This window comes from Anastrepha obliqua, chromosome 2, assembly GCF_027943255.1.
Source record: "Anastrepha obliqua isolate idAnaObli1 chromosome 2, idAnaObli1_1.0, whole genome shotgun sequence".
NCBI classification, from domain to species: Eukaryota; Metazoa; Arthropoda; class Insecta; order Diptera; family Tephritidae; genus Anastrepha; species Anastrepha obliqua.
Window position 1 is genome coordinate 123663798 of NC_072893.1, and position 272185 is coordinate 123935982.

General features: G+C 34.5%; 2 protein-coding genes across 2 annotated transcripts; one reads left to right on the plus strand and one right to left on the minus strand.

Moving 5' to 3' along the window:
• The first annotated feature begins 31545 nt into the window (after positions 1-31545).
• On the plus strand, positions 31546-236517 carry LOC129239016 (high affinity cGMP-specific 3',5'-cyclic phosphodiesterase 9A). The gene is made up of 11 exons (XM_054874280.1): positions 31546-31649; positions 31723-32299; positions 32370-32535; positions 61327-64740; positions 147269-147594; positions 184625-184776; positions 185406-185513; positions 226232-226358; positions 226583-226878; positions 227000-227438; positions 234426-236517. The coding sequence occupies exons 4-11, from the start codon at positions 62454-62456 to the stop codon at positions 235890-235892; spliced, it is 5202 nt and encodes a 1733-aa protein (XP_054730255.1). The 5' UTR covers positions 31546-31649; positions 31723-32299; positions 32370-32535; positions 61327-62453; the 3' UTR covers positions 235893-236517.
• Positions 196120-198593, minus strand: LOC129239017 (neprilysin-11). The gene has a single exon (XM_054874281.1). It carries the CDS (start codon positions 198486-198488, stop codon positions 196275-196277), a length of 2214 nt encoding a protein of 737 aa, XP_054730256.1. The 5' UTR covers positions 198489-198593; the 3' UTR covers positions 196120-196274.
• Positions 236518-272185: the final 35668 nt, after the last annotated feature.

A 272185-nucleotide genomic window follows, 5' to 3' on the forward strand; every position in this document is an offset into this window, starting at 1 on the left:
TATTGATAGATGTCTTCATTTTATTTTCAAAGTTTAGTTTTGATTTTGATTTCATTTAAATTTTTAAATAGTTTTTTGTTTGTGTAATTTTCCAATTTACTTTTTTTATTTCTCAACAAATTTTTGAACAATTTGTTGTGTTTGTAATTTCGCAAAATAAATTTTTTTCAATTCTAGGTACATTTTTGTAGTTTTAAAATAAATAATGTTTTGAATTTTGGAAGTGAAAGTTTTTTTTTTTGATTTTTCAAATATAATTTTTTATTTAATTTTGAAACTTTATTTTTTCATTTCTATATTTTTAAATATTTTAAATATATTTTGAAATAATTTTTGTATTGAATTTTTGAGATATAAATATTTTTATTTCTTGCTAAATTTGTTTAGTTGTAATAACATATTTTTTTGTTGTAATTTTGAAAGTTTAAATGTTTTTAAATATATTGTTTTTATTTTTCATTTCTCGTTAAATTTTTAAGTAGTTTTTTGTTTGTGTAATTTTCCAAGTTACTTTTTTTTATTTCTTGCTATATTTTTTTTAGTTTTGAAATAAATAATATTTTTGGTTTTGGAAGTGTAAAATCTTATATTTTTAGTTTTTATATAATTTTGTAGCTGTAATTTTTATTTCTAATTCCTCGTTAAATTTTAAAAAAATTTTTGTAATTTTGCTAATTTAGTTTTTTAATTTGTTGCAAATTTTCAAACAGTTCTTTTGTTGTTATTTTACAACTTTTATTTCCTATATATACGTTTTTAATTTCGAAAGTCTAACATTTTAAAATTTTTTTCATGTAATTTTTTTCTTTGATTTTGAACGTTTAATTTTTATCTTTATTTTTTCGTAAAATTTGAATTCTTTTTAAATAACTTTTTTTTTAATTTTACAAATTTACCTTTTTTATTTCTAATAAAATTTTTAAATAATTTTTGTTTTGTAAATGTGTTGCTTTTTATTTCTTATTAAATTTTTAATAATTTTTTTATTTTGTGATTTTGGAAATTTTACTTTTTTATTTCTAATTAAATTTTTACATAAATTTTTAATGTTGTAATTTTGCAAATTTGATTTTTTTATTTCTTATTATATTAAAATTTTTTTTATTTTTTATTGAATTTTTACATAATTGTTTCATTTTGTAAATAAACTTTTTTATTTCTTATTCATTTTTTTAATAATGTTTAATTTTTGGAATTTTGTAAATTTGATTTTTTACTTCGTATTAAATTTTTTATTTTTGTAATTTTGCAAATTTGATTTATTGCGCTCTTCACTTGTCTACAACACAATTCCGTTGAATTGTCTGCGCTTTTCAGTAGCGGAAAACTTTTGCAGGCAAATATGATTTGACATTGTTTTTGTTGGTTTTCTATCAGCTCAGTTGATTATATTATAAGCAACCACTGCTGCTGTTGCCACAATTGATTTGATTAGTGACATGAACGCTTTGTTCGATAATTACAGGCAATTACATTTGCATAGCTTTTATATTTATAGAAAAATTGCATTATCTCATTTGCTTTTACTGGGCAAATTTCATAACACAGATTGTAAAATTATTGCTGCTACCAAACAATTTTATCGCATGCTACAAAAAGTAATTAAAAAAAAAATAAATAAATAAATACAGAAATAACTCATTCAATTTAAATAGAGAATTTAAGTAGGGCAAGTCCTCGCCTCCAATGGCACATCAAATCACACCATTTTGGTTGATGATATTCAAAAGCAAATAAATATTCAATAAACACAAGCTCGTGCTTGCTTTTGCTGCGCCTGCACAGCTGCAAGCAACCTCGCCACCACTAGCAAATCTCTGTTTATGTTCCGTTATTTGAGCATCAGAAAGTTTCATTTCAATAAATTAAATGATACGTAAAATCGTAAACAATTGGCTTTTGCTAAATAATTGAAATATATTTATTCGCCTGTTTATTTGTATAAACAGTTATCATGGAAATTCACTTCTGTTTATTTTAACGGCCGCATGGCGTAGATGCACTTTCGTTTGAATATTAATAATTAGCTATGAATGAATATTGAAATGATATAAGGAGAGAATATACAGGGCTGGAGAAATTAATTGCGTTGCGTGTTTTTTTTTTTAAAGAAAGAAAAAATCAAATTCTCAGAATTTTGAACACGTAGGAAAGCGGATGCCGTTAAACAGCTTTTCCCCCTTTCTTCTTCCTAGCATTCCAGCGTACACTGCAGCGATTATGTTAAAGGCTGAAACATTGGAGATTGAACAGATCCTGATGCCTACGTCCAACAGCTAACATTCAGCTCTACATTCTTCCTTTTTGCTAAAACGCCAGTTTCCATAAATGTGCCACAGAATCTATAGCTGGAACACTCGAAGAACATCTCTCACTTACTATAAACATCAGACATGATGATGATCATATTATGGAAATTTTGCTTTCCTCAAGTGTTGGATTTACTTTTTAATTGCCTACTCAGTCTTAAGTAGCACTTGTTCATGAGAGTGAGTCTGCGTTGGATCTCAAGAATGCCATTCTATCTATCTACATTGTTAGTGCTAGTTTAGAAGTAAACAAAGTTCTCCACTACTTTGTAGTTGTAACTGTTACTACTGATGTGAGTGCTAAGACGGCAAATTGCTGATTGTTTACCCAGTGACTGGTACTAGCCCCACTCACAGTCACACATATTCGCTCACTTTTTCTTAATAAGCTGTGATAGCAATTCACTGATAGCTGTTAGGAAACTTCGACAATTTGTGCTATCATCTTTTCTCAAAAAATCGCGCTTTAAATGAAACGCGGACAGCTAATTTCAACAGGGAGTAGTAGTAGTATTAGAAAAGTATGGATGGCGGAAGGGACAACTTTCAACGTGTCCACCTTTAACATATATACAGACGGCTCGAAGAGGTGAGAAGAAGGTTGAAAGAGGGTGTTGTAACCGCAGTATTCGGATTTTGGAATTAGCTTATGAACAATCATACAAATTACTGGACTACTGCAGTGCTTTAGTTCCAAGCTGAGATTTCAAGTTTCAAGCAACGAAAGCAGCAGACATAGCCATAGAGAGCGCTCCTCCAAACACTCCTCCGAAGTCTCAAATAAACTTTTACAGTGACAGACAAGCAGCCATCAAAGCAGTAGCTTCTGAAATGACAAACTCAGACTGCTTACGACAACACCAGGAAAGGATGGATTCGCTCGGAACTGAGAAACAAGCCACCATCTACTGGGTTCTAGGACACAAGGGAATTACAGGAAATGAGAAAGTGTATATGCTAGCCAAAGCAGGCGCAAATCTTGCTGTAGATAGCACGGCCGATACGCAAGCACCCCTCTGCAAACAACGACTAAATGCATAGAGTATTGACGCAGGAAGTGAATTCAGGATGGGGAAGAAGCAGCTCATGCAGGATCGCAAAAACCACGCTACGCAGGCACAATGCCACTCAGCGCACGTCGAAGGGTGAATGAATCTTCTGGACGTTTAATTTCATGATAGATTTTCAGTTCATCCGAGTATACAGGAAATTACACTTGGGAAAACAGGAGAAAAGGAGAAGAAGAGGACAAATAGTAACGGTCTTAGGACACTCCCTTTGTGGGATACCAGAGGAGGCTACAAAAGATTAAGACGATATATTGTTAGGTGAACAAAGTGTCTGTTATCGGGATAGTAAGTTAGTCTCTTAAGAAATTGCGAGTGAAAGCCGAGACCCTCAATTATCTTCCATATGCCAGTATCACCCATAGCCTCGTTGTGCTGATTCCAACATGAGTTTATTTTACATATGAAATCTGTTAGGGACCGTTAAACTTTCGGGTAGATTCTATAAAAAGCTGTGATCTACATAAATAAATGATACTTTGGATGACTTTCCTTGCCCTGATCATAATAATTCTAACATAAATTTGTATTGATATGAATCTTATTAGTGGTTATAGATGGGATATGGTATAGATGGGAAAATTCTACAAAAAAGTAGATTTCATAAATCAAGTAATACTTTTTCCAACATAGATTTGTTCTAGATCACCATGGAGATCACTATTTTGTTAACTTTTTAATTGGCGCGTACACTTCTGTTAGGTGTTTGGGCGAGCTCATACTCATATTTGTGGTGCGCTCCTTGATGTTGCTCCACTAATGGAGGGATCTACAGTTTTAAGCCGACTCCGAACAGAAAATGGTTTCTTTATGAGAAGCTGCTTCATGGCAGAATACTCTTGGAGGTTTGCTATTGACTGCCGAGGGGCGACTGCTTTTAGAAAAATTTTAAATTAATTTTGCTTTGCACGGAGACTCGAACCTTTGTCTCCCGAATTATATTCACGCGCCAGTCACTCAACTACGGCGCCAATTTTTCGCCCAACCATAATTTGGCTTCTCTCATCTGCCTACCTTTCCACGAAAGTCACTCTCTGTTCCTTCTGCTGCCATGCTCCATAATACCAATTGCGTTTCTATTTTTCCAATGACATCCTTTGCTGCATTCAGTAGACGTGATTTATTGCTTCACTCAGAGAGAAGGTCTTGTTCAAACCTCTACCGATTCAATCGATTAATTTTCATGTTTTTGATGCTATGATTATTGCAACTAAGGGATAAAACGAGGTGAATCAACCTCTATGAATGGGATCAGCGATTATGTGTGCAATTTACATAAAGAGCGATGATCCAGTCTGGAGAGCTGCAGAACTGCAAATTGTTTTGCGACAAGCCTGAACAGAAAACTGTTGAGCTTTCTTCTAAAACTTGGAAGAAAAGACGTTCAGTTGAAGGTCGGTAGTATTACAGGACATTTTCCATGGGGTCAGCATATGACTTCCATTGGAGGAGCCGATTTGCTTTTCTTGCTTGGAAGAGGCGAATAGCACTGAGCATTTTCTCTGTGAGTGTTCTGCCTTTGCTAGAGCAAGGCTACGAATGTTAGGTGAGTAAAATTCGTTCTCTGAAATTGGAGGATATATATTCAGGTTTACCAAAGAATCTGGAACCATTCAAGGTCCAAGTATATTCATAACAACCAATTTTTTATTAATAATACTCAATTTGTTTCCAGTCATTGTCGTGAAAAGGCTGTGAATTCCGTCCGAGGCTTAACAAATTTCTACTATGGGCTCTTACGTAGCGGCTCCAAAACTCAGTGCATGGCGCCGCACTACGCGCAGATGTTAGTTTTGCAGTCGTTCGGCTGCTTCTTATACCAGATTTGTCGGATGATTCACATTTGCACTAGCAATTCGCTGCTAAAAAAATACTTAAAACCTCTTCAATGGACTTTTATTCAACAAACCTTAAGCTTTGTTTTTCAAAATTAAATTCGCTAATTTGAGTGACTAAAAGAAGCAGCTTGATTTCGTCACTCGCAAAAAAGGTGAAAGCATGCCGGTAATTTGACAAAACAAAATTTACCCAGATAAAAATTAAGAAAACAATGAAGCGCACACAAATACACTAACACAATGCGCTAGGCAAACCAGACGTTTGCCAACAAAGAAAAGCGAATTTGGGTGCTATCAAAATGACAAAGGCAAACAGGTAAAAAGTTTTTTTTATTATGTTTCCACCCGCAAAGTAGAGTTCAACGCACGGATTGTCTGATTGGCTGTTTGGGCTGTCTGAACTTTATGTACGTGTGTGATCACCTTTGACTACGTAAATTCACACAATTTTGTCAAATGTGACAAGGAGTTTAGGTGGTGCTGCAATGTAGAGGATGTGAAGAGAAGATGTGTGTTTTTTTTGTTTTTGGCTCTATGTAAGGCTTGCAATATTTTCGGTAATTGCCTAAAATGCTTTGTGTTGGTGGTGTTTAGATTGATATTGATGAGGGAAAGGGGGGGGGGGGGGGGGGGGGGGGGGGGGAAGCGTGGCGTAGAGGGAAAGGGAGTGGGGAGAAAGTAAGGGAAAGAGATATTTTTTTACTTAATGATGCAAGGTCAGAAGGTCGAGTAGACAAATGTTGCTCCCTGGTGGCGTATTGATGTGGTGCCACGAATGCAGGAATCTACAACTGTAGACCCTCCCCGAAGAGTAGATGGATTTTATATGGCAGCGTTGGGCTCAGAGATCGTCTATTGCTTATCGACTACTATAAGAAAAATATTTTCTTCTTGAATTTCACGTTTCATGCACGAAATGAACCCATCGCATAATAATCGCTCACAAATCCACTCGAATATGGCGAGAATGTTTTTTTGAGACAGAGAAAAATCAATAAAAGAAGTGGTAAATTCGCATAACATCTATCCAATTTGTGGCGTGTGTCTTGATGTTGATCCACAAAATGGAGGGACCTACAGCTTTAAGCCAACTCCGAATGGTAAACGGGTTTTTAAGAGGAGCTTTTTCATGGCAGAAATATACTCGGAGGTTTGCCGTGGGGCGATCGCTATTACAAAACATTTTTTCATTTTTTTATACGCACTCTCGAATGGTAGTCACGCAGCTTTCCATTCAGCCACGGAATTCTTTTTCGATCTATAAACTATTTTTGGTTACCAGAAACACCCAGGTTTTCATTCCATCTGAAAATAATTCATCAGCAGTTGATAGAAGGAGTTGCTCTTCTATTCTAGTTTAAATCAATATAATTTCTCCAGTTAACTTACACTGCACCTTTTCCTACTCGTAGTTTCCGAAATACCTCAATGCACTTGCCTTATTCAAATTATTGCCACATAAATATTAAAAAAAAACATTTAGGTATTAGGGCAGATGCTGCCTCCATCGCTTGCCCCTTCCTCCAGATTCCAGATTGGACGTAACCATTTGTTATGGTTATAAAATTTAATTGCCAACAAATTCGCGTAAATCGCATAAAATAACGGCCTGGTGCTGCTGGTGAAGAGGAGGCAGTCGAGTGCTCAGTTGTACGCTAGCTAACTGTCACAATGACGGTAGTAAAATGTTGAAAAGCAATAGTTAGGAGGGGGTGTGTGAGTGGCTATTTATTGACATCTATGCTTTTTGTGCTTTTCAGAATATGTAACTAACTGAAATAGCGGACAAAGAGAAAGCCACACACATACATGCATATTCACTTACAATAAACTGTGCGAGAGTAATAATAATACAGTTTTTTGATTTGTGGTTGTGTAGTTGCTATCGCTGTGCATCATTGGAATTTTTTTTAAGCTGTGATTTTGTATTGTAATTGAATTTTACACATCACCAAATTGCAATAAAAATAAACAATGAAAGCACGAAAAGCAATAGCAGTTGTAGTTAGGTGGGTTTTGCTGCGCTGATTTTTGTCGACGCGAGTTTTGCAACTATTTTAATTTTACAGTTATAGAAACGGCACTTTGAAGAGGTTTGAATTTTGCTCTGGAGGAATATTGTATTTTTTATTGTTTTTTAACTTATTTGATGCTGAGTAATGTTATTTTATGTTGTGTTATTGTATGTTAAGTTTTATTATGCAATGAATGTTTAGCTGCGTGGAATGTTATGTTATGTTTTTTATACTAAAATGTGGAATGTTATGCTATGTTTGTTTTGCCAAAGTGTACTATGTTATGCTATGCTTGTTACGTTAACTTTTGGTATGCCTTGGAATAGTATGCTAAAGTGTGGTATCCTATACTATGTTTGTTATCTTAATTTATGCTGTCTTATGTTAAGTTGTGTTATGTTTGCTATTTTATATTATGTTATGTTAATATATGTTATCTTATGAAAACTTATGTTATATTGTATTTATTATGTTATGTTGATTTATGTAATGATTGTTTGTTATGTTAACTTATGTTATATTATGCTATGTTCTGCTATGCTATTTTGTGTAATGTGATGATTGTTATGCTTCTTATGTTATCTTTTGTTGGGCTATGTTTAGGTTATGCTCACTTATATCATATTAACTTATGTTATGTTATGTTCACTTATGTTCCCTTATGTTATGTTATATTGTGTTATGTTCAACTTGTTATGTTATGTTTGTTGTGCTAACTAGTATTATCTTACGTTATGTTATGTTCTGTTATGCTATGTTTTATTATGTTATGCTATGTTATGTTATGTTAGGCATGTTATGGTATTCTACGTTATATTATGTCATTATTATTTTATTCTATTATGTAGTGAATTTTTTGTTACGTTCTGTTATGTTATGTCAAGTTAAGTTATTAAAGTTTATTTTATTTTATTATTTTATATTATGTTTTTCTATTTATTTGATTTAACGCATGGCATTTTATTTTATTTCAATTGATTTAATTTAATTTAGTTTAATTTTTCTAAAATTTTGTTATATAGTTACATATATTTTATTTTATATTTATTAAAGACTTTTTCATTTCCCGTAAATTTTTTATTTAGCCATGAACAAGTGCATTTTGACTACTCTAAAACTCGTTTATGACGCAGCGTGCGTATCCGCCGCTTTCATATCTTTCTACCTGCTCCAACTTGTCTCAAACATTTTCTACTTTCCCCTGCATTATTGTGCAGAAGAAATTCAATTTTTCGCACAGCAGGATTTGAGCACTCTGGATTTTATAATTTGTCTTGAGCGTGTTTCGAGATGCTTCCAACGAAAAAACGCCAAGAAAGCGTTTAGTGGGAGAAATGGTGAATAAGTTAATAAAATTCTTTGCGAAAAAAATTCTAATAAATTTTCAAACCCAGGTTCATTAAAAATAAATTTATTTTGAGGTGCGCATAAGTATGTATGTCTGTGTGTACCTGCATACTTGCACATGTGCACATGGAATATCAAGTACATGCATAAAATTGCTGAATATACAATTTTTGTTAAATTTATATTGAAAGTTCTTCACGCACGGATTATGTATCATAAGTAAATTAATAATGAACATGTTTTTCTTTTCAGACATTTTCTAAGCTGTCATATTAATTTCAAGAGCATGTAAGTAGTGTAAAAAATTATTTATATTAATAAAATAGATAAATTTAATTTTTATATGTAGACTAGATGAATCCATCATAGTCGGAAATCCATAGAAAATGTTATGCTTCTCAAATTCAATTAGATTGAATATTATTTTCGAAAGCGCACGAGAGGCGTTTGTTTTACTGCAAACCCGTTCTTTACTACGCTAATTTTAACGGACTTATCTTGTGCGTTTTCGCGAAAATGCAGGATAGATTAAAATACAACAATATTTTCGTTCAACAGATATCAATTGATTAAATGTTTAAATGTTTAGTTAGTCATAACGAATGAGATTCTCAACTTTAGATTTCTGCTATTGAAGTGATTCTGTCTTTAGAAAAAGGGCACTTCACAAATCGAGCCTCAATGCTTGCCTCACATTGTCTCCCTAGTGGAGCTAGTGGGTAAGTGTAACATAATCTAACATTCTCTGTTATAAACAGCCTGTTAGAGCGCTCTTAGCAGCAATGTATTTTTGATATAGGTATATCAAAAATGCATCATCAGTACGATGATTTCAAGAAGCATCTGAAGCATCAAATATAGTGCGCTCAGCTGTAAAATAAATCTAAAAGATATATAAATATTTTAATTTATAAATATATTAAGCGAGGCACAAGCAAGCCAAACACTATTTTAAGGGCTGCTATATTTTGAATCACTTTTTTATATTTTTGTCTGCGGCGCAACACGTATACGCACCGTGGTACCCACCTATTCGTACAAGCAACTTGTTGTGTATTGCTTATTTCCCCCTTTTTTTGTTATTTATTTTGGTTAATGACCGCAGCAGAACAAACGAACAAAAAAAAAACGTGAAGTCTGTGGTATTATAGGTTAGCGTGAATCGATAATTTGCAACCGCAACAGCGTTGGGTAGAAAACAGGTAAGGCGGCGATACGTCTTTAAGCCACAGCACGCACAATCACTTCGCTTGGTGTTTTCATATGCACATTAGGGTGGTAATCGAAAAAAAAAGATAAATCTTTTCACTCAGTGATGTGCTTTTTTATATGAAAAATATTATCTCCTATTTTTTTAGATGTTTTAAAAATGATTTTGAGGGCGCGATGGATCATTTCTTAGGTTATGGCAACAGTCTAACGAAACTTGCCTCATATCTGAAAAGAAACTTTTGGCAGCAATGAAAATAGTGAGTTATACCAGTTTGCTAGTGGCAAGTTCTGTTCGATAACTTTGTTGTTGTTTTTAACTATGTTGTTGTTGTGAAAGCTCGCATGCAAACATTTTTCATCAAGATAGATTTTCGTGAGTGATAGCGAGTAGAGAAGTGGCGAATCGAAGGCGGTTTATAGGTGTTCTAAGAAATTAATTGTAATTTATAAAATATAGTGAGTGATATATTTTAGTTGCCTCAGATAAAATAATGTGTTTTTCTTATTTTTAATTCATCATTTAAAAAAATATATACCTGCAAATTCATCACTTTTGAACTAAAATCTTCGAAAATAGTAAACTTTAACTTACATAAACAAAAAATCAAGTTATGGGGCATAATTTTAATATTCCAAATTTTTGCTTTCGTTGGCCACCCTAACGCACATTCATATATACCTACACCTGTGCATACATATGTACATTTATACCTACCAATATAATGCCCGACTGGCTGCCTGCTTTAACTGAAGCACTATGAAGTATGTTTGCATTTTGTTATCATCAAATTTATTTAATAAAAATATGAGTTGCTAAACGAATTTCTAGAAAATTTGTGAAACAATGATTGCATTTGATGAACACTTGTATTCCTATTTACACTCATTAAATCATTCAAGTGCCGTACAAGTGTCATTTGACTCACTTTGTTACATGCTGCATTATTTTTATTACAGTTTAAATGCTCATATGGGTATTAACAAAATATAATAAAAATAATACATTTTTTTGAAGAGCTGCAAACAATCTGAAATCAGTACTTTGTTTAATAAAGTTCTTGATCATATTTTTCATATTATTATTTATTTGTGCTTGCACTCCATTGAATATTCATTTGTTAAATTGACTTTGTGAAGTGTTTGTAAGTTTTACTTAAATAAAGGGTGCGCCTTTGAAAGCTTTCTTCTTTCAAAAAACTGTTAAACAAACACCATTGCATAAGTTTTTAATTAGTCTTGCTGCAAAAAATAGTTTAATAAATCATACAACTCTTGCTGGAATTACAGGTTCATTAAAACCATACCTCAGTAGACCCGGCGGTGGACCATTCTTTCAACTAAATTTTTAAGTACATTGCTGCAGTTGCCAGTATGCACAATATTGTGTTTAAGCAACTGACATGTGAATACCATAGATTATAGTGAGGCCTGAATGGTGCTTTACTAACTTCCAATGGCGGCCACATGTGTAGAGGGAAAGAACACTTTAAAACTATTAGCAACATTGCTCTTAGCAGTGAATCGAGTTTTGTAGTGCAGCACAGCAAGCAGCAACAAAAAAGAAAGAAACATTCTGCCCCGGACTAGCGGAGATCAAGGATGAAATTAAGGAGCTGAAGCTCAACAAAGCCGCGGCGGAAGATGGAAATTCTTCGTCCCAACATCATTGTTGCCTGAGACAATAAAAATCTGCCTCCGTCCTGGGCAAATGGTGTCAATCGTGAAACGGTACAAGAAAAGCGATTTGCGTGACTGCGGCAATGGGCGAGGAATAACACTGCTCAGCGCCCTCTACACAATTGTAGCCACGGTCGAAAAAACCAGACTCTAATGTATCGGACGCTCTTGAAGAGATGAGTAAGCTGAATTACGCTCACCGAAGCTGTGTTGACAAAGCCAAGACACTTTGCATAATAGTAAAGCAATCAGTTAAGTGGAGCTCCCTGCTCTATATGCTACGTTGAGTTGGAAGGGAGCTCTCGCTAAGATAATCCACCTCATCAGAGGCCTTTATGAGCACTCCAAACAGGCATTGACCCATAATGGCAATATCAGCGATCCACTAATCACCAACGGACAAGGTTGGGTCCTGTCGCTCTTTCTCTTCGCCATTGTCTTACATTACGTCATGAGCCAATTGACCCTGCATAAAAGCGGCATCATATGGAGTTTCACCAGAAATCATGAGGACCTGGACTTCGCCGATGACATCTACCTCCTCTCTCACAAATTCACTGACATGCAAGCGAAGGTAGGCAGACTAGTCACACTGGCGCACACTGACGGACTGGATGCCAACATTGCTAAGACCAAGGGTGCGAGAGTCAACCACAATAAAGTAAAACGTATAATGGTTGACGGGTGTCCTATCGGACTGACGGTGGTACAGAGGCAGATATCAACTGTAGACTAAACAGAGCAAGGGTGGCCTTCGAGCGGATGTTTTCAATTTGGGCGGGTTCGCAAATCTGCATGTGCTCTAAACTGCGAATATTCAGTTCATGTCTGAAATCAATAATGTTGTACAGAAGTGAAAAAAGGCTGGTCTGTAATACCATCACACAGAGGTTACAATCTTCCGTCAACAAATGAAGAACCCATATTATGCCACAGAACCCATATTATGCCAAATCAAACGCAGTAAATGGCGATCAATAGGTCACAGGCTTAGAAAACCACCAGAATGGTGCGAGACTGAAACCCGGAAGAGAATAGAATTCGCGGTGGGCCGAAGAATACTTGGAGAAGCTCAATGTTTTGCAAGCTAGCAGATAGCGCCTTCACATAGAATGGAAAGAAAAAGATACAAGGCAGATACTCAGCTGTTCACGGAATTAAGGATAGAAAAATGCTGCATGCTTCTTAGAAGATTCAGGTGGCTAGCATTCAAATATTATCACTCCAAAATAGCTGAATCTTTGCAGCATCAAAGAAGGGTAGGTAAGAAGTAGATGCTGAAAAGATTCTACATCAATATTCTTTAAACAACTCAAAGCACTCAAAGTTATGTGGAATCTCATAGAATGGATGCCCATTGAAAAAAAGTGCACTTAAGACCGTCGCCACTAAACAGAGTTGCGTTCACGCCAGCTTAAGAGGCTCCCTCGAACGATTTCAATGCTTTGCTGTTTTGTAAGCTAGTGTTCTTGTCAGGTGGTAGCTTAGGTGATTTAAAGCCCATCTCATCGAGAGCAGAACACAGGAAGAGGGTCACTAAGAATTCGCTCACTCTCTTTTAGCATGGATAAATCAACTCAAGTGTGTCTTGCCTAGGTAGCTTATCCGTCATAAAGTTTACTGTAAACTCCCTGTGGCCTGATATAATATAAATTTGAGTATAGACATGCAAGCGAAAGGAAATTTAGGTATTCCTCGACTAATTTCAAAGGCAGCAGTAATAAGTTTAGTGCCATTACTATTTGGCTATTAAATAAATGTTTATATCGTAAAGAGTTACGGAATGGTAAGGTAGTTGGGTAGTCGACTGCTTCCTTGGTAGTCGCCATCTTTGCTTGGAAGAAATAATATGAAAACTTGAAGGAGAGCTCTTCATAGAAGGTCCAACAAGCATCAGATATCAAACTGCTCGGGTTCAGTGTAGGTGCACACTGACCACAATCGGGTTGAATTCGAAGTATCAGACCTATAGCTCGTAGCTTATCACCTATTCATGGCATGGGCAACGACTGCTTCGTACATTTGCTGAGTCTAATTTGAACAGGAGGTCGCCGTAGCCGAATGGGTTGACGCACTAACATTCGGAAGTGCATAAATTCGAATGCCCAAGCATGAAACACTAAAATGATAGAAAAAGTTTTCTCTAATAGCGGCAGGAAATGAAAACCTCCGAGCCATGAAAAAGCTCCTCATAAAAAATATCTGCTCTTCGGAGTCGGCTTGAAACTGAAGGTTCCTGCATTTATGGAGCAAAGTCAAGACGCATGCCACAAATAGAAGGAAGAGCTCGGCCAACCAGCCAAAAAGGGTGTACGCGCCAATTATAAATAAATAAAAAAATATTTGAAAAGTCTAGTGGGGACTGCTACAATTACTAACGATTTATTCAAGGCACCTTTCTTGTCCGTTTGTGACAAGATTTTTCACGCCCTTCCATTGCTCAACCACCTTTATGCACCTCCAAGTAATCTTATTTTCACTCACATGCGGTCTTGTTTTCTTTTAATTTCTCTTCACTCTCTATGAATACATGAATTCGTGAAGTGATCCTTATTTATGTATTCTCTATCCAAGAGGTGTCCTTTCACATTCTCATTTACATTTATTACCATTTTCATTCATTTGCTGCGCGCCCTTCCACTGTGAATTCTCGTAAATATTTGTTAAGACTGTATAGATAAAGGGATTTTCATCACATACTCGAAATGTAATCAACACACTTTTGGCCAAATTCAAAGTTACACACACACGAAGCCAAACGCACACACATCACACGAATCCCCAACAAACATTCAATTTTGGTCGTTTACGCACGTGGGCTTCAATATCTCTGATGTGTTGATTTCTTGTAGACAATTTGCCAATTACACAACTTCACGCCTTGTTACGGAGCATGCAAAGCTTGAGCGGCGTTGGAAATTCCCTATGCTATGCACGCGTGCATAGTGAAAGTATATATTTTTGCATGTCAATGTTGCAAATTGTATATGCGATTAATTGAATGAACTAGAAATAAAATTCGTATGCAAATTAGTGGATATATCTAGAGATGTGGGTGTTTAAAATGAGAATAAACAACGCGAAATTTTATGAATTGAAAGGGAAAGTAATTGTTGGAGATGGTTCCGTGATGATTCTGCTTTTCCCTGCTCTGTTCATCCGAGATACTTGAGGTCTTAAGATGAATGAAAAATAATCGGTTATTTTCTTTCTTTTGGAGTTTTCCATTTCCCATTTGAAAAATTCAACTATTGTTTCTAATCAACTTCACTAGCCCTCGACTACAGTATGAATTGCCAAGTTTTTCCGTAGTACGTCCCAAAAACTTCATTCGGCTTTGAGTACTGACATGGAGGTGTTTCGAGAAATGAAAAAGCAGGCAAGTATTAGATTAAAATGGCTTGCGGAATTTAGTGCGGTCAGTTTCTCTAGTAAACTAAAAAACTGTATGAGTTATCATGCAAACCGTGCCGGAAAAAGTAGTTTCGAAAGGAACGAGTTTAAACTTCGCTCGAGGCTGGTGCTTCAAACGAAGGACAGCTACCTGTGCGCATCCAACTCTCGTCGGGCAGTTACATTTTCCAACATAACTTTGGCTCTATGGGGAATTTTAAAATCGACTGCCACAGAACTACGCCTAAAACTATAAAAAATAATAATCTGCAAAAAAAAATCGACTTTTTTTTATTCTGGGCGTATTTTCTCACGTTGTCTTGTGGATGCCAAACCTCCACGAGAACGTGGTCAAAGACGTATAACCTTAGAAGCAAGCAAATGATTTTTGCAAAGTCTGTATACAGTCTGTGTCAGAAATAATGAACCGCGATTATTCATGAAGTATAAAAGATATACATTTAAAAAAAAAATTTACATAAAAGTATGTAAAGGGTGTTTTTTTTAGAGGTTAGGTTTTCAAGATGAAATAAAACGTATATAATTTAATGTTATGGCCAAGAATTTAGCTTTATTATAAAGATAAGGGTTTGCCATTATGTTTTAAAAATGATTTCGGGCAAGTGGCCGCCGCGGCTGGCTTGAATAAATTCCAGCCGAGAGGCCCAATTTTCGACCACTTTTTGCAGCAATTGGGGCCGTATGTCAGCAATAACGCGCCGAATATTCTCTTCCAAGACGTCAATCGTCTCGGGCTTATCTGCGTAGACAAGCGACTTCACATAGCCCCACAAGAAATAGTCCAGCGGTGTTATATCGCACGATCTTGGAGACCACGCCACAGGTCCACGGCGCGAGATAATGCGCTCACCAAAAGTTTCCTTCAATAAATCGATTGTTGCGTTGGCTGTGTGGCATGTAGCGCCGTCTTGTTGGAACCAAAGGTCGTCCCCATCAACATCGTCCAATTCAGGCACGAAAAAGTCATTAACCATGGCTCTATAGCGCTTTCCATTGACTGTAACATTATGGCCGGCTTCATTTTTAAAGAAATATGGACCAATGATTCCCTCTGCCCATAGAGCACACCAAACAGTGACTTTTTGAGGATGTAACGGCGTCTCAGCAATGGCTTGTGGATTATGTTCACTCCAAATGCGACAATTTTGCTTATTGACATACCCATTCAACCAAAAGTGAGCTTCATCGCTGAACAAAATTTTCTTCGATGCGTCGCGCGAACCGAACCATTATTTTCGTAATAAATTTGCACGATTTGCAAACGTTGTTCAGGTGTAAGTCTATTCATTATGAAGTGGCAACCAAACTGAGCATAAATCAAGTGACAGCTGTCAAAAAGACCATCTACGAAAAAAGTAGTGCCAACTTGAAAACCTAACCTCTAAAAAAAACACCCTTTACAAAACTACGAGTCGCAATTACTCAATGTAGTGTAGTCTTCATCGTTGTCGAGTATAGCCTGGCATCTTCTCGGCATGCTTTGAACCAGATTTCTGCGTAGCTCGTCGACAAAGAGGACTAGATTTTGCGAACTTGATGCACGAGTTGCTTTAAATTGTGGACTGGCCTTCCGGCAAGATGCGTTTTCATAGTTCCCCTCACATTCTCAATGGGTTTGGTGTCTGGGGGCTGGGAAGACCAGTCCAATACTGTGACGCCAATTTCTTGTTTTGTTGTTTCTCAATGTGTTTTTCTGAGAGCAGTGGTTTTGATGATATGGCACAGTAGGATATATTTGCCTCCTTCAGTCGACGTTCGATGGTGTTGATACTCACATCTATTGCCTTTTTAGCAAGAACTGATCGCGCTTGGCGTAGTCACGAAGAAGGGTTCCGCTTAAAAAGTTGGACGATCACTTCATCCTGCTTTTTTGTCGGCAATCCTTGAAGCCGCGCTCGGAAAAATCATCAACATTTTGTACACCTTATACCGCTGATTCCACATCATAACAAACTTCTTTGGATTTTTTATTATTTTTGCAGCCACGGCGTAAGATAATTTGGGCTCTTTTGAATGTGTGCATAAAAATACCGCATCGAATTGCTTCGCGTACTTCTCACTCATTTTTGTTAGGTTGCGTTTACCCGAAAGTTTCGGACGGCATTATCCTGGTTGTTTTCTTCTGACACAGACGCACTTTAATCTGCGTTCCAGGACATCGGAACATTGAAGGAACGGAAAAGGCAGATAAACGATCAGGAGGGGAATCTGCTATGAGTAACATTCTTGCAGAATCAGTAATCACACCACTGGGAGTAATCGAGAATGCAATCTCCTCAACATACCTACGAATCGTGGATTGTAGATGGAGGTTTCAGAGGGGTATGCCAGTCAGCAGAACGCTATGACCCACCTAAAACCGCAAATAAACGTCAACGTAGATAAATAGGGACTATTTCGTTCTTTTCAGTGCTCTATGGATTAACTAGAACTTAAAAATTTGCGTTAGAGTTCTTGATTATATTCTACATTCAATTCTCAGATGTTTCAACTGCAATGGGACAATTTCGTTTCTAACTAGAATTTACCCGCCACTTTAAGATTATTGCTATTAGTTTTGCCATCGATATATACTATATTTTTTTTGTAAATGTAAATAATTTGCAGAAAGTACGGAAAAAGGTACTCATTGCAAGAAAGTAATGAAATTTACGTAAGTGTGTGCCTTTATAAAAGCAAAAGAAGGCCACAAGAAGTAATCATGCCGCGTGCGAGTGTTATTGAGGTTGCAAAAATATGCCTGTGTGGCTCACTCCGTGTGCTCGTCTTCTAAAAATTTTTATTCATTTCTTGAAAGCATGAAAGGTACTCGTATGTGGGTGAAAAAAAAGCAAACAGCAAACAGTAAAGAACAATGAGTGCCACTCACTTTGGCAACCTTTGCGCTACCAGCTTTTTCTTTGCACCCGTACATTTATGTAGCCACACACACACACACACATACATATTCACTTCACTTTGTGAAATTTCAAAAAGCAATTTCCTTCAAACCCGCAGCGGAAACGTCGTATTGCTATGGCAATCTTGCGGCTATTTCTTCCGAGTTACTCCTTGCGGCTACGAGCGACACAAGCTACAATAACAACAACAACAACAATTGGCTGCAATGCAAGCGCACGCAGCGCAGTAAGGGTGGAGTAGTGCAGTGGGTGTGTGTGTGTGTGCGTGCTCGTGGTTTAACAATTTTTCGTAGCTTCTATTCTTGAGGTTGGAAAAGTAGGTAAGCATTTGTTGCATTTTTGTTGCGCCTGCATGTATGTGTATGTGTGTGTGACTCTATTATCCTGGTAACGCACGCGAAATATATGAAATTACTTGCAATGATCGAATGCAATTGCTTTTCAGTTGGTAATGTTAGCGAGTGCCTCAATCTCAATCAGGGAGATTTTTTGAGGGGCGTACGAGCGCAAGCACGAGCACAATGGAATTAACTTGAGCACAATGGAGTAGTAGTGGGGAAGTATGCTGAGGTCAACAAAATTATTTTCTAATAATATGGCAAATACCGCAAATAATTTTCTGCAGCTCATAAAGAAACGAATAAGTAGGTGCACGGTTTGGTTAAATTCTTAAACTCTCATAAAAAAGTTGCTTAAACCACCAGAATGGCTGTGCGGCAATGTTTTTATGACGAAACATATAATATGGCTTAAGTCTAAAATATTTAATTTTGAATTCAAAGGAGCGAAATGTTAAGCTATATTATTAGGCATTGGGTAGTAGTAGTGTAATTTTAGATTTAATTTTCATTTAATATATAAAAATAAAAAAGAATGCCTGTGGCAATGCCGATGTTGTCTGCCACAGCTTTTGAATAAAATGATAATTGAACTCTGCTATTAAGAATTCTACAAAATTACATAAATTCTATAAAACCAGCTAGCGTTGTCCAATTTGGCCATTTAATGCATTAGGTTCAAGATCATGCAGGTTCTGCTGTGATGAAGAGGAGTATATGGAACACTTAATCACCAACTGTGAGGCATTAGGCCACAGGAGACAGAGAATCCTGGGCTCGTACCCACTGGAGGAGGAAGACTTACAATTGCTCCCTCCTAAGGAGCTGGTTCGATTCCTCGGTATAGTAAATAATTATAATTAAGTAATTAGGGGCGCACAATAGATCAATTTGGTCGCAGTGCATAAAGGCCTTAGCCTAACCCGTACAACCATTATCATTACCATTACCATTTCGAGCGTTTTTACCAAAGACTTTTATTTAAACAAAAAACAATAATTATATCAATAAGTTAATCAATTATATATTCCCCTTGCTGTTTTCAACCACTTCCCTCCTCTCGACCAATTTATTGATGTCGCTCCGCCAAAAATCGCCTGGTCTGATACCAAAGAAGTTGTTGAGGCATTTTTTAAGGACCTCTTTGTTATCGGTTTGACAGGCAGCAGAAAAGCTGGTAATAGGTCGGTGCAAGGTCCACGAAATACGGCGAATGCTGAAGAACCTCCCATTCGAGCTCTTGGAGTGCGGCAAGATGGAGCCTGGCGTTGTCTTGAAGGAGTATAGAATGATCATGTCGATCAGGTAGGCTGGGCAATGTAGAGCTCCTTGTTGGCCGCGCAATTCTTTTTGATCATTTCCCAGTGCACCAAGCTCTCTCAGTCCCACCAAACACGTAGTATGATCTCTTTTGGATGGAGATCCGGCTTGGCTCTCGGCTTTGCCACCCACTACTTTCTTTGTTTCATATTCTGATGTAAAGGCATCACTTCTCATCTCTCGTGATGATTTGATACAAAAACCGCTGTTTATGACCGCGTGTTGCTCGATGGCGGGCGAGAAGCTGAGAAACAATTTGAAGGCGATTTTCTTTGTTTTTTTCATTGAGCTCGTAGGGCACGCAGGTTTCCAAGTTTTCGGTAAATCCCATTGAATGAAGGTTATTGAGAATCATTTTATGATCGGAGTTCATTTTTTCCGCTAGTTCAGGACTGGTTTAGCGTCCGTTCTCCTTCAAAAGAGATTTGAAACGTGCTTCATCGAATTCAGATGGCCTTCCGCTGCTGGACGGGTCATCGACGTCAAAGTTGCCATTTTTAAGCTTTGCAAACCCTTTCCGTGTTGTACACTCGTCCATGACAGCTTCTCCATACACGTTGCAAATGTTCCGGTCTGCTTCGGGAGCTTTGAAAGCTTTTTGACCTCGATGAAGAGCAAAGAAGAGCGTCCTTTTTGCCTCCTGTGTATCCCATTTCTAAGCCTCAAAAGTAATAGAAAATTAAATAACTCAAAAGTACAATTAACATGGGTTTGTAGAGCAGAAAGAGTTTTATCGAATGAATACTTATTTTTTGAAAAAAAGCAAACAAATCGTTGTAAAATAACATAAAATATAAAAGCGGTTCGAATGTATTCCCTAACCCAATAGTTTCCCACCTGTGCAGGCTTCAAAGTAATCTGATACTTCCCTTCCTGCGCAAACTCTTCTTCCCGATTTACCAGCTTATTTAAATTTTTATTTAAGCTTAATTGATATTTTGATAAATCTTTTCCTTTGCTAAATTTTCTTTCAGTTTTTTTGCAGTTGTCTTCCGGACAGACATTTTTATTACACTGATGAGTTTTTGAAGAATTATCACTTCTCCTCTAATTACCAGCTTATTCAAATTTTTGTTTAGGTTTAATTGATATTTTGACACATCTTTTTCTTTAAGCGTTACTTTTGGTGGCAGATTTATATTTTTCATTTCATTCAGTGCCATTTTCTTCTTTTTTTATTAGGAAGTTTTTCCTTCATTATTTAGTACGTCATCTCTAGGGGTCCATTTGCCGATATCTGCTTTGAAAGTGGTTGTGTGCATGTCTTCGATCTCTAGTTATGTACTTCAAATTCTAACATTTAAGTTGCCCATAACAACTGCAATTTCCTATAGATTTTCCTTGAACAATGTCTTCATTATCTATGCTTCTTCATGCCAAGCCAATATACAAGGGTATACAAGCAATTTCGAGGAATCTTATCACATCTATGCCGTTTTCAGTTTTAAAACTACAGCTAGGCACTATAAAAGCTTAATCATCGTACACTTACACATTTAATTCGATACTAAAAGTATTTGGGTTTTAATCAACTCAAAATATTAAAATAATTTTTAAAAATTCATAGATATTAATCTGATAATATAGCTGTGAAAATTCATATGAATCCATATTGGCCGTGAAATACGCATGCAATTTCACAGCTCAAGAGGTGGAAAGGCTCCCAACATTTTTTCAACGTTGTTTAAATTGCATTTGCTATTTAAAATTTCGTGACAAGTGGTAGTTCGGCGAATTTAAAATTGTGTACAAATCAAAATTCAGCAAAAATCTGAAAAATCTGTCTAAAAAGTAAAATTGCTTATTACTTATTTATTTATTTATTAAATTTCTTTGCTTTAATGAACGATGAATGCGTATACATACTAGGAGCGGGATTATTTTCGAATAATATTCGAATAAACATTATTCGAATAAAACGAATAATACTATTCGTTTCAAATAATTCGAATAGTTCATTATTCGAATACCTTACTATTCGAATACCTTACTATTCGAATACCTCACTATTCGAATACCTTACAATAAAAAGTAGGTAATATTTTCATTTAATATAAGCCTTTGCGTGGTTTTTGAATTTGCATACATAGGTACATGCACTTGTACAGAAACCGATTAGTAGTCCGCTAGTCTACCAAAAATAGTAAGGTATTCGAATAGTAAGGCATTCGAATAGTGAGGTATTCGAATAGTGAGGTATTCGAATAGCATTATTCGAATAAACGAATAAAAAATTCGAATAAATATTATTCGAATTACGAATACCTCTCGAATAAAAGATTTTATTATTCGAATAATTTTTATTCGAATAGTCCCACCACTAATACATACAAAGCAAATACCCGCAATTCTAATAAGAGTAAGAGGGTGAATGGGAGGAAGCCTAAATCAACAATGCTCTCATTTCGGCAGCTTCTTCTAATAATGAAATTTGTTTTTGATGTGAAACTTCTTTACGCGCGTCAGAGTATAATTTCAAAGCCGCGACACATGAGCTAGCGTTACGAAAAACCGTCACGAAATGTATAAGCCTAAGCATTCAACCTATTCTATTTCTCCGCTTTGTGCGGTGCTTCATAGTCTCCCCACTCTGTTGTCGAACAATTGCCACTCGGCGGTGCTTCGTAGTCTTCCCACTCTGTAGATACGTATTAGAGAGTATATGACTATGTCATATGGTGACATCCGTATACACGCGCATGCGCGTGGTATTACAGGGGCGAGGAGACGCAGACGCCTAGACACGTAGAAAACGACGCGGATTTGTGTAGTGTTCATTAAAATTATTATTAAATAATATTCAATATTTAAATATATATTTAGTGAAAGTTAATTTAAAATTTGCAAATTAATTTCCAGTTAGAACAGGTATGTATTGATAAATTTTTATAAATATAAAGGGTGATGTTTTAGCTATTATCTTTTTAAACAGTTGGTTTAAACAACTGACGCACGTTTCGAGTTTTGTTTCACTGTCAAACATTTTCAGTTTGGTCTATAATTTAACCATATATCGTCTTACAAACGAACAACGCTTGCAAATCATTGAATTTTATTAAAAAAATGCGTGATCTGTTAAGAAAATTTATCGCGCGCTTCTTCCATTTTATGGTCAGTTTAATCGACCCACTGAAGCGGCTATTCGAGCTATTGTGACTAAATTTAGAACCAAATTTACATTATTGGACATCAAACCACCAACACGCTTACGTAGAGTGCGAACTGAAGAAAATATCGCAGCTGTATCGGCGAGTGTTAATGAGGACCATCAATTATCGATTCGTCGCCGTTCGCAGCAATTGGGCCTCTGTTACTCAACAACGTGGATTGTGTGAGAGAAGTCTTTCAAAATACAGCTGGTGCAAGAATTGAAGCCGAACGACCTACCGCAACGCAGAATTTTTGGTGAATGGGCTCATGGAAAGTTGGCCGAAGATCCACTTTTTTATCGAAAAATTGTGTTCAGCGACGAAGCTCATTTTTGGATCTATGGGTACGTAAATAAGCAGAATTGTCGATTTTGGAGTGAAGATCAGCCAGAAGAATTGCAAGAGCTACCAATGTATCCAGAAAAGGTCATAGTTTGGTGCGGTTTATGGGCTGGAGGTATCATTGGACCGTATTTCTTCAAAGATCCTGCGAATCGTAACGTAACTGTGAATGGTGAGCGCTACTGTGAAATGATATCCAACTTTTTGTTGCCCAAAATGCAAGAGCTTGACTTGCATGACATTTGGTTTCAGCTAGACGGTGCCACATGCCACAGAGCATGCGTTGCAATGGACTTGTTGAGAGGCGAGTTCGGTGAACATTTTATTTCACGTTCGGGACCTGTGAATTGGCCACCCAGATCATGCGATATAACGCCTTTAGATTATTTTTTGTGGGACTATGTTAAAGCTCATGTCTATTCAGACAATCCTGCTTCAGTTAACGCATTGGAAGCCAACATTAAAACATTTATATGTGGGATACTGGCCGAAACATGGGAAAGAGTATGCCAAAATTGGACTAAGCGGATGGACCATTTGAAGCGCAGTCGCGCTCAACATTTGCATGAAATAATATTCAAACATTAAATTATATGGAATGTACTATCGATTTAAATAAAAATTTAATGCATTTTTCTTAATTTTACGTGTGTTTTTGTGAAAAACTTCCTTATAGATCTTAGAAAATCACCCTTTACTATGTCAAATTTAGTATTTATACGAAGAAATTAAATATCAGTATATTGTGATTATGAAAGATCTACCTTACACAGTTCACAGGTACTGTTGAGGAAAAACTGCTGTGCTTTACTTAACCCGATTTGACATCACTAATTTGAGTTTTTTCTAGTAACGGTCGCCCCTCGGCAGGTAAAGGCAAACCTCCGAGTGTATTTCTGCCATGAAAAAGCTCCTCATAAAAATATCTGCCGTTCGGTCGGCTTGAAACTGTAGGTCCCTCTATTTGTGGAAAAACATCAAGACGCACGCCACAAATAGGAGGAGGAGCTCGGCCAAACATCCAAAAAGGGTGTACGCGCCAATTATAAAGGGTGGTTAAATTTCAAAGGCCGATGTTGAATGTGAACCACAACTAAAGGTCAACGACACCGTGGCCGTCGATAAGCCAGCAACAATTCAAGAGCTGAAGGATGAGATAATTCGGCACATTAACGGCATAGAACCTCTATTATGCCTCTGCGCCATCGAAAATTTGGACCATCGGATGGAGGTATGGCGCCGAGGACGCGGCGGCCATTTGACCGATATTTTGTTCCATACGTAATTGAGCCATACCAATATTATCATAATAAGGAGAAATGACAATAATTTCCTAAAAAAAATGTATATTATTTAAAATCAACACCGGCCCTTGAAACTTAACCACCCTTTATATATATTTATATATATTGTATATATAGGGTGGGCCATGTAAAATTTGCTGTTTGAATCGGCTATAAAAAAAAAATTAATCAATATTTTTTCTAATTTTTTTTTTTTGAAGATTGAACATTGTCATTTATGAATGGAAAATAATATCGTTCAAATGACTGCCACGACTGGCTTTATAGTAGGCCATTCGATCAACCCAATTTTTAAGCACATTTTCGATTGTTTGGGCTCCAATTTCATGAATGGCAACTTTGATTTCGTGTTTTAAAGCATCAATCGTCTCTGGATGGTTCGCATAGCATTTGTCCTTAACGGCTCCCCACAAAAAATAGTCCAACGGGCTTAAATCACAGCTCCGAAGTGGCCAATTGATATCGAAACTGCGATAGATGTCGTATTTTCTCGCTATATCGACACAATCGAGTCAAGAACAAACCGATTGTATCCGCTGCTGCTATTGCACCATCAATACAAATGTACAGGCTATTGAAGCACCGACTAATGTACAAATTTCAGAAATAAATTAATAATAATATTATCCAATATTATTGTATGTAGTTTTATAAAAAATCATTTCAATCCTCATTAAAATGTTTAAATTCAATCCAGAAGTTAAGAAGTTTCACTTCAAATATGCGCACATAGTGCGGTTGGCCTTTTTAATTTAAAATTTTGCTGTTTTAATTCTTTTCATTTTGATTTGTTTACTTTTGACAATTGCTGTTTCATGCATAATTTCACGGCTGTGGGCAGCGCACTTTTGCTAGTAAAAAATATGAAGCTGTTGCTGAAAAAAAATAAAATAAATAAAATGGGAGTGCGTGAATTGTAAAAGTTGAAACAATGTTGGCAAAATTTATGAGTGCAAACCTTATCCCATATTTTTCGCTGGTTCAATCAATTGAATTGTGCTAAAATTAAGATGTTGAGTTTTCAAATTTGTTTATAATTTTAGTCCGCCACATTTTTGCAATGATTTCACAAAACGATTTCTGTTGAAAAACTCTTTAATCATTTCAATACTTTACAACTTTCCCGAATGACTTTCACAGCACATTAATGACGCCACATTGCAAATAATTGTAAACTTTTCGTTGCCAAAATAATAGCACAACTAAGCAAATGAAATTGGCGTATGAGCACATATACATACACTTGCACCTTAAAAGCTATTAAACATTCTGCATAAAAGCGAATGACGTCAGTCCGTGATGCACTTTTGTGCGCAAAGCAGTTTTGTGTATTCCATTTGGTGTGCCTGTGTGTGTGCGTGTTTGAACGCGAAAGCATTGTTGTATATACATACATATGCATGTGAGTGTGTGCACGTGTGGGTGCGAATGAAGAATTATGTTTGCTATATAACACAACCCCAAAGTCATAAATAAATTCACTTATGTGGATAATAAATAATGCAATTTATCTTTAGTTTACGGAGATAAAGAATAATTAAAATTTATGTAAGATTATGAAATTGTAATTGTGCAATTTTTACCGTTTATGCAGTAAGCGTAATTACCAGAGATTTATGAAAGTATATCTCTTTCGCCATGTGAACGGAAATCAATTTTAGTGAATATTTTTTGCAATAAAAAGTAAAGCATACACAAAAGCGATATTCGAATGCATTCAATTTTATAATTAGAAAGAAAAAAAACTACCAAGCTTCTTGGCTTTCCAGCTTTCTTTGAGTTTCGACTACCGCCTCCGAATTTTAGTAGTTTAGTTTTTATTCATTTATTTCCCATTGCAAGAGCTGACTGATATTAAGCGAAAATAAAAGTTCATGCAAACACGAAAAAACACAACTTGAGAAATTTTTAAAAAATACCATGCTTAAATATTTTTATTTCAAATAGCAAAATATTTGTTTTCGGCCCATTTATTTTTGTATGTATGCCTGTTTATTTCGGAATATATTTATTTTGTACTAAATTAACTATTTCTTCAAAATATATAGATGTGCACTACACTATTTTCCTTTTTATGCATTTCAAAGTTTGAAGCTTTGACAGCCTTAAAACATTGGACGAAAATTTAAAATTGAAGGAAATATAAATATTTATGAATCTGACTTTTCTTTGGCGTCAATGTATGACTCAAAAAATAGAAATTTGCCACAATGCCCTTGATGGAAATTTTAATGCTTCGATTACCAGTATTTCTTCATTAAGAAGTTTCTATTTTTCTAGAAAAAAAAATGTTCCCACAAAATTTCCCTTAAGGGAAATTTTTTTTTCAGCAAAAGTAGATACTGACACATTTTATTTAAAGGTAAAAATGAAATTCAATTAAGTTTATTTAAAAAATAACGCATTTTTTCCTGCAAAAGTATACAACTACATAGTATATTATACATATTTGTAGTAGAAAAGAGAATGTTTTCTTTAATAAATATGCAAAATGTCCTGCGATGATTAGCTTGTGTATGGATTAACATCACATCCTAATTTTGTGTTGCTAATTGTCATTTTGAATACATTTGTTTTTAAATAAATAGCAATAATTTGTATGTATTAAAAAACGTAAAATAAGCACGGATGGGGTACAATTTAAGTGTAACTTTTATATTTGCTATTTTCTATACTTCTTGTTGTTAGGCGGGTTGGGCATAATTGCGTTAAATAATTAATGAAATAAGCGTGAATGAAAACACTGAAAAATCATGGTAATGAAAGCCTAAAAAATTAGTGATGGTGGAATTTAGTGGTAGTGCAAAATGCCCCATCCCGGTTTTGTAAATATTAGTTGTATTATTATTATTCAAACGTTTAAAAAACATCAAATATTTACAATTAATTGCTCTCCCATATAAATAAACTTCTATTCTTTATTGACACAAATATTCGCCTTAATATGATCAGTTACTTATTTGTTGGACTTATTTAATGTAGACGCATACAACCCAACGCAATATAAAATACATATTGACAAATTAATATTTACTTGTATTTTTCCATAGTTTCTCTTTGCTTAGCAGCTTTGACCCGAATTTCAATTTTTCAACTTGAATCTCCAACGCAATTTTGGTAACAAATTTTGTTTTTTTGATTAGTTGCTATCTTTTTGCAAGTGCATTTGTATGCCTGTATGCATGCTAATGTAGGCGTTTTTATTTGACAAACCCTAATTTAGAATTTTTCTACAGTTATGTAAATAAAACAAAATTACTTTTAAATTCATTCAGCCACTGAGCAATTCACGTGGAAAAGTTTCCCCATAGCTATATGGCAATTTTATTTGCATACTCTTGTGAAATTATCCCTTTCGCACGTTCCTATGACCTTTTGTTACTTTGCTACTCCTATGATGCTATAAAAAGTAGCTAAGTGGTAGTTAGGCTGGCTAAGCATTTGGTCCTTTTCACAGTTTATTTTTATATTTTCTTCAATGATTATTTTCTTTGCAATACTTTTTATACCTTCAAACTACAGTCTAATTTTAGTCAAATGAAAACTTATTCCAATTATCCTTCATATTTACATTTATTTGCAACTTCGTTCTTTCAGAACTCGAAATGGAAAGTAAAGGGAAAAAGTACTTAATTGGGGAGCCAGATAATTTATGATGTAAGAGTTGGTCTGATGACGCAAATTACTTATTAACTTCCCCACCTGGCACACAGAAAAGTAGTAACTCTGCGTACAGCCTAGGTTATATACTGTGGGCAAAAAGTAAGGTGAATTTATTTGTCAAACTTCGCGGGATTAAAATTTCGCTCTAGTTATTTTTTCATGAGTTGGCAGCACTGTTAATAACATCTGGACTAACTTTCATGTGAATCTCATTATCAGTAATATATTTACGTTTGTGTTTACCAAACGACCAAGAGTGAATTTTTCGATTTTTACAATGCCTGATTTGATTGAGCAGAGAAGTGCCATCAAATTTTGTTTGCGGAATGAAATTTCGGCTGCGGAAACGTTTAGCATGTTGTAGAAGGCATTTGGTGATTCGACCATTTCGCAGAAAAATGTTTATAAGTGGTACAAAGACTTCAAAGAGGGTCGAGAACGTGTTGATGACTTGGAGCGCTCCGGCCGATCATCGATGTCAACAGATGACAAACACGTCAATAAAGTGAAGGAGTTAGTGCTCCAAAATCATCGGTTGACTGTTAAAGACCTTACTGATATGATCGGAATATCAGAAGGATCTGTGAAAACCATTTTGAAAGACCATTTGGGCCTACGAAAAGTCAAATCTCGTTTGGTACCGAAAACCCTCAATTTCTTGGAAAAAAGTCGTCGCGTTGATGTGTGTGAAACAATGCTTTCAGACTATCAGGACAAGCTCAAATGCATCATTACGTGAGACGAGACTTGGATTTATGCTTACCACCCTGAAAAAACCGACCAGTCAAGCGAATATCGTGCTAAAGGCGAGGCCAGACCGAAAAGAGCACGTCAAAGTCGTTCAAAAATAAAGGACATGATGACAGTTTTTTTCGATTTTCGTGGTGTGGTGCACTATGAATTCCTTCCATCTGGCCAAACTGTTAATAAGGAATATTATTTGAGCGTTATGCGTCGTTTACGTGAAGCAATTCGTCTAAAAAGACCAGAATTATGGGCCAACAACTCTTGGTTTTTGCATCACAATAATGCACCGTCTCACACTGCACTCGTTCTTCGTGACCATTTCGTCAAAAGTTCCACGCATATCGTTCCGCAACCACCGTATTCGCCTGATTTGGCTCCGTGTGACTTCTGGCTATTCCCAAAACTCAAGAGACCACTCCGGGGAACGCGTTTCGAGTCGATTGAGCAGATAAAAGCTGAATCGAAGAAGGTGCTGATGGCTATACCGGAAATGGACTATTTGGCATGTTTCGGGGATTGGAAAAATAGTTGGCATAAGTGTATTTCATAGAGAGGGGATTATTTTGAAGGGGATGAAATTGATTTACAAGAATAAATAAAGATTTTTCATTTTACAACCAAATTCATCTTACCTTTTGCCCACAGTATAAATGAGGAATTATACGCCTTATATACAGTAAGCGTCGATATAAAGTATACACCACATATTGACAAGTTTTTACTATATACTATATTTATTTACTTTGCGATTTCAATTATTTTTGTTTTATAAAAAATTAGTTGATAGTACAACAAGAACCATATAGAGCAAAGTTTGGAACTTAGTGTAAAAACTAATATACAATAGGTGCAAGCCTTGCACAAAGAACCAGTTTCGAAAGCATGAAAATAAAGTTCATTTTTTATGTTTTAATTTTTTTATATATGTACATCTTATATATAAAATAAAGTCAACTTTTTGTGTGTGTTCGCTAACCGGCCGTGTCTTTGCACCGAATTAAACCAAACTTACACACATTGTTAAGAAGGTATTGAAGATGGTTTCCGTATAGTTTGGATACCTATTGGTGGATAGGGTTCGAGATATTGGTCAAAACGTGGACCCGGGTAACCTTTGGATGTGTATGTACAATATGGGTATCAAGTGGAATGTTGATGAATGCTTTAGTTCAGAGTATTTTTCATGCCGCTCCGTGACTAGGGTCTCGAGATAGAGACCAAAACGTGGACCCGGGTAACCCTAGAATGTGTTTGTACAATATGGATATCAAATTGAAGCTGTTGGTGAATGCTTTAGTACAGAGTATTTTTCATGCCACTCCGTGACTGGGGTCTCGAAATATTTGCCAAAACGTGGACCCGCCGTGTCTTTGCCCAGCGAAGCGGCGGGGTTTGCTAGTAAATGAATAAATTGTTTCAAGACAACAGAAATGGCGTCTTTATCTTGGGCTTTACGCCACAATCATTTCTTCATCCTAAGAGAAATTTTCTTCTTTCTTCATATTTCCACGAGCGTGGTTATACAATACATCAGTATTTCTTCATCTTTCAGTCCTTGGCGGCAAATTCTATTTTTTTAATATTTCATAAACTAGAATTCCAAAATGAGTTATTTGTATTTAAACGTATGTAGTTGATAGTGAATTTAGATATTCCGCTTAAAGTAAAAATTTCCCATAAAATTACCCTGATGGGTAATTTACTTTTTTTTCGTAAAAATTATAACCACAATAGTCTTGCTTATTTGTGGGCTTAAAAATCGAACAAAATGTTGAAAGTGACAAACATTTTTTCTAAATATTTTTTTTTCAGGAAAAGTTGAAATGGGGAAAATCGTGTATTTTTTTTAGCAGTAAAATGAAATTTTTCAGGGAAATGCAAGATATGTTTATAATACATATAAAGGGTATATTTTAAGAGCTTGAGGAAATTGAAATGATAATAGAAAGCAAAAATATTACATGACTGCATTTTTTTCTTGTAATCTGGCATTTATTTTTTGAATCTGACATCCGGCATTTGTTCTCGGCGGTTACGAGTTCCATGGGCCATTCGATCAGTCCAATTTTTTACTACTTTTTTCAATAAATCTGAATAATAAATCTAACTGAGTCCATTCAGCAAAAATGCTACGCAAACGATGACTATTTGGCTTCAATTCTTGCAGGAGCTGTTTTTTATAGGTACGTAAACCAAGAGCCTTACGTATAATTTTCCATGTAGGCGAAGGACAAAGGTCAGCCAGTGGAGAACGTCGACGAATCAACAGTTCGGCATCCCCTTCAACACTTCGCTCTATGAACTTCACAAACCGATATATTAATGGTTTTTTTTTTCTCAAAGTCAATTTACACAATTTGAAAGCGTTGATCTGGCGTTAAACGATTCATGATGACTTGCCAAACTTAAACGCACAGAATTCTCAACACAGTTTGCCATTCTCAGCTGTCAAATCATAGTTATAGCTATCGAGAGTTCTCATGCAGCTAAAACAACCCCCGATATATACATATGTTTAAATAAACATTTTTTTGTTTGTTGATTGGCCGAGCTCCTCATTCGATTGCAAATGCAGGGACTTAAAATTTTATGCTGCCTCCAAATAGCAGATGGTTTTTCAAGAGGAGATTTTTCATGGCAAAAATACAATAGAAGGTTTACCATTGCCCGCTGAGTAGCGACAGCTCTTAGAAAAAAATGTTCTATCATTTGGTGTTTCATGCACGGAGATTCGAACCTACGCACTCCCGAATGATAGACACGCATAAACCCATTCGGTGACGGCGGTCCCCGCATGTTTTGCCTATGAAATTTTTTTCCGAATTATTCTATATTGGAAATTTAAAATTTTCCTTTGACATAAAACTGAAACTTTGCTTATTTTCTAAATTTTACCTTGAGGAAGAAACTTTTTCTTTAAAATTCATTTTAAGAATACAATTTTTGCGCAGAGCTTTAAAGATCTGCCTTAGACAGGCCGTAAAATGTAATAGTATGTACACTTAAGGTAACTTCTATTTTATGGCAACTAATAAACTGCATTTCTAATTTTACCAAATATATATTTAACTGCGGAATAGGAAAACTTGTTGTACGTTAGTGTAAAGTCAAGTGCAGAGCAATCGCAAGCAATGGCGTTTGAATTCATTTTTCATGCACTCAAAATTTTCCATATACCCAACTATTACCTCGCAAATTGAAAAATTTTAAAATCTAATCTCAAAAATATCCTGACAACGTTATTTAGCCGACACGAGGGTGAAAGGAAGGGGAGAGCATGAAAATGAAAATAAAAGATTCCGAGCAAATATTTGCGATGTGGTCTCAAGAGCAGCGAAAGGATTAAAGATGCCAAAGGAGAGGAATATAGCGAGCAGAATAAATAAAGAAACAGCAATAAAAATATATAGAACAAACCAGAAAGTAAAAAGAGGACCGCAGCATACAAGCAAGATGGGAAGGAAGCATGTCGAAGGTTGGGTGGAAGGTAAGCACTACATAAGGCAGACGGTAAGGCAGTCAGGAGGGCAGCCAACTAGTCAGGCATTTTGGTATGCAATTTGCATAAGGAAAGCTATGCGAGATGGCTTATGCAGCAGTAAGACAGACATGCTTGGTACAAAATAACAAAGAAGCTAAACCAAACAATGATGCCCGGTAAGTTGCAAGGACGTAAATACCAAAATGAAATAGAAAATGGCAGATTAAGGTTGGTAACATTTTTAAGTTTAGTGATTTAGAATGCAGCGCAAGCAAGATGAAAGTATGTAAAAACAATAGGAAAAGAACGTGAAGGGAAAAAGGATGGTGTAAGAGGGATATGAGAAAGCTCTTTCCACATACCCTTCAACCAGAGACCAGTGACTGTAATTTGGAAATTATAAAAAAATATGGTATTTATTTATTTATAATTTATGTATATAACAAAAAAAAAATTATTGTATAAATACATAAACGCAGCACTCGTTCCGCTTCTGGTTTTCAGTAAAATCGGTAGCTGCATGACAATTAGTTAGTAGCCACTAACTACCGGCCACTGCTGTTTTTTTCTGCATGAAAAGGAATGGCTTTATTTTTATAAATGTTGGCAAGAACTACCATATTGAAGCATCTGCACCGATTTCCTGTAAGTTTTTTTTCATATTTTTTAATAGAGTCGATAGCTGGGGGCTGAGAAACCAGTGTCGTGACTTAACTCACCCTCATAGCAGAGATGATTGGCATGCTTTGCTAGCACCAAAAAATGCATTCATCAGTAAACGCAACAACGCTTAATAGCAGGCGTTCCGTTGGTGATCTCTGCCAGAGTAAAGTATCTGGGACTTATCTTTGACATAGGCCAGACTTAAGCTACTTATATTCTAGTGTTCTTAAAAACTTTGAGTTCATCACCATGATGCTGAACCAGCCCATTCGGCTACGGCGACCGCCATTAGATTAGGATGTTTTTTATTTGGATACCTTGTATAAAACGTGTGGAGTATGTTTAAAAAAATTGTATACACTTTGCATTCAATTTATTCAGTTTCTCAAACTCAAATCTATCATACGAATCCACATTACGATTCAATTGATTGATTCGTTTGTTTCCATTAAGTAAGAGAGGCACTCTTCACGCAATTGCTTTAGCTTGGATCTCGTTGATGGCAAGATTGAGTATCCAGGTGTTCTAGAAAGAAGACAATTTAATGGTCCTTGCAGGAATTTTCGTCGTTTTAAGATGTCTCGCATTGGTCATTATATCAATGGTTTTCCAATAATAGGTGTTATTTAAATATATAAAAGGCTATCGAGAAATGATTAACAATTTTTTTGTGGCCGGAATTGGATGGTATTGATGTCGACAACGTTCATTTTAAACAAGACGGCACTACGTGCCACAAAAGTAACGAAACCATTGATCTTTTACAGGAAAAGTTTCCGGACCGTGTTATCTCTCGAAGGGGTAATCACAATTGGCCACCGAGATCTTCTGATTGAGCACCTTGTTACTTTTTTCTTTGGGGCCACGTGAAGGAGAAGGTCTATGCCAACAATCCAGGGTCGATTCAAAACCTCAAGGATGGAATTCGTGAGGCTATCGAGGACATAGAGCAGCCACTTTGCAATTCGGTTATGGAAAATTTCATGAAAAGGATATTGTCCTGTAAGCTTGGTCGTGGTGGTCATTTGCCTGATGTTATTTTCCATAATTAACGGCTTACCTTCCTCTTTATGATGAAATAAACATCCGAAAAATAACATTTTCCTTTGAATATCAAAATAACACCTATTATTGGCAAAACCTTCAGTACCAATAAGTCACTCGTTAGAACGTTTTCTTAATTTAGTTATCTCTCAAATGTTTTTTAGTTTTGCATATTTAATTCGTTAAAATTCAATTTCAACTTGCACATATTTTTAGCAATTCAATCGTTTCTTTTGTTGACAATCTAATGGTGCTACATTTTTAAGATTAAAAAATAAGATTAAAATATTGTAAAATATTTGTATGAAAGTTATGAATTAATCTCTTAAATGCCTGTTATGAATTTTTGATAGACATTACTAAATAAGTAAATAATTAAATAAAAAATTGAAGTAAATAAAATAAATAAACAAATAAATTCAGTGTACGGAACTTCATTCTATCTGTGTGCAGCTGTGTACATCAAAACCAGACCACAAGCTTAGTGCTTCCTCCTTTTTCACTTTCCACCTAAGAACTTTTTTACGTAAAAATTGTAAAACTTAATGAAATTCTATTCAAGCTTTCGTAAAATATTAACATTTCTCCAAACAAAAAATTCCCATAAAAATTCCCTTATGAGAAATTTAGATTGTATGGTGAAATCGCAGAAAAAATTCGTTAATCCGTAAAAATAAATGACTTTTTCAAGGTAGAAACTTTCTTGTGAAATTTCCCTTTTGGGAAATTTTTATAAAGTATGGTATTTTTAACCGCCCGCATAAAGTGAGACACTTTGCATTTGTTCTTAAATTTTTTTCGCACTGGAAACATGCAGTAACACTTGCAATCAGGAAGTTTAATAAGCAAATCTTCAATTTTTGAATTCATATACATACATATGATATATACCTACACCTTTTAAGCACGCGCCTATCATATATTTTCAAACGATACTCATTTTTATCTCCTCAAATGTAATGCCGTTTTACATTATTTTCACACAAGAAGCATACCAAACAAATCCCAATAATTCACTGTAAATAATCGTTCTCGTTTTTCCAATGCACTGTTTTTTATTTTTTTTTTGTTTTCTGAACCAGGACGCTATTTTTTTGGCTTTACACATATCCCTCTAGTTTCACACATGACAGCCGCTCGTATGCTTTCCAAACACCTACTCTTTATCATCAACTCAAACCATTGCGCAGCTAAATGTATGCTCAGCGCACATAATAAATTAACTGGCTTATATACGAGATCCTTGGCATGTACCTTCAAAGTGTACGCTTATGTGCGTGGATGACGCTTACTGTTCCTTATGGAGTGCGTGTATGTGTTTTCTGTTCCTTATGGCGTGTGCTTGTGTGTTGTTTCTTATAACATACTTCGTACACACTTTTGGCCTCAACCGCTGTAATCCTTCTTCAAACATTGTCGTCCAGCTGGTCAGCTCGTCTACGTTGATGGTCACGTACAACACATACAACCATTGTCCTGCTTATCCATACATATTCGTACACGTACATGCACATACAGATGTAGTCATGTGACATAGCTGCCTACTGCCTCGGTTACTATTTATCTCTGGTGTTATACGTATATTTGTTGTTGTACACGCTACTGTTTCTAGGCTTTGTTATTGGTACTGTCTGGCTGTTGGGTAGCTGTATTAGTACAAGCACAATGATGCCAACTCTCGAATGACATGTCACTGAAGTGTCATTACAACATTACGCTAATTTATTTCGTTAAGCAGCCGGAGGATATGTAATTGGGTGAGCATAGATATGTATGTATGTGTGCGTGAAGAACGTACTCAGTTTGGAGTTGTGTGTTGTATGTGTTTCTTTCATGGGCGACGTAGGCAACTACGTCGAGGCTCTGGTTTTTATTGTCCACGCAACAAGTTTCCCTAGGCCTACACAAAAATATTGGTTTTAGTTTTCCATAATCAGAGCAAATTGCTAACAAAATTTTAGTTAATTGAAAATTATTGTGCTCATGACAGCGGAGTGGTTTCCACTTCTCGGCATACTTGTTTGACATTTCATACGATTGATGGCCATTGAATCACAACGCCCGTTTGTTCTTGCTTTAAAATACTCCTGAAAAGGGTAAAACATAGTTTACTTTGTAAGTTAAGGTTTTGAAAATTTTCCAATTAAAAAAAGTAAACATTTGGTTCATTTCAATAAGATAACATTGCAGTACGCTTTATGCATGTGCAGATATACTCGTACAAGTAGATCATTCATATGGAACCTTGTGCCTGCGTATATGAAAACTCTTCTCCTCCATTGGATTAAGTAGCACTTATTTGGAAACTAGGTAATTTTCTTAGCTAAATTTTAGATTCTTTTGCAATCATAAGCTGTTTTTGCTACTCTACGGCAACGGAGCTTTTTCCATCGTCCAACGTTTGAATTGCCTCAAAAAATTAACTTTTTCTCATGAAAGCCGAAAGTCATCAAAAAATTCAATTAAGATAAGCATTAAAAGGAAAAAACACAGCAGAAAAATATATCTACAACAATGATGTACATTTGTGTATGTGTGCGAGTGTAGTAAACTCAATTAAGCTGGCAATGTTGTCAGTCATTTACTAAATTATTACAAAATAAAATTTCCTTTTTGCTGCATGATTAAATTGTAAAATAGTTGATTGTATGTAAGTTTATATACATTAGGGTGCGTGGTGAGTGATTAAAAATCATGTGCGATACCATTCGGAATTCACAGAGAGAACGTTGGTTCGAATCTCGGTGAAACACCAAAATGAAGAAAAAACATTTTTCTAAAAGCGGTCGCCCCTCGGCAGTCAATGGCAAACCTCCGAGGGTATTTCTGCCATGAAAATGCTCCTCATAAAAAAATACTGCCGTTCGGAGTCGACTTGAAACTGTGACAGACAGCAAATTGAAGCCAATGTCATAACAAAGTCCATAGTTTGGAGATGTAGGCCGATATATGTGTAGCTATAGAAGAAATACATGAAATGGCTTACATATATTTACAATAGGAAAATATAAATTTCATTTACTTTGAATTAAAAACATTTATTATTTTTAAGTTAAAAGTATTCCCTGACCTCACTTTACTTCAAAATGAAGTTTTATGTGTTAAATTACAGAAGTAAAAAAATTCCCCAAAAATTTCCCTTTTGGGAAAATTATTTTTTTATTTATTCATTTTATTGATTCAAAGGAGACCAGAATATCTCCTCTTCTCTTCTTAATTGGCGCTATAACCGCTTACGCGATTTTGGCCGAGTTTAACAAAGCGCGCCAGTCGTTTCTTTCTCGTGCTAACCGGCGCCAGTTGGACACACCAAGTGAAGCCAAGTCCTTCTCCACCTGATCTTTCCAACGCAGAGGAGGCCGCCCTCTTCCTCTGTTACCACCAGCTGGTACCGCATCGAATACTTTCAAAACCGGAGCGTTTGTATCCATTCGGACGACATGACCCAGCCAACGTAGCCGCTGGATCTTTATTCGCTGCGCTATGTCGATGTCGTCGTAAAGCTTATACAGCTCATCGTTCCATCGTCTGCGATATTCGCCGTTGCCAACGTGCAAAGGTCCAAAAATCTTACGCAGAATCTTTCTCTCGAACACTCCAAGCGTCGCTTCATCGGATGTTGTTATCGTCCAAGCTTCTGCGCCATACGTTAGGACGGGCATGATGAGAGTCTTGTAGAGTGTTAGTTTTGTTCGTCGAGAGAGGAGTTTACTACTCAATTGCCTACTTAGTCCAAAGTAACACTTGTTGGCAAGAGAGATTCTACGTTGGATTTCAAGGCTGACATTGTTATCGGTGTTAATGCTGGTTCCTAAATAGACGAAGTCTTTTACAACCTCGAAATTATAACTGTCTACAGTGACGTGGGTGCCGATACGCGAGTGCGCCGACTGTTTGTTTGAAGACAGGAGGTACTTCGTTTTGTCCTCGTTCACCACCAGACCCATTCGCTTTGCCTCTTTATCCAGTTTGGAGAAGGCAGCACTAACAGCGCGGTTGTTAAGGCCTATGATGTCAATATCATCGGCATACGCCAGAAATTGTACGCTCTTATAAAAAATTGTGCCTGAGCGATTAAGTTCTGCGGCTCGTACGATGCTCTCCAACATCAGGTTAAAGAAGTCACGCGACAGCGAGTCACCCTGTCTGAAACCTCGTTTGGTATCAAACGGCTCGGAGAGGTCCTTCCCAATTCTGACGGCGCTGCTGGTGTTGAGCAACGTCATCTTACATAGCCGTATTAGTTTTGCGGGGATACCAAATTCAGACATCGCGGCATACAGGTAACTCCTTTCCGTACTGTCGAATGCAGCTTTGAAGTCGACGAAAAGATGGTGTGTGTCGATTCTCCTTTCATGGGTCTTTTCCAAGATTTGGCGTATTGAGAATATTTGGTCGATGGTAGACTTTCCAGGTCTGAAGCCACACTGATAAGGTCCAATCAGTTGGGTGACGGTGGGCTTCAGCCTTTCACACAATACGCTCGCTAGAACCTTATAGGCGATATTTAGAAAACTAATCCCGCGGTAATTGGCACAAATTGCAGGATCGCCCTTCTTATGGATTGGGCAGAGCACACTTAAATTCCAATCGGCAGGCATGCTTTCATCCGACCATTTGTAATTTAGAAAACAATTTTTTAGAGCTTAGAGCCATCATATGTTTTTGCAAGTTCCAGCTAGTCTATAGAAAGCTTTCTTGAATCACACTACTTCAACATGAAATTTCATGTGCAAAGTTACAAATGTAAAAGATTTCCCAAAAAATATCCCGTTTGGGAGTTTTCGTTTCAATTAAAAGTATACTACTCTGTTAAAAGTATAGAGTATATAGTATCATGTGTGAAATAACAAAAGTAAAAAATTTCCCAAAAAATTTCCCTATTGCGACATTTCGTTTTAATAGAAAGTACACAAAAATATACAGATTTTTGTGTCTTTGAACATAGTTGTATTTGCCTATTGCATAAAATTAGTATATTTCATTACTACTTACGAGAACATTGTTTATATGGTCACTACGTTCTAAGCATCAATAAGTCAAGTGTGGAAATTTCGGTTATTGGTATTCTCTTCATTGCAAAATGAAAGAGCAGAATTGTGCCAAAATAATAAAACTACGCCCGTAGAATTTTTGATAAAAATAAATTTAAATTTGAAGTCCTTCAAGCAACTTTAAGATTTCATTTAAAATTGCGCAGGCATAGCGCTTTCACAATAGAATTATTATTTAGCGAGATGTATCAATATTTTTTGAATGTTTATTGTTTATCTAATATGGACATAAAGTCCAAGAACACGAGAATTCTGGCACACTACCGCTTGTCGCTCTGTTAAGTTAATGCAGGCTACAAAGTTCTTCTCCATGCTTTTCGCATCATCATATTTTGCTATTTGCACATATTAAGAACACTTAAAAGATAAGCAGGGATAAGGGGATAAGGGCGGGATCTGAGCCCTCTCTATCGCGAGCACAATATGACAAATGAATTGTGAGCAAAGCAAAACAAATGAAAATACAATTCGAAAATGGTAAGAATATTTTTGTGTAGTAGATGGAACAGCAAATTAGGGGTAGAATAGCAAAATCAAAAATCTTTTCGATGCAAAGCCCAAAGGTCGTTATTACAAAAACAAAACAAATTTAGATACAAAATTTCCTTTTTGGGAAATTTTTTTTTTCCTTGTTTTGTAAAAGAATGTTATGAAAAGTATAAGAAAGATGTAAGAATTAACTAAATCTACCGCTTAAAAAAATTTCCTAACATTGGTTTTTCTCGGTGCAAAGGCCACAGCAGAAGTTCGTTCTGAACAGAATATCAATTTTTAAATCACGTTATTACCAAAAATATTGTAATTAAAAAAAATTTCCCTTTTGGGAAATTTTTATTTTTTCTTGTATTGGAAGATAATGTTATGAAAATTGTAAGAAATTTGTAAAAAGTAATTAAATTTGCGGCTTAAGAAAATTTCCCTCCATTGCATTTTTTTAATGAAAAAAAGTTTTGATATAAAAAGAGAGATTAGTAAGAAATTCCCGAAATACAATGTTCTTTAGATATAAAACCACGCAAAACAAAGCGGATTTTTTTTAACTAGCTGCACATAGCTTTCCAACCAATTATACTCGCATTTTTCTACGTTGCTGTCCATCCGTTCGCAATTGTTTGACGTGCATCGCTGGGCGCAGAACTGATTTTCGAATACTAATCATCATTAAATTGCAGTTTATTACTAGTCGGAAGCAGTGTTTTATTGCTTTCACACATTGTTCGCTTTGTCATTGTTGCACTTCAATTTTGAAAAGACACCAGCCCTTTGGTATTAGGCAGATTTGTTAAGACGAACATACCGCCAAAAGCACTATGGAAAGTAAAGCAATTTATGAATGTTAGCTTGTCTGCAAGGGACACACATGTAAATATGTAAATCGATGTGTACATACCTATGTATTTTTCCTCGCTGCGCCAGGAACTCGAAATTCAAAGCCAATTAACCTTGAATATTCTTACAAAACTTAAACTTTGCTACACTCAAATATTATAAAACACGATAGTTCGTTTAAGTTAAGTAGGTGAATGGGATTATATGTGTATTTAATATCAGCTTTGGCAATGACTTTGTTTTTATCTGTTTAGGCTCAAGCGAGACACAAAATACGAAAAGTTGAAGAGGAAAATTAAATATTTATAGTTACTCAGCGCTTATGTTTTTCGCATAATACCAAATCAAAAATAAATTTTTCCCAAAAAAAAATTACCCTCTTTGGGAAATTTTATTTGCATTTTAACTAATGCTTAGTTTGCTATGTTTGTAAATATTTTGCATTTTACTGAGTCGACCACAAGAAAAAAAACAGTCATGCCTCGATAAATCAAAATTTCTCTTTCTGAAAAATAAAAACTTAATTATTTGCTACAAATCTGCCACTAATTAACAAAAATATATGCAGAACAAGTTTTTATAGCAATATAAATATTCTTCTCCTGTATTTTGGAAACAAATTAAATTTATTCGTAAAGAAACATTTCTTATAATTTATTGAAATATTTTACTATATGCTGAAATAAACAAATTTGCCACAAGGGAATTTTTCACTTCTCTTACACAAAACCCTAATAAAATGGAGATCCCTTTTATATGTATACAAAAATGAAAAATGTCCCACTAGGGATATTTTTTTTCTTTAAGAAATACTCAACAACGTAGAAATGCTATTTACACTAGCAATATAGTCTTTCAGTTAAATAGAAAAAAATTTTCCTTGTGGGAAATTTTATTTACTTTAAAGAAATATTACCGAATACATAAAGTTCGAATATTAATTCCGTGAGAAAACTTCCCTCCAACGAAATTCCTTCCCTGCCCATATAATCATCGTATACGACACGATAACGCACAACTTTGCGCGGTTGGTTATTTCTTCTCTGCCTATGTTCTCTAATTTATTATTTAATTTTGATTGGTTTCAACTTTGAACCAGCTAAGAAACCCCACTGACTACAAAAAGGAAAGGGAAAAAATTAATTTGAAAGGGAATAAGAAGAAAAGTTAATGCTGAACAAACTTTGCAAACTCGGCGTCAAGTGGCTTCTGGCTTTTTCCATAGCGGCCAGTGTAAGTGTAAATGAAAATGAAGTTTTCAAGGCAAGTGAGTGCCAAATTATGCTAATTTTAAGTAGCGCGCAGGTTATGTTTCTCTTCTTCTTAAGTTCATCACCGCTGCTTTGTCTCGGCAACGGTGTTGGCAGTTTGTTGTTTTTGGCACAAAAGTCAGTTGAAAGTATCTTTTATGCTTTGATGTTAGCTGTTTGTTTGAAAATTTATAATTATGTTCGCATTCGTAATTAATTTAAGTATTTATGCTTACTTTGCACGTAACTGGAATTTTGGACGAGTAGATGAAAGTTCGTTGTAAATAGAGAGGGCGAGCCAATAGCAAATGGGTATGTAGATCAAAAATCTTACTTTAATGATAATTAGTAGCACACAAAAGAAATCTGAATGAATAACAGCCATCACCGAGCAGGTAAACTTGCGTAAAATTTGCTTAACATATTTTGGGAACGAGAATAAGTAAGTTTTTAGAAAATTTCTTATTGAGTGCAGATGAAATCGCAAATCTATTGATCAAAAACAGAAAGCTAGCTTCATTAACAAACAAGCACAAAACTGGCAATTAAATTATACCTTGCGGTATACTAAATACTTTTTTGACAACTTAGTGCTGGGAAATATGAGCCGCTGGTCCAGTTTCTGATCAAACAAAGTAAAAGCACTAGGCTGAGTTGAGTGATAATACTCAATATCTAGTATTCAGGTTGAATGTCCTTATATTATGAACCCGAAAGCTAAATAAACAACAAATGAAAGTCTTATAATTAAAGCAATACAAATATTCAAGGCTGTGCTGCTATGAAATTTGAGCTTTAAAATAAAAACAATAATCCCAATAGGGAAATTGCATAACGTAAAGTTGTCAGAAGTTCCTTTGCAGATAAGAAGTTTTTCATGGATTTATATAATTAATGTTTTGCAAAAATAAAATATTCCCATAAAGTGAATTTTTCTTTAGTGGAGAAATTTCGTGTTCTATGTATTTGTAATTCTAAAAAGGGTGCTTTGATTAAATAAAAAGAAAATTTCCCAAGCGGGAAATTTTAGTATAAGAAAGAAAATTTATTTTTCTCTAAAAAAAAGTGTTATCATAAAGCATAGTGTTCATATAAGTCCTTGTTTAAGAATTTCACTAAGGGGAAATATTTGTTTTTATAAATTCACCCATTTGTATACATCTATAGAAGATTGCCAACCTCATTCTAAAGTATGATATTATATTCACGAACAAAAAACTAAAATTTCCCTAAGTCAATTTGCTTTAAAAGGTCCTCAATATATAAGACAGTTTTCGCATAAATGATTTTTAATTTATGTTATTTAATATTTTAAGGGAAAGCCGTTCAAACTTTAGCGTTTCATAAAAACTGTTCAGACTTTAGCAATTTAGTATTTCTATTTCTATGTACTTGTAATTTCAAAAAAGTGTTGGGATTTAATAAAAAGAAAATTTCCCAAATGGAAAATTTTAGTATAAGACAGAAAACTTATTTTTGTCTTAAAAAAAGTATTATCATAAAGCATAGCACACATCTAAGTCGTTGTATAGGAATTTCCCTAAAGGAAAATTTTTGTTTTTAGCTATTTATAAAGTAAGGCAGTATATCCACAAAGAAAAAATTAAATTTCCCAAAGTTAATCTTTTTCCTCATATTGGAAAAAAAATCGCAGAATGCCTTCAATTTATGTTGTTTGATTATTTAAGCTAAAACCGTTAAAACTTAAGGGGTTAGGGGTAGTCAGAGGCCCGAAAAAATGATGATTTTCACGAATTTTTTTTTGCTACTTAATTAATTTATTTAACAAAAGTAAAAACATAGCATAAAAACATCATGTTTTAACTTGACTTCACCAAAATTTCAAAAAAAAAAAAATTAATAATTGCAAAAGTTATCGCGGTTTGTGTGAAGCCCGTTTCTCCAGAAGTCCCTTGCGGTGAACATCACAAGTCCTTGCAGATTCATCTAAAACCAATCGGACAAGAAAAATTAGTTTTATTAATAGATAATCTTGTGCCTGATCGAAGCTTTTTTTTTGTTTCAAAATGAACAAAATGGCGGCCTCAGAAAATTTTTTCCAGATTTTAGAAAAAAAAAACCAACAGTTAATTGTTAAAAAAAAATCGAAATTTTTGAAAAAAAAAATCCTTCGATCAGGCACAAGTTTTTTATGTTTTTCAAAAGCTGTATAAATTTTATTGAAATCTACGTAGCGGTTTTTAAGTTACAGTGTTCACCAGTTTGAAAAACATAGTTTTGAGAAAAACGCATTTAAAGTTTTGCTATCGGCTCCGGAGCGGCCGAGCGCCCTTTGTTAATTGTTGAATAACTTGAAAAGTGTTTGTCGGATTCACTTCAAATTTTTACACAATATTTTTAAAACATTATACTTTAAGAAAATGCAAAAAAAAAATCGATTTTTTGAAAATTCTGACTACCCCTAACCCCTTAAGCGTTTAAAAACTTAATTTATTTAGTGGTATTCTATTTAACAATTTTTTCAAAGAATAAACAAAATTTTTGTTTACAAATAAATAAAAAAAACTTCTGTGGTGTGCGTCTTGATGTTGATGTTCACAAATGGAGGGTTGTTACAGTTTTAAGCCAACTCCAAACGGGAAATATTTTTCATAAGGATCTTTGTCAAGGCAGAAATACACTCGAATTGCCTGCCGAGGAGCAACCGCTTTTAGAAAAAACTTTTTCAATTATTTGATGTTCATGCATGGATGTTCGAACCTACGCAATCCCGAAAAGTAATCAACTAGTAGTAATCAGCTAGTAGTAGTAAGTAATTATAAATTTAATAAATTTTTACTTACATTTAAGAAAATTTAAATTCTAAAACGGGATATCTGACGACTTGACAATTTGCATACGAACCTTCCTGAAACACAAATTTATTATGCCTTTAACAACTTACAGTTTCATGACACGAAAGTTTTACATTTACACAAATTCTTTTAAGAATCAGTAAAATTAAATTTGATGTTTTCTTACAACATTTCTTACAAAATCGTCTACTTGAATTTTGGTGTTCAGTAAGCAAATCCTGCCTTCTCACTCTTATGGCTCAGTCTTTCACAAACATTTCAATGTCATTACTCAGTTAACATCTATGCGCTAACTCTTCCTATAGTGATTGATTCTTCATTTTTTGCTTGCAGCCTCAAGCCATAACCATCGCCAGTAATATCTAATAACTGTGATTCCTCATAGCCGCGCTGAAAAATATGCAGAGTGAAGAAAAGTGTTTGTGCGAATGGAATCGTGCAGAGGATTAGTTATAAGTCTAGCGCTTGATGTGCTGCTATGCCATTTATGTGGGGTATACATGGCCACTAGCGAGTTAGATAGGCAGATAAATGGATAGGCACGGTCGGGGCGACGCAATATGCGGCTAAAAGTGTATGTGGGTGCATATTTGAGCTTGTGAAGCCTGTAAGGAAAATGAAAGGCACTTAATTAGATTGCGAAGCCATGGTGATGAGTTGTTGTGTTGGTTGTTAAACGAGTGGTGATGAGATATGAACAAACAAGCACAAGGCAGAAAGCCAGTCGGTGCTAAGAGGGGGTAGGGAGATATAGGAAGAGTGTAGGAGGGGACTAGAAAAGCAGTACGCTTACAGAGGGTGAATGCCAGAGAGGGTAGTGAAGAGCAACAACGCAGTGTTGCGGTACCTAAGGGCTTCGTGGAGCGACTTTGTGCTCGGTGTGTTCGATAAGCGGTTTGTCACGTCACAATACTACAATATATCATATGCATGCGTGAATAACAAAAACAGCAACAACTACAATAATAACGGCGAGAGAAACATGACAGCAGCACGACAGCATCAACAAAGCTACATGACACCGACGCGAAGCTACACATAAACCTATTGCAGCTAGTGAAGAGTAGGTTGGTATGTGTGTAGAAACGCTGAATACGTTGACGAGTTTGCATATACAAATGCCACATATGCATGGACTCGAATTTGCGTGTATGGCTATGCTTGTTTCAAGCATCAAAATTCAATTGCGTTTATTAATTGTGAATTGAGTAGCGTTTGCATGCAGTTGACGGCAAGGACTTACGAAGGCTAAACGTGATTCATAGGTTATGGTGGATTGATGGTAAAATTCATGGCTTACAGTGGAAATGATGTGTATGTGTGTGTCTGTGTGTGACACTGAGGGTGTGTCGTTAATACTGCAAGGTGTGCTAGTGACGCTGATGTTAAGACGAGAGTGTGGCATAAGAGGGAATCAAGGAAGCCGCCAATTGCGTGTGTGTGTGTGTGTGGAACTATTTAAGTGTCGGCGACACATGAAGGCACCGTAATGACAGCGGCGCTGTAGACAATAGGCGGCGTAAGCTAAAAAGCACAAAGCTTCAAACCAATTTTGTCAAGTCGATGAGAGATAGAGGATACACTAAGTTGTGAGTGCAGCTACGAGTGAGCTGTTATCAGTCATTTATTGATTATAAGCATGCTCAGGCTTACTGAAAATGATTATGTAATAGTTAATTAGACTGGTGTCGCAGGAACTTTATCAGTTTCAGAAAATTATTATTAATCTTCAGAAATTTGGTGCAGTATTTTCTTACTACTCCAACTATAAAATTCAATTCCACTTTAGCTTCTAGCTCTTCATTTTGTAATTTAAAAAATTTTATATACTCCGATGCGCTTTGCAAAAAATTGCACAACAAAAAAATTTTATATTTATATTTCATTGAAAATTGGTGTTCTCGTAGGCCGCATAATATATTCCTTTGCAAAATATTTAAAGCGCTATGATTTGAAAATTTTGTTTTACGCCTGCGCGTACACTTCTGTTCGGTGTTTGGGCGAGCTCTTCTGTTATTCCACAAATAGAGGGCCTACAGTTTTAAACCGACTCCAAAGAGTAAAATAGTTTTTTTGTGAGTTTCATGGGATGGAATGGTTTTCATGGCAGAAATACAATCGGAGGCTTACCATTGCCTGCCAAGAAGTGACCGCAATTAGAAAAAACCTTTTCTAGCATTTTGCTCTTTCATGCATGGAGATTCAACCCTACGCACTCACGCACCAATCCATTCGGCGATGGCAAAAACTTTAAAAGTTTTTTTAATTTAAATTAATTTTTTTATTACTTTTTTTAAACATAATTTTTTTTAGATTTTTCTGGCCGATAGCACCAGCTGCCTTACTGCTATAATGCAATTATTTATAATTATATTTCTTACAAATAAATAAATAAAATTTTCCATAATACGCTTTTTTTCAATTCTAAATGCCTCTATTTGCCACATTTTTTAACACCTTCGGTTGGGCACCCGGGTCTGGTCCTTTTTTCGTTCTGTTCGAGGATCCCTTCCCAAAAGCCAAATCGATAGAAAATTTAATTTTCAGAAGCTACCTGGAAGCTAAAGTCGTTAGCTATAAAAAAAAAGTGTTGAATTCACTTCCAAAGTCGAAAAAGACAGTTTGGCCAAGCCCGGGTGCCCAACGGAGGGTTAACCCTAATCGCGAAATCTCCAGTTTCGTTTTGTAGTATCAAAAATTGAAAGAGCCTTAAACACCTCAATGTAGCTAACGCCGGCGGATAGAATATAATTTTTCGCGCTTCTCTTCTTTTTTTACTTTTATTTTTTAGATTTCTTTTGTACTTTTACAAAGACTATCAACTATATTCCGTTTAAAAACTGAGGCTATGCATTTTCATTTGGTAATTGTTGAAGTGAAAGCGATTTTAACGATAGTTACACCTGAGTCTCGCTTACTTTCAAAACAAATTGTGTTATAAGACGTGTTGATACTATGAATATTGGATTTGGGTTGTTGATTGTGTTGAAAAGTAGTTCTTTGTTAGTTAAATGGTAAATTTCTAAGGCTAGATTTCATACAAAGTTTTAAATTATTTTACCTCTTCAGATAAAGCTCAACCTGTGTAGCTCAATACAAAATTATTATTAGCTGGCTTTTGTACATAGGGAAAATCCCATGCCTGAAATATAGAATTTTTTTTTATTTTTCTTAAGGATTTTTATAAATTTTTCTAATTTTTTCGTGTTTTCAAATTTTTTTTAAATTTTCTACATTTTCTAAATTAACGCAGAAATGGATTCTTTTAATTTTCCAAATATTTTTATACATTTTTCTAAAATTTTTGCAGTTTTCAAGATTTTAAAAATTTCAAAATTTTTTTAAGTTTTGTCATGTGTTAAAATTCTTTAATTTTCCAAAGGGCTTCATAAATTTTTCTAACATTTCTTTCTGTTTTCTTAAATTTTTTTAAATACACTGAAATTTTTGAAATTAACGCAAACAAACATTTTTTTTTTTGATTTTGCAAAAGTTTTTAGAAATTTTTCATGCAGAAATGTATTTTTTTAATTCCAAAATGTTTTTCTAAATTCTTCTAATTTTTTTTCTGTTTTATAAAAATGACAAAAACTTTCATTTTTTTTAAATTTTGTAATACATTAAGATTTTGTAAGTTAACGCAAACAAACTTTGTTTTTTTTTTTTTATTTTGTTAAGGTGTTTATAAATTTCTTTCCTTTTTCCGAATTTTTAAGAAACTACTAATTGTTTTGTTAATTTTGTAATATATATTAAAAGTTTTGAAGTTAACGCAAAAACCCATTTTTTATTTTCGAAAGATTTTTAAAATTCTTTTTTTGGTTTTTTTTCTGTTAAGGCTTTTCTAAATTTTTTTTCCAAGTTTTTAGAATTTGTAAAATTTTCTACATATATTTTTAAGTTTTGTTATATATTAAAATTTTTGAAATTAACACAAAAAACTGTTTTTTTTTTAATTTTCCAAAAGTTTTTATATATTTTTCTAAGTTTTTTTCCCGTTTTGTAGAATTTCTTAAAATTTTCTAAATTGTTTGGAAAATTTGTTATATATTAAAATTTTGAAATTAACGCAAAAACATTTTTTTTAGATCTGTAGAATTTCTTAAATTTTTTTAAATTGTTTGGAAATTTTGTTATGTATTAAAATTTAGAAACTTTTTTGTTTAATTTTCCAAAGGATTTTATAAATTTTTCTAAATTTTTTTTGCTGTTTTGTAGTATTTTTAAAATTCTGTAAATTATTTGGAAATTTAGTTAGATATTAAAATTTTGAAATCAACGCAAAAAACATTTTTTTTAGTTTTCCTAAAGTTTTTATATATTTTTCTAAATTTTTTTCCTATTTTGTAGAATTTCTTAAAATTTTCTAAATTGTTTGGAAATTTTGTTATGTCATTAAAATTTTGAAACATTTTTTTTAGTTTTCCAAAGGTTTTTAAATATTTTTCTAAATTTTTGTCCTGTTTTGTAGAATTTCTTAAAATTTTCTAAATTGTTTGGAATTTTTTTTATAGAGTAAAATTTTGAAATTAACGCAAAAAACATTTGTTTAGTTTTCTAAAAGTTTTTATATATTTTTCTAAGTTTTTTTCCTACTTTGTAGAATTTCTTAAAATTTTCTAAATTGTTTGGAAATTTTGTTATAGAGTAAAATTTTGAAATTAACGCAAAAAACATTTTTTTAGTTTTCCAAAGGTTTTTATATATTTTTCTAAATTTTTGTCCTGTTTTGTAGAATTTCTTAAAATTTTCTTAATTGTTTAGTAAGTTTTGTATGTATTAAAATTTTGAAATTAACGTTTTTTTAATTTTGCAAACGTTTTTATAAATTTTTTCCTGTTATTCTAAAGTTTTTAAAAACTTCTAAATTTTTTGGAAATTTTGTTTTGAAATTAGTGCAAAAATAACTTTTTTTCAAAAGGTTTTTCTACATTTGTTTAATTTTGTTTTCTTTTTTCTAGAGCATTTTTAAATTTTCTAAATTTTTTGAAATCTTATATATTATTACAATTTTTGAAATTAGCGCAAAATAACATTTAATTTTAGTTTTGCGAAGATTTTTATAAACTTTTTCATGTTTTCTAAATTTCTTAAACATTTCTTTGAAATTTTTATTACAGTAATATTTTTAAAATTAACGCAAAACTCCATTTTTTTCTTCAATTCTTTAAAGGTTCTTCTAACTTTTTGCTTGTTTTCTAGAATTTTTAAAAATTTGTTTAAAGCTCTGTAATATATCAAAATTTTTGAAAGCAACACAAAGTTATATTTTTTTAATGTTTCTAAGGTGTTTATAAATTTTTTCTAACATTTTTATCAGTTTTTAAAAACTTTTAAAATTTTTGGAATTTTGTAAAATATTCAAATTTTTAAAACCATTGCAATCTGATCAATCCACAAGCAGTTTAACAGTTAAGCTGGAAATTTCATTTGCATTCGCTCAGCTGGGCTGATTACATATAGGAAGGCAACGCCTGCAGATAAGCTACATTACATTGACTTGCAAAGCAGGCGTAACCTTATGTTATGCACATGAAACATTTTTCATTAAAAATATAAAATTACGCATTTGGTTAATAGCGAATGGAGCAAAAAATCAGCAACCAGTTGCCCATACATGCACACATTTTTGCACACCAATCCACATAGTTAATTGTATTATGGTTGATAGTACTTTGTAGGAATTTATTCGAGTTATTTATAGCATTTACCAATGCATGCATTGATACGTAAGTAGCTGTGAAGCAATTTGTGTGCATATTTGCAAATGCATGTGTGTTCCACCCACACCACAACGCCATGTTGTTGACAACAATTGAAGTGATTTGTGGCAACCAGATTTTTGAAAAGTGGAAGAACAACAGAAAAGTATTGATAACAACAACACAACCAAACATAATGCGTCAACGCTGCTGCGCGTCGTTTTAATCGAATTTCCCGTTAATTAATTAAGCTCTTAGCACACTTGCACCCACACAAGCACACATATTGTGCATGTGTATGTATGTATGTATGTGAGCGGGGGCGTGGAAGTGTTGGGTTGATATTATAAATATACTTCGTACCACTGTGCGCATCTTGTGTGTGTGCATGTATGCAGGCGCATGTGTGTTGACGTTCCTTATATCCTTTTGTCTGCCTTAGTTGTTGTGTACGAGTATTTTCCGAAAATAGGTAAACAAGCATTTAATTACTTAAAACAGCTTAAAATAGGGTACCCGATTTTCCCATTTAATCTGATTAATAAATTAATTAGATTTCTAGGTAAGCGATTAAAACAAAAAGTTGATAATATTAACGAAAATACGTACGCGAAGGGAAAAGCAAATGGTACAGGTATAATAAAATAATAACCAAGTTTATCTATTTTGAATTTGTTCATTTGAAATTCCCAAAATAATTTACAGATTCGCATTTCGCTGCTGATTACTGAACCTGCCTCTAACACTATTTTGGGTATTTGAGTCAAGAGGTAACCTGTGAGTAAACTTTGGTCGGCCATACTCGACTGCTGTACCTCATCGCTACTGAAAGAGCATTGAGAAAGCTTTGATTGCCCATACTTCCCAATGCGCTCTAGTGCTAACTCCACTCTGAGTGCGCTCATGCGTTGCTTAGCCGCTTAAATTTAGATCAACTAAGCTCACCAAAAACTCTGACTCGAGGAAAATAGCGAATGGATCTTCACTCGCCAGCTCATTGATGACCGCCAGCAGTGGCCAGGTACCCACAACACAGCATTAATACGCTTTTCTAGTCTGGTATTGAAAGGGTATCACGACATACCTCGACTGGCTGGCATGTGAAAATCCACTTGACTAATTGAAAAATTGGCATAAATGCGCCTTTTCAATCAAGGCTTATGTTGACGTAGGTCATAAGTCGTACTTACCCACATTCATTCATTCATTTCAACGGTACGCAGTTCGCTTTGCTGGTATAAACATATTAATGTGCATACGGCGGCTCCAATGTTAATCATAGCTTAAAAGCCTATCCTCTTAGTTGACCTTGTGCAGCAGCTGTTGCAGACGCATGGCCAGCTTCGTCAAGTGATTTGCATAATCGCACGTCACTAGCCTACGTGAACTTCCAGGAATTTTCGCAATCAAAATATGGGCGAGTGTTCGAGTAGTACGAGTGATGAGTGAAAAGTTATTTGAGTGAAATACACAGCTGGTCGAATCGTTAATAGATTTATTTACCAGCAACCGATGCCAATGCAAAACCAACATTATCGCATTGCCATACAAATAAGAGTGCCCACTAACACACACACACATACATTTACGAGTACGGAAAATTATTTGCAAAGGCATATTTATTTCTGAAGCACATGAGCGTTGAGCAATAAAAATGCTTGCGCTGGCGGAAATTGAGAGGCGCCAAAAATAAATAAATGCGATCGAATTTTCGCATAAATATTTTTCTTGGCCACGCTGGTAGTGGGGAAATATTCAAGTCTTAATTGATTTGATTGAATGCAAATGGATGAAATTCTTGGACTTTTTCGTATTTGCATAATTTTTAATTACACTTCAATAAGAATGAATTTTTGGCATTAAGATCTCAGGAAGCTGCGAAAAATGTAAGTTAAAATGCAAATTTTTAAATTAAAAAGAAAAAAATGGAGATGAATTTGCAGAAGCTTATTTAATAAATAATGTAATGAAAAAATCTTATTTTTTTCGTAAAACGCCTTAAAGTATATCGAATATTTTTTTAGTAAGACATGGACATTCTTTTTAATTATAGAGGCATTTTAGAGATTTTTTTAATGCAAGGAAATAGTTTTAGTTTTTTCGCAAAAACCCTTACAATTTTTGGAATATTTTTTAAAAAAAACATGGACATTTTTTGTTTATATTGTATTATAAATTTTTAGAAACATTTTAAAGATTTTTTTAATGAAAGGAAATAACTTTTTCGAAAAAAGCTTTAAAATTTTCGAATATTTTCGAAATTAAAAAAAAAATTTTAGAGATTTTTTATAAATGCTTTTAAGTGTAATTTTAGTGCTTTAGCCTTACAATTTTTGGAACTGTTTTTAGAGCAAGTTGGATTTCTTTTTTAATTTTATAGAATTTTTTTAAACACATTTTAGTGAATTTTTTGTATAATTTTAGTTTTTTCGCAAAAAGACTTAAACCTTTTGGAATATTGGAATATTTTTTTTGAAGCACTTAGTATTTTTTTAATTTAAAGATTTTGGTTAGAAACAGTATAGAGATTTTTTTTGGTGTAAGGAAATAGTTTTATTTTTCAAAAAAAAAATTAAAATTTTTAGAATAAGTTTTTAGAAATATTTGTAGATTTTGTTTTTGAATTTTAGAAACATTTTAGATATTTTTTTAATGTAAGGAAATAATTTTAGTTTTTGAGAAAAGCCTTACAATTTTGGAATGTTTAGTAACACGTGCAGCTTTTTTTCTTTTAGAGATTTTTTTAGAAACGTTTTAAAGTCCTTTTTAGTGTAATCTTAGTTTATGAGCCTTAAAATTTTTGGAATTTATTTTAGAAATAGGTGGGATTTTTTTAATTTTATAGACCTTTTTTAAACACATTTTAGTGAATTTTTCGTATAAGGAAATAATCTTAGTTTTTTCGCAAAAAGCCTTAAAATTTTTGGAATATATGTATGTTTTAGAAACAAAAAACCAAAATATTTATATTTCCTTACATTCAGAAATATTTTACGAAATTTTGCTTAGGAAAAGTTGGAGAAAAAATTAGAAAAATGCTGGAGTAGTAATCGGTATTTAAATTTCTTCCAAAGATAAAAAAACATATCAAATAAGATGAAAAAACAGAAAAAAAAATTCAAACAAGGACTTAGGCGAAATTATTCCAATGGGATTTTACGCAAAAATCTTTCAGGCAGAAATACACGCCATCGAGGTAAGTGTGAGGGAATGACTTCGCCGAAAAAAAGAGAGGAACTCACTTTTGCATGCTCTCAGATAGTCAGGCGGCTTTGAAAGCGCTGCTATCAAATGTAATCACCCCAAAAATGGTAAATGAATGCCTTAGGCTCCTGGACATAAGGGGTATGAGGGAAGTAAAATGGGGAAAAGGCGGCAAACATGCCTTTAATTGGTTTGTAGCCTTTCTGTGAACTTACAAAAGGGCATATTAGGGAATTTCCTAGCAAGTGGGTTGAGAGTAATTTCGTTGGACACTGGCGAAATTATATCGGTCAGCGACAAGCGAAACCATTCCTAACGCCGGGCAGAGGAATTTCTGATAAGCTACTTGCGCTCAGCAGAGTAGATTCAGGATTTTTAACTGGTTGCCCTACAAGCCACTGTAGTCTGAGATATCATTTGAACAAAATTTGTCGCTCTGGTCTCATCCTCTGTCATGATTCTATAAAGTGATTATTGAAAATTCAATTTTCTGCACTAGACAGGAAAAGGCTACAGTTCCTTTAAACAGATTACGCTTACTTCTGAACGTACGAAAAAAATTCTATTTACCTTGCATAAATTCTTTAGACACAGGGTTGTTCTTTGTTGGTTGGTTAAAGTGCTTCGGCCAGAATGCAACTAGCACTTCTGCATTATTTTGCTGCCACATCCTCGCTACCAACTTGTTTAACCCTAGAACACACACCCGGGTACAAATGTATCCTTTTCAACTTTGAAGTGTTTTAACTTTTGAACCGCTATACCTCTATACCGCTAACTTCGGATCTAGGAAGATTATTAAGTTTTGAGTTCAAATTCAAAATTTGAACCAGATCGGACCATTGGTTCAGGAGCTACAGCCTTCCAAACACATTATATACGTAAACACACACCCGGGATACGTTTGTACCCCAATAGTAAAAATCCTCATAATAATAAAAAAAAAACATTTTTTATATTATGTTTTTATTTGAAAAATTAAAAATATTCATTTCACACATTATATTATTGACTTTTATTATAAAAATTATAAAAATGCATCTTATATCTAAGGAAAATCATGGCAAATAGAGCAATTTGTTGATGTGACCGAATGTTCAAGACACATTGGCTTACATTTGGCGCACAGCTTTCTGGTTTTTCTACGGCGTTTTTCCTCTTGTGCGTAACATAAATAGCAAGATCCGGACACAGGTTTTGGCGTGCGCGCTGCGGCAGATGTTGATGCTGCTGTTGACACCATTGATTCCAGCGGTCGGTTGAAATATGCTTCAATAGCAATTTTAGGCGAAAAATTTCGCGTCACTTGACGATTTATGGCTCTGGCTTCAATAATGGGCATACACAATGCTTCAGCCAAGCTGCGCAGGATCTGCTTACGCTTGTTGTTTGTTCTCCAAGGCAACATAGGGTTATTCAAATCGTAGACAATGTAGGCTGCAAGAGCTGCAATGTCCAACATGTTGAAGAACATCGCTAGTGGCCATCGTTTTGTTTGTCTTTGTGTTGGATATTCCGCAAACATTTGGTCCATTCGATCAACACCACCTTTGGTACGATTATAATATTCAATTATTTCAGGTTTCCCACTGTCAGCTATTTCAGCATCATTATGCATGGTCGAAAGCAAAATTAAAAATAAATAAATAATTGGCGCGTAAACTTCTGTTAGGTGTTTGGCCGAGCTCCTCCTCCTATTTGTGGTGTGCGTCTTGATGTTGTTCCACAAATGGAGGGACCTACAGTTTTAAGCCGACTCCGAACGGCAGATATTTTTATGAGGAGCTTTTTCATGGCAGAAATACACTCGGAGGTTTGCCATTGCCTGCCGAGGGGCGACCGCTATTAGAAAAATGTTTTTATTAATTTTGCTTTCACCGAGATTCGAACCAACGACCTCTCTGTGAACTCCGAATGGTAATCACGCACCAACCCATTCGGCTACGGCGGCCAAAAGCAAAATTACTGCTTTATTTTTTTTGGGAACATAAGAGCACATTGTCACATTATTTTTGAAGCCAAATGTCGTTGAACCAATTGTCTTGTTTTTGTTCTGCTTCATTTCTTGAGGAATATATAATTTGTTTTTGCGCAAAGTTCCAACGTTCGTGAGTTTCCAGGTGAGAAGCAGTTCTGCAACTGGCAAGGTCGTAAAAAAATTGTCCATTGTAATGTTTCGGCCACTTGGTATTTGGCAGATAAATCTTTCACCACTCGTTCGCCTTGATTCGTTTCCCTACCAGTTTCTGCTTGGCCAGTATATATTTGTCCATGCAGTGGATATGCATTTGTGGCATCGCAAATCCACCAAACCTTGATACCATATTTAGCAGATTTTGACGGTATGTACTGCGTAAACCGTGTGCGTCCACGGTAAGGAAATAATTGTTCATCAATCGTCAAGCATGAGCTGGGCTTGTAATGTGCAGCAAGATTATTGTTCATCATCGTCGTGTTGCACGAGTGTTTTTATCGTCAAATCTTAGGAACCGCAATATCGAACAGAAACGGTTGACTCCCATTGTGGCGCGATATAAAGGATAGTTTTTGACGCTCCATAAATCTCGAACATGTTCTCCATTGCTATGGTTCGCACCAGTCATAATAAGTATGCCAAATGCATACAGCTCTGTTATTGACACAGGCGTCCATGACTTAGGAGTTGTGTTTAAATGCGCATTGTTGTAAGCATTATAAGTTTCTTTTGCTAACTTATTTGTGTGGCGCATAATTATATCAGCCATTTCAACGTTCATGAAACATTTGAATGTTTGCTTTATTGACAACATTTCAGTGCATCTAGCTGGTCCAGAACGTTCTCTTATAATATTTTGTCTGAGTACCTGACGACTTACATTTGGTTCTTTCATCCACTCAGTACCATCACGTGCAACAAATTTTTCGCCACTAGCAGGTAATTCATTATATTCTTCTACTTCTTCTTCTTCATCGTCTTCTTCATCATCCTCATAGTCCGCATAATCAGGTAATACTTCTGCGGCACTTTGCGAAACTTCAGCATCGTCATCAGCAATTTCAGTGTCATTGAATTGAATTTCTTCTTCATCTTCTGAGTCAAAGTCATAGGGAGCGTCATCGTCACAAATTTCATCAAATAAAGATTGTATATATGATTCTCGCTGTTCCTCAGTTAGCCTGCATAATAAAAAAAATTAGTATATGTTTACATTGTTGCTTATTTTAAATTTTTTACCTTCTATATGCTGCACTTGATAAATATTCGTTTCTTCTTGAAGTCATTTCGTATCCAGTTATTTATAGTTTCAGTTATATTTATTTTCACTTCTTACACTGTTGAGCACCAAAACAATAATGAAAATATCAACAGGCAGCATTTATAACAACACCTCGTGTGAAAACAACCCTTGCAGCTGCATATAAAATACAAAAACCAGTTATACCAGTGTATTTGCTACCTACGTACCCATACCTTGCGCGACCTTTTTGCACATATCTTTTGAACCAGGTAGAATATTTCAATGAAATAAAAACCAAAATGTGTATTCGTTGTTACTCTACAAGTATATTATTATAAATTATATTATTTTGTTTTGCATTTATCAGAACAACAACAAAAACAAAAATCCACTGTTGCATGTCCTGACTTTATTTGCCCATATCGCTGGAACCAGTAGGAATATTCGAATGAAACAAAAGAAAAAATACTTGTTATATATTAAAATATACATTTCAAAAAAAAAAAATCATAGAAATCGGTTGAATAAGCATTAAAAAAACCGCAAAATAAGGTCCCGGGTACAAACGTATCCCGGGTGTGTGTTTACGTGGTATTTTCTGGGTGTGTGTTCTAGGGTTAACGATTCTTTACGGCATGAGTATATTCAGTATGTGCAGTTTAAGAAGCTTATTAGGTCGTTGACGCCAAAGTCAGACAGTTGTTCCAGACAATCGAACAGCGCTATGCCCAGAGTTAACATTCTCTCCTTCCACAAGGCAGGGAATTGATAGAGGAAATGGAAAACCGATTCCTACTTTGTTTAGAGGTTGTTGTAGCTGAATCCAGTGCCTAGATTACAGTTTGGCTGTCCGAATGAATATTGCCCTTAAAAGAGAAATCTGTGATTATTAACTTAAAAGCATCCCGAATGGCCAGTACATTCTAAGTCTATGAGAATATATACCTGCTCCAACCCCGCAATCCATTTTAGAGCCATCTATACAGACTGTAGTGTCGAAGTAGTTGAGTGAGAATCTCTAAGATTGAAGCATCTGGACTCTCACTTTTTCGCTGCATCGGCGGATTTTGCTGGTTCGTTTTTCATCAGTAGCTTGAAGTGGTTAATACAAACGTAATCGCTGGTCGACATCCTCTAATCTAAGCCCCTTTTCCCGTTTTTCAACCTCTCTGGTTCCTTCCCCTCTCTTTTTACCCCTCACCACCACCTGTATGGTATCACAATGGACAAATTTTAAATTTTTGTCCAAGTGACCCCTCGCAAGGGCAACCATTTAACCTAACCGAATCTTATGGGAATCCGTGCATTCCCCCTGAGATGGGAAGAGAGTGACAAAACTTCTATTGAATGTTACCGTCGGGACGATGTGATCAGTCCTCTCCGAGGTGAACTGAGCTTGTAGTAATGACAGACTGGCATGCCCATACGAGTAAATTTTTGAATTTTTTTTCGGTGCTGTCTAATGTACATACATACATGAAAAACCTTCTAATTTCTTTGCATTAAAATCAAGTTTAACATTAATTATGGAAAACCAACCTCCTTAGCTGTTGGCGTAGCTAAAATTGAAATTAAAAATTATCCCACCACCCTTAATCACACATTGATGGCTTACATTATCTACTCTACCACAGCCAATACATCAATTAACTCATCCTTGCTCATACCTAACTAAAGCATAGTCATACAAGAGTTGTGCAATCAACATCCATCAACACAATTTCTGTTACTTTCGTTCGGTAGACAAAATCTCTATATTTCTATGTCCTTTGAATTCTTGCTGCAGCAAGGATACTGGAATTTGCTGTCATTGTCATCTCTTATCTACACAATCCATTACGATCTTCATTGCTGCTTAGTTCGACCACATGCGAGTGGGTGGTTTGTATCTCGAGTGTGTGCATGTATGTTTGTAGCACACACTAGCGCATATACATGTAAGTGTGTGAGTAAAATTTTCTATACTCTTGCACATTTTGCTGTTCTTAGTTTGCTTGTTGAATTTGGCAATTGTTGTTTTGATTTTCCTTGCGCTCACTCTTCGCTCACTGCTGCCACACTATTGTATATATTTGTTGTTACGTCTACATATGTTTCTCTTGTTCTTGTAAAAATTGCTGCCTGACCATCATTCAAGACCAACATTCATGTATGTATATATATGTGTATGTAGGTATTTATGCATATGTATGAGTACTGTAGGCGCCCTTTCAATCTCTATGGAAGGTTCTATGCTACTGACGTTCCCATGTTTTGTGGTTATTTCTATTTCTGCTGTTGCCAGGACCTCCTGCTGTTGCGATTTTATGAAAACATTCTGTGTTCTCTCACTCTTATCACCTTCTATCAGTTACTATTTTGTTGTTGACGTTTGTTGGTTGTTGCTTTGTTGTTAAACTACTTATTGTTGTTCTTGTTCGCCATTGTTTCTATAGTCATTTTGTTTGTTGTTGTTCGTTTGGTTGAATGGTTTGCAGTTGTGGTTTTCCGCATGCAACCATACAAAATTTCTAGTGGGGGTCAGCCATGGCAAGCAACCGCACGCAACAATAACAAGCACAGTTTTAGAACGATTGAGATATCACAACGTTGTCGGATGGGTTTGTATGTGTGTGTGTGTATTTGTCTGTACAACATTTTTACAAACTTACATTGGTGCATATGACAATCTTCGAATTTCCGAGCGTCTTGTAGTGCTTTTGAGTTTGTTGCAATTCTTTGTATTTATGGGATTTACCTATGTGGATAAAAAGGATGTTTGAGTATTCAAGAATTTTGTTTGAAGTCATGCTAATCTGTTTTTCATGCTCTTTTATTTGCTCCCCAGTAACTCTTACAACTTTATCCTATGATTGCAGGAACAAAGGGTCACATTTCAGCAACTCTTAATGCTCAATATTTTTTCAGTATCTCTGATTTTCAATTTTGCTTATCCAAAGCCGAATATTCCAACAAAATGCATTCATAGTATGCAAGAAATCGCATTCCATTTCAGCAGATGCCGCTATTTGCTGCAAGCGAAAACCTAGTCGATTGTGACTAGTTGAGTAAGTACTAAGCACCTTGGACCAGTCAGCAATTTAGCTACCATTTTTTATAAATATTTTCAAAGAGTTAACTAAAATAGCCTCGCCTGTCTTTCCTGAAACCCAGTACTTATTTGCTCTGGGTTCACTCATTCATTTACTGGATCCATTTGGACAACCTACTAAAGTTGCATGTGCAGGACCGAGTCTCATTGAAATATCTCCCTCCTGCTCTCTATATCTCTTTCTCAATCCCTTTTTCTCCTTCTCCTCTACCCATGCTCTCTCTTTCTCTACTGTTATTTTAGTAACAGCTTACTGAACCCTATTTAGAGCCTTTAGATAATCAGACGCCGTCGATATGATTTAACGATAGGCCAAGGAAGCTGGGATGAGCTGGGACCACAGTGAAGTGAGTGAGGAGCCTTAGATAATTGGGCATACGTGGGCATATGAGAGATGGTTAGTGGCATCCGAATTTCTTTACATACTGGACATTCTCACGTGAGAGATTGTTAGTGGCATCCGAATTCCTTTATATACTGCACATTCTCACGATGGACCGTTCTACGCATTGAAATGATTCGGATTTTCCAGACTAAGAACCTTTTTACATAGGTGAATACCATAACCCTCTCTCCATAGTTGTTGCTGTAGCAGTATAACTGTTCCACATGGATGTACGGGAAATGCTGCTGAAGTGACAGACCTTGGCCGGATTAAAATCCGGGTCGTTCCGGTTACATAGAAGTAAGTGTAGCAGGAATGAGCTTAATCTCTCTCCAACACTTCGGCTTCTAAGCTACAAGATTTGTGAGATCTAACTATTGTCTCATTATATTAACTTCTTTGTTCTAAAAGATATCTCTTCAATGATTTTACACTTCTCAAATCTATGAAGATCATCTCATTATGTCAGCTACACTCCGGGTTTCATTAACCAGCTCTATGAGACCTTAGCCGCTCACATTGCACAGATGAGTACTGTCCCTTCGTGTTCACTAATGCTTCCTGCTCCATAGTAGGATAAGGAATGTCTTCTCTATATACTTCTTAAATAGGTGATCCCCATCTCTTTCTCTGTCTCTCTCTCTAGCTCTCTTTCGCTTATGCTCTGGCCATCTAACCGGCAAAATTTGCCAGGCCTTAGCCTACACTGACCATTCGACACTACTCATTTTCGTTCCTCCTAGTTCACTAAAGCCTCGTCCTTCATAGTTTGCTAAGGAATATCTCCTTAATGATTTTATACTTCTTAAATCGGTGACCTGCCTTTTACTATCTCTGTCATACCCCAAATTTTAACCTATAAGATTTATGTGCTCTTAACCAACACTGCTCACTACTCATCTCCGTCTCTCCTTGCTTCCTATTCCACGGTGAACCCCACGCCCCTCTCTTTCTCTTCTTGTCTCTCTCTGCCTCTTTCTCTCTCTCTCTCTCTCTTACCTGTAGGACTCTAACCAACAAAATTTGATTGCCCATACTGACCATTAGACACTACTCATTTTCATGCCTCATTGTTCACTAATATCTCGTCTTTTAACCTACCAGCTTTATGAGATCATAGATCCCTACTCATCTGAGTCCCTCATTGTTCGCTACTGTCTCGCCCTTCAAAGTTGATTATGCAATTGACGACTTTATTATCCATAAGAACTGTAAAGGGATTTCATACTTACTACATTATTCCAAACTTATGCAAATATATGCACAGAAGTAAGGATATAAAAATCTGCATAATTTTATACTTATTTTTGCCAGCTTTTACAACAAGAAAGTTTACAAAAACGAACAACATGAATTTGACTATAATAGCTACGAATAGAATAGAATGTAGTAAGCGCGCAATGAATTTGAAAATTATTATTTATGTACCACATTTTTTTACTTATAGATTTCTTGCTGCTGTACCAGCATAATGCGAAGGACATAGACCCTACTGCTGAAGTGTTTGAATTTAAATTGTGAGCTGCTGCCGCTGTCGTTGCACACTGACCTCTGCGGTAGCGAGTAGAATGGCGTGGACGGGGCTTGTATTAACATAATCAACACGGCGAAAACGGAAGTCGAGCGCATAATCGAAATTGCCAACGGTCAGGATATGACATGAAAACGTTGATGTGTATGTGAAAGTGTAGCAATAGTTGGCAGCATGTAAAGGAAAGCGAAGAAAGCGCGGAACAGTTCCAATGCATTGTGTTCAAGGGAAAATTATGTGAAGAGCAAGAAATTGTCAAATTGAAGCGCAAGCAAATCACGGAAGTGAGTTTATGAATTTTTGAAATTTAAATGGATATATTCCACGATATTTGCATATACTGCATGCCATACATAGAACGTTGTGGAAAAGTACTACCAATGGCACAACTGTGAGGGTATGTTGGCGTTGGTATTTAAGCGCAAAATTACAAAGCTAGCGCGCACAGGCAACGGAAGGATAGTTGCACAAATGCGCGGCTAAGTCGAGCACCGGCATCTCAAGGGAATATGTGAGCAAGCGTGTGGATGTGCAAAAAACGAAATACACAAAGGTGCAGAACAGAAGCAAAAGAAAATATGCATAGTGAGAAGAAAAGTGCAAGGGTTTGAAATTAACGCAGCAGGAAGAGAGTAAGCAGCGAAAAGGTGCAGAATTATAAATTTGAGAAAGTAAAACTAATAATAAAGTCTACTCGCCATGCTATGAAATAACGAGGAAAGTGCAGTAACAAACAACCGACGAAAGTATTTAGGATTTTTCACTAATCTTCGGGTGAAATAATCAAGTGATACGCTGCTGTTGGGCGACATTCAATCAACTGGACCAGTACGCCTGCGCGCGCGCTCTATCTTTTATCGAAATACGCACGTGATACCCTTTCCCCATCAGTAGCGCGCTGTCATTCTCTCCTCGCCCCACTTTCTCTGCATCTATCTCCTTCTCTCTATCTCGTTCACTCTCTCTCTTTCTCAACTGGTCGAGCTGCTTACTCGCACACTCACTTGATTGCGCAATTGATCTTGTGGCTCTTTGGCTTATAAATGTACAAGGACAGCAGCTACCGCAGCAGTCCGCAGCCAACACCGCCCAAAGCAACGCCAGTAACAACAACAGCAGCAGCAGATAATATAACAGTCGTAACAACAACGGCAACAGCAACAATCACAGCAGCCGAGCTTACGGCGAGCACACAACCAAGTGAGACTGAGAGTGCATCCGGAGTAGTTGTCGCAACATCGCACACGACAAATGAGCCTGCCGCCACTGGAGCGACAGTGAGTAGCATAGCAGAAGCTGCTAGCGCAGCACACGTTAGCATCAGCACCAGCAGCAACACGCCCATCACACTCAGCCTCGCAGCCGAACACTTGGAGGCGGAGTATTACCAACTCAGCTGCGCCTCAGATTGTTCGGTGTCGTCAACATCCTCATCATCCCACACCTCGTGCAGCGGCAGCGACGACAGCGAGAATAGTGAAGTATACACATTTCGTGCGCGTCCCGCTTTCCCCGCACACACCTTACGCGGTAGACCCAAGCGGCGCGCTACTCTACGCCGCGAACACGCACACAGCGATAGTCAGCAAGCGACGCCACTAGACGTCCCGAGTCGCCGTGGTAGCGCTGTAAGTGGCCTCAGCGGCGGTAGTGGCATCAGCGGCGGCAGCAGCAGCTGTCGGCATCATAAACATCATAAGCGTGCCAGTATCAGCGCTGATGTGCGCGTTTTGCGCAAAATCGGTTATATTGCGTCACGCGTACGCTTTTTAGCAAAAATCTATGGTGATTTCAAGTTGGTGAATCCTTATAGTCCAGCCAAACAGCGCAAGCAATTACAGGATATACTACTGCGCCATTCGATACCCGATACAGAACGTAGAAGTGCGGCAGCTGCGTCGGGTTATCGAACGAAGCGTATAACGACGGCGGTTGACGCCTCGGTGGCGGTAGCGGTATCGGCAGACGTAACGACCACAACGTCGGCTACACCGCTAGCCCACCAACGCAGTGTAACGCCCGATAGTTCGTTGGCAAGCAGCAGTTACGGCATAACAAAAACGAGCGACGACACTAAAACGGCGTACGAGGACGAACAGGCAGCGCAAGCGCCTAGGGCTGAAGAAGAGCCGACGCTGAGCTCCTTAGAGGACGACGAGGAAGAGACTTCTGCGACATACACAGGGGGCACGGTGCGCCGCAAGTCGTCCGTAGTTGTAACGGGCGTGGAGGAGACCGCCACATCGAAACATTCACTTGCTGTACTTGAGGAGCTGCTGGTACAGTTCTATGAGCAGCGACAGCATCGCATCACCGTAATACGGCGCCGACAGCACAGTCGTCGCGGCAGTCAGCGTGGTAACGGTAAAATCACAACAAGCAACAAACAGCTGCCAACGCAGCAGCCACAAAAGCTAATCATTATGAGCGGTGGCAGCGCTGTTGCGATGGACAGTAACGTCGGGCAACAGCTACTGCATACAACCACCGATATAGAACAGCAAACGAATTTACGTAATGCCAATAATCTGTGTAACAGCAGTAATACAGCTGATAGCAGTAGCCAAGTAACAGCCACAACGCAACAAAGCAGCACAACAGCTGCGGCAGCCATAAATACACCCGCAACTGCATCTAGTCAAACACAAAAGCCACCGCAGCAGCAACGCAGCTACAGCAATGCCTTCCTGCAGCCGTTTAGCATTAGTGGCTGTATGGATCGTCGGCGGCGCGCCAGCGATTGCTCAACGCATCCTAGTAGCCAGCAATTGTTGCAGCAGCAGCTGTTGAGCAATCAATTGCAAGTAACGCTAAAAAACAACAACTACAACGCATTTACTGCGGGTGTTGGTGGCAAATTTCCTTATCATCGCGGCAGCTGTGGGGGCGCAGGCGAACATTTGCTGGCTGCCAATTCCATTGCCAATCGTTCGACGATCATACTGAGCAAATCTTGTAGCAATGTGGAAGGTGGACCGGCGGCGCTTCATGGCGGTGTTGGTAGCGGTAATGGTGATGTGATACGCAAATTTAGCTTGGGCGGTCACGTAGACGCATCGAGTAATGGCAATATGGCGTCGCCAGCGTTGACACCCTCACCAACACAGCAGCCGCAGTTAGCGGCCACACATGCGGCATCACCACAAGCACAACAACAGCAGCAACAACAACCCACCGCTGGCGTTCCGGGCAGCAATGGCAACAACGAGTACAACATTGTGCAGTTGAATAACACGATAATACAGTGTCACTTCAACGATGAGGATTTTCGTGCGCTCATCAAAGACCTGAAGCGCAAAGTGGAGTACACCGAGCGCATGAATTGGCTATGTGAGTATCGAAGCAAATATTTTATACTTACTTTTCAAGCAAATTTAAAACAAATTCAATTTAAAAATGTAAAGCCATATTCGTTTTTAATCAACTCATGGCACGAACAAATATTACACAAAAAAAAAAAAACAGAGTTATAAGTCACGCCCAAGAGAAAGGTTATTAAAATAATTAATATTTTCATTTAAATGAATGCTTAATCCATTTTTATTTTACACGTATTTAATTGTTCTGAATCAGCGGTTATTTTTCTGACATTTTTCGCTTCACTTAATAAAGGGATATAGACAAGCATTTCGTTATGAGCGCGCAATTTAACTGAAACTCGCTTGCAGGCCAGCTATAGGCGGCGCACGTTCGCATAACAAGTTTGAGCGAAATATAACGCAGTATAGAGAAACCATCATAACTTGCATGAAATCTACTTGCCACAAAAAATGCCTTTGGCTCAATATTTACCACATAACTACAAGTTAATATGCATATGAAATACTTGTGAAGCTTAATAGCTTCCTACTTACCTGCCTGCAGCGCGTTTTCATCATATTACAAATTATGTTGCATTTTACGTGCTCAGAATTGGTGTGCGAACGGCACCTATGCTATGGCAAAGTTTGGTGCGAATTTCCACTGCAACACATATGTGGTAGAGCAGGCGCGCTAGTATCCTTTTTTCAGATGTATTTTAATTTTTTCGTTTTTATCGTTAAACGACGATAATTATATGGTGTAATGTAATTGTAGAGCAATGAAGCGTAATTTTGTGCCAGGATCATTAATGGTGCTTACATTGGAAAAATTTTGCTGCAATTGTATGCATCGTAATATTTAGTAAGAATTTCGGTGATTTTAATACACAACGGCTTTAAGCGCCCAACTTCTTGTTGATTTACTTCTACTTAAATTTATTTTCACTCTCCTTTAAGCGTTTCGCTCGCAAAATAGGTCAAGCGTGGCCTCATTGTTTGTTCAAGTGGTAGCATAAAATTTTCTTGCATCGTAAATTACAGCAATTGGAAACATTATTCCATGCCGCTAGAGTTTTGCACACTGTCCACTAAAGTATAATATTTGTAATTTCCCGCGCAGCTGTTCTCAGCTTCTATTAGCTGCTTTCCTTCCATATTAATGACTTTAAATTTTTTTATAGCTGCAACGCATTCACCACTTCCTCTTTCTATGCATACAAGATTTATATATAAACTTAATGGCAACTGATTTCATCCACTTAAGCTTGATTCGCTAATTCGTCTTGCGCATTTTTCTTTCATTATTTTTCCTCTACTTAATTTCGTTACATTTCATCATTTCACGCCCACTTCCTTCCCACGAGTGCAGTCGCTGCAATTTATAAAAAAAACAGAAAAACTTCTTGTCGCAACAATTTTCAGCATCGTCAGCCACACCGTACCACTACTACCAGTGACCATTAGCTTTGTCTCCAATCCTTTTGTCCTTTGTTGTAACAAAGTTGAAATATTCACACCATCCGTTGTACGTCAGAAACTGTTTCTTCCTTCTGTTTTTCCGTTGCGTTTAACTGCTGATATTTAATTCGAGAAGTATAGCCATGCTTTATCTCTATACGTAGATTTATGTATGTGTAGACACATATGTATGTATATGTATGTGTGCGTGTGTGCAGGCGGATGGGTTGATATTTAGCGTGCTGTAAAGTTAAGCTGTAAAATACATTGTAGACATTTCAATTAAATTGCGATAGTCAAGCGTAAGCACAGTGGACAGTTGATAGTTGAAAGGAATTTCAAATTAACCAAGAAGTGCTGAATGGCTGTAGCTTTCGAAATCTACTTTTGTAAATGAACGTTGCTTTTAAGGCACTAAACTCTTATTAAATTTGAAGAAAAACTTTCGCCTTTTAAGGGTAGCACGTGAATGCCCTTTTTTTATTGCACAAATAGTTTTAAGAATTTAACGTGTTAATTCAACTTGCGCGTCTGCGATGTGTATCATACTTCTCACTTTTGTATATGTATGTTATAAATGCCTGCTATGCTGTTATAAATGGGCGTAGTTATATATTAAACAAAAATTTAACACTACTTACATGCGAATATCAAGGTAACGTAATTTTTTAATGTCAGCCTCTTATAATTTCTGTAAAATAAATCACATTTTGTGTGAAATATTGTCTCATAAGAATTTGCCGTATCTTTTAAAAAGTACAAGCTATTGAACTCTACTCTGAAAAAGGAACTTAGTTATTAAAGTAGTGCCATCGCAGTAAATCCCAAACAAATAACTTGCTTTAAAACCTTTCCGCACATATATCCTTTGTTTTGGCTATTTATAAATTACCACGCAACTTGAATAAATAATTTAGAAAACGAATAGAATACATCTTCATTTAATAAATATTATAAATTTTTAGCGGACATTGCCTTTGAACTCTATTTTGGCAAATGAACGTAGTTAATCCACTTCTACAAATAACTTAGGAAATATATATATTACATCTTCCTTTAATAAATATCATAAATCTTTAACAGTTATGAAAAATGAGCGTAGTTGTTATAGTACAAGGCTCAGAATGAATTTCGAACTAATCAGTTGCTTCAAAACCACTCCCCTCATATATCCTTTCTTTTTGCTACTTACAAACTGTTACTCAACTTCAACAAATAACTTAAGAAATGCAAATATTACATCTTCCTTTAATAAATATCATAAATAGTTAACAGTTATCGAGTTTGAACTCTACTTCGAAAAATGAATGTAGTTGTTATAGCACTAGCCTCAGAACGAATTTCGAACTAGTCACTCGCTTCAAAACTACTCCACACATATCTCCTTTTTTTTGCTATTTATAAAGTACCACGCAACGCCAATAAATAACTTAAAGAATATAAAGACAGCACCTTCATTTCATAAACATTATAAATCATTAGCCGTTTTCGCTTTTGAACTCTACTTTGGAAAATGAACGTAGTTGTTATAGTAGTAGCTACACAATGAATTTCAAACTAATCAGTTGCTTCAAAGCTGCTCCCCTCATAGATCCTGTTTTTGCTATTTATAAATTACCACGCAAATTCAAAAAATAACTCAAAAAATGTTTAGAATACGTTTTCATATTATAAATATTATACATTTTTAACGGGTACTGCTTTTGATCTCTATTTTGGCAAATGAACGTAGTTGTTAAAGCACTAGCCTTAGAATGAATTTCAAACTAATCACATGCTTCAAAGCCACTCCGCACATATATCCTTTTTTTTTTGCTATTTATAAAGTACTACGAAACTTCCATAAATAAGTTAAAAATTGTGTAGAATACGTTTTCTTATAATAAATATCACAAATCTTTAACAGTTAATGCTTTCAAGCTTGACTTCAGTTAATGAACCCAGCTAGTGCATTAGTAACTACGTATTAATTTTCAAAAAAAATCACTTATAATCAAACAAATCGAAACGTATATCCTTTTTTCATTATGACAAAAAATGTATATCTAAAATAACATTGCGTACACAGAATTCTCCCATTATTGCCTTAAGTTGCCGATATTTGCTTTCTTCTGTCCTTCCACACAAGTAATATTAATGAATATTCCCAGTCAAATACATATAAGTATGTTTACTTACATACAGTCATACATTTTCATATACATATTTGTCTCTTCAATTGTGTGCGCCTGGGTAGCTGCCAACTCGTAAAAGCAAAAAATCTCTTTGTAATATAATAATAAAGTTATGCGCATATCCTTGTTGCCAGCTTACTGTTGATTCCTCGTTTGTTTGCTGCTTCTGAGTTGTGCTTTCGAATGCTTTGTTTCATTCCATTCCATACAACGCATACTTTCAATGGAACAGGGTGAATCACAGCATGGCCGATTGTTATAGGTCGTAGAACAGCGAAAACAACAACAAGAACAAATCTTTTAAGCAAAACTCGTTGCCGAATGAAGCCGTTGTAGTTCAATTGAGTGTTAGCAGTAAATGAATTTTAGCCAGAATATATACAAACATACAAAGCTATACAGGATATATGTATTAGAACACTATACGACCGTGTGGATGAGAACACGCTTGCGTAGGTAAGTGAATAAAAAAAATTATGAAGACAGCTGTAGTTTCAATTGAATATCAGCGGACGCCTTCCGCTTAGACCAAACTTCATTAATATGACAAATGATGTTGATTGAAATAGAATGTTTTACCAATTTTGCAATTTATCGGTAACTGTATTGTGTAAGTAAGGTTTATATTACCCAATCATTGTATGGGAAGGAGTTGTTAATTTAAAACTAATTCGCTGAAATATAAACATGGAAAAACTTATTTTCATGAATTTTAAGAGCTGATATCGAACAGTGAGAAAAGGACATTCATGCGGCTACAGAAAACAAATTAGGATTTGTGCCAAATTTTACAGGCATGCAGCGTAAGAACTTTAGCAATTATATAATATACAACAATTCAGCATGCAATTTATAGACTTAAAGCAGTTAATACAGTAACATTGTTCCTAATGTGAAATTAATTAATTTTTATAGACAATTTTTTTGCATTTTTCTCTCGCGTAAAAAGGGACATTAAGGAATCAACATTAAAAATTAGTCCAATCATAAAAAATTGGTTGTGAGTTAATTATGAGTAATTTGAAGCTAAGCAACAACGAGCTACATCTCAACGTCCGTGCGTAATACTGGACAGTAAATTACTGTGGAAGCGCAATGTTGATGAAAGGGTGAAAAAGGTTAATAATGATATGCACGCATGTAAAAGAACGCTGGACGTCACTTCGGGTCTATATCCCTCAATGATGCGTTGGCGCTACACGGCAAAAGTTAGACCGATATTGCTGTATAGGGCCTTGGTATGGTGGTTTGTAATAAGCCACTTGAAATATTTGATGCCATTGAAAAGGATTCAGCGGTTCGCTGCTCTGTGCATAATAGGAGAGATGAAAACCACTCCTACGGCGGCGCTAAAAATACTAATTAGCACACCACCTATTTACCCTAAGATTAGTGGCTGCGCAAAGATTAGTGGCTGCTGGAATATTTATTTACGGAATCTTCGGAAATAGTTCAGAGGAGTACAGGTTGCCCAGACTATATGACTCTACGCTTTAATAGGGCAAGAAGGTTTCACACTACAATTGAAGAACATCCCATCCCACGTTGGATTTTTCAATTTACACAGATGGCTCTAAAATTTTGGGCGAAGTGGGAGCGGGTATTCGCTGCTTAAAACTAAGGATAAGGCAGCTAATTAAGTTGCCGGACTAAAACAGCATTTTCCAAGCGCAAGTCTTTGCTGTTGGGCGAGCCACGGTGCTGGCCTACACAAAAACTGAAAATAACTCATTAATTAATATATATGTGCACAGTCAAGTAGCAATTAAAGCAATCACCTCATAGGCTATCGCTTCAATAAGCGATGAACTTTGTTGTGGAAAACATATGAAGAGGCGGATTTGTATGTGTGTGCAGCGACAGCAAAGCTGCGCTTATGGCATTTGACAGCCTTCCAACCACTTCAAAGGTAGTTGATTTCTGTAAATACAAGATTAACTATGTTGGTAAACATAATATCCTGATGCTAACGTGGCTCCCGAGCCACGTGGGTATCTCGGTTAACGAGATCTCTGACTCAACTTAGCTAGAATATGCTCTGAGACCAACTTCTTTGGCTCGGAGCCCGTTCTGCCACTCCCATCTGTAGCCATCAAAGCCACGGCTTAGCAAATGGGTTACTTTAACCCACAAGCGAGCCTGGTAGGCTGAGAGAGGTTGCGGATGGACAAAACTGATGTTACCTGTCATGTCCGAGTGACTATCACAGATCCTCCTGTCATTAAGCAGAAGCGACTGGTTGGTCTGATGATGGGCCACTTTCTAGAGGCGAAGCATATGCAAAAGGTAGGCATCTCAGGCAATGCACTCTGGGCAGCATGTGGAAAGGAGGATGAGACGGCGGACCACTTCCTGTGGGTCCGCCCGGTCTTCGCTCGAATCATGTTTGAGGTCTTTGGCACTGTTGTGTTTAGAAGCGACCATCTTGGCTCCTTGGCGCCACAAGATATACTCAGATTTCTTCGGAGGTTGGGTAGATTTAAAGAAAATTAAAAGGGGAACCCGAGGGCAGTACAATGGACTTAATGTTGTCTGAATGCTGTGCTTGCCAGTCTGTCTCGACACAAAAAACAAAAAAAAACCTCATATTGTATTAAGTCCAAAAATGGCCAACCTGGCAGGGAAGCAACAAAAAGGCTAACCGCAAACAGAAGGTTGGAAACGAAAATTAGATGAGAAAGCTAAAAGTGATGTTAACCTCCCGTTTGAATAAGAGAACGACACACAAAAATCGCTAAATATATAGACAATGAAATGGTCGACTACATGAAAAAGCAAGCGGAAGCTAGGTGGACTAATCTGACCACATGCGAAACTGCAAAAGTGATGTATAGAACTAATGACAAAAAACTGATTCAATTCGTATTTACGCTCTCACGAAAATAACGGCACACGCTTACAAGATAGAGATTGCTAGAAATGGCAAAAGCAGGCAGTGCAGAGAGGATATAGGGAAAACTTTAGAGCACCGTTTTTGTCTTAGATTTCATAAGAGGTTTGCACTTCGACCTCATAGTCTTCTGGGCCCAGCTTATGTATCTTTGTCCGGCAATATCAAAAACGCACTCGAAATGCCTGGGAGCCGCACAGTATGAGGGTCTGGTGGATAACTCAAAAATGGATCTTCCAGCGCTGCTTAGATATGCTAAAAACGTTAACATCCTACATGACGTTTATTTTAAATCTTAAAAGCGGTCCGACTTCATCTGGTATCGCGAGGGACCAAAGCTGCAGAAAGCGGCAGTTAAAATAAACGAAGTTTCGTTTACGCAAAGCGGAGCGCCTTCGTTGACCATATACTCTTAGTGAGTTACGGCAAGAAAGCAATTCGTTTGCGTTAATTTTGCAATCCCTTATTGTAAGACATCCGATAACGAAAATCGGAAATATAATTGATTCTGTGTAACTTTGATAAATTAATCTAGCTTTAATAAACAAAATAAATAGGTCACTCGAATTGTTTACACTGCATCTCGGTTTGTTCTAAAAACTCCTATCAGTTGCCTGCAGCGTTTGAAATATGTCGAGTATTCATTTACTTGGTTACCTCGCTATTCCAGTATTTATGTGCATACACTTATACCTAGACATATACGCATATGATGCATGTGCGTGTGTGCAGACAGTTTCAATTAAATGCTGGAATTGCCTTGCCTTTCGCATATGTGCAGCTATCACATCCTTGCTTTTGCCTATTATTCAATTTCCCTGAAAACACATCCCACCATTCCTACCTCCATTATTGACCTCCAGCTTTTGATCAATTTTTGACAGCCCAGGTTTATTTTGTGTTCATATCCAGGCGTAGCAGCCTAAGCCATGGCCACAAATACACTTGCTTATATCTACACGTGTGTGTGTGTGTGTGTACCTGTACCTGGACACACACGTCACTTGTCTTTAAATGAATTGGTTTCGTGTGCAGACATTTCAAAGATATTTGCGGCACACACAATCCACAGAGATACATTCCTCCTTTAGTCCATATGCATACATACATACATGCGCACGTATGTAAAAGGATATGCAAATTTATTCATGCATACTTATCTATTCTGGTCTCTTATGTGTATTAATGTATATATTATAGGTATTTCTAAGCTCATATAACGAAGCTAATTCCGAATCTATGTAGCCAGCAAGCGCATATCCTCACTAGTTCCTCTTTATCCTCACCTGTCCAACTATTCCTTACTTGGGTGTGCAATTTTTATTTAGTTTTTATCATTTTTCGTTGTATTTATTTTTTTCTTATTATTAACATTTTATTTTATTTCCACATTCCTGTCCTTGCTGCCAGCTTTTGTTTGCCATACAAGCAAATATTTTTTTGTTGTGCTCCAGCTAAACTGACATTCTGACTTTATCCTTTCCCCGGTGCTCAATTGTATCGTTGTAATATGATTTTTTACTTCTACTCTTTGCAATTTTATTTCATACCATTATAATCTACTTTTATTTAACGCTCTGACAGAAGCAGGTCAAACCACATGGTTGTCTATTTACGAGTATCCTGAATTTTTGTTGCACGAGTATTGTGCTTTTTCTTGTTCGCATTTTTTCATTCTCGTGTATTTATGTTTTTTTGCGATTTGTCTTCTCAGTTCATTTTATATTGCCTTGCTGCACGTTGAATTATCACTTTCGTGTAACGCGCTCGTTCCATGAATCCTTTTTAATATTGCTGCATATTAAATATTTTCATTTTCTCTTTGTATGCATATTTATTTATTTTTTATTATCGCCTGTGGCTGCATGTCTTACTCACTTAGTTGGCTCCCTTATCCATCTGACTGCTGTCGCATTGTGTTATTCACAATATCTGCTCACTTAATCCTTTCCTGTCTGCACACCCTTGCATAGCTGCAAACGATTATACCCAGGCAAAGAAATTGAACTCAGAACAGTGGTGTAAAAATCAGAGTCTTGTGGCAGTTAGAGAAAATGCTTACTACTAAAATGTAAGGAGCCTATTAAAAATTAATTCTTGTCTTGTAAAATTACTGGCCTAAATTCATCGCTTTCCACTTGTTGTTTGGCTAATTCACTGATATGGCGAGTAATTACAATTGCAATTAGGGAATTGGACAGAAGAGGCGCGAGTGGAATCTTCGATTTCCCTTTAGGTGGGGTCAGGTGTAAGCGGTTGTTGGGTGGGGCACACTCAGGCTCAAAACCCATTGTGATGCCGCGTGCGGAACTAGTCCTTATCTGTCCCCTGATTTCTGCAGAACTGAGATCTTCTAGAGCAGAAGTGACTGAGATCTTTTAGATAAGATCCTGGAAAGAGCAGAACAATGGCACAGAAGTGCGAGGTCGTATCTTTCTCTTCCTCATCGAGACAGCTTGTGTTTGCGCACCCTTCCTCTGGGAGTGCCCCGTTATAACTGAGATCAGTGTGCTAAAACTGGGCTTATTTTAGGCCAGTGCATTTAGCACTGAGAGTCGGCTGCAATTGTCGGGCGATTCTGCAGGTGATTACATCACGCCATCATTCATTCGCTGCTCTTATGCTCTTAAGATTTCTTTAAAGATAAGTAGCTTACATGTTTGTAACGGTATGCCTAAGTCATTGTCTGTGCACTCATTGGTCCAGTTGGTGCCGAGTCTCGCTAGTTCAACGACTCTGCATTTACCCTGAAAGCAGCAACGGCCAGGAACCAACGTTATCTTTAGGTGAAATGGCTCAGCCATCTCGTTAAGAGATTAATTTAATTCCACCCAATTGGAGCAAAGGAAAGAACATAACCTCTGGCAGATGATGCAAGATTCTAAATCCTTCCATCAACAATTAGTCAGCTTCAACGCGTCTCGAAAGATTTGTTTAGTGATGAAACTCGAATGCACATGAAACTCTGCTTATTCTGAGATCTTGTAGATAGAGCCGTTTTGTTCAGTTCGTTAGCCATTGTTAGGGTACGCTAGCGCCAAAATCAATTTATCGCTGTGCTGATGAGTTAAGGCTAATTTTCAAGGCAGCAACCACTATTACGGCGCCAAGAGCCCTTATTGCCCTTGGTTGGTTCTTAGGCAGAGGTCCCTTTCCTATTTCTGGTTGTGCGACAAAGTTAGCATTTCTAGTCCCGGGTCTTTGTATTGCCTAGTTTTTTGAGGCATCTGGCTTCTCTCGTAAGGAGACATATTGCGTCCGAATCGCCAAAGTATTCTAGTTTCTTGAACGTTTGTGAGGGACATGGAAGCTAGGGTACCCTGAGTCTTAAGCGAGATATAACCTTGCACTTCTAAAATTATATACCATATTCACGTTTGATTGAAATCTTTAGAGAACTGTATTTTTCTAGAAGCTTAGTTTTCCTATACAAACAAACACTTTGTGGACCATATACATATATCAAATTTAAAGACGCCTGCGTCACCTAGCTGCTCCATTTGTTGCAAAACTGTTTCTGCTCTACGCGTTTTTATATATTCTGCCAATGAACCTTTCATAACAGCTGACCACAGTTCAATACACCTAAACTCCAGTTGAAAGACAATACGTTCGGCTACTTCTTTTGAATATCGTGCTTCCTTCCCACTAGTTTTCTCCACCCAATGCCGTATGTTGTGCACAAAAACTCATAACAGCTGATCCAAGTTCAACTCATCTAAACTCCAGTTTAAAGTCCAAACGTTCGGCTACTTTTTTAATTAAGTGTAAGATAAGAGTTTATTAAGTAGAAAACGTTACAAAATTTATGTTATCGCACAATTTACAGAATATGATATAAATCTTAATTCTACATCATTATATTTGTATATTTATCACAGGTTTGGTTTTTTAACCGATTTTTTCTTTTTTTTTTTCGAAGGAAAAAACTACTATGTGTACTTCCTTCTCTCTATACAATAATATAGGGATCCTGAGAAATAGCTCTTTTAGCTGCCGCGAGCAAAATGTCTTGGAATGCAAATAGTTGTCTGATCGTAAATGGTTAAGTAGAGCCAAAGAAGTCAGTTGCTCGATTTATATATGCGGCGTGATTTTTTCAGCACGATCAAATGACAAGTGGAATGACGGACCTTGGTGTGGCTAAATAAAATTTATTCGATCAAAAGCTATTTGAGCTCAGTATCGCGGGCGCTCTAAGCTAGTAATGGCCAGAGTATTAGTTTAAATAAAAATTCGGCCTGCTAACGGTAAGAGCCTGATTATAATATGTAAGCAGTGTGCGTATGGGAGTAAATAATTCCATAAATCGGTTGAGTATTGCTAGGTGAATGAAATGATAAGAAAATGCCTCGACGCGCATTTACACAACTGGCGAAAGGTGTTCACGAGCTCCTTCCCATTCGAACTTCATGACCTTTACGTAAATTGGGTCAAATTTCAATTTCAGATAACTCTGATGGTGACTGTGTCAATCTGAAGTAGTTTCAGAGCCTCAATAGTCTTGTATTCATACGTCGGTCGGATGCAGTTCCTCGTGAATTCATATATCGCAGGCCTATTAGAATTACCCTTTTGAAAATTGCTCTACTTCACTCCAATAGCTGAACTTCACTTAGAGCACATTGGCATTTTATTAAAATTTTGTTTTACTTCCGGCTCAACACACCAGTTGGAGCTGTATCCAAATTTACTTTCTTCTGTTCTGATTTTGTTTCGCATTCTGTTTTTTTAGAACTTCCTTTATTTTTTAATATTTTTGGGCATAAATAATTTCAAAATTCTGTGCAAACTCCAAGGTGAGTGTGGTACACATCTTAGTTTTCCACTAGTGAAATTTTCTGCTGGGAATCTGGGTATGTTTGTATTTACGGCAATCAATGTTCCCTTGTAAGGAAGTTTGGACTTAAATTCATTTGGATGATTTGTTATTGCATACCGTATACATACTTTTATTGTTATGCGAGTACCTATGTGGGTATTAGGCAATTTTCTAGAATTTATACATAAAATTGTTGTTAATTTGCCGAAATCGCTTGCGCAAGAGTCGTAATAGGATTACATTATATACTTTTGAAGCTAATGACCGGCTTAACAAGTAATTTAGCGTTAAATGGCATTAACTCTTAGATTATGCGTGGAATTGAAAATGATTATTGTGGGCGGTCGTATTGGAAAGTGAGCCGAAATTGCAAGCTCCTGGCAAATGAATTAATTATGAAAATTTGTTTATCTGCGAATTAAGTTGAAGTTTAGCGATTTCGCGCGAATTTTAAGGATATCGTTATTAATGTAAAAACACGGTAGCCAACTAGTACAGGATTTGCTACAATAAAACTTCAAATTGAAAAGTGGCCATATCATCCGATCCTACAATTAACTTGGAGTAAGCTATTACTTTGTTAATTTTTAACAACTAAAAGTTTATCTACCAAAAAAAAACAAAAAAGGGATCTGCGTAGTTAAACTGTAATATTGCCTCGAGCGCACTGAAAGTTCGTGTTTACTTAGCAACAATGATTCTAAGTCCATTCCCCGCATTTGAATTTTTAAGCCTCGTCTAAGTGAAGTCGAAAAAACGGTGTTAAATTAACAAAAACGCTAAGTTTTTGCAATATGAGGAAAGCTGTGCAATAGCAGGCGAAACACTATTTATATGCAGCAAGAGAAAACTCGTATTCACGCTAAAAACGAGGCATCATAAAAAAGGATATTCGCGCAAAACCCACAATAATGTTGCGTATACACTATAAATTTACGTATGCGCAGTTACGGTCTTGCCATGTTCATTAAGCCAATGCGAGAGTGAAATTAGCTTTTTTTCGGAAACTGCAGCGAATTAAACTTTCTACAATGTTGAAAACGGAAAAGTTGTGTTTCCAAAGTAAACAGCAACATTTTATGTTGATTTTAGTTGAGTTTAGTGTGCATATGAAAAAAGGATATTTCCACGTCAAGCTTGGAACGGTAACGAATGCTTTGAAAGTTTGCATAACTTTAGCGGCAACTGAGTTGCGTTCATAGGCTGAATTTTAGTAACTTAGAATGATGATATATTGAATATTTTATGAGTTTCCGTTAGTATTTTACAACTAGAATTTATTAGAGATTTGCTGAGTTGTGGGTTATAGTGTGCGGTGGCAGAAAATTGTTTAAGCGAACTGAAAACTATTTGCTATAAAAAAGGATATGCGCAAACAAACCAAAATTTCATGAGAAATAAAGTGAAATTCATTAATCGCGTTTGTACAAGCTTGACACATTCGGTCTGTGAGTTTCAGCAAAAATGTTGTTGAATATTGCAAATTAAAGTCATTACTCGTTGAGTGTCCCTAAGAAAATACGCACGGAAACATATATTTTTGCTCTAGCAATGTAGTTTCCACATGCTGACTAAGATTTTAAGTGCCTGCTTAATTTTTTAAAGTACGCACTGAAAGTTGAAATATACATAGCCATAAGTTAATCGAGTTCGCATAGCGTGATTGAAATAATTATACAAAAAGTGTAGTAGAGAAAATAAGAGATAAATCGAAATGAATCTGCAAAGGAATGTGCCAATCTAATCTAAACGTAAAAAAAGGACATTCCTGAGTAAGCTGTAATATCATTACGAATTTGCTGAAATTCGGCATGCGCTTAGTAAAAATCAAGCTACGTTCGCATACCAAGTTTGAAAGATTTACAAATAAGTTCGCCTGCAAAAAACACAAAATGAGTTGACTATTGCGCAAACAATAGTTTGCAAGAAATACCTTCTACTCGTGTGGCAGTATATAAAAATTCAGTAGCTTGCAAGAAATGCACATTCCCGCAACAATCCTCAATTTCGTTCTAAGTTGGTACTTTTCTGCATAACAACATTAAATTGAAATAACCTGAATGAAAATTTCATAAAAAATATTCATATTCAGTAATATGCTGTTTATAAACCATCTTTTTAGCTTAAGATTCTGTTCCAAGAAATTTTGTGCATATTTCAGTCAAGGACATTGGTGCAAAATTTGAAATATTTTTGTAATTTTGCTAGAAAAGGACATGCACTAAGCTTAAAACTAACTGCGTTCGCATGCCTTGTAAGAAGTAACTGTAAGACGATTTCTCAAGAGATTTTTTTATATATATTAATGTTAATATATTTATAAATAATATTTTCATCAGATATTGTAATTTCGGATTTTATTTCAAGATTGTTTTATATATACATATATATACATATATTTATATATATAAAGGACATTCGTGCATGAGTTGTAGTATTGTCGGGAATTCGATGAAAATTGGCATGAGGTTAGATGTCAATATACTGCGTTCGCATGCCTTGTATGAAGTTTTTATTAAAAGTTTTTATTATTTATAAATTTACAAATATGTATATTGTCGAAAAGGGAAAAAATTCCATATCATGTATATATATAAGTAAGATTTTAATCGTAAGACTATTTTTCAACTTTTTTTTTATAAATTTAAAAAGAGGACATTAATGCAAAAAGTTAAATATTGTCACAATTTCGCTGGAATTTAAATGCGTTTAGCTTAAAACTGATTGCGTTCGCATGCCAGGTATGAATCATTTATGAAAAGTTCTTATTTCTAATTCACAAATAGGGGTTAAAAATTTCAAAATAAAAAAAAATTATGAAAAAAGATCGCGAATAATATTTATAAATCATAATTTAATCAGACATTAAGATTTCGGATTTTATTTAAAGAAGTATTGACCATATATAAAAAAGGACATTCAAGCATGAGCTGGAGTATTATCGCAAATTCGCTAAAAATTGGCATGAGCTTAGCTTACAACTAACTGCGTTCGCATGCCTAGTACGGATAGTTTACAAAATAGTTTTTACTAAGAATTCACAATCATTTTTATAATTCACTTTTTTTATAATTGTAAAGTATCTGCGAGTTTTGTTCTGCCATCAAAGCCTCAAACATAAAATATTTTTCATGTATCCTTTGCGTTTATACATAAATCCAAGTCATAAATCACGAACATAGTAAATGAGATTTAACTTACATATTTTTGCATACATAAAACATATGCCGCCCGTATGGTATTTGCAATATTTAGTTAGCCACGCTCTCATGTCGTAAATTTCCATTAAGGATTTGCATTCGCGAACCCTCGTTTACGAGAGCATAGGCGAATGCAAAAATAGATACGTATATATCTGTCTATAGCGCATAGATACTTATTTCTCGACAGCACAAGGTCTCACTGATACTGATAAGAGCTGCAGTCAAGTAAGTGTTAAGTATACGAGCACATACACTCATAGGCACATGCACACAAGGATATACCAGCATGGCGTTGTATCATAACTACATATACACGTGTAAAAAAATTTATATTCTTTGTAAACGCCGATGTATGCACAATAGTTTCATTGTTATGGCGAGTAGGATTTTTTTCACTTTTTACTCACCCACTTCAGCGATTTATCCTAAGAGGCACATAAATTATTTAATGTGTAGTTGAAAAAGGAAAAGTAAAGTCTTACAAAGCGACAAATAAATATATGTCTTATATTTCTGCTCGTACATGCATGCGTTATGTATATGTGTAACAAGAAAATGATGGCAAGAATTTCATAGTAAAATTACACCACAACATGCCACAGCCATAAATAAAAAAAAGCAAAAAGAAATCATGATTTTATGCTTGAGAGTACTTACATACTTTGAGTGCAATCTCATAAAAAGAAGCAAGTTCGCCTGTCGCTGTTGCCTCGGTATTTATGATTTGATGAGCTTTAAAACCCCTGTATAGTTTAACGCGCCACACTAGAATGCAGCTGTGTAGGTACGTGCGTGTGTGTGGCTGCGTGCTTGAGCCGTCGGCTGTGCGTGGTGACCTTGTGACATTGTCTGTTGGTTGCAACATTGCAAATTGTTGATAAGGCGGCGTTTAGTTACTCGCTAACCTGCTGGAAATGCCAACGCATATGCCTACATTAATAGTTATTTATGGCTCGGCATATCCAATTTCTAGCAAAACAAATACCTTTCGCCGTGGCGGTGCCTCTAATCCCTGACACGTTTTGATGAGATTTGTTTCTTTTTTTTGCAGCAGCAGCAGCAGCACTTTGCTTCTACTTTCAGTTGATTCTTTGTAGAATTTTCCATTTAGCTGCCAGGCAACTTAGTTAGTAATACTTTTCACCGCTTTTGAAACGGTGTACTAATTTGATATCCTGCAGCAACCTGCTGGTAGTCGGTAGGTAAAGGGGATGATAAAAAGTAGACTGATTGGAATTGCGCATTTATGAATGCTGTTACAAATAAATGTGCGTTCTACAGAAATCCAACAAACTTTTAAAGCGAATTTGCAAAAATAAAAAAAGAAAAAGTCTGACTTTGCAGGGCATTGCTAGATTCCATTTACAATACAACTATGCGGCAGATCAGTAAAAATCTAAGTATTCAGCATGTAGAAGGTGAGCTGGTAGGAAGTGAGCCTGGTTAGCAAGCCACTAGACAATCCACGTTCGTTTGAAAGACTTCTATTGAATCCAGCGCAAGTGAAGAAACTGAAGAAGCTTGAGGCTAGACTGCCAGTGCTCCGGCTCACTGTGATTCGACCGCGCCCGTTTTCGCTTGAAGCTGCCGTAAGTCACCCACTTCTCACCATTACTCTTTATACGCTGCGGAAATGAATCTCAATTAGATAACAAACTTTTCTTTCTTCGCGTGAACTCATGCGACACCGGCACATCTCGTTTTTTCTTGTAGGTAGGTTCCAATCGGTTTGCTGCGCAATGCTGAGCTGCTGAGAAATCGAAAATGTGCCTAGTTGAGCTTCGTACTCGAGAATTTCAATTATTTTATCGACTTTTTCGGCAATTGGACACCTTTCACATTAAAATCGATGCAACTTATATTGCGCATTGTTCGCTATTAAAATATGATTGACGATTCACATTCCCACCACCTGCTTTGCGTGGTAGCGGACACCTTTCAAGCTGTTCTTGAAACACCTCGAACTTCTTAGGCATTTTGGCAGATTTTATTACGCTGTATTAGCGCTTGGTTCGACTCAGTGGCATAAAGCCTTATGGTATTTTCATTCGTTTGCAAATAAAACTTCAAAGTTCTGAATTCAAGTTCTGGCATCGTCATTGGAAGGCTGATGAATAATTTCATAACTAAACTCTGGTCATAATTTTCCATTCCGCTCGAATTCGAATACATTGATTTAATGCTGTAGTGCTCAATACTCCACATTATCTGTGGAAAAGCCTGATACACAAACTTTATTATTCACCTCAAAGTAGTCCTAAAGAATAGCAAGGGAAGTTATTTTATTAACCCTTAGACATGCCTCGTAATAAGCATTTATCATTTCCTTTTCTTCATCAAACCCATTAAAGAAATTTAAATGTATGTGGTGGCAGAACCAGCTTTTTCTGCAGCATTCGACGATTGCTTGTCTACCATCGTCAATATTCCAAGTTTTTGCTATAACATCCGGTCTTTTGGGGTCTTTTCAACGATTCTACGACTCTACGATAGTGGCACTTCTCATTTGGAATGGTACATTGGCCAAGTGGTGGTCATCTTCGGTGGCAGCAACACAAATTCAAGGGATTTCAGTGTATTTTCTGCTGCTTTTGTGTGTACCGACGAACATTAACACCTTTCACTGTTCATGTTGAAAGTGGTTACCCTGTTTGAAAATCCAGTTTTCAAAACCGGCCGGGCACAACCATGCGTGGGAATTTGCCTTATAATCAACCGCGAAAGTATTGAGGTTTGTTACTTCTTTCCGTGAGAAGAATTTTACGATTTTCTTAACCATTAACATTTGTTGCCACCGTGAAATTTTTTGTTCTTCAAAGCTAATGTCTGGTAAATATTTAAAAAACAAAGCTGTTTTATCTGCTGCTGTATTGTACTTTCCTAGTATTATAAATTCGGCAAAATTGTAGTTTTCTATTTTTTGCAGTCCTCGACAGGAAGATCATTACTCACACCACACACATTTTTATTGGTCAAGCAATGCTTAAAATAAAGCAAGGTATCCACTTTAAGTAAATAATTCATCAGTTACATCTCTTACTTAGTGGATCTCTTTGGTAACAGGCCCTGGAACGTCTGTAGAAAAGTCCAGAAAACTCAGGATATGATAGACACTTGGTGCTCTGAGAATGGGCTAGCGGCAAACCCTACCAAGACTGGTATTTTCCACTTTGCCAGAAGGAGGAAGCTTGATGGACTCCTTCTGCCTAAGCTAAAAGGAGTCAGCTATCGAGAGAAATCAAATATCTTGGAGTAATCCTCGATAGTAACTCCTTAGAAGGTCACACGTTGAAACAAAGGCATCGAAAACACTGACAGCCTTCTGGCAGTGCAAAAGTGTCTTTGGGAAAACGTGGGTAGGTCCTATGGATCTACACGACTATGATAAGACCTATTGTCACCTATGCATCAGTGGTCTCTCTCGTGGGAGTTAGGTGGACCGGAGCTTTTCCCACTACTTCAGGCCCGGCATTAAATGCTGCGGTTACTCTACCACAACTTGTTGATTTTATCTAAGGAGGAGCCGTGAAGGCCATCAGCAGTCTGAAACACAATGGTAATTGGTACGGCCTCTTTCCAGTATTGTACAATAGAGAAGACATGGACTTTGATCCAATGATCCTCGCAATGTCCCTTGACTCCGTGCCGTTAAGAGTCGTAGTTGAAAAGAGATACAGTGTGGTGCTGCCAGACGCTCAAATGTGTTTAAACGCTGAAAATGAGCCCGGCAAACACGGATGGGCTCTCTTTAACCCACACTTTCCACTTCCAATTTCGCTTTCTTTTATTAGCTTAAAGCTTTCTTCTGTAGACCACCCCCTTTAAAAACGGTTTGAAGCCGTGATAACTAGACTTTAGTCTACGAAGATGCTATTCAAAGTAATTCACAAACATTACATAATGAAGAAACGTCTAAAAGAAAAAGGGATGTGCTTTGCAAATACATATATTCTGCCACAAACAAGAGTTTTTCGAAAAAAGCATACAATAATTACAAATTTGGATTTTTTCTAAGTAGTTCAACTTAGAGAGGTAAGTGACAAAATTCCTATTCGAGTTATGGAGAATTTCTAGTTAGAGAAGTTCGAGTTACGGAACTAGAATTAAGTCAACATTGCTTTCGAAACGCTATTGCCACTCGATTTAGTTCGAGCTATGGAAGCTCGACAGTAGTGACATTGTGTCGCCGAGCAAAAAAAAAACTCTTCCTACTCCTCGCAAACCTCTTTGTGCCGCTAACTTCTTGACTTCCCCTCATATACGACGGCACGTAAGAAAATTGTTACTTTTCACTATTTATCGTCTGACAAATGTAAAGTGCTCGCACACCAGCAACTGCACACACACGCATACACATACACTTACATATACATTAAAATATATTGCATTCGAATGTGCCATACATTGGTGCACCTGACAGCGACACCCGCTCACAATTTCGCTCCCCCTTCGCCCGCTGCGCTCCTCTTCCGCACGCACGTAACCCATTTTGGCCCATTTCGTGTGCATGCAAGCAATACAATTTCAATATGCTTACATCATTTTTCAGTTCATTGCCTGCAATTGTGCCATTAAGCTGTTGCAGCGTGCTGTCGTTTCAAATAATCGATATTTAAAATTATATACCTGTACATATGTATGTATGTGTGTGGCGTGTGGGCAACTGCATGGTTTCGAATGACCACTTTTTCGTTGACTTTTATTCGCTATGGAAATGGTGAAAATGATAGTGACTTGGAAGTTTTCTTAATGATTACTTTATATCTTAGCGCATATAATGTTGCCATGGCGCTTTGATTATATAATATCTTTGAGAGAGAAAGCTGATGCGTAATTTATATTTTATGTTTATCCAGTTTTAGTTGCATCACCCAGTAGTTAGAGGGGACCAAGAAAATGTTTTAACGAGAAAAAAATGGCATTCACTTATTATGTCATATTTCATGTTCTTAAGATTTTACTCGTAGATACAAGAAGTGTATAAGATTTTGAAGTTTGCGCCTGACTGAATGGATCTTAGGTGAAGCTATTAAACTGGATACCCGCAACTGAAGCATCAGAAATGTTAAGGAAAAGTATGTTATTTTGTTGTAACAATTAATGCTTCGTCCAGCCCTTTCTGTATACTTTTGTCGTTAAAAAGTTTCTCATAATAACTAGCTAAACTTTCAATGCATACTTAGGGGCAGAGAAAGACGCACGCAATAAAGCAGAGGAACAGCTACGCCTCGGCAACTCTATGCAGGACGCGCTCGAAAACTTCTATAAAGAGGAAAATTTGAAATTGTGGTGAATTGTGACAAATTGGCAAAGTTTTGGCGAATATTATGATCTGTGACACAATGCAAGACATGTCCGCAATATGTCATGCATCTAAAATATTGATGTTATGTATATTAGTGTAAAATAAAAAGCAATTCCGAAGTTTTTCCATAATATTTTGATCGGACACATTATGCAAGACATGTCACTAATACGTCAACCAAAATTTTACAGTACGCGCTCGCAAAAATCTTAAAAGTGGAATATTTGAAGTGGTTGTAAATAGTTATAAAATGGCTAAGTTTTGACTAATAGTTTGATCGGTGACACCAATGCAAGATATGTCCGCAATATGTCATGCATCTAAAATTTTGATGTTTTGCATCTTGTTGTAAAAAAATCCGAAAAAATTTAAGTTTTTATGTAGTATCTTGATTGGTGACACTATGCAAGACATGTCCCCAAAATCTCATGCAACCAAAATTTTACAGTTTTTGTGTGTCTACCTTCAAATAACTTAAAACTTATTAATTTTTACATCACTGAAACCTTGCAAAGCTTGTCCACAAAGTGTCATGCATAACAAAAGTGGGAAATTTTCGCAAATATGAAACCTTAGCATTTGGAAATGTTTTTCGATTCCTCAGCGGCAGCGCGGTTATTAACAAGTTTGAAGTTTTTTCATATTTTTATAAAATTGGAAAATATTGACGAATATACTTTCAATGTTGGTGCACTTATATCCATCCATTCATATGACAATACTGAACAAACGGAGGCGCCAAACTTTTATTCACAGCACCCTCTTGATGTCACTGTAGAGCTCATACCCCTCTATCGTTACAAGTCTAATCCTATCTTAGTATATCTTAATGCGTTATACACCACAAAATGCTAAGTAACATGTTGCACATACTTAAGTATTTCGCCCGCGCAAAAAAGAAAAACAAAAATAAATGCCTGACTATGCAACAATCGAACAGCCAAAGTAAACGAAAATACATTTTAAAAGTCATTACACAAACTTTTTGATACCTTGACACCTTTTCTCAACAATGAGCTCATAAATGTTTACATACATCAAAATATCTGCTTGCTCGACAGAAAACTCTAGTCTACAGTGAGTGAGACTGAAAATCGTACAGCTGTTCACTTGCAATATTTTACATTTTTTTGTTTTTAAAGTTTTCTAATATGAGATACTTTATGTGCTAAGAACAAATAGCAAAAATATAAAAATCCGAGTCTCAAACTTTTAAAAAACTTAGCGTAAAGAAAATTTATAGCACTTGAAATATTTTAATCAGATTTCGTAGAGGTTTCAAACTTTAGAACTATGCAGTTTTCTGTTAGCTAAATTTTTGTGTCATACTTCGCAAGTTTAAAATGTCTACCACTATTTACTGCCGATGGTCTTGCATATTTCTGACCCAGAAACAAAAATTACATTAGAAGAGTTAGCATGACTCTCAGCGAAAAACCTAATAAATTCCAAATGTTTAATAGTAGATAGCCCAAGCGTGCATTAAGTCATAGAAAAATAAAATAAGCAACAAAGCTGCATACCAGAAAAAATTCTAAAAAATCGGACCACTTTTTTTTTAATTATATCAAATTTGATCGATATTTTAATCTATTTTTTTTTAGTACTCACACTCTTTTCGTGCAGTATACCTTAAACTTTTATGATAATTTAACAAAAAAATAAATATTGAAAAAAAAAATGCAAGAAAAATATAGCTGTAAGCTTCCTAGTGGTGTCACTGTATATAAACAATGTGTGTGTGCGTAAAAGAGAGCTTTCGTAATTTTTGAAAGCAATTTCGTACGGTTTATAACTTTGGCAGTGAAGAAGATAAAAAAAGTCATAAAACAAGAATATTAAGAAGAATTGAATAAAATGTAAGACAAGCTCAGCAAGTCAAGGTGCATATCAAACAAAAAGTAAAAAAAAAAAAATTGTGCAAAAAATGAAATAAGAAAATTGCAGATTTGAGGCAAAAGTTAAAAATACATACATACATACGAAATATCGTCAGCAATGAGAGTAGAGCGTAAAAGTTGCAGCAACAGAGTGAATGTCAACAGAAAAGTTTATTGCTTACTGTAGTAGTTAGTACTTTCACGCTATGCTAGTTTGTTTATTTTTTGTTGACTGCCTCCCTTAACAAAAAGCATTGACTGACTGCCTGGCTGATGCCTGAAAAAGTATGTAAATGCAAAAACTTTTCAACAGCCTTCAGCTACGCACTGCTGCTGCAAAGACAAAACATTTTAAGTCTGCAATAACAAGCCACAACTTTGTCGCTCCGACGGCATAAAAGTAATAACAAAAACAACTACAATAATAGTAGGAATAACAATAGCACACTTAAGGCAACAAATTTGCTGCAATGGTTGCTGTCTGTCTGTCGAAGGCGGTCGACAAAGTTAAAGCGGATATTGTACTTTTCGCAACACACCGTTTGTTTCGGTTACGTATACGCTCCGTCGTCTTGCCTTTGGCAATCATTAAGTGACGCTAGGCTATCAATCGGTATACGCTACCTGTGGGTTTGTCTAGTAGATGAAGTTTGATGGCATTATCTGGCAAGAGCTTGGTCATCAATCAAATGCAACATTTCCAGAAAATTGTAGTTTTTTTCAGCATATATGTACATACGTACAAAACGTATGTTATTTGTTATTTTAGTTGTTATTGAAAACTAGTTTTATGAGGGAAACCGTCCAGTGAGACATTTCAGCAAACAGTCTTGCATGCAAAAAATGTAGACATGTCAGCGAACGGTCTTGCATGCTAAAAATATTTTATTTCGTACTTTATCAATTAGGCTATGTGAATATTTCCGCAAATTAGCTTATATCCTTAAATACTTTAGTACCAAATTATTATTTTTATTTTTTAGCAGGGCGTTTGCCATGAGCCTTGAAATTAGTCGTATGCTAGGTAAAATGCCAACGTGTACCAGCTAATAGCTTGTAAGTTTATATATAGCAATTCAACTTTTTCGCATTTGACAATTTCAATTGATGTTCTTTCTTCTTGAGTTAGGTGGTGTTTGTCGCTAAGAAACCGCATAGGAATACTGCAAACGAAATAATTGCAACCAAGTAAATGCAAAATCAAAAAAACACAGATAACTTTCCAATTAAACTTGAACGAACAAATGTATGTCATAAAAAGCTACAAATTGGGTACAACTTTTAACCTTAGCAAACGAATGTTACTGCCACCAATGCACTTGAATGGAGGAAAAGTGTACACGCAATTTGCTGTAGTTTGGAGTTATGCTTATACTCCCCCGCTCAAAAAATGTAAAAGACTTTCGAAGTAAAGAATAAGAAAATTTTGCAATGATAAAATGCTTAGCTATTACAAATTTATAGCTGTTTACAAAAATACATGTGTCTGTGAATTTTTATGAATTTTTAGATCGGCGACACCTTGTAAGACATGTCCAATGTATGTCATGCAGCACACTGTTTTCCCCAATTTTATAAAATAAGAGAATCCGAAAATTATTTAGATTAGTGACACCATGCAAGACATGTCCGCGAAATGTCATACATTATGAATTTTGAATTTTTTGTACCTAGGTCTAAAAGTTCAGAAATTTTTCAAATATTTTTATTGGTGACTTTATGCGAGACGTGTCCGCAGAACGTCATGCATGACGATTTTTGAACTTTGTGTACATTGTTCTGAAATTTCAGAATTTTGGAAAATATTTTTACTGGTGACACTATGTAAGACATATCCCCAAAATATCATGCATGACGAATTTTGAATTTTTTGTACATTGTTCTAAAATTTGAGAATTGTGGCAAATATTTTTATTGGTGACACTATGCAAGACGTGTCCGTAGAACGTCTTGCATGAAGAATTTTGAATGTTTTGTACATTATTCTAAAATTTGAGAACTTTGGCAATTTTTTTATTGGTGATACTATGCAAGACGTGTCCGCAAAATGTAATGCATTCAAACATTTATTTAGGTAGGTAGGTGAAATGGCTTAAGTACCACTCTGGCACTCCCCAAGTAGCACTAAAGCGCCGTTTTGATACCATTATGAGATCTCTAACTGGCAGGTATCAACGGCCAACCAGAGCTGTTTATCCAATGTAGAAAATTGATGGAACTTAGACTTGCGAGCTGTTTCGTACCACATTTTTGTGGATAATTATGGGAATGTCACAGTTATCCACCAAATGCCATACATGACGAAAGTTAAAGTTTATGAACTATTTTTGCTTTTGGGTACTTCTAGTGTTGGCAGGCGCCTTCTAATGTTTCCATTGAAAAGTTTTACATCTTTCCATAAACGTAATCTGAAGGTTTGAATGTGCGAGCCATATTAGAGTAAAACCAAGAATTATTTCGTTCGTTTTTCACAATTTCCGTTGTTGATTCATAAGTCAAGGTTGCACCGCTGAAGTAAAATCATTAAGCGGTGAGTAAGCAGCATCCATTAGCACCGTGCAAAATAGGTCGCTTTTCACACGCCTATGAATTTCGGAAATCCCAATTTAGTCATCCAAAATCAGTTGTTGGCCAGCAAAAATCGACGCTGTGTGCGAAATAATTCAGGAAGATCGTCTAGTCATAAATCGTGAGATTAAGACATCGTTCGGCTTTAGAATAATGAATATGAGTAAGAGTCTATATGACCAACTTGGGGTACAAATAGAGTGTTCATGTTGGATTTCACACAATAAAAAACCACCCAGGAAACGCGACAAATGAATTCGTTCAAATGAATGCAAAATCGACTTTCCATCATGGGGAATATTTTAAAAAACAATAAAACCTCTTCAGCCACCAATGTGCATGTTTCCACTGTTAAGCCAGTTTTTTATTGCATCCAATTTAGGCGGAAGAAGTTTTTGAAATTTAAAGCCTTTTATTAATGTTTAGTGCTTGTTTTTTAATTGAGGTCGCTAGCTGTTTAACAGGGCATCCAACTCTTACATAGTTGGAGGATTTATCAACTTATCTTAAATTCCTTTTTTATTTCTGTTCAGCAGTAATTTATCTTTTATAGGAAACTTTTCTAATTCACACAGCATGCAATGCGGATCTTTTTCCATGGAATAGTGCCTGTATTAGCTTTTGGCACAGCTTTACCTTTCGAGCTTGCATCAACGTTGGCGTTACTGATACTAACAACATTTTCCTTCCGCACTATTATAGATGCATAAAAACACATGCTTATCGCTTTATTTGCAAATGTGTGTGTGTGCATTTAGTTGTAGTCTTTATTTCTAATTATTTAGAGTGCACAACTTGATGCTGCTGTTGGCAATGCTGCCATCGAGGGAGTGACTTTTACGCAATAACGCCAACTATGGTGTCGACTATGGTGCAAGTTAAGCGGCGCCAGCAACACTGTGCTGAAATAATACCTCCATGCACCAACAATATTATTTATATATATATATGCACATTTTTCCTCTTTCCTCAGTTTGCCCTCAACAGTATGCAATACGCATTAAAATGTAGGCAGTTGTCCGTGTATGTATGTGAGATTGTGTGAAACCTCTCCTACGTGTTGCTATGGCTACTCGGTGTTAGCTGTACGATTGAATGTTGCAATTGATACGAGTATTAGCATAGTTTATAAAAATAATAATTTGCGTAATATGCGCTTGGTGTAGAATTTCATTGAAAGAGCTCGGGTGGAGATTTCCATATACTGGCCCTTTATCAATCGATATGCAATTTAGCTTTTCTACCACTGTTCTTCCATTGTGTCTGCTATAGAATGTTGAACTAATTACAATACCTTTTGAGCATTCATTTTTTAGACATCATGCGCGTTTTGTAAATTTCATTTCATTATTTACTCTCAATTTAATTTTCCACTTTTTCATATCTTTTTCTTTTAGAAAACCACATATTTGTGTACACAGAGCAACTCACTTCCTTACACTCACTCTTCCCAGTCTCTCATTTTTTTCTATATATTTGGTATTTTTTTCATGCAAATCATTATGTAAATAAGCGGAAATCATTTATCATTAGCGATTTTTAAATTATTATGCAATTTTTTCTTCCCACAAAGCAGTATAAAAAACCAATTTAAAAGAATCTTCACGCCAAGAAGTGGGCAGCAACATTTTTAAGCTACCGCAATGGCGTTAATTTACCCATGGCGCATCTTATCAATAGTGATAAAATTAAAAAAGTTTTCTTTTTTTTCGAACTCGAAGTTGTTGGGTAAACAAATAATTAAAATGAAAAATTCATTTGCAAGTTGTAGGCAAAAAGGCTGAGTTTGTTTTTCGCTACTGACATTCCAGGAATTATAAACGAAATGCGCCTCATTGCTTTTAACAAATAAATAAATAAATATGATTTTTGTGTGTTGAATTTATGGGCAGGCAATTCCAAAAAATACAATGAAAGTAAAAAACACAAGTGTCCTAATGTAATAAAGCATAATTAACTGACACCAATAAAGAATTCCTTTTTGTGTAGCTTTTGGTATATTGCCCCAAAACGTGCATATTTTCGGGCAGCCGGATTTCATTTCATGCAGGACTGTCATTTAAGTTAAAGCAATCGATTTTCGATGTCTCAAGCACATTGAGCAGTTTCGTATGCTGAAAAGATAATTTATTGCATGTCTCATCTGATTTAATTAATTTTCGTGTGAGCAGACACCTTGCAAGACATGTCCTCAAACTGTCTTGCATGCTTAAAAGATATATTCTTGCATATTTCACCCAAATATAGAAATTATCGAGTGAGTGGACATTTTACAAGACATGTCCTCAAACGGTCTCGCATGCCAAAAATATGTATTATGGCATATATCACCCAAATATAGCAATTTTCGAGTGAGTCGACATCTCGCAAGACATGCCCTCAAACGGTCTTGTATGCTAAAAAGATGTATTGTTGCATATTTGACCTAAATATAGAAACTTTCGGGTGAGTGGACATCTTACAGGAAATGTCTTAAAATATATATTATTGCATATCTTACTCAAATATAGGAATTTTCGTATGAGCGGACAAATTGTAAGACATGCCCTTATTTTCGCAAAATAAGTACCACTATGCGTATCTACCTGAAATATTTAATTTACTGAGGAGCAAAGGGAGATACTCGTGCTAGCAGCTGTGCTTCATTTAGTACTCATTGAGAGTACAGCTTCAGCTCGTATATATTCTTTGGCGGAGTAGTAATTGTTTTACTAAAGCAACGCATTTTCAGTGCAGAAATTTCTTAATTTATTCTGCTTATCCTCTGAAATAGTTCTTTACTTTTTCTAAGCATTTTTTTTATTATAATGCATAAACCATGTTTCTGGTTTGTGAAAGTCCTTAGATATTTCACATGAGTCCCTGCGCATTAATTCTGAGATAAAGTTTGCAACACGCCTTGTAACTCTAGAAAAATGATTGTAATATAGAGGACCCATCAAATTCCGTACCATGAGAGCTTAAATCCTGATCGAAATTATTTCTACAGTGTTCATTGCAGCTCGCCAATATCCAACCTTAATAAAGCGTGGCTGGATTTTCATAGACATTCTTGTGGGTAAGTTTGATGAAAAGGAAGTAAGTAAAACGGTGCATTTATTTTGCCAAGATGGAAGGACTGGTACTAAGCTTACTACGGTTTTTTTTTATTACCAAGTTAGCACTTCTTAACTATGCACTTCCAACTCTTTCGATATTTCTCAATTGGCAAATCAGAGCAAATGCCCATTTTCTTCTTTTGCATACTTTAATTTAACTACATTTCTCTACTTTCTTTTTTGATGCTTTCAAAAGCTCAATGGCTGAAGGAGGAAAAGGGAAGGTGAAAATTGCTGAAGAATGTTGGCTTATGCCCTAAATGCAAATCTCGAAAGAAGTCTATCTTAAGCGCACACATTTGGGCACAGGAAAAAACGAATTTGAACGAATTTCTTTTTTTTTTGTTCAGCTCACACTTTATATTTTTGAGCTTTTCATAGACATTCAAGGAATTGAAAAAATGTATGCTGCCAACGTAGGACAAATGTAACAACTTAACAATTGCCACATACACGCCTACAAACATTACAGCCTACGCACTCGCACACATACAACGCTTAAGCACTTTTGCATGTGAGATCATAAGCATCTTGCTTGCTAAAGGGTAAAGCATTCAATATAAAATGTTTGTTTGTGAGTTGACAGGAAGCTGTTAAATGCCAGTTGAGAAAGGCAAACGTTACACACGCAGATACCAATCAAATGAATGACAAAGCGAAAGTGAAAAAGGGGGAAAAATAAATGGAAAATGGGCACCGAAAAAAATGTTTCCAGTGCCAGGTGCACAGCTGGGGGTTCGTAGTCAACAAACGGCACTTCAAAATGTTGCGAATATCATAGAAATCGCAGGATTTACTTGCCGACGCCTTGGCATTCGCCTTCGGAAGTTGGCATTTTAGTAATTCGATAGCAATTTTTGTTATTGTTTGGCGTAATTGCCACAAAGCCGCAACAAAAAATGGCTCTTTACAAATACAATGGCACATTAGATGCCTTGGAATTTTGAATGTGCGTGCTTTAGGGTGGTTTGGTGGGTCGATAAATATGTGGTATATTTTAAGGCGTAAAACGGTTAAAGGGCTGATAACGGGGAATTCGGAGGAGCGGGCATGCATGAGTGTGTGAATTAGAAAAAATGTGCTTATAAAAGTGATTGCGTGAAGGAAGTTAGGTGAGAAGAACGATTTGATGAGAATGTGAACGAGATGAATTAGGTACAAATTGTGGGAAGAAAAAAGGTATGGATTTTAAATTTGTATTATATAAGTAAATACCAGAATGGAATAGAATAAAAGGGAACAAACACATAAGACAGGTCGGGATAGTAAGGAAAACATTTGTATAAGATAAAAGGTATATAAGAAATAGGAAAACGTAGAATAAATTTAATAATTAAAAAAAATAAAGAAATAAAAACAAAAAAATATACAATAATACAAAAAAAATTTGAATAAAGTTATTGAATAAATTTTTTTTCTAAATAATTAAATATATATAAAAAATAAATAGAATTAAAAAATACTAAATAATAAGAAAAACTAAATCAAAACTAAATGAAGTACAATCAAATAATGTATAGAAGTACAAAAAAAAATTAAATATTGGGAGGTTGAATTAGTTTTAAAGGTGACACACAGATGGCGCTATTTATCACTTTATCGCGTTGGCAATACTGAATATATATTCATGACAAAGCCTCATCCCTAGGCTTTGTTTATCAGTATCTGTCATTTCGCTGAAGTATAAACAACGCAGTGTTTTCGTGCTCCGAGTATGTCAACTTTCGTGCCGTCGAAACGCAATTTGCGGGAAGCTTTGATTTTCTGCTTCAATTTGAAAAAAAATACAGCCCAAGCCCGTGAATTGCTGCAGGAGGCCTACCCAGACCATACTCTGTCGATTTCAACATGTGAGTACTGGTTTCGACGATTCAAAAGTGGTGATTTTCACACCGAAGACAAGGAGCGTCTTGGCCAGCCCAAAAAGTTCGAGGACGCGGAATTGGGGGAATTGGTAAACGAGGACTCGTGCCAAACCCAAGAAGAGCTTGCTGAATCATTGGGCGTTGATAAATCAACCGTTTGCAAGCGTCTAAAAGCGATGGGAATGATCCAAAAGCAAGGACATTGGGTCCCGTACGAGTTGAAGCTGCGCGACGTCGAACGGCGATTTTTTACGTGCGAATTGCTGATCGAGCGACAAAATCGGAAGGGTTTTTTGCATCGGGTGGTGACTGGCGACGAAAAATGGATCCACTACGATAACCCAAAACGCAAAAAATCATGGGGTTTGCCCGGCCACGCATCAACGTCGACGGCCAAGCAGAATATTCACGGCAAGAAAATCATGCTCTGCATTTGGTGGGATCAGGTCGGCGTCGTATATTTTGAGCTGCTCCAACCAGGCGAAACAATCACGGGGGATCGTTACCGATTGCAATTGATGCGTTTAAGCCGGGCATTGAAAGAAAAATGGCCGGAAACGGTAAAAAGGCACGACAAGGTTATTTTGCAACATGACAACGATCGGCCGCATGTTGCTCAACCTGTCAAAAAATACCCTGGAACGCTTGGCTGGGAAGTGTTACCCCACCCGCCGTATAGTCCAGACATAGCTCCCTCCGATTATCATTTGTTCCGGCATATGAGTCTCGATTTGGCGGACCAGCGGTTCTCCTCGTACGAGGCTACCAAAATATGGGTTGAGTCATGGATAGCCAAGCAGCGGCCAGAATTTTGGAGAAACGGCATCCGGAAATTGCCCGAAAGATGGGCGAAAGTTGTAGCTAGCGATGGCCAATACTTCGAATAAAATATTTTGTACCGTTTTTTCACAATAAAGCCCCAAATCTTCGAAAAAAACCTTTAAAACTAATTCAACCTCCCAATAAAATAAAAAAATAAAATAAAATAAAATAAAATAAAATAACAGCGAAGAAGAAAACAGACCGCTAAAATGCCTAACATGCCGGATGTGTGAATGTATGTCTGAACGACGTAGCTAACCCAGAAGGAAATCTGTAAATCACCTGGCAGAAGGTTTAAAAGGTTTAAAACGATTGCAGCCGAGCGAGGATATTCGCTCAAGTGTCGGCAGAAGCCAACATCAGATAGCGGAGTCGCCAGTGGTACAACAACAACAACACGAAAAACCCAACACTGCGACAAGTGTTTCTCAAGTTAGTCTTGGGACCACAAGAGCAGGCCGTGTTAGACAGCGTATTCAATGGACAACGGAAATGAATGAATATGTCCTGCGCTGCTACTACATTTCCACAAATTGTGAAGAACCGGAGCACATGACGACCTGTCGTGAGAGAATGTTAGATCTGTTTCTAAGAAGATACAGACATCTGAATGGGAAGCCTTTCGAAAATAGCCTTGCTACAAGAAAAAAAGCAATCTTTCAACACGAATATGTAAGAAAAGAAAAGCAAGAGGAAATTAAAAGAGCAATACGCAACGAGCTACGAGGAGTGGAAAGAAGCGAAGAAGAAATAACACCAGATATAACCGAGGCACGCAACCCATAGCCTGAAAATTTATCGGAATTTACCAACGTACGACCTGAAATTAACTTGATTTATGAAAGTTCTGAAAGCGATAGTCCAGAAACTAATGAAAAACGGGAGGTAAAAGACACTTTCAATAATTATCTGGCGAATTATGAAGGTATGGATCCTTTACAAAGCCCAAGGATACCCCGATTAGGCGAATCGGAAAAGTTAAACGAAGTGGTAAAAATCCTTAACTAGAAAATTCTGTCAGCATATGTCGCCAATAGCACCAACTTGGAATATTTTAACATTCTTATTTATGTTTCCGCCGTCACTACCGTAAGAATACTGGGAAAGCACCCAAAGGTACAAACATTTAAAAATACAACAACGCAAAAAATTCCAGTAATCCCCAAGAGGCAAAGAAGACACGAAACACGAATTGCCGGTCTAAGAGAATTTTTAGGGAGGCTTACTTCATTTAAAAATGGTGCTAGATTTAAAAGGTTGTGTATGCATATATCTAAAATCATCACGCCGCTTAAACGTCAAACTGTAGAAATTGACCAATTGTCGGAGATAATTGATAGGAAAGAGCAGCAACTCGCCGCTTACTCAAAACGATTAATAAGATACCTCAGAAGTAATCAGAGACGGAGGCAAAACCAGCTGTTTCACAAAAATCAAAAGAGTTTTTATAGAAATCTGGAACAAAACAGCAATGCGGAATCTCAGACATCGTATCACCAACAACAAGATATAGAGCAGTTTTGGGAGAAAATATGGGCACAAGCAGAACACTTCAATGCTGATGCGAATTGGTTAGCCAAAGAAAAAGAAAAAGCGGACAACGTAGCACCAATGCACTTCTGCGACATAACAGCAGAGGAAATAAAGATTAGTATATGTACTTCAGCTAACTGGAAATCCCCTGGCCTAGATCAGCTACACAACATCTGGCTTAAAAAACTCTCAGTAATGCACAAAGCACTCGCAAGATGCTACACCGAGCTGCTGCAAAATACAGCTGTTATCCCAGAATTTCTTACAGCCGGAGTAACTTAACTTATCTTCTTCCAAAGGACGCACCATCTGCTGATCCAGCAAGATACCGCCCAATTACTTGCTTGAGCACGACATACAAACTCTTGACGAAAATAATCGCTAACCGAATATATGAACACTGTGAAAGTAACAGCATTTTATGTGAAGAACAGAAAGGTTGCAGGAAGCGCACAATGGGCTGTAAAGATCAGCTTATTATAGACACTGTTATCACAGGAGTAGCTCTGAGAAGAAGGCGGAATTTAAGCGTCGCATTTATTGACTACAAAAAAGCTTCTGACTCAATGCCGCATGATTACCTATTAGTAATATTAAGAATATACAAAATCAATGCTGCCACTGTTGCACTCTTGGGCCGCATAGTGAGCAAGTGGAATACACAACTGGTTCTAAATGGAACTGTTTCAAAACAGATTTCAATCAAACGTGGTATGTTCCAAGGGGATGCCTTAAGCCCCCTATGGTTCTGCATTGGTCTCAATCCACTTAGCAGGCTTCTCACACTTAAACAAAATGGCTTTATACTCAAAACGGAAGTAAGAGAGCACACGTTCAACCATCTTCCGTTTGTTGACGACTTGAAACTGTACGCAAACCAAAAGCATGAACCTTATGAGCTGATAGATGCCACTAAAGCCTTTAGCAATGACGTAGGAATGGAATTTGGAACAGATAAGTGCAAAATAATACACTTGATTAGAGGTCAGCTTGAAGAATCCGAAGAAAACTACGCAGTAGATCAAAATATTATTATAGACAACTTGCATAACAGTGAATCTTATAAATATTTAGGATTTCTGCAACTTAAAGGAATCAACCACACGCTAGTAAAGCAAAGCCTCATTAACAAATTTAAGGCACGTTTGAAAGCTGTATTAAAAACTAGTCTGAACAGTGGAAATAAATGCAAAGCAATTAATACCTGGGCCATACTTCTTTTGACATACTCGTTTGGAGTAATAAAATGGTCTCAAACAGATATCCTTAGGATTGAAACGCTGATACGCACCACTTTTACAAAGTTCCAAAGCCATTATCCTCAAAGCGCTGTGGAGAGAATATCGCTTCCTCGAAACGTTGGTGGGAGAGGAATCATCAATATAGCCCGTCTACACTTCTCGGAAACTTAAAGCTACGTACATATTTTCTAAGCAGCGAGTCTCATCTATTTAAAGCTATCGCTATGGCAGATAATGGCTTTGCCCGCTTAGTCTGATGATTTCACAGTACCTGAGGGGGTTAAATCCCCAGCAGAAATGATCGCAGCATGGAAGGCAAAAACAATACACGGTGCCCATCCCCATGATCTCGAAATGGAATGGATAGACGCACAATCATCCAATTTATGGTTGAAAACAGGAAAGCTATTTTCTGAAACAGAAGGTTTCGTAATCGCTATCCAAGACCGAGTTATTCCAACAAGGAATTTCCGAAGGTCGATGCATGGCGAGGCAATAGAAGATAGATGCCGAAGCTGCGGCATTTACGGTGAAACAATCGACCATATAATTGATGGATGTAGCGTACTTGCCCCCCGTGAATATGTCATGAGACATAACAATATAGCAAAGATCCTCCACCAACAACTTGCGATAAAACACGGTCTCTTACAAGCAGAAGACTTGTATTTTAAATATGAACCCAAGGCAATATTGGAAAATGCAAATTTTGAACTGTACTGGGACAGATTTATTTCCACAGATCAAACCGCAGCTGCCAACAAACCTGACATCATCTTGTTCGACAAGATAAATAAAACAATCGAAGTAATCGATATAGCGGTGTCCCTTAATCGCAACATCCAAAGCACATACTCCACCAAAATATCGAAGTATGCAGCTTTGGTCATAGAACTGAAACGTATGTACAAAGCGAGCGAAGTGAATATAATTCCAATAATTATATCGTCCACTGGATTAGTGCCTAAGCATTTAATAAAAAATTTGAAGAAGTATGACTGCGTATTCCAAGCGGAAGTATGCGCTATCTGGTATGCTGCGAAAACTCTCTTGGAAAATAGAATATCACTAGAGGATATCCGCTTTTTCACCGACAGTCAAGCGGCCGTTCGAGCACTCAGCTCCTCTTATACCCACTCAGATGTGGTTCGATCCTGTCTCTTAACGAGATAAGTGTTCAGAATTCTGTCCAAGTTATCTGGATACCGGGTCACAGTGGATTCGAAGGTAACTGCAAAGCTGATGAGCTCGCAAGAGCTGGAGCTGCGCAATCATATGTTAGTAACTTACCCACAATCCACATTCCGCTCTCAACATGTAAAATGCTCATCGATCGAGAATTTCACAGCATTGCTGATCGGAGGTGGCGAGTGGAAACTACTTGCGTTACGACCAGACAAATCTGGCCATCCTACAATCTGAAACAGACAAAAACCCTTATAAGTCTTTCGAAACACGAACTAAGGCATATAACATCTCTTATCACCGGCCACTGCCTTTTGGGCACTCACGCACGTCGGCTCGGGGTTCCTCAACACGACCTGTGCAGATACTGCGAGGACGAAGATGAGAAAGTATCGAGCAGACATTTGCTGCGCAGTTGTCCGGGTCTAGCCAGAAGTCGACTCGCTCTTCTAGGCTCTCCAACAATTGACAATCTTTCAGTACTCTCGGACCTGAAAATCGAATCTCTCATCAAATTTTCGAAACGAATTAATATCTTTGACCAAAATCCACAATAAAAATCTCGGTTAGGTGGGGAAATCATGTAACATAATGAGCTCCAGGGCAACACAACGGACCCAACTTGCGGTCTATGTGGCACTCCGATGCGGGGTCACCCTTAAACCAACCAACCAACCAAAATAAAATAAAATAAAATAAAATAAAATAAAATAAAATAAAATAAAATAAAATAAAATAAAATAAAATAAAATAAAATAAAATAAAATAAAATAAAATAAAATAAAATAAAATAAAATAAAATAAAATAAAATAAAATAAAATAAAATAAAATAAAATAAAATAAAATAAAATAAAATAAAATAAAATAAAATAAAATAAAATAAAATAAAATAAAATAAAATAAAATAAAATAAAATAAAATAAGATCAAGTTGTCCTTGGGCAATCTAAACAGAAGAACAGAAACCTCTATGCAGCTTATATTGACTGGATGAAAGCATTCGATTCGGTTCCACACTCCTGGCTTATTGAAGTACTTCGTATTTACAACTTCAATTCCAATATCATACTCTTTCTAGAAAAAGTTATGCAACGCTGGAGGACAAGAATAAAAATACCTGGCCCGGAAAGCTCTCAATACACAACCGAAATAAACATTCGAAATGGTATCTTTCAAGGTGACTCGTTGAGTCCGCTCTGGTTTGTTCTCAGCATGAACCCCTTAAGTCACATCCTGAATGAGACGGGACATGGGTTTGTATTAAAACACGGACAGTCTGAAAGATTCCGACTGAGCCATCTTTTTTACGTAGATGATTTGAAACTCTACGCCAGCAATTCCAAACATCTAGATAAGCTTTTGAGATGTGTCGAAACCTTCTCCAATGACATTAAAATGCCTATTGGACTTGATAAATGCCGAAAGATCACAATAGTTAAAGGTAAAGTGGTTTCTCGACATGTAACCGCGGAAAGTAGCGGACTCGACATAGCAGAAATGGAGGCAGGAGAGGTATACAAGTACCTTGGAGTTATGCAAAGCAGCAGTATAAATACGATGCAAATGAGGAAAAAACTGATAGCAGAATTTAAAAGGCGCCTTCACGCTATCTGTAAAACCCAACTTAATGGGAAAAACCAAATCCACGCCATTAATTCATTTGTCGTCCCGGTGGTATCGTATAGCTTCGGAATTGTAAAATGGTCATCTACTGAAATAGAAAATCTACAACGAATAATACGCACAATTATGACTAAATATAAGTCACGTCACCCAAAAAGCTCTGTCGTTCGAATGATGCTACCTAGAAAAGCGGGAGGCAGAGGACAGATTGATGTTGGAGCACTGCATGACAAACTTATCTTGAACATAAGAGCATATTTCCAACATAAGTGTTCCCAATCCGAGCTCCACAAGGCTGCAAGTGCTGCGGATGATAATTATACCCCACTTCGGATGAATCAACCCTACGAAATCAAGAACACAACCACAATAGATGAAAAAATCCAAAGATGGTCTGAAATGGCTATCCACGGCGTATATCGAAAAGACTTGCTGAGCCCACATGTCGACCAAAAATTGTCGCACTTATGGCTTACCAACAGGTCGATATTTGCCGAAACGGAGGGTACCATTTTCGCCATACAAGATGGTGTGATTCCAACGAGAAATTACATTAAATACGTAATGCGAGATCCAAATGCCGCTGCAGACAGATGCCGAAGATGCAATAGTCGAAGTGAGACATTAGACCACGTGCTAGCGGGATGCACCACACTGGCAAACTCTATGTACCTGAAGCGACATAATGACATCGCGAAAATAATCCATCTAAAACTGACACAGATGTACAACTTCAATCCAAGCAAAATACCGTACTTCAGATACACCCCAGAACCTGTTCAAGAAGACTCCAACTACCTTCTATATTACGACCGAACAATTTTAACAAATGCCACAAGAGACCACAATAGACCAGATATTTTCCTTATTGATAAATCTCAAGCGACTGGTTATATAGTTGATATTGCTGTTCCTCTAAACAGAAACATGCAAAAAACATATGCAGAAAAAATATCCAAATATTCTGACTTAGGCATTGATGTCAAACGCCAGTGGAAGCTAAGGAAGGTGCACATACTACCAATTATCATCTCAGCCTACGGACTAGTGCATAAAAACTTAGCAGACAACATGAAAACTCTTCAACTCCCAGAATATTTAATTTTCGACATGCAGAAAGCAGCTTTACTCAATTCTTGCCATATAGTCCGAAACTTTTTACAGTAAACGTTTTTCTTGTTAGTAAAGTTGTTAACTAATAGGTATATGAATAAGTTCGTGCGGTTTTTTTTCGAAATTTGAATTTCGGATCATTCCCATGGCTTTTAAACGTTTGGAAATGGTTGATTGATCAACTCCCAAAGTTTTTGCAACCTCTTCTTGCGTTTGAGCCGGATCTTGATCGAGCAATTCCTCCAATTCGGTATCCATGAACTTTGGCGGCGCGGCCAAAATCACCACTTTTAAAGCGTGCAAACCACTTCTGGCACGTTCGCTCAGCTAGAGCATGCTCACCATAAACTTCCACCAAGATACGATGACTTTCGGCTGCTTTTTTCTTCATATTAAAGAATTCCCCGCAAAAACACATTATTTGGCACGAAATTCGACATTTTTAAGTGTGGTAAAAATATTGTTGTTTACGCTTCAAATAAAAAACTTATACTGACGTTTGTGCCTTACGACAGTAGCTCTCCAATGAATGTTTGGAAATGTGGATCGATGGAATAATAATCAAGTTACGCCATCTGTTGTAAAACCGCACGAACTTATCCATAGACCTATTATTTTGTATAATATTTACATATATATTTAATTGTAATCTTTGTACCTGTTATAAATTATTGGCTTGCAGCAAAGCTGTCGCCAATTAATGTAAATCACTCCTTTATTGGGATGCAATAAAAAAATAAAAATAAAAAAAAATAAAATAAAATAAAATAAAATAAAATAAAATAAAATAAAATAAAATAAAATAAAATAAAATAAAATAAAATAAAATAAAATAAAATAAAATAAAATAAAATAATATAAAATAAAATAAAATAAAATGAAACAGAATAAAATAAAATTAAATTAAATTAAATAAAAGAACACTAAAATGATATGCCTTAAATTGAAAAAAAATACTAAAAACGGAAAATGTAAGAAAGAACGGAAAAAGTAAGGAAAATGAACTTAAATTAATCAAAACTAAGTGGGGGAAAAGAAAAAACTCTAAAGTAAATTAAAGTAAATATAATATTATTATGCATCTCAGACAATGCACTCTGCTCAGCTTGTGAAGGGGGGAATGAGACGGCGGACCACTTTCTATGCGTCTATCCGGCTTTTGCTCAAATCAAGCTTGAGGTCTGTGGCACAGTTGTGTTAAGAAACTACCATTTTCGCTTGTTGGCACCACAACAACTACTCAGATTTCCTCAGAGGTTGGGTAGATTTCAAGAAAATGTTTAAGGGAAACCGAGTGTAGTACAATGGATTTAATTGTGTCTGAGTGCTGCACTTGCTAGCTGTCAAAAAAAAAATATATATGTAAAAAAGTGTTTCTCTCTTTTTGCAAAATACGTTTATACATTCCAAAAAAATTCGTGTAATAAGAGAATCAGGTGAAATAATATAAAAAATAGAGTTCACTTAAGAATTTGTTTTGTGCCCACACATTTTAATTCATTAAATATATTATAAGAAATAAATTATTAAACGGCGAGGAAAAATACACCAAGTCTTAGAGACTTTTCCTGAGACTAATTTAAACGTACATGCCCCGAAAAATCTCACTCTATTTGCTCGATTAGATTAAAAAAAAATTCATAAAATATTGGAAATCATGTAAAAATCAAATACATAGTTCGTGTTCAAAAAAATGTTTTTTTTAACTCGTGTGAAATCAACTTCGTGTAAAAAAAAAATCGTGTAATCAAATAAGATCAATAGGAACCACAGGAACGAAATGGGGTCCAACAGAATTCAGTGAAATAAATGGGAATAAAAGTAAATAAGAATGGAAGCTCCTAAAAACAAGCAAGTACTGAAATAAAAAACTTGATTTAGCTTGGGTCAGCTTAAAAAGGCTACCGAAAGATTTTACTCACACACCAAGGACCACGACTGGGGCACATTATAATATCACACAGATAAACTGGTGAGCTGAGTCGAATACATAACTTGTGGTAGCCAGGCTATACTTTTGTAGCAATAAGAAATGCAAGAACGACAAGAGCTCAATTCAATTATATTTAATGGAAAATAAAAATAAATTATCACATGCCACATCCTTAAAAGGTGCTTACAGCAATCTGCTACTGTAATTTGTGGCATTAGTGTGAACGTTAAACTACAAATCGAATAGTCTTCTAGTTTCTTGATACCCCTGAAGCAGAGCCGGCATATGAAGAATACTTGTTTCTGGGAAAGATATACGCTGAGACATTTGCCATTACCAGTTGAGGGGCAAGCGTTGCTAATGAAAACTTATTTGTTATCCTCACGTGCAGCTGGCATTGAAGGAGGAATTACTACCACCCTCTCATATACAAATACATCAAGTCAAGGTAGCTGCGGGTTTATATAGAGTACTCATTAAACAGAGTATCCCATTTGCCTCGAAACTTCATTTTTTTTTTTCAAAACAATTACCTGCAATTAAACGTCCAACCTACTTAAGTACAACTTTGCTACTCCACACAAGTGTCGCTTGCTTAACAGCGATGGATGTATGGATACTTCACTGCTGACACTCATCTCCAAGTTGCCAAAAAAAAAAAAAACTTAAGTGTCGATAACTTCGCATGTTGCTATAAATGTGCCTGGCCCGTGTCGTATATGAATACCCTATGACCCCTCCAATACACCCACATATTTGTGTGGACGATACATGTCTGCTGACAGCTGACAGTTGGCGGCTGCTCTATGGCTTTTGCTGCTGCACGCGCATTCGCTTTTGTTAATTAAAATGTTAAATAAACACACTTTTGGCTGTGACAGACACAAAGCAACGAAGTATCAACCGATGGCAAGCAACAATTCAGCCGCTAGGCTGCCCAAGTTGGCAGGCAACTGGCAGGTGTTGAAAATTACAACCGCCATTGTTGCTTCTGATGTCAGCGTTTGGCGCAGCATATTAAGGTGGCGCGCTGCGTATACGTAATCTGATCGCCTACCTTGCTTTGAGCGTTCGTTCTTGGTAGTTGTTGTTGCCATTGTTATGACGTTCGACTACCTGTGACGCTCGCGCTGGCAGCCGCTCTGGGCAATTGTCAGCTTACCTGTGTATAGGTATGTACCTGCGTACCGAGTGCTTGCCCATCTTAGGGTTGTGCTTGCTATCCTTCATAGATCAGGTTTGGGCGAGTAGGTATGTCGTCGTTTAACTCAGGTGGGTTCCTCGTTTATTTATATGCCATCTTACGTTCATATTTCAAATTCTTGTGACTTTGCAACTCAGCTAGTTTATTATTTATTTTTATATTCTCTTTCTTATTGTATTTTGAGAGAAATATTACGAAGATTCTGTTGTTCGCATTGTTCTTGCCGTTTTTTAATTAAAATATCTCAGCTTGATGAGTGTACAACATTTGACAGTTTGACGTTTGCCAACTTTTCATAGGCCTCAAGAAAAAAAAACTGTTTTTCCACAACATTTCAAAAAGCATATTAAATTTCAGCATATCTGGTTCTGCTAACAGCTGTTTCGATCACATATTGTGGGAGCAGTTGACCTCAAATGATGCTTAAATTGGTAGTGGGAAAGAGAGAAAACTTATAATTCCTATTTTGGTAAAGTGTCTGCCTTGTATGGCATTGAATTTTTAGCATCGAACCACTCGTGAGCTGATCTATTCAGCCCCATAATTATTAACATCAGTCCACTCATAAACTGATCCGTTCAGCCCTGCTGCATGCCGTCCACTACTTCCATTAATGAATATGTGGAGAAAAGAATCTTATCTAAGTTAACATCAAATAGTCCCATTGTAACTAAGCGCAGTTTCTCAAACTCTATCAAGCCGAGCTTCACTACCAATATTAGCCAAGTAAAAGGGATTCAAAAACTGGTTCAATAAATTCGCTATTTCCTTGCTGCTCTTTAGAGAGTCAAAGCTTTCGTATTAATCGCATTACCAGCTTATGAATAGGAAATCTCGGCATACTACATATAATTACTTTTCTTGCTTGCGTTTTCGTAGTTAATCTTACAGAGGGGTTAGCGGAGTTTCTTAACCTCCTCCAAAGATTGGGCTTCGACGTGGATTGGCCTCTATGTATTTTTGACGCGTTTCACTTTTTTTGTTACATTTTCGAAATCTACTTAAAATTTTCTGCGGGTACTATAACACAATTCATCAATATGCTTAAGTTGCCTAGACCTGCCTATTATACAATAATATAAAACTACTCTTTTCTTCTACTTTTCCAGCTCTTAAGTATTTTTTTTCTTCACACTAAAAAATTTTGCGCATTTGCTTGATTTGAATACAAAAAACAAAAATATGTATATATATGTGTGTAACGCTGATACCTGTCAATTTTTCAATTACTCGGACTTTCGTAGAGGTCATGTTTCGTTTTCATATTGTAATACTACGACCTTTTCCACTTAACTTGTGTTTTTGGTTGACACTTTTTGGTCTGCTAGATTTCCTTTATTATACTCGTGTCGTATTATATAATGTTTATTTATGTATTTATTTGCTACAGTGTTCATTTGGTCGCTTGGTATAGTACTTATGTATATCTACATAAATATGTATAGTAAATCCATCCGGTGCGTATACGTAACTACATCTACAAGTACCTATATATATCAATATTTTATTTAAGTTGTACTGTGGGAGCTCCGCTGCTACTTACTTAATGTGTATATGTGTACTTAATATTTCCGTTTTTCCTCTTGTTATTTTTTTATTATTACTTCGTTTTTTTTTTGTTTTTTTTTTTTTTTTCTTTGGGAATATAAAGCGATTTTGTCACACGTATCGTTTCACAATAACAATGAAAATAAAAATGAATATAGAAATGAAATGAATTGTAGGTAGGTATGTGTAGTTAATGCTTTAGAAACCTTCCGTAGAGCTGAAATACTGTAGGAAATTGGTGAAATGCATACGTTGATGAAATGTTACTCATGCCCTCATTGACCAGCCTCGATGAGAGTTGGTGTTGTTGGCACTTGCAGACCTTCAGACTCTTAAAAATATCATTTCAAGGGCTAATCGAAGATATAGATTAGGATGGGGATAGCGACAGAGATAGAGATAGAGATAGGGGTGGGAATGTGGATGAGGATAGAGATGGAGATGGAGATAGTGATAGAGAGAGAGATAGAGATAAAGATAAAGATAAAGATAAAGATAAAGATAAAGATAAAGATAAAGATAAAGATAAAGATAAAGATAAAGATAAAGATAAAGATAAAGATAAAGATAAAGATAAAGATAAAGATAAAGATAAAGATAAAGATAAAGATAAAGATAAAGATAAAGATAAAGATAAAGATAAAGATAAAGATAAAGATAAAGATAAAGATAAAGATAAAGATAAAGATAAAGATAAAGATAAAGATAAAGATAAAGATAAAGATAAAGATAAAGGTAAAGATCAAGATAAAGATAAAGATAAAGATAAAGATAAAGATAAAGATAAAGATAAAGATAAAGATAAAGATAAAGATAAAGATAAAGATAAAGATAAAGATAAAGATAAAGATAAAGATAAAGATAAAGATAAAGATAAAGATAAAGATAAAGATAAAGATAAAGATAAAGATAAAGATAAAGATAAAGATAAAGATAAAGATAAAGATAAAGATAAAGATAAAGATAAAGATAAAGATAAAGATAAAGATAAAGATAAAGATAAAGATAAAGATAAAGATAAAGATAAAGATAAAGATAAAGATAAAGATAAAGATAAAGATAAAGATAAAGATAAAGATAAAGATAAAGATAAAGATAAAGATAAAGATAAAGATAAAGATAAAGATAAAGATAAAGATAAAGATAAAGATAAAGATAAAGATAAAGATAAAGATAAAGATAAAGATAAAGATAAAGATAAAGATAAAGATAAAGATAAAGATAAAGATAAAGATAAAGATAAAGATAAAGATAAAGATAAAGATAAAGATAAAGATAAAGATAAAGATAAAGATAGAGAGGGGGATGGAAAAGAGGATAGAGATAGGGATAGAGATATAGATATAGATATAGATATAGATATAGATATAGATGTAGATATAGATATAGATATAGATATAGATATAGATATAGATATAGATATAGATATAGATATAGATATAGATATAGATATAGATATAGATATAGATATAGATATAGATATAGATATAGATATAGATATAGATATAGATATAGATATAGATATAGATATAGATATAGATATAGATATAGATATAGATATAGATATAGATATAGATATAGATATAGATATAGATATAGATATAGATATAGATATAGATATAGATATAGATATAGATATAGATATAGATATAGATATAGATATAGATATAGATATAGATATAGATATAGATATAGATATAGATATAGATATAGATATAGATATAGATATAGATATAGATATAGATATAGATATAGATATAGATATAGATATAGATATAGATATAGATATAGATATAGATATAGATATAGATATAGATATAGATATAGATATAGATATAGATATAGATATAGATATAGATATAGATATAGATATAGATATAGATATAGATATAGATATAGATATAGATATAGATATAGATATAGATATAGATATAGATATAGATATAGATATAGATATAGATATAGATATAGATATAGATATAGATATAGATATAGATATAGATATAGATATAGATATAGATATAGATATAGATATAGATATAGATATAGATATAGATATAGATATAGATATAGATATAGATATAGATATAGATATAGATATAGATATAGATATAGATATAGATATAGATATAGATATAGATATAGATATAGATATAGATATAGATATAGATATAGATATAGATATAGATATAGATATAGATATAGATATAGATATAGATATAGATATAGATATAGATATAGATATAGATATAGATATAGATATAGATATAGATATAGATATAGATATAGATATAGATATAGATATAGATATAGATATAGATATAGATATAGATATAGATATAGATATAGATATAGATATAGATATAGATATAGATATAGATATAGATATAGATATAGATATAGATATAGATATAGATATAGATATAGATATAGATATAGATATAGATATAGATATAGATATAGATATAGATATAGATATAGATATAGATATAGATATAGATATAGATATAGATATAGATATAGATATAGATATAGATATAGATATAGATATAGATATAGATATAGATATAGATATAGATATAGATATAGATATAGATATAGATATAGATATAGATATAGATATAGATATAGATATAGATATAGATATAGATATAGATATAGATATAGATATAGATATAGATATAGATATAGATATAGATATAGATATAGATATAGATATAGATATAGATATAGATATAGATATAGATATAGATATAGATATAGATATAGATATAGATATAGATATAGATATAGATATAGATATAGATATAGATATAGATATAGATATAGATATAGATATAGATATAGATATAGATATAGATATAGATATAGATATAGATATAGATATAGATATAGATATAGATATAGATATAGATATAGATATAGATATAGATATAGATATAGATATAGATATAGATATAGATATAGATATAGATATAGATATAGATATAGATATAGATATAGATATAGATATAGATATAGATATAGATATAGATATAGATATAGAGTTGATAAAGGAGATTTTTGTTTTGGAAGGAAGTTGAAATCAAAATGTCAGAAACATCGCAGAGGTGCCGTCACACCAATGGTATATGGGGCACGCTCCCACTTATACTATAGCAATCGTCCACCTCAGCTAATTCTACCCTGGGACCACAAAAGTATAACTTTTGGGTAGAGCCGCGTTTATGTCCGAAGACACAACAGGGTTCCTCTCATGCTGGCATATGAAGGCTATACACCGTTGATAGTCCATTGTGTTTACAGGAAGTTTCAAAATAAAGGAGACATCGGACAAATTGCAGTATATTAACTCACTACCGTTCTGTCTTCTGTACGGTAGCGTATTGTGTGTTTCACTCAAACGTCTGTGCTTGTTGTCGGTTCGTCAGAAACTGTCCGCCTTCTCTGTTGCTACATCGCTTTGCATTCCCTATCAATGTAGCGAAGTCGCGTCGTGATCTCACCTGCGAACGTTTGCGCTACCTCCCACTTACCGCTGGCAGCGCACTTATCCTGTAAGAGGGTGCGGGTTAGTTTCGAATAAGTTTTACCAAATATGCAACCTTCAACAAGGAGTGGCAGGAACCAGGGCCTTGAAGTAAAAGCTAGCATGTCCTATGAGGTTTCTGTGCTATGTACGTGCATGAGGGTGGAAAACCAGGAGCGGCTGACTCATAGTGAGCGGCTGCCTGGTCAGCATCTGTTCTCCATGTTAGGAGCGGCTGAAAATGAAAATACGGCGTGACCTTTGGATTATTAGGATTGATTCCAGCAAGATCTTGATTACGGTATATTGCTTTGGAAGCATATTGTAATTGAGCCGGAACAGTGAATCTCTGGAGCCTTGGTAAACGGAGTGAAATCTATCCGAAACAATTTACAGAAGGGTTCACTTCTTCTTCGTCCTAGTAAAACTTAACAAGTCTCACGATACGTTTAATGCTTGGTGCCATTTTAATGACAGCGTAGGTCGTCCCAGGTTGAAGTCTGGCTCTGAGCCCGGTAGCTTAAAGAGAGCAACCCTTGTATAGCCTTCCTGAACTCATAGATAACCCTGGAACCTACGAAGCCTACGAACACTAGCCGAGCTAGCAGTCGTGAGTTAATTGTCATACCATTTCCTGGTATGCAATTTTATAGCCGATTGGATTTTAGTGCAATAAAGTGTAAGCTTCAATTCACTACAATTTACTGATGTTTAAAAATTTTTCTCACTAAGGTGTCACGCCATTTTTTCCATTCAAAGTTTTTCATAAGGGTAAAAAAGCCAGCGCAGTAATAAATAACTCCCAAAATTCATCTGAAATTTGTAGCCAACTGAAAAGTTATTAAAACACAAAGCGCCGAAAAAAAATTGGTAGATTGAAAAAATCTGAAAAATTCTAAAAATCCTCGTTAAAGAGTTGAAAGTTTTTATAAAATTTTGTAGTGTTTTCAAAAGTTCTGCCTCAAGTTTCCTATGTTGCATTAAAGTATGCCGTTTCGTTGTTTTATGTCAAGTCAAGTCAACTATTTTTAAGCTTACGCATTCCTATAGGGAACAGCATCTAATGAAAGTATACCCATTTCAGAAGCCTCCTGCACAGCTAGCAGCGTGCCGTTCGACATGTGCGCACGTAAAACGTTTATCATGTTTCTTATTTATTTATTTGTTGCTGCTTTGCACATTTCGCATATCCATTTGCAGCGGCACCCTAACCAGCGTTCTCCTGCCGCAACGGCCACCTGCCTGTCAAGGCTGTCGATGTTTGGCAATATATTTTTGCACACACACCTGCACATGCATTTGCTAAAGCTTTTCGACAATGAGCCGAAAATTCACATAGTGGATTATATTTATATGTTGTAGATTTTCTATAAACTATACACGACTGCATACATATAAAGCATACATACACATAGCTACTCTCGCATTCTGCATTTATGTGATTGTCATAGTTTGTGTGAAATGGATTTTGTGTGGCATTCTTCGTTTGCTATGTGAAAAAAGGAGAAAAAAGCTAAAACGAAAAATTTGCAAAAATGTTTAGCATATTTTCGAGCGCGCGCACATAAAAAATGTATAGCGAAGGCCCACAATTCGGCTTTTGAATTCAATTTATTCACATTATTGCCCAGACGTGCATGCTATGTGATGCTGGCATAGGTATGTTGGTGCGAAATTTAGTCAGCAACAACAAATAAACTTGCAAATTTGACTATTTTAATTAACTCGCGGTGATGAATTTTCCATCGGAAAATGGATTATGAAAAATGTGACACGTAAAAAAGCTTTGTCGGCAGCAAAAATCACTGGCTAATTGCTTTTCAAAATATTTGTTGGCTTTTCCGCCTTAGGAACTGTGGCTGATAACTGAAAAAAGATGTACTACAGTGAGTGGGGCTTAAAATCATACCGTAGTTTTTTGTTTTGCAATGATTGCAACACTTTCGAGATGCTTTTTTTTCTAATAGTTTTCTAATATTTATAACAAATTGGATTAAAGTTTAAAAAACCAACAAATAATTTCTTGAAACAATTTTTAAAAATAAAGACCGTCAAATCTAAAACATAAGTTAAGAAACACGAATTTAAAAAGAACGAAGTAAAAAGGGAATAAAAAAGCGGAAAAATTTTATAAGCAACTAGAAAGCAAATTTAAAAAATTAGGAAAGGAAAATAATAAACAGCGACAAAATTTCATGAACAAACTTAGGAAAAGATAAAAATAAGCACCCAAATTTCATTAACAAAATTAAAAAAAAATCGAAATAAAAATGTTAGTAAGAATTTGATTTAAAACCCGGAAAATATAAAAAAAATATGATGAAATGTTATGGGAAACTTTTTAAAAATAAAAGCCGAAAATCTGCAATCCAAGCTAATAAAAACGATATTAAAACAAAAACAAAAAAATAAAATAGCGACAAAATTTCATAAACAGAAAAAACCAAAAACTGGGAAAAGAAAGTAATAAAAAAGTGACCAAATTTAATGAACAAAATTAAAAAAAGTTGAAAAGAAAAAAAATAAAAATTCGAATTTTTTATTTTAAAAAATAAATCTGAATCAGCAAAGTTTCATGAAAGAGAAAAGTTCAAAAGAAAATAAAAATAAAATAAAAATTCGATTTTAAAATGAAAAACAAAAATCAAAATAAATCTCAAAATCAGCAAAGTTTCATGAATAAAATTAAAATACAAGTTTAAAAGAAAATAATTAAAATAATAATGTGCTATTAAAAACTGGAAAATAAAAGAAACTATTAAGAAAAAAATTAAAAAAACTCAAAATTGGAAAAGTTTCATGAACAAAATTAAAAAAAAGTTCGAAAGAAAATAACGAAAGAAGAAAATTTGGAAACTGGAAAATAGAAGAAAAGATTTAACCAAATTAAAAAAAATCTAAAACTGGGCAAAGTTTTTTAAACAAAATTAAAAAAGTTCGAAAGAAAAAATAAAAGTAAAACTCTTGTTTTGAACACTGGAAAATAAAACTATTAAAAAGCATTAAACAAAGAACTGAGAATGGTCAAAGAGTATTATAAAAAACAAAATTTTTAAATAAAACTAAAAATCTGCAAAGTTTCATGAATGAAATTTAAATAAAGTTCGAAAGAAAAAAATTGAAGTAAAACTGTGATTTTAAAAACTGGAAAATAATATACAAAAAGCTATTAAAAAGGAAATTAAAAAAAACAATGAAAAATCAAATTAAAAAATTTGATTTGATTGTAAAAATTAAAATAACAAAACTGAAAAATTAAAAACGGAAAAACATACTGATCAACGAGAGAATAAAAATGCGACTAGATTTCATAAGCAACAAAAAGAAAAATAAATAACAAATAAACAACAACAAACAAACAAATAAATAGAAGGTTTTCATTATTTTTTATGTATGCTTGCTAATATTTGGTTATAATTCGAGATTGCGAAATTTGCAAAAAATTTTAAATATTTGTTTTTACTTTTTTTAAGTATAAGCGGGTTTCTTGAATTCGAATTTGCATTTGTTTTAGTGATCCGAAAAGTATGCAAAGGTTTTTTTAACTCAAAATCGTGCTTTTTCAATGCTCAGAAAATTATACTGAAATTTTTGTTACTCGATACTGAAAAGAATTATATATATAATATATATATATATTATATATAATAGGCGCGTACACCCTTTTTGTGTGTTTGGCCGAAGTTCGTCCTCCTATTTGTGGTGTGCGTCTTGATGTTATTCCTTAAATGGAGGGACCTACAGTTTCAAGCCGATTCCAAAGGATTTATGAGGAGCTTTTTCATGGCAAAAATACACTCGGAGGTTTGCCATTGCCTGCCGAGGGGCGATCGCTATTAGAAAAAACTTTTCCTGCATTTTGGTCTTTCCCCGAGATTCGAACCAACGGAATTATTTGGTGTTATTTAAGCATTCTAAGTTGTAGGGCAAACGAAAAAAAGGTATTGGCTCTTGCAGCTGCCCTAGCGCTGCTAATTTTAAAAATGTCGAGGCTTTTTTTAATTTTAAACTATTTTATTTATTTATTTATATTATTAAACTATTTGAAGCGTACAAAATGCTTTCTGTGAGTAAATGTGAAGGGCTGTGCCTTGTTGGCATATTTTCTGCTACTTATTTTAATGAATTTTTAGCGCATAAGTGAGTCGCGGTGTCTGACAGCGTGGACTCTTCTTAACACGTGGCCGAGCCAGCCGCATTTCTTTTTCAGGTTTTCCAGGCTCATTGGTTACAACGATTCCTAAGGTTAGTGTTTGAGTTCGTGTTGGGGCAGAAAATTCTCAATATTTTGCGTAGACAACGATTGGTGAAAGCCTGCGGCGTTTAGTGGTCAAAGACTTCAAGCTTTTGCAGGTTTCGCAGCCATACATAAGAGCGGACTTCACATTGGAGATAAATATTTTTGTATCGTGTGATAATCGTAGAGTTCCACACAGCATTTAGAGTACAGAAAGATTGATTCGCTTTTTTATATGGTTTTCGATGTCTTCTCTTGAGCCACTAGTAGCAGCTATAATAATCCTCGAATAGCAAAACGAGCCCGCATCTTCGACAAAATTGGGAACTAGCTGTATTTATGAACTATTCGAAAGCGTCTTAACATTTTTTCCCATAGGAGTAAGCAATCGAATCGACCTCAAGCAAATGAAGCGACTCCCTTCTCACAAAAAATTTGCTGACGTTTGCCCAACACCCAGTTTGTCTATTAATCTCAAATCGAAAAATCAACCAGCGCCCTGCAGTATCTGAATCTATAAACTTGTGCCTTCAAATAGCATCAGAATTAAGTTAAAGCATTTGATATTTTATTGCTGGCGAACTCTGCGAATTAAACTTGTTTTTTTTTAATATTTTGCACACTTAACAAAGTTAATTGCATACTTTTAAGAGTGCTATAGTATAGGGTGGGCCAAGTAAAATTTGCTTTTTGAATCGGCTATAAAAAAAAAATAAACAATATTTTTTCAAACTTTTTTTTTATTTTGAAGATTGAACATTTTCATTTATGAATGGAAAATAATATCGTTCAAATGACTGCCATGACAGGCTTTACAGTACGCCATTCGATCAACCCAATTTATAAGCACATTTTCGATTGTTTGGGCTCCAATTTCATGAATGGCAACTTCGATTTCGTGTTTTAAAGCATCAATCGTCTCTTGATGGTTCGCATAGCATTTGTCCTTAACGGCTCCCCTTGAAAAATACTCCAACGGGCTTAAATCACAGCTCCGATGCAGCCAATTGATATCGGAATTTCGGCTGATTATTCGGTTGTCAAAAACGTTAGCCAAAAGTTCGAGTGTAACTTTGGCAGTGTGACAAGTTGCATCATCCTGTTGAAACCAAATGTCGTCTACGTCATCCTCTTCAATTTTTGGAAACAAAAACTCGTTGAGCATGTCACGGTAACGCTCGCCATTTACTGTAACCGCGGAAGAAGACTCACCAGTTTGGAAATAGGTTCTCAATATTTCCCAATTTTGTTCAAGCGTAAAGCGTCCCATTTCGTAAATGTCAAACCTTTAAGTAAATTATGGACACATTTGACATGTCATTTGTGTTTCCATTCTCAAAAAAATAGGTGGTTCAAAAAGCAAACGCTATATGGCCCACCCTGTAGGACGAAAAATTTGATTTGCCTCAAAAATGTTTAAGCTAACAGTAAACATAGCCTAATTTACGGCGTTATTCCCAATTATCATAAATAATATAAGATACATTTTCTTAAACACCCAGCAGTTCGCCGTGGCGTATGATTAACAATTCTTGTGCAATTAATTTGAAAAATGAAATAAGATTCTTAATTAATATAGATATGCAATTTGTTGGACTAGAATTTCTTCCATAGAAAATTTGTGATTTCCTATGAAGTAAAATACAATTTAATGTACTTACTTTGATGTAGGTATACTTACGAATGCTGACAGCCCCAAAGCTAAGCAATGCACTGCCAAATTTCGGTTTGAGTCTGCTATTTGATGCGTTCTTACGCTAGCAATTATTTGGCTTTGGCTGTTTTTGTTGTTTCTGTTATTATTAACGTTTATTGTATTTCCAATTGTTTTGGTTTCATTCTTGTGAATTTCGCTCTTCTCAACGGCAAGCAGCTTACCTATGGGGATATCACTGAATACCTCACTATGTCCGTCCGAGTATATCTGCTATCTCTTCCTCTTATTCCCTAATTAATTTGCTGTTCCTTTAAAATATTGAATTACACAAATTACAATGTTGAGATATTCAATGTGATTTGGTTATGCAATACGTATCGGATAGCTCGTGTTGCTGAGGGTTGTGGCAGGTTACTATAGAGAGATCTGAAATTATGAGTAAAAATTTTGTAGGCGGTATTTGCGTACGATTGCATTGTACAGTAAAAGTATGTGGAACAAGAGGCGTTGTAATCATTTGCAGCAGGAAGAAAAATGAAAGCATAATTTTAGGTCGTAAAGCGAAAGAAACATGTCATAAAAGCCTGCCGTGTATTTGTGAGGCAAAGTAAATGTAGCAAAAATTTGAATGAATATTTGATGCATAAAATTTAAAAATGAGAAAAAGAAGAAATATTTACTTGCTCTAAATAAATTTCGGATAGTGCAGATGTGTGTGCATGAAGCAGTGGGAGTGAAGTTTGTATGCTTAATTTTAGAAATAAACGCAGTAAATCAAATTTTCTTATGATAATGGGGACTGTAAACTTGGTGCAGAACATATTCATGTGACAAATAAAAAAAAATTTTGTTTTGATTTTATTTGTATGTTATTTTATGTGTTTTTTTAATTCTTATAATATTTTTATTTGAAGTTTTTTTTTCTTATCAAGGGTACCCCTAACTTATGAGAGGCCTAAAAAAATGATTTTAAATTAGTTTTTTTTATATATTGTAGTAAGCTGCTTTATTTTACAAAAATAGAAACATAGCATTAATACATCATGTTCCGACTTCTCTTTAGCAAAATTAAAAAAAAAAATTAATACTTGTAAAAGTTATCGCTGTTTGTGTAGAGCCCGTTTCTCCAGAAGTCCCTTGCGGTTATCATCACAAGTCTTTCGTCTAAAACCAATAGGAAAAGAGAAATAAGTTATATTAGTAGATAATCTTGTGCTTGATCGAAGCTTTTTTTCCAAAGTTAACAATATGGCGGCTTCAGGAAATATTTTCAGAAAATAAACACCGAAATTAAAAAAAATCCTTCGATCAGGCACGAGGTTTCTATGTTTTTCAAAAGCAGTATAAATTTTATTGATATCTACCAAGCGGTTTTTAAGTTACAGTGATCACCAGTTCAAAAAACCTTGTTTTGAGAAAAACGCATTTAAAGTTTTGCCCGGGCTCGGGCACGATTATTGAATATTCGAAAAGTATTTGTCGGATTCACTTTTAATTTTCACACAATATTATACTTTAAGAAAATGTAAAAACAAAAATCCAATGTTTTGAAAATTCTGACTACACCTAATCCCTTTAATTTTTTACTTTTTTTATTGTTTTTTATTTTTATTTTATTAATTTTTTAATTTTATTTTTAAATTGTGAGCAGTTATTGAGTTTACTTTACATATATTTTTATGCAACTTATATCCCAAAGCTTGAAAAATTAAAACCCTTTAGTTGAGCGTTCATAAAATCTTACCCCAACACTCTCATCTGCCTGAAACACTACACTCCTTCAAAATTTCTTTCGCGCTTCGTAGCATATTTTCTGGCTGCATCTGCGTAATACCAACGTTGAGCAGCATACCTTGTCAAAGCGTTCGATAGCATTGCCCGTATTTCTCGCCCGTTCTTCACCCATCCGTAAATCGCAGCTCAATTCGAATGCTAAAAAATATTTTTCTGCTATGTGAAATATTTTGCATGAAGATACTAATGGCTAAGTATGTAAGTGTGTAACGCAATCCGCGCACATCTTAATGCATATGACGCTAACAGAAAACCAAAGAAAAGTGAAAAGTATGCAAACACTATTTACGTAAATATCCAGCAATCTCATTGCTTGTTCAGCAGCGTCTTATGTTAATATTATCCTTAAAGTGCGAGTACTTCAGCGAGTGTCGGCTTGAGCAGCCAGCGACAAAAGCACTTGAGCGCTTTATTACTAAGTTGGGTAATAAATATAGGAATTGGAGATGTAGCAAAAGCTTGAGGTGGGTGATGATTTTATGTTAAACAAAAAAGGGAGAAAAACTCTTCACGGGAGTGTGGGGGTGTGGAATATGCAAACTTTGTATTTGTATGACTTAGGAAGACTTGTAAGCCGGTTGAAGAGAGTTTTTTTATCAAAATGCAACGCTGTGAAATGTACTTTTATGGGACTGCTTGTCGGCCAGCAGCTGATCTGCGAAAAGTGGTAAATAAACTTTGTCAAGATGGTATTTAGTCATCCACATCCTTCACATTATTACCTTCTCACCCTAATTATCACTCAGATTACTGCCATCGCTTCATTGTATGACACGAGATCTACCAAACTGAGCTTAGAGATGAGTAAATATGGCTCTTAAAAGGATGAGAATTGTTCGCTAATGAAAAATTGTGTTTGATATGCTGAAGTGCTAATTATTAAAAACATGCCATGTGCTACTGTGTGAAAACTTATCAATACATGAAAGAAAAATTATGACAAAATTTTTGCACCATAGAAATGTGCACTGTTCTCCCCCCGTAAATTTCCAGTCACACTTCTAATACAAATGTGGCGGTAAGAGTCGAAACTAGAGTCAGTGATAGAGTGCCCGAAAAATTATGTTAATTCAAAAGAAGTTATTGGAGAAATGTAACCTTCATTTTAAATTGAAATTCATAAGAATTTCCTTATCTCAATGCTTATCCCAAAGCAATGGTGGCCATATCGGCGTTTTAAATAATTTTTCATTGAGCATGATGTGATTTATTTTTAAGTAATGCTTATAGTTTCGAAATCGTTGAAATTTATAATCAAAATAATGGCTCGCTTGAAAAACACAGCGTTAAAAAGATTGAATCTGATCCAACATTCATCAAGACATGATTTCCAAGACTGAATCTGATCCAACATTTATCAAACGTTGCTAGAGGCGAGGCGTGGGTTTATGAGCACGACACCCAATCGAGACACGAGGCGAGTGAGTGGAAAGCTCCGAATGAACCAATACCAAAATATCCACCTCGTTGTCAGTTAAAAACGCAAGCGAAGCTCACGGCTTTTATTGATTGCAGCTTTATTTTACACCACGATTTTTTGCCAGAAGGTCAGACAGTTAATAAAGACTATTGTTTTTGGCAAAGCATGTAACACTTTTGCTTCCCTAAAAAAAATTTCTGCTACGCTAAGCATATTTCGATACAGACCAAATTGGGTTCAATGTAAAATCGCTTTTTCTTTACGGGAACGAAACGTGGCACACGTCAGCGGGAAGCAGCAGAAAACTTCAAACATTCGTCAACAAATGTCTTGGAATCATTCCTCGTATATGGGAGCCAGATACTTGAGTGTTAAGCCAAGAATTGCTCAGGCACAGTAAATCACAACCGATTCATTTGGAAATCCGAGAGCGCAAATGGCGATGGATAGGCCATACACTACGGAAAACCAAACCGATTGGAAGCCAAGCGGATCGCGCAGTGAGCGGACGATCTCGAGGTTCAAGCAGACATCGTCTTAAAGATGAAATCAATGCCACTGTACTTAATGCGGCGTGGTCTCAAGTCAAGGTAAAGGCTGAAAACCGAAGTAATTCACCAAAAAACGATAGAATTTGTAGGAAAATAACTCGTGGATTTTGCACCATGATAGCGCACAGTCGCACAGTGCCATCATGAATCCTGAAATTTTTACCAAGAAGGACACTAAAGCCATCCAACAGCCATCGAATGCACCTGATATGGTTTCCAGCGTGTTTTTTTTCTATTTTATCGAGTCCTAAAACCACTGCGCGCAACCACTTCAGCGTTTTATAGGCCGAAAGGAAAAATCGAAGACGGCTCTGATGGCTATACCGCAAATAGAGTTCCAGAAATGCTTCGAGAGTTGAATGAAATTCTGGTATAAATTCATATTTTATAAAAGAGTTTTAAAAATTAAAAATACTTTAGATGGTTGTCACCAAGAGCAAGAGCGCGCACTTGGGCTAAACAATAGAGGGAAAAGAAAATAGAGTTGGAGCGGAATTACCAAACTATGGCCAGTAACGGCTATGTTAATGGTTTGGTGCTGCTTATAAAATTCAGCAATCAGCTGCTATACGGGCCTGCTTTTTCCGTTACTGGAGCTAAACAGAGAGAGCAAAGATGTTTGGGACCGCTGAAGGCTTGGTTCCGATACTCCATTCAGTAGCTCCAAACAGCTGCTGCAAAAGGGAGGCGAAGTAAAGTCGCAAGTATGCCTGGTGGCCAACATCCGGTTAGGAAAACCACCGCAATCGAGAGCTTAGGGCTTATTAGCCTTACGATTGGTCAATAACATCTGCGATCCACGTGTAACCACAAAGAACTCGAAATCTTACATACTTTAGTCTAAATTGTCGATAGCCCTAAATTTTTTATTCAAGTAACTAAAATAAACAATAAAAATTAATTATAATAAATATCTAAAAAATAGTTTAAAACTAAACAATTTTTATAAAGTTTGCAAAATGTGTTGCAAAAATCAAAACAACCATTCAAAGTACATAGTAAAAAAAACATTCGCTGCCTTCATCAACGTTCAATTATTTATGCTTGCCACCATATGTCGCACTTGCTTTACCATATTTGAATAGAATTTACTTTAAGTTTGCTTCACACAACGAACACATATGCGCAGCCATATTACGCCCCTGAAAGCAGGCAATAAAATATTGTATATTCATTTCGAGCTGTTGAACTGTAGGCGTAAATGCATTAATGCACGCAAACAAGCTAAAAAAAAAACAACAACACACACAAATACAAATACAAGCACACTTACATATGCATGCATGGAAATATTCAAAAACACGAATGTGCCTTTACATATACTAATACAGGGGAGGCCAACTTGCATTATTTGTGGCGCTTGATAAATGTACCGGAGTTCACTTTTCCTGTTTGGGCTGCCGGTTTGTTACGAATTTGCGTTACGTTTTTCTCCAAATAAAATGTCTCACAATTATTCCCCTGTGTTCGATCACTAGATTGCTAAATTAAAATCACAAATTACTGGCAACATAACTCGTTTGCAGAGGCAAGATAAAGTTGTATCTTAGTTTTCAAACTAAACTACAACTTTCTCAAAACGACATCAAAAATAAAAGAGTTTGCCATTTTGCTCGAAATAAACGAATTTATTCCAATACTAGAAAACTAGAAAATCTCAATTAGTACTGTAGAAGAATAGAAAGAATACAGGAAATCGTATTGAAACATCGTCAAGTGACTTAAAGAGATTTAGCAGAAGCCCTAGGCATCCCATTGGGCAGCATAAGCAACTGATAGTTGGCTGAAGTATTGGGTTTCAGAAAGCTGTGTGCACAATGGGTGCCATGTTCGCTAACATGGAAACAAAAGCGCATTCGATTCCGACTTTCTTAGTAACATTTGGAGCATTTTCGAAAGAATAAATTGGACTTTGTGCATGGATTCATTACTATGGAAGAGGCTTGGGTTTACTGTGATCCTAAATCAAAACAAGAGGCTAAATAGGGCTGTGAACCTGGTCCTTCGGCTCCGAGACGAGATCGTGTCTCAAAATTAGCGAAGAAGGTGTTAGCATCAGTTTTTCTGGGATGCTAAAAGAATTTCGTTTGTGAATTATTTACAAACAGGTAAAACAATAAATTCTGAAGATTTTTGGGACCTTTTATAGACCAACTGAAGGAAAAAGTTGTGAAAAAATAGCCAGTTTGCAAAGGAAAAAAATGATTTATCATTAGGGCAATGCGCCATGTCACAAAAGCATTTTTACAATGACTAAAATGCATGAATTAAAATTTTAATTATCTGAGCATCCCCAGCATTCACCAGATTTGTTCCCAAGCGACTTCCATCCGTTTTCAGACATACAAAAATTCATGTGCGGAAAGAGATTTTCAGCAAATAATGAGGTCATAACAGCTGTGAAAACTTATTTTGCAGCCCTTCTAGATTCTCACTTCAGTTATGGAATTCATAAATTGGAATTTCGTGGGCATAAGTGTATTGATGCTCAAAGAGACTATAATGAATATAAAGTGCATTTCAAATCAAAAAAATATGTTTTTCTTATGGATGCACAAAACTTATTAAACAACCTAGTACGCAGGAAAGCTAGAAGGAATATTGACGGAGTTCCAAAGTCATCTGGAGAATTAGAATTAATAGAGAATTAATGCAGAATGAGAATTAATAGAGAAATGCATGAAGATCAAAAGGCATCTGAGGAATTAGAATTAATAGAGAAATGCACGAAGATCAGAAGGCATTGGCAGAATTGCAGTTAATATAGATGCAAGAAGATGAATTTCCACTATTAAAACAGAAGTCGACGTGTATTACTGGATTTTGGACATTTGTAGTAAAAATGAAACATTCTGAATTAAAAAATGCTGCTTGTTGCATTATTTCAATATTCGGAATCATTTTATCCCCCTTTAGACCTAAAAATTCTGCCATGAAAAAGCTCCTCATAAAAAGATCTGCCGTTCGGAGTTGGCTTGAAACTGTAGGTCCCTTCATTTGTGGAACAACATCAAGACGCACACCACATATAGGAGGAGGAGCTCGGCCAAACACCCAAAAAGGGTGTACGCGCCAATTAAATATATATATATAACACTATGAATTAAAAAAAATCCCAGCAACGATCAGTATTAACTGACGAGCATCTCAAAGAATTACTGAGAAGTGTTGTCATTTAAAGAATTACGAAGAGAAGCAAAATAAATTAGTTTAGTTTTTAATATTTAAATTATTTATATATTATATTTATATAATATATTTATTTATATATTTTCACTAATTATAATTTCTGTTAAACAATTTTTTTTAATACCCATTTTGCATACCTTTTAAATTCGTGTTTAATTGTGGTTCGCGAAAAATTTAAAATTTTGCAAAATAGCTCGGACGATCAAGCAGCTTGGCCACCCCTGTACTAATACATACATTTAACTGAGTGTGCATGTATATAAAGCAGGCCGTCTATAGCTGTGCATATAAAGGGAGTGCTGGTGTATAAAATAGCAGCAGCTCTTCAAGGGAGCGGTAGCCAGGATAATGTTTTAACGGTTACTTTGCACTTTTACATGCCGACCCACAAGTCATTTGGCATTAAAATGTGTGCTAAATATATGAGTGAGCCTTTGTGCGTGTGCGTGTGTGTGTGTGTGTGCATAGCTATTATGGATTTGCATAAAAGTTTATAGGCTCGTGTGTGTGTGTGCAAGTCGGTTGGAATAGCAATATGTAATCAAGCCAGGCTGACGCGCAGCGGTGGTAAAATCAATGTGCATTAATGTGCCTTAAATGTGTGTACACAAGGAAGTATTCACAAATACACATAAATGCACAAAAATTACAATGATTCCAGCGTTAGATATTTTAAATGTGGGTTTATATGGTTTTAAATATAAGAAACACATATCTACCTACCATTTATGTGCACAAATAGGTATATCTTCATTTATTATCTATTCACTAAAATAATGCAAATCACGACAATTATGCGAAATGTGGCAACAGTGTAAAATTATAAAGTGGGAAAGATCATAAACAAAGGAGTTAAAGTCGCGAACTGTGTTCAGAATAGTAAATATTTTTGCATGCAGATAAATAACAGCTGCCACATTCAATGCACTATTAGATCCCGAAGTTTTCAAAGTCACAGTGAAAGTGATAAGAAAAACAAATCAGCTTAAGCTCTTTTTCACAATTCCGAGACTAAGCTCGTTTTAAATATGTAAAGGGGTTTTTAATAAGAGGTGTTATTTTGATATTCAAAGTAAAATGCTATTTTTTAATATAAATCATCGGATATTTATTTCATTATAAAGAGGAATATATTATAGGGCCCGCCATATAACTTTACGGAATTAAAAATGCTATAAAAAAGAAATTACTCAATATTTTTCTGTTTTTTTTTTATTTTGAAGTACAATCCTTCCGGTTAATAATGGAACACAACTTCATTCATATGGCTGCCTCGGCTACAACACCAAGGTCTTTACACAAAATTCGTCTCAATGATGTCTCCGAAATGTCCAATTGTTGAGAACGACGGTGAACTGATGTTCCTGGTGATTCACGAACACTCTCGGCCACAGCAGCAATATTTTCGGGTGTACGCACGGTTTTTGGTCGGTCACGTGTTGGTTTGTCAATAAGCAACCCAGTTTCCCTTACTTTTTTCGCAAAGTAACGCACATACGCTTCATTCGGTGCTTTTCTTCTTCCCATTGCCGTACGTAATTTTCGTACACATTCTGCAACATTACCATGATTTTCAAAGTAATGTCGCAATATTTCCCAGCGTTCTTTGAGCGTATACACATCCATTTTCGTTCAGCGGAAGAATAAAACTAATTCTCTATGAAACCAGATGACATCTAAGTGTTACCATTCTTCAAATAATACCTAATTCAAATCCGTAACGATAGATGGCGGGCCCTATATATGCCGTTAATAGTGGAAAATAACATCAGGCAAATGACCACCCCGACCACGCTTACAGGACAATATACTTTTCATGAAATTTTCTAATTGCAAAGTGGCTGCCCTATGCCCTCGATAGCCTCTATTTTATCTTTGGTCTTGATTCGACCCTGGGCTATTAGCGTACACCTTCTCTTTCACGTGGCTCCAAAGAAAAATGTCACATGGTGTTAAATCACAAGATCTCGGTGGCCAATCGTGATCACCTCTTCGAGAGATAACACGGTCCGGAAACTTTTCCGGTAAAAGATCAATGGTTTCGTTGCTTGTGTGGCACGTAACGCCGTCTTGTTGAAACTAAACGTTGTCCAGCTCAATACCATCCAATTCCGGCCACAATAAATCGTTAATCATCTCTAGATAGCGAAATCCATTCAACTGTAACACCTGTTATTGGAAAACCCTTTATTATCAGCAAAACCATCATTCAACTTCACTTCAGCCTTCCTTTCTGGGCTCATTTACTGCATTGCTTATTTCTGCTTCAAATTAATAATTTTCTTACACCTCCCAGAATACTTCGTAATGCTCTTCTTACTACTTAAATAAGTTAAATACAAATTCTGCTGGGAATGCGCCTTTGAACGAACACTTCGTGATTTTAATGAGATCTACAATTTTAGCCACCTGGGTTCCTCAGTTTCCATGAATGAATTTTCTGTTCTATTGAACTCTGTATTTTAGTTAGTTAGAGGCAAGCTTGTATATTTTAGTAAGATGTAAGTTTGTAATTGAATTTTTGTCTATATTTGTAGTATTCTTTAGTTTTAGTAGTCGGTATGAAATTATATTCTCTTGATTTCTTAAAATAAATAAATAAATAAGTAAATAAAAAATTATATAAGAAAAAGAATCTATAATTTCCTATTATATAATTTCACACCTCTTCCCCTTTGCAGCATTTACTTTTGAACCACCTGCTAAAGTTGAATTTTTCTGTAAATTTTTTACATACATTTTTCGTGAAGCGGCCCACAATTCTTCGATTTCACCATTTCCAGCATTCAATGCCTATCAATTACTTTGCACACACCCACACATGTACATATACGTGTGTAAACACCTGGATGTGCTTGCGTATAGAGCCGTATAAACATGTCAATATTCTTCATGCCAAATGGAGTGATTAGTTATTTAGCAGTTAAATCATTAATTACAATAACAGCGCATAAATAGCAATTAACCCCTAACCACTTAATAAATTTGTAGTGACAGCTGTAACAACAACAATTAAGCCAAAATAAGAATAAAAAACTAAATTTAATCTTATCACTTCAACGTACTTGCATATAAACGTACGTGGTACAGCAAATACTTCACATTAGTAACAGCTAACAACAACAACAACCACTAGCCGTCAAGTGGGCAGTAAATTTCCTACAATTTTCAACGAAATACGCACCACAGATGTTATGTAATATTTATTTACATCGCATATGCGACAAGAAGCATGAAGTGGGGCCAAAGGTGTTTAGGGCAGCTGAAGCGCCACTAAGGATGTTTTTGCATAGCGGCTTAAATGCTAGTGCGCTGATACTGCAGTGACGTTTGTAACGCTGAGATGCCAATCAACGCACCACAAAGCCAATAAGTCACAGCTGAGTATACAAACAAGTTGTTTGTGCGCTTATGCACACACATCCGCACATATAACTGACCCAAGCTTTGTATGCACACATGCAGACAAGTGGATAAATATATATACATATATATATGTGTGTGTGTGTGTGTGAGTAGCTGCTTAACTAAATATGCGTATAAGCCAGCGGCACAATTGAAAGCCATGTGTCAAATTGTTAATTATAATCCATTAATAAATTGAAGCGAATTATAGGCACAGTGGGTCAGCCGACACAGCAAGAGCGGCAGTAGCAGTGGCATAAGTAAATGCAGCTACTTAGTCAAGTAGCCAAGAGGTTAATCGACCTCAGCAAAGTATTTGGCTTGCTTAATATAACCAATTACCAGGTCCCTTGGAGCAGCGCTCACTTAATTAATATCTAAATATATTTCAGGGATGGCGCATAAGGATCTCAACTCTTTTTGTTTATACCTAATTAACTTTGTATGTGTGTGTGTATAGAATATATTTGTGTATATGTATGTGTGTGCGGGGTACCTTTGTATTATATTTTTAACTAATTGCTGCGGCTATTAGTCAATTTAATGCTTAACTCATTTTGTCTGTCATGTCTGCCTTTGTGTCCGCAATCACTTTATCGTGCATTGTCATCGCCTATACTGGCTGCGATAATGATTGGTTAATTGATATATTAACACAATCGAAATAAGTCAGTTGTTAAACGACTAAAATGTTATAAAATTCATTGTCAATAAACGAAAGCCCATAATGAGTATCAATAAAAGGGAGAATTAACATGCTTAGTGGGCAATAAAAAAGTTAATGTTCATTGCATACTTAGACAGAAAATTAATTTTTGTTAATAATGATCAAGCAAACAACCAACGGCTGAAAGGCGCATTTTATCTACAATGAAGGTTTTGCCCTGCCAAAATGTGTATTTTAAACAAGACGCATTCAAGCAAGGTTACTAGTCGTTCTTCTGCGATCTGAGAAAATTTAGAAAAATTTTATTTTCAATTTGGATTTGAGGTTTTTAAATTTTAGAATTTGAGTTAAAATTTGAAAACCAAAATAAAGTATATTAAAAAATGCTGCATCAAAGTTAATAGTTTTATTTATTATTTTATTTATCAATTGAATGTGACTATATTATACTATTAAGGTAGCAACGTAGCGGTAATGCTAATCTTGTCTTTATTTTTTATTCATAATTTTAGAAAAATTTTTCATTTACGTTTTTAGATTATGTGTTTTTTTGTAAATTCTTTAACGAAAAATAAAAAATAAAAAAAGCGCAAAAGCTTCATGCAAACTTATAATTTTAATTTTTTTATTATATGTACATAAAAAAGTTGCTCTGTAAAATTTGCAAACATTTTTCATACGCAAAAAACATAATCTAAAAAAAAATTGAATAAGAAAAAATAATATAAATAACTTCGAATTATTAAAAAAACCATTTGATTTAAAAAAATAAACATTTTTATAATTTTTTTATATTGTGCTTTTTTCTATTAGATGCGCAACTAAGTTCCCGCTGTTTGTCAATAGATGCCACCAGCAGTGTATGCTAGTCAATTCTAACATAACCTAAACGTCATAAACCAAGTTTAGACATATGGTAAGCAAACTGCTTCGACATATTAGGGATTTTGTTTTGGTCATGCTTCTACGTCCTCGCCTTGGCCGAATATTCTCGCTGCGAAGGTTATGCTATGTATTTGATGGGATCAAGTTGGTGTTATTTATTATGAACTGTTAGCAAAACCATCACTGGGGACTGGTATCGACTTCAATTGATGCAATTGAGCCGAGCACTGCGCGAGAAGTGGCCGCAATACGCGGAGAGGCATGGATAATTGATTCTACAGCATGGCAACGCTCAGCCTCATGTTGCGAAAATCTAAAACCTACCTGGAAACACTGAAATTTGAAATCCTACCCGTCTAGTCTAGCTGACCAGCAGTTCCATTCATATGAAGACATCAAAAACTGGCTTGATCCGTGGATATCCTCAAAAGATATCCTCAAAGTTTTACCACGATGGTATACGAGATCTACCATAAAGATGGAGAAAAGTAGTAGCCAGCGATGGGCAACACTTTCAATGATTCACTTGCAACCATTTTTTCAGAATAAAGTGGTATTTTCATAAAAAAACAGCGAAAACTTAGTTGCGCACCTAATATATTTTATAAATATTTTTATAAATTTGAAGAAAATTTATACATAATTGCATCAAAATTTTATTTTCTGGAAAGAAAATGTGCTCAACAACTACTATTTTGTTTTTTTTTGTTTATGCCCGTTATAATTATAATTTTTGCTCATTAGATTTTCATACATTTTCAATTCATAAATTTTCATATATTTTTTTGTAACTCATTTATAACTCAGTTTGGAAAAATATAACAAAACATTTATTTATTTTTTCTTACCACCTCCTACAATTTTTTAAGAAGTATAAACGAAATGTTCTTAATATTTATCGTTTTTATTATCATTTTTATTATTTTGTTTTTGTCATCAGTTTTTCATACATTTTCAATTTTCTATTTTGGTTTGGATTTTCTTTAGTTTTCCTAAATTTTTTTAATAGTACTGAGATTTTTGGAAAAATATCTTTCAACAATTATCTGCTGAAACTTTAATTTTTATTTTAATCCCATTATTGTTATTATTGTATTTTCATATATCTTAAACTATGCGACAATTTGCATTTATAATAAATATAATAATATAACATATATGCATTTATAACAAATTTATTTCGTTTTTCTTACTTTCTCCTGCATTTTTTTCAATAATTTTAAGAATTTTGGAAAAAAATACTTCATAATTTCATTTTCGCTTTTCATGAATTTTTTTAAAATAATTTTTTTTAATATATTTTATTTTTTTTTAATAGTATTTGAATTTTCGGAAAAATATCTTTCCACAATTATCTGTTGAAATTTTTTCCTATCTATACCAATTATTTTTTTTCGTTCATTTTTCATACATTTTAAGTTCCTAAATTTTCATGTATTTTTTTAGCTCATGTACTTATGTTGTCTTACTAAAGTTTTGTTCTAACTTTTTTTAGTTTTTCCTGCGAAAAAATATTTTCTAACAAGTTTGGTCTCAGTATCATTTTTAGTATTTTGTGTCTGTTTAGTCATTCCTTTTTCATAAAATTAAATTTTCTTATTTTATTACTTTCCCTTTCATTTTTCGTAAATTTTTTTGTTTTTAATAATAGTCGAATTTTGGAGAAATGTCTTTCAACTTTAAATTTTTTTCTATTTTATGCCCATTGTTATTGATATAATTTTGCATTCATTTTTCATAAATTTTCAAGATATTTCTGGTGACGCATTTATTTATTTTACATTTAAAATACTCGAGTCTTTGGGAAACAATAGTTTTTAATAATTATCGATTTTTAATAATTATTCGTTTTTATAATTTTCTCTTTTTTTTTTTGTTATCAATTTTGCATACATTTTCTATTTTCAGTTTTTAACTTTCGAATTAGTTTTTTTTAATATTTATTAACTCATGATTAGGTTCTACCGCCCATCACACTAACCAAAGTGATAAACCACTATTTGCTGCTCAAAAACCTAGTATACTTTCGGTATGCGTAAATTTCTGCAGCTTATAAAGAAATTCTCACACTCCTTTACGCACAACACCAATAACTCTTCGTTTTATTTATTTAGATTAAAAAATTCCTATTGTGTTAGCAGAATGCCATTCCATTCCATTGCGCGCTAAAAGATTTACACAGCAGCAGCAATCATAAATTTCTGCATTTGTTGCCACCGCAAACCATTGCATACTTTTGGCTATAAAGCCAACATTACATTTGTTTATTGAAATTCCAGTTGACTTAGAAAAGCACTGCAGCCCAGGGGTACGAAAAATTCGTTGAGTCAAATAAATTGTTGTGACCATTTTTTCGCTTCATTTCGACGACGAAATTAATATAGTTAAAATTATACGATTAGATTAAATTTGCGTGGTTTTGCTCAACAACCTTTATCCACTTCCAAGGGAATTCCATTTATTAATTCTGCGAAAGGGAGAAGTGCTCGTTCGTATTGTTAAGTACCTTCAGTGGTTAATTTTTAAAAGTCTCGCTTAGGACCTTTATCACCTTATCGCTGGGTGGCAGATCTGTACCATCCAACGAATGTAATAGAACTCAGCGGAGTGAAGCTCTCAAACCTGCCCAAGCATTGGTAAAGATGTTTGTTCCTGTTCCTGCTTTTTCATTTCCTATTCGCCAGCTTTAGCCGCTTCTGATCTTGGTCATTTATCTAAGCTTGGAGGTCATCTGCGCTGGCTCACCACTATTTTAACACGACTTCTTACGGCGGTTTTTTTTTATGTGATACAGTTTTTACGCCAGTTAGCATTCCCTTGCAAAATGGGTCAACTTCGTTGAGTTTCAGCAAAGCATAGTAGGTGTTACTTTGACCCAAAAGGTTCTCTCGCGTTAGTTCGTATGGCTGACATCAATGCAACAAGTGAGTTTTAAGTAACAGTCAGGTTTCAAAAATATTTCTAACTAATTTTCAATTTCTGGGTTTTTGAATACGTCAGCGCATAAATCGCAATCCTGAACTTCGATTTTCATGATTTTAATGAAACTTTTGACTTTTGGCTTGCCATCTTATCGTTAATGCTCATACTGCTAGAAAGAACTCATTGGAACCACCGCTTTGCTAGTGCATTTATATATATATAATTGGCGCCTACACCCTTTTTGGGGGCTTGGCCGAGCTCCTCCTCCTATTTGTGGCGTGCGTCTTGATGTTGTGCCACAAACGGAGGGACCTACAGTTCCAAGCCGTCTCCGAACGGCAGCTATTTTCACGAGGAGCTTTTTTTTCTATTGCATTTAATACTGCATTTCTTGACCGTCTTCTTTCACTTTTCTTCCTGGTCGTAGTGACATTAAGGAATGTATAAAATTTTCCCTATTTCCCCTCTATTTCGAAACGATGAACTCGCGACAAAGCACAAAATAGTCAGAAAACTTCTTTGAAGCACACTGCCACCACCTTTAAATCATTGCATAGTACATATGACCCTATGCCATGTGGACATATCTCAAATGGCTCACTGAGGACTCACTAGCGGAAAATGGTCACAAGTTTTTACTTGCCTTCATACGAGTGCATATCCATTTACCAACACATTCGAGCAAGCGAATATTAAAGTGCAACATCGGCCAGCATAACAGCTCTGCAATAATGGCTCAGAGTGTCGTATAATGAAAACCGTAAATAGCAGAAAAGCATGAATGGGTGTAAGCGCGCGCTGAAGCATGCATTCTAAAGTGTGCACAACTGCATTTATGTATAACAACAGGGCGATAGAGAAAATTCCGAAAAAGATGCGTTTTTAGTTATTTTTTTTATTTTTTTGTTTTTTTTTGTTGGAGGAGCTGGGGTTGTTGAGGATGGGCGGTCATTTGTGTGTGACGCAAATTGTGTCACATCTCCAAGGAATTTCCAGCTTTTGCTGCTGTGCGAGCACGCGATGGCATTAAATGAACTTTGACAACAACAACAAACAACGCTTCTATTAGTCATTGAAATATTTTTGGTATTTCTTTCTATTTATAGCTTTTTGCTCCGACTACCATTGCAATCATGCAGCGCAGGGCAGACAAATGATAAAAATAAATGTAGCGCCTTGGATACTGAGCGTTGAGAGGGGTTAGGAAAAAAGTAAAAGGGTTGATAGTTGAGATGTTTGCTAAGTGTAAAATTATCAAAAAAAAAGTTATGCCAATAAAAACAACGTTGCAATTTAATGTGTCAATGGGAATGAAAGCAAAGGAAAATCTGAAAAAATTGGTTGTAATGGAAACTGTTTCTACACAGGATTTCAATAGCTACATTACATAACTTTCAAGGTTTGTCACTCCAAAAATGTTAAAAATCATTTCTTGAGTTAGTTTGATCTTATCAGGTTGCAGGATAAGATCTCTGCGCAAGCGTCGCTGCAATGCGCACAGAATGGCTCGGAATGTATGTGTATGCAATGTGAATTATTCTGAACGGAAGCAATCACGGCTGGCATAGTTTTAGCACATCGTCCATTGCGTTTTTCTCTCATACTGAAAGACATTCAATAATGAATTTATTGACATGAATTTATCTATAAGAAAATGTCCTGCGAAGGCCCTTACTAATGTCCTAAATTGCAGTCTACTCAATTTTATAATATTCTTAGATAGACGTAAATTTAGCCTTGGCGATGTTTGCCACGCAATATCACAGATATTCCCATTAATGCTTCCTTGTTTGACAGAATTGATTAGTGCGTCCACAACAAGAAGCTTACAAGTTGCAAGAGGTACTCCATACACCCAGTCTTTTCAAACGTTACTTGTGCATAAATTCATGTTTTGACATTGCGAGACCACCAAAAAAAATTTCTAGGGTGCACTTGTGTTGAGATACAATATTTCTATTTTAATACTTCAAGCTCTTATATCGACTGTGGGAATGTAGTATGTAAAAATTACTTCGTTACTTCAGTTTGAATAAGAAAATGTTTATAAAATTTTAAATATTAATTTATAAATTTATTTTTTATTATTTTATAAAAAAATTTATTATTGGAAAATTGATAAATCTCATTCTGTAATTTTCTAGAAGCTTCCTATTGACATTTTTCAAGAACACCTGTTGCGATTTAATGAACTCCTATGTTATTTTACTCCATTCGCGGTAATTTTTATATTGAGCGCTCATGCTAAAAATGCCATGCAGTCTCTGTAGTTGTATCATGAATACATTGCCGTAGCCAGCTGCCTGCTTCAAGGCAGACGCCAACAAGCAGTCAAGTCTGCGCTATGCTATTCATCGAACTGGCCCCTCCAGAGTTTCCCTTCCGGCGTGAGCTTTTTAGCATCCAAAGGAATCGCTTCTGAAATGCCGAGGATCAGCTTGGCTGCCAGTCCTGCACCGATCCTAGTTACGAACGCATGCCTGTATGTATCGTATCTTAACCAAATTTCTTCATTTTCGCTGGCTAATTTCAATTTAACCTGTCTACCTCGGGTGAGGTGTCACCATTTGACACTCAGTTATGCGCAGGATGACTCTAAGGCAGCGATTTATGAATGTCTGAAGGTGTTTGTTTATTTCTTAAAAATCCTTAGGTTTGTTTCCGTAGTTAGATGTTTGGAATAGCAAATAGGTTTGAGTGAGGCGAAGGATGCTCTGGTTTTAATTATTCTGCATTCAATGTCAACTGCAGTACCACCAACAGGAGCCATTTGGCTGCCTAAGCAGGTAGGTTAGGTTAGGTTAGGTTAGTATGGTTGCCCCGGGAGTGGGCACACTTGGACGAAGAGAAATTCGTCCTTTGTGATACCATTGTCAAGGAAGTGAGGAGAGGGGAAGGACCGATGAGGTGCAGGGAGAGGGCGGGGAGAGGTGGTGATGGGAAGGTTAGGAGCGTGCGGATTATGAACGATGACTATGTTTGCGTCAACCGCTTAATGCTGCTGATGAAACTCATCAGATTTTTAATGTCAGCGCCAGCTATCTCAGCAGGCGTGGCAAAGAAGTAAGACCCAAGATGCCTGAATCTTAGCCCCGCCAGGGCAGGGCAGCTAAGGAGAAGGTGCTGAGATGATTCCACCTCATCCTCCATACATCCAGCACAGAAAGGACTCGAGATGATTCCAAGTCTCACAGCATGCATTCCTCGCGCATTGTGTCCTGTGAGAGAACCCACTAGATTGGAGAGCTGATATTTTGTCAGCCTCAGAAGCTCACCCGAGCGCCTTCGGTCCACACGTGGCCAGAAGGATTTCGCAACTTTGCACGTTTGTGCATTTTCCCAGCGCTCGCTGAGTTTGCGCGATGCCCATCTTTCCAGGAGCAGACCGCAGGTAGTCAGGGGGATTCCAATTTTCTCCCTCCGCGGGGAAATCACCTCACATGTCCCTTGTCTAGCCAGCTCATCCGCCTCACAGTTTCCCGCAATGTCGCTGTGACCGGGAACCCAGATGAGGCTGATGTCAAAGAATTCGGACGCAGTCGAAAGTGAGGTCAAGCATTCCTTGACCAATTCCGAATGCACCGTCATAGACCCGAGGGCCCTTATTGCCGCTTGGCTATCGGAGTAAATATTTACCTTCTTGACTGTTAGTACACATTTGAGCAGCCAATCAGCTGCCTCCTTGATTGCGGCTACCTCTGCCTGGAACACACTGCAGTGGTCCGGTAGCCTGAATTTAAGTCTGATGGGGAGCCCTTCGCAAAAGACTCCTCCGCCAACCTTTCCTTCCAACTTCGATCCATCCGTGAACAGGTTCACCAGGCCCTGCCCCCAAGTGTAGCCCCTCGTCCACTCTTCCCTTGACGGGATGTGAGTGGTGAATGTTCCGGTCGGACTAAATGAGGGTATACACTGGTCTGTTGACAGAGGGATGAACTCAAAGTTTCTGAGGATGCTTGAGTGCCCATAAGGGAGATTGAGCTTATAGCCCCAGCCCCTCAGTCTGATTGCGGTACGTGTTGCGGCAGTTCTGCCTGCGATATCTACGGGTACCACATTTAACATTGCGTTGAGCGCCAGAGTAGGAGTCGTTCGAAGCGCCCCACTGATTTCAATGAGTGCCGACCTCTGAACTCTCTCTAGCTTCTTCACCAATGTCGTCTTCTCTAGTGAGTTCCACCAGACTATGACTCCATATAACAATATAGGCTTTACAATGGTATTATACAGCCAGAAAACAACTCGAGGCGAGAGGCCCCATCTTTTGCCAATTGCGCCCTTGCACCCATACAAGGCGATTGTTGCCTTCCTCACCCTTTCCTCAATATTGGGCTTCCATGTAAGCTTGCTGTCAAGGATAATACCAAGGTACTTCACCCTGTCAGAAAGCATCAGAGGAGCGCCCCCTATTGAGGGAAGTTGAGCTCTGGGTATTTTATATTTCCTCGTAAATAGGACGAGCTCCGTCTTAAGAGGATTCACCGACAGGCCACAATCCGTTGCCCATCTAACAACTGCATTCAGATATCCCTGCATCAAGTTGTACAGAGTATCCAAAAATTTTCCTCTAACAATTAGTGCCACGTCATCCGCGTAGGCAATTACCCTGCAGCCTCCCTTCACCAGCTCCTCCAACAGATCATTTAGCACAACCACCCAGAGGAATGATGAGAGAACCCCACCTTGCGGAGTGCCTCTACTCACCTGCCGGTGGATGGAGATACCGCCCCACTCTGCCGTGACAGTTCTGTCGCTAAGCATTTTGTGGATAAGTCTTATAAGGTCGGTTTCGACCCCTAGTTTACCTAGAGACCTGGTAATTGCCTCCGGAAGGACGTTGTTAAAAGCCCCCTCGATGTCGAGGATGGCGCCTACCGCAAACTCCTTCTGAAGAAGAGACTCTTCGATTTCTTCCACGATTGTATGTAGGGCAGATTCCACCGATCTACCCTTGCAATAAGCATGTTGAGTATGCGACAGTCGGCCACGAGGAATTTCGCTTCTTATGTGCAGGTCAATCAGTCTCTCAAGGGTTTTCAGTAAGAAAGATGAGAGACTAATTGGTCTGAAGTCCTTAGGGGAGACGTGCGAGCTCTTTCCTGCCTTGGGTATAAAGACAACCCTCACGGCCCTCCATGATCTTGGTATGTAGCCCCTGGCTACGCAGCTCGCATAGATGGGGCTCAACCAACGGCATGATACCTCCACAGATTTCTGTAGTTGGGCAGGAATGATGCCGTCGGGACCAGGAGACTTGAAGGGCTTAAAGGAGTCAATGGCCCAAGCCAGGCGACGCTTATCCAGCAACCAGCCCCGGTCCGGAATGCAAGTTGAAGTGCTATCCAGGCCGGTGCTGCTAGGTGCTGGGCTCGTCGGAAAATGGGCGTCGAGAAGTAACTTCAGTGACTCCTCGCCGCTCATCGCCCAACGCCCCGATTCGTCTCTTAGGTACCCCAAGGGAGCGGAACTCTTCGTGAGTACTCGTCTAAACCTGGAGGACTCATGGCAGCCCTCTACGCTTTCGCAGAAGCTTCTCCAGGAGTCCTTCTTAGCCTAAGCAGGTAAATTTGTTCACTTTTTCAATGGGTTATTCGTGCAGTGTGACATTTATACGCAGTCCAACAAGTTTTGCATGCATACTATACATTATCGAGAATATCCATAGACTGGAATCCACAAGCCGCACGCCGTACCGGTCGACCCAAAAAACCATGTGGACGAAGCCTGTGTGGTGATTATCTGTTTCGGCTCTTTGCGCTCTCACTCTGCGTGCTAGCGAATAATAATAATTGCCTTTCGTCAATTAATAGCTTCTTTTATATATTACTGACGCAGAGTTGACAGTTCACTTTCCAGTTCCTTCTCAAATGCCTTAGAAATAGAGAAACCTTAAAGTCAGAAAATAGATTTTTCTGTTCCTTTCTTAGCTGAAACACATTCAGATGCTTGCCATTTGCTTTTAATCTTTCAATCGCTACTATAAAAAACTTTTCCTATTATTTGTTATGCTTCGAAGTTCTTCATCCAACCACAATCCCCCGCCCCTATATGGCTTACATGCACAATATTATTATAACTTATTTTATTACACGAGTATTTTGTTACTGAAATAAATTTATCATCAAGCTAAAAATTCCCAATTTCCTTACTCCCACTTGCCACATACGAAGCTTAGTTTTTCTCTAGGCAAGCATTGGAAATGATGCTGAACTATGTATATTTGGAGCGAAAAAATACCAAATATCCCAAAGCGCATACAAACGGCAATGCAGCGCTGTGGTGCGTAAAAGTTCAAAGCGGATGAAAACGAGATGCGTAAAGGAAATAAGAAAATAGCGGAAAAGTGTAGCTGAGCTCCTTATGAAGTGCCTATAGCACACATGCAGCTGTCTACGATGAAAATGTTTTCAATTTTTGCCAATGCATCGACTTCACCAGCGCAAACAAGCTTAAAAAATAAGAAAAATTGATAAATAAATATAAATTGCTGCTTGCTCATACTTTATAATACCTTTTCTTTGCATAACTGTAGGCGCCGTGTACACCTGTGTAAAGGAAATAGTTCAAGAGAGTAAAAAAATGTGGAAGTACGAAAAACAAACAGCACTGCAAACTTTTTGATCGATGAAATGCCAAATTCTGTTAGTAGTTCGTGCTTGTTGTTGCTGTTGTTGTTTTTGCAGCTAAGTCTTTCCTTGCTAACTGTCATTGCCTGCTGCCACAAGCTTCTGAAGTTGTCAATTATTATTGCATTCTTTTTGCTTTTTTGAAGCATACTTTTCAGCTCCTTGCTGCAGCTGCAGCCAATCAGCACAACTTATAACTTTTACAGAAGATTTATTTATTTCCGTTTTACATGCATACGTGCATATTTGTACGTGTGTGTTATTTCTGTTGCTCCAGTGACACCTTGGCAGTTGCACAGTTTGTAAAATGGAAATGAAAAATGGCTGTTGCAAAGTAAAATACTTAGCGCACACGCATCACTCATACGCCACGTATGACACTTGGCTTAAGTTTGTCATTTGGGTGCTGTGCGTTTTGGAATATGCATACTTGAGTAAATATATGTGTGTGCATGTGATTGTGTGCTTACCTGTGCAGCAAAGCAGTTTTACAGTTTTTTAAGACCGAAAAAATACTTCTTTTCTATTTTGGTGAAGTAAAAATTTCTGAGCGTTCTCCGCCTTCAGTTACCTTGAGCGAGTCATATCTCACTATGGATTCATGCAACGGTTCGGCTATCATACGGAGATTTAAAGGTGACATTACGCTGCACGAAAAAGTTTGTGACAGTTTGGTGTTTGATGCAGTCACTTATACGTTACAGCGTTCCAGAATTGAGGTAAAAAGCGAGAAAATTCGATATTTCCTTCAGTGCCACTACGGCCAAGGCGAAAAGTTAACGCAGGCGGCTGTTCATGGACCCAATGCAGGGTCGAATGCAATGCCAATGTGATGATTCTGATGATTTTATGCTGGTTATTGGAAAAATGGCGCGTCTCTCAGCTAACTCATAAAATGCTAAGAAATTCTCACGCTTCCAAGAATTTTACTGGCATTCCCAGCGCAAACTTTCTACTGCATTCTACTCGCTTTTTGTTAGCACATACACTGTCACAGACCAATATATATCTACAATCCAGCACTTGATGTCTTCTCTCCAAGCCCGTTTTTTGTTTCCCGTTTTTGGAGGAAAATGCGCGAAAAGAAATTTTCAAAAACCAAAAAATATGCAGTAATCAACAATCACAAAAAAAAGTTCGAAAAACATTAAATTAAATTTATGTATATTAATTTATTACAAAATTAGAAAAATTGTTCCCACATCATTTTTTAATAAAAATTTGTAGATCAAATAAAGAATTAAGAGTTTTGTAACAAAAGCATATCCTTTGGCTGAAATTCAATTCAAAATTACAAAGAAGATATTACATAATTACAACAGCAAAAAAAAAAAAAAAAGAAACGCACAAACAATAAAGAATCTAAAAAAAATGTTTATAAAAAATATTAAAAAAATGAAATTCTAGTTCCATTAAAACATTATTGGAAAAAATTAGCAAATTTAAAGTAAATAAATGTTTAACAAAAATTCAAATTCCATTAAAACATTATTGAAAAAAATTAGAAAATTTAAAGTAAATTAATTTTTAACAAAAAAGTTAAGGATTTGGAACAAAATCCAATTTGGTTTTAAGAAATCCAGTTAAAAAATCAGTATTAATTTGTTTAGAGTAAAAAATGTTTACCAAAAACCACAAAGGTATATTGTGGTATCTTAAAACTGGCATTTTGTTAGACTAAAATTCATTGTGTGTTGAGAAAAACTGTAAATATTATAGTTAACAAGTTGAAGGTTTTCATGAAATTAAAAAAAAAAAAAATTGTGCAAATGTTGAAACGTTGCGCTATATGGTTTTTGTTGTAGTATAAACCATTTTTTATAAAAATAAAAAAATAGTAGTGTACTACTGTGGGCAAAAAGTAAAGTGAATTTATTTGTCAAACATCGAGGGATTAAAATTTCGCTCTATTTATTTTTTTCATGAGTTGGCAGCACTGTTAATAACATCTGGACCAACTTTCATGTGAATATCATTATCAGTAATATATTTACGCTTGTGTTTACCAAACGACCAAGAGTGAATTTTTCGATTTTTACAATGTCTGATTTGATTGAGCAGAGAAGTGCCATCAAATTTTGTTTGCGGAATGAAATTTCGGCTGCGGAAACGTTTAGCATGCAGAAGGCATTTGGCGGTTCGACCATGTCGCAGAAAAATGTTTATATGTGGTACAAAGACTTCAAAGACATTAACAGATGACCAACACGTCAATAAAGTGAAGCAGTTAGTGCTCCAAAATCATCGATTGACTGTTAAAGACCTTACTGATATGATCGGAATATCAGAAGGATCTGTGAAAACCATTTTAAAAGACCATTTGGGCCTACGAAAAGTCAAATCTCGTTTGTTACCGAAAACTCTCAATTTCTTGGGAAAAAGTCGTCGCGTTGATGTGTGTGAAACAATGCTTTCAGACTATCAGGACAAGCTCAAATGCATCATTACGGGGGATGAGACTTGGATTTATGCTTACGACCCTGAAACAACCGACCAATCAAGCGAATATCGTGCTAAAGGCGAGGCCAGACCGAAAAGAGCACGTCAAAGTCGTTCAAAAATAAAGGTCACGATGACAGTTTTTTTCGATTTTCGTGGTGTGGTGCACTATGAATTCCTTCCACCTGGCCAAACTGTTAATAAGGAATATTATTTGAGCGTTATGCGTCATTTATGTGAAGCAATTCGTCCAAAAAGACCAGAATTATGGGCCAACAACTCTTGGTTTTTGCATCACGATAATGCACCGTCTCACAGTGCACTAGTTCTTCGTGACCATTTCGCCAAAAGTTCCACGCATATCGTTCCGCAACCACCGTATTCGCCTGATTTGGCTCCGTGTCACTTCTGGCTATTCCCAAAACTCAAGAGACCACTCCGGGGAACGCGTTTCGAGTCGATTGAGCATATAAAAGCTGAATCGAAGAAGGTGCTGATGGCTATACCGGAAATGGACTATTTGGCAAATCGTTGGCATACGTGTATTTCATCGAGAGGGGATTATTTTGAAGGGGATGAAATTGATTTACAAGAATAAATAAAGATTTTTCATTTTACAACCAAATTCACCTTACTTTTTGCCCACAGTAGTATTTATTACTTCTCATTAGGTTGTACTTATAAGTATACGAGAAGAAACCGGAGGGTATGAAAAGCGGTTAGGGCAATTATACAAATTATTGTTAGATGTAAAGTGAGGTAAATGAATAAATCCTGTTTTCTTTTAAAAATTCAAAAAACTAAAAAATTAAAAAAAATATAAGAATTATAAAAAAAGACACTACTTTTCAATATTTGTTGCTTCATCAAAAAGAGGAGAATCTTCAATTTCAACTCATTAGTAGCTTACATCTAAATCGATATAAAAATATGTACTTACATTTGCGAGTGCGCGATCGAGTGGTCTCGATGATCACGCAAATATGTATTTTCGTTCATTTTCATTTATTTTTTAAGCACAAACCAGTAGCCCGTTTATAAGAAATGAAAAAGGTATCTGATATTTAAATAAAAATAAAAATACATCCTCATGGCTCACCCTTCATATTACTAACTCAATCCGTGTGCGGCAAAATGGAAAAAAGTCTTTTGAGCGCTTGTAAGCTTTTGTGCGTGTGGGTGTGTATGCCTATAGATGTAATTGTGCACAATTCAGAACATCGAATGTTGTAGACGCATACAAATTCTTTTGGGCTTAGACATATTCAAATGAGCTTTGGAATTTATAGCTGAAATGAAATAGAAATTCGCTGACACTGACGATTGCAGTTATTGGTGAATAATTTATAACTTTTATTTCATTTTACTTATATGTTATTTCCAAATGGATATCCTACAGATGTACGCCGTATGAGAATTTCACACTTCATTGCGCATGCGCCCGGGCGAGTACGCTTCATTGCATTTGTAGGTTTATTAAATTGATGTGAGCAGTTTCAAAAGGCAGGAATTTTGAAAAACAGGAAAGAAAACAAAATAATCAATATTAAAGTGATTGAGGCTAATGGGCCAATCGGCACCTTGTTGTGGCCGCCAAAGATGCGAAGAAAGCTTAGAAAGCTTTCCCTACTTCACTGAAAAGCTCATATTTTCGCTCTATCAAGGCGCATTTCTTTGTTTTGAATGATTTTGCTGAAATTTGATCCACCTCGCTTTGAAATTGCAACAAACTTGGGTTATGTTGAAAAACCAATGTCTCAGGTGTGCATGAAAATAATTGGTCTTGTTTGTAAACAAGCATAAGTCTCACTCAATCAAATGGCATTTACTGGTGCTTTGGCTTTATGAAAGCTCTTCTTTGTAGACTCAATTGTACAAGTCTGAAGTTGGCTTAGATTAGCCAAGTTGCTTGTTTAATACAAGGCACTCGTTTGCCCTAAGGGTCATTGTGATACCTGCAAATAGCTCCCTAGGTAAGTTGCTTAAATCACCTGGATCTTATTAAGAAGGTAACTAGTCCTTTCAGGGGGAGATTTTGCAAATTTTCCAGGTCTTTAAAAATATAATCGCCAAGATATTTGTTGTACCAACTCAATTTCTTCTTCATCTCCACAACTCCTGCAGAAGACATTGTGAGGCACACCCATTGTACTGGCTAGGGTGCCAATAGCGCAGTGACTCCTTAGGTTGCAAACACAGTGCACGCTGAGACGAAGACGAAGATGAAGACGAAGCTGAAGACAAAAAACAGTGCAGAACAAATCGTATGAATTCGCTCGCTCGTACGCATAGTGCGCGCTGTGACGAAGACGAAGATGAAGACGGAACGCAAGCAATCAGCTTCAAACGCTGCTGTACTGAATTTGAAGACGAATCGCTTGCTAGTTACCATTGTTTTTGTTTGTTTGTTCTGTCTATGCTTTGTCACGTGTTCAAATTAAGTTAAGACAGTCGATAAACAAGTCATTAAATGAGAAGTAATAATCAATAAAAGGCATAAAACTAAATATATTTTAAATTATTTTTTACCTTAACGTCACAATTAGCCTTTCAGCCCATATAATTGGCGTTTTATTAAATTTAGTCCAATTTTTAATAATAAGTGGCTTAATTTTAATTAGAATATAATCAAATGTGCTAATTGTCATTCTGGTATGTTCCACAAATTTCTTTTCATCGTGGCGCAGCTCATCATACAAATGATGAAATTCACCAAATGCTTCTCTTCCCAAATTTATAGGGTGTACTTTTTTATTTACTTTTATACGTTTTAATTTAAAGTATAAGCTTTGCTCAATCAGCAGGTCACCATCTGATGAGGAATCCATTGCGACTAACATAACATAAGCGCAACCAATTCGTCTTGCACTGTGCAACCTATTCGCTAACTCGCAACGCAAGCAATTTCTCTTCAGCTTCGTCTTCATCTTCGTCTTCGTCTCAGCGTGCACTGTGTTTGCAGCCTTATAAACGAGAGCGACCTCTGCACAAGTCTTACTCTACGAGAAATTACTTACTGGATTAACTTAGATTGAGCGCTCTCGATAAAACTTCTAAGGCTGATAAGTCACAGCTCTCTCGGACATCATCCGTCGGGTATCCTCAACGGCGACACTTGCGATTGCTTGAAGTCCTTTCTGCAAACGCTGTCTAGAGGATGAGATGGAATTAGCGTGCCACCTTTTCCTCAGCTGCTCTGCTCCCGTCGGGCAAATATTAAACATCTGGGCTCTGACTTTTTTGTTGCTCCTGTGGATATTGCGGGTTCGAATATCACACTCTCGGTAGCTTGAAGCGTTTAATACGAACCTAATTAGCCACTGCAGGTGGTCATCCTCTAATCCAAATATCTAAATAATAAATAAATTAATAAATGAAAAAATAATAAGAAAAACAGCATAAAATAAAAAATGAAAAATAAAAATTTTAAAATACAATAAAGAAATAAGAAAAATTAATAAAAATGGAAAAAAATAAATAAAAAACGAAAATTTAAAATTAAGAAAAATAAAAAAAAACAATGAGAAAAAAATAAAATAAAAAAAACAAAACAAAAAACATTTTAAAATGCAATAAAAAATAATAATAAAAAATTAAAATTTAAGCCAAAGAAAGCTAAAAAAAAACATTTTCAAAAATTTTTTAATTTACAGCCAAAATTAGGCAGAATAAAAAACCTCAAAAAAATATTCTAAAAAACTAAAAAAATTTAACAAAAATTATGAAATTTAAGAAAAAAAAAATTAAACGAAATATTAGAACAAAAAAAAAATAAAACCCAAAGTAAGAAAAAAAAATTATATATAATTAAAAAAACTTAAGCCCAAAAGTAAGAAAAATAAAAAAATATTAGAAAAACTTCAAAAAACTAAAAGAATTTCAAAAAAAAATAGTGAATTTCAGAAAAATTAAAAAACAAGTAAACAAAATTAAAATTTAAAAAGCTTAGTCCCAAAAGTAAGAAAAATAAACAAAATCAAAAAAAAAATTTTAAAAGGACTAAAGAAAATTTCAAAAATATTGAGAAAGTAAAAGCTAATATAGAAAAAACATAAACCCAAAAATTAAAAAGACAAATCGTTTAAAACATTAAAAAAAACTATAATAATAATATAAAAGCACATACATAAAAATAACCAAACAATGCGTGACCCAAATTTCACGAATTGATGCGTCATCTGTATAATAATATGTGCATACACGTGTATTATATGTGTGTGTATACACATACATGCATATAATTTTTTGGTATTTGTTTTTGGCATTTTCTTTATGGTGAAAAATATCAAGGCATGTGAAGCAGCCGTATCGCATTTGCATAATCAAAATGAATCAAAGAAATTGGGGGCTTAGGAAATAGGAAATTCCTAGAAGAGCAGTCATGAAAAAATAATGATAAAATAAAGTGGGATATTTATTAATAAATAAATGTAAATTCACCAGCTATGGTAGCGTTCGGTTTGCGGAAATCACAAAAATAGCGAAAATTGCAAAAATCATGAAAGTCACACATCACACATGCGTTGAGAAGCACCTTCTTTCATTTTTTTGCTGCGCGAAAAAATAAAATAAATTTTCTTCTCACTCACTCTTTAAGCTATAATACATATACAAAAAATTATTATGTTAATATAAAAAAAGTTACAATGCAATTTTAATGCTGTGGTGCGGTGGAAACTTATTTATGTGTAATGTATGTATGTATTACCTACAGTAGCATACACTTTAAACTGTTATTTTTATGTATTTTTTATTTCATTGCATAAATCCATAACTAAATCACTTTCACTGCGCTGGTTTCACTTAAGCTGCTTACAAAGCTTTTAGCTCTTCAATTAGCAACAAGAAGTTTAATCCTTAAAATCATCCAACACCCACATAACACACCCAGGCTTACGCTGTTAACATCCATCAGCAGTCAAATTCTACCACACACACATTCAAGTATTTTATATACCATCACGAGTTTGCTTATGAAAGTTGCATTCGTTTGCTCTTCTCAACTCTGCACAAGTTTTTTGTTTTTTTACACTACTTAAGTGTATTTTCATAATAAATTAGCATACATGCGGCGCGTTACAGTTTGCAAAATAATTTGAAATTAATAACTAAAAAACAAAAAATAGGATAAAAGAGCTCAAAAAGCTTGGCGGTCATTGAATATGTAAAGATTTTGTGTGGGCAACAAGAGCTTTGCAAATAAGTAGGCTAATATGTAACATATTTTCGGGCGTTTTTTGTTATTTAAAAGTATTTACTTTTTATTTAATGAGTCATGGTGATGAACAAGTAAATTATGAAATGTTGTAGATGCCAAATATTGTAAATGAGACAGATTCAAGGGGGCCTTTCGATCTTTGGTACAGCTCAAAGTTCATTGAAGCGCTTTGAAAGTTCTGGGGCTTTGTACGAAGATTCACTTTCTTGAATAAATTTTGAGAATGAGTCTAACTCTTCTCCAATACTAAGTTTTCTAATGAATAAAGCGGATCGCATTGGCAATGGAAGTTAGTCGCCACGGATGAGTTCTTCTCAATTCCTGTCATTACCGGTAAGATATGGAGACTCCTTCCAGAGGGTAACCTGAAGATGATGTAATCAATCCGCATACGAAGTACAATCATGGAGGCTAACGAGAAAGGGAGCTTCGGGGAGCTACTTCGTCATGTATGAGATAAAAGGCCACCGTTGCTTTGCAGCGTTTGTCTTGGGTGAGCTGTTGCAAAAGACGTATGTTATTCAGTTTCGAAGCGGCCTCTTGATACACATTATCTGATTATCTTCTAAGTGGAGCTTATCAGATCTTCCTTAGGCTTGTAACTTATCAGAGTGCACTTCCTTTCTCGAGCTTATTGAAATGTTTGAATAAGCAAAACATGAGTGTAAACCCGAATGGAAACCAGTCTCCAAGTGGTACTCACATTTTTGGCGAGAATCCACCTGCTTCGGCAGCATGCACATCGGTTTTTGAAGGTGTAAAATTCATGCTCTAATGGAAATAGATCAGTTATTCCTCACATGGGGTGATGCTCAGTCGAGAGAGAAAAAATCGCATTTCGAACCGCTAAAAACAAGGCACATACACACGTTCACAGATACCCAATGCCTTCATGCGAGTGGATTTCATAAGAGCACTGAATCTGCATGGAGTATTGTGAAGGGAAGCGTAAAGAAAAATACATGAATGACGAAGTTCGTACTTCACATCTAGCAGCCGCGGAGGTATGATTTGACCGCCCAGATGAATATCAAAGTCCGAGTGTAGACCCATTTAAGCTTCTCCACTTTTTTCTGGTGAGACTTTTTTGACTTTGGATGTGAATTTAACATATTTTTGTTATAGCGAAAGGCTTGAGTTCAAAGTAGTCTTCTAGAATTTAATTTTCTATCGATTTATGGATATAACCTTAAAAAAAAGTCCCCGAAAAGGAGGAAAAAATCCCAGACTCGGGAACTTTACTGAATATTTAAAAAAAGGATCCAACGCAGGGTTAAACGTAATTTAGAGCCATCTGTAACGCTCTTTATAGGGAGGTCACAGATCATATCTTGTGTTTGTCTTCAAAAAATTAACCCAAACTTTCTCAACGTCAGTAATATTGAGCCAACTCGATTGCTGAAAGTCTGGCCAAGACTATTGGTGCTGCCACTCTGTAATCTTTTGTACAATACCATATTTGTCTTTGCTAATAAGTAACGCAGAATTTTCTTCTTTCATTAAAAAGGAGCGTTCTGATTTTTTTTTTTTTAATTAACAGAAGCTCCAGCTCCAATTCATCCAAGTGGAACCGATTGGGGATTTTGCTTACATTATTGCCTTCCATTTTATTTCGAAAGTACCTTAGCTAAGTCTTACGTTCCTTTGTTAACAAGAATCACTGGTCATCTTGAGGGCTTGTCTTCCTTAGCTTGACTCAGCATGCTGCCATTTAAGTTGAGTCAGCTGATGATCCCTGATAGTCCTTCCCTGACTTTGAAAGTGTTTCACTCTGTGACCTTTTTTTGCAACTCTGGCTCCCATATAACGCGCTTCTAGGGAATACATAAAAATTTCGGTCACTGTTTCAATTTATTGATAAAAGCTCTCAGGTAACATTTAGGTGCCACAATATTCTTCTTCTTCAGCTTCTCTGTCGCTACTAACCACCGCGTTGCATATGTGTGGGCCCTTTACCTTTCAACTGCCTCCACATCTAGTCGATGCCCTTTTTTCACGTCACATAACTTCGTATCCACTATGCATAATGCACATTTAAATTAAATTTCCGGCCATGCTGCCACCACTAATAGCAGCATATGGTCCTTCCGGTGTTGAAGGCACTTTGTCATTGGCACCGGCGTCGTCAACTTTTTTGCTATGCTCTCTGTGGCCCATACCGTTTGGCTGAAAATGTAGTATTTTTTCACTCTCATTATTATTTTGAATTTCCTCACATATATATAATTTTTTCTTGTTGCAATATTTTTGCAACAAATTTTCCTGCTTTCGCGCCAACCACCAAAGCTACTCCATCCGTGCGCCATTAATCAGCCAGCCCGGTGGAGTGCTGAAATTGTATTTCCTGTTTATGATTTTTGCGACTGTGTTTTTTTTTTGTTTTTGTGTTTTGTTGTTGCCTTGTTTTTACATTCATTCGCTGGCTAATTTTTTGTATTTTATTTGCCTTTTAGCTTATTTTACTTTCACTTGCTTACCTATGCCAATAATCGACGCGCACAAAAACTGCTACAACTCATTCACTCTCTTACTCTGATTTTCGCCCATTGCAGGTCTCTCCAAGCGTCCGATGGGTCCGCCGCATCGCAAAAGCAGTCTACCAAAGCATCAGGAGGTGAAGAAGCGTTTTCTGGAAATTTGTGATACGAACTTCTCGGATGAGGTGAAAGCTGCACTACGCTTGCCCGCCTTCGATTCGTATGAATGGGGTGATGCCGATGTTATACACCTAATGCAAACGATGTTCCTCGAATTGGGCTTCATAGATAAATTCAATATACCGATTGAGACGTTACGCGAATGGCTGTATGAGGTCTACAAGCATTACAATGAGGTGCCGTTTCACAATTTCCGGCATTGCTTCTGTGTGGCGCAAATGGTGAGTGACAAGTAGTTTGGGGGTGTGGATGGGATTGGATTCAAATGCGAGATATGTCGGTTAGTTAGTAAACAAATTACTTAGGTAAATATGATTTGATGCTTACTTTTATGTGGAGTTTAGTAAGAATAATAAAAAGTGGCCACTTTCTAAATCAAATAACAGAATTTAAAATGCCATTTTTTCTACTATTAGAAATTGCAACAGTAAATGTTCGCTAAACAATATTTCATAAGCACTTAAGACTACTGATTTCATATAGTAATGTTGCATACACAATTTTTCATTTGCTCACCAATTAAATTTTTTAAAGGACTCTAAATTTTCAAAGGAAAAAATTTTCCAAAAATTTTCTTAAATATTTATACTCATTCTGTGATATCAATATTGACAGCAAACGAAAGTAGATATAGTCAGCTATTGAGTAGATATAGTCAGTATTGCTTAACTTTCACCAGCACAAAATTAATAAAAACATTTTTCTAATAGCGGTCGCCCCTCGGCAGGCAATGGCAAACCTCCGAGTGTATTTCTGCCATGAAAAAGCTCCTCATAAAAATATCTGTCGTTCGGAGTCGGCTTGAAACTGTAGGTGCCTCCATTTGTGGAACAACATCAAGACGCACACCACAAATAGGAGGAGGAGCTCGGCCAAACACCTAACAGAAGTGTACGCGCCAATTATTTATTTATTTTTTTTTTATCCTTGAAATTTCTCAATAAATTATTATGAAAAAAATACAAATATGTTCAAGGTATTATATATAGTGGCAAGCAGAACTGGCTAAATGTTTGGCACATTCATGGATTTTTGTTTGCTGTAGGGCCTTTTTGAAAATAATACTATAAAATGAATGATTCCTTTAGAGGCATAGGATTTTAAATTGAAATAGAAATTGATTTGAAATTGAAAAAAACTTCAAATTGATTGGTTTGATTTTTTGTAGGACCATTCATGAAGCTCACTTTTTAAAGATTATCCCTTTTTAATATTGGCCGCAAATACGCCGTAATTTGGGCATCCATAAACACTAATTTTGGTTGACTTGCTGGATGACATTAGTAATATTGGCTTCCAATGCCTCAATCGAAGCTGGTTTAACCACAGAGTATTAAGACTTTACATACCCTCTGCAAATAAAAGGCCAAAGTTGTGATGCCACACGGTCTTGGTGGATAATCCACTGGTTCGAGGCGAGCGATAAATTGCTCACCGAAGAAACGACGCAGTAAATCAATTGTTTCACCGGCTGTATGACAAGTCGCGGCGCCTGGTTGAAATCAAATGTTGTGGAGATCATGAGCCTCAATTTCCGGTATCAAAAAATCGTTTATTATGGCGCGTTAACGTTCGCCAATCACTGCTCCATAGGCGCCAGCTCCGTCTTTGAAGAAATATTGGACGATGATTCCTTGATTCCTGCAGCCCATAGGACGTCCCAAACGATAGTTTTCAGTGGATGTATAGACTCTTCTTAGATGTCTTCACATTGCTCGGCCGCCCAAATACAAATACGGCAATTTTGCTTATTCATGGAGCCATTAAGTCAAAACTGGGCCCCTAGCTCATCATCATAAGTTGGCCTGAGGGCACGATGAACACTTTTCACAGAGCTTCAATTTTCGTAATAAAATTGTATGATTTGTGAACGTTTTTGAGGCGTAAGTCTTTCTATGCTGAAATGGCAATGAATACTGAAAATACTTTCGTATTTAATTTGACAGTAGTCGCGCGTGATTTGTCAAATAAACCCGATTGAAAAAAGTGCCTCCTATCTAATCACCTTTTATTAAGAAATAAAACGTATTTATTGAAGCTTACAAAATATTTAAAAGTAAAAAAGGTATTAAAAATAAAGATATTTAAAATAACAAAAAACCAATTTAGCCAATTTTTCTCGGCGATAACTTTTATTCCATTAAACATCTTTTTTTTTTGTCCCTTTTATTTTATACATCTGTCCATTGACATTAAGTACGTTGTTTAACAATTTGGCCAGGATTTACATACATCGCTTAATGACCAGTGCCAAAGCGATAAAAATTAAAATAAACGAAATAATACTATGTACAATTAAATAATATTCAATACAAGTTTTACTCTACATAATTACAATTTTACAACAATTTAACAGCAATTTAACCCCTTTGCACATTTATTATTTTCTAGCATTCATTAAGTCGCTTGGTCGAGTTCTCTTTAAGCGTCTTTCAGTGTTTTTTTCCCTATCCAGAAGTTTGTTGATTTCTGCATTATTGTGTTCCTGTATTTTTTCAAAGTGGCTTCTTGCTATTTTTTTGATCTCTTCATCTACTGTTGCTATATTAAAAGTCCTGTGGATGTCATCATTTTTCGTGTACCTGTCAGACATGCTCAAAATTCGAAGAATCTTCGATTGCTGTCGTTGAATTTTTACTAGGTGAGACTTTTTAGCCGTTCCCCACACCTGTAGTCCATATAGCCAGATTGGTTTAATCATGGCTTTGTACAATAATAGCTTGTTCTGTATAGTAAGTCTGGATTTTGTGCTGACTAACCAATGAAGTTGTCGAAGTTTTTCTTTTATTTGTTTGACCTTTTGCTTTATTTGGTGATTCCAATTTAGTTTCGAGTCCAAATGTATTCCAAGGTATTTAGTAGTTGGTTTAATTGTAATTGCTTTGCCATTTATTTTTATTGGAACTGCAGTAAATTTTGTTTTGGTAGTAAATATAACCTGTACGGTTTTGTCTTCATTTATTTTTAGGCACCAATTATCGAACCATTCCTTAAATGCGTTTGTGTATCGCTGCAGTTTTTCAGTAGCGATAGTTAAGCTTTTATCCGATGCCAGTAGTATTGTATCGTCTGCGAACGTAGCAATTGATGAATTAGTTTCGTCAGGAGGTGGTATGTCTGCGGTGAATAAAACATATAGTAGAGGTCCAAGAACGCTTCCTTGCGGAACTCCAGCAGTTATTTGATGAATATCTGAACATTGATTGTCATATTTAATATAGAAACTCCGGTTAGTTAGGTAGCTTTTTATGATAAGATAGTAGTCCAAAGGAATCATTATTTTTATTTTGTGGGGTAAGCCTTTGTGCCACACTTTGTCAAACGCTTTAGCTACGTCTAAGAATACTGCCGCACAATAACGATTGTTTTCAAAGTCTGATTGGATTTTATTTGTAATTCTGTGGATCTGTTGGATAGTCGAATGTTTTTTTCTAAATCCAAATTGATGATCCGGTATTATACGTTTTTTCTCCAGAAATTGGGTTAGTCGATCATGAAGTAATTTTTCAGCAATTTTAGATATTGTCGGTAGTAAGCTTATTGGTCTATAAGATGATACGGTAGTTGGATCTTTACCCGGTTTTGGCAATGTAATAATCTCTGCCACTTTCCAGAGTTTCGGAAAATATTGCAAGCGAAACATGGCATTGAAAACGTTTCGCAAAAATATATATGCCTTGGTTGGTAGCTCCACTAATGCTTTTCCTGTTATCAAGTCATATCCGGGTGCTTTTTTATGTTTTAGTCCTTTTTTGATGCAAGCTATTATTTCGTGTGTATTCGTCCTTTTTATTTTTGTAAAGTCATAATGGTAGTTGTTTTGGTTGTCAATTTTCTTTTCTTCGTCATTTAATAGAACCTCTTCAAAGTATTTTGCTAAAGTTTTCGCTTTTTCCTCTTTTATAACGGCCCATGAATTGTCATCTTTCTTTAGTGGTGGTTGATGTTTTATGTGGGTTTTTAATGTTTTGGTACATTTCCAAAGAGAGTAGTTTGTATCTTTGTTGGGAGTCAGGTTTTCGATTTCTTTGTTATTTCTTTTGTTTAAAGTATCCTTAAGAATTTTTGTGGCTAAGTTTAGTTTTTTCTTGTCGTCAGGTGATCTAGTTTTTTGCCATCTTTTTCTTAACTTTCGTTTTTCAATAATTTGCTTCTTCATAGAAATCTCAGTTGCTGCTGAATTTGTTCTATTTGCTTGCTTTGGTGCCGATCTGATCCCTGCTTCTAGTACTACGTCATTGAAATGGATAATGGCACGTTCAATGTCAAGTTGCGTTTTTAATATCCCATTTGGTATAAGTTGATCGTCAATATGGTGGCGGAATTTTTTCCAGTTGGTTCTGTCATTAAATATGCGAAAAGATGTATCTATAGATTTTATATAACTTACATATTCAAGTAATATCGGCGAGTGGTCAGAAGAAAGTTCATAGCATGACTGAATTGTCAATTGGTTATGGCTTATGTTTTTGGTTATGCAGAAATCGATCAAGTCTGGAATTTTTTTTACGTCAGTTGGCCAATAGGTAGGTTCTCCGGTGTTTATAAATCTGCAATTGTTTTTGTTAATTGCGTTAATTAGAATACGGCCCTTTTTGTTGGTGAGTCTTGAGCCCCAGTCAATGTGTTTTGCATTGAGATCTCCAGCTGCAATAAATCTATTGTTAAGCGTTCTTATGTATTTGTAATATTCTTCCGAGTTTATTATATGTCTAGGTGGACAGTAAATGGAAGAAATAGATACTGGTCCATTTTTGTCATATATTTGCACTGTCGTGGATTGAAGATGAGGCGTCGAATATTGGAGTTGTTCTATGTGAGTTATGCTTGATTTAATAATTATAGCTGTCCCTCCATGGGCTCTTCCATCAGGATGGTTTGTCACATACATTTTATAATTAGGAAATTTCAGAAAACTTTTGTCAGTAAAATGTGTTTCTGCAATCAATACTATGTCAATTTCTTTGTCAGCTAAAAATTGTTTTAGTTCTAAATAGTGCTGTATTAGTCCATTTGCATTCCAAATTAGAATTTTAATTTTTTCACTTTTGTCCATTCATATTCTTTAAAAGCATTGTAATTATGTTCATCATATTTGTCATCTGGTTGATTAGGGATTTTACCATGTCTTTAAGCTCTTCGATATCATTGTTTTTTCAGATTTGTTAGTCAGCTCCTGCTCTGCTTTATGTTCCCTTGAAGAAGATGCAACATCAGCATAGCTGACTCCGGGAATTATGTTTGTTACGGCTGTTGTTATGGGCGTATTATTTTTATTTGTATTTGATGTTGGTTCTTTATTACGCAGAGGTGGAAATCTTTGGACTTTAAGTGCTTTATAAATTTCGCATCCTTTGTAGTTGGCGGTATGGTTACCTCCACATAAGGCGCATTTAACTTCTTTTATTTGGTTATTGCATTCTATTGATAGATGTCTACCAGCGCATTTCACGCATACTGGATCTCTTGCATAATAATTTTTTGTATGACCATATTTCTGGCATTTCGTGCACTGTGAAATGGTGCACTTATGGTGAGGTGCCTCAAAGGAGACTATGCAGTTCATTAGCTTGTTTATATTGTAAATGTCTTTGTTGTTATAACTTGTTTGTAGTTCGATGAAAAATAGTGATAGTGGTTTTTTTGTTGTTCTTTGAATTATATTAGTAATGTTAAGTACTTTGTGGCCATTTTCGTTTAGTTCTTTTTTAATTTCTTCTTGGTCTGTAGAGTGGTGCATATTACGTAAGACTACTTTAAATCCTCTTTCACTTTTTGGTCTAAATGTATACAATTTCGCCTTTTTCTTTTAACATATGGTGCAATTGGTTATATATTTGCAAATTTTCTGCTTGAATGCGAACTTCATTATTTGCTAAAATTTTTAGAGTGAAGCTGTTATTTGCAACTTCATTTAAAGCACTCTTTAATGTTTTTATACATTCTACGCCTTGAACATATATTGCCGGAGGCTTATTATTTTTTTCTTTTACATCTTTATTTGCATTTATATTTTGTGATGGTGGATCTTTAATTTGCCCACTGTTTGCAGTTTGTCATTTGTTAACCACCAACAGTTTTTAATAGTAAGGGTGGATTCGATTTTGTCGCAGCTTGAAATATATGTATCAAAACGTTTATTATTTGCATTAAGTGTTTTTGATGTGATTATTTTATTGTTCGCTCTTCTGAATATGTGATATATTATTGGCGTGTGGTTTTCGTTTTGTATAAAGCCATTTTTGTCGAGGTATAAGAAGGATTCGGCAGGTGCAAATCCATTAGAAATAGCTAGTGAGAAATAATCGTCGCTTTCGTAGTAAAACGCTCTTATTAATATGTTTTTGGTATTGTGTAGGCAACGCTGGATATGTTTTCTTATTAAATTAATAATATGACAATCAATTCTGGGCACTTTCGCTGTGTTATAAAGCTAATTCATACCACCTTTCTAGTCTGACTACCTTCTTTTACTACTGTTAAGCCTTTTATTATAAACAATAATCTATGCATCGTTTTTGTTCCCTTTTTCCCTGCATCAAAGATACAAAATATTTAATAACTTGTAAGTTAAAACAAAATTAATTTCAATACTAAGGAAATGTTACTAGACATCAGATAATATACGTACTTGAGAGCTCGTCTAGAGACATTGTACGACACATCATTAATATACTAATACTATTGTTTATTGTAGTACTTAATAATATTAATTGATAATAAATAAACAAATAAAAAAAAAAAAAACTGTTTGAAGTTTGAGCAGATTCTTCTTCATCATCCACATCTAAAACTGCAAATTTGTTTGCAGAAGAAGTTCCACTCAGCCAGTAATTTGGCAGTTTGCTTTGACTCAGGGTTGATGTTGTTTTAATTTTTTTGCTACCGGCAGTCGACGTTGAGACCTTTGTAGGTGGGTTTCGAACCCTTTTAAACGCAGCTTGCTTGTTTGGTGTAGCTGATTGCGTAGAGGCAGACAAAAGGGTCGCTACCATTAGTTCTGTCGATGCAGTTGTTGTTGTACCATTTGAAGCTACAGCTGAACAAGCAGTTGTCGATGAATTTGTTGTGGTAGTTGTGGGCATACCAGTTGTGCTCACGCATGGAGTAGGGAATACGGACATGCTGATTTGATTATCAGCATAGCGCTCTGCGCTCCATGGCAATAATGTAGAGCGCATGTTGTTATTGCAGCTTATGGGAGCTGAATGTATTGGCCCGTTTGTTCTTGATCCGCTTTGTGCTAAATTCGTGCACGGCATTGAGTTCGAGTTTTCGATATGTAGCGGCACTGTTTGCGGAGTAAGAATTTTAGTCTCACTTGTGGATCATGTTCTCTCCCAAGGGGGAGAACGTATCACACTCATGGTTATATATTTATTTTTTTGTTTATTTGGTAGCTATTTTGCTATGTTTTCCTTTTTGGGTTTGTTTAAATATGTATTGGCTTATCGAATAACACTTGATGAAGCACTTTGCAGTTTCTTTGCAGTTTGCTATGAGTCTCTATCTCTTATTAACAATAATGCACTCTGAATTCGTTAAAAAATCTTTTATAAACACGGATCGACAGTAAAACACGTCCGATACGCACAGTATAAAATTACTTCTTACGTTAAACTTAATATGAATATTTTGTCCAGCCTTAATGACGCTATTTGTACGTCTTTTCATGCTCTCGACCAATTCTTAAATAGTTGAGTGTGGAAGCTCCCGCCATTCCTTCTCAACTCTTGACCATAGTTCGTCGATGTGCTTTGGGGCCATTTCGTAAGATGCCAGCCATTTCTTTAAAATAACCTATAAAATTTCCATCGGGTTTAAGTCAAGACGCCGTACTGGTCATTCTAAAACCTGGAGTCCTGATTTTTTATTCACTCTTATACAATTTTCGAGGTTTGTTTTGGGTCCACGTCTTGTTGAAATATAACCCCTTCTGCGCTTAGGTCGAAAAATTCGGCCAATTATTCGTTAAGATATTCAAATAGTTTTCTTTTTTCATTATCCCGATTATTGCTACCCATGGGCCAATTAGCCATCACGTAAAACAGTTCCACACCATAAGGCTAGCATGACTTCATGCTTCCTTGTTTGTTTTACTTGATGATTTGGCAGCTTTTCATGCGGTCGGTGCCACTAATACTGCTTTACATCCGACTGAAAACGGTTAATACGGGTCTCATCAGGCCATATCACTATTTTCCCGCCCCAGTGTTTGTGCTTTTGCAAAATCTCAAGCTCGTGTTCTCATTTTTCTCAGATAATGCTGACTTTTGTGGCTTAAAAACAACCTCCGGCCCGATTTTTTTCAGCGCTCTATCAGAGTCCATTCACTGATGGGCTTTTTAATCTTTTGTGCGACTTCTTTGCTGTTTTAGCTACTTGATGAATCAATAACTGCTCCATTGCTCGCAAACCTCTGTCCGCAAGTAGATTGGGGCGCCTGTTTGTAATCTTTAGAGCCTTTATATTCTACTTTGTTGCGATTGAATTAACATAATTTTAAAATAACTGCTTAAATATTGTGAAAGCTGATTAACAGAAGCAATAAATAATGGAGTCAATAAAAAAAATTTATTAATATATTACTTTTTTTAATTTATTTATACAACTTAATATGAGTTTGAGGGAAAAAATTCCAGTATTTTTTATTAATTTGTCGTTATTTTATCAACATTTTCTTTAACATCAATGAAATGACTGAACCAAAATTGCACTGCTCTTACAGTATCAACACCATAAACAACATTCACAGTTACAGCATTCGGCCTGGCTTGCATTTTCGTCTTTATCAAAGAAAAACTGTAAAACTTCCCGAATCTCCCCTTTACTGACTTCCATTGTCAACAGCCAGTAGCTTACAACTGATTGGAACAAAGAAAACACAGCCAAAAAATTTTTTTAGTGCGAAATGTTGCCTTGACAGCCAGCATAAACTTTGAACTGTTTGGTCGATGATTTACGAGATATCGATCACTACAGCCATCTACCGAGAAACTGAATTTCTTTTTCCCCAAACCATATATTAAGATTTATTGTGATTTTTTGCTTACTTTTCTCAATTTGAGTTGCAAAAAAGCGCCTTCAATGCTTTCTGACTTGATTTTGTAACTCTATTTGCTTTTTCACTTTCTACCCTCCCCTCCTGTTTGCATTTTGCCTTCTATTCTACTTTGCTTTCTCGATTTTTTGCCACTCCCTTTTTTCTTACTTTGTTATTCTCATACGCTTACTCGTTTATGCGCTTACGTTTGACATCGGTTGTGCTAGCCTGAATCAGCTCCTGCAAAATCCATGGCCCTTGGGGATATGCCTTGCTTGGTTATGCAAGACGACAAGTGTCAGCTTGAATTTAATTTAATATTATGGACTGTCACTCAGGCACTTCATGCCCTTTTTTAATAATAGGTAACATATGTTAAAGTAATTTAACACGTTTTTGTCTTACTTTGATAAAAATAATTCCAAATGATTTCGCCGCATCATAAAATTTCTTTGATCGCTGGCACTTAAGTGATTTTCTTATTACATCAGTCACCTGGTACATCTGTCTGTTCTTAAATGGCTTATGAAACAGTTTTAGTGAGAAACAAGCCGATTTCACCTTGATAATCAGGTTTGTGGCAACAGTACCTTGAGCTTCCCATACAAGCCAACTCTTTGGTGCATGTAAACTCTGAGCTCAAAAGTTTTCATTGTATAAATTTAATAAATTGCAGTTAGCCGCTCTACAGACTACCTTTTCATTGGTCGTCCCAATTCTAAATTATTATGTTATAATTCACGATAACTGTGGAATGCTGTCTGGCATTGCTGCCACCAAGTCGAGTCCGACTGTTGAGCCCAGTTATTGACTAGTATATGCAATTGCTAACCCTGCTCTCTACACAAAAATCGAAACTTGAATTTATATGGTTTTTGTGTGAGAATGAACTCTATTTTCATAAAAAAGTTATTAAATTACTTTTACTTAACCTCCTTTATTCAAATTCTTTCAAATGGACAATTACATGAAACCTTCCCTGGCGTAATATGAATGTCTATACCTAGATTCATGTATATGTGTGTGTGTAATCCACTTACTATCTACCTTAACTTTTATCTTGCCATGCCTGCAGACTTCTTAAACGAATTCTCAGCCAACTGTGAACAGCACTTATGCCTAACCAACTTAAATATGTAGAACATGGAAAACATTTGTTAACATAGAAAAAAGACGCGGATCCTTAGTAATAAAAGTCACTTAAGCATGTGTCTGAACATGAATTGACGCGACTTACTTTTATGCGTACGTATTGAGACTTCAGACAAGAAAATAAATTCATATTTTCCAAACACACTTCCACACGCACGCACATAAAGTAAAGCGCGGCAGCTGATCAAATATTCCAAGGACTCTGTCACATCTTGTCACATTTTACCTACATAAAAACAGTTGCACCATTACGCTCCTGTCGATTTTACTGCGCCAGCCGTTTATAGATTTTCTATAACTTCAATTTTCAAAACAAAGCAAAAGGCAAAGGCAAAAGAACAAGAAATCCAGAAACCAGCCATCTATGCCCATTGCCTGCGTTGCGCACGTTTGACATGCCCAGGTAATTGATTGTACACAAAATTAATTGTTATCTGCTACATAAAACGGACTCTTTCCATTTGCTTTTGTTTGTGTGGTTTATACGAAATAATAATTTCCAAAATGTACGCAAACTGTTGGCGGGTTATGTTTGCTTAATGTTTCATAGTTCACGGAATTGTTCAGGTGTCACCTTTGTATTGTAAATTTTTGGCTGGAAACTTGCATTTGTGTAACTGCAAACGTATGAGAGGGTCCTAATTTGCGTTAAAGTAAGGTGAAGGAATGGAATATCTCGAATCAGATGACAGATCGAGTGGCACGGAAATGAAGCGCGAATATGAATATGAGTATAAGCATGACTATGAGTATGAATATGAATATGAATACGAATATGAATATGAATATGAATATGAATATGAATATGAATATGAATATGAATATGAATATGAATATGAATATGAATATGAATATGAATATGAATATGAATATGAATATGAATATGAATATGAATATGAATATGAATATGAATATGAATATGAATATGAATATGAATATGAATATGAATATGAATATGAATATGAATATGAATATGAATATGAATATGAATATGAATATGAATATGAATATGAATATGAATATGAATATGAATATGAATATGAATATGAATATGAATATGAATATGAATATGAATATGAATATGAATACGAATATGAATATGAATATGAATATGAATATGAATATGAATATGAATATGAATATGAATATGAATATGAATATGAATATGAATATGAATATGAATATGAATATGAATATGAATATGAATATGAATATGAATATGAATATGAATATGAATATGAATATGAATATGAATATGAATATGAATATGAATATGAATATGAATATGAATATGAATATGAATATGAATATGAATATGAATATGAATATGAATATGAATATGAATATGAATATGAATATGAATATGAATATGAATATGAATATGAATATGAATATGAATATGAATATGAATATAAATATGAATATGAATATGAATATGAATATGAATATGAATATGAATATGAATGTGGATGTGAATATAAGTATGGTTACAAAAATGAGTATGAATGGGAATATGAATACGAGTGTAAATATAAATATGTATATGAAGGCGGCCGCCGTAGCCGAATGAGTTGGTGCGTGATTACCATTCGGAATTCGCAGAGAGAACGTTGGTTCGAATCTCGGTGAAACACCAAAATTAAGAAAAAAATTTTTCTCATAGCGGTCGCCCCTCGGCAGGCAATGGCAAGCCTCCGAGTGCATTTCTGCCATGAAAAAGATCCTCATAAAAATATCTGCCATTCGGAGTCTGCTTGAAACTGTAGGTCCCTCCATTTGTGGAGCTCGGCCAAACACCCAAAAAGGGTGTACGCGCTAATTATATACATATACCTATATACCTATATAAATAATAATATGAGTTTGAGTATGAGTGTGACTATGAGCATGGGTATGAGTATGAGAATGAGTATGAGTATGAATATAAGTACGAGTGTGAGTATGAATATGAATATGAATATGGATATGGGCACGAAAATGAGTATAAGTGTTGATCTGAATATCAATACAAGAATACGAATACTTGTCAATACTCACACTTTTGCATTCACAAGGAAAACCAAATTTTATGAAAGAAAACAACGAAATTGCTCGTGAATATAATCCAGTGGATAACTCTATCATAAGACTAACACAGGTCATTTATCATGTTTATTTTCTTTCTCCTCTATTTTACTGTCATTTGTTGCATCTTTAATTGTAGCACAAAGTAGCAAAATTTTATTACCGTCATTTAAATTTTTACGCGCTTCTTGGCGCTCAAACATGAAGCATTGTGTGGAAAGCAAATTTCTTTCTTTGCTCTTCTGCCGAAATTGGAAGCCCAGCTGAAACAGTGCATTCGTGCTGCGGCTACGTAGAATATAATGAAACCTGCATGCCACGACAAGCTCACTTCCGCCCAAAATAGCAATGGCCGCAGCAGGTTGTAGCCTACAAAAGCTTGCGGCCTCAAAAGCGTGAAAAGAATACAAACTAGTTTTTTGCCTGTACTTAAATTTTCCATTCATTTTTGTGTTTTCAGTAGAATGCAAACATCAAGAGAAAATGTTCATTGTGTACAATAAATGTTGCAAAAATATACTTATTTACTCATTTTTCCTGTTTCTGGCTTATTTATTTTGCTTTTCTATGTATTTTGTTTGTTTTTCGGCTTCGTGGTATATTAAAATTTCATGTGACTCCCAAAACCAAATAAAGCAAACACATAGGCACACCTACTCATAGCTCCAAACAAGGCGTGACTGCCATGGATCGCTTCCTCAGCTTAGATGGTAAACAATTTATAAAGTTATACAGCTTCATAGTTTACGTAGAGCAAATTTATAGAATTAATGCAAGCATGTTGAGAGGTGAGGCGGATCGCTGCTGGACTACCTCTGAATTAACAAAAAATGTTAGGGGATAAGCAAGAAAAACGAATATGAATAAATCAATGTTGGTAAATATTTGATAAATATTCAGCGTTGATTTTTTGTGATAGGTGGGGGAAATTTAAAATTCTTGTTAGTATGGCTACTGTAACTTAAGGACTGGCTTTCAAAGTTTTCTGGCTATTTAGGTTTTCTATTATAAAAGGTTCTTCTAGGAATATGTACGAGGACAAAAGATTACACTCCCACGCTTTGTTGTACTTCTGGTGTCTAATTCGACTTAAGCTATTTCTCATGCTTATGGTACGTGGAGGAATGTGTAGAAAATTAAGTCTGCTCAAAGGCACTCAGCACTTAGATTTATTATATTATATTTACTCATGAAAATACAAACTAGGACATGAAAAATATGTAAAAACGCTGGCGTACCCAGAGGCGTTATGTAAATTTAAGTGGTGTAACGTTGCATAGTTCCGCTAAAATTTTAAAATACTGTTTTTTGTTACATGAAATTTTGGTATCAAAAAATTATTTTTCACAAACAAAAAAAAACAAAGCAAATTAAAAATAATGATAATAATTCGGAAATATATATCTTGCAGTCACTTATACAACCAGAAGCGTTGTGCTTATTACAAATAATTGTTGCTGAAGCTGTAATATTAGCGGCCATCCTGAACGGTTTTGTGCATTACCACCATTAGGTCGTGCCTGGGACCGAAACCTTCTGTGGCCATGAGACAGTAAATGATAGAAAATGTTTTTTTCTAATAGTACACGCCCCTTGGCAGGCAATGGTATACCTCGTATGTATTTCTGCATTAAAAAAGGACCTCCCACGAACCTGTTCGGAGCTCCGCTTAAGCAGTTTGACCGAGTTTAACAAAGTGCGTCAGTCGTTTGCTTCTCATTCTAACCGGCGCCAAGTATTTATCCACCTAATATTTCTAACGAAGAAGAGGCCTTCCCTTACCTCTCCTACCATCAGCTGGTATCGCATCGAATACTTTCAGAGCCGGAGCGTTTGTATCTGTTCGGATGGTATAACCCCGCCAACGATGCCGCTGGATTTTTATTCGCTGCGCTATTTCTATGTCATCGTAAAGCTCACACAACTTATTGTTCTACCGCCTACGAAACTCGCCTTCGCTACCGTGCAAAGGTCCACACATCTTCTGCAAAATCTTTCTCTCAAACTTTCTTAGGGATGCCTCATCGGATGTTGTCATCCTGGGAGAGCCCAGAACGGTTCTTCTGTATACGATTGGGGCAGCTCACAACTTCCAGGCTTCGCCCAAGTATCCCCTGGGCAGCGCCTGAACATCCGTTTGAGAGCGAGCTAACTCTGGATATCTGATTGTGCGCTTTGTTTGGGACCCCTCACGTAAAAGCTCTCCCTCAATGAAAAACAAATCAAAGGTTTTCTACTTTTCTTCAACCGTACTGATGAATAGCGTTTTGATGGCTGGAGTTAAAATTTTTATGAATGAATAATTATTGTGCATGAATATACATTTTAAAATGGAAATAAAAAAATTTCAGTTATTTAGAACTTTAAAATCGCTCAGCCGCAGCGGATACCCAGCCTTTCTCAAATTTCTTTTAATAGCTAAATGCTTATTATTTTTGAATTTCATATGCACAAATGGCACTAAGCTCACACAAACTTCCATATGTTATAGCCTGTATTTACTCTGAATTGCTCTAAGTAAACTTTGTTTTTGTTTATTTGTTTAGAATTGCTTGAACTGCGCTTGTTTATGTAATAACCGAATTAAATATGAATGCTTGCGAATGAATGTAGAGTCTCAGATATGATACAGGAAATTTAATAATTCTAAATTTTTTTTCTTTATTTACTCAAACATTTAAAGCGCTTTTACGCACAAAATACTTGTATTAGTTAAATCTTTATTATAGCTGACTTTTTGTTGAATTAATTAATAGCACTTAACTGAAGCAAAGTTCTGAAATTTATAGCCTAGCCACAGGCGCTTTAGTTTAAAAACTTAAAAAAAATTAGTTTTATTATACCTGCGCTTAACTAGATTATTCTCATTAAGTTCAAAGTCTGAGGAAGCAATTAAGTAAAGAAAAAAAATTTGATTCAAAAGTAAAACCAAAGTTTTGGCAAATTATAGTTTTCTTTCGAAACGGTTAAGCGCCAAAACTCACTATTTATTGTTTTATTCCATAATTTTCTAGAAAAAATTTAAATTTATAGCCCGTCATCAGGCGCAATATATTTTGCTTTCATTCAGCTTTTCCAAATACAGTTTTATTCAATTCAAACTTCCAAGAAGGGCTGAGAGTTGCTTCAGAAATCGAATAAAAACCAGATGAAGCAAATTCATTTCACTAAAGTTTGCAAGAAATGCAACAATGAATTTTTAAAACTTCATTAAGCAATGCAATAACTAAAGTCGTCAAAATTCCTATAAATGTGTAAAATATGGCAGGATTATAAAAAAGGGGTTCGAATTAAAGCTAAGCAAATTCTTAAGGAAAAGAATTCTTGTTGCTGGCAGCACAAAATAAGTCAAACATTTCCAATTATAAATTTTCCAATTATATTGCATATATGTGTGTGTGTGTGTCTGTTTGTTTGTTTATTACAAAGGGAAATCTTGTGATTTTCCGTGACACTACTCGTTTGCATACATTTTTCATGCATCACTCATACGCAGCGTTGGCCAGGTACACTTGCTGGCCAAAAGCAATGAGTAATCGAGTGAAAATTGAAATTTTATTATTTTTAATGACGCACAATGAATTGCTAATTTTACATGACTCAGCTGGATTTTAGGTTTGTTATGGTTTTGTTGTGCACTTTTTATTATTTAATATTTTTTACTACATCCAATCACTGGCATTTCCATTTTTAACTTTCATTTTTTATTTACTGCTGCCATATCTCGCAATTCACCCTTCGTTTTGCTTTGGCTTCCGAGCTATTATACACTGGTTAGTCAACCCGTCCGTATTACTCAAGCGACCGTAATACACATATACACATACAGACACACTCACACATGCACACATAGTGTAACGGTTTTGATTTCGCCATTTCCTTGTACACTATACAAGTATATTTTCCATTTATATTTGACTTTCTTATTACAACGTTTACTTGCATTACATTTGCCAAGTCACAAGCACACAAGCCAACAATAACAAGTACAACAATGCAACAAGCATAAAAAGCTAACAGCTGAGTAAAGCATTAAGTAAATATGAAAGGCAATACTTGTATAATTGTATGTATACTAAAGTCTATACAATCCTTTCAACTCAACTTGCATACGTGTGGGTGTGGCACATAAATGCCTTCATATATATACAAGTATGTATGTATGCCTGTGCGCACAAGTCACAGCTGGCTGACGGTGCTTAACGATCTGAGTGCAACGTTTAAGCACCTAGTCGCAGTTTTTAACCCAGTTTCGCTGGCAGCAATGTCTTACAAAATACTTAGGGTGAGCGAATACACACACTCACATACACATCCACATAATATTAAGCATAAAAATGCACTTGCACTACCCACTCGCCAACGCCTCTTCATCTCATCTCATACCAGTCACTGTTTTTGCCTGCAAGTGTTACATGAAATATTGAAACATCTTGAAGGCACCTGCTGCTTAGCGCCTTAAAATATGCCATACCACACAATCACCCACTACTCGTGACCGATCATACTTGTGTAGTAAGCTAGCGAAACCTTCGTGAGTTTGTTGCTCTAATTGTGAAGTGTTCTATTTCCTGCTTAAGTATTTCACTTAGGCATATCAGCAGCAACTCAGGCAAATAGTCATTTAGCGGCTTGAGATGGCTATGAATTTACTAAAAATAAAGATATCATAAAGGCAAAAAAATTACGAAGAACAGCACAGAAATTGTGAGCTGTGCTAGAAATAAAAACTCTGCCTTGATTTAGAGATAAAATTTTTAGTAACATCAAAAGCATAAATGACTTGAGAAACTTGCCAAAATGAAAGGGGAAAATGTATCCTAGATAAGCATCGCTTTTAGCAGGTGATGTGGAAACTTGCATTTTAATGTCATTGGATGGTTTACCTTCATAATTTTAGTTGTATATCGTGTAATAAAAGTGTAGTGTACTTCCTCTGTGGAAAAGTAGAAAAGTGAAAGTAAAAAAATTAAAGCTTGCTTCATTTCACTTTTAAGAACGAAAATAAGAATGATTTTTAGTTTTTGTTTTAATAACTGATCTGTGAACTGTGATAATGGTAATCACAATGATTGTTACCGACGAAAAGTACGGCCGAGCAGTAAATATCATTCTCTTATTTTTGTATGTTGCCATTATTCTCATATTCGCATTCTTTCTCACTTGCACTTTATTTCTGTTATGTTATGAGCATCTCTCATTATTTGCATATATACATACAGTAAGCATAATTACAGTAACATAAATTCTATTGCTATTTATTACATATTTACTAAATCTAACTGTAATATCAGGCCACTCTGACTAGCTATAAATATGTGTCACTTGGTGTAAATCGTAGTAGTCGTAAGAAATAAGACAGAAATACAAAAAGTTTTAAAGCGTACGGACGCTGTTAGAAATTTGTGTTTGAATTTTAAACAATACGACTGCCGCGCTAGAAAAATACGCGCAACAATGATAGTGATAATGGTAATCGGCAAGGTAATGGTAATGGTACGAGTATTATTAATGATAATGGTAATAATGATGAGTAATTATCATGATAAGTAATGATAATAATAATGATAATGCCAATAATAGTGCTAATGGTGAGGGTAATGATAATTGTAATGACAATGATATTGATAACGGTAACGATGTAATGCAAACGATGCAATGATAATGCTAATGACAACAGTAATGATAATGCTGATTATAACTGTAATGATAAAGGAAACGATAATGCTAATGGTAATGATATCGGTAAAGGTAATGATAATGATACCGGTAATGATAGGGGTCACGGTAATGAAAATGATATTGGTAACGGTAATGATAATATTGTAATGATAATGGTTGTTGTTGAAGTGATTGAGGATTTCCCCTGAAATAATACTAATTAGTGACCAGCACCGTTTTACTACCACCGTCCTCGTATAATGCTGTTTTTTTTTTTGTATTTTTGTTTTTTGTAAGTCAGATCCATTTAATGAGGACCAAGTATAGCAGCAAATTCTTTATCTCGATGCCTGAGATCTTATTAATTTGCTGCAAGAAAAGCTTGCCAAAGGAGCGGAATCGTGCCCTAGCTAGCCCTGGACATTAACATAAGTAGTCAAAAAGTCTTTCCTTCGCTCCTTTCGCTTGACAGCTTCTGCAGGTAGGATTGAAGGGTAGATTGAGTCTAGCTGCATGATCCCCTACTTTCCAGTGGCCTCTAAGGGTTGCAGTGATGCGTGAGATGTTTGGCCGAGAGCATCGTAACAGATCATTTGCCCTTTGGATTTTTTATGACGGTCATGTGTTTTTTGTTGTAATACATGTAGTTAGTTGCTTCCATCTTCGTTCGGATAAAGCATAATAGTGTGAAGCAAAGGATACTTTTATTGTGTTGAGTGGGATGGAAACTGCCACCACCTATGCTATTTCTAGTATCGAACCTTTTCTTGCTAGCTTCTCCCCTATCTCATTACCCTGTATGTTCCTGTGACCGGGAACCCATACCAGAGTGATTTCAAGCCAATGACTAATCATTTCCAGCTCCTCTCTACACTCTAAGACTAGTTTGAATGAATTGGAGTTGGAGTCTAAAGCCTTTATAGCTGCTTGACTGTCTGAGAAGATAGCTACCGTTGTACCAACTTCCTTGTAGAGTTTTAGTGATTTCCATGCTTCTCTGATCGCCAACAGTTCTGCCTGGAACACGCTGGCATAGTCAGGAAGGTGAATTGACTGAGATAGGTTGAGCGGCTCTGAATGGAAGTCAGCTGCCACCCCGCAGTTCATCTTAGAACCATATGGTTGGTATAGAACCAAAATGGTATAGATTTCGATATCGTATCGAATGATAATGGTAATGATAATAGCAATGCTAATAATAATGACAAAGGAAATGATAATGGTAATGAAATTGTTATTGACAATGGTAATGTTAATGATAATGGTAACAACAAAAATTACAAAAACATGCATTCCATAAAATCGATTTTTAGAGTATTCATTTTTAAAAAGATAATTTAAAAGAACTCTCAATCCCATGTTTTTTATTATATTCCCAGACTTGCTAACTGCCTTTTACGTTCACAAAAGAGAATTTGACTTTTCAAATTAAAGTTATATGCCACTCATTCTGAGGTTATAAATCACACATTTTTCGCAAATGTGAATTAAAAATATGATTTTTCAATTTTATGAGAATTTTTATAATCAAAGATTGCGTTTTTGTAAATGTAACTGAAAAGTTATGGAAATATAATAAGTAGATCTTATTAAGTTTGTCAAAACAGAGCTGCAGTTTTTGAAGATTTAAATAAAAAATAAAAAACAAAAAATGAGGGGCTTATTTTTACAAAAACAAATTTTGGTTTCTTTTTCGAACATTCTTACTATGCAGTAGAAACACTTATATCTATTATTACATTCACACATTTGTGGATTTCGTTTAGTATTGCAGAAGAGCAATTCAGTCACGAGTTGAAGAATATGACAATAAATAATTAATGTTGAAAATGCAATTAAAAATATTACCAACAATATTTTTTTCTACTAAATCGCTCTAATTTTTATTAATTCTTCGAGATAAAAGAAATTTAACTTTTGTTGCCGAATTCAATTCAATTTTTCGAAACAAACCTAAATCACAAAAGTTTAAAAATCATGAAATTAGTTTTTTGGGAAAAAATTCAATTGGAAATTCCATTTTCAAATGTCTTTTGGTATTTATTTTTTGAAAATATAATTAAACAATTTTTAATACGAAATTTGCGGATTTGTGAAATGAATGTAATAATGCAATTTGACAAACAAAATCATGAAAATTAGTTTTCATGGATTTTAAACATTTTATTTTATTTTTCCGAACAAGCAAAAAATTTAAGTAGTTAGAAAAGTATGAAACACTTTTTTTATCTGAGCCCTCAAAATAGAAAATCTATTTTCAAATGAAAAGCATCCAGTTATTGTTCTTTACGCTTAAATTAGTTTATTTAAGGCTTTGAAATAAAAGTAAGCGTTAAAATAATTTCGTTAATGAATGCCCGCCTCTGTGAACTTTTATATGTATTCGTCGATTTGTGAATTTGTGTGCTTTTACAGTATTTTAATATATAGATATATATTTCGCACTTAAAGTTCATTAAAAATGTTATACAAAAAAGGACCTTCAATATTTTCCACTGATTTTTAATTAATTTGAAAAAAAACAATAGCTTTTGATTAGTTGAGGATATTAAGGAGTTGAAAATACTTTATTAAAATAACTTTTTTAGCTGACACTACAGCGAATAAAGAGAATTTTCTTAAACCATGTTGAAGGTTTCTGGCTGCTATCTCACGAATGGCTCTTCAGGTATTTATTGCCTCAAAGATCTGAGCAAATGTTAGAGTATACGCGAAAAGTCAAAACTATATTGCTTTTCAAACCAGACTGAAGATAAAATGTTAGACAGATATTGGCATGATAATCAGCAGATAAAGCTTAAAAGTTTCTCCTAGCTAAAAGTAGTCTACGAAATTTCTATATCTCCAAAGAAAAATCGGAAAAGCGTTAAGTAAAAAGTTTCATACAACGAAGTTAGCAATGAAAAAGGGTTCAACATTTAAAATAATATATCAAATTCTAGTTTTGGTTTTCCATACTTTTATTATCATTCTAACAAAAGTCATGTTCTGCTGTTCTTCAAACTACAACTAAATCTGAAAATTTTTTGCATAGTTATGAAAGTCCCTCATATTGTATTGTAATTACGGATATATGTACCTATATAGTACATACATACATACTCTGCAGTGTGAAGTTAAGGTGCTCAGCTAATATTCTCATTCATAAACTAGTGTATAAAGACTGAACATATACTAGTGAAAGGGTGATCCGAAATGTACTAGTTGTGAGAGGACCAATTTGAGGTGTATGTAAAATAAAAATATATTTTTTTTGATATAACGTGAAAATAAAAATACTTCAAGCTTTAAGAATTGGATGCATGTAAATGCTAATGGCTTTCATCATTTGCATTTTTGATCCACTCGAACTAGTTTTCAACTAGTTAAGTAGATAGTACAACACCACTGCAGAGTTGATGAAAAGAAAATTTACGCAGCAAATATTATGATTCATAAAATGGTATTTGAGAACTGAAAACGTACTAGTAAGAGAGTGGTTCGAAGTATACTAGTTGTCAATGGACCAATTAGAGATGTATGCTAAAAACAAAAAAAAAACATGTTTACCATAACTAAAACCATGCATACTAACTAATTCAATCTTAGGTGAATGTACTCATACATACATAAATGTTGATGGAGATGATTATATGCTTTTTTGATTTATTCGAACTAGTTCTTACCCAGTTAAGCACCTAGTACAACGCTGATGCAAAGTTGATGGAAAGGCAATTTACGCAACAAATATTCCAATTCATAAACTGGTACTTGACGACTGAAAGCATACTACTGGTCCGAAATATACTATATTAGTTGTGAAAGGCCCAATTAGAGGTGTATGCAGCAAACAAAACAAAAACAATCGTTACCATAAAACGAGAGTGGCTCGAAATGTACTAGTTGCCAATGGACCAATTAGAGATGTATGCAGAAAACAAAACCAAAAACATTTTTACTATAAATAAAAATAATCCAAGTGTTGATAAATAGTTGATGGAGGTAGTCATATCCTTTTTTGTTAAAATTATAAACTAGTTCTTTAACTGGTACAACACTGATGCTGAGACTTAATAGTGAATTTTCATTATATTACCAGCTGCAAATAAGGAATTGTACAAATGAACAAGTAAAAACACTTTTTTCTTCTTTTTCCTAATTTGACACCCTTGGTGTGAATTTCACAGACAGACAAGTGTATGATGGTATGAGGGCTTGGTATTTTTGACCGTATTGGCGTAGAAAATATATGCAAAATATTGTCTTTGACTTGAAAAATTTACAATAACAAATATTTTTAATATATTTCTTAGCTATAATAAAGATTTTTATTGAGAAATATCTGCATTTTTTAGAAATTCTTTAAATTTTTTGAAACGATTTTATATGAAATCTAATAATGCAACCATGTTGCGATTTACCATTACCATTTTGAAATCAGATGGTCCCAGCTGTGGGCATTTTTTGACAACCAGCTGAGAGTGTTTTTATTTATGGATCTCTAGAATGATAGAAGGCACTGCCACCCACAATGTGGCCTACTATGCCTCACCGCGTGCTTATAATCCGCTTATAATTGATAGCTTCTGCTTAGTAGTTCATTTAATGTTCCAATGCTGATGCAGTGGCTAACAGTTAACATTTCATAAGACATCATTATGTAAAAAGTACCAATTGCGGTCATTGCTGCCATTGTAGCATTGAAAAAATGCACAAGGTGAACGGCTTCAGCTACAAAGAAAACTGACACTAAGTCAGTTCGGAACTAGAAAGTTTGACTGTTGGGTATGCAACTTTATTCGTTCATCTTTAAATAGTTATTTGCGTACACTATCGCATAGTTGCGTACACTGCTGCATGCACAGGACATTTTTTTAATACCTTTGCAGCTGTTGTCACATATTATGCATCCACACGTACCTATAAAATTCTGCATACAATGTTAGTAATATTGTATATGTATATATTATATATATATATATGTACATGCAAATATGAAATGCCATTTAATAAAGTGGAAATAAATAACACAAATATTTTACGTAATACCAACATGACCCGTCGGCAACGCAGAGGTATTGTGGTTGGGCATTAAAGCAGCAAAAACTACATAAATTGCAATCCAGGATTGAGTTTATAGTTAATGGCATGCATCTTATACATGCATGCGCACACATGTGTACGAATAAGTATTTAGTTGCTGAGATACCTGTTGTACGGCTAATGCTTGGAGGTAGAAATATGCCATTGCACGTGTATGCGTGTATGTGTAGTGATATATTTAATTTTCTTATTTTTTTGCCAGCAAACTTGAGTGCATTCACTTGTTCACCTATTAAATGGGTATGCATGTATAACGGTTGTTTGAATGTTGTCGAAAAAATTTCAAAAGTGCATTTTCGTAGTGAAGTATGTTGAGTGTATTTGTAGATAATTTTTTGCACTTAACTTCTCATATCCTAAAAATTCTTTTATTTTACTGAGCGCATTTGTGCACGTATTGATTTTGTTTGTATAATTCAGTTCATACTTGTCGACTTACGAGATTATTGTGCGCAATAGTTAAAATATTATGCGAAATATGAGTTCTTTAAGGTTTAATTTGTTCGTTTTTCCTGAAAAAAATGCTTCTTCCATGCTAAGAAGTGGTTCACTTGTGTTGATAGCTCGAAAGGGATTAAAGTTATATTTTTTGCTTATTATATGACTTAAACTTATGCTATATAAAGTACCCTATCTGGTCTGTCCTCGCCTTCACTTGCATATAAAATAAAATAATTTGCATTAAATACTTACCAGTATTACATCTTCGAAATGGAGAGCAAGCCAGCAAGGGCAAGCAATGACATACTTACTTCAACTAAGCTTTAGGTAGAAATTAGGTGGCAACGCCATACAAAAATATTCTTAAATTAAGCTTTTCTTATTTTGTTTTTCAGGTTATTTCTTTTGACAACCAGTTAGTTTTTAATGTTATAGTAAATTTTTCAATTATTTATTAATACTCAAGTTTTTATTAAATTTCCATCAAAAATTAGGTGGCTATACCGTTAAAAGGAGGGCGGTTCCATGTGTAGAAGTCCACGCAAGTGGGGAAAGTTACTGATCGCCATTCACTTGGGAGTGGCCAGGACGATTCTTCTACATTTGGTTCAAGCAGCTCACAACGGCCGGGATTAGCCCACGTATCCTTTGGGTAGCTTCCGAACACCCGTTCGGAAGTGAGCTAACGTGAGAAGGCGAAGCATTCCAGGATAGCTGGTTGTGCGCTGGGTTTGGGATCCGGCACTTAAAAATCCCCCCAATGAAAAGAATTAACAAGCCTCGGATGAGAACTGCCTTTACTGATGACGACCCCTGCAAACGAAATAAGGAATATGATTTGAGGGCATGCACCTGGAATGTCCGGTCCCTTAATGAGGAAGGTGCCTCTGCCCAGCTGGTTGATGTCCTCGTGAGAGTAAAGGCTGACATCACTGCCATCCAAGAGATGCGATGGACGGGGCAAGGTAAGAAAACCATAGGACCTTGCGACGTCTACTACAGCTGCCATGTAAAGGAGCGCAAATTCGGTGTCGGATTTGTTGTGGGAGAGAGACTTCGTCGCCAAGTACTGTCGTTCACTCCGGTGGACGAGTGTCTCGCAATAATCCGCATCAAAGCGCGATTTATTAACATCTCGCTAATATTCGCCCACGCTCCGACGGAAGAGAAGGACGATGCGACCAAAGACTCCTTCTATGAGCGTTTGGAACGTTCCTATGAGCGCTGCCCCCGCCACGACATAAAAATCGTGCTTGGCGACTTCAACGCCAGGGTGGGCAAGGAGGGAATTTTTGGTCCCACAGTCGGAAAATTCAGCCTGCACAACGAAACATCCGGTAACGGACAGAGGCTGATCGACTTCGCCGGGGCCCGAAACATGGTAGTCTGCAGCACCAGATTCCAGCATAAAAAGATACACCAAGCTACCTGGCTGTCTCCTGATCGAAAAACGCGAAACCAGATCGATCATGTTGTGATAGATGGAAGACACGCTTCTAGTGTATTAGATGTACGCACGATCCGAGGACCCAGCATCGACTCGGATCATTACCTTGTTGCAGCCAAGCTGCGCACACGCCTCTGTGCAGCGAAAAACGTACATCTACCTACGCAAAGAATGTTCGACATCGAAAGCTGCAATCACAACAGACAGCCAGAAGATTCGCCACTCGACTCTCACTCCTGCTCTCGGAGAGCACTGCCCAACAAACCGGCATGCGCGAGCAATGGAGTAACATTTCTCGTTCCCTACGTACCGCCGCCGAAGAAGAAATCGGATTCTGGCGAGCCCGAAAAAACAATTGGTACGACGAGGAATGTCATGCTGCCGCAGAAAGAAAGGATGCCGCCTATAGAGCCACGCTGCGATCAGGCGCAACGCGAGCCATGTGGGATTGCTACAGAGAGCTGAAAAAGGAAGAGAGACGTATTATCCGACAGAAGAAACGAGAGGCCGAAATACGTGAGTGCGAGGAGCTTGAGATGCTGGCCAATAGGAACAACGCCCGAAAATTTTACCAGAAAGTTCGGCGGCTTACAGAAGGTTTTAAGACCGGGGCGTTGTCCTGTAAGAACAAAGACGGCGATCTGGTGACTAACGTACAGAGCAATCTTAAATTATGGAGGGAACACTTCTCGAACCTGTTAAACGATGACAGCTGCGCATGTCATAGAGAATGTGAAGATCCCGATACCCCAATCGTTGACGGCGGAATTGTCGTTCCGTTACCCGACCATGATGAGGTGAGAATAGCAATATCACGGCTAAAGAACAACAAAGCCGCGGGCGCCGACGGACTGCCGGCTGAGCTATTCAAACATGGCGGCGAGGAGCTGGTAAGGTGCATGCATCAGCTTCTATGCAAAATATGGTCGGATGAAAGCATGCCTGCCGATTGGAATTTAAGTGTGCTCTGCCCAATCCATAAGAAGGGCGATCCTGCAATTTGTGCCAATTACCGCGGGATTAGTCTTCTAAATATCGCCTATAAGGTTCTAGCGAGCGTATTGTGTGAAAGGCTGAAGCCCACCGTCAACCAACGGATTGGACCTTATCAGTATGGCTTCAGACCTGGAAAGTCTACCATCGACCAAATATTCTCAATACGCCAAATCTTGGAAAAGACCCATGAAAGGAGAATCGACACACACCATCTTTTCGTCGACTTCAAAGCTGCATTCGACAGTACGGAAAGGAGTTACCTGTATGCCGCGATGTCTGAATTTGGTATCCCCGCAAAACTAATACGGCTATGTAAGAATTGGGAAGGACCTCTCCGAGCCGTTTGATACCAAACGAGATTTCAGACAGGGTGACTCGCTGTCGTGTGACTTCTTTAACCAGATGTTGGAGAGCATCGTACGAGCCGCAGAACTAATCGGCCTTAACAACCGCGCTGTTGGTTCTGCCTTCTCCAAACTGGATAAACAGGCAAAGCGAATGGGTTTGGTGGTGAACGAGGACAAAACGAAGTTCCTCCTGTCTTCAAACAAACAGTCGGCGCACTCGCGTATCGGCACCCACGTCACTGTTGACAGTTATAATTTTGAGGTTGTAAAAGACTTCGTGTATTTAGGAACCAGCATTAACACCGATAACAATGTCAGCCTTGAAATCCAACGTAGAATCTCTCTTGCCAACAAGTGCTACTTTGGACTAAGTAGGCAATTGAGCAGTAAACTCCTCTCTCGTCGAACAAAACTAACACTCTACAAGACTCTCATCATGCCCGTCCTAACGTATGGCGCAGAAGCTTGGACGATGACAACAACCGATGAAGCGACGCTTGGAGTGTTCGATAGAAAGATTCTGCGTAAGATTTTTGGACCTTTGCACGTTGGCAACGGCGAATATCGTAGACGATGGAACGATGAGCTGTATGAGCTTTACGACGACATAGACATCTCAACACTCTTCAGTACCCCTATTACAATATTTATTTCAATGTTCTATTGTAATTAATTATTAGATATTTTTCTATTAAAAATTAGGTGGCAACACCAATAAAAATATATTTTTGGGTAAATGTTTTAAACACCTGCCTTTAATATTTTTGCATTAAAATTAGGTGGCAACGCCATTCAAAAATATTTTTTAAAATAATTTTTAAACATCATTATTTGGCACCCATAACAAAATGTGAATTATAGTTTTTTAATTAATTACTATTTTTCATTAAAAATTAGGTGGCAACACCACTCAAACATGTGACTAAAAGATGTTTAAGCATTTTTCAATTAACACCCAAATCTGAATATTTATTTTGGTTTCCTAATTAAATATTAATTTTTTATGAATAAGTGACAGTGCCATTTAAAAATATATTTTGCTGAAAGGGTTTTAAATACTTTTATTTGTTACTAGCTTATACCCGTGGGTTTCACCCCACATTTCTATCAAAAAGTATGCAATGTAAATAAAACAACTTTAACTTCGGACGATCGGATATATGACATTTTTTTGTTATATTATTTTTAGTATAAATAAAAAGGTTTTTCGGTGCGCCAACTCTGGAGCAGGCTACATATAATTGGCCATGGGTAAAACATGAGTTGGTTAGATTGACGCCTGCTACAGCTAATGATTGTCCCTGAGCTTTATTTATGGGCATTGGGAAAGCCAGTCTAATAAGAAATTGGAGGCGTTTAAAATTGAAAGGTATCATTGGAGGTATCATTGAACACCATTCGGAATTCACTGAGAGGTCGTTGGTTCGAATCTCGGTGAAAGCAAAATTAATAAAAACATTAGCGGTCGCCCCTCGGCAGGCAATGGCAAACCTCCGAGTGTATTTCTGCCATGAAAAAGCTTCTCATAAAAATATCTGCCGTTCGGAGTCGGCTTGAAACTGTAGGTCCCTCCATTTGTGGAACAACACCAAGACGCACACCACAAATAGGAGGAGGAGCTCGGCCAAACACCTAACAGAAGTGTACGTGCCAATTATTTATTTTTTATTTATCATTGGAGTTCTTGGTATGAAAACTTTGTGGTTTTCAAAATTTCCTGATAAAACTATCGCTTCTATAACATTCGGTAAAAGTTTCGTGATGATTAGCCTTAGCCATTGCATAAACGTGGAGGATCCAAATTACGCAGCATAATTATCATGGCCCCCTTTTTAAGCATCAGTCGATGAGGAGAAATTCCTGATGGGTCCAAGGAGTTAAGAAACTCAACGGGATAATGAACAGCCTGGGATTCTTCGACTTCTGTTTCAATGGAATGATAAGTTGTGACAGTTCTTGGTAGTATTTCTTGAATTTTGGAATTAATGACATTTTTAGGTGCCAAAATGGCCCTTTCTCGAAGCCATCTATAGTTTGTGTGATTGGCTAAAATATTTGGAAATACCCTTTCTATCAAAGCATCGACTGATAACATAAGTTGACAAAAACCTGTAGGAAAAGAAATTAAATTTGGTGGTAAAGAAACTGGTATTTTTCCATTGCCTATTGTAAGTAGTTGTTCAGAAAAAACTTCTGCTGAAGCATCTCCTCCCAAATGTGCTCTCATATTTGTAGAAAGTGTCAATTTTTGAACGTAGTCCCATAGGTATGACGATTTTGACCAGGCATTCACTTCATCTGCGGCGGTTCCTTTCAGAATAACTGGAAGAATTTGTCGAAAATCCCCTGCCAGTAAGAGTAAGGCACCACCCATGGGTTGATCATTACCTCTCAAGTCTCTCAGAGATCGGTCTAAAGCTTCCAGCGACTTTTTATGGACCATTGTGCACTCATCCCACACGATTGGCTTACATGTATTTAGAACCCTACCTTGACCTGAGTCCGCCACACAAAAGGGTAGCCGCTATTCCTGAAGAAGCAACTGCCACAGCGATTTCTTTCTTTTCTCTTACATCAGCCAATGTCAAATTAAGCAGAAATGTTTTGCCGGTTCTTCCAGGCGCATCCGAAAAAATCAATCCTCCCTTATTTTCAATAATCATTCCTTGAATAGTTTCGTATGCGACTTTTTGATCCGTAACCAATAGAGGTTTGCTTTTGCTTATAAAAGTACGAAGAGCCTCGATTCGTAATTCATCTCCCGGGAGATATCTTTGTCGGCCAAATCGATTCTGTCTCGAACGGGAGAAGGTAATCCCAAATCCTCCAAGGATTTGCTATTAATTGAAATTATTCCCAGAACTGCCATGTCGCTGCCCTTATTCACATATTTGCAAACATATTTTACCAATAAGAGAATGCATTCAATTCAGCAATATCTCTATCGTTGATAATATAAATTCGTTTCTATATCAAATGGTCTAACCCCCATTTTTCTCTAAGCTCATATTTTTTCTAGGAGTACTAAATACTAAGTTCATTAAACTTTACTTTACCAATTTTTGGTATTCTACCATAAATGCGCCCAGTGATATGCAGTATGAAAAATCCCATTTGTATAGGAGGTGTGACGCCCCATTTCTAGCTATCACCAGTTTTCATGCAGGTGTTAGGTATTAACCTTAAATAATCTCTTACGAAATTTCAGTTGTCTAGCCCAAATACTTCCGGAGATATGGACAATGAAAAATTGCACTTATATGGGAGGTGCCAAGCCCTCTTTTTCGTTTTTCTCAGTTTTCTTGGAGGTGTTAGGGATTAACCTCATATAACCCCTTCCCAAATTTCAGTAGTTTAACGTAAATGCTTCCAGAAATACGGACTATTTAAAATTCCATTTGTTTGGGAGGTGCCACGCCCCCTATATATATCAAAATATTTTTTAGCCTATGACCATCCCGGTAAGGTATCCAGTTCGTGTTTCAAAAAATGTTTATATTAAAACCCTCTCGTTTGATAGGCGAACTTAGTAGTGGCGCCTGTGTGCTAACTATAAGTTTTATTTGTACTAATTTAGTTCCGTTCCGTTTGATATGCTTTTCATATATTTAAATCGTTTTGCATTCTTAGATACTTTGTCCAAAAAACACAGAAACTACAACTGTCAGTCCATTCCTGTACTAAAATGCACGAACGGCATTCGCCGTTCAAACCCCAATTGGTTCTGATTTGATTCCTGCACTTTTTTGCTTAGTTCTACAAGTAGTATTACTGCTGATTCATCTGACTTACCACTGCATTAACAGTGCGCTTTCCTTTATTTGAAATCAGAAAAACACATCTGTTTTTAATTGACCCTTGAGATTTCATAAAAATATAAACATAGAACACAATATTTATCACCTTGTTAACATAATTAAATCCCTCATACTACGAAAACCACAACAATTAGGAAATCACAAAAAATTGCATTTACCTTTAACAAAAACTTGCTCACCAAAAAAAGTTAACATAATAGTTGCATAAGCGCCAGCGCAAATTTAATACAACTGAACTTCCTTTTTGCTTGTGCCATAAAGTTAATCAACATATTGACGTACGACCACAACCGCAACATGTTGCAGCAAGACAAAAAGAACTAATGTCCTTAGTCAAATCGTTGACCAGCAGCTACAAGCAAGTTGAAAGCTGATTTAGTGTACGAAGTAGAGAAAGGTTTTTTTTGCCGATCAGAAGGAGTAATTAGAAGAAGGCATATAAAGTGATGGCACAGCAGATGAGTGAAATTTTCACGCAAGTAGCGATAAAAGAAAATAAAAGTGAACAAGGAACGACTCGCTGGACTTGAGTTGACCGCTAAAAACTTTTCATAGCATTCAGTCAAGCTCTGATATGTATCTGGTAGATTGGGATTGGAAAGATAAATGCGGTCAGTCGAATAATGAAGACTTCCAGCGGAATTGTTTATTGCGGTGAACTAGAAGGCAAGTTCCACACTTTGTAGCTTCGAATGCTTTATAACACCTCTAAAACAAAACTAAAAAAACAAAAAAAAGCAAACAAAAATTACGAAACTGAAACACATAATTTTGTACATTAAACATTAAAATTCCTACACATGTAAGAATTGAGTAAGCAAATATGGTCCGGCTACCCAAAGAGCTCTAAATTCCAGTTCTGTTAAATACGACATGCGAGCATTACATAAATACCGATTTTGTTTCTGTACAAGATTTTATTTTAATTTAATGCATATTTATTTATTATCAGTAACGTAATGAATTACTTAATTTTTCATTTTAAAAAGTGAAGTAATAATCTTTTATTAAGAAATGAGTACAAATAAGAGCTAGTAGTGATAAAAGCATTAATATTTAGTAGTTCCTCTGTTTGCTTTGATAACAGCGGCAATCCTCTTGGACATCCAGCCTACAACCATTGCTCATTCGCTGTACTTATGGCGCTCCACTCGCGAGTTCAAGCATTTATCAGGCCCTTTTGCAATATTATTCTGTGTTCCTTTGTTTTACGTCTTAAAATTGCCCACCATGAGGTTTAGATCTGAAGACTGTACTGCTGCCCCGTGCTTAACAGCGAGTACCACGCAATCTGAATAGTATTTCTCGGCAACCCGTTGACTCACTCACGTCCCATGTACATGTATGTATATATATATATATATATAATTGGCGCGTACACCTTTTTGGGTGTTTGGCCGAGCTCCTCCTCCTATTTGTGGTGTGCGTCTTGATGTTGTTCCACAAATGGGGGGATCTACAGTTTCAAGCCGACTCCGAACGGCAGATATTTTTATGAGGAGCTTTTTCATGGCAGAAATACACTCGGAGGTTTGCCATTGCCTGCCGAGGGGCGACCGCTATTAGAAAAATGTTTTTATTAATTTTGATTTCACCGAGATTCGAACCAACGTTCTATCTGTGAATTCCGAATCGTAATCACGCACCAACCCATTCGGTTACGGCGGCCGCCACCAACTACCAAATTAAAAAGGCCAAAATATTTTAAGTATCCCTGTGAAAAAACTCAACTTTGTAGACTATATGCGCCAAGTGCCTCATGGCGTTTACCATAATACAATTTATTGTTGTAATCAAAGGTTAACACACTAGTGACACGTTTGCAAATGGAAGCGGTCACTTTGGTAGCCACATTTGAAATTACTTGTATTTTAGTGGGTTGTCTAATACTTTGGGCCAATGCAGTATGTACCACCTCTCGCTTCTATCCTTCAAACGCACAATGCGTGTACGTCATTCTTCGAGGCTGAGTGCTGAAGGTCTTCTCCTCTCAGTTCCATCAATATGCGTACTGATTTTTCTTTCTAGACTTGGTTAGAAACAGCTTGAAGGGTAATGTCTCAAAACCCAATGACTTTTTTCCTGGGATCCAGAAGAAAGTGTGGATTTTCGAAGTTCTGGGTGAAATTTCATAGCAATTGGTTGCTCTATGTGTTATTGTTCTTATCATTTCTGCCGTGAAATGAACTCTACTGCGAACAAACACTATGACCATTTCACGGTTTATTTATAGAAGAGAGCGCTACTGCATACGAAAGAGAATACTTCCCACGAAACTACTTTACTATTCTATAGTTGCGCAACAAAGCCAAAATACTTTATAATTTGAAAATAATATTCTATGTAACTATATCCTTTAAATCTTATGCCTGTTAGTCCCAGCAACACTTTCAATGCAAACCAACAACCAGCACCATTATTTATACACACAACTGTAGATCTCTATCATTATTTTGCTGTATAAAGTTTTTAAATTAAATGTCTCGTCAAACGCACTGTACAGGCGGCATACAAATGATGGTGGTCGTGGTGCGAGAAGTATAAATAAAAAATGTCAAAAGTTAGTCCTGCGTTAGTTTCGCAAAAAATTTCGGCAAAAAAAAAATATATATACATTTATATGTTGTAATATATTAAGCCAAAAATGTACGCAGCAGTAGAGTAGACAGAATGAAACACACTCTGCAGCAACACAAAAATGCCATATTGTCTATGCGTTTATGCATCCCTGCAGGAAAGGAAAATATGTTTTTATTTTTTATTTATTAATTTTTTGTTTTTTGAGTGTCTAGTGTATGCACAATTGAAATGTGAAATATTTTTTTTATATTTCATGATAAAAATTAAATACAAAAATATTAAAAACAATTTTTTCAAGCAGGTAGCATAAACGCCTAAAAATCTGCGTAAATTCACATAAAAAATTAAAAATGTTTTTTCAGATGTAATTCTTACAGAAATTATGTTATAAAAATGTCTATTATTGCATAAAAATTCACGTAAAAACCATTCTTTCCTCATCATAAATTCCTGCAGTTCCAGTGTGGAAAGTAGGGTCTATTGACTATTATTTAAATGATTATAAATAAAAAACAAACATTAATTTACCAGGTTTTAACCATTTTTGTTCAATAAATACTTTGGGCAACCTCTTCAAATAAATTCTGGCATCACTTTTTTTGATTGAAATTTAGCAGCTAAGATTAATGGATATTCTATTCGAAGTTCTATACCCCCCTCAGTTTTCCATTGATTAACTTGACATTTTGACATCAAATTACGAAAGAGTCAACCTTTTTAAATAGAAAAATTCCAAAAATTTTTTGAGAAAGTTGTGCTCCATGAAGAAGAATCCATAATAGATCTTGCAGGGCACAGTGCTATATTCCTTCAAAATAACTATAAATATTCAAGCTTTTTGAGCTACTGCCAGACCATAGTTTAAAGTCATTACCTGTGTACCACTTTGATACTAGTTAGAAATCAATCTTTTATTAGTAGGTCAATAATTGAACTGATTTGAAAATCAGTTTTATGCTGTAAATAGTTTTCAGTAGGGATGCTCATGTTGGCATATATACATACATGCGCATGTATACATGCATATACATATGTACATCTACAGTGAAGATAAACTCTTGTCAATTGACAGCACTCAAGTTTAGCAAAGCCGTAGTTTATTATTGTGACTTGGCGTTGAAAGTTTGTTTGCCTAAAGTATTCAATATTCAAACAAGTTTTCTTACCACGCATACATACATACACATTATCAATTTATTTGAGTAAATTTTTACACATAAACGCACACATATAAATCAAGATATGCATATGTAGATGTTCACATATGTAAAATAGGTCGTTTTAGTTGTGTTTACAATAGTTTAACGCAATTTGCATTTAGATTGCTGGCACTTTACTGAAGAAGATTTCAATAAAGTCGGTCGATGTGAATGTTTCATAGAGTTTGTAAACTTTTATTTCCTTTCGGATGGATTTAATTTATAGTTATTTTTAAATAGCGCGCCTGAAGGGTTGCGAACTTTTTGCAGGGATATCCGTCATTGGAAGATAACCAGTTTCATGTTGTAAGCTAATTGGGGTAAATGCGAAAATATTTCATATAGCAATCAAGATTTTTCTCGCATTTAAAAGGTAGTTCTTGAATGATACAGAGAATTTTATTACTCTTGGAGTGTAAATTGCTGAACAACTGTTCAAAATAAAAAATACGTAAGCATCAGTCACTGAGCGGTATTTCTACTTTTTTAAATAGGAAAGAATAGGAAATGGCCTGGCATTGTCATGTAGCAAAATAAGTTTGTCATGTGTACCGTCCCATTTCGGCCGCTTTTCTTTGAGAGCTCGATTCAATCGAATTAGCTGCAGTCGGGACGATCGCCAGTGATGGTTTCAGCTGGTTTAGTGAGTTCATAATAGATGACACCCTTCGGATCCCACCAGATGACCAACATAACCTTTGAAGCATGAATATTTTTTTTCGCTGTTGATGGACCTGGTTCACCTGGCAGGCTCCAACAGCTCCTACATTTTCGACGCTTATCATAATAGATCCATTTTTCATCGCCCGTAACGATGCGATGCAGAAAATCTTTTCTTTTCTGTCGTTCAAGAAGCAACTCACACGTCACCAAACGTCTTTCTACTTCCCTCTCCTTCAATTGATGTGGCACTCAGATACCTGCTCTCTGGGCCATTCCCATCGCGTGCAAACGTTTACCGACGCCATATAAAAAAGGATATTTACGCTTTAAGGGGGGACCCTCATTTATCGGGTCAAAAAAATCGATTTTTTGGAAATAATTTTAATCTATTCTACAACTATTTAAGAATATACTTTCAAAATTTCAAGTCGATATCTGTATTTTTGAAGGAGTGACAAAATTTTTAACAGGACGCGACGGGTGGCCTGATCGCCTGTATCCAAAACTTTAAACGCGTTTTTCTCGAAACATCATTTTTCGATTTTGTGTACACAATTGAGAACGCTGTATTGAACCAATCAGGCTTTACAATAGCTCATTTTAAAGATAATTAAATTGTTTTCAATGTGACATTAAGTGTTTTTAAAAAAAAAAAGATTTTCATATTTTTTTGTAATTTTAAAAGTCAATTTTTATGCATGAAAAATCACTTTTAACATAAAACTGGGTAAAAAATATCAATTTCGACATTTTTTTTTATATCAAAATGTCACATCGAAGGTATTATCCTAAAGTTTTAAAAAAAATTTGGTTTTTTTATTTCAGAAAAAAATTCAGAGCGCTAGAATGTACACAGATAGAATGAGGTGCCATGGACGAGGTGTATATTTCCATACTTAAAATGTTTTTTTTCTTCTCCGAAAATTTTTGTAGACAGTCAAGACATTTATTAAAATACTTTATGAATTACAAAACGTTTGAAGTTATTTTACCTGAGAAAAAAATTCCCAAAAATGATGCATTTTTCGACCGTCTAAATGAGGGTCCCCCCTTAAACGAATGTCGAAGTGCTGCAATCGAGGCCTCACATATACACCTTCAAATCACCAGTATAATACTAGAGCGAACACAAAAATAGTATCAGCAGCGACACCTCTTTTACGGGGGCGGAAACTTATCCCCATAACCAATATTAAATATTTCTTGGGGTAACCCTATGTTTTGTTAGTCTTAACGACGCCTCAACTGCAAACTTTTGTTTAATATTCAAGCTGAATGAGAACACTAAATGAAATAAAAGCAATATATTTTTTATATCCAAATGGTTACAAACAAATTTACCATAAAACGGCAACCCTGCTTTTATAAAATTTTTTAAATTAGCAAATGCGAGTTACATATAACAGTGTCGTTGTGTGATATAGTCTGTCATAAATTATGTACTCGAATATGAAGCGGAAATTCTCTATATTAGAAATGGCAACCCGGAGTGACTGATTTCACCGATAAGTTTCCATAAAGCATGCTCGATCCAACGGCATTCTCGCTTTTTATAACTCTGACGCCTAGCTCGATGTACGACGATAATTTACTGGTTATTGAATTTTATGTAATCCTAAATATTCTCATAATTTTTTAACTTTATCAAAATTTGCTTTTTAATTTTCGAGTTTTAAACTTTTGTAATACTTTGAAAAAACTTTTATTTTAGAAAAACTTTAAACTTTACCAAATTTTTTTTTTCATTTTTCTAATTCTCGAGTGTTATTATTTTTGTAAGCCTTTTAAAAAATGTGGTATTTTATTTTCATTAATTTAGTAAATATTCGACATTTATATAAAAAAAATGTATGCAATCCTAAATCTTTTTTATAGATAATTTTTCAACTTTATTAAAATTAGCTTTTTAATTTTCGAGTTTTAAAAATTTTATTATGTTTTGAAAAAAATATTAATTTAACAAAAATTTTTTTTTCTAATTTTCGAGGTTTATAACATTTTATTATATTTGTAAGCCTTTTAAAAAAATTGTTATTATATTTCGAAATTTATGTAAAAAAATCTCAAACTTTGGGTTTTTGAATTTTTAAATGGTACAGGTAATTTTTAAATTGCCACGAAATTTACAAAGTTTTTTATTTCATTTTCGAAAAAGTATCTTAATTATGTCGCCTTTTGGGAAATAGTTTAAAATAAAGTTTTGTGATAAAAATTTTAAGCAGACATTTTTTCATTATTTATTTGAACTTAGTATTTTCTTAGAAAATATGACAGCCCGAATAATTAAACACTTTAGTTACATTTTAATTATAAAAAAATTCTAGATTTAAAAAACAGAAATAATTAAAAAATATAATTCGTTCGAAAATAAAGTATTCTGAAAAAATTTACACATTTATTTTTACCTTTTTCCATCCTTTTTTGTTGAATTTAGTATTTTCTTAAAAAATGTGGTCGATTATATAAACGAAAAAAATGTCTTTAAAAAAATTGTATGGCTCTATAATAAAACAAAAAACAAAAACAAAAACAAGGAAAAAGAATGAGATATTTTCTATACTTACACTTTTTTTATATCAGCAAGCACTCGATATAACGAGAGCTAGGGTTTCTATCCTATTAGTAGAAATGTTCTGAAAATTATGAAATTCTTCAAAACACATCAAAATGCTAACTAATTCAAATTAAATTAAATTTTTCTCATAATCCTTTCCAACCATTTATCTAACAAGCAATCTTGCCTTCTCTTCCTTTCCAGATGTACGCCATGACACGCCATGCCAATCTGCTGCAACGACTAGGCGACCTGGAATGCCTGATATTGCTGGTGTCGTGCATATGCCATGATCTCGATCATCCAGGCTATAATAATATCTATCAGATAAATGCGCGCACCGAATTGGCGCTCAGGTATGTACCTACTTACGTATCATGAAATGTATGGATGTTTATAGTAAGAGAGCACACAAATACATTGATACATCTACAATCGGGCTTGGTTTTGTTGCATCCTTTTTCTGCTACTTCTAATGTTAAAAATAAGCACAACCCTAATTTAAATGCACACCAACCACCTACACACAAGCACGCGCCCACGCGCGCACTTCCACGACGCCTAATGGCATTCAATGCTGCAGTGCTTACTGTATTTTTATTGCCTACCTTGCGGCGCATCAAATTAACATTTCATTGCCTCGATAGCTGTGATTGGCAACTGCAAGTAGCTCTGCAATGGTGTGTGTGCGCTTACAGAAATACATACCATACTCATATACACACACGCATTGCATTTGCATTTGTATTGCTACAAAGATTTTTGCATTTCAATTGCTTATTTGCTACCATTGCTAGAGAGCTTCATCAATACGCTGTATCGTCTCGCTCGTCTTTCCAATCACGCTGCGTCTCATTAACACAGTTCTCCTTTTCTCTCGCATACGGCCAGCTATCTGCTTGCATTTTACGACTTAATCTACTTAATGATTTTTTTCCTGCATTTCTTTTTTTCCAATTTGCATTTTTTTCACCTTGTGTTGCAGATATAATGACATCTCGCCGCTGGAGAATCATCACTGTTCAATAGCATTCCGCTTGCTGGAGCATCCCGAGTGTAATATCTTTAAAAATTTCGGCAGAGACACATTCAAGTGAGTACGAAAATGTGAAAAATAAACAAACTCTATCGAACTTTTTTAGCCCCATGGAAATTTTCAAACTATGGCAGCAAATTTGAAATACTACAATTCACTTTGCATTTCAACAGCTATGACGTACCAAAATATGCAATTCATTTATTTTTCCTCATCCTGCAAGTCAGAAAACTTGAAATTTATTTTTCGTTATCAATTTTATAACTGTGTTGCGTACTTGTTTAATGGCAAAGGAGGGGAATAGGCGCGGCCAGGCAATGTAAAGTAAAGTTTCGTTAGCGTAATTTTTGTTATGCATTTCTTTCGCACAGCACTCATACAAACATGAATGTGTATATAAGAGTATGCCTTAAACCATGAGCATAGCTCATAAAAAAACATTTATCACCGCAACAAAACTTTCCACTAAAATATGAGGAATAAAAAAATCAATTTGCTTTAACAGAATATTTCTTTACATGCATATTTACAAGTATATAAGTGCATACATCTATCAGCGTGGGCTGCCTCTCACGCATGAGAAAACTGAAATGTAGCGTTGCGAGAGAAGCAAATGAAGAAAATTTAAAAAAATATTTTTACCATCAAACAAGTTTTTATTCGGCTTTGCAGTTTGTTTTCAGCTGAACATTTTTAAGCCTTAACATCCAGTGCCAACAAAAAATTATCCATACTTTGTGCTAACTGGACCACTTGGGTCATAGGTTTCATTATTATGTGAAATGAGTGTAAAATGAAAGGCGAACTCTAAGAAAACCAGAAACAGAATTAATATTTTTCGTCCACAACAATCCGCTTCTCTGAAACATATGAGAAGAATGGCATTCTTTAAGCCATATAGATATTTTTTGTTTGCTATGGTGTACCTCCAATCCTTTCTGTGTATTTCGGTCATGAAAAGGCTTTTCATAAGAAAATATCTGCCATTCGGAGGCGGCTTATGTCCCTCCATTGTTGGACAACATCAAAACGCACGCCACAAGTAGAAGGAGGAGCTCGCCCAAATACTCAAAAACTGTTACTCTGATTTTTTTTTCATGAAAAGCTTGCGAAAACTTTTTTCTTTAGCGAAATAAATAGGCATGTTGTTGTTGCAATAAACGCAAACTTTCCACATACATTTTTCGAGAATGCTGCTGAAGTGCTAGTTGCTGTTCACCTCAACACCTTAAAACTCACCGCTACCCTTCTAATTTTTTTAAATTCTGGAACTAATTGTGTACGTTTTTTATTTTATTTTATTTTATTTTATTTTAAAGAAAAATATGAAAATCATATTAAACAGCGCTTTGAAAATAAATAAGCCCAAATTCATTTATTTCGCAAAAAAGGATTAGAGATGTGAATTATATTTTAACAAATCAGTTTTTAAGGTAAGAAGTTGCTGAATAAATCTGAAATATTTAATTTGTTTAAAAGAAATACCTATTCTTGTAATTTTCTTAAATTAATTATTTTTCAAATATAAGTTTTCTGAGACTTGAATTTTTTTAAACAAAACAATTTTAAGGTAAAAAATGATTAAAAAAGCCAGTAAGTCAAATTATTTTTTAAAGAAATATTCTTGCAATATTCTTAAATTGATTTATTTCACAAAACACATTTCAGATTTGAAAATTTGAAAAAAAATAGGTAAAAAAATGTTTGAAAAAACTAAATTTTTTTTATTTTTTTTAGAAATATTCTTGCATTATTTTCAAGTTGATTAATTTCGAAAAAAAAAAAATTGAGATATTTGATTTGTTTTTTTAATAAATCAGTTTTCAAGGTAAAAAATTGTTTGAATAAATCTGTAATTTTTAATTTTTTTTAAGAAAAGTTCATGAATATTCTTAAATTGAGTTATTTTTCAAAAAGAAAATTTCAAGATTTGAATTATGCTAAACAAATCTGTTTTTAAGACACAAAATTGCTTAAAAAACCTGCAATTTAAATTATACTTATACAGAAATTTTCTTGTAATATCCTGAAAATAAAAATTTGAGGTTAAAAAATTTAAAAAAAATTATCTAAAAAATTGCTTCAAAAAATGTCTATTTTTTTATTTTTATTTTTAAATATTCTTGCAGTATTTTCAAATTGATTCATTTCGAAAAAAAGGTTTTGAGATATATGAAAATTTTTTTAAATAAATCAGTTTTTAAGGTAAAAAAGTGCTTGAATAGATTCGTAATTTTTAATTTTTTTTGAAGAAATGTTATTGTTATATTCTTAAATTGAGTTTTTTCGAAAAAAAAAAAATTTTGAGATTTGAGTTTTTTTTATATAAATCTGTCTTTAAGACACAAAATTGCTTAAAAAACCTCCGACTTAAATTATACTTTACAGAAATTTTCTTGTATTGTAATATCCTGAAATTAATTTATTTAAAATAAAATGTTCAGATTTGAAAATTTTGAAAAAAAATTTGGTAAAAAATTGCTTGAGAAAAATTTTTAATTTTTATTTTTTTTTTAAGAAATATTCTTGCAATATTTTGAAATTGATTTCTTTCGAAAAAAAAGTTTGAGATATTTCAAATTTTTTTTTTATTAATTTTTAATTTTTTTAAAGAAAGTTTCGCGCAATATTCTTAAATTGGTTTTTTTTAAGCAAAAAAAAAAACAAACAAATCAGTTTTTAAGATACAAAAGTGCTTAAAAAATCTGACACTTTTACAGAAATATTCTTTTAATATTCTCAATTTGATTTATTGAAAACAAAAAATTCAGGTTTGAAATTTTGAAAAAAAAAAAAATTGGTAAAAAATTGCTTGAAAAAATTTTTTATTTCGTTTTTTAAGAAATATTCTTGCATTCTTCTCAAATTGATTCGTTTCGAAAAAAAGTTAAGAAATTTTAAATTTTTTTAAAATAAATCAGTTATTATATTAGATAAAAAAAATTGGTTGGAAAAATTTAAATTTTTAGTTTGTTTTTAAGAATTGTTTCTAAATTGATTTAATAAAATTAAAATTTAGAAATTTAAAAATTTCAAAAAAAAAATCAGTTTTTAGCATAAAAAATTGCTTGAAAAAATATCTTATTTTTTAATAATTTTTTTTCTAAATATTTTTTCTATTTTTTTTTTTTAATTTTTTTATAGTACTTCCAACTTTTAACAAATAACTGGTTTCTGTTTTTACGATTTATATCTTTATCATAATTAAAATATGTAGAGAAACCCCAGCTGTCATGGCTGTCGGCTTAACAAATATATATCATAAGAAGTTCTTCGAAATGATTCCCAAAAATAAATAAAAAATATAAAAAGTTTTGTTTTCAAATTTTTCAACGTTGCGATGTTAGATGAACTAGAATTTATAACAAAATTTGCAATCTATCACTTATTTAAAGTATTCGGAGCGCAGAATATTTCCATAATTTATTATCCGAATAACACAAAGTATTTAATTAACTCTGGCCTTCTACAACTGTTGTGTAAACGGTTGTAAACGTAATTTTTATCAACATCAATTTTATGATGGTTTTCGCGCTAATTGGCATTTATGTTGACATTTTCTTCTGATCCCTCCGAAATACCAATTACTTGTATATACAGGTGTATTCAACTTACATTGCGTATGTGTATGCGTGTGGGTGAAATGTCGGTCAACAAAAATATGCCGACGGCCGGACAGTAGTAACGGTAATCATAAATCTGCCATTTAATCAAATTTTGAGCAAATTATGACCAAGTTATGTATCTCAATTTATGTCGTGTGCGCCTAAATGTACTCCACGCTGAAACTGACAAAGACGCAAAGCAACCAAATGCACAGCGTTATTTACTTTGGTGGAAAAGCGTGCTGAATACGACTACATACAAATATGCATATAGGTATGTATATGTATATAAATCGATTCTATTTTTTGGTGTGTGTGCATATAAATACCCGGCAGGAAAATCTTCTTGTTCCGAGCCAATGCTCGCTTACTAAATATCAAACCACTTCATGTTCCCATTTTTCTTTTTTATATGCGAGCAATTCACGGATGTTAAATGAATTATTTACAAACTGATGTTTCTTCAACAAAACATCAATTTCATACAAAAAAACTTTACAATAAAATTTTACATAATTTTGTTTTTGAATGCTTTCCACTGAAACATCAAAGTGAAAGTCGCACAGTTCCTCTAAGGAATAAACAAATTCTTGGATAATATCCAGAATAATTAAAAGTTCCTATTTTTTTCAATGCGCATATTTTAAAAAATTTGTGATCATCTAAAAGAAAAAATAAATAAATTTTTGTTTCGAAACTTCCAAAAACTTCTGTCTTTCAAAGTTCATATACTAAATGAAGTTCAGTTTTTCTAAATATTTAGGTTTTTTGTTTTAAAATTAAATAAGTTTAAAAGTTCATATTTTTTCTCTTAATATTTCCAAGAAGTATAAATCTACATGGAAAAATTTTTAAAAATTTTAAGGCGTTCTTTTTTTTAAAATTAAATACACCCAAAAGTTCATATTATTTCCCCAAATATTTCCACAAATAATGAAACATCATTAAAAAAATTAATAAGTTTTTTCTTTAAAATTAAATAAATTCAAAACTTAATATTCTTTCTCTATATATTTCCAAAAATTGTAAAACGTCATAAAAAAATTAATGAAAAACTTTACACTTTTTTCTTTAAGATTAAATTTAAATTAAAATTAAAGTATTTCCAAAAATTATAAATCATCAACAAAAATATTTAAATATGATTCTGCTTTTGTTTGTGATTATTTAAAACTCTTAGTTATCTTTTTGTAAAGTAGAAAGTAAAAAATTCTTTTTATAAAGTAACAAATTCCATCTGTACTTAGTACAATATTTCCAAAAGTTCTGAAACTTAATAAAAAAAAAAATAAAAATTAAATATTCTTTTTCTCAAAAATTTCCAAAAATTGTATTTATAATCACGAAGTTAAAAAAGTCATTTTTATCGTTTAAGTATTCTAAAAATTCTTACTCATACTGAAAAACGAAAGCAAAACTAAAATAAAATTATAAATGGATTTTACTGTGCTCTAAGTATTTCCAAAAACTAATAAACGCTATAAAAAAAAAGTTAAATTTTTTTTAAAAACTTCCAAAAATGCGTATCCTTCTTCAAAAGTTCATATGCTATTTGACGTTCACTTTTTTTCCTCCACGTACTATATTAAAACTGAAAACTGGAAAAATGTTTAATTATCTTTTCGTCAAGAAATCTAAATAATTCCAAAAGTGCTGAAACAGCACCAAAAAATTATAAATAAAAATGTTATATTCCTTCTCTTCAATAATTTTCAAATGTTCCTAATCATCGTCAAAAAAACCAAAGAAGAAGAAATTAATATTTACGTATATCTTTTCTTTAAAAATTAAAAAAAAAAATATTCTCCTCATAAAATAAAAAAAATTATATTTCTTCAATTTCCATATTTATTTCGTTAAATATTTCCAAAAATCCAGAAACTTCACCATAAAAATTACTACCAAAAACAAATGCAATATTTTTATTCCTAAACAATTTTCAAAAATTCTTAATCATCTTCAAAAAAACCAAACAAAGAAAAATTTTAAATTTCGTATATTTTATCTTTGAATATTAAAAAAAAATGTTTAATCTCCTCACAAAAGGAAACAAATTTAAATCGCCAATTTCCATATTTATTTCGCTAAATATTTCCAAAAATCCAGAAACTTCACCATAAAAATTACTATCAAAAAAAAATTCAATATTTTTCTTCTTAAATAATTTTCAAAAATTCTTAATCATCTTCAAAACAACCAAACAAGAAGAAGTTAAAAAATTCGCATATTTTCTCTTTGAAAATTAAAAAAAAATTCTTAAAATTAAAAATTAAAACAAATTTTATATCTTCAAAGTTCTGAAAAATCATCAAAAAAATTAATAAATAAAAATGTAATATTCTTTTTCTTCAAATATTCTAAAATTGTTAATCATTTTCTAAAAACCCAATTTGAAAAGTTTTTAAATTTTTTATTTTTGCTTTAAAAATGATTTATCTCCTCGCAAAAGGAAAACAAATTTTATATCGCCCATTTTTTAGACCATCCTCCTACCACATATGGTCGCATTCCAACTAGTAAAAATAAAGGGTTTTTCAATAAGGGCGGAATAAAATGGTTTGAAATGGAATAAAATGGCGTTTGCTATGTGGCACGTAGCGCCGTCCTGCTGGAACCACATGTCGTCTAGGTCCATATGGTTCAATATGGGCCATAAGAAATTGGAAGGGCCACCACGTCTACCGAAAAATGGGCGCAATGCGCGCAAAGTTTGCGTTAATGAACACTCATTTTGATAATAAAGTTTTAAGTCATTCAAGTCATTTGAACGTGCTGTTCAATCGTGTAACTTGCCATGATGATTTGGCACAAACAACTGAATAATACACAAAAGATTTCACAGATGTTACCAAAATCCACGCCAATTGAAAAACCCTTTACATTTACAGCCAGAACGGCATACGATTTGTGCAAAGGCCAACTCTGTGACAGAGAAATTTGCGCACTAATTCAGAGTTTTCCCGCAGGGTGCGTACGCTTGACTGCCGACATGTATTATATTTACTTTGGTACGGCGCACAAATGCCTGCATATCTTTATGCGCTTTTAAAGCTTAACCAAAAAAATGTTACCCTAGCTAGCGAGGGATACGATGCAAATCGTTATATGAAGCAACATTTATGATGCCATTGTGACAGCTACTAATTCGTGGCTGTCATACAACTTTTTTCCATATGTGTGTATTATTTTAACAATACACATATATGCATGCATGTGCGTATATATGTGTGAGTATATTTTATCTATCGTTGATGCTGCAACCACAAAATAAGCAGCTGCAGTACTCGCCTACCATCTGGAATTCACACATACATACACACAAATTAAGAGAATCTGTATACAAAGTATAGCTGTATATACAGATACCTCCACACACGCGTACTTTTGCACATATCAAACAGTCTGCTATGACTTCAAACGCCAAAAAATAGACAACGTATAATATAATTTTAACGGCCTATTAGTTGGGCTGATGTCATTTTTCATGGCGGTTGGCTGCTGGAGATACGAGTGCACGCATGCTCGGTTATGGAAAAAGTCATAAGCGAAAACTTATCAGAAGCAGGAAATAGTTTGCAACAAATTTCTTAAATAAAGTAAAACAGTTATTTAGCTCAAAGTTATTTCAGATATTTAACGAAAATCGAGCTCGCTAGAAAATATGGAGCTCCTTATGAACAATTTTTCTCTCTAGTTTTATATAAGAAAATCATTCAAATTTGTAGGCAGGCAAACCGTGACTGGTGTACTGGTGTGTGTGTATAGCACTGTTAAAAGCATTTCCTTCATAAGATATGGGTAAAAAGTAGTTGCTGATGGGTCGAATTTCTTTTAATAGCAATAATTTTATGCAGATATCAGAGGCTTTACCTCTTGAAGATTTTATACTACTTGACGGAAGTTTTTAGTAAAGTTTCTCTCTGAAGTAGAATTTATGCGCATTTTCTAAAACACTTGAGAGGATCTTGGAGTAAGAGATCTTAGGGTAGCAGAGCTCTTTTACCAGCAATAGTGAGAATATCTCCACTTAAGAAAAGGGTAAGGCAAGGAAGTAAAAATCGGACATTTTTTATACTAAATATACGAAGGAAGATCATTTCAGATGCCCCTTGAATTAAAGGCGCATACAACTATACACTCCGCGATAAAACCATAACATATAAACAGTTTCGTCAAAGTTCCTCGAGTTCCCGTGCTGAGCATAAGGTGCAGCATTTTTTCCAAAGCAAAATTTTTCCATTCCTTTCTGGAAAATCATTTCAGATGCCCATAATATTAAAGGTGAATACAATTCTACTTCGAACTCCCGTGCGGAGCATAAGGGCAAAATTTTTCACAAATTTTTCTACTTTTTTCTGCTACCTGCCATTGCTTTTGCTTACTGCCACGTCAAGTTTTTGCTCACAGCTTTTATTTTATTTTCATTGCAACGGCGCCCTGAGCTCCCTATGTCTGCCTCGGCTCCGCTGATGCTAGAAAGTCCATCCTAGTGCTTGTCTGCTGGAATAAGGACCCAAACGCTAAGCGGCCGCCGTAGTCAAATGGATTGGTGCCTGACTGCCATTCGGGAGATTCACAGAAATACAAGAAAAAAATTTCCCAAAACAAAAATTAAAAGAATTAACTCCAAAACCACCCAATTTGGTACACCTTTTCCTTCTTACTGCAATGCCAAATTGCAGAATTTTTTTAGAAAAAAATTGCTATTTGTTTATATTACATTTCCCTTCACAAAATATTGTTCAAAAAGTGTACTATTGGACTAGGGAATAAATTTGAAATATTTTCTGTCACTGAATTTTGTTGAATTTAATCATTAATTTATTCTTTTTTTCACAATTATTAATTTAATTAAAATTGCCCAAAAATATGACGCCTGCATTACCATTAATATCATAAATAAGTGCATGCAAATGTTCGAGCATGCATTACAATTTAATCAGAAGTAATTGTTTAAGGCATTTCATCAATTTAAGCTGCAAATATTAGCGCATTAAAAGCGCAAACCAGGCAAAATGGTCAATAAACAAAACACCTGGACAACAGTAAACTACAATAATTAAATTATCCGAATATCGCACGCAAGTGCTTACATATATGCCATAAAATTCATAAACTCGTATGTAGCGTAATCGCCTAAAAGTATGCCTTAAACTCTGACTGCATATGCTTTTCACATGAAATTTCATTAATCCCAATAATTTTGCGGCAATTAGCAATTGAAATCAAATTCCATATATTTATTAAAATACCAAATTTGTGATATTCTGATATTTTAAGCAGCTCGAAAAAAATCGTTTAAACCAAAATTCATTTATTTTAATAATGCAAGGGTAAAAAGTGTGACTTAATTAATATTTATGTTTATTTGGTGGTACTGCGCTCCAATACGTGTTTGCCTACGTATGTCTGTGTGCGTACAAATACCATGCAATTGATTGGAAGTAGTAGAAAACTTGTGTAGAATTAACTATATAGTTACTTAGGCAACAGTGCTGGGTCTCGTGCTATAACTTCGTAATGCTTTCCATTGCCTACTTTTAAGCTGCCATTGTATAAGAAATGTGAATTTTCGACATTTGTAGCACTTAAGTAAGAAAAACGTTTCAGCAAAAATCAGATTTAGTAAGAAACAAATTTTAGTAAAAAAAAAATTGATTAGAAACAAGTTTTAGTAAGGAAAAATTTTTAGTAGAAAAAAAAAAATTATTAAGAATATTTTATAAATTTGGATATATTTTTTTGTTTTAGATTTAAATTTTTTTTTAATACTTTTTTGTATCTTTTTGTTTACAAATTTTTATGTAGTTTTTTTTTTATTTTTTATTTTTAATATTTATAACTTTTTATATTATTAATTATAATTTTTATATTGTTTTACAAATTTTTCTGTATTTTTTTATTTTTTTTTTTTATAAATATTTATAATTTTATATACATTTTTTTTTTCTTTATAAATTTAAATTTTTTTTATACATTTTAAATTTTTTTTTTAAATTTATGTAAATTTTTTTTAGTCTTTGCATTTTTGAAATAAATTTCTATGTTTATAAATTTTCATGTACTTTTTTTTTAAATTTACATATTTCTGTATGCATTTTTTTTTATAAATTTATATATATATTTTAGAATTTTTATATATTTTTTTTAATTTTTATATTTAAAAAAATATTTTATATTTTTCTAAAAATTTTGTTAGAAACAAGTTTGAGTAACGAAATATTTTTAGTATAAAAAAGTTTATTAAGAAAAAAAAATTTTATATGATTTTGATTTTTTTTTTATTATTTATTGTTTACAAATTTTTATATATTTTCTTTAATTTTTTTTAAATATTTATAACTTTTTTTAAATGCTTATATTTTTGTTTACAAATTTTTATTTATTTTTAAAATTTTTTATAAATACATATAATCGCTTATACATTTTTATTTTTCTTTATAAATTATAATTGCTTTTTTTTATTTTTATATATTTTTATAAATTTATACATATGGTTTTTTTTTTTTTTTAATTTACATTTTTTTACATAAATTTTTATGTTTTAGTTTATAAATTTGTATGTATTTTTTTATTAATATGTATATTTCTTAAAAAAACAAATTATAAATTTGTTTATATATTTTTAAATAAATTTTTATATATTTGTAAACGTAGTGTTTTTATTTTTTTTTTAGTTTTTATATATATTTTTTTTAATTTTTATGTATATTTTTAATTTTTTTCTAAGTGTTTATAATATTTTTATCGCGTATATATTTCTTAATAAATTTTTATTTTCGTTTTTAATAAATTTTTATATTGTTTTTCATAGATTTTTATGTTTTTTATAAATTTTGATATTTTCTATCAATTTTTATATGTTTTATAAATGTATAAATTTTTTCATAAATCTTTATATTGTTTTTACAATTTTTTAATAAAGTTTTATATATGGTTTTACAAATTTTTATATTTTTTTGCAAATTTTTATAAATTTTTATAGTTTTTAAAATCTCTTGTTATACATTTTTATATGTTTTAATCAATTTATATATTTTTTTAAATCTTTACATTGTTTTTATAGTTGTTTTATAAATTTAAAGTCTGGTGCAAAAAATCAAAATCAACTGCTTTGCTTAACATTTTCACACCTTTATTCGTTTACATATTACCTACATGTGCATGAATTATTTGTATAATTAATTCTGCAACAATTTTCCCACCTTTCCTCTCACCATATACTGCATTTATCTTCCGGATTCATTTCGCTATGCGCATCACATCGATATGCCTTTGCGAACTCTTCGAAGTTGCTCACCACATTATTGACACGCACCCCATGCCCATCGTGCAGACTGTTCACATTTTCCGCGCCCGTGCCACACCAAGTTTGGGCAAAGCTCAGGAAGAAAAGTTTCAACTGCTCCGTAGTTAAAGTGGCATTCTCGCCTCCACTACGTCTAAAGGTCTCCAAGGCAAGCCGCAAGCCCTCAGTATCGGCGATATTCTCGTTCACCGTCACCTCGCCATCCTCATAGCGTTCATTGAGATAGCAACGCGACTTGCTGCCAAATCTAATGATTGCTTTCGCACCCCAATTGCCCGCCACATTACCCGTTTTATCATAATTGAGACCATCATAATCGAAGCCATGCATCAACTCGTGCGCGATGATATAGACGAAGCTGCCGTAAATCTTTGCCGGATCGATACAGCTATGGTAGAATGGTGCGCGCAATATTCCCACCGGCAACTCAATAGCATTCTTCTTCAAGCGATAGTAGGCGTTCACATCGAGTGGGCCATAGTTATTGTATGCTGGGGGCGCGCTGTGGCCAGTCAGCAGCGTTTCTAGTATTTCATCGAGCTGTTTGCGTGTGCACCACAGCCACAACTTCATCAGATTTGCATCATAGTTGTCGTCGAGTTGAATGCTTTGCGGCAGTTGATCCTTGCTGACCGCGGTGGCTTGGGGCAATAGCAGACGCATAGCGTGCAGCTTTTCCAGACCCAGCACTCTGGTGAGCGCGTCGCGCTCAAAAACGTTTGTGGCATTCAACATGCGCTCGAATTGCAACTTCAGCTGCGCAAAAATGCCATTCAATATGGTTTGTGTGTGTGCCATATATGCAACCACATCACCGTCCGCATGCTGCAGGCGCACGAAAATTTCCGTTAGCTCAGCTGGCAGGAAAGTGTGTAGCTGCTGCAGACAGTGCTCGCGCTGCTCCTGATAGCTATCCTCATCGTGTAGACGCACTTCAAACTGCGCCAAGAACTGCACTAGCATATATTTACCCAGTAATTCGGGCTTAGTGCGCTTCAATAGAGCGCTCAGCTTGCGCAAATACGGCACATCCGCCACAATCAACAGTCGTTGCTCATAGTCCACTGGCAGTTCTACGGCTATGTCACGCAATATTTCTTTAAAATATTTACGCAAATCCAACTCGGGCACTTCCGCTTGCAACGCCGCCAAAGTTTGTGGTTCGCGCAGCAACACCAAACGCTCGCTAGCCACCAATTCATATAATTGCTTCTCAAATTCAACCACTTCTTCGGCAATAGTTTGTGCGCGCCGCACGCGCACGCCCAAATCCAACATCAAGTATTTTATATATCGTTTGTAGACAAACTCCGAGTCGCTGTCGTATTGCAGCGAGTGACGCGTTGGCTTCAGCAAGTCAAATGCCGGCGCAGATATGTAGAAAATTTGCTGTTCAGCTTGCTGCCAATTGCTGGTGACCAATAAACGCCAAAGCGCTTGCACGCCATAACGTCGCAACTCCGCGCTCAAATAAATGCCCCAACTGAGGCTGTCATTCACCTCGTTCCCTTGCCAATACGGATTGAGCACTGGCCAATCGCTTATGCGTCGCAGCTCGTCGCTGTATGTGCGCAGCGTCGCTGCCTCCACATTCAAATGTAGTCGGCCGCTACTACCGTCTGTGCCAGCTACGCGCGCAATACAAGCGCTAAAGAAACGCAGCGCTACATCTTCACTGCGCTGCAATGCTTGATGCGTACCATTCACCAGTGCCTCTTGCTTCTCCAGTAAATACGTCAGCAGCTGTTGCTTGTTGTCCGCCTTGACAGCGGTCAGTGTGTCGCGTGCACCGCGAGCGCGCAGCTGATATGGCGCGCGCCAATTGCCGCAAGCGTACTCATGGAAATCGTCACAAGGCCACACTACTTCGTCCACATAACTCTGCATTGTGTCCAGCTGACGAGGCCAATAGTCGGCAGCGCATGATGGCAAAGGGCTGCTGGGTGCGCTGGTGGGTTTGTTGTGGTCAACAGCTGTGTCTGTTGTTACACGACCTTCACTCGGCAAGGTGGCAGCTGCCTTGACGCCATGTTTCTCGAGTTGCAGTAATAATAGAAACGGCAACAATGCACATAACACTACGCGACGCTGACAAACACTGTGCGTCTTTAACGACATTTCACTTTGAAGTACTCTTTTTCACTGAAATCGTATTGTATTTTTTAAATATTGTTTTTAACATTATCAAATGCCCCACTGATAAGAGCCCAGCGCCGCTGCGTTTTGTCACCCGCTTGGCGTGGCTCTGATGAGCGCAAAGAGCTTTTGCGAATTGATTTGATGTTGAATTTCACTAAAGCATCGCAAATGCTTATCTCCGTACTGTGCTTCATGGGAATTTTAAAATCACTCTCCACAGATAACTCACACAGCTGCACAGATTTGTGTGTAGTCATGTAAAGGAAATATGAAAATATATACGAGTATAATATTATGCGGCACGATGCTGAGAGTTTCCACGCCCTTCGCATCGTTGAATAAAATAAAAATTTTATAGAAATTTTAGATTAAGAGATTGATTGAACTAAAAATAGAGTCAAAAATATATTTGTTTATTTGTTTGTGTAAGAGGTTTAAAATTGCATACCGAATTTTTAGCATAACATTGCGTACTATATTTGCACAACTATGCTAATAGAGAAGCATTGATTTTTGGTACTAAGTTGACATATCAGTTAGTTTGTGTAGTTCGTCAGCATTTCCATTGTATTTGAATGCCGATTCACTTCGAATATTCCTATAAATAAACAAATAAAGTATAAACACACACACACACATGTTTATATTTATAGAATGTGATTTATGTTAAGAGTTGTTACAGCACTCGGTATTATCTATCATGCGCTTGAGTGAGCGCAACCTTAATCAAGGCTTTACTGATAACACACGGCTAGCTGAAACTTATAATCAAACTAACTATCTCGATGCTGGTTTACAAAGTAAAATCAGTGATTTGAATATTATCGGCCGTTTTCTCGTCTAGCCATTAAAGTGAGCTTTACTAATCAAACCGAAGCGCTGTTCGGTACTTGAAAATGCCCTTTAACTTATGGTGATTTCTCAACTACGTGGCAAAGGTAACTTTGCCATTCAAAAGCAAGTTATATGCCTGAAATATTTCCTTGCCGCTGAGTAAAATCAGCTGCTCTTTGTTTTGTGACCCGAAGGGGTTTCACTTCGCCCCAGTTTACTTTACTTCCAGCGGCAAACTTTTAAGGGAATTTTAACTAGTCTGCAAATAAAACGGCCCGAGTGTTTACCACGCTTTTGAGCACACAGAAATGTATTTATCGGAATGTTATTGTGAGCACTAGACGTTAGTTTAGAAACGAGAGAGCTGAGGCTCAGAGAGAGCATTTGGGAGTACTTGAGCTTGAATTAACGAGGCTAATAAATTAATGTACCAAATATACGAAATATTTGCAACTAGAATTTGAAGTAAAGCACTGCTAAATAGATTCTATTTAGGACTAAATATTACTTCTGAAGGTTTTCGGATTACTGTGGATTAATACAATTTTTATAGTCGTAATTTTGGGATTACTGTGGATTACTACAACTCTTATAGTCGTGAGACTTTTAATGGAAATTTGTTCATGTTATTCATAAACTTTTATGTTATTCATAACTAAAAAACTGTATTAAATGTAACGTACTTACTTTTTTATTACAAAAATATGTGCTAAAAATTAGGAAATAATTTCTTAAGAAGTTGTACTAAAAATAATACACTAATTTTGTACAGGAATCCTCTTAAAATAATGTACTGAATATTTATACTAAAAATAAGGTAAAGATTCTGGCAAAAGTTGTACGACAAAAAATGCTAAAATTTTTAATGCACTTGAGTACTAAAACTCTAACATTAGTGAAGTAATATTATTTTTCACACAAATGCCAAAAGTAACCTACTAAACTTGTTTTAAACACATAATACCCTATATTTTTTGTACAAAAATGTACACAAAAATCAGGATTACAAACATTTTACTAAATATAACTAACTTTTCAAATGTGTACTAAAATTTCTGTAGTATACTTTCTTAAAAAAAAAGTTCTAAAAATATTGCAATGACTTCTTAGTAAATTTTTGTACTAAAAATAAAGTACAGCTTTTTTACAAAAGTGAAAATAGATTGCTAAATGTTTTATACTTTTTTGACAAAAATACTAAAAATACTATGCTGAATTTTTGCAATGATGCGTGCTATAATATGATAAAAGAAAATTTAATTTGAACTACATTTTTGAATCTACCAAAATACGTGGCAAAAATGATGTACTATTTTTATGATAAAAATACTAAAAATGCTGGACTAACTTTTTACAAAAATATGCACCTAAAATGAAATACTAAACTTTTTTTTCTAACAATAGAGCAAAACTTTAACAAAATTTATATGATAAATGTGTACTAAAAATAAATTAGTATACTCTTCTCTCAAAAATGTTAAAGATTAAGTATTATTTTTTTACAAAGAAGTGTACCAACAAAGATGAACTAAATTTGTTTTCAAGTATGTACTAAAAAAAAGAATTATGTACTAAATAAGTTTACAAACATGTGCACAAAAATGATTTTTTACCGGAGTCGTACTAAAACTAATACACTTGTACTCTTAGTACTGCACATGTACTAACAATACTGCACTAAATTTTTTTTACAAAAGCCTTTTGAAAAATAATATACTAACTTTTTATACAAATGTGTACTAAAAATTGTGTTTCTTCAAAAAAAAAAATACTAACAGTGCGATAAATTTTGAAAAAAATAATGTACTAAATTTTTGTACTAAAAATAAAGTAAGGATTTTTTGCAAAAGCTGTACTTTAAATAAAAACTAAATTTTTTAATACTAATAATATACTAACTTTTAACGGAAATGTGTACTAAAAATTGTATTTCTTCAAAAACAAAAATTTTACAGTGCGATAAATTTTGACAAAAATAATGTGCTAATTTTTTTACTAAAAATAAAGTAAGGATTTTTTTGCAAAAGCCGTACTATAAACAACAACTAAATTTTTTACCGAAATGTGTACTAAAAATAAAGTAACATATTTTTCACAAAAATACTAAAAATAATCAATTAATTTTTTACATTTTACAAATTTGCTTGCAAAGATTTGAAAGAAATAATATATATTGCCTTAAATTTCCATATATTGTACATAAACACCAAAATTTGTACTATTTTTTTTTACATAAACGTGTACTAAAAATAGTGTGCACATTTTTAATGCAATAATTTATTTTATATTGTATAATAATAATAAGTTTTTTATAAATTATCAGGTTAGTCCATAATTTCGTGCGTATTTTAACCATAATTTCATTCCTGTACGATTTTTGCATACAAAAAATCATTCTCGGAATATAACGGAACTATTTATATTTTCTTTGATATATTGTGCATTCAACAAGTGATTTAATCGCGGATAGAAGCACGTGTTGTTAAAAAATAAAATGGAATCTTCGAACGCGTATAAGAGGCATATTTTGTATTTTTTTTATAAAAGTGGTAAAAATGCAACAACTGCTGCTGCAGAAATAAACAGGGTTCACGGTTCACGATACCGTGAGTGTAAGGACTGCGCAAAAGTGGTTTTCAAAATTCCGAAGTGGTAACTGCGACGTGAAGGTTGGCCCGCGCGCTGGTCGTCCTGAAGTCTTTAACTCCGACGCCTTGCTCGAACTCGTGGAAGCTGAGCCAAATTTGACAGTCGTTCTGATAGCTCAGAAATTTATCCCATGGAACAGTTCACAGGCATCTGCTTCAGTTGGGAAAGGTTTCAAAGTTTGAAAAATGGGTTCCGCATAGACTTTCCATCGCCAACCTTCAGCAGAGAGTGAATGTGTGTTCTCAGCTGCTGAAAATGAAAGTTTTTTGAACCGTATCGTTACTGGTGAAGAAGAATGGGTCCTTTACAATAATCCTGTTTGCAAACGCTAATGGTTAGATAAAGATGAAACACCAGAACCGACCCCTAGAGTTGGCCTTCATCCCAAGAAGATTCTCCTGTCTACTTGGTGGGATATGGCCGGTATTGTTTATTTTGAACTTCTGGAACCAAACCACACGATAACTGCTGATTATTTTTCCCATCAACTATCAAACCTGAATGAGGCACTTAACAAAAATCGACCGTCTTTAGTGAATAGACACAAAGTTTTGTTTCACCACGACAACGCAGACCTTATACCGCACCTTGTGATTATCACCTTTTCCATAGAATTCAATCCCATATGAGTAACAAGAACTACTCCTCAAAAGAAGCTATAAAAAGGGATATCGAGCGTAGTTTGGCTTAAATTATTATTAAAAATTAAAAATTGTTATTAAAAATTAAAAATCTGCCTAAACGTTGAGACAACATTGTAAATAATGAAGGAAAATATATTATTGATTAATAAATACTTTTTTGTTAATTTTAAAACCACCTTTAAAAAACGCACGAACTTATGGACTTACCTGATATATACTAGAAATTATTCGAAAAGTTGTTTAATCAAAATTAAAAATAGGAATACTAAGTGGATCACTTTCAGACACCACAAATGCCGAAAATGTATTGAATGCATTAAAATGTAATTATTATTGGATTATTGAAATTTTGTTTGAATCGAAACTTGTTACTTACAAACAATTTTTAAGTGAGTCCTATCGACAATCATCTACAACAGAAAAGGTGTTATAAATGTACTAAAACGAAAAGGAAACTCACTATCACAAATTTCTAATGGGTCTAGTTTGATTTCAATTTAAATCGGTTGCTCCTTCTCTTTTTAAGGCATTCACTGCTTCTATTGCTATGGATTTGCTGAAAACAATGCAGTTTGTGCTACTTTTTACACCTAAGATAAATATCAATGGTCTGGCTTTAAAACGTTGGTATTAAATTAAAAAAATGGCATCAATTCGGGTTCTACAAGATGTTGCTATTATTTCTGATACAAACAAACGACAAAAATTTATTACAAAAAGATAATTTTGGTTGAAAAAAAAGTAAACACATTAAATAAAAATAAAGTTTTCATAAAAAGTGAAATACCTTATATAGATTATTCGAAATTGAAATATCGAAAAAGAAACCTTAAATCTCATACCGAAACTAACGTCTCAACTTATATAAATTGCGGGTATACTCGTAATAGTATTAGGGCTTAGTACTGATTATATTTTCTTGAACTTTTGTACTGAAAATTATATAATCATTTTTAAATATTTTACTACCACAAACACGACAAATTTACTATAAATATTAAAAAAATTCCAAGCCAACAGGCACTAAAAATGTACCAACATGAAATTTCGTACTAAGTCAAGTACTTTAAGCATTTCACATATGCGTTTGTATGTATGGCAGTAAAATCCTGCTTGCAAAAAAGGAGGGCTTAAATTTTTACTAAAATACCTAAATAAATTTTTCGCCAAAAATATGCATGATTCGCATATTTTAGGTGACGTAAAAGAATTAAACACATCAAGAAGTCGTTGCCTGCTGGCAACAAAATTTGTGAGCAAAGTTAAAGTTGAACGAAAGTTTTTACTTCCATATTCATTTATTATTTTAGCTGTTATTTTTCATTTCCATTGCCACCAGCCTTCATTTATTTATTTATAACGTATTTGTTTAACATGCCAGGCAGGTACAGCAAGCCAGAGAACAATAAATGTCAATTATCAGAGCGCGCATTTTGGCTGCGTTCAATTCGGTCAGCAGCTACAGACAGGGAGTCGCAGCCAAACGCACTCGGAAAACACATGAAATAATACATACAATATCTACATGCACATGGGCATATGAATACATAGAATGCACACATCGTACGCGCAATATAAATAAATGTACGGTTGTTCGCGTCCTGGGTTGGTCAGACGGTGGGGCATGCATGCAACAGTTAACAAAGTCGAAAACAGTGGTCAGCCAGACAATGTTCCGAGTCCATATACGAGTATTTACACAGTTACAACACCGAACTGCTGCTCTTTTTCGCACTCCCCTTTGCCCCTTCTTGTTCTTGTTCGCCCTCTACCAGACTTTGTGCCTTTTCGGCAGCTGTATCAATCGTAAAAATATAAATTGTTTTATATTCTGGCTGCCTTCCATTTACTGCCGTGACGCTTTTATACCAACTCATAATTTCACCAATACACGCATTCATATGTGCAAAATGTCCTGCTAAAAATAATTGCTTTTCCACGTGCGACATGACACAGGATGGCCAGCCCACGATTCGTGCTGCATTTATTTTTAACCACTACATGGCTCTCTAGGCTTTTTGTATGTTTCTAGCCTTCTCGGATTATTTTTACACTGCATTTTATTGCATTTGTATTAATGGTTGGGTATGAATGTACGAGAGGGAGTGTGTCGAGAAAATTAATTCAGTTTTCGCTGTCGTCCTACAAATATTTTGTAAAAGTTACTAAAGTAATTATAGCTCAAGCTGTGCGCACTCTATATAAGCCGCTTATTTCCGACTTCAAATACATATCAGAAATTTGCAAATAATCTTAAGCTTTAATTATTTTATGTAAATTTTATTAGTAAGGAATATTTGCAGCTAAATATTCTAAGGTGAGCTGAGTTATGGCACTTTATTAAGTTATATATGTATTGAACTCGTGCTAAACACTTTACGTAATATTTTTGAATTCTTCAAGTCCTCTTTAAGCCTTTAGTACAAAATTTTCTGGACTGTACTTAGGTAAAGACTGCAATTTCGCATTTAGCTACAATATTTCAAGACTAAAGTCTTTTGTATCTAAATCGTTGAGAGTAAAACCTATTATACAAAATTTTTGGTACAAAACTTTTATACTAAATTTTTAATACAAAGTTTTTGTACCAAAGTTTTAGTACAGAGCCTTTGTATTAAATTTTGAATACAAAACTTTTGTACTAAATTGTTCGTACAAAACATTGCAATACATTTTTAGTAAAGAGCTTTGTACTAAATTTTTAGTAAACAGCTTTGTACTAAATTTTTGGAACAAAATTTTTGTACTAAATTTTTAGTACCAAATTTTTAATACTAAATTTTAAGTACCAAATTTTTAATACAAAACTTTTCTACCAAATTTTTTATAAAAAGCTTTTGTATAAAAGTTTAGTACAGAGATTTGTACCAAAATTTTAGCACGAAATTTTTGTACTAAATTTTCAGTACCAATTTGTTTTACAATAGTTTGAATACCTTTTGGGCATTCATTAAATTTATATTGTAGTACTAAATTTTATTTTGATATTCTATTAATTACTGTTCCTATTAGTATACATTTTTCTTGTGCAATTTTTTTCAGTGCCAAAAGTTTTTTATTTTAATTGCATGTACGTAATTGTAACGAATATCGGCCGAAAAAACTTTATAACTGCAATTAAAATAAATAGTTCAAAACAAAAACGTTAGTGCTAGCCTTTAATTTTGGTTCTAAGAAATTTTATTAAATATTGGACAAGTCCTTTTACAGCAGTTTTAGTATTTATTTTTTTTAAATATCAAAAAGTTTTCTATTAAATTTTTAGTACTTACAACTATACATTTCTGGCAAAAAATTAATTGGTATGCGGAAATAAGAAAAATTAATATACATACTTTTTTACTGAGCTTTTAGTACTGAGTTTTTTTTTTATTGTAAGCTTTTAGTACTACATTTTTTATATTATGTTTTTAGTACTAAATTGCCTTTTTGCTAGTACCAAAAGTAGTTTAAATTAATTTTAAGCCCTTAAAGTAACAAATTTCTGGCGAAAACAACTTAAGCACTCAAATTAATACATACATTTAAAAACAAAGTCTTTAGTGTTAACATTTATTTTGGTACTAAGTAATTTTTTGAAATTTTTGGTAAATTTTTTTACTGGATTTTTAGAATTTAATTTTTTAAGACCAAACATTTTTTATTAAATTTTTAGTACTTAAAGTAACAAATTTCTGATAAAGGAAAACGTTCGTGCTAAATTGCTATACAAGTTTTCTACTAAAATATTAGTACTAATTTTTTATTCAAAATTTTAGTACTAAATTTTTAGTACTAATTTATTGATCCCAATTTTTCAGTAATAAAAAAATTAGTACTAAATTTTTAGTACTAAATATTATTTTGATCTATAATTTAAATCTTTTTCTATTAGTATAAATTCTTCGGGTGTTCTTGGATAAGCACTTCCATCGAAAATTTGGTTCGTAAAACGATATTCTGCTATGTTCAGCCAGAAGTGTGTGTTGCCTCCATTAAACTAATAAATCTTGGTTGTTTAAATTCGCTAACAAGTACTGTCAGCTGTAACGCAAAATCCATATGAAAAAAAACTCAGCCAAATTACCAAATTTGCTTTTTTGGTGATGTGGCCAGTGATTTTTTCACACGGAACACCCGACGAATTTTCAAATTTGTTTCTACAAAATTTTTAAACGCAATAAAGTTCTAAAATTAGCAGCTGCACATCGAATTTGATTACATTTTTTCTTTACTATAGTAACATTTAAGTTCTTTTAATGCTTTACATCGCAATTTTTTAAATTTTAAAGATCTAACTAAATAAGCAGCTAATAAAAAAAAGAGTTAAATGGTTACAAGTATTTACTGCTACAAACCTCAATCCCAGCATTTCCCAGCTAAGCTTCAATTTTCTTGCCTTTTATAAGGGTTTTGTACTTAAAAATTCCTATTCCAACTCAGGCCAAAAAAGCACGCCAATAAAAGCAATCTTGCTTGTGGCCTTTTTCATAGACACACACTAAGCCTATGGTTTAAGTTTTGCATATGCACACTCAAAAGGAGATTCAACTTGAAAGGAAGCGTAAAAACAGCAATAAAAAGACCAATTGTAATTGCCTGCATCACCAGCACTGAGAAAAGGCAAGCACCGTATACCAAATTCCAGACACCGGCCAAAAGACTACCAAGAACTGTGAGCTAACGCAAATCAGTGGCAGGCAGAGTAAACGAAAAATAAAAAAAGAGAATACGAAAATAAAGCAAAATAAAACGCACGAGATCAGAAAGTCAAATGTGAAGCAACAGTCGACTTTCAGGAATTTTTTCAGACCATCGCCAATGCAGAGTACGGCACACACATAAAAACCAAGGCGCACTCGGTCACTAGCGTATTGTCATATACGAGTATATGTACGTACACGTCTAAAAGCAGTTGCCAAGCCAAGAGTACAAATCGGCAGAAAAGCAAAAATTAATGTGTACACGCATATACACACGTAGATATTTATATTTACACTCACAATACACACTTAAGCCAGTCGAAGTGCTGCGAAACAAAAGTGAATAGTTGTTTGTCGCACACAAAGACACTGACACATAAACACAAATACATACTTGTGGACGTGTTCCTTTGCGCTACGCAGATTGCCTTATGGTGCATACTTATTAATATGCGAATGTCAATTGAGGCGAGAAGAAATGCCATGCTTTGACGACTGGCTGTACACTGCAATCTTTTGACTTGTTTTTAGAAGTTATTAATATGTGCAAATGTGTGTGTATGTACATGTATTTGTATGTAAACTTGCTGTAAAGGGATAATATGATGGGAGTTTTGAAGCAAAGTACTTTTAAATTTAGTTTTAAACTTTAAATGACTCTTTTTGAAAGGATTTTTCAGACTTGCGTTAAAATATTTGTTTGTAGGAAAAAATAGCTAAATGGGTTGGTAGCTATGTAAAATGAATGTAATGTAGCATTTACTTACTTTTAAGAGTTAAAATGGACGACTGAGGTGTATTGGGATCCATAGTCTCTAACTATGAATAAAAAAAAATTAAGTGCTGAAGACTGAAATCGAGTATACGCTGCAATGTGTGACGAAAACTTGGTACCAAAATTGCTTAAACAAAGTTTAAAAATTTGAGATATATATATAGGGTTTTTTAATAGGTGCGCTTCAACTTTTTTCCGATAGGGAGGGCGAACGACGCAATATTTTTTATTTTTCGCTTGTCATTTGTAAACTTCATTAGTATACATTTCATCATGGAACGCTACACACTTGAGCAACGATTGCAAATCGTGCAAATTTTTTATGAAAATAATCGTTCTGTTGCTGCTACTTTAAGAGCATTACGGCCATTTTACGGTCCATTTAACAAGCCGTCCCGTTTTGGGGTTATGTGAAGTCATTGGTCTACAGTAACAAGCCGGCGACGATTTGTGAGCTCAGAGCCAATATTGAACGCGAAATTGCTGGAATTTCGACCGATTTATGCAAAAGAGTGGTCGAAAATTGGGTTCAACGATTGGACTTCGTAAAACGTGCACGCGATGGTCATGCAACAGAAATCGAGTTTCATACTTAAATGTATATGTTCAAACTCGATAATAAGAAAAAAAATTAGTTAAAAAAGTCAAACCGTTTGTGTTTTATTCAAGAAAGTTCAAAAGTTGAAACGCTCTTACTGAGAAACCCTATACATACTTAAAATATTTCAAAAAATTTTAGAGAATATAACAAGAGGTAAAAATCTAGAAATAAAATTTAATATGGTATATATGGGGTTTTCCAATAACAGGTGTTATTGGTGAATGGATTGCGCTATCTAGAGATGATTAACAATTTTTTATGGCCGGAATTGGATGGTATTGATCTGGACAACGTTTATTTTCAACAAGACGGCGCTACGTGCCCCACAAGCAACGAAACGATTGATCTTTTATGGGAAAAGTTTCCGAATTGTGTTATCTCTCGAAGAGGTGATCACAATTGGCCACCGAGATCTTGTGGTTTAACACCTTGTGACTTTTTCCTTTGCAGCCACGTGAAAGAGAAGGTCGACGCCAATAGCCCAAGGTCAATTCAAGACCTCAAAGATGGAATTCGGGAGGCTATCGAGGACATAAGGCAGCAACTTTGCAATTCCGTTGTGGAAAACTTCATGAAAAGAATATTGTCCTGTAAGCGTGGTCGGGGTGGTCATTTGCCTGATGTTATTTTCCACTATTAACGGCATATATTCCTCTTTATGATGAAATAAACATCCGATCATTTATATTAAAAAATAGCATTTTTCTTTGAATATCAAACTAACACCTCTGTTTGGAAAGCCCTATATTTAATTTTAGCACTTAAAAGTTAACCCAAAAATTTCTTTAAAAAAATGTATACACTTATATATTAATTAAGAAAATTTTAAAGAAAAATTGTTTAAAGTTTTCGCACCTAAAAGTTCGCACAAAAATTTGTTTAAAGAAGCTTATATACCCATACTTGAAATAATTAAAAAAAGTTAAAAATTAAAATTTTAGCCTAAAATTTAGTAAGTTTTAAATTTTAATACTCAAAAGTTAGTACTAAAACTATTTGGTAAAAATTAATAAACTTATTTAGAATATAAAAAAATAAAAAAAATTTAGTAAGTTTTAAATTTTAATACTCAAAAGTTAGTACTAAAACTATTTGGTAAAAATTAATAAACTTATTTAGAATATAAAAAAATAAAAAAAAAAAATAAAAAAAATATATGTAATAAATACAAAAATATGAAATACAAGACTAGTATTTAATATGGGTCAAATATTCCGCACTTATAATTTACCACTGAAATTGTTCCAAAAATTTTTAGAGCACCGAATACAAAAAATTCTTCAAAAAAATCTGAACTCAAGTTTACATCCTTTTTGGGTGTTAGGCCGAGCTCCTCCTCCTATTTGTGGCGTGCGTCTTGATGTAGTTTCGCCAATGGAGGGTCCTACTGTTTAAGCCACAATAAGTAAGTCTTACGCGATGCTGCTTCTGTGTGGCATATCAATTAATTTTCCTTTGGCTATTACGGAACATATTTCTTCAGTCAAGTTAGGGAAACAATTATTCTGTAATATTTATGATTTTTATTTACTAGAACTATTTTTGAAAGCTCTAAAAGCCCTTTACTGAAATTTGTATTATATTTTCGTTAGCACCAAAGATTTGCACATAAAATATGTTGTATTGCTAGTAGTATTAGATAAATATTGTATTTCATATACTAGATAAATGTTTAAAAACATATGCCTTCAAAAAGACTTAAATGAATTGTTTTTGACACTCATCTCGGTACATTATCGGGACTCATTTCCTTTAAAATATCAGTAAGTGCATAAATTGTGCGTATAAATAAGTTGACTTTTTCAATACATATGGTATCAACTAAATATATATGTAAAATATTAAAACATATATATAATATATTTAAAAAATATCTATATACGTTCTTCACTTTCAAAACCTCTACCTGTAAGTAAAGTCAGCCTACAATAAGCCCTACTGCGCGTATAAGCAACATTTGTTGCTTACTCACCTACCTGTTATTGCATCATAGCAATGCAGCCTGCACTTTGACAGATGAGTGGCACACCATAAATGCAAATTTATGTTAAGTATAATCGCTGTGCATACATATGTACGTATACACATAAATACGTATACATACATACATATTTGTAAGTACCCATATACTCGTGTATGATATCAGTTCCCCTTGAAACTACTTTTAAGTCAAAGTATTTCAGTATGTCAAAGCTGGCAGCGGTTTTAGTGTGTCAACTACTTTGGTGCAATAACCTGTCAATGCACAATTTTTTCCAACAACTTTTTCAAAATCTGTAGTGTGCATATGCGCTGGAATGAAGGTGCTTCAAAGCAAAGCTGAGAAAGGGAACCCAAAAAAAAAAGCAAAGCTGAGGAGTGAACCACAAAACTGACGAACTTGACTGCAAGCGCAGCACCAGTACAAAACTGTATTACACATTTTCCTACATATATTTATAAGCACTTGGTGTTTTACGCCAACAAGCAAATGCCTTTTCTTTTGCTTTGCCTGTGTGCATTTTCTGCATTTGTGATTTAGTATCGGCTGCTCAACTGCACACTAGCTTTTGTATTTATCTACTATGCAAAGTAGTGTACTTTGCATCGCCTGTCAAAATTTTTGTATTTGTATGTGTTTGCCATACAGCGTTTGACATTTATAATTGACATGCTTTGAGCAACAATGAAACTACAAGCAATTTCGATTACGTCAATATCGTTAGTACTTAATGTTTACCTTGGTTGGTATTAGTGAGTGGCCATAATTGAAAAATAAAAGGAAATGGTTTTGACAATATTTTACTACATCAAAAATAAGTTAGTAAAAGAGTGAAAAAGTATTCATTTATGTGCAAAAGTTAAATGTTTTAAAGAAAGTTTAGCATAAAAAAGAAAAATTGAACAAATTTTTTTGGAATTTGTAAAAATTTTCCCCAAAACTAATTTTTTATAAAAGCTTAATTTGAAAAAGAATCAATTACTAGAAAATTTTTAAAAGTATGTTTAGCAAAAACATAGTATAATATATTTAAAAAGAAATTAAATAAGTTAAAATATTTTTAAAAGCTCGGAATTTTGAAAAGTTGGTACATTTTTTTATCGACTTTTTCTATTGTGTACGAATATGAGTACTAAAATTTGTATGTATAAAAACCTAAATAAATTGTACTCGTATTTTAAAAAGAGTTTTGAAAAATTGTGCTAGAATTTACTTTTTCAGTTTTGTACTAAAATGTGTACTAAAAGTTGATTTTTCAATGATGTACTAAAATATGTACTAAAAGTGGGATGTAAAAACATTGAATTAATTGAAATATTTTAAAAAGCTCGGAGTTTAAAAAAAAAAGTGGACTGAAATATACTTTTTTAATTATGTACTAAATTGTGTACTAAAATTTGTATACAAAAAAAATTGAATGAACTGAAATATGTTAAAAAGCTTGAAGATTTTGAAATAAGTGTGCTAAAATATGCTTTTTCAATGTTGAACTAAGCCGTGTACTAGATTTGGCATACAAATAAATTTAAATTAATAGAGTATTTTAAAAAGCGCAGTGTTTGAAAATGTGTTATAAAATTTACTTTTTCAATTTTGTACTAAACTGTGTACTAAAATCTGTAGGTAGAAAAATGAAATAAATTAAAATATTTGCAAAAAACTTAGTGTTTGAAAAAATTTACTAAAATTTCCTTTTTCAATTTTGTTCTAAAATTTTTACTAAAATTTGAATATAAAAAATAAGTAAATTAAAATATTTTAAAAAGCCCAGAGTTTTTGAAAAGTGTACTAAAACTACCTTTTTAATTTTGTACTAAAATGTGTAGGTAAAAAGAAGTAAATTAATCAAAATATTTTAAAGAGCCCAGAGTTTTTGAAAGGGGTACTCAAACTTTATTTTTCAATGTTGTACTTAAATATGTACTAAAATTTGTATGTAAAAAAATTAAATTAATAAAAATGTTTTAGAAAGTCCTGAGTGTTTGAAAAAGTGTACTACAATTTGCGTTTTCTATTTTGTACTAAACCATGTACTAAAATTGGTATGCAATTAAATCTAAATAAATAGAATATATGCATTAAAAAGCCCAGTGTTTAAAAAAGTGTACAAAAATTCACTTTTTCAATTGTGCACTAAAATGTGTACTAAAATTTGTATGTAAAAGCATTGAATTAATTAAAATATTTAAAAAAACTCGGAGTTTTGGAAAAAAGTGAACTAAATTTTGCTTTTTAAAATTTGCAGCTAAATTTGTATGTAATAAAAATTAAATGAATCGAAGTGTTTGGAAAGCTCGGAGTTTTTGAAAAAAGTGTACTAAAATTATATTTTTAAATTTTGTGTACTAAAATTTGTAAGTAAAAAAATTAAATCAACTCAAATATTTTAAAAATCTTGGAGATTTTGAAAAAAACTGTACTAAAACATGCTTTTCCAATTTCGTACTAAAATGTGTACTAAAATTTGTATTTAAAAATTTTTTTTTAAGTTTTCTGCTTTAAAAGTTTACTAGAAATTTTGTTCTAAAGTTGCTAATCAAGAAAAAGTTGGCCAAAAATTGTGTTCTAAATTTTTTTTGCTAAAAATCAATCACCATCTTTGTTTCAAAATATTCTAAAAACAGCTGCGATTAAAAATTTCTACTGCTACAAAATAACTTGTCCCAAAAGCTTAGTAGCACTACAATTTGTACAAAAAGCAGCCACTTATCTTCCCTTTACCAATTTTGTGAAAATTTTCACGAGAATTTTTTGAAAGTATCTATTTTCAAATTAGTGTTAATAACAAAGCAAGAGAAAATATTTCTGTACCAAAAATATACTTGGGTAATTAGCATAGCAAATTTAAGCAAATTACTTATTTGAATACGCATAGCGGTATTTGCTTATAGGCGTATATGTAGGCACAATTTTACATGATTTATAATTCTTGTGACAAAAACCACTCAATCAAACCCCCTGAAAACTCAGAAAAGTGTTCAAGCTCGAAGTATGTTAACAACGAAATCGTCATAATAATTAAAGTATACATTTGTGGTTACAACGCATAACGCTATATAGGACGATTGAGGCACGACGAAGGACGAATTGTATGTGAAGCTGCCAATTTGAGCGGCACGATTTGCAAACACACATAAAAACATATATGTAAATACTCAAACACAATTGCACAAAGTCGTAACAGATACAAACATCTCAAAAACACACAGTTGAAAATTTATGTGTGTGTATGTGAAATAGTAGAATGTACGTGAATGTATATGTATGTATGTGCGCTGAGTGTACGTTAATGAATACAAGTAGATACTTGTGAGAATGTATTTGGGAGTGCATTGATGTGGATTTTGTTAATTAATATCCGTCGCGTAGTGATTAAATACTCTGATGATGGCTACAAAGCCAACCATGAACAGCAGAACAACAGAAATGCCAATAACAACAGCAAGACGCGTGCCAACAGCAGGAATGAAAATAGGGTGGTGGGAAGTGTAGAGCAGCTGTCTTAGTGGCATAAAAACAATAACAGTATAGCAATCCACTGACACAACAGTGTTGCCAATTTCGCTTAAGAAAATTTATGCTTCACTTGCAAGAGTTTCCATAAATTAAGATTTTACGCTTGTTTGTACGCTTCGGGCGGCGAAAGTGCTGCTACTTGAAAAAGCTCACTTTATGCTCTTGCTATAATCTCGCTGGTAATTGAAATAAAACTTACTTTATTTGCTTCAATTTCAACTTAAATATTAAGTATAAAAACCTGTGCTTTTGGGGACTCAAAATGCGCATGTATTTTGGAAAAATTACGGAGAGGTGTAAAACTAAGCAATTTTTCACCCATAAATTTGTGCTAAAAAATCTGCCTAACAGTTCAGTTAGTATAGTACAGTTTTTGAATGTAAAGAACAAATCAGTCAAAGTTGTACAAAAATGTATGTTTGCTAAAAAATGTTGCTATGCAAAACGAAATTTCGGGTACTAAAAATTGCTGTACTAAAATGTATGTATGTAGAATTTTTGGAGCACTAAAATGCATATGTTTTGAAAAGTTTACTATTAAATAACAAATTGAAGAAAAAAAAAATGTTGAATAAAATTTGTGAACTAAAAATCCCTCTACTAAAATATATGTATGACAAATTTTCGAAACGCTGAAATGCATATTTTTTCAAGAGCTTACAAGTAAATCTGAGGTAAAGCAAAAATATTAGCTCGAAACATTAAAAACAAAAAAACAAAAAAAAATGTTTAAATATTGAATAAAATTTGTGTACTAAATATTCCTACACTAAAATATGTGTATAAAGAATTTCCATGTGTATAAGATGCATATTTTCTCAAAAGTTTAGCAGAAAACCGTAATTTAAAGCCAACCCAAAGTTTTGTACTAAAAATATCTAAACTGATTTTAGTACTAAAAATCGTGTAACAAAATATTTACTATAATCTATAAAATTATGATTTGCTATGAATATCTGTACTAAAAATTGTTTCTACTAATTCGAGTACTAAAAATTGTACTAAAATTTTGTAAGTGCTACTTTTAACTTGTTTTTTCTGGTTTACGAAAATTCATATTTTCCAGCTAAAGTATCGCAAAAATTTTTTACTAAAAATGTTGCCAGCCCTTAGTCTTAAATATTTTGACAAAAATTTGCGAAAAATGCGAGAAACTACAAATTTGCTACGCATAATACTATCTAAAAAAATTAAGTTAGATATGAATATGTGAACTTAAATGTTTCTACTAAAAATTTGTCTATTAAAAATTGTTCTCAAATTTTTTAAATGGCAATTTTATATTAACTTTTTGTCTACTACAAATTGTACTAAAATATTTTTAACGGCAATGTTATATAAGGTTTTTTGTAGACAATAAAAGAAATACAATATAAACAAAATAATAAAAAATTGTATGAATAATATTTGTGTACTAAAAGTCCCTGCACTAAAATACGTTTATAAAGAATTTTCATGATTGGAAAATGTATTTTTTTTTCAAAAATTTAGCAGAAAATCGTAATTTTAAGCCAATCAAAAGTTTTGAACTAAAAATATCTAAACGCATTTTGGTACTAAAAATCGTGTAACAAAATATTTACTGTAATCTACAAAAATATATGAATATCTGTACTAAAATTTTTTGTACTAAATTAGTGTACTAAAAATTGTGCTACAATTTTGTAAGTGCCAATTTTAACTTGTTTTTTTTTCTGGTTTACAAAAATTTATATTTTCCAGTTAAAGTATCGCAAAAGGTTTTTACTAAAAATGTTATCAACAGCTTGTCTGATTTTGACAAAAATGTGCGAAAAATTTAAAACAACATAAATTTTCTACGAAAACACTATCTAAAAATTAAGATTTGCTATAAGAATTATACTAGAACTGTTTATACCAAAAACTCGTGGACTAAAAAGTGTACTAAATTTCTTTTCTGTTCCAATTTTATATTGATTTTTTGGTTTCCCAAAATTCAAATTTTTCCATAATAAAATTGCAAATAATTCAGCATTAAAAAACCATCTGCCGTTCGAAAGCATTAGAAAATTGTAAAAATATGTCTGCAACACCCACAGTACAAATTGGAGAATGTTTTAAACCAAATACCAAAGAAGTCACTAATAATATTATTAATTCAACAAATGTTGTACTAAAAAAAAGACAAACAATTGGAATGTTCAACTTTCGTACTAAAAAACAATTGGAAAACAACTTGTATGTTAAAAACTTTAGTCAAGAGTTGTAAAAATGCAAATTTCGTAAAGTGCTTTTACCTCAAATCCGTACCCTTAATTGATTTTTTTTTCTTTGTTTTTTTTTTTTGTATTTTTGAAAAACAGATAATAATAGATTTTTTACCAGCTATTCAATTTCGATGCTGTGCAATTTTACCACACTAATTTACTGGATATTTGAAATGTAAAACTTGGCGAAATGGCTGTGAAATTTTGAGTTAAATATTTGCACTAAAATTGTTAACGAGAAAAGAACAAAAATCTAAAGAATCTTACTAAAAAAATCGAAAAAGTAAAAAAAAATATATTTATTTTATATTTTTGGAAATTTTGACGAATAGCGCATCGGAATTTACCCGTGAACCAACGTCTTTTTACTTGCTTCAGAAATATCTACTTTTTTATTATTATAATCGAAAATTTATTAGTGCTTTTATTAAAAAAGTATTTTCTCCAAATAGCTGCGCCTTACCCTCATCAGCTCTTGAGTGTGCTTCCTAAATTTCTTCTTTCCTTCCTTCGCAAGCACATCCAAATACTTCGTGTCATGGCAATACTGTTGGCGTCTACCGCCAATACTTCTCTCTTTGTGGTAGTTATTTGTAATCATTAGTTAATAAGTTTCACATTTAAGCTGCTGGTAGCGTAGGTGGTGGCCGACGGCAGTTGGTGGCTGCAGCGAGCCAAAGACAGTGTAGCAATTGCCCTGCAAGCAGGTATTAGTAATTTATCAGCAACTGCTGGCAAGAAGTAGTTTTTAGGGAATTGCACATACACCTACATATCTGTGGATTCGTAGATGTATTTGTGAGTATTTGCAATTTATTCATGAAGGCAACTGAATAAGGAACATAAATGATTTGTGCCTATATAATAAAAAAGTGATTGATTTTTCGAATGCTTCGCATTTTTCGCGAATATTTACTGAAGTCCATCACATCCTACACGATTTTTCAATATTTTTCAAAAATTTTATTAAATTTTACTGGAAAAAATTTATTGTTTTAACAACCCTATTGGATTTCTCAAGAAGGCATCACCTCCTTTTGTACAGATAACCAGATAGAAGGGCATTAATTGAGCTTTCTGGAGTACCTTCGCGGTGAATTTCACCTATGTATAGGCAAAAGTTAATCAAATGCATTGAAAAATGTATAGATATTTTTACTTGTTTTTTATTTTATTTTATTATATTTTTATTTTTTGATATTTTATTTTATTCCAATTTATTTTGTTTTGTTTTCTTTTATTTTTTTATTTATTTTATTTTTTACTTCATTTTCTTTATTTGATTTAATTCCATTTTACATTTTTTCTTCACTTTATTGTATTGTATTTTATTTTTTGTACTTTTACCTTCATTTGATTTACATTTTCTGATATTTCATTTATTTTTTTTTTCTTTTAGTCTATTTCAGTTTATTTTATTTAATTTTCCTTTTTTATTTTATTTAGTTTAGCTTACCTTTTTAATTTTTTTCTTTATAGTTTTTCTTCACTTTATTTTATTTTTTTGTACTTTTACTTTGTTTTGTTTTCATTTTCTGATATTTCATTTAATTTTTTTTTATTTTACTTTTTTTCATTTTATTTAGTTTTCTTCACCTCTTTAATGTTTTAATTTTTGGATTTCTCGTTTGTTTACATTTTTTTCCTTCTTTTATTTTACATTTTATTTTCGTTTTTTTTTATTTGTTTTTATTTTTTTTAGTTTTAGTTTACCTGCCTTCTTTTCATTTTGTTGTAATTAATTTTATTTATTATACATTTTTTATAACTTTAATCTCTGTTTCTTATTTATTTATTTATTTATTTTTTTTTTGTTATAGCTTTTTAATTTTTTTATTTCCATTTTGTTTTTTTGTTTGTATGTATCAAATAACTTATTTTACTTTATCTTCTATTGCCTCGCCATGTATCGACCTCCGGAAATTCCTTGTTGGAATGACTCGGTCTTGGATAGCGATTGCGAAACCTTCTGTTTCAGAAAATAGCTTTCCTCTTTTCAGCCATAAATTGGATGATTGTGCGTCCATCCATTCCATTTCGTGATCATGGGGATGGCCACCGTGTATTGTTTTTGCCTTCCATGCTGCGATCATTTCTGCTGGGGATTTAACCCCCTCAGGTACTGGGAAATCCTGCTCCATCAGACTTAGCGGGGTAAAGCCATTATCTTCCATAGCGATAGCTTTAAATAGATGAGACTCGCTGCTTAAAAAATATGTACGTAGCTTTAAAGTTTGCGAGAAGTGTAGACGCGCTATATTGATGATTCCTCTCCCACCAACGTTCCGAGGAAGCGATATTCTCTCCACAGCGCTTTGAGGGTAATGGCTTTGGAACTTTGTAAAAGTGGTGCGTATCAGCGTTTCAATCCTAAGGATATCTGTCTGAGACCATTTTATTACTCCAAACGAGTATGCCAAAAGAGGTATGGCCCAGGTATTAATTGCTTTGCATTTATTTCCACTGCGCAGACTAGTTTTTAATACAGCTTTCAGTCGTGCTTCAAATTTGTTAATGAGGTTTTGCTTTACTAGCGTGTGGTTGATTCCTTTAAGTTGCAGAAATCCTAAATATTTATAAGATTCGCTGCTATGCAAGTTGTCTAGAATAATATTTTGATCTACTGCGTAGTTTTCTTCGGTTTCATCAACCTGACCTCTAATCAAATGTATTATTTTGCACTTATCTGGTCCAAATTCCATTCCCACGTCATCGCTAATAGCTTTAGTGGCATCTATCAGCTCATATAGCTTATGCTTTTTGTTTGCGAACAATTTCAAGTCGTCAACAAACAGAAGATGGTTGAACGTGTGCTCTCTTACTTCCGTTTTGAGTATAAAGCCATTTTGTTTAAGTGTGCGAAGCCTGCTAAGTGGATTGAGACCAATGCAGAACCATAGGGGGCTTAAAGCATCCCCTTGGAATATACCACGTTTGATTGAAATCTGTTTTGAAACAGTTCCATTTAGAACCAGTTGTGTATTCCACTTGCTCACTATGCGGCCCAAGAGTGCAACAGTGGCAGCATTGATTTTGTATATTCTTAATATTACTAATAGGTAATCATGCGGCATTGAGTCAAAAGCTTTTTTGTAGTCAATAAACGGACGCTTAAATTCCGCCTTCTTCTCAGAGCTACTCCTGTGATAACAGTGTCTATAATAAGCTGATCTTTAGAGCCCATTGTGCGCTTAAGCAAGTAATTGGGCGATATTTTGCTGGATCAACAGATGGTGTGTCCTTTGGGAGGAGATAGGTCGCTCCGGCTGTAAGAACTTCTGGGATGACTGCTGTATTTTTCAGCAGCTCGTTGTAGCATCTTGCGAGTGCTTCATGCATTACTGAAAGCTTTTTAAGCCAGATGTTGTGTAGCTGGTCTAGGCCAGGAGATATCCAGTTAGCTGAAGTACAAATATTATTCTTTATTTCTTCTGCAGTTATGTCGTAAAAGTGCATTGGTGCTACGTTATCAGCTTTTTCTTTTTCTTTGGCTAACCAATTCGCATCAGCATTGAAGTGTTTTGCTTGTGCCCATATTTTCTCCCAAAACTGCTCTAAATCTTGTTGTTGTGGATATGGTGTATGAGATTCTGCATTTCTGTTTTGTTGCAGATTTCTATAAAAGCTCTTTTGATTTTTGTGGAAAAGCTGGTTTTCCTTCCGTCTCTGATTGCTTTTGACGTATCTTCTTAATCGTTTTGAGTAAGCGGCGAGTTGCTGTACTTGCCTATCAATTATATCGTATAGTTGGTCAAGATCCACATCCTGGGGTTTAAGCGGCGCGCTTATTCTAGATACATACCTGAACAATCTTTTCGATCTAGGCCCATTTTTAAATGAAGTAAGCCTCTCTATAAATTCTCTTAGACCGGCAATTCGTGTTTCGAGTCTTCTTTGCCACTTGGGAACCACTGGTGTTTTTTGCGTCGTTGTATTTTTAAATGTTTGCACCTTTGGGTGCTTTCCCAGTATTCGTACGGTAGTGAGGGCGGAAACATAAAAGAGAGTGTTAACATGTTCCAAGTTGGTGCTATTGGCGACATATGCTGACAGAATTTTCGAGTTAAGGCTTTTTACCGCTTCGTTTAACTTTTCCGATTCGCCTAATCGGGGTATCCTTGGTCTTTGTAAAGGATCCATACCTTCATAATTCGCCAGATGATTATTTAAAGTGTCTTTTACCTCCCGTTTTTCATTAGTTTCTGGACTATCGCTTTCAGTACTTTCATAAATCAAGTTAATTTCAGGTCGTACGTTGGTAAATTCCGCTAAATTTTCAGGCTGTGGGTTGCGTGCCTCGGTTATCTCTGGTGTTATTTCTTCATCGCTTCTTTCTACTCCTCGCAGCTCGTTGCGTATTGCACTTTTAATTTTCTCTTGCTTTTATTTTCTTCCCTATTCGTGTTGGAAGATTGCTTTTTTTCTTGTAGCATGGCTATTTTCGGTAAACTTTCCATTCAGATGTCTGTATCTTCTTAGAAACAGGTCTAACATTCTTTCACGATAGGTCGTCATGTGCTCCGGTTCTTCACAATTTGTGGAAATGTAGTAGCAGCGCAGGACATATTCATTCATATCCGTTGTCCATTGAATACGCTGTCTAACACGGCCTGCTCTTGTGGTTCCAAGATTAACTCGAGAAACACTTGTCGCAGTGTTGGGGTTTTCGTGTTGTTGCTGTTGTGCCACTGGCGACTCCGCTATCTGATGTCGATGAGCAGAGCCGTGGCTTCTGCCGACACTTGAGCGAATATCCTCGCTCGGCTGCAATCATTAGAGTGCTCTATAATGCGGCTCTCCATTTTTCGAAACGGGTAATTGCATTTTAAGCCTTCTGGCAGGTGGTTTACAGATTTCCTTCTGGGTTAACTGTGTCCTTCAGACATGCATTCACACATCCGGCATGTTAGGCATTTTAGCGGACTGTTTTCTTCTTCGCTGAAAGGAGAAGTGGAGTCGTGGAGTCGTTACTTCCAGCACCCCTCGGTGAGGGATGTTCGTGCGGGGTCGTGACTAGGGGCCGCGGGGTTGTCATGCCCGTCAACTCTCTAATGAGAGATGCCCTTGCGGGCTTATTTTATTTTATTTTTTTTAATTTTATTTTATTTTATTTTATTTTATTTATTTTTAATTTTTTAATGTAATGTAATTTTTTCAATTTACTTTATTTTATTATATTTTTTATTTTCTTATTTTGATATTTTTGTTGTTTTTTGTGTTATTTTAATTTTTGTTTTTTTTTATTTTTATGTTTTTATTACTATTATTTTTTTTTATTTATTTGTTTTTACTTATTGCATTTAATTTTTTTTATTTTCTTAATTATAAAACTAAAATAATAATAAATTAAGTAATTTTGTTTCATTTGAAATTATTTTATTTTGTTCTCTGTTTTTAATAAATTTTTTATGTATTTTTATGTTGCCATAACCAAATTCCATCTGCAATATATCGTTTTTTATTATATTTGACTCTCTCTCTCTCTCCCTCCCTGGCTTCCAACACCAACCAAGCGGATGCGTTCGGTTAACCCACTTTTAGCGATACCAGTTACAACTAACCTCTCGTGCCCATTTAACCCAGTTGGTGCGAAAAAAATATTATACCAAAAAATAGTCACGTCAAAGTCGCATATGCATACACACTCACACAAATGATTTTACTAAAGTAAACTCTCAGCGAAAATTGTTGTACGCATTCTACAATTTAGATTTTTCAGTAACCTTTTTAATTACTAAACGCGCACTCCACACACCATTTTCGCACTACCATCCATAACCTCCCACCAGCCAACTCCGGCCAGTGGTTTGCATTCTGCTGGGCAGCAACTATTTACCTGCCCGCTGGCTGAACACTTAATTAAATGTTACACACTCCGCATGTTGCTGCTCCAAAACATTCATATGATACGACTGCTACTATTTAGAATGGCAATAGTAGCCACGAACTTATGTGTTTGAGCAGGAAAACCGCAGACAAATGTATGCAAACGCATTTCTTTTTGTCTATTTTTTCTACCAACCAACACTTTTTTGCAACAATGCACGGCGGATATTTTGCTGCTGTGAATATTTCGGTTTTCATGTCGGTAGTGTGTGTCATGTGTAGGTATATTTTACTGCTTCTATGTATAAGTAATTACGAGTGTGCAAGTTTTTGTAGCTTTTTCCTTAAATGGCATCATTTTGCAATGCTTCACTGGCATTTCCGTCTTTTTAGGCACTAAAAATGGTATTTCTAATTTGGATAGTCAAAACTCGAGTAGGTTGAAAAATAATAAAAAGATAGAAAGGAGCTGCTCACGTGCATGCATATGTACATACATATATGGCATCAAATTGCGAACAACCAACACTGGCACTTTCATTTAACATCTACTGTCATACGCCATTACTCATACGCCCCGTTGACCATCTAACAAAGCATAGCAATAAAGCTATTTAACTATGTATGTAGTATGGCACTCAAGTTCAATTAAAATTGAAATGCGAAAACAACAAAAAGACAAATTATTCGCCAATTATAAGATTGTACTATGCAAATAACAATTGATTAGAAAATAATTTGAAGGAGGCCAATGAATGAGGCCGTGTAAATTGAAGGAGAAAGAATAGCAAGAATACACATAAATCAGTTCCGTAATATAAAGCAGAAAAAGTCACATGAAAACAGTAAAGCACAGGTCTTATTTTGTAAAAACAAACCAAAAAAGAAAAAACAAAACAACGTAGAAAAGTTAAACACCAGCTAAATGTATAAAGAAGACAATGTGATGTGGGTCAGTTTGAGAAAAAGTAATTAAAACTTTTGCTTTTGTAAGCCTTGCGTGAGTGAGTGGATGTATGCGAATTTATATTGCATTCTTTTATGTTATTTAGTTTTGTTATTTTTTATTGCTTTAGTCAACTTTTTACGACTTGCGCAACAACCAGGAATTAGCACGCGAAAAATATTGTGCTCCTAAGAGGTAGACTCTCATAGGGATAAGAGTGGGCCTTACAGGTGTATAAGCAGAATAAACATGTATAGATGCTGAGTTTTAAAGGAAAGTGGTTGATCCAGATAAATTATGTAGAAAAAATTGTTCAGTTCATTTAAAGAGTTTGCGAAGTAGTATTTACTCCACCGTAGCTTTTAAATAATACTTTTCAACTCGATACCTGGCTATTTTTTCGCCTAATGCGAAGTCCAGTTAAAGATTTTAAAACGATTTTACGAAATGAGCAAAACACAGGTACCTGATACCTATATTCATGACGCCTCTGAATGGTAAAAATTTGGTTTCGAAATATATTACATGGTTTTATTTACTGGGAAGCTTAAAAGTGATTTTAAGCCTAACAGTAAATTTTTAAATCTTGGGCTAATTTAATTGTCTGTTAGTCAATCGGGAGGGGGTTTTTATTGATCTACGTATCTTCTTCACGCGTCAGGCAATCCCTTCGTTGTAGATGGGATATGCATACTGAACATGAGAGAGTAATAGCACTCAGGGCGGCACTTTTTTAATAACTGTAAATTGATCGATTGCGCACGGCCGTGCCAGAAGAGCGCATTCAAGACTAGAAATCATGCATGAGATATTTTACCACCACAAAAATTGTACCTCACAAAAAAAAACAGCTCCAAGCTTTCATTTGGGCACAATTAGAAAAAAATCAAAAAAGTTGTTTTTTGAAAAAAAATTTAAATACAAAAAATTAAACGAAAAATTATATGCAAAAACACTAATTTAAAAAAAATTTTAAACACTACACTTGATTTACTAAAAAAAATAATTTATTAAAAAAAATTGTTTATGTAACCAAAAAATTGCTTAACCTTTTTCATTTTTTCGCGTAAAGTACGACAAAAATCTTAAACATTTCGTTTTTTTGTACTGACAACTATTTAGGAAAGGAAACTTCCACAAAAAACTAAAAATTTTGAACTTCACATCTTGCCAAGCATTCAATAAAAAAAATTTATTAAAAAGAATATATTTAAAAACTATTTTATTTAAGCACCACACTTGATTTACATAATTTTCTAAACAATATTTTACTTTAAGAAATTTTTATTTTACAAAAAAGTATTGTTCAACCTTTTTTTAATTCTCCTCAGAAAATACGATAAAAAATATATATTTTGTTTTTCTTGGGCTGAGTAAGGCAAAAAATACCCCAAAAGAACCATTATAAAAGAGAAATTTAATAAAAAGAAAGTTTACAAAAAAAAGTTTGATAAAAAAAATTAATCAAATACTACACTTGATTTGCAAAAAAATAATTTTATAAAAAATATTTTATTTAAAAAAAATTATTTTACCAAAAAAATGTATCAATCTTTTTCATTTTTTCTCAGAAAGTCCGATCAAAATCTCATAGAAAATATTTATTTTGTTTTTTCTTGGGCTGACAACTATTTAGGAAAGAAAATTTCCACAAAAAAAATAAAAAATTTAACCTCACACCTCGCCAAGCATTCAATAAAAAAATTTATTAAAAAGAAAATTTTATAAAAAACATTTTTAAATACTACACTTGATTTACACAAAAAAAAAATTTCTAAAAAATATTTTATTTATCATTCATTTTTTCTCAGAAAGTCCGTTCAAAATCTCATAGAAAATCTTTATTTTGTTTTTCCTTGGCTTGACAACTATTTAGGAAAGAAAACTTCCACCAAATACTCAAAATTTTGAACCCCACATCTCACCAAGCATTCAATACTTTCTTTTATTTCAGCATTACTTCAAAAAAATTGGAAAGTTCCCAATTAAAAGTGCCTTAGATATGCTATTGAAAACCTTAATTTATTTTCTCTTTGGCCGACAGCTATTTGACTTACAATTTACAACAGAAAACTTCCACAAAAAGTCTAACTTTCGAACCCCTACATCTCGCTAACCATTCAATGCTTGCTTTAATTTCAGCATTATTAAAAAACCGGAAAATGTCGAAATTAAAAAAAGGTTTAAAAATATGTTTTTTCTTTGTTTTATATCTTCACACATACAATTTAACATTTTTTTAAAATCGGAAATCTAATTTTTGAACCTCTATATCTGCTCAACCATACCATATTTTTCCGCTACCTTGTGCCCAATTTATGCTACTGTTTAGTAGATCATCTTTACCAATTTCAGCAAACTCGATGCGACGAAATTTTTTCGTAGCCGCACTTGACTTCTTTTGCCCCTTAGGCTTTGTACTGGAATTTTATGATAACAGCTAGAAAACTACCCGCAAATATGCTTTCCCAGCAACGATACGAAAAGAAAACTGTTTTTTTCATTTATAATTTGATGTTGGACATCCCCAGCGGGCATCGAATGCGATATTAAACGCATGGCGGTCAAGCACTCGCACTGAGCCACACTGAGTCATTCCTTAGCAACATATAATAGCGGAATTTTTCAAAATCAAATTACTTTACAAAAAAAAAATACAAAAAACAAATCATATTTCATAATTGAAGTGTTATATAATTTGTGAATTTAATACTAAAAAAATATTCTTTATTCAAATTTTGATGATTATTTAAAAAGGGTATATATTTATAACAGAATTTTTGCCAAATAAGTACTCCAGTACTTATACCCAAATTTTTTTTCACTAAAAAATTCTCTATCATTCATTTTTTCATTCACATATGTACACTTAAAAATTCTTACTACCTAATCTGCTTAGTAAATGGAGTTCAGATCCAAGTCTGCGCTACGTTCTCTAAACTCCAGATTTGCTCCATTGTTCTCCTCCTCTCCTCCTCATGCTGTCTAATTTAACATTTCTACTGCGTTGTTTGTATTCATCTCCGATTTTCAATTACAGAGAAATACGTGAGGGCATCATACGTTGCATATTGGCTACGGACATGGCGCGTCACAATGAAATACTAACACAGTTTAAGGAGATTACACCCGTATTCGATTACTCAAATCGCGCACACATAAATTTGGTGAGTATGGAAAATGGAAAAATTATAAGCAAATTCGTGATTTGTTATTTAAAAAATCGTGAAATCAAGGAAATATGTGAAATTTTTTTGAATTTCAGTACTGAAAGCAATACAGATTTGAAATACTGTATAACTCCCCTTTTATTTTCCTAACATTTTTTAACATTTATGCACTCACACACAATACCTCTCGCTTCTTCTCTCTTTCTACCCCTCTTCACCAGCTCTGTATGGTGCTGATTAAAGTGGCGGACATCTCAAATGAGGCGCGTCCCATGGATGTTGCCGAACCTTGGCTTGATCGACTGTTACAGGAATTTTTCGCACAAAGCGCTGCCGAAAAGTCTGAAGGCCTGCCAGTCACACCCTTCATGGATCCGGACAAAGTAAGCAAGCCGGGTTCACAGGTGCGTTTCATTGGTTTGGTGCTATTGCCGCTCTTCGAAGCGCTGGGTGATTTGGTGCCTGAAGTGATTGAATTGATTATCATACCAGTGCGCATAGCGCTCGATTACTACAGGTAAGTAATAGCAGCATTTATCCACTAACTGTAATTACTAAAATAGCGGCATTTTCCTCTTTTCTTTTTCTTGTTCTTTCTCTTTCTTTCTCTCTCTCTCTCTCTCTCTCTCTCTTTGCAGACGCTTAAACGATGCTCAAACTAAATCGCGCAAATCCGTTGCAGACACCGCCTCAATGGCCGCATCGGACAACATTAGCGCCGCCTCGGATGGTGGCGGCAGTACGACTGCTGTACATACAAGTGGCGGCCATGCACACAGCCCAGCGGCTGGCACCAATGGTCAGGCTGCGGGTGCCAGCACCGCCTCCACAGGCAGCGCCACCACCGGTACCGGCGGCGGTGGCTCTGGCAGTGGTGGCACCAACTCTGGCGGCAGTATTTCACCACAAATGCCACGCTCACAATCGGGCATTAGTGTGAAGTCCCGCCGGAGTATACCATCACAGAAATCTGCCTCTCGCACATCCGTCGATGAGCCGCAATGCTTGGCAGCGGAACTGCATGATTTGCCAGAGGGTAGTGAGAGTGGCGATTCGGAGACGGCTACGGAAGTGGATGTAAGTAGATATTCGGTATGATGGAGTTTCTAATAATAATAAATAATAATAATTAACTATTTTAATGAAAGTATACATACATACGTGATTGAGTAGCATGCCTGAAGGAATGTGCTACAGAAACATTTAAGGTGGTCGTTAATTGGTTGAAAAAAACTGCATGTGGCAGCCGGTAAAATGTGCTAGCAAAAAGGTGAAAGGTACTTAGAATGGTGGTAATTATAAGATAGTAGTGTTCTATATAAAGCTTCTAGACAAATTCCATTTTGCGCCACTTTAGTCTTGAGCTCACGACCCGCAAAGCTGTCATAAGAGCTCGACGCTACATTCACTCTATCAATTGAACTCATGCCCCATTCGAACTCGTCATCCATCGTGGTCCATTCTATTCTTATTCTTTCGGATCTCATCTCGACTAGGATAATCTGCTAAGTGCTTAAAAGCGTCTCAAAATCTGAATATCATACAAAAACTTAGTTAGGAATCTCTTGTGGATTTAGCGTCTGAAGTTCGGTCTTTGAGCTGACACACATGAAAAGTTGGCTTCAAATTGAGTAGTGTACTTGAAATAGCTCAACTCTGCCTGGCAGCTAAAGGCTTAAAAAAGGGTGTTAAGGGCTTAAGGGCTCATGTGAGAGTCTTAGGAATTTACCACCCCAAAATTTGGCTAGGATAATGTGGCTAAAAGGGTGATATCTTTGTCTATTTCGCTTCTATATAAAAATTTAATTTCCGCCTTTGCTGGCTTCGGCTCACGATCGCAGAGCTGAAGTAGAACTCGACATTACAGCAGCCCAAGAACCCACACATTCCAACTCGTCATCCATCACAATCCTATTCAATATTGCGAAAAAACTATTCAAACTCGCCAATCATCGTAGTCCTCTCTACTATTATTAAAAAAAATAAAGAGCTTTCTTCTAATTACCGTGGTTCATATTCCTTCCACTCTCGTTTCATAAAGAACTGTGCTGTAGTAATTTTAGATCAGGAAATAATGTCTAGAGTTCTATGTATAAATATTTAGTGTGCCAAGTTGTTGACTGCCTACGACTACCCTATTTGCGATCACAACAAATATGATTAATATCTATACAGCCAGTCTAGCTGCTTTCAAGACGCTTGCATTAATCCTGAGCTATGCGGCCAACGGATCAGCGGTTACCCTACGGTGATCAAAACCAGAAATTCGAATCAATGCTACAGAAATCATGAATTGGATCAGCAGTTTACATAAAGAGCTACGGTCCGGTCTAGAACGCTGCAGAACTGCAGAGTGTTTTGGGACAAGCCCCAACATAAAACTGTCGAACTTCGTTCTGAAACTCGGTAGAAAAGACGTTCGGTTGATGATCGATACTATCACAGGACACAACCCATGGGGTCAGTATGTGACCACAATTGGATATCATTGAAAATTGCCTTCAATACCAATAGAGCATCGAATACTATGGACTTTTTAGCCAGAGTTTTTTAGGAGTTGCCGGTCTCTCGGTGCTTCTTAGCTCGCCTTTTTCAAATTTCAAATGCGAAAACACTAGCGAGCTGCCGCGCAGCAAATCATGTAGGGCACTCTAACATACCAGTCAACGAGAAGGCAGACCAGCTTATGATAAACTCTTCTGGTAGAGGTTGAGCACGCTACTTTCTTTCAGCAAACTTGAAATTAGTGAATTTTTTCTCAAAAAGGCGTATAGAGTGTGAAAAAACTCAATATCTGCAAGACTGTCCGACTCACCTGGCCAGAATGCGTGAATTTTTTTTTTTTTTTTTTTTTCTATTCCCCATTTATTTTATACATCTGTCCTTTGACATTAAGTATGTTGTTTAACAATTTGGTCAGGATTTATATACATCGCTTAATGGCCAGTATCAAAAAGCGATAAAATTTAAATAAACGAAATAATAGCAATTAAATAATATATAATAATACAATACAAGTTTCACTTTACATGATTACATTTTACAACTATTTTTAATTATTATTTTTTTTTTTTTTTTTTGTTTGTACATATTTATGGTTTTTCTAGCATTTATCATACTAGGTCGCTTGGTCGGGTTCTCTTTAAACGCCTTTTCCCGTTTCTTTCCCTTTCAAGAAGTTTGTTGATTTCTGCATTACTGTATGTGTGTATTTTTTCAAAGTGCCTTGTTGTTATCTTTTTGATTTCTTCGTCTACTCTTGCTATATTAAAAGTCCTGTGGATGTCATCATTTTTCGTGTACCTGTCAGACATGGTCAAAATTCGAAGAATCTTTGATTGCTGTCGTTGGATTTTTTCTATATGAGTTTTTTTAGCCGTTCCCCACACCTGTAGTCCATATAGCCAATATAAATAATAGCTTGTTTTGTATAGTAAGTCTGGATTTTGTGCTGACTAACCAATGAAGTTGTCGAAGTTTTTCTTTTATTTGTTTAACCTTTTGCTTTATATGGTGATTCCAATTTAGTTTCGAGTCCAAATGTATTCCGAGATATTTAGTAGTGGGTTTAATTGAAATTGCTTTGCCATTCATTTTTATTGGAACTGCAGTAAATTTTGTTTTGGTAGTAAATACTATATAACCTGCACGGTTTTGTCTTCATTTATTTTTAGGCACCAATTATCGAACCATTCCTTAAATGCGTTTGTGTATCGCTGCAGTTTTTCAGTAGCGATAATTAAGCTTTTGTCTGATGCTAATAGTATTGTATCGTCTGCGAACGTAGCAATTGATGAATTAGTTTCGTCAGGAGGTGGTATGTCTGCGGTGAATAAAACATATAGTAGAGGGCCAAGAACGCTTCCTTGCGGAACTCCAGCAGTTATTTGATGAATATCTGAACATTGATTGTCATATTTAATATAGAAGCTTCGGTCGGTTAGATAGCTTTTTATGATGAGATAGTAGTCAAAAGGTAGCATTCTTTTTATTTTGTGGAGTAAGCCTTCATGCCACACTTTGTCAAACGCTTTAGCTACGTCCAAAAATACTGCGGCACATTATCGATTGTTTTCAAGGTCTGATTGGATTGTACTTGTAATTCAATGGATCTGTTGAATAGTCGAATGTTTTTTTCTAAATCCAAATTGATGATCCGGTATTATACGTTTTTGGTCTAGAAGTTGGCTTATCCGATCATGCAGTAATTTTTCAGCAATTTTAGATATTGTCGGTAATAAGCTTATTGGTCTATATGATGACACGGTAGTTGGATCTTTACCCGGTTTTGGCAGAGCAATAATCTCTGCCACTTTCCAGAGCTTCGGAAAGTATTGTAAGCGAAACATTGCATTAAAAACGTTTCGCAAGTATACATATGCCTTGGTTGGTAGCTCCGCTAATGCTTTTCCTGTTATCATGTCATATCCGGGAGCTTTTTTATGTTTTATTCCTTTTTTGATGCAAGCTATTATTTCGTGTGTATTCGTGAATGATGTTAAGTAATTTTTGATGTTAAAGGAAATATCGATAATGTCGAGAATATCGATAGAATCAGAGAAATATTCAAAGTTAACCAACATTTTAGTAGTCGTAGCAGGAGGTCAAGAACTAAAGACCATAAAATAGTTTTAAACCATTTGGTTGAATTCAAATAGAAACTCGATTTTTCAGTGCCATACCAGTTAACACCAAAAAACATGATGGATCGAATTTCCATCTGCAAAGGTTGGGCCAAACGTAATAAAATGGACCCCTTTGTTAGACGGATGGTGACTGGGGGTGAGATTCCCCTCACACACGACAATATTATGCGAAAACGATCGTGGTCAAGGCATTATGAAGCAGCTCAAGGACTACCGCCCAAGAAGGTTTTCTGAGCATTTTGTGGGTCTTGAAAGGAATAATTTATTATGAGTGGCTTTCGTATGGCCAAACACTAAATTCAGATCTCTACTGTCAACAAGTGCACCATTTGATGCTTTCGGTTGGGCAGATACGGCCAGATGTGGCCAACAGAAGAGGTTTTTTTGTTTTCCATCATTTCAAGGCAAGGTCACAGACCTCTGTAGGTAGGTTAAATGCTTGACATGTCAATCTGGCACTCATCTAGTAGCACTAAGGCGCCGTTTTGATACCATTATGAGACCTCCAACAGGCAGATATCTACAGCCAGCCAGTTCCTCTGTAGTAACTCGCCACAAACTTCGCGAACTTGGTTCGGAAGTTTTAATGCATCCATCAAACAGTTTGGACCTGGCACCAAGCGCTTACCACCTTTACCTCTGATTGCAAAAGTTCCTGAGTGATAAGAAATTGGTACCAAGAGAAATTGTTAAAATCGATTAGTAGAGTTTTTTGTCATTAAGAAACAAGACTTCTGTGAGCGAGGCGTTGCGAAGCTACCTTTAAAATAGCAACAAATTATACAATACAAAGGTGCATATTTGAAGCAAATCGGACAATCCGAAACTTATTAAATAAAGTTTTGAATTTAACGCAAAAATAATGGATTTATTTTGCCTCAATTTAAAACTTTTATGATCTAAAATATTACTTATACTCTTTAGGTTAGGATAGGTAAGTCAGATTACCTGTCTAAGACCATTGTGGTATCTGCTTTTGATTTCTCTCCCCTAACTAAGCTGTTTATATTGTTTGCTAAGCGCAACTTGTGGCTGAGCCTCGGTCTGCTCTCTGGCGTGAATGCAAATTTAATACTTAGTAGATATATAGTACGTGAATATATTGTAGTATATTTCGATGTCGGAAAATGCCAGCGCTTTCTGGATAGCAAACAGCAAGTCAAATCATTTCTACCCGCTCAACTTTTCTCAGTATTTATATGCTCCAGCCATATTTATTAAGTTTGTTGTTGCACAATTTCTTCTGCTCGACCTTGCTTTATTTTGCAATTACTTAAGTTTATGTTTCGCTGTATTATCCCACCTACATAATTCTTGGGAATCTCATTTTAAAGTGGGAAATGGAAAACAATTGGAATATAAGACCTTATTTATTACTTCTTTGGATATGCCTTGCCTACTTACGGGCGCCTTTTACCGTTGTCTGACACTTTATCTTTATGACAATTCATTTGGCATTACAAGCGTGCGTACACACAATAACACAAACAAAAACAAATACAAACACAAACAACAACAAAAATGTAATAATAACAGCCAGCTTATGAAGCGCACAGAAATATGGCACAACCGCGCGCTAATCCTTTTTGAGCCGACGACGAAGCGCTTGTAAATACTTACAACTTACAGCTTTTTGTTTTAATTTACAATGATTAAGCGCGAACACGCGGTAATAAACTGAGCAGCTGAACGCTGCTGGGTGCGCGGCTGAGTGACTGACTAACTGACTGACTGACTGGCTGGCAGTGCGCGACCGAGAAATAGCGCAGAGAACAAAGTCTGTTTGAGTGCGTTGAGGCGTGAGGTAAATACTGTTGCATATTTTTATGGGGCAGCGTAATTAATTCGTGTTCTGCTTGTTGTATATGTATTGTGTATTCAGCCATGTTTTATGCTTCGCTTTTTAACGCTATGTAAATTTTAATGTCGTTTTGTTTTTGTTTTTAGTTTTTTTAATTTTAATTTTTATGACAATCCCCTTTTTAATAAAAAGCCATACAAGACAAAACAACAATAAAAGCGCAAAAAATGCTAGCAACAAGCTTGTAACATTTATAATTATTGCGGTCGTGTCGCACAAAAGTATGCCACACTTTTCATACATTTTTTCTAGGCGCTCTACCACTAGAGAGCTGACCGTACGATAAGTCCATGCGAGTGCTGAGTGCTTCCTGTGCTTTGGTTTTGTTGGTTGTCGTCCGCTTTTGGCGTTTTATGTTCTGCGCTCTGCATCAGCGCAGTGTATAATTAAAAGTGATTGCATAATTTCGGGGTCACTTAAGTCACATTAGAACGCTTAATTCTGGCATTATGACAGCTAAAAAATTTGCGCTTAGCATCCGCTACTCAAATTTCGTAATTCTAAACTACTGTGGTTGTTCGCCGGAAAGTATGCCTCAAAGGGTTTCCCGCGGCACTGAAGTAAATATAATTTGTGTGCCTAGTATTCTTGCACAAAATGCAATTTGTATGTAACTGATGTGAATTTTTAGTTTTAATACACCGTGAAAAGTAAATAACAATCGTAGAAGCCCTAAAATAGGCTACTAATTTATAAACACTTGCGTAATGGCTCATTATTTCGGTGGGCGCTTTGCTGTGGGGAAAGGCATTAAACTTTACTTGCATTTTACTGTTTTATGTATGGCAGTAGTGTTCAAGTTGCAGCAGCATAAATGGTGAATGCCTAAAGGTGTACTTTTTTCAGCGACATACACTGCAGATAGTAGTAGCACCAAACTACGTAAACCTAAGCTATTCAACGTGTGTTTCATGTGCCCAAAATATGAAAAAGACGCTCGTTTGGTCACAAATAATTAGCGCCTAAAAATATGCACACTTTCAGCGTGCACACGTCTAATGATATTCTTAGTTCCAAACTTGTACTAACAGGCTACCGGGAGTAAACTGCAAGCCTAGTTCACATAAGAAGCTCTCTCAATCATTAATAATACGTATTAACCCCCTGAAAGTATGCAGTGTTTTTATAAAGCTCCGATGCTCAATTAAAATATACCTGCAAATCATTTACCCGTGCTCAGAAAGGGAAAAGAGCTTTCGCTTCATTTAAGGAAATATACGCACCACATAAATTTATATTAAAAAACATAACAAAAAGTTGAGCGCCTGAAATGATTCCAAACAATTCTTTGGCAGTTGTTCTTAGAATTGCAGGAGTCTGCGTTCTGGCAAATTGTCCACAGTAAACCTGCGTACCCCTTGTACCCCTTGTACATACATAAACCGCCTTCCACCTTCCCACTTTTGTCTTCAACCGGTTGAATTGTGTCAGCTCACTTTCATTTGCCAATCCACACTAGTAAATAGACTTTTCTAGTTTGTGCTCCCTACAGTTTTATTTTTAAGAATGCTGCTCTCACCTTTTCTTGACAAACATTCAACGCTTCTCCTTTTACAGGTCGCCGAGAAGACTTCCAAGTTCAAAGTGGACACCGAGGGCAGCAGCAATCGCTCGAAATCCTCTCATTCAACTTCGCGAAAATCGTCGCGCGAAAAGCGCCCCTCCATGATCGGCGAGATGTGCAGCAGCGGGGGCGGTCAGCGCATACGCAACTCATACGGCAACATACATGGCTATCACTCCAATCGCTGTCACTTCAGTTCCAACCGCGCCGTTAGTCTAGATCAGTACAGCACCAACAATCGACGTCTCTCCGATGGGCTTCAGCAGGTCATCTCTGATAGCAATGTTTTTTACAATCGTCAGAATCGTGGCAGTCTTGAGGCGACCGCCAGTCGTCTCGGTGAAGATTTGAATATGAATGCGACTGGCGTGTGTAGTGGCAGCGCTGGTGGCGGTGGCGGCGTTACAACTAGCATTGCTGGTGTAACACAGTCCTCCGCGCAGCCGCTCAACCCGAACAATGTGCCAAATATGGAGTGCAGCGCCGGTATGGCAGCACATGTAAGCGGCACGTGCGCCAATCAGTCTTGCCAGCATCATCATGCACATCATACCTACTACACCCACACCCACCTTCAGCAGCAGCATCAACAGCCGCAGCCACACCTACAATCATCATCGAATGGCAATCTCTCTCCCACCCAATTGCTGCAACCGAAAATGCAGCAACATTGTTGTGCTGCAGCAGCGGCTGCAGCTGCTGCCGCCGCGGCAGCCAACACGTCCAACGGTCTGAGCGGCAATGGCGTTGGAGGCTCCACCGTTTCTAAATCCACCTGGAAGGCACGTCTTAAACAGTTCTCCGACTATTTTGGCTTCTCCTTCGATAAGGGCGGCAAGCGTTTCGGCAGCACACGTAGTTCACCGTGTTCGGCGCGCAACAACAACACCACCGGTTTAGCGGGAGCGAATCAAGCCGTAAGCGGCAGCGGAGCAAGTGGATTTGATCCGTTGCTAGGCGTTAGTGGCAGCGGTGGCAAGCCGCAGAGTATTTGCTGCACCATCTCGAATAATCTGCAGTCCCCCGGGCTGCGTCACAAATCGTTAGCGGCTGGTGCCGGTCTGCCGACACATTCAGAGTTGGTAAATGCCGGCCGTCTACGCGCCTACAGCCTGGACGTGCCCTGCAGTCATACGAGTAATCCGCGTTATAGCAGCAGTAGTGGAGGCGGCGGCGATAGTAGTCGCAAGTCATCGCGACATGATGGTGGCACGACCGGCACCGGTGACGACAACAATAGCAACAATACGCTACATAGCAGTGGTGGGGGTGGCAGCGAAATGCCTACTTGCTTGCCGCCACCTATACGTATCGGCAGTGTCGATGCCAGCGATACGATACTCATTACAACCGGCCTGCCACGTGTTATTACACCCGCTCAACTGGGTGAAGCCGAGCCAAGTTTGAGTATTGATTTGGGTATGGCTAGTGGATCCTCATATGAGCCGCCAAAAATTTGACAACGGGGGAGCTCGGAGACGACAACGAATTCGCTCTCGAATAATGGTGCATTCGCAGCGCTGCTACAGCAACAGCAGCAACTGCAAAAGGAGGCGTCATCGCTGCGGCACAGCTCCAGCTGTAACATGTCGTCGATGTCGCTGACCATTTGGTCGGCGCTGGGGCAAAGACTCAGCGCATTGGTGTGTCATTGCTGCGAACGAAAGTTGCCCGAGCCGGAGAATGTCTGAAGCGTACAGTAGGGTAGGGTAAAGTGAGGGGAGCGAGTAAGGAAACGATGCTAGATGTGCGGCATGCTGTTATTGTGCATAAAATGTTGCCGTGAAGCACAAAAGAAAAGTTCCGTAAAGCATGGCTATAATCCGCTTTAGAATATTTACTGTTTTAATTGAAAAAAATCTACCAAGAGTTGCAAGTAGTTTATTCAATATTTACTGGAGTTGAAGTGCTAGTGTTGCGGGCAACATATTTCTGTACTAGGTTATAAATGTAATTGCACTCTACTAAATTTCATAAATCCCAGTTGGACGCATAATCCTTTTCAAATGACCAGTCAGCAGCATGTTGCAAGCAACTTTTTTTGAAAGATTTATTTCTGCTTTAGATAAGCGGGCAAGCGGATTTTGTATTTATTTCCAAAGGCCACAACAAAACTTTTCTTTTCTTAATGGTATTTTTTTAACTCAAAACTAAAGTTTTATAAAAATTCTAACGGATTTCTTTTCTCGTTTTTTTACCCAAAACTAAGGTTTTATAACTTGCGTAGTTTTAATCTAAATGTTGCTCGTCTCTTGTGTATTTCGGTGTTACAAACGCATGTTTCAGTGATTCTGTGCTGTGCTGTAGGAATAATATTTCATTCGCTCACTAAGAACAAAATATTTAGAATAAAATATTGTTGCGGCTTGGTAAAATTTGAAAAAATTAACGATTGTCGAAAAAATTAACGGATGTGACTCTGAACTGAGGATGCGAATAGTTGCTGCAGTCGAGAAAAATATGTTGAGATATACAAAAAAAAACATTTCAAAAATCTGCCGCTCTCTCAAACCTCAAAATGTAGTAAATAGTTGTTAATATTTGGGAAGAAATCACAAAGCACTGGATTAACTTGCAAGCAGTAGCACCCAATTTTTTTATTTCTCTTTTTATTTTTACTTTTTTTTTTTTTTGTTGTTTTTTTTTTGTTTTTTCTTTTCTTTTATTTCTTTGTTTTTTTTTTTGAAATTCTATGTTTTTTTTCTAATTCGCAAATGCACACAGCATTAACTGCACTGAACGCACAAAAACGGAATTGACAGTTTAAATTAGCCCAGCAACATGTTTAAGCAACACATGTTGCCAGCTGTACAGCTATGAAATAACCAATATTTCTTGCTGCTGAACTGATACGAGAGAATTTTTAAGTTGTATGCTGCCTGCATTCAGGCGCTGGCAACAAAAAAAAACTAAGTCATACTAGGTTGTGGTGAGGTAAAGCCATTAAATATATATTTTTTTAAGAAATTTTTGTGGATTTTATTTAACCAGACGGATTTTATAAAAATTACAGTTGGAATTTGCGTTTGTAAAGATTTAATTAAACACATTTTTTTCTATATAAAGTTTTTTAATTTATAAAAATATGTTTAGAACACGTGCTCTCGCCATTTGCATTTCGTGCTGCAAAAATAGTCAAATTTATTTTAAGTATTGAAATTAAGTCTTAGACTAAATATAATTCTTTTGGCAATGGCAGAAACCTTCAAAATAATTTCGTCAAAAAAATGCTTAAATTTTAAATGCAAATATGAACTAAAGATTTGTGGGCCATTTTTTGTTCATTTCAACTTTTTTCTTCTCTATGTAAATAATTAGTGCTGGTAAGCCATAGATATTTAAAAAAAAAATAATAATACAAAATGAGTAATTAAATATTCGATAGTTTGTATACATATAAGTATGTAATTTCAAGTGTGTGTGGTTCTTTGAACTTTAAAAACTAATGTTTACTTTTAATAATTATTCAGTAGTTAATGTTTTAAGCTAAAACTGAGAATCATGCCAATAAAAATAATTTATGAAACTATAGAAAGAGCAGCTTAAGAAAAACAAAATTTAGTAATATTTAAAAATTATAAAAATTAGTGGTAAATAAGTTTTAAAATTTTAATTTAGGGTAAAAAAAAATTTTCGTTTTAAAATTCAAAAACCTTATAAATTGAATAATTAAAAAAAAAGCTTGGTTCAAAAATGACAAAATTGTTGAAAAATTAAAAAAAAAAACATTGCATTTTAAAATTCAAAAGGCTTACAAATTGCAGAACTAAAAAACACTTTTTGTTTGAAAAATTAAAAAATATATATTATTTTAAAACTCAGAAAGTTTAAAAAATGAGTTTAAAATTAAAACAATTTTCAACTGATAAAATTTTTTTGGGCTAAGTTTTAGTTTTCTACTGATTTTTTTTTATTTATAACTTTTTATTTATTTATTTTTATTTCTTATTTATTTATTTTTTTCTTCTCTTTTGCAAACAAATAAACATTTTTGATTAATTAAAAATTAATTTAAAAAAAAATTGAAATTTTAACAATTGGTTTTAAACTTTGAAAAATTATAACTAAGATATGTTTTCTTGTTGAAATCTTAATTTTCTAGAAATTTGTGTATAAAATTATAACAAGTCATGTAAAAATTTATGAAAACTTAAATTTTTCTGATATGAAAAGGGTTAAAAATTTTAAAAATGGGTTTTAAATTTTCAAACTTAAAACTAAAAAAATTGTTCCTTTTAAAATATTAAACTCATTCAAATAAAAATTCAAAAATTCAACTTTTTCGTTAAAACTTCAAATATTTATATAGTTTTTTACAACTCAATTTCATTCTCATCTCAAAAAAAAAATTAATTTATTACTGGTTTTAAACGTTCAAAAATGATTACTAAGATATTTGTTTTTTGCTGAAATCATAATTTTCTAGAAATTTTTATCAAAAATTATAACAAAATGTCTAAAAATTGATCAACACTTAAATTTTTCTCATTTGAAAAAATCGAGGTTTTAGAAATTGGTCTTAATCTTCAAAAAATTTTAAAAATAATTTTTTGGTAAAGTTTTAAACTTTTGGAAGTATATATATATAATTGGCGCGTACACCCTTTTTGGGTATTTGGCCGAGCTCCTCCTCCTATATGTGGTGTGCGTCTTGATGTTGTTCCACAAATGGAGGGACCTACAGTTTCAAGCCGACTCCGAACGGCAGATATTTTTATGAGCAGCGTTTTCATGGCAGAAATACACTCGGAGGTTTGTTATTGCCTGCCGAGGGGCAACCGCTATTAGAAAAATTTTTTTATTAATGTTGCTTTCACCGAGGTTCGAACCAACGTTTTCTGTGTGAATTCCGAATGGTAATCACGCACCAACCCATTCGGCTACGGCGGCCCCCAAACTTTTGGAAATAGTTTTCAAAAAAGTGAAAAGTTGGTGTTAAACTTTAAACTTTTTTCTAAGATATTTTTGTTTGCTAAAATTTAAATTTTCTAGAAATTTATTAAATTTTTACTCGTTGGAAAGAAATTAAAATTTTAAAAACTGATTTACAAATATCACAAATTATAACAAAAAAATGTTAAGATTTCGATTTTCAGAATATTTATGAAAGCTTAAATTTTTCTCATTAAGAAATTAAAAATTTTTAAATAATAATTTTAAAACTTCAAAAATTATAACTAAGAAATTTTTTTTTCTTAAATTTTCTAGAAATGTATTAAACATTACTTAAAATTTTCTCTCATTTGCAAAAAGTTAAAAATATGAAAACGGGCCTTCAAATAAAAGAATTTATAACAAACAGGTGTCTTTAAAAAAAAAAATTTTAATTCGATTTAAACTTTCAAAATTTCAACTATTTTTTTCTTACTTTTTTTTTAATTATAAATTTTGAAAGTAGTTTCTAGAAAAGATAAAAAATTTTAAAATTGGTTTTAAACTTTGAAAAATAAAAACTGAAATCCATGTATGTTAAAATTTTAAAATTTAAATTAAAAAAGTTTTAGAAATAGTTTTGAAAAAAATTAAAAATTTTCAAAATTGGTCTTAAACTTTCCAAAATAAAAACTTAAAAACGTTTTTGTTATAATTTCTAAATGTTGGAAAATTGTTTTGAAAAAAGTGAAAATTTTTAGAAATTAGATATAAACGTTCAAAATTATAACTTTAATTTTTATTTTCTAGATTTTGTAAAGTTTTTAATTTAATTTATTAAAATTTTTAATTACAATAATTTATAAATATTTTTTATTAAATTTTCCTCTCATCTCTCAAAACTTAAAGATTTGAAAACTCACTTTCAAATATCAGATATTTAAACAAATAGGTGTTAAGATTTCAGTTTTCTATTCAATTCAGTTTTCAATTTATGAAAATTTACATTTTTCCCATTTAATTTTTTTGCAAAATTTTCTTTTTTTGAAATTGGTTTTAAACTTTCAAAAACCATATTTGTGAAAATTCTAGTTCATTCGAAATTTATTACAACTTAATTTTTTTATTCAAAAAGTCAAAACTCAGACATTTATTTTAAAACTTAAAAGCGGTAAATTAGAATTTTCAGTTTTAATTTTAAATTTTTAATTTTACTAAATTTTAAATTTTAATTAATTAAAATTAAACTTTTTATCCTGGTTAAAATTTTATATTAATTTAAGTTGCAGTTTTTTATTTTTGTTAAAATTTTAATTTTGCCAAAATTTATTAAGAACTTATATTTCTGTTGTCCTAAATGTCTCTTGCATTACATATTTTAGGCAAGCATAGCAAAATATTTACGTGTGTTAATAAAAAACGAAAAAATATTTAGAAAAAATTATTGAATTTAAAAGAAGTAAGACTTTTATTGGCCTCACAATTAAAAATAATTCAATAGCTTAAGATTTTTAAAATTTAAGTTTATAATTTTAATTTGCTGAAAATATACGCAAAAATACATAAAATGAATACTTTTTGAGTTTTAGTTTTTTTTTATTATTTTATATTCTATGGTTTTCATATTTCCGCGGGTGATATATGATTTTTTTTATATGAATGATTTTCTCTTTTCAAATTTTTTCAACAAATTTATATACATTTTTTTACTGCATTCCATCAATAAACTCAAAATAAACTAAAATTCAAAATAAATTTTCTTCGCTTTTGCTCAAACGCATTTTTTCGCCTTTGCATTCATAAATTCTGTTTTTTAAAGCTTTAAAGAAAAGGTCATTTTTTGATATTCTGAAGCATAAAAAATTACTTTCTTCTCTGCTTTCACACAAGCACCACAAAACGTATACGACCCGGGAAAGAACCTTTAAACTCCTTTTTATTCATACTAAATCCTCAACAAACCAAGCACTATTGTTTTCTAAACCCACTTTAATAAATAATGCAATAAAAAGTACAACAATAAATCGCTTAAACCCCACCGCTTAATTCGGCTCTAATCGAACAAAAATAAAAAATCGAACTTCGGCCGAAAAATCCGTAACAAAATCCAGCTAAAATGAAACCCCCAAAATTATGCTAATAAATCTCAGCAATAATACAAAAATAAAAACAAAATACACACATAAACTCGTATGTAGGCGCATATATGCATACAAATGAAATCACAACCGCAATTTATCAATAAGCGCCATAAAATATGCAATATGTTTTCGTTATAGCGGAGATGGAACCATAAACACAAGACCATATTTGTATGAAAATCACTTCTTGTATGAATATATAAGTATATGCACACACACTTACATACATCAGTTGGTGGCTTTGACCCAGTAAACCAAATTGTTCAAGTATGCATTTGTCGATGTCGTAGCAGCACCTTGAAATGCTGAGGCTTTTGAAAATTTAATTCTTTAAGATGGTGATTTTTAGCTTAGGCAGACTTGATAATAGTCTCGCTTGAAGAGTCCAGGCACTCTGTCATCGTAACAGCCATCAGGATGCGACACAGCATTAGAATATTGAAGGTATTGATTGAAATAGGATGAGGGAAAGGATATGTTCCTGTGCTTTATAGTATATCTCTGAGAACTCAGAAGAGGTATGTCGGTCTCTATTTCCTACTATATCTAAATCGTCTAACCAGAACCATCATCTGACAAGACTAATAAAAGTAGTTACCCTGCCTAACAACTCTTATAGAGTTTTTACGAATATTGGAAACCCAGTTGTTTGCCTCTTAGACCAGAATAATTGAGGGGAAAATATAAATTGACTGCACTTCAACGCCTTTGCAACAGCTACTGTTGTGAGGATATAATATTTTTTAGGCACATTTGCATGAAATTTTTTTAAGTATCACAAGCTGGGTTTCTATTGGACGGTGGCCGTTTAAGATACTTTAAGGTAATAAAAAAGTTGTTAACTTAAAAACCCCCTCTTCGCTACGCTGACGAGTTTCCGACCAGAATGACTTAGAAAGATTGAATAACAAACTCTTTGGCCCTCATTTATTATGTTAGGCGAATGAAATAGGCAGACTGTTTTGCTCTGACTACCATTCTGGAGTGCGTAGGTTCAAATTCCCGTGCATGAGACAGCAAAATGATAGAAAAAGTGTTTTCTAATAGCGGTCACCCCTCGGCAGGCTCAGAAGTTCAGATAGATATTTGTAAAAATCGTGTTTACGGTTCGATTTCGTTAGCATTCCAAATGCATAGTTAATGCTCAGTTATATGAAAATAAATATTTCTACTTGGACCAGCTAGATGGCGCTGGAGTAGGGAAATTATTAAAAATCATCTTCACAGTGCGATTTATTGCGAGGTTTGAATTGTGTACCTAAGAACCCATGTTTCTGCAGAAAATGAACACACGGAGCCAACAAGGAGATTTAAATACAACAGCTAAACACCTCACTATTCCGAAATGCAGAAATCTCAGCTTATTTTCTCAATCCATTTGCTTTCCAGGGCATCACTGAACCAACAACGAGATGTAAAATTCAAAACGAACGACCCACTATTTTGAAATAATAAAATTCCAGCTCTTTTTTGCAAACGCCTTCGTTTTCCAAAGGCTTACTAAACCGCCAAGAGTCTTAAAATACAAAAGCTTAATGCCCCACTATTGCGAAACTGAAAAATCTCAGCTAATTTCCTTGTTGTTGTTGTTGTAACAGCATAAACATTCCCCATACTTACATACGGGGAATGCTGCTGGAGTGACAGTCCTTGACCGGATATAAATCCGGGTCGTTTCGGTAACGTAGAACCGACTGTCGTGGAAACGAGCTAATTTCCTCAATCTTTTTGGTTTCCCAAAGGGGCACTCAAATAACAACGAGACTTAGAGTGCAAAAGCTGAACGACAAACTATTTCGAAATAAAAGAAATCTCAGCTCCTTTGTTCACTCCCCTTGGTTTTCCAAAGGCTCACTGAATCGCCAGCGAGACCGAAAATACAACAGCTCAACGCCGCACTATTCCGAAATCAGAACGGTTCAGAAATTTCAGTTCCTTTTGCTCAATCCTTTTTTTTCACCGCACAATGGCTCACTTGGCTCAATTTACTTATCACTTTACCACTTTATTTGCAGCAGCTCACATGCATTGATATTTTCCGCTTCTTTTTGATTATGCTGCGCGCCTAAATGTATGCTATCATGCAGCCAATTTAAAGATATGTTTGCATTGCCAGTGTATTGTCGTTTGTTATTTTTTATAGTTATTGTTCTGCTTATTTGCTTCGAGCGGTGTTTGCTTCCTTTTTACTCAATAAACTTACATAAAAAACCACACAATCGCACACAGCCACACGCACACACAAAATATTTTCATCGCATATCAGTTTACCTTCGAAAATTGCCTACCTGCTGCCAAGCAAATGTTTTATGGTCACATCCTTTGCTGGTTATATATATGTGTGTGTATCTTTTTTATTTGATACAGAACTGGAGCGCGCAGTCGGAAAGTGTCATTAAGGGCGCGTCGGTGTGCGTGAGTGTGTATTTATGAAGCTCAACCCGCACAAGCCTTTTTATAGGCGCAGATGTACATGAGACGCTATCAGATATCAACGACAACGAATGAAACCTTGATTGCCTCCAGCAGCTATGCAACATGCCTGTGTTTGTGCATGAGTTAGTGATATTCCCAGGCTAAGCAAATGGAGTCGTATGTGAAAGAGGCATGCGATTGCTGGTAAACGGTGACGGCCAGTTACTACCTGTATGACTGCACTGCAAACTGTCAGCATCGCGTTCGCATTGCTCATACACGCACACACACGCACTCTCCTCCCTAAGTGAGTTAGCGCTTGCTCGCATCGATGGCAGTCTTTTGCATGTGTACGCATGCCATTGCATACTTTCTGGCTACACTGACACTATGCCATTTCGCTAACAGATTGTACATCAGTCAGATTGCGTGTCAGCATATCCCCAGCTTATGCGCTTATTTGTTTGCTTAGTTCAAGCTTAGATCGCCCCCAAACACCATTCGGCCGACGACCAACTAGTTATGGTGCGACGTCTGCCAGTTATTGCTAATGCCAATCAATGTATGCATGCAGCCACCTGAGCGCGCCTCAAGCTATGGCGGATGACAACAATATGCAATGGGAAACTGTGCGCAAAGCAAGTACAACATTTTTCAGCGAAATGCCGTGCACACATACATGCGTGAAATAGTACATTAAAACGAGCCTCATGACTTGCATTTGCGTGTATATGGAGATTGGCAATGTTGTTCCGCTGAAATGTGCGCAAAGGAATTTTCATGCCACATTTCCTCGTCCACTTGTGTATGTCGCGTGAATATGTTTTCAGTTTGTTGGTTGTGCTCATGAGCATTTAATTTCTGCTAAGAACAAAAAGGATGGCATGGAAGGGTGGCCGCCGTAGCCGAATGGGTTGGTACGTGACTACTATTCGGAATTCACAGAGAGAACGTCGGTTCGAATCTCGGTGAAACACCAAAGTTAAGAAAAACAATTTTCTAATATCGGTCGCCCCTCGGCAGGCAATGGCAAACCTCCGAGTGTATTTCTGTTATGAAACGCTCCTCATAAAAATATCTGCCGTTCGGAGTCGGCTTGAAACTGTAGGTCCCTCCATTTGTGGAACAGCATCAAGACGCACACCACAAATAGGAGGAGGAGCTCGGCCAAACACCCAAAAAAGGCTGTACGCGCCAATTATATATATATATATATATATCGTCCACTTAGTATAACAATAGCCTATGTGCTCATAGGCTATTATTTTTTTATTGAATTTTTGGATTCTCCATCGTCGATTTTATATGTGGTCAAAATTTTGTCAAATTCTAGTTCCACAAAGTGGGTCAAAACGTCAGTCAAAAAATAATAAATATTTACAGATATAACGAGATTTGAGTGAGAGCTACTTTCGACAAAAAGTTTGAAATTCATTTTCTCAAAACATCAACATCGTAAGCAAGTAAAAACCAACGCTTGATGAGCAGTGAGATGCATCTAATGCACGCCACAGTGTCTACTGTGATACAACGTGAATTGAGTTCATGAGAGTAAAGGAGGTTGTGGCGCAATAGGGTTCCCACTCTTTACCCGCCAGCAAAAGAGAGGCCACTGATTGCATGCAAGTGTATAGTATTTGTACGTAGTACCTAAAACAAAATTTCACAAACCATTTGTGCTTCTGCTCCATACAAATCTGATCAGCATAGGCAACTTGATATGTCTACTTAGAAACTTCATTCATATGTCGAAATGTTCAAAATGGGATGTGGAGGTACGGCGTGGTTTGCCCCTTACTAATAAGAATATCCTTTAAACTTCGCGATTTGGACAGTGCTTTCCTGATAGAAATACAGTGAATTAAATAATTATAGCACAGGAACTTACTTGACATTTGACAATTTATTTGGTACTTATTTCATTTAAAATTTTTATTAGGAAAACATAGGCGAAAAAACATACAAATCCAATACTAAAACTATGTTAAATTAAAAAAAAAATGTATTTAAAAATAAGTATAAAAATAAAAAAAATTAAATCTAAAAATTAAAATAATTTTTTTCTAATTAATCTTTTTTTAATTTTTTTTTATTTGCACAAAGTTTGAACCTTGGATTTGTAAGTTTTTTAGAATAATGAACTATATTTCCGTAAGGAAATAAAAAAAACGAATTTTTTTTTAATTAAAAATTAAAAAAAATGGAATTTTTAAAATTTAAAAATTAATTAATTAAAAAAAAGGTGAAAAAATACTTTTATTTTTTAATTAAAAAAAATTTAATTGTATTCTTATTTTTAAATTCAAATTTTCGTTTAAATTTTTTGTTTAATCAAAATTTAAAATTTAAAAACTGAAATGTTTTTTTTTAATTTTCCACTTTTTGATCAGAACAGATACATAGCGGGGGGCAGAACTCGGTGGAGAATATTTTTTCCGCCTTAGCTTCTTAAATACCTATTTTGTATATTTTTAATAGAGAATGTGACACAAATATGTATTTTATCAAGGAACAATATTAAAAAAACAGTATTAAAAAAAATGTATTTCTTAAATTTTAAATTTTTTTGTATTAAATTTGCACAGAGCTTGAAAAAATTTGTTTTACTTTAAAATTGTTTTTTTATTTAATTTTCCACTTCTTGATCTGAGCTTGAAAAAAAAATTTTATAATTTTTTTTTTATATTAATTTACACAAAGTTTTGAAAAAAAATTAAATTAAGTTAATATTTTAATTTTTAATTTAATAAAACAATTGTATTTTCTTAATCTTTTTTTTTTTAATTGCACAGTGCTTGAAACTCGTTTGGATCGTAAACGAAATTTGAATTTAAAAAACAGTAAAAAATTCACATATTCTGTTTTTTTTTGGCTTCAAAATTTTAATTTTTAATTTTTTTAATTTTTAGTTCTGTAGTTTTTTTTTAATTTGTTCAATGTTTGAAATTCGAATTTGTATGCTTTTTATAGATTTTTATTTTTTTAACTTAATTTTAAAATTTTTAATCAGAATTCAGTATTTTTTTTTAATTTGTTCACTGTTTTAAACTCGAACTTGTATCCATTTTTTTAATTTCTAAATTTTCAAATTTTTAATCAGAATTAAAAAAATTGTACTTTGTTAATACTTTAATTTTTTTAATTTGCACAATGCTTGAAACTCGATGATTAATTAAAAAATTTAAAAAAAAGTAAAAAATTAAAAAACAAAAATTATTTTTTTTAATTAAATATTTTTTTTAATTAAATATTTTTTTGAGTAAATTTTTTTTAATTAAATTTTTTTTTTAATTTAAAATTTAAGTTTAAATAAATTAAACAGAAAATTAAAAAAAGAAACCATTTTTTCTTTTTTAATTAATTGTTCTTTATTTAAAAATTTAAATTTAAAAACTTAAAAGATCTTTTTTCGTATGTTAAAATAGATAACATTTTTTGTTTTTAGTTTTGAACTTAATTTTAATCAGTATTTTTAGAAAATTTGGAGTATTTAATTACTGAGCCCATAAAATTTTAGAAATTTAGATCAACATTTCATAAATTTTTGTTTTTATTTTATTTTTAATTTGCTTAAATTTATGTGGTTTCCGTGAGTGGATGAACTATATTTTCATAAGAAATGAAAATGAAATAAGAAAAACAAACAGATTTGTTATGTCAAGCATCCATTCTGTAGTCATTTAATGCACTGATTTGCTTTTACGGAAAACTGCAGGTTTTAGGAGCCTAGTCGAGAGAGCTCAGCACCTTCAAGATAAGCGGGTGGCCCTTTTCCCCATTAGTCGGGCTACTATTATCGTCGCTGATGTCTTCCACCGTCAAAACGAGACAAACAAAGATGAACAGTATTGTTAAATATTGTAGTATTCACAAGCAGCTCTCGGTAGAGGTGAGCGGGTTATTTTTTTCATTGAAATATCCACGAAAAAGAGGCTGCCGGTTAATTGCGCGGTGAGAGATTTTCTTGATAATCACAAGCGAGCAGAAGATTCTAACCCTATTAGGTGTGCTAAGCAGGAGCATTTGCCTCTACCAACTTCAGCAGTGTAGTTATGCATGGCTGTGGACTCACCAAAACTCAGATGAACTGATTGGAATCTTGATAGAACAACCTTCAATAACAAGGTCTAAAAGGGGTTGATATAGGGCATTGATTTTACTACTTGATTTCGGTAATAACCAGCAGCTTGTAACCTATAAACCACCAGGATGTTCAGCTCATTTAGGGATAGTATGTCCACACATGAATATATGCAAATATATTTTATTGACTCATTAAATTTGGAAAAAATTGCAATTGATACAAGCGAGATATGAAAGCAAAATGGTTAGTCGCAGCCGGCGGCAACAGTGCATGTAAGGTAATCAGCAATAACAGACAAATGTTATCAGGCCGATATAAACAATATGAAATGTTAACAGTAACGCTGTACGACTATATACCTGCTACAGAATGTTGTCTTCAATCGGGTTGACATATTCGTAAAGGCTGCAATGACACACACGGCGTGCTGAGACCGCCTGCTGAGAATTGAGTAGTGTTAAGTCAAAGGGCACATAATAAGGGAAAGAAAACAGATCTAATAGATCCAAAAGAGTATTGAGGTATGAATATATATGTAAAAACTTTGAACGTAAGATTAATAATGCAATTAAGTTGAGAACTTGCGTTGAAAGAAAAAGGTGGTAAAATTAAAAATAAAAAAAAAACCAAAGCGTTTTTGGGCTGAGAAGTTAGCTAGAAAAGCACTATTTAACCGAATCTATTAACTGTGGCCGCAAAAAGGAATAAGAAAACTATGTAAAATTATTGAAAAGGCAAAGCACATAGAAGGCAAATGTAAAAAGTAGCTACAAACCGGCAAATAACAAAACCAAAAAACCTTGCACAAAGTATTTCCACCGAGTCCCAGCTGCAGTTTACGCTTCACAACGCATTTTAATGGTGAAATTCTAATGAAATTATTGTTGTAACAGAACTCATAATCTTACTTTTCGAAACGTAATTACTTAACTCAATTTTTGCCGACTTACCCTGAATATTATATTTAGCAGTGCAAAAGTTTGCTGCAAAAGTAAAATTTATCTAGAAAACACTTTCAAGCGCACCAAAGCTGTAAATTATGGAAAAAAAGGAAACTGTTTTTTAAGCGGAATTTCTTCAAATTTATAACTTTTTTCTTTATTTTATATATAAATACATTTTTGCTGAAGAAAAAAGTGGATTCTTCGTTATTCGAAAATAGCAAATCCAGCAAAGCAAACTCCCTTTACATAGAAATGCAGGCAGCTCTGTTAGCCTTAACTTACTATTCTCATGGAAACGCTTTGATTTATTTTCTGTAATTTTACAGTTGGATTAGCTGCAGTTAAGTACTTAACAAAAATAGGCCATTAAAACAATTAATGAAATTCAATGATTGTTCATACAAACTGTTTAGCATGGACTGAAAAAAGTTGTTTTGAAATTTTTCTGTGGTAAATAAATACTACCGCAAAAAAGTTTTGAATAAAAGCACTGTGCAGCCAAATTTTTATAAGTAGACGCCGTGCTGGAAATTTTTAAGGAAGCTGGCAAATTTAGCAGGTGTTTTTTTTATGAATACTTCGAAATGGTTTTAGATCTTTTACTCATTACTGTTGATATGTTTTTGGGTTAGACACAAAATAACAAGGTAAAAAAAAGATGACGCCGAGTTAAAGAAAGTTTTAGTTTAAGAAGAAAACATGGTCGAGAGTTGCGAAGAGTGGTCTTTAAGTTATAGAATAAAAAGAAGAAATGGTGAAGAGTTGAGTTTTAATATTATATGAAAAAGTTAAGGAGAGTTGAAAGGATTGGTGTTTGAATTTTATTTGGAGGAGAAAAAATTATGAAAAGTTTAAAATACTGATCTTTAAGTTTGAATATGTAAAGAGGATATGATGAAGAGTCGAAAGAGTGGTTTTATTATAAAACCAGAGGATGATGGGGAGTTAAAAAGGAGTTTTAATACAGAGAGTAGAAGAGAGTTAGCTATTTGTATTCTAAGTTCAAAAAAAGAAAAATTGATGGAGAGTTGAAAAATGTGGTATTTGAGATTTTATATTTTACGAAGAAGTCATGGAGATTTGAAAAGAGTCGTATTTAAGTTTCATTTTGAGAAGAAGTAATAATGAACAGTTAAAAAATGATATGGAGAGTTAAAAAGAGTGGTAAAAATAATGGTTTTATTATTAAATTGAGGGAAGATGGGTGGTTCAAATAGTTTAGAGAAGGGAGTGGTGGAGAGTTCAAAAGAGAGTGTTCTTATTATAAAATCCAGGGTTAATGAGGAGTTGAAATAATAGGTTTTTAAGTTTTGAAGGAGTTTTTATATGGAGAGTAGAAAAGAGTTACCGCAAGGAACTTGAACTGTTCTAAATTCAAAAGAAGAAGAAATGCTGGCAAGTAGAAAAGAAATGCTAATCTTTGGATTTGATTGGAAATGAGAAAAATGATGGAGAGTATGGAAAAAGTTTCATGCAACTTTCAATTTTCGAAGAAACAATGATGGAGAGTTGAAACTAGTATTAAAGGAAGTGTTTCTTTTTATCAAAGCGAAGTTTAGGGGTTTGAAGGAATGATTTTTAAATTGTTATATGAAAATAGTTTTTATATGGAGAGTACGAGAGAGTTAACCATTTATGCTCTACCTTCAAAAGAAGAAGAAATGCTGGAGAGTAGAAAAGCGTGGCTTTAGTATCATTGTAGGATGACAGAGAGTTAAAAAGAAGAATTTTTCAGTTCCATATGAAAAGAAAAATGATGGTGAGTTGAAAAGAGTATTTAATTTATTTTATTTAAAAAAGAAAGTATATAGGGTCGGGAGAACATGAAATTATTAATTAATTATTACTATATTTTTTTTTTCAACCGACAACTTTGTCTCACACATTAAGATTTTATACTTCGAAAAGTTCAGCTTATAACTTCATTCACCAGAACTGTTCAGCATGGCGTCTTCTTGCAAAACTATATATATATGTATGTATGGTTATGCTATTGTAAAAAAAATTTTAAATTTGTTGAATCGTGAAATTCAACAAGTATAAAAAAATGTCAATAGAAATTGATTGCTCAGCAAAAAAATTCAAAATGCCACACCTCATTGATCCATACATTACAATAAAAAGAATTTTACGAAAACGACGCAACTGCGTAGCATTCGAGTATGTAAAATATGTAAAAGATATAGAACAGGAAACATATTTTTTGGATGCACGTTGAAATTTCGAACTGATCACACTATAGAAATGTTCAGATTTAAGGCCTAAGCATATAACTTAAAGTTGTCTTACCGTTATGTGGCTGCATAAATTAATTAAGCCAACGTATATGGCATAGTATGATAGTAAGCTGCTCATGGAAAGCCGGACTCCTTTTCTCCAAATTCGTAGCAGTGCCTAAAATTATGCAATGATTCGACTTACGCGCAAAAGTGACGCAACTTCAAGTTACATGAAATGTGTAAATGAAAAAGAAACACAAGAAAAAAATACGCGAAAAAACCGAGCAACCGTATTTGCACAAAAAAAAAATGTCTAGGTCAAGCAAAACCAACATATCCTTCTCACTATACAAAGCTATTAGTAGCAACTGATGAAACGAAAAAAAGAATCAGACCATTAAAAACTATTTAAAATAGCTGAAGTAAGAGAAAATATAAATATATATACATATTAAATGTGTATAATATATATATATATACATGTAAGAATTAGTTTAAAAATAAAACTCTCTAAATGTCTAATACCCATACAGGTCTAACTTTATTGTAAAAACTAATTAATGAAAAGAGAAAAAATAAAGAAATTATTACAATATATATTTGTGTATGTCAATAACTTTCCTAAATCTAGAAAAAAATGTAAAGAAATATACCAAAGTATGCTAAAAAAAACAAATCGTACTATTTTGGGCGTAACGCCAAGCTGGCTCTTGGCGTCCACGAAACAAGCACAAGAATTCCCAATACATACCTTTTATGCTAAAAAGTGTAATTATACGCATAAGTCAAAAATTTAAAATTTTTAGCAAAAAGTAAGCAAAACTATATATATAAATGTTTATTCTGTTATGTGAATACAAAAAAGGAATAAATAAAAATATTAAAAGAGGAAGAAGCAAAAATTAACAAACTAATATATCGAACGATAAACGAGTACTTTAAAGCTAAATACTTACAAAAAAATGTAACACTTATGAAAATAACTATTTAAAAAAGTTACTAACAATTATGAAAAAATTCAAAATTTCCAAATGAGTAAACTAAAGTAAGATAAGTGAATAAAAAAAAATTTAATAAACTTAAACAGCAGCAAACTTATGATACAATGAAGAAAACTAAAATTAAATAAAAAATATTTAAATAAAAAATTTAATTTACTTCGAAAAGTTATTCACAGCAAAAATGTATCACATTAATTTATTAAAAAAAAAAACACACACAATTAACTGCAATGAGTTAGAATACCGCCAAATAGAAAATTAGAAAAAAAAGAAAAAAAATGTTACTCCAAAAGTCAACACATGAACAAAAAGCCAGCCTAAATTTCACTTGAATGCTTTAAGCTGCAAGAATTTGGCAAAAAAATACGTAACATCAGAAAAATTATTTTTTATTTAAATTTTGTTGCATATTTTTTTATATGAAAATAAAATTTTAGTACTCCATAAGTCTACAATATGTAGGCATGAATAAAAATAAGCTTCAGTTTTATTTCAAAGCTGGAAGCGTCAAAAATTTTGGCAAAAAATACATTACCTCTAAAGAATTATTTTTTTTATTTTAATTTTTTTGTATATTTTTTTCATATAAGAAAATTTTAGTACTCCATAAGTCCACAATGCCTACACATGAACAAAAAGTAAGCCTAAGATTCACTTCAAAGCCTGAAGCTTCAAAAATTTTGGAAAAAAATACATAACCTCAAAAAAATTATTTTTTATTTTCATTTTTCTTTTTGGATATTTTTTTTTATTTAAAAAAATTTCATTTTTTTCTCCTTTTTTCATATACTATAATTCTTTAATCTTACGTTAATTTGCTTGGGAAATTCTTAATTTATGTATGCATTTTTTTCAATCATCTTTCCTTTGTCCTTCTCAGAAATTCTTATGACCTTTAAGAGCGAGTTACAATTAACTTCCCATGCATAATTCTCTCTATATCACGTGGCATAGCCTTTGGCCCAGCTTGATGTTACTTGTATTCTTCTTTTTAGAAACTAACTGCCACCCTTTAAAGCTTATCCATCGAAATTGGGTGTTCTTAGTTCGCTTCTAATTTTTAGAATTTTTTTTAAATATTTTCGCTCCTTATTAGGATTTTATGCCGCTTCTGATCCATCGGGACTCGTGTATTTTATACCACTTCTAATTTTCAGTATTTGTTTTAAAACGTTCATAATATTTTTGGCTTTCTTATGACTTTTGATCCATGAAAATTCGCTTCTTTTATTCCACTTCTGATACTTCAAAATTTGTCTCATTTACCATATTCTACTTCAAACTTTTAGAATTTGTCTTAAGATTTTCGTAATTTATTTTACTTTTATGCCACTGCTGATCCATAAAACTTCGCTTCTTTTATTTCACTTCTGATACCTCAAAATTGGTCTCATTTATACTACTTAATATTCTTATAATTTTTTTTGTTGAGATATTTGAAATTCATTTGGCTCTTATTCCACTTCTGATCCATCAGAATTTGTCACATTTATTCTACCTCAAATTTTTAGAACTTGTCTTGGGATTTTTGTATTTTTTTTTTTTACTTTTACTCGTTTCTTTTATTCCACTTCCAATCCCTCAAAATTAGACTCATATATTCTAGTTCTAATTTTTTGAATTCCTTTTTGAGATACTCGTAATTTATTTTGCTTTCATGCCGCTACTGATCGTTCAAAATTTGTCTCAGTTGTACCACTTCTAATCCCTCAAAATTAGTCTTATTTTGCTTCTAATTTCAGAATTTATTTTTGAGATACTCGTATTTTATTGATCGTTGATTCCATTTCTAATCCATTAAAATTAGTCTCATTTATTGCGCTTCTGATCGCTCAAAATTGGTTTTATTTATCCCACTTCTGTACCAAAAAAAATTTTTCTATTTACTCTACTTCTAACTTTTACATTTCGTTTTTGAGATGTTCGTGTTTAATTTAGTCTTTATGGCACTTCTGAATTATAAAAATTAGTCTCATTTTTTCCATTTCTGATCCCTCAAATTTCGTCTCATTGATTCTATATACAATTTTTAGAATTTGTCTTTGAAAATCTCGTAATTTACTTTACTTTTATGCCCCTTCTGATCCATGAAAATTCATTTTTTGTAATTCCCTGATCGCTCAAAATTAGAATTTTTAGAATTTGTGTTTGATATGTTCAGAACCTATTTTCCTTAAATTTTATATTACAGACTCCTTTTCCTCTCCCCAGCAAGTGCATTCAAACTATTATTTAAATTAATTACTCACAAACCCTACTATTTTCCACCCACGTACAATGGGAATTGAGAACTGGACTTTACACTGAACTTATAATAAATAAAATAATTATATTTAAAATATATATGTACATACATTTTTATAGGATTACCAGCCCTATTTGTACATATATTATGACCGCATAGCGAAATGCTATTAAAAACTTATGTGTAGAAAAATAAATGTTCTCAAAAACCACCAGAAATATAATTAAGAAAACTAAACCACTTAGAGAGGCGTATATATGTACATACAAGTGTATATATGTATGTATGTGGAAGTACGCAAGAAGCAGTAAAAGTCTTTACGCCTGTAGACCCTAAGGAAATCAGCTAGTGGAGAAGTAGATGAGAAATCAGATAAATTAAAAGAAAAAACCGAAAACACCGCACTTAAGTGTAAATGTGGACAGAATAATAATTTATGTACTTTATGTATAAGTAAATGTTTGAAATTGTAAAATTTAAATTAAGCACGATCAACTTGTATTACGAGTACATATTTGTATGTAAATCATAGCTGACTTACCTTATGACCTATTACTTATGACTTATGTATGTACGCAGCTCCAAAAATCTTCCTTTTAAGTGGTGTGTTGTATTTTTCTCTCATTTACTGGTTTTTCGACTTCATCTTCGACCTTTCTTCAATTTTTTCGCGCATTAGTGCAATTAGTTGCTTATGACAACAAATTTTATTTTTTTTTTTATAAAACATATTTCTCAACCATTTATTTGAAATTTTTGCAAATTAATTGTACTTTTGAAAATTGTATTAAATGAAAGCAAACAAAAAGACTTGGCTTGAATTTAATATTGAAATAAAATTTTATGTATTTTATATGTGCAAAATATACATTTGTTAAACTTTATGTCAAAATTGAGTAACCCTGTTACTCGAAACGATCTAAGGCTAACGAAAAGGTATTGTATTTTAGTGAAAAATATTAAATATTTGAAGCAAAAGTTTTACGTAGTAATAAATGGAGAGCAAAATTTATGCAAAAAAACATGTTATGTAGGTTATCAACAAAAAACAAAAAAAAAACACATTAATAAAAAAAATATAAAAAAACATTGGCGAAATTCGGAATTGCAAATCAAGTAAAGGAAATATGCACGAATCTAAATTATTTCAGATTAAATAAATTCTAAAAAATGTTTAAATTCGCGCAAATGTTTGAAGGTCAATTAGTTGTCAAAATATAAGAAATTGCACTGCGTGTGGCAAGTAAAAAAGTGTTAACTAAGAGAAATAAAGAAGGCAGTTAAGAAAGTAGTAGTGATTAACTTGAAATTTTAGAAAAATCAAAAGTAAAGTAATTCATGTATATGTCTATTCTGTTCAAAGTCCTTACTAAAGTCGTTTAAAATATTGCTGTTTGAGTTAAAGTTTTTGAAAAAAGAGTACATCAAATATTGATAACTTTCAATTATTTTTTCATAAAAATTCGTTTACACTACAACAAAAACAATTTAAAGCAAAGTTTCGAACTTTATATGAAATTTGTAAAAATTCGGCAAATTTTCAGCACTTTTTTTTATACAAAATAAAAAAAAAAATTTGAGATATGCAGTTTAATAGATGCTTGAATTGTGGTATAATTAAGTGCAAGCTTAAAGAGGCTCAAAAATTGCGTTAATTTTTGAAAAAAATTTCCGCTGACCGGGTTGGGTGTTTTCTTCCGCATAAAAAAAAATGTCGAAAATGCACAAGACCGCGACCAAAAAAAATTCTCAAAAATCAATACGGTTTTTGATCTACTTAAAATTTACACTTTATTACAGCAAAATTTAATGAACTTTAAATTTGCGTACTTGAAATTTTTTTAAAATTCTGGAAAAAATTTTAAAATTTGGATGAAAATTTGTACCACTTTTCTGAATTTTGTAAAAAGCTTGCATGTTTGATATAAATGGTTTTTGTTGTGGTGTGAACTGTAATTTTATAAAAGAATAATTGTAATTATAAAATACATAAATAAATAGTAAAAACTGATCAGTGTGTGGAACACAATTTATTTCGACGTTGACTGTAGATGGTAAATTTAGCTGTGCTAATTTTCTTTCCTATTTACATAGAATTGAACATAAATTGCAAGAACACATAAAAGAGGCCTGTCTCTAAGCCCAAATGTGTTGAAAAGCCATAAAATCGATTTTCGAACTGCAACAAATCAAAACTGACTCAACCGTTTTTAGTGCAGTTTGGTGCTGTAATGCTTTGGGGTGTTTAATCTCGCTCTGCATTATTGAAGTTTACTAATTGTTTACTTTTACCGAGCTTCACCTCCACTTTGTGGTGTGCGGTTTGGTGTTGTGCTACAAATCAAGGAATCTACAGTTTACAATACAATAATTACACATGATTTATGTGAGCAGATTTCTTCAAGATGGAATTATGTATACCCAGAGCCTCTCCATTGCCTACTAAAAGGGTTTCTACTTATACAAGTTCATATTTTCATGTCCACGGTGGGTTACAAAGTCAAACCTTTTGAATGGTAGGCAGGTGCAAAACCCATTGATATCTTTTCAGTTTATTTCATTTTAAAGTTTTATATTTCTTTTAATATTTTTTTTTCCTTTTGGTTAATTTCCTCTCAAAAAAGTTTTGAGTTTTCATCCTCAAATGTTGGCATCTCGGAACCAGTAGTATTGTCTAATGTCTAAAAATGTTTCTTGTAATTATAGGGGTAAGACCTGGAACATCATTTTGTACTTTACTCCACTCAGTACTTTACTTCAAATTTTCAAATCAAACTCATTTTAAGTCCAGTTGACAATGAATGGGCAACAACTACATTCCAGTCGCGCTTAACTTTTCGATAAAAGAAAAATAAGGAAACTTTACTGAACATTCAAATAGAATTTATTACAAAGTTCTTCATCAGAATTATATTTTTTTAATATTATTGTTTTATTTTAATGATTTTATTATTTACTTATTTATTGAACAAATTTATAATAAATTATAAAATTGAATAGTTAGGTTACAGCGCCAGTTACCAGGGCTATTGGCTGCCATTTTTGATTACCTTTCAGCTGCTCACCATAACTGCTAAAATTCTACGGCTGACGCTCGCGCATAGGCACTGAGTAAAAGTAGAGAGAAAAACTAGTGAATGCATAAAATCGGTAACATCGAACGAGCCTTAAGGTGCATATGCACTACGCTATGTTGTACGACGATTTTTTTAAATTATATATTATTTCCAAGCGTTTTTATTTGAAAAAAATCTGCGAAAATACTGTAGTTCTTTTTTTAAATTAAAAATAAAAATATTTTATTTCGTGAAAACATTTTTTCTACATTAAAAAAGTAAATTTTAATTTTACAGCTTAACATTTTTTAACAGTTAAGCCAAACCAAATTTCTCTCCAGCGATATTTTATACACCCATAACCTACAAACTTAATTCAATCCTATAACATAACTTACAATCAACTCTCCTCTACATAGTTTCACCTAAACTTTTTAACTGAAACGTAAAGAATCTTTAAATTTATATATTTTACCATAAAAACAAACAAATTTTCAGAGAACTAATCTACCTATAAATCTTCTTAGTATTTAACGTCAAAACTCTACCAACGGTTTCCTCAAATATTAACACATAAATACTCTACACTGGTGTGCACTCAGAATTATATTCGAATTTAAAGTCACTTAAAAAGTTTGAGCAAAGCTTCTGTTTGGGTAAGAAAACATTTGATGGAAAATCGCTTAAAATATGTGTTTTTTTTTAATTTCACGAGGTGCAAATTCCATCAGAAACTGGAAAATTAGTCACGTAAGCTTTAGGCACTTCTGGTCACAGCTGCAAGGCTTCAGCGAATAGGAAAGTGAAAGAGTTAATGGCACTGAAAGATCCAGCCAGTGTTTCGATAATCTTTGAACTACCAAATTGGTTTGCGGTAAATTTAGTATTTGCTCTTGGGTCTAAAAATTCAATTAACTCGGCGCGCGCAATTTTAATTTACCTAAAATTTTTATTTAAAATCCAGATGCGCGGTTCGGCTGGTGGAAGTGCATCGAACTTTGTGTTGGTGCAAAAATGGTACGGTTACTGAAACTGTTTTTGAGTATTCTCAGAATGGGGTTAGAACTTGAAGTTTGTAATTCGTTTCTATGCTTTGAAAAGGTACAAGTCCTCAATCTGCGCACATAATTTTAACAGCTGCAACCAGGCAAAATGGTTTCTTAAAACTGCTTTACTGTCACTTCAAATCAGATGCTAAGAATTTATAGAGTTTTAGCGTTGCTGAGGTATTCAGTAACACCTGAAATGCAGCAGGCTCTGAAAAAGAAAACAATTTAAAGTCGACCATATATCATCATCACCATCAACTGCTAGAGTTTCAAGTTGCAGCGGGTCCGTGCGAGTCTACTTTGCCTCAATCCCTTAACTTCATTCCAGCGCACGGCGCATGGCACGGGTTTCTGATTCCAGCTGTTCGCTGGTCTTCCCCGTCTGCAGCTTCTTTGAGGGTTCTAGGTACATAGATGAGAGAAAGCTTGCTTAGTGGGTCATTCAGCGCAAATGATTACTCCTTTGTGGACTACACCGACCGGAGCGATTTTCTTGTAGACAAAAAATCCTTGAATTTCTACAAATGGAATCCGTTTACTCATTGATGCTTTGCTCAAATTTGAAGTGCGCTTTCATTCTTACACTTAAAAAAAATATATATATATATTTATTTATTTTCCAAAAACTCTACACTCTATAGAAACTATTCAATAAGGAACTCGTGAATGACCCTCCTGAATAAACTACCAAAAGCCTTTCCTTTTCAAAAAGACTTCAATAAAAATATTTATAGATATAAAATATTTAAGAGAGAAGTAGCAAAAAACGAAATATATATATATAAAATATATTAAAAGTTAAAAGAAAATATAAGAAATAAGAAAAAAATACAAAAGCATTCCCTAGAGTAATTTTAGCTAAAACGAAAAAAAAATTCAAGAAAGAAATTATAATATGATAAAAACTAATGCAGAAAAAGTAGTATTAATGCAAATATTATCAGATAAAGAGAAAGGTGCATTTCCTTATACATAAATAAAAACTAAGAGCAGAAATTGGAGTAGTTTGAAAAATTAATAAAAATTGAAACCAAACAAAAATAAGTAAAATAAATCAATAAATAATTTGGGTAACTTGGGTTAGGTTAAGATTTTACTTTTAGTCAAAAACAAAAAAAAAAAAAATAAATTACATGATAAGCTACGGCAAGTGAAGGCAAGAGACAATGATTTTCGGCGCAGGCATTTATGGAGGTATAAATAAAAATGCTAATGAATGATTTGAAATAAGAAATGACTATTTTCCAAAAACAAAAAACTAATTTAAAATGCAAAAAGCAAGAATAAACCAATTTTTCAGTACTCTATATGTTCTAAATAAGTAAGTTGATGTTGCATATATTAATTTTATTTTATGTTTAAAAAATCATAAACTTCTGCTGTGTTTGTCACATTCTCGTCAAATCTCATGAAATAGACGAAAAGTGATTTTGTTTACATATTTTAAAGCCAGCAGATATTGCAAATTCAGCGTCAAATTGCAAAACAAAAACGAAAACTAATCTTTGCATATTTTTAGACTGCAAAGTAAGTTCGAGTTGGGAAATATTGCATACTTGCTCAAATGCCGTAAACTATGCTGTGCTCAATAAATTATTTGTTAAGCGGAAACAAACATCCGTACGAAAAACCACGAGATGCGTAGCAAGAACGGTGGATTTCCTGACAAAAATTGGTAAATTATAACTAATGCGAATTGGTCGAAAATCAATGAGAATAAATTTGAAGCAAATTTAGAGAGAAAATCAGAAACCTTAAATAAGAAAATAAAATCAGCAAAGAAAATTGAATGTGTACAAAGTACGAGACATGGCAGAAAAGTGATTAAATGTACTTTGGAGCAAACAAGAATGGAATGGGAAATAGAAGAACAAGAAGTGTTGATGAGAAATTTTTACAAATAAATTTGCTTAAAGCAATATTTTTATTTTTATTTATTCATTTACTTGTGTGAAATTTATTTGGGTTAAAAGTATTTAAATTAGTATCTTTTGTTAATTTATATTTTTTTTATTAAAAATAATAATGATTTCTTATGAACGAAATTTATTTGTGAGCAATTGTGTGACAATTTTTAAAATTAAAATTTTATTTTTATAATTAAATTTTTTTTAACTAAAAATACATATATAGAAAAAACTATTATTTTTAGTTGAATTCTTTTTATTTTTTTTTAACTCAAAATTTATTGTATGCGCAATTTGTGTGACAATTTAATTAAAAATTAATATTTATTTTTTTAATTAAATTTTTTTTACTAAAAACAATATTTGTTTCTCCTGAACGAAAAAACTTTTATTTTTAGTTGAATTGTTTTTATATATTTTTTTTACTAAAAAATTTATTTTATGCGCAATTTCTGTGACAATTTTTTTAATTAATTCATTTTCTTTTAATTAATATTTATTTTTACTAAATTAACATATTTTTTCGTTCAGAAAAAAAATATAAAAGGAATTCAACTAAAAATAATATTTACTTTTTCTAAACGAAACAAAATATTATTTTTGGTAATTTTCTGAACGACAAAAATATTATTTTTATTTGCATTCTTTTTATATGTTTTTTACTAAAAATTTATTTGGACATTTGTGTGACAATTTTAAAAATAATATTTATATATTTTTTTTAATTAACGTTTTTTTTATTACTAAAAATAATATTTGTCCTTTATGAACCAAACAAATTTTATTTTTATTTGAACTATTTTCATATTTTTTTTTTACTGAAATTTTATTTTAAGCGCAATTTCTGTGACGATTTTTTCAAGAAATATATTTTTTTAATTAACTTTTTTTAGTAAAAATTTATTTTATGCGTTATTAGTCGAAACTTTTCAAAATAAAAATTTTGTTTTTAGTTTGTAGTTTTTTTACTAAAAATAATATTTTTTGTCATAAGAAATTCATAAGAAACAAACATTATTTGTAATTGAACTATTTTTAAATATTTTCTTACTAAAAATACCATTTATTTCTTCTGAATGAAAAAAAAATATTATTAGTTCAACTATTTTTATATTTTTTTACTAAAAATTTATTTTACGCGCAATTTATATGACACTTTTTAAATTAATGTTTTTTTAACATTTTTTTACTAAAAATAATATTTTGTGTCGTTCATAAGAAATTCATAAGAAACAATTATTATTTTTGTTTGAACTATTTTTATAACATTCGTTTTTTTTTTACTCATTTTACTCACCCCTTTACCAATTCATTCGCAAGACTTATTGTGCGTGCTTAACGCGCAATTCCAAGAACATATTTTTAGATTTTAAAGCAAATAAGAAAACTAAAAACTAAAAATAATAAAAAGCTCTCAAATTAAATTAAGCAGAAGCAGAATAACAAAAAATAAAAACAAATACCCATTAAGGCGGTGACTGCATAAAGTGTAAAATTAATTCAATAAATTTATGCAGCATAAACTAATTGGAGACAAAAACAAAAAAATCAAGTAAATAACGGTGAGCGTTTAAAATGTGCAATTGACATGCAAATTGACAGTTATTGCAACGCATATCTGCATATCACATTCATATGTGCATGTATATGTGTGTGCATGCAAGGAGCCACATACACATGCACACACAAGCAGCCGTTACAAACACCTACACTTACCTAGCAGTCGAATGAAATGCGAAATGTAAAAACAAAGCAAGTAAAGTAGAGAAAAAAAAACACAACAATAACAAAAAAATGAAATGATATCTATTGACAATTGTATTTAGAGTAACTGAATTCAGTGTGCATTTAATTAAATAAATACATATATAAATATATTAAAAAATAAAACACACACTTGAGTATATTTTTCGTACTTGCAATGGGCACTGTATGCAAAACAAACAGAGGGGAGGAAAGAAGGAAAAAATATTTTCTTTTTTTTTTTGTTTTAGTCCGAGAACAAAATCTCAATAGCAGCGTCATAGACCCGATTTACACGAGGAGACATCTGGAAGGGAGACACTGGAAATTCTCTTTTCATGTCTCATTCACGGCCACACGGGCAAAATTGTTTTCGGCAACATTTTGACATTTAATGCTTTAGCATCGTTTGGTTCGGATGTATTTTCGCACGCGCTTACATGTAAAGCGGAAAACGTTCGTCAACAATTTCTTAAATATATGAATGAAAAATGCAAACTGGTTAAATAATAAATAATTTGTTGTTTTTTTATTTAAATATATTTATAAATTGTTGTACTTGAATGAAAAAAATTAAATTAAAAATACTTCATACATAAATAATTAACTTAAAATTAACTTGAGTATCTAGAAATGCGGGGAAAATTAGAATTCAACATAAACATGCCCCATAATATATTTTAAATTATACCTACTTTACTAGCAAAAATAATCGTGCATTTCCCCAGTGTTCGGATGTTTGTCATCTTTGTTATCTTCCGTTTGCTTGAAAACCAACACATAACTCAGAACCTTCTCCCACAAAAGAAGAAAACAAATGAAGCAACTGTCAAAAATTGCTTTAAGATTGGAAATACGAATAAGAAGAGCATAGCGTGTCGCCAGTACAGGAGACAAATTCCCTTCTCTCTTCCGCGGCCGTCCTTCACCCCCGAACAAAATTTTTCCCTTCCAGATATCTCCTCGTGTAAATGGGCACATACAGCACCGTTACTGGAGCAGATAAATAATAAAGAAACACAATAATAGAACCAACTATTACCCTCCAAACGCAATGCACAGTCTGCATGCTGTATGAATCCAGCTGGTGGTAGCAGAGGGAGGGGAAGGCCTCCTGGCGCGCTTTGCTAAACACGGCCAAAATCATTTAAGCAGTTATTGCGCCAATCAAGTAAGAAGAAGATTCCATATTACTCTTGGTCTTCGTTACCCCATTCCGAATTCAGTGTTTTCATGCCACCTACAATACTTCTTTGCCTTTCAGCCAGTTTTACCAAAGAAAGTTTAAAGGCATGAAACAGAAAGCAAAAGTATATAATGAGAACAGTTTTTTAATCGATTACTAAATCAAAGGTTTTTCGTTTTTGTTAATTTTTTTTTTGTTTTTGGGAGATGAATTTGGGTGGCGGAACGAGCCACAACTGAATTCTATTCATTTTACCTATTCTCTGTTACACCACTCCATTTATAGACAAATATGTTTTTCAACATCCCTTCGATTTATGTATACGATTTTATTATCTCATTCATCTCATCCCGTCTTTAATTTGCACAAAATTGCGTTATAGCTTGCACAGCCCCACTTTTCTCAGCTAAGCACTCTCTTTCTCTTCTCTCTCAGCCTCATAATCTCAGCTACAGCCACAGCAGTAAATTTGACAAGAAAGCTACCGATTTCACTTATCATCGCGCACTCAATTCACTAGCAGCTAAATTTGTAACGCTCACTCCCTCATCTACTTAGTTAAAGTAAATATTTGAATCATCAACAAGAAAAATCCCAACAAACAATAACAACAATGAATGCCCCTTTATAAAAGTTTGTCGGCTGCTTCGAGTTTTTTCCTTATTCCACTTCTAATATAAACAATCGTGTGAAATGAATCAGTTAACTTCATTTAAAGACTCATTAGCATACATTCGACTACACTCATAGCCATACACATACATACATACATATGTGTATTTGCATATATCGCTCAGCTGAATGAAACCTTTATTTTTACGAGATAAACTTGTGCAAAATTAATGCTTTCAATTACAATGAATTTCGTTGAGCAGCAACAAGGGCAGGGCGCCGTTTAAACGGTCTATATTTGGTTTGCTTACAAGCAATCACTTCTGATGTTTCTTCCGCTTTCACGCAAATTTTTTAAACAAATAATTTCGTATTTTTTCAGATGAATATCTAGGTGTTCAAAGGGGGGAGGGGAGAGAATGATACCATGTGCAGATGTTCCTGCAAGTGGAGAAAGTTTGTGAATGTTATTCTACTGCAAGTAGCCAGACTTCGGTCAGCTAACCGCTGGGTAGTAATCAAATCTCCTTTTGGAGTCGAGCTAACGCTAGAAGGCGCCAAGCCTGCGAGGCATTATGGTTTTTTCAATTTAGGAGATATGCAGTGTAAGCCCTTCAAATAAATGTAACTTGAAACGGTCATCTGTCTTGGCAGCTGACTATATGAATTTAAGCGAGTCTTTAATTGAAATGCCCCATATTATGATATTACAGCCACAAGCCACGTTAAAACAGCTTGTAATAAAACTTAGTGGCAGGATCGTCGAACGTTTTAAGAATTTGAAGGTGAGATCCCCTAATGAAAAAGGTGCATCAACGCGCCTGATTGATGTCCTCGTTAAACAAATACTGGCATCTACGCCAACGAAGGGTTGCAATAGATGTCCGCCTTTCAGTGACGCGTCAAGTGTATTTCTTTGAATGAAAAGAGCAACACCGGCGCAATGGACGCCCGCCTCTCTGCGACCGATGACAACCAGCTGAATGTATCTCTTTAATGAAAAGTATTCTCATACGGCAATTCGAAGGCAGCCTTAAATTGTAGGCTCTCCATTTGGAGGGCAATATCAGGCCGCATGCCTCAAATTGGAGTAGCCAAGTTCGACGCTTCGTAAAGTTTCTAATAAAAAATTATTTGAATATACAACGCAGCTCGATAACGTGAACGCTCTAAAGCGTGAACACCCCAACACGTGAACAGACATTTTTGTACATTGACTACTCTAAAACGTGAACAAGCCCAAAAAGCTCTATAACATGAACAATAAACGTTACAATTATTTGAATGTAGTTTACATTGATCTCAAGAGTGTTTCGTCTTATGTTTTCTGGTGAAAATGAGTTCATTAAAAAAAAGGCTAAAATTCTCGGCTTTTTAAAAAAAAGGCTCATCTGTCACGATTTTAGCAAAGAATTATGATTGATATGATATGAAATATGAGTCATTTGCTCCATCGGTTTTGTCCGATTTTTAAGGTTTACTGGTTGTTTTTTAAGGTTACCTCTTTTTTAAAGGAGAAAGCCTTACCAATTAAAGCTCTCCTCCTAATCGACAACGCTCCTTCTCACCCAAATGAAGCTGAACTAAGAACGGAAAATGGGCAAATTTCGACAATGTGTATGCCACCAAATATTACTCCCCTCATTCAACCGATGGATCTGAATGCAATAAAAATCACTAAGTTGCATTACAGAAACAGCCTTCTAGCTTCAATAGCAGTGACAAAGTATGATTTGCTCGAGTCGTTGAAAAAAATTAACTTAAAAACAGCTATAAATCTTTTGGATGCGACTTGGTTTCGTAATGGTGAAGCAAGATTAGCTAAGTGCTAGAACAGTATTTTAAATTTTGCGGTAAACAATGATGATCCCGAAGATAATGTTCCGTTGGCGGTTTTAAAGAAAAAATGGGAGCTGAACTTCGCACCTTGATGAGCAACACCGTCGATCTCCTTAGTAGTTTAAATCCTGAGGCTCGTTCGTGTTCGCAGATATGCTCAAAGATATGTATGAGGGTTATTGAAAAAACTTTTTTTTATTATAAATTTCAGATTGAATTCACGTTACCAGCCATTGAATGCAACGAAAATATCGAGGAGGGCAATGCAGATGACGATCATCAACAAGAGGACGAATGCGATGATGACAGCGTATCAGAGCAACTGGAGAAAATTAAGCCGACTGAAGCAGTTAATATTTTCAACAAGGCGTTAATATGGGTAGGTCATGAAGACGTCGATCAAAATGATATGAGTGTGCTAAGACGGTTAAAGGAAAAGGCTGTGCTTCGAGTTTTAGAAAAACAGAGGATACAAAACAAGATGACTGATTTTTTTAAATAAAACCATCGTATGACTTAATTTTCAATTAATATGTAACGAAAACAAGAATAAAATGTGAAAAAATATATTTACTTAGTCTTTTTGGGCATTCCAAAACGTGAATACTTTTGTTAACGTGAACTGCCTTGGTTTGAATTAGTTCACGTTATCGAGCGTGCGCGTATGCTTTTTTTTTTGAAATGTCATTTCGTTTGGCTGCCTCGGACAACTTCACACTAGCGGCTTTGACGGTTACTGACTCTTTGTCGGCTCCTACCCCTTTGGCAAGGTTGGACATTTTGCACTATCACAATTTTTTTAGTGAAAATTAAAATATGGATTTTTTTATCACTAAATCTTCAGTTTTGTAGTGTCCACTTATTGCACTAATTACTTAGTGCACTACGAGCAACCCTGCTCCTTGGCTTAAAAGCCTGAAAAGTTTTTGTATTTTTCACATCAGATCGCTCTTACAAGGCAGCACCCAAGAGACTCGAATGGCGCTGAATGTCAGTTCCAATAGATGTTCCAATGTCAGTTGAAAAGCGCTGCACAAGATCTTTCAGCTTATGGGCTTTGAGTTTCTGCTTCAACCAAGGAGGAGATATCTTTAATAAGAGAGGATGGTCCTGACCCCATTCAGCGTCGATAATCATGGCTTTTCGGCGTTCACAGGTGGCTGTAATGATCTTTCCATCAACTTTTTTTCCCGTCGACATTCACTCACATGAGTAAAACATAGAACAGTAGTTTTAAAACCTTGCTGTATTTTATTTTTTTGTTTTTTGCTAAGCTTTCACCAACATAGACTAAGCACTTTGAGGAAGACTTAGCCGAAAGATTCACCTATTCCAATGGGTACCAAGTGCAGAGAAGTACATCACTTCCTGTTTGATATTGCATTTTTTGTTTTGCAAAGCTTCCAGCAAAATAGACTCGGCACTTTGAGGAAGAGTTAATCGGAAATTGCACCCATTCTTGCAGAATACAAAGGCAGAAAAGTTCATAGCTCTCTTTCTGCGAAGTAGTGTCATATATTCCAAAGATGAGCAAACTGATGACTTTGGCTTCAACCCATTCACCTCCACTGAAAATATCAAACGTAAAATCAATATCTAAACCGTATCGAATCGCAACTCCGATTGCATCAAGCCAGTCTAATGAACTTTTTACGAACATTTTTGTATATTTTTCAACGGTGGATACTTCATTTCTGGCCACAGCGAGACTCGGCACCAAACTGACGAAAGAGTACATAGACAATAACATAGGCATACCCTTACACACATGTAAGCTACTTATCCTTGAATAAATCGTAAGAACAGCGAACGGAAGATAGCGTAATGAAACCACCTGCAAAATCGCCCGTCAATTGTGGATTCTCAATGCAAAACGTACAGATGCTCTGCTAAGCCAAAATAAGCACAGTTTTAGCAACGCGTTATAGGATAGGTGGGATGGGCCCAGAGGATGGGTGTGCAAGCACAAGACTTTTGCAGAAATTGTCTAAATGAAGCAGAGAAAGAGACAATCTCGCACCTTCTGTGCCATTGTACTGCTCTATTCAGACGTAGATTTATAATTCTAGGTAGACAATTTTTTAACGAATGAACAACCGCTTCAACCTAACCTAACCTTCTTACATTCACAAATATCATCAAAGTCGCGTTCACTATAAAAATCCTCACCTCTTTGCTGATTCCACCCTGGCACTACTCCGAGCATTTCATCAAGATGTAGCCGCGTTTGTGCCTTTTAGACACACCAGGTACCTGCGTCTAGGCTCCTCTCCTAGTTGCGTATGGCGGTTATACGCTATCAATAGCCTCCATTACTACTTTGTGACCAATGGGGCATGGAAAACTTGCAAAATCGTTGCTCGATATCGACTTGCCCACTGTTTGGGGTCGCCTTGAGGCGGTGTTCGTGCTTGTCATTTGGTTGTAAATAAAGTCAGATGTCTCCAAAAAGACATGTGTATTTGGGATCACCCTGTAAATAAATCTATTAAGGAATGTAAGTGTACAAAAATATTTTGTTTTCGCTGATTTTATATACATACATACATACATTCATACATGTTTGTATGTAGATGCGGACCTTTATAAACACATACGATTTTCATCATTTTATTGGTCGCCACAATTGACTTCTAATGAAATTGAATGTCGCTCGCTTATCTCATGTCGGTCTGTTTGCGCAGGCCATTGAGGTCAGGAAGAGAGAGAAAGAGAGATGTTCTTTATTTGGTTTCAATTCAATTCAAGTGAATTTGTTTTATTTTTTTTTTTTTTTGGTTTCTTTTTTAGTTCAGCTTAGTATATTCTATTGAGCTGCTCTATTAAAAATATATACGAATATTAAAATTGTAGGTGCATATGTATGCGCGTAAGTATATGTATAGTACACATCTGTAATCAATCAATGTAAATATTTGTATAGCTGCATCACACCCGCACATCTTGCGTTCCTCTTAATATATGGGTTATGAAGCTGTACATATGCACACACACATATTAATATAAATATACATATATTAAAATTATTAATTCACTTTTCGCAAAATTTCAAAGCCGTAAAATATTAATTTTTTTTTTTTTTGCAGCCCCATTTTCTTTGCAAGAAACAACCAAATACTTAGCTATAAACAACTCCTTTTTGTTGTTGATATTTGCTTCCTTATGTAATAAAGCCAATATATCAAATTAATTGAAACTTTCATTTTGTTAAATTTTGTTGAATTTTCTACAATTGAGCTACGCTTTTTGGCTTGGTTAATTAAGTTTTTAAAAATTCAAATAATTATTTGAGCTGAACTTTAGCGGCCTAGTCGATTAGACAGAGTCAACAGTTTCTAAAAGTGGCTTCTAATTGAGGTCGAAGTATTAGCAAGTAAATAAAGGCTGTGTCATGTCGTCCGAATGGTTACAAACGCTCCGGCTCGGAAAGCATCGATGCGGTGCCAGCTGATGGTAACAGAGATATGAGAAGGCCTCCTCTGTGCTGGTGAGATCGGGTGGAGTAGGACTTGGCTTCACTGAAGAGATCAAACGTAAAATCAATATCTCAACCATATCGAGTCGCAGCGCCGATTGTATAAAGCCAGACTGGCTGAACTTTTCATGAATATTTTTGTACATTTTTCAGCGGTGGATGCTTCACTTGATTTCACTTGGTGTTTAAAACTAGCACCGGTTAGCATGAGAAAGCAACGACTCCCGCGGCCGAAATCGTTTAAGCGGTTATCGCACCAATGAAGAAGAAAAATTAATTTGATGTTTTATTGTTAAATGGGATTTGAGCTCATGAATTCAAAATGTGAAATTTAAATAATTTTTCTTGCAAACGCAATATTTTCCTTTTTCACATAAATTTTTTTATTATTATATTTAGTTTATAAAATAATCAATAAAACTCGCTAGCCAATTTATCACCTAAATTTTTGCTTGCTTGCTTGCTCTTTCTCATCTCTGTCGGCTTCCAATTTCACGACAATTCTCGTCGGTCTGGATATCTGTGGACTTTTGGCACAACAACTCTTTTTTCAACTTAACCCTCTCTATCTGTCAAGCTCTAAATTGCTTGGCTCTATTGGAATATTTCCAGTTCTTATCATTAAAAATAGCAAATCAAACTTTTTACCATATTATTATTTCCGAGCTTAAGGCCTATAGCCTTATAGCTCCTAGCACAAATAGCTTATAAAATTTGTATTGCAAGCTAATTTTATATAAATAAATAAAACTAAAATTATTTCCAAGGAGGAAGAATGGGTCACAACAAATTCCTTCCATTCAGATCTGTTCTGTTCAATATCTTAGCCTCATTCCAGGTTAAATTCTTGGCGCGCATTTCCAAATCCCACAATCGTCTCCAACTGTTCGTCTGTGGCCTTCTCGGAAATTCCAATGCGGGTTTCGTTGTCTTCGCTCGAACCATCTGACACCGAGATGGCACTGTCTAGATAACAAAAAGATTGCACTTCCCGCAGCTGGTTATCATGGGTATGATCAGGCACCGACGCGTATTTTGAGTGTTAGTGCGCATCAATTTGGTTTTGAAGATGTTGAAAACCAACCAAGCTTTAGCGACGGCTTCCTGCACTGATTGGAGTTGCATAGCCATGTCGAAACAAATATGCGATAGCAAGCCGGTCCTGCAGACCCCAGTAAATCCCACTTCCAGAACTTGTGTGTTCTTCATAACGAAATGGTAATAATACATGCCACCAATTTTGTTCCACTTCAATTTCATTCCTTTTCATATTTCACTTTGGTTTAGTAGTTATTTTCGTTCAGCATTTCATCTTTGCCATTTTGAGTATTTTCTGCTCTTGCTTGCTTTTATTTTCTCTCTCATTAGCTTCGATGATGAATTATAGATATTCAATACTCCCGAATCTTTATAAGTTCTTACGTTCAGACGATTTGCTAAGCCCTGTGCGACAGGATGTCGTACAAAAAGCTCTAAACCTTTAATTGTGGGGCTGTTCAACAAGAAGGTGATGTTTTTTGCACTTGAAAATTTAACTTTACTTTGATAGCATATAAAGCATCCCTAACGTGACAGAAAATTTGTATGGTTAAGCAATTCTAAAACTGCTTGCTTTTCAATTGAAAAAATTTCGAAAATACTACAATACAATCGAATAATCAACCTATGGTAATAAGATCAGTTAAATATTATATGTAAGTAATATTTCTTGAGGAAAGCCAATGTGTTAAAATATTTCGGTACAGACATAGTCGGCATACTGTCTCAGTAGATAGACCTCTCTGTTGAAGATACGCATTCAGTCATTATAATCCTTGAACCATACCAGCGGCCAATCGAGTGACCGAGTTAATTCCTTCTTGCCACAGAAGTATGCCAAATAACTTTGTTTGCCTGAGAATCATGGCAGAAATACACTCGGAGATCTGGCATTGTCTGTGGAGGCGTTTCAGCAATCCATTCGGCTACTGCGGCCACCTAAGCTTCATAATTCTTATACATATATTTGTGATAGAAGTTTATCGCCAGATCTGTTTATATGGGTTTTTTCAGTGCCAATTGCACTTTCTCCCATTACCTCTCTCCCAAATGGTTGTTCGGAAGCCACCTCGAGGATTTTTTTGTAAAACTCGAAAGTTGTGAGCCACTTGAATCGTATACAAAAGAATTGGTGACAGAAACGATTGGCGTGTTTTGTTGAACGTTTTGTTGTCAAAATCGCTTAGATAGCGGCTTCGCCAAAAAATAAGAAGAAGTTTTTGCGGCAATTTCAAAGCGCGCTAATCGGCTTACAAATACCTCATTTGAGCTTTTGAGTCAGAAAAGAAATGAAAACTATAGACAGAAGAGAAACTGTAAGAGAAGTTATTTCGTAAAAATTCAGTATAAGTCAAGTACAGAGGCTCAGTTAGAGGCAAACACAACTCGACAGACAATTTTAAAACCTCACGCCTTAAAACGCCTCACTCTCACTGATTACAGTTCTGGGTCCCTGAGAATGCGTTACCTTTTTGAGATCTCATGATCGTTGATCTGTTGCATACACATAAGAATTTTTAAAAAGGAAACAGAAAATCTCTTTACAAAATTATTGAATTCTCTAGCTCTGACTCCCTGAAGATCTACTATCTTTATGCGCTCTCATAAGCTGCAAATTTCCTCGAAATTTTATAAGCAATTTTAAAAAGTTAACTTAGACGAAAATAATTTTAAATTTTTCAATCTCAATGTTCTGCAATGTGAGGGTCGTTTGAGAACTCCGTGCAAAGTCAGCGAGATGGCACTACGGGCGCGTATCGAGGTTATGTTTAGTTAGTAGCATCTCTTGGAAGAGCACACACTAAGATTCAGCCAGATTGGTCTAACTTTTTGTGCTTGGCATTCGTTTGAATCGAGGAAGTCGAGTGGTTTTCCTTTTCCATCACGACAACGCACCAGCTCACGCCTCAGCCGTTGTGGTCTCAAA

Excerpts from the sequence above, each read along its gene's own strand:
- LOC129239016 (XM_054874280.1), top strand. The coding sequence starts at position 62,454 with ATGTACAAGGACAGCAGCTACCGCAGCAGTCCGCAGCCAACACCGCCC. Across the intron at positions 185,514-226,231 it reads TTCGGCAGAGACACATTCAA|AGAAATACGTGAGGGCATCA; the intron begins GTGAGTACGAAA and ends TTTCAATTACAG. Across the intron at positions 226,879-226,999 it reads ATAGCGCTCGATTACTACAG|ACGCTTAAACGATGCTCAAA; the intron begins GTAAGTAATAGC and ends CTCTCTTTGCAG.
- LOC129239017 (XM_054874281.1), bottom strand. The coding sequence starts at position 198,488 with ATGTCGTTAAAGACGCACAGTGTTTGTCAGCGTCGCGTAGTGTTATGT.